The 288358-nt window shown below is 43.4% G+C and overlaps 6 protein-coding genes and 2 non-coding genes across 10 annotated transcripts in view; 4 read left to right on the forward strand and 4 right to left on the reverse strand.

The window, feature by feature from the left end:
• Nucleotides 1–37786: 37786 nt before the first annotated feature.
• On the reverse strand, nucleotides 37787–64632 carry LOC139036356 (proline-rich protein 36-like). Of its 2 annotated transcripts, none has more exons than XM_070471752.1 (2): nucleotides 64547–64632; nucleotides 37787–44584 (listed from the first exon to the last, which is right to left on the reverse strand). In XM_070471752.1, the coding sequence occupies exon 2, from the start codon at nucleotides 44407–44409 to the stop codon at nucleotides 43264–43266; it is 1146 nt and encodes a 381-aa protein (XP_070327853.1). In that variant the 5' UTR covers nucleotides 44410–44584; nucleotides 64547–64632; the 3' UTR covers nucleotides 37787–43263. The 2 variants fall into 2 exon arrangements, with proteins under 2 accessions (XP_070327853.1, XP_070327851.1); XM_070471750.1 differs by lacking the exon at nucleotides 64547–64632 and having other exon boundaries at nucleotides 37787–42638; nucleotides 43386–44904.
• Nucleotides 64633–76541: 11909 nt separating this feature from the next.
• Nucleotides 76542–205886, reverse strand: HMGB1 (high mobility group box 1). Of its 2 annotated transcripts, XM_020905982.2 has the most exons (7): nucleotides 205871–205886; nucleotides 84359–84416; nucleotides 81772–81920; nucleotides 78859–79022; nucleotides 78495–78640; nucleotides 77854–78028; nucleotides 76542–76814 (listed from the first exon to the last, which is right to left on the reverse strand). In XM_020905982.2, the coding sequence occupies exons 4-7, from the start codon at nucleotides 79006–79008 to the stop codon at nucleotides 76638–76640; spliced, it is 648 nt and encodes a 215-aa protein (XP_020761641.1). In that variant the 5' UTR covers nucleotides 79009–79022; nucleotides 81772–81920; nucleotides 84359–84416; nucleotides 205871–205886; the 3' UTR covers nucleotides 76542–76637. The 2 variants fall into 2 exon arrangements, with proteins under 2 accessions (XP_020761641.1, XP_020761640.1); XM_020905981.2 differs by lacking the exons at nucleotides 81772–81920; nucleotides 84359–84416; nucleotides 205871–205886 and adding an exon at nucleotides 81201–81350.
• Nucleotides 104332–104404, reverse strand: TRNAG-CCC (transfer RNA glycine (anticodon CCC)). The gene has a single exon. It is a non-coding gene; the product is annotated as a tRNA-Gly (tRNA).
• Nucleotides 128879–142086, forward strand: LOC110133436 (uncharacterized). The gene is given in 6 exon segments (XM_070471127.1): nucleotides 128879–129027; nucleotides 130423–130507; nucleotides 138620–138808; nucleotides 141079–141199; nucleotides 141323–141580; nucleotides 141583–142086. Coding segments are annotated over 6 exon segments (1155 nt in total). The 3' UTR covers nucleotides 141936–142086.
• LOC110133433 (CAP-Gly domain-containing linker protein 1-like) lies at nucleotides 142002–147255 on the forward strand. Its single transcript, XM_020887333.2, is given in 3 exon segments — nucleotides 142002–144582; nucleotides 144585–145536; nucleotides 145538–147255. Coding segments are annotated over 3 exon segments (3888 nt in total). The 3' UTR covers nucleotides 145893–147255.
• Nucleotides 205887–206104: 218 nt separating the features above from the next.
• On the forward strand, nucleotides 206105–231569 carry USPL1 (ubiquitin specific peptidase like 1). The gene is given in 9 exon segments (XM_070471749.1): nucleotides 206105–206222; nucleotides 209989–210117; nucleotides 212643–213288; nucleotides 216485–216598; nucleotides 220232–220361; nucleotides 223593–223718; nucleotides 226284–226441; nucleotides 227801–229176; nucleotides 229178–231569. Coding segments are annotated over 7 exon segments (2496 nt in total). The 5' UTR covers nucleotides 206105–206222; nucleotides 209989–210117; nucleotides 212643–213212; the 3' UTR covers nucleotides 229694–231569.
• An 8232-nt stretch (nucleotides 231570–239801) lies between these two features.
• On the reverse strand, nucleotides 239802–239875 carry TRNAN-GUU (transfer RNA asparagine (anticodon GUU)). Its single transcript has one exon. It is a non-coding gene; the product is annotated as a tRNA-Asn (tRNA).
• Nucleotides 239876–275504: 35629 nt separating this feature from the next.
• ALOX5AP (arachidonate 5-lipoxygenase activating protein) overlaps nucleotides 275505–288358 on the forward strand; it is a 22072-nt gene continuing 9218 nt past the window's right edge. Inside the window, exons 1-2 of the mRNA XM_020884389.2 lie at nucleotides 275505–275651; nucleotides 282126–282225. Coding sequence (XP_020740048.1) covers nucleotides 275582–275651; nucleotides 282126–282225 — 170 coding nt within the window. The 5' untranslated portion in view covers nucleotides 275505–275581. The remainder of the gene's footprint in view (nucleotides 275652–282125; nucleotides 282226–288358) is intronic.

The following is a 288358-nucleotide window of genomic DNA, read 5'->3' on the forward strand; positions in this document are numbered from 1 at the left end:
CTTCTGTGTTCATTCCTTTCCCTTAAATGCATCTGCCAGAATGGTTCCTGTTCTTTAAGCCAGTCAGTTGAGCAATATCTGACCAGGTTCCCTTTACAACACATTTCTTTCTCCTCACTGTATTTCTCCCAAACAACTAAAGTATTAAATATTTCATAATCTGTGGGGCTTGCACCTGGCAGAGTGGCTCAGCCGGAGCAGTCTAGCTTCACACAGTACTGCCCTTGCCAAGTGCTCCCTCATCCCCTCTATTCTTCAGAAGGCTCAGTGAGCCAACACATATGCTACCTGAAGTGCTTCCTCCTCGGGGGAGAAAACAGGCAAAGACTCCTGCCCTTATCCTGCTCCTATTCACCGTCCCTGCGAGTTATGGGATAGAATTTCATCAGAAAAGATGGGACAATTAACTAAACTCTGGTTCCAAAAGCAACCCACAGGAAATCAGAGTTACAATGGATAGCCCACGATTTTTGTGTGTGTGTTCAAAGGCAGGGTGGACTCAAGCATGACCATGCACCCAGTCACCTGGAAGTCACTTGTGTCCTCACCTATGGTTTTATCCCTACGTGCAGTCAGTCACCAGCTTCCCAGGTGGCGCTAGTGGTAAAGAACCCGCCTGCCAATGCAGGAGACTTAAGAGACAGGGGTTTGATCCCTGGGTTGGGAAGATCCCCTGGAGGAGGGCATGGCAACTCACTCCAGTGTTCTTGCCTGGATAATCCCATGGACAGAGGAGCCTGGGGGGCTACAGTCCATGGGGTCGCAAAGAGTAGGACACAACTGAAGCGACTTAGCACACACGCATGCAGTCGGTCACCTGGTGCTGCTGTGTGTACCTCTCCCCAGCCTGGAATCCCCCGTGGCCTTTGCTCCCTCATCCTGTCCACCCCCCTCGCTGGGCTGGTGGTCTCTGGGTGGCAGTCCTGCCTTCCCTGTCCCTCCAGCCACATTGCAGCAGTGAGGGTTCCAAACGCAAATTCAACCAACTCTCCTTTCTAGTGGAGAGTTTCTCCCCACCACCTGCAAAATAGAGTCCCAGTGCCTTCACAGGGCATGCAGAGACCTGCAGGACTGTGTGCTAGCCACCCCTCTTCTTCCCCACGACCACACACACCTCACTGTCCTGCAATTAGCTGTGTGTGTGTGTGTGTGTGTGTGTGTGTGTGTGTTGGACTCACCCCTTCACTGTGAGATCCTGGCGGGCAGCCCTGTCTCTTTCAGATCCTGACCCCCAGTGCCTAACATGAGAAGAGCTCCCTTATTAAATGAGCATATAACCTAGAAAATAATTTTTATACCCTGCCTTATTCCAGACACGATTTGAGCTAGCAACTGAGGAAAGTTTACAATCTCCATCCCAATTAGACTGTAAATATACTGAGACGAGCACATGGGTTTGTGATCAAATCAAATAAGCTAGGAGGTCTGTGACCACCTTGGGGGTGGGGGGAGCTTCACTATAAATGTTAATAATGGCTATCATTTGACCAATGTATCAAAAACTTTGTATTAAATCCTTCAAGTCTCTAATGTGGAGTTTTCTCTTCTTATAGGTGAAGGAGGACAGGTTAAGAAACGTGTCCAGAGTCATATGATCAACAATGGGAAAAGATTCAGTGCTGGGGACTTTTTATCTCTACATCCTAGGCTCCACCCACCTTGCCATGCCCCCTCTCTGTTTAAAGCTTGGCTTCTAACTCTGTGACCGCTGCCAACATCTTTTTTTTTTTTTTTTTAAATTTTTATTAGTTGGAGGCTAATTACTTTACATCATTACAGTAGTTTTTGTTATACATTGATATGAATTAGCCATGGATTTACATGTACTCCCCATCCCAGTCCCCCCTCCCACCTCCCTCTCCACCCGATCCCTCTGGGTCTTCCCAGTGCACCACGTCCAAGCACTTGTCTCATGCACCCAACCAAGGCTGGTGATCTGTTTCACCCTAGATAATATACATGTTTCAATGCTGTTCTCCTGAAACATCCCACCCTCGCCTTCTCCCAGAGTCCACAAGTCTGTTCCATACATCTGAGTCTCTTTTTCTGTTTTGCATATAGGGTTATCGTTACCATCTTTCTGAAGTCCATATATATGTGTTAGTATACTGTAATGGTCTTTATCTTTCTGGCTTACTTCGCTCTGTATAATGGGCTCCAGTTTCATCCATCTCATTAGAACTGATTCAAATGAATTCTTTTTAATGGCTGAGTAATATTCCATGGTGTATATGTACCACAGCTTCCTCATCCATTCGTCTGCTGATGGGCATCTGGGTTGCTTCCATGTCCTGGCTATTATAAACAGTGCTGCGATGAACATTGGGGTGCACGTGTCTCTTTCAGATCTGGTTTCCTTGGTGTGTATGCCCAGAAGTGGGATTGCTGGGTCATACGGCAGTTCTATTTCCAGCTTTTTAAGAAATCTCCACACTGTTTTCCATAGTGCCGCTGCCAACATCTTAAAACAGTTTGCTTATGTCATGATTAGCAAAGGGACACTGCAGCGTGGCCTTAAAGGAAGAGGTTTAGAATTCATGCTGAGAGGTAGTATTGCCCGAACCCTGATCGAATCTTTATTTATCCCCAACCCACATATCCAGAGATCTTCCCTAGGGGTTCAGATAGTAAAGAATCTGCCTACAATGTGGGGGACCCAGGTTTGATCCCTGGGTCAGGTAGATCCCCTGGAGAAGGGAAGGAGGACAAAGGGGCGACAAAGGATGAGATGGTTCAATGGCATCACCGACTCAATGGACAGGAGTTTGAGCAAAGACAGTGAAGGACAGGGAAGCCTACAGTCCATGGGGTTGCAGAGTTGGACACAACTGAGCGGCTGAACAATAACAATCATACCTCCAGGCTCCTACTCAGGAGCCTTAGAAGCTGCCGAAAAGACACTTTGATCTAGGCTAGTCACCAGGCACCCTGACCATTGGCATCAATTGCCCAAAGGGCACCTTGGAAATGACTGTGAGACCTGCAGGTGAGAGGGTTCGCTGCAAACCCCTCTGCAACTCCTCTGGGTGGTGGGATGTCAGGTCTGCTTTCTAGGGATGGAATCAGTCTCAGAGGCTGGAGACAGAGGCGGCACACCTGGGTTCCAGGCTCTGAGGCTGAGGATATGGAGAGAGGATGTTCGGAGAGATGTCTCTGGGGAGAGATGCAGTGACTTAGATGCCCTGGGAGCCAAGTGGACCCCCTCCTAGGTGGGCGCAGGGTCTGGCAGACTTGTTGCCAACATGCCGCTGGATAGATAGCATGTTCAAGGAGTCCACCTTATCACTTGAACAGGCAGAGAGAAGTCCCCAGTAGGGAGGCAGGTAAACCCTCCACCAAGACCCAAAAGCACATTGTAGAGGCGTGACTGAGGCTAGCAGGTATGGAAAGGAGGCGGCAGGAGGGAACTGGAACCAGGCCCTGAACCAGTGAAAACTACTGTCCTCCAGCTTCCCTGGGGGTCCAGTGTTAAGAATCAGTCTTGCAGTGCAAGGGGCCCTGGTTCCATCCCTGGTCCAGGAAGAGCCCACATGCCTAGGAGCAGCTAAGCCCGTGCGCCACAACTACTGAGCCAGCTCCCTAGAGTCCTGGAGCCGCAACTGCTGAGCCCAGGAGCTGCAATCACTGAAGCCCACACGCCCCTAGAACCTGTGCTCTGCAACAAGAGAAGCCAGCAGCATGAGGAGCCTGCGCACTGCGCCGAAGAGCAGTCCCCACTCGCCGCAACCAGAGAAAGCCAAATGGACTCATCCTCTATTGCTCTTCTCCAGAACATCCTGCTGTTTTGTCATCATTGATTATGTTCCTCATGGACAGCATGAGAGCACGGACTGTGATTCCGCGTGCAGCAATAAAGACCTACCGCAGTCAAAATAAGTAAGTAAATAAATAAATCTTTAAAAATATATTTAGCAGCCACAGCAGATGCTGCTCCTGCCTCACTTAAAGCCTCTCCAACCTCTTAGGAAGACTTCCCGTGTGCTCGAGTCTGCAGCACTAGAGATCTTCCAACTCCCCTGCCCTGGGGTTTTTGTAAGTAACCTCCCAGGTCAATGATCAGAAGAGTAGCATCTTATTCCAGATTGACTCCCTGCTCCAGGAGGCATGTGAGCATGTCAGAGGCCTCCGGAAGCACTGAGGTTGGGGTGCTTTGGAGCCTCTCCAGCAGGAGTGACAGAGGCACTAATGTCTGGTCAGTCTCCAACCTCACAAGTGCCGAGCAGCCCAGCACAGCTTCCTGTTCAGCAGCCTTCCTGTCGGCAGCAGACGCAGTGTAGTTTGGGCAGCAACTACCTGCCCAGGCCAGTTTTGCTGCTGGACCTGGAGGCCCTGTCTACAGCTTCCCTCTCCAGCGCTCACCACCATCCTGTAACCCAGTGGTTCTCAAAGACGGGGGTCACTGGACCAGCAGTATGGGCAGGACCTGGGAACCTGTTAAAAATGTAAATTCCTGGGCCTCACCCCAGACTATTGCCTCTGGCAGTGTGGCCCAGGAATCTTGGCTTTAACAAGGCTTCCTGGTGACTCTGATGCACGCTAAAGTTTACGAATCTGTGCTACACAGACTTACTTGCCCACAGTAAGTCCACTCAGGCTAAAACTAACTAAAGCAGAGTCTGTTGTCTGCAACTTAACCCTGTCTGAATCACAGTCCCTGCTCTCATGTTGTCTATGAGGAATATAATCGATGATGACAAAACAGCAGGATGTTCTGGAGAAGAACGAAATAGGGGCACTTCATCCAGCCAGAAATGGTGATCCCTCAACTATTTTTACTATATGTCCATCTCAAAGTTTTTGAACATCTACCCTCAATAGTTACACTTATTCCTAAATTTTATAAACAACATTTATTCTTAAATTTCATAAACACTCTATTAATATATCATAAAACACATATAAAGAGACCCCCAGCAGATGAGATTTTTAAATGAACAAATATTAATAGTCAAAATAAACAAAAATTCTAATGTGTTCATCCTCCACCTCTATGGGTGACACTTTTAGTGATCACTGGTCTAGTATGTAGGAAAACCTTGCAGCAGAATAGCAGAATCAAAGAAATTTAAAAGACAGTGCATGATGCATTTACAGAACTAAGTAGGCAACAGTGACTAGAAAGAAGGAGGAGGATAACCAGAGATGACAATGATGATGATGACAATAAATAACATTATTGAGCAACTAACATGGTCATTTAGCTCTGAAAGCAACCCCATAAAGTATATTTATTATCTCCATTTTTCAGGCTGGGAAATTGAGGCTCAACTGTCTCCTACCTAGTAAGTGGCAGAGCTATTATAATTATTTTCATATTTTTTAAATAAAATAACATGGATGAGGCAGCAAAAACAACACAGCACTTAATCACCTTATACTCCTATTAGTAAGTGAAACCATTTCATTAGAAAGAAACTATAAACAAGCCTTAATGAGTCCTTTTGCAAATAAATGGATCAACTGTAGTGGTCCATCCCAAGGAATACTACTCAGCCATGAAAAAGGAATGGATTATTGACACACACAATGACCTGGATGAATTTCCAAATCATTATGCAAAGTGTAATAAGTTAGAGAAAAAAAGAATCTTACTATATGATTCCATTTCTATAAAACCCTAGAAATGGCAAATTAATCTACAGTGACAGAAAGGAGATTGAGTGATGGCCTAGGAATAAAGGGAGAAAAAGAGAGGGACAGACAGACAGCAAAGGAGCTTGAGGAAACTTTTGAAGATGACAGATATGTTCTTTATCTTGACCATGATGATGGTCCCATGAGAGAAAATACATGTCAAGTTGTATCAGATTGTATATTTAAAGTGTCAATATACACAGATAATTGTATGGTAAATACCCCTCAATTAAGCTGTTGAAAAAATAAAAAGCACACTTAATTTACATGGCAATTTAAAAAATGTTATTCACAATAACCTCTACAAATTGATTGATTAAAATCACAGCACAGCTGTGATTAAAGCCTGGATTGGTCTGCTGCTCCCATAACAAAGAACCACAGACCTGGTGGCTTAAACAATAGAATTGTATTGTCTTCCAGTCCGAAGGCTAGAAGTCCAAGGTCACAGTGTCAGCTTCCGAGGCCACTCCCTTTGGCATGTAGATGGCACTTTCTCCCGTGTCCTCACATAGTCTTCTCTCTGCGTATGTTGATGTCTGTGTCTTAATCACCTGTTCTCATGAGGACATGAGTCATAAGTGATTATGGCCCTGCCTAATGGCCTCATTTTCATTTAATCACCTGTTTAGAGACTCTGTCTTCAAATACAGCAATGATTTGAGGTTCTGGGGGTTAAGGCTTCAACACAGGAATTGGGGAATAAGGTGCAATTCAGCCCATAACAAACCATGTCTCTGCATATATTACAGCACTTACCACACAGTTCATTTAGACACAGCCTAATTTCTTTTAGGATATTCTGGTTATTTGAATTGCATGATTCAAAAAGAGAGATTGTCTTTCTTTTTTTTTTTTCCCAAGCCCTTATTGAATTTGTTACAATGCTGCTTCTGTTTGATGTTTTGGTGGGGTCTTAGTTCCCCAACCAAGGATCGAACTAGCACCCTCTGCTTTGGAAGGTGAAATTTTAACCAGTGGCCTGAATACCAGGGAAGTCCCAAGAGATTTTCCTGAATTACCAAAAGCCATACTTGAGCTTTTGGTTTTGAAAAAACCCCACACAGACAAGAGATAAACAGGAGGGAGGAAGTGTGATCTTTCGGGAGATTAAGAGGGTTGAGAGTTGGGGGAGACAGGGTTGGAGACAGAAAGAAGGCCTGGAAGTCATTCCTTCCGATGACATCCATTAGGAAAGAGAAAAGAAAACAGGATCACAGAGTTGCTTTCTCTTTAGCTCAGGTCCAGTCTTACCATCTGCCTGCGTGGATGGACCCACATGAAGTTTTTGTCCAGCCAGGTCTGAGACTTATTAGTCCCGGGTCACTGGAGAAATTCCCCAACCCCCAAAAGAAAATCATGACTTTACAACTTAAATGAGCACATTTCCAGGCAGAGCTCCTTCCTCGCTCTGAGGCCAAACCAGCAGCTGCTGCATTTGTGAGCCCCTCTTTCTGTAGCTGCCAAGGGCAGGAAATTCAAGCCAGAGTCAGGCAGGTGGGGAGCTCAGGTGTGGTGGGAAGCAGGATGCTCGGCGGATAAGCACCTGCCAAGTGAGGTCTTTGTGTTTTTGTTCACACAATCTAATAAAGTTCAGTTTAGAAATGTGCCCAGGTTTCTAGATTCCAAAGCATTCTTACTGGGCCTGTGATGAAAATATCCCCTTTGGGGTGAGCCTCTTGGACTTTTATGTGCAACTGGGGAGCAAAGACCTTTTTTAAAATTTTCTTTATTTTTTACTGTGCTGGGTCTTCCCTGCTGCCTGAGCTTTCCTCTAGTTGCGGCAAGCGGGGGCTACTCTCCAGTTACGGGGCATGGGCTTCTCACTGCAGGGCTTCTCTTGTTACAGAACACGGGCTCTAGGACAGGTGGCTTCAGCAGTTGTGGCTCCAGGCTCTAGGGCACAGGTTTCACCAGCTGTGGTGCTTAGTTGCTCCACAGCATGTAGGATCTTCCCAGACCATGGATCTAGCCCACCAGGCTCCTCTGTCCAAGGACTTCTCCAAGCAAGAATACTGGAGTGGGCAGCTGCTCCTTCTCCAGTTGATCGTTCCAACCCAGGGATTGAACCCAGGTCTCCAGCATTGCAGGAGGATTCTTTACCATCTGAGCCACAAGGGAAGCCCCAGAGGAGCAAATATCTTACCTCAGGCTTGGGGGGAACTGGGTATAAACTGATAACGTGAGTGTGACCTAAGCGTCGTTCCTATGGCTGTCAGATACGCACCCCAACCTTGTACTACACCCGAAAGAATCACAGTCCCTTTTCCAGAGGTTTCTTGAAAAGAATAGGCAAATGACTTGCATTTAGTTACATATTTGACAACCTCCCATACATTATTTCAATGCCGAGGTGGGAGGTGGAGGATCCAAGGAACCACCCGTATTGTCGATTTGGGGAAGTCATTTTGTCCTCTCCGGGCGTCCCTTTCTTCACGAGGAACTGCTACTGATTCTTTGATTTCCACGGAAAGCCTCAAAGAGTAAATCAAGAGGGAGGAAGACCTACACGGTATCTGAGCTGGACTCAAAATCGAGTGGACAACTAGAAAATTATGATGATTAAAGGATTATGATTTTTTCCATAATTATTATGGTGACCATTTATTGATTATCTACCACACGTCAAGCACTGTTGTAGACTACAATATATATAAGTTAATTCTCACCACAGTAAGAAGTAAATAATAATACTTACCATTTTTATATCAGTAAAATGAGGTTGGGGGAAATTCCTTGCCCAGGGACTCACAAATCTGAAGCAGCAAAGCTGAATTCAGATCAAGATTTGTCTGATTTAAAAGCCCACTCTTGCTTCTCCACCACTCCTCGCTTTTCTGAAAAAAGGCCCTGAAACATATTTGGGATTGTATCTGATGCTGTTATTTGGTGAGTTATCTTTGTATGTCTATTCAGAACGCAAGGTCCTTAATACAGAAAGAATGGGTCTTTTTCCGGCTTTGGTTTAGCAGAGTACACAAATTTGTGTCTTTAAAATGTGACTTGAAGCTCTGTATCTGATTTAAGATATTGTACCAACATCAGGCTCCTGGTTTTGACAATGAGCTGTTGTTATATAGATTGCAGGTGAAACTGAGTGACGTGTACACGGGAATTCTCTGTACAATTTTGCAACTTTTTATGAACCTTAATCTAGTTCAAAATAAAAGTATTTTAAAAACGTTACTTGGCAATGATGATAAAGGACACTGTGGTGTACAGAAGGACAAAGAGAGCCTGGGTTCCAGGTTCTAAAGCTGACCTTCAACAACTGCTCTGAGTGGCTCTGCAGAGTCCCAGGTCCAACTGAGGCCTGGAAAAGTCCAGATGGTGTCCAAGTCCCATGTGAGCCCCGAATAGTAATTTCTGTTATTATATATATATATATATATATATATATATATATTTATATGTTCTACAGAAGTTATTAAGTGACCGGGTTGGGATTTGAACTCTTGATGACTGGGTACAAACCCATTTTCTTTCTTCTATAAAACACTGGCACAGAAGTTGCACTGACTGCAGAGATGATTTTTGGTTGTTCTGATTAATTATAGTTGGTTGATATTTTTTTCCTTTCACCTTGTTGAAATAATTGTTGAAATAACTGCTAATTAGTAAACTGTAAAACTAACACTTTGGATTTCCCAGGCCTGTCTCACTATAAATAAAAGAGATTTTAAATCTTGACTACAGAAAAAAAAATTCTAGACCTCCACTTTTGGATGCAAGAATATATATACATCTAACTTGCTCCCTCCCAAAACACACTAAAACTATGGTAAAGAGATGTTTTAATGACACACACCCCAAAGGACAGGCGGGACAAGAGAGGAGATGACAGCAATAAAATGACAAATGCTGGGAGGCAGATGAGCAAGTGATGAAGGACTGACAGGCCTGCAGCTGGCAGGAGATAAAGCTGAGGGTGAGTGCCCTTCACACCCCGGGACCCTCACAGAGCTCATGCACCAACAGCACCGGTGCCTCTGGAGATGGAGATGCAAAGAGGGTGGCTAAAGGAAGGACTGGGTGAAAACCCCAGAGATACAGATCTCTAGATTGCCCTCCCTACTCAGGGCCCCTGGCAGACAGCTTTCCCCCTATCTGATCAGACTCTAGAGATTTCCCTCTCTTAGGAGTGAAAGATAGAAGCTGAAAGTGTCATGTCAAAACCAAGAAGAGCAAATGACTGTTCACTCACTGACAGTGGAGCGCTGAGACTTCCCACCCTACTCCCCCAGCTTAGCTCCCAGAACACAGAGCTTAAGCTTCCAGGCGGGAGGCTCAAGTTCTGCCATGGAGAATCTGACCAGGCCAAGAGAAACGAGCCAAAGATACTGAAATTAGGGAATGTGCGCAGCCAGCTCACCCTACAGGAAAGCTCACTCTCCACCAATCCAGCCTGGAGCTCAGAGTTTCCAGTTAGATTTTTCGGTTCATCTCTATCATGAAGACAGATATATAAAACAAGAGAAAAAAGCAACTGGGAGATTACACAGGGAGAAGAGAACTTTCCCCCAAATAATTAGTATCCTCAGAGACATGAGAGAGGATGTATGCAAAAGAAAAAGAGCTATTTTAAAAAGAAACATGTAGAGAACAACAGCAGAAAGAGCTTTGGGAATTAAAAACATGAATGCACAGATGATAAATTAAACAAGCAGGAAAAAAATGTTGGTGGGAAGTATCTCAGAAACTAAAGCAAAAAAACCTAAAACATTAGAGAAAAGCAAAGCATAGGGTAAGTCCAGTAAGCGTGATGTTTAAATAATGGAAGTCTACGAAATAGAGGAAAGAGAAATAGAAAAGAGGCAACCAGCAGCAAAACTATTCAAGAAGCTTTCCCAGAAAGAAGTATACGAGATTCCAGAATCAACGTGTCCACCAAGCACCCAACACAATGGGTGAAAACAGAATGAGGACCATCACTGGGGAACATCTAGACACGGGGACCAAACAAGATCCAGCAGGTTTTCCATAAAGATAAAACAGGTCAAACACCAGGATCAGGAAACACACTGACCTCAGACTTTTAAGAGCAGAAAGACAATGGACAGAGGGTCCAGTTGTAGGTAAGATGGTAAGCGGATCCTCCACCCAGACTCTCTTGTGGACTGCCCTTATAAAACCTGGACAGAAGGACACAGCGGCTGTCTGAGGAATTCGAAAAATAAACAGGAGCAGACAGACTGATGAAGACCAGAATCCAAAGTACCACCGAACCAGAGGTGCAGGCATCATTTTTCCCCCTGCAATATCTGGCTTTGACTTGCAGCAGTGTGACAGTTATGGCAGCTGCAGCCGGAGGTGCCAAGGATGGAATATCATTTAGCAATAAAAAGGAACAAATTATTGATCCATGCAATAGAATGGATGACTCTTGATGCCTTTGGCCAAATGAAACAAACCAGATCCAAAAGACTATGTTTCCATTTATTTAACATTCTGGAAAAGGACACACTTGGTGTAGGGACAGAAAACAGGTCAGTGATCACTAGGCCACAAAGTACAGGGTGAGGCTGACCATAAAGAGGAAGCTGCAGGGCATTTTCATGAGAGAATTATTCTGCATCGTAACTGCTCCTTGCATTTGTCAAAACCCATAGGTAGGCCTGTACATCACAAAGAATGAAATTTGCTATGTGTAAATTAAAAAAAAAACAAACCAGGTTGTGGAACAAAGCCCCCCCCCCCCACCAAAAAAAATGTAAGTGGTAACAAATTAACCTAAATGTTAACAATGAATAATAAAACAACAGAGGAAAGGAGTGAAGAAAAAACTTTGGAGCTTTGAAGACAGTATTTAGCAGGGTACTTTCAAGTTTAAGACAGCATTCCCCCACCCCCACCCCTGCCAGCTCAGGATATGTATTAATGGAAAAAGGAAAAATAGTATCTTTACCTAGTCTATTAGGCAAAGGAGGAAGGTAAACCTCACCAGTAATGAGAATTCTCAACATCATGAATCTCTGGTCATGATACACTGAGAAGGGCACATCCTTTCTGTTGTATCCTTGCTAAAAACTCATCATGAACAGACACACCAACTCAAGTAGAGGGATATTCTACAAAATAACAGATTGGTGTCCTTCAGTAGTGATAAAATCATGAAGGTGAACAGGTAAACCCTGAGGAACTGTCACAGACTGGGAAAAACTAAGCAGAAGTAACATCTAAACATGATGTGGGATCCTGGGACAGAAAAGGGGGCATTTAGTAGCAAAACTGATGAGATGCAAATAATAAACCCATAGTTTGAAGTTTTACACCAAAGTTAATGTCCTGGTTTTGATCATTATACTATGATTATATAAGACATAAATATTAGGGAAAGCTGGGTGAAGGAATATGAAAACCCTCCACACTATTTTCAGTTTTCTGTTTCAAATTATTGCAAAATAAAAGGTTTTTTTCTGTTTGTTTGTTTGTTTGGACCACATGGCTTGCGGGATCTTCATTCCCCAACCAGGGATTGAACCCTGGCCCTCCATAGTTAAAGCGTGGAGTCCTAACCCTTCCAGGGAATTCCCCAAAAAGGCGTTGTTGTTGTTGTTGTTGTTGTTGTTGTTGTTATTGTTGTTGTTGCTGTTGTTTTAAGTATGTTAAAATGTCACCTTACATCCAAAGCTGCTCTGTCCCAGATAATTGCTTAGGTTCACCCAGGAACGACATGCGTGAGTGCCAGGTCTCTCAGTCATGTCCGATTCTTTGCAACCCTTTGGGTCCTAACCTGCCAGGCACCTCTGTCCATGGGATTTTCCAGGCAAAAATACTGGAGTGGGTTGCCATGCCCTCCTCCAGGGGATCTTCCCAACCCAGGAATCGAACCCGCAACTCCTGTGTCTCCTGCATTGCAGGAGATTCTTTACCCACTGAGCCATCAGGGAAGCCGCAGTAACAATGTGGATTTATAAATCACACGAGAGCTCAACCCTAGTGGACGTGTGAGTTGGTGGCCGGGATCCTCTTGCCCATTTTTCTACATCAGCCAGTAGGTTTGGCTACAATTCCCAGGTCTTGGGCTTTGTTGAACTAGAAAAAGGAAAAGGAAGGGGAAGCGAACAGCCTCTGAGGTGGAAGCTATCTTCCTGTGCTCCTCTAAGCTCCTTTCTGCTCCGGCTCTCCAGCTCTCAAACCCCCAAGGAAGCTACTCTTTCACCGTGTCCAGAAGACTACAGGATGATAGAGTGTAGGTTGGACGGGTGACGCCTGTTTATGCCCTCAGAATTTTTCAAACCATCTCCATGCTTACAAATCTGAGCTTTTATGTCACAATTGTGGGGAAATAAGCAAGCAACTGCCAGCCGGTAGCAAGACTCTTCATGTTCAGAAGCTCCTCCGAGCAAGCAGCACATTAAGTCCTGAAAGGTTTTCTTAAAAGCACTGTTTGTCCTTCCAGTTGCCTGGGAGGGGTTTACCATTTGCAGCCCTCAGGTTTATATACTTCCACCAAACCACTTGGTTTCAAAACCAAGCCTGTGCCTGCTCCTCTGAGCTGGCGTCTGTCCTCCCAGGCATATTTTCCCAGCACATTTCCCGGCTGCAGTGTGTTGAGAGAGAGGCCATCTGCAAGGACTATAAGACTCTCCCCAGCTGTTTCACAGCCACCACCCCACCCCACTTTGAAGTCAGGGAAATTCAAAGGGGCCTCGTACGGAGGAAGTATCCGTGGCTAGGGGCCAACGTTTCATCACTCCAGCCTCCGAGTCTTCAAACAAAGTCCTGGCAGGCTCCTGGGGGGAGGCTGGGAGGCTGTCCATGTGGAACCTCCCAGCCCGGACGCTCCCAGTCCTTTGGGTTTCGTCCATCACTCGACCCGTCTCTTGCTGGTAATCGTTGGCTGTTAAGCCGAGGCAGCTTCAGACACTGCCTTTCAGAACCTTTCCTAAAGCTGAATGACTTGGTCCACGCCCAAAGCCAACCACATTCAGGATTTTTTCACTGCCTTCCCTTTTTAAAAAATTACCTCTCATCTGTAATTCACACTCATAAACCGCTCATGGACACGACGTGGGGTTACAAATGTTTGTCAGATACCTCCACCTCAGCATGAGCGGGGCAGGCACACCGCCAACCAAGGTGACTGCAGCCAAGACCCTGACCCTGGTCACTGGTGGCAAGCAGAGGCTTCTCGGGAGAGCACAGCTTTGCTGTCACCACAGAGAGGGCATCTGTATCTCCCACGAACAAGGAGATTGCAAAGCTGGTGCTTGGTACACTGTTTCCAGAATCAACAGGAGCAGGAGGTGGACACAGTGATGTGGAAGGTTTGGGCAGAAATCTATCTATCTACATAATTTTAAAAAATAATCAGGGGCTTCCCCAGCAGCCCAGTGGTTTATACTCTACGCTTCCAATGCAGAGGCATGCGTGCATGCTGAGTCGCTTCGGCAGCCCCATGGACTGTGGCCCGCCAGGCTCCTCTGTCCATGGGATTCTCCAGGCAAGAATACTGGAGTGAGTTGCCATGTCCTCCTCCAGGGGATCTTTCCCAACCCAGAGACTGAACCAACGTCTCTTATGTCTCCCCAGTGCAGGGAGTCTGGCTTCAATTCCTCGTCTGGGAACTAAGATCCCATATGCTGCGCAGCCCAGCCTATAAGTTAAAAAATATTTTTTAAAAAATAGAAATAATAAAAAAAAATAGAAATAATCAAAGATTGGTTCAGAAATTTTTTAAAGGGTTACATTGTTTAGATGTTTACTCTGTGTCAAGCACACACATCACCTCATTGAATTCTGAGAAGGATGCCACAATACAGATGTTATTGTTCCCAGAGGACAGACTAGGAAACTGAGACACTGACAGGTAAAGGAACTTCTCCAGAGTTACACAGCTAATTAGGGGCAACACTGAGACCCAAATCTGGGTCTCTGACTGCAGAACTCAACCACCAAGGCCCCTCAGACTCAGGGACCTTGGGTTCAATCCCTGGTTGAGGAACCAAGATCCCAGGAGCCACCTCGGCACAGCCAAAAAAAAAAAAAAAAGAAAGAAACATTCTCTTCCATGCACCAAAGCCACTAATATGCATCATAGACACGACAACAGGATTAAAAACAAACAAACAAATAAATAAATAGTGGAGAAATGATCATGTTTCTCTCATTAGGAGCTTGACCCTTTTCCTCACGACAATCTCACCCAGGAGTGCCGGCCTGGGAGCCCTGGGTCCCCCACTGTGGTCATGTCTCTAGGCGGCCTGACCCCACCCCTGAAGAAGCCTCACATACTAAAAAAAAGAAAGATATCAGAACACATTTGCTGATAAACAAAAGGATAGAAGAAAGAAAAAGAACCCATACAACTGGAAACTGATGGCGGCCCTCAACCAGGGGCGATGTGGCCCCCAGGGGACATTTTGGTGACGTCAGAGGGTACTGTTGATCGCCTGACTGGTGTGTCTGTTGCGGAGTGGGAACCACTGTGAAGCAGTCAAGAAGCTAATAATCAATTCTACAGAGCACAGGGCCGGGGGGGTCCCCACTGACCTACCCCCGTCTAGCCCTCAATGACAATGGTCTGGGGGAGGTGGGGCCCCAGCGAAAGGAGCAGCAATGCTCCTGAGCCATTGTCCAGCAGTGGGGGGGGATGAAGGGTCCCCACTACTACCATCAGAGAGCTGGAAGCTGGGTCAAATGGCAGTTCACTGATGGGGGGTGGGGGGGGAGGGAGGTGACCACTCCCACTCAGGCTCCTTTAACCTGGCTAATTCGTGCATCTACTGATCGTCAGAACTGCCAGCCTCCTCTCCCCAGTAAACAGCATGTTAGAAGCCTTTCCTAGCTGCACGATCTGACCAGGCGACTTTCCGCTGTGTGGCAGTATATCTCAGGGGGGTCCATGGGAGAGAGAGATGTGGCATCAACAAGGTCACAGGGACCCCGGCAGGTGACAACACCAGGGAAGAAGGTTACCATCAGAGGAGGAGAGGGGCCCTGAAGGCTGGTCAGGAATCCTGGTCCCCATTAGGTAAGCAGAACAGGTGATCACACTCTGCATTAGGGAGGGAGGTGAAGGTGGGTGAAGGTACAACCCGATACCACTGCAAATATAGCTGCACTCGAGGAACTAAAACGAGATATGTGTTACACTCACTTCACGAGAAGCTGAAGGTCAGAGTTCTGCCAGGGGCTTCCCTGGTGGCTTAGAAGGTAGAGCATCTGCCTGCAACGCGGGAGAACTGGGTTTGAATCCCGGGTCGGGAAGATCCCCTAGAGAAGGAAATGGCAACCCACTCCAGTGTTCTTGCCTGGAAAATGCCATGGACAGAGGAGCCTGGTAGGCTACAGTCAACGGCAACTTCACTTCTGCCAGGAAGGAACCAGTCTACAGTCCAACACGCTGGTTCTGAGTTCCAGCCTTGAGATGCTCTCACCATGTGATTGCGGCCAGGAAACAATCTCTCTGGGCCTCCTGGGTCTCTTGTCTGCAGCAGGACTAATTATCAGCCACTCCTGAGGTGTGACGTGTGGAACAAGGCATGCGGGAGTGCTGGGCGCAGAGCAGAGGAAGTACTGTGTTCCGCCCTTCCTACCTGCTCCCTGCACTGGTACGTGTGACGGGGACTGTTTTCCCCTGAGTGTGACTGGGAGAAGGGACCCTGGCCAAGGCTTCTTATTAAATGGAATCTACCTCGATGAATCATTCCATGCGAGATGTCCAAATAAGCAAGCTTGTCTCTAACAAGTATTTGTGAATCTAGGACCCAGAAAATGACTCCTTGCGATACACTTACAATGGACCCAAAAGCAGATAGAGCCTGAAACTAATGAAAATGAAACTTTAGGCCTCTCACTTTCCAGCCCCCAGTGGAGGCCCAGGCAGCAGCTCCAGCCACACATTCATGGTCATTAGCTTCTGTAAACTTGGCAGTGGTGAGATACTATGACCTTAATCGCTTAAGATAGCTGCTTCTTTCTACTCTGACTGCTCTTTGGCCATATTCCTCCTCTTTTTGTGTGATTCTGAAGTGGCCATGGATATTCTGGGTCTGGCAAAGAGGAAACTGAGCTAAAGATACCTTTGCTTTGGCTTAAGATAGATTTATAAATTTACAAACTATATTTATAGTTGAGTTCCTGAAAGCTGCTCTGGAGTAGAGAAGGTCTCCAGGAATGTTCCTACGGCTCCCTCCCCTCCCCCAGCCCCCCACCCGGCATGGAAGGATCCAGAGGGCAGGTCACAATTCAAGCGTGTCCTGTGGGGTCTGGCACCAGAAGTATTCTGGGTGGGGAGGAGAAACAAGATGCAAAACAGAGCCAGAAGAGACCAGTCCGAAGCTCGTCTGGAGGAAATCGTTCCAATCATCAAGCTTGTACAATTGTAGGCATGCTTAACGCTGATTACGTGCTCAACAATACAGTTCTCTCCTTTCAAGATGAGCCTATCAAAGAATATACACCCTCAAAATGCGAGTTTAAAGGATTTTAGAGGTGTGTCAAGCAAGCAACAAGTATTTTTCTGAATTTTGTGATACTTCAAAAAAATATGTGTTTACTGTTAATATTTGGCTGTGCCCAGTCTTAGTTGCAGCAGGCAGGATTTTTGATCTTCATGGCAGGACATGGGATCTAGATCCCTGACCGGGGTCAAACCCAGGCCTCCTGCATTAGGAGCCTGGAGTCTTAACCACTGGACCACCAGGGAAGTCCCCTCTGATCCTGTGATACCTAGTTTTCTAATTTTCTATTCTCTTCAAAAGGGCCTCTCAAACTGTAAAAGCTTCAGGCCCTACAAAACTTGGATCCATCCATTTAGATCACATACTTTCATCTTTTTTGAAGAGAGCAGAGTGAAGGAAAAGTGAAGAGGGAATTAAGTAAATGTTCTGTATTCCAGTGATACAGTGGCTCTAGAACACTGGACATTTCCTTGTGTATTTGCTCCTTCTGAAGAGAGTTAAGTGAACTACCAATTTAAGGCTCCCGATTACATCAGTGGATTTTCCTTCAGGGCTGAGTCTGTATCACACAGTGTTTCAGAAATTACTTTATATATAATGTGAAATAAAACAGGTAGTTTTGTTGTTGTTTAAAGTGTTGTCAGTTTCTGCTGGGGCCTTTTATCTGTATTTAGCTTTCCCTCCAGCCAAGATTCTAAAGTCTTCATTCACTCCCACCATTGTCACCTGTAGGTGAAAATCAAACAAACTCAGCTTGGTAATTCCAGTTTCTGAGAGCGAAAGTAACACGAGACAAGCTCCAGAAAGTGAAAGAACTTCTTTCTAAATTCGAACGACTGAACAAGGAAGCATTCAGGTGGGCAGGAGTCCTTGCAGTGTGTGTTGCAACCGCAGGAAAATTTAAAGGAGCCACGCTGGGGATGCTGGCTGGCACCTTGCTGAAAACTCCAGAAGCGCCCAGGGGCTCCCCGGGCCCCTCCCTAGCCTTCACCCCTCCCCGGACTCCACCCACCCAGGAGCAAGAATTCCAGAAGGAACAGAAGAGGGGGGATTTCCTAAAGGATGTGGTCCTCCACCTCCGGGCCTGCACTCCCGCCCCGTGGCTCGGTGGGCCGAGTCCTGGGAGCAAAGCCAAGCCAGCGGGTGCTTTTCGGGTCTCTTCCCTTCCTTGGAAAGAGCTTAGCAAGACATCCCACTCGCCCTGTATACCTTCCGTTGCAGTCCTGCTTGTTTTTTCTTTCCTTTTTTTTTTTTTTTTTTTTTAAATAAAAACAGAGTTTGTGTCTTTAAAACCTTCTTCCCCCCGCCCCCCCTCCTCCCCGGTAGTAAGCATTAGTTAATACGGCCAGCCGGCTTCTGTGTCTCAGCACCACGTGACTGGGGCACGTGACTTGGAGCGGGCAGCGGTGGTGGTTCCTTGTAGTTGAATTTAAAAAAAAGATCAAGCTTATTATTGCACGAAAAAGCCTGGGCAGCTCATCGGGGCAATGTGATGCCCGGGCGGGTTACACAACACGCGGCCGCGCTGGGAGGCGTTTTCTAAAGACCACAGGACAAACACGCATTTTATGGTTTCCAGAGCAGCGAGAGTCCATTTTCTGCTCGGAAAATGTAGGGTGAGCCTGAAGCAGGAATGCACCCAGTTTCTTCCGAGCTACATTTGTCCTTTACTGGGATGAGGCAGGAGGACCGCGGGGCACACAGATAACGCAGGAAAAGAGGAAGCCCAGTCCCCTTCTCAAGTGAAGATTCAGGATCGACTTAAGTTGCCTTTCTCCCTCCTGGGAAAGTCTTCAAAATACGCTCTCCTTTATTTACACAGGGCTTTCCTGGTGGCTCACAAGGTAAAGAATCCGCCCGCAATGCGGGAGACCTGGGTTCGATCCCTGGGTTGGGAAGATTCCCTGGAGAAGGGAAGGCTACCCACTCCAGTGTCCTAGCCTGGAGAATTCCATGGACAGAGGAGCCTGGGGGGATGGGGGTGGGGGCTATAGATGGGGGTGGGGGCTATAGTCCACGGGGTCACAAAGAGTTAGACGTGACTAAGCACAGCATTTATAAAGAATAAAAACTAGAAATGACATTTGGAAATTTAAATTTTAAATAATGTGTTCATTTCGCATCCCCCACCCTCACCCCCACCCCCGCTAGAACCTTAGCAGTTAAATTTTGGTTCAGCACATCCTGCGAAGGAGAGAGCCCAAGAAAAATTGGTCTTTCTATAGATGGGAAGAGCTGGGGGGGCCCTTTGCTGGTCGGGGATGTAGGTGGGCCTGGATGCAAATCTATGCAACTTGCCTCCAAAGGGCCCTGCCCCTGCCCCCGCCCGGAAGCTTCCGCCCTGACTGTGCCCATCTCCTACTGTTCTCCCCGGATGCCCCTATCTGAAGATGCCCTGCAATATTTTGCTTTCTCTCATCTCTAGGGTAGTCTTTCAGTGATGACTCAGTTACAGGAGAGAGAGATAAGGGAGGAACAATAACCTTGGTTCTCACCAACCCAAGGCCTTCTCGGAATAGCGCTGCTTTAGCCGCAGAGGAGAACCACAGTCACTTTCCCACCCAGGCCTGTTCTGGAACAAGAGGCATGCCCTCTACCAGCTCAGGCCAGACTTCAGTGATGCTTTCATTCATTCTACTGATGTAGATGGGGTGACTCTTCCGCCTGGCACTATTCCAGGTGCTGAGAAAGCAAGAGTGAGCAGGCAGACAGATCCCTGCTGCCTGGAGCCTGGCCCCAGTGAGGGCAGGTGGTCTCCCAGAGGCCAAACCCAGGAGTCCTGGTGGGGCCTCCTGCTGCACTGCCAGGGCTGGGACCATCAGAAACCCTGCCAACAGATACTTTGGAAATCAGAGCTACATGTTTGCTGACAGGTTGATGTGATCCTGTTTCCTAGACACCTTCCAAGCCGGCACTGAGGAATCTTTGCTCAGTTTCTGATCCTGGTGGTCAAGAGTCTGTGTAGACGTCTCATTATGGCTTGAAGCAGGACTACAAATAAAACAGGGTTTCTGGGGAGTGATGGCTCCCCGAGCTGTAATCAAAGCACTGCATGGACAGCCAGGCAAGCCTCGAAACCTTCCCCTCCTTGCTTCTCCACAGCCCTCCTTCAGAGGGCACCTGAGCATCTCTGGCAGGAGCTGCCTGAGAGGCCAGCCAGTCCAGAGTGCCCAGGGCCAAGGCGCGGCCTCCGATAGCCTTCCAAAGGACAGGATGCCAACACTGCTGGCATGAGAGATGGTCATGAGCCTCCCGATTTGTCAGACCCGAGGTGGATCTGGGGCACCAGTGTGTTCTGAAAGTGGCAGAGCTTCTAACATCCTGAAAAAGAACTGGCCGGGGAACAGGTGGGAGAACCTGAGGGAAAGGATGAGCTATTACGTTCTTAGCAAAATCTTGACTGGACTCTTATGGGCACTCAGTGAGTACTCTTTTCTCTAGAACTGGACAGTCACCCTCTGTATCTGCAGGTTCCACATCCTTGGACCTAACCAACTGTGGATCCCAAATACTCACACACACACACACACACACACACACACACACACACAAACTCGAGACTTCCCTGGTGGCCCAGTGGCCAAGACTCTGCACTCTTAGTGCAGGGGCCTGGGTTCCGTCCCTGGAGGGGGAACTAGATCCCACATACCAAAACTGAGAGTTCACGAGCTACAACTAAAGATGCTGCATGCCACAACCAAGACCCGGTGCAGCCAAATAAATAAATATTTAAAATATATATATTCTATCCTTCTATAAAGCTTATCAGTTGGCACTAGTGGTAAAGAACCTACCTGCGAGTGCAGGGACATAAAAGCCGTGGGTTTGATCCCTGGGTCAGGAAGATCCCCTGAAGGAGGGCACAGCAACCCACTCCATGTGGGTTGAAAAGTACTCTTGCCTGGAGAATCCCATGGACAGAGGAGCCTGGTGGGCTACAGTCCATAGGGTCGCAAAGAGTCAGATGTGACTGAGGTGACAGCACACAGCACACACACATAAAGCTTGTACTTAATAATTCTAAATCAACAGGGTCTTTTGAGCTGCTTGAAAGGGATAGCCCTCATTTGGAAAAGCCACAGGCCGCCTTGGAAGAAGTTAAGCTGGTGGTTAGAACGGCCAAGAACTGCTGTCTGGATTGACAGCTGACAGTTGCCATCAATAATTCATAAACTTACCAATGGGTCAGGAATGGGAGCTTTCTACTGCAGCGCCCCAGCAAACTCAGCCCCTGTTTCCTCTTTCAACAAGTCAGGCCTCAAGGAGGCTTAAAAGTCATTAGAAAAAACTGAGATGACCAAACCGTAAATAAGGACACTACCTTAACACCCCTCACATACCGGCCCCAGTTGTCTGTCAAGCAAGAGTGCTTACTTAGTTCTGTGCTTGTCGTTAACAAACGTTTGATTTCCTGGGTGCCATTATTATTATTATTGCTATTCTCGATAGCCCACTGATAACAGCAGTCACGTTTTCCTTGTCCCAAATTAGGAACTTTGGGGTAAGATTTGTATGGTTTACTCAGGCAGAGAACAAGATAGATTATTTCAATCCCAAACTGTCTGGAAAATTCCAGGCTGTGTAGCCCTTCCATTGACAGACACTCTGACTTAACAATGAAACTTACCCAAGTTCCCGTATCTTTAGGGGTATGTGAAGGGAATGGTTCATCCAGCTAACACAATCCTCTTGAGGCCTCTTGTGGTGTGTACAGGCACCAGGGGAAGCCCAGGGTATTATGGTGGCAGCGAGGGGGCATCTCAATCAGGGGGCTGGGCCAGGGAAAGCGGCTGGCTGGAAGACGACTGGATGTTGAAGGACGAGTGCAATTCACGAGATGAAGTGAAGGACAGCGGCCCAGGATGAGGCATCCACGTGGGCACACCAGGCACTGACAGTCCTACAGGGTTGAGAGGCTCCCATCCCAGGCTGCAGTCCTTGGTAGGGTCACCAAGTAAAACAGAATTCTCAACACAACACAGTCAATCAACTACATGTCAATTGGAGAAAAAAAAAACAAAAAAAAACCCCACAGGGACTTCCCTGGTGGTCCAGTGGTTAAGAATCTATCTGCCAATGCAGGGGACCTGGAAGATTCTACATGCCATGGGGCCACTAAGCCCGTGAGCCATAGTTACTGAGCTCGAGTGCCCCAGGGCCCGTGCCCCTCACCACTAGAGGAGTTGTCCCAGAAGCAGCAACCAAGACCCAGTGCAGCCAAAACATTAATAAATAAGTAAGTAAAAAATTTTTTAAACCCACATAATTCTCAACCTTCATGTTGTGCTTTTTTTTTTCTTTCAGTCAACACACCTTAAATTATGACACTGAACTTGGTATGGTCTGCCAAGCAGGTCATTCTGAGACCACATCACTCACCCTAATCGTGTTGGTAAGTCTCAAAGTTGCAGCCTCCCAAGTCCCTGGGATGCTGATAATGTGGCCAAAACTCGCCTTTCACCCCATCTGGGATACTCTGTAGCTACAAAGGACAGCGTGGCAGGTGCCAGCGCTGGAGCGGAGAGTTGGTGACAATTTCAGAGAGCCTCCTAGGCCATGCCAACAGGTTGCCACATGTCTCATAAGAAAGAACTGTCTGTATGTTATCAAAATGTTCCATTTTCAGCTTGATGCAAAAAGGGCATATTCATGCCTGAATACTCATTGTTGAAAGTGATTTGCCAACCGGACCCCCTACCCACCCCCAGACGTTCCCAGGGAGGCAGCGGTGGACACACTGTTACTAAAACCCCACAGAAATGAAAGACGGCTGTACATGACTTCATCAGCTTTCATCTAAACTCATAGAAAAGGGTTTCTTGTTCCCTTGACTCTTAAATTTTACCTTTGGCTCCCTTATGTACCTAGGTTGAAATCCCAGGTGGGGAGGTCTTGTTCAAGGGCGGAACTCGCTTCTCAACTCTCAGTTCCAAGATAAATGTCTTTCCTGCCATGCACTTAGCTTCCAGAAACACGGCTGTGAGGAAAAGACTTCATGCACTGCAATGCCAGAGGCGCGATCGAACTTCCAAAGGGGATCAACTTCATCATGTTAGGAAAAGTGTAGAAAAAAAGCATCTCTAAAAGAAAATCTGAAATACCCCACCACCCAAATTCATCTTAGGGAGAAGGAGGAGAAACAGAGGGGGTTTCATGGGGCACCACGTTTGTTCTAGGAGGCTGTCTGTTCACATTATGCTGGGAAGGGAGTGTGTGAACTTGCGTCTAGCCGTGTCCAAATCTACTCTTTGCAAACAAGACAGCACTCAGAATTCTAGTTACCATCACACCTCCAGGGCAGAAAAGGTACTGAAACATTTAAGAAAAATAAGAATTTTCCTGCAATGCAGGAGACCCGAGTTCCAGAAGATCCTCTGGAGAAGAGAATGGCAACCCACTCCAATATTCTTGCCTGGGAAATCCCATGGACAGAGGAGCCTGGTGGGCTACTGTTCATGGGGTCACAAAGAGTTGGACATGACTGAACAACTTTCATGTAATACTCACACACTAATATTATTCATGTTTCTTAGATCATGTCTTTTGGGAAAAAGTTAAGGGTCAGAACCCTAGAGACAGATGACTTGTTGCAAATTCTAGTGGGGTCTTTCTGTTCCACGACCTTGGGTAAAGTAACTGACCTCTCTAAGCCTCTGTTTCCTCGGCTGTAAAACAGAGGTGGTAAGTAGCACCTACCCCTTCTCTGGTGGGCCAGTGGCTAAGACTCCCTGTGCAGGGGACCCAGGTACAATCCTTGGTCTGGGAACTAGATCCCATGCAGCTAAGAGTTTGCATGCCAAAACTAAAAGAACCATTGTGTTGCAGCTAAGACTTTCTTTGCACAGCCAAATAAATAAATAAATATTAAAAAAAAAAAAAAAAGACTGTGGTAAGGGTTAAGTGAGTCATTCCACAAGAAAATTCAGGACTTATATTGGCACATACTAAATAGCCAATAAATATTAACACTTACCATGGTTTGATTATTTCCACCAGGAGTCAGAGTCTCGGGTCCTGCCTGGGACATGCCAGTTTGCTTTGCAAAGACATACTTCTGCCCTGTAGCTAAAATTTCTGCCTCTCACCTCAGCTAACACCTTTAAATGCATGTTTCTAAGGGCCTCAGCAAGAGGGTGAGGATGAGTCAGCTACCAAACCTCAAATTAAATCAGGGGCAGCTTCTCCATATTTAAAAAGTAGCACTTATACTATGAAATAATATGGATTCTTAAGGAAGAACCATGCCAGGATCATTCCAAACCGACTTCAATAAAGATTTGTCAAGCGGAGACACAACATACATCACCATTCAAAATCCCCAAAGTCACACTTTGGGTTTCCCTGTTGGCTCAGGGGTTAAGAATCTGCCTGCCAATGCAGGAGACAGGGGTTCGATCGCGTGATCTGGGAAGATCCCACGTGCCACAGAGCAACTAAGCCACAACTGTAGAGACCGGGCTTCACAAGCACTGAAGCCCACACACCGTAGAGCCAGGGCTCCATAATAAGAGAAGCCACTGCAATGAGAAGCCTGCACACCCGAACTAGAGGGTGGAGAGTAAACCCCATTCACTGCAACTGGAGAAAGGCCCACACAGCAACGAAGACCCAGCATGGCCAAAGATAAGGAACTAAAAACAAACAAACAAAAATTATTTTTAAGTCACCCTTTGCTGAAACTTCAAACTGCTAAGGACAAGATTGATACTATCTTTTTAAAAATAGAAATCCCAGGGGAAAAAAATGAACAACAACAAAACAAACAAAAAAAAAACACCTTACAAAGGAAAACGCAGCTCCTTCTCTACCTGTTCATAGCTGTCCAGGCTTGCTTAACATTGAAGTACTGTTTAAGAAAAAAAAAGCCAAATCAGGTTTCATGAACCTTGGTGGTTTGTAAAAAGGCAATCATTCAGTTTATCGAACAGTGAGCAGCCGGACTTCCAATTTTAAATGTTGCTCCTCTGAATAATTATCATTAACATGGAAGGAAAAGTTGAGACAAATCCTGAACTTTTTCTGGGCTCCCTTGCTCTTGTTTGCTGGCAGTGAGGCTCTATTTAATACCTTCAGCATTTGCTCTTGCCTTGAAGCAATAGACAAGTATGTGCTGCTCTGTTCTAAATATGGGAACAGCTAGTACAAACAGAAGATTGAAGATTGCTTTGAAGCTGACGTTGCCAGTGCAGCGCCTTCCCCAAATGCTGGGAGCGGGCAGCCGGGCCCTGCAGAGGGAGAGCTCCCTGCTTTTAACTCTAACGTATTAATTCCAGGTGGTGTCTGGTTAGAACGAAGGTCAAGAATCTGATTTTGGCCTCAGTGCTCATTGGAATCTCATGGGAATCCTGAGAGTGGCTGAATAAGTGCTATAATATAACTAATAATGATGATAATGTCCCAAGTTTCTTGTGTGAGTGCTTTCTATGTCCCAAACAGATGCTGGGAAAGACTGAAGGCAAAAGGAAAGGGAGGGCCAGAGGTTAAGATGGTTGGAGAGCGTCACCGACTCAATGGATATGAATTTGAGCAAACTCCGGGAGATAGTGGAGTACAGAGGAGACTGGCGTGCTGCAGTCCATGGGGTCGCAGAGAGACAGACACGGCTTAGAGACTGAACAACAACAATCTCCCAAAGGTTTCAAATCACTTCACAGACCAATTGTTTCACCTCCTGTTGGCCTGTAACCGACTCAGGCATAGAATACTGCCCCATTGTCGAAAAGACAGGGACACTAAGCCTGTTCAAGCATGAAAAAAGATACCCACTGAACATTAAAGTGTAAATTTTAGGTAGGCAGTTTATAATTATCCACTGTAAGTCAGGCCAAGAAATGACGTTTAATATTCTTCTTTTGTGAAAAGCACCCTGGCAGCTTTCCTGACCATAAACAGACCTCAAATCTTCATCTCCTCTAACTTCAGTTTTCTCAGCCTCGGCACTATTGACCTCTGGGACTGGATCATTTTCTGTTGTGGAGTGAAGTGGCGTCGGGCACTGTAGGGGTTTAGCAGTATCCCTGGCCTCTGTCCACTGGATGCCAGTAATACATACACACACACAGTTGTGACAACTATGTCTCCATGCACGCACGTACAGTCACTCAGTCATGTCCGACTCCTTGCAACTCTTTGGACTGTAGCACGCCAGGCTCCTCTGTCCGTGGGATTCTCCAGGAAAGAATACTAGAATGGGTTGCCATGCCCTCCTCCAGGGAATCTTCTCGACCCAAGTTGCCTGCGTCTCCAGCATCACAGGGGGATTCTTTACCAGCTGAACCATCGTAGAAGTCAGACATTGCCAAATATCTCCAGGGATGAAATCACCCTCAGTTAAGAACCACACTGCTCTAAGTCAATACATTTGCAAGGGAGGTTAGAAGCTCCTGAATTACCAGGACCTTCCATTCCCACAGACTGCTTGAAGGATTCCTCGTGGAAGAGAGACTCTCACTTGCTTTTAGGATTCAGAGAAACTTGAATTATGAAAAAGGACTTTGATTATGAAAGAGGGACTTGAAATTAGGTCTCCCATCCCCCCTCCAAATTAAAGAAAATACACAACCCTAGACTATCAAATGCACCCTCCCCTGAATAGCAGGGGACCTCTTCCTGGCATGTGATTTCCCCCAAAGGGCTGTGTGTTGTAGGTTATAACAGGATAGTGCTCCAATGTCCAGACCTCCACAGCTCCCACCCCCAGCTCTCAAACTTCCTAGGATCACAGATCCCCTCCCTTCTGGAATCCACAGTCTCTGTCAAGTTGCAGAACTGCGCCTGCATCCAATCACCTGAAGACACTGTGATAACACCAGCCCCCTCTCTGACCAAGACCCCTGGCTGGGGCTCCTCATATAACCCCATGGCACCCACAAAACCTCCTGGGACCTAAGCTCCAGGAGGGCTCCCTCACTGCCTGGTCTGCATGCCCTCCAAACCCCGACAGTGGAGACCTCAAACCTTCTCACTGTATTGGGTTGGCCAAAGAGTTCATTGGGTTAGGGATTTTATTGTTCCCTAAATAATAAATGCCTTTCCTTTTTACTTAAAACCAAATGGTTTTTTTGGCCAACCCAAGAGTCTGTATCATGAACCCCCTCCCAGCTCACATCTACAAAAATATATTTCATATTTCTTAAACTTTCTATCTTGAACTAATTTTAAACTTACAGAAAAGTTGTGAAAATAGTACAGATTCCCATATATCCCTTGCTATGATCTGAATGCTGTGCTCCCACCCCCGCCCCCACCACCAATTTCACATGTTGAAACCCTCTGTGCAATGTGATGGTATTAGGAGGTGAGGCTTTAGGAGGTGATCAGGTCATGAGGGTGGGGACCTCATGAATGAAATTAGTACCTTAGAAAAGACCCTGATGCTGGGCGGGATTGGAGGCAGGAGGAGAAGGGGATGACAGAGGATGAGATGGCTGGATGTCATCACCGACTCGATGAGCATGAGTTTGAGTAAACTCTGGGAGTTGGTGATGGACAGGGAGGCCTGGCGTGCTGCGATTCATGCGGTCGCAAAGAGTCAGAAACAACTGAGCGACTGAACTGAACTGAACTGAAAAGAGGCTGGAGAGCTCCCTGGCCCCCAAGACACAGCAAAAAGGCAGCATCTGTGAACCAGGAAGCAGGCTATCACCAGACACACAATCTGTCAGCACCATGATTTTGGATTTCCAACCTCCAGAATGGTCAGAAATACATGTCTGTTGTTTACAAGCCAGCCAGAACAGACTGGCTCCCCCTGGAAAAGATCCTCACCCAGCTTCTCCAAGTGTTAACATCTAATCGAACCACACTGCAATTGTCAAAACTGTCACCTGCAAAGCCCACTGGGGTCCTGGGGGAAAGTAAGATGGAATCTACATAATAAGGCCTAACCTCTTCTTTTATGCTTGATGTAGTTTCACTTGCCTGTGTCTGGCCATTTGCAGAGGGCTTGCACCTGAAGAGTTGCACAAGGGTTCCTAGTGAAGGCTGGCTGCTGTCAGACACCTCTGCTCCTGGCCATGTGCAGAAGCACCCTGAAAGCTACCATGATTCAAGACAGTGGAGGTGGCCTTGGGCAGAGGCTACAGGACACAACGCACATGTGCAAATTCCCCCAACCCCAACCACTCCCCCCAACCCTGCTGCTGCTGCTGCTGCTGCTGCTAAGTCACTTCAGTCGTGTCCGACTCTGTGCGACCCCATAGACAGCAGCCCACCAGGCTCCTCCGTCCCTGGGATTCTCCAGGCAAGTTGGAGTGGGTTGCCATTTCCTTCTCCAATGCGTGAAAGTGAAAAGTGAAAATGAAGTCGCTCAGTCGTGTCCGACTCTTAGTGACCTGATGGACTGCAGCCTACCAGGCTCCTCCATCCATGGGATTTTCCAGGCAAGAGTACTGGAGTGAAGTGCCATTGCCTTCTCCCCCACCCCTCCTAGAGACCCTATAAAGCAGTCCCACTCTATGAAGAAGCCCCACCCCATCACCTGCCTGCAGAGTACATCCTCTAGAGCCCAAGTTCCCACCTCCCCATCCCCTGATCAAAGGATAAAACTCCTTGGCTTCTTCTTCCTTTTTTTTTTAAATACCAAGACCAATTTTTATTTCAACAAAGTTAATTCTCAACAATGTGATACTGAGGGGGCGGGGTTTCCTCCTTGGCTTCTGAGATGAACTTGGTGTTGTTCTATTGACTGGAATGACCCAGTCAGGACCCTTGGGCTAGGAGGACTCTTGGTGTGGATGGACTTGGGAAACAGTAGGTAACAAAACCAGGAAATTAACATCTGTGCAATACTGTTAACTAAACCGAAGGCCCTGGTGGCTCAACAGTTAAAAAATCCACCTGCAATGCAGGAGACCCAGGTTCCATCCCTGGATGGGAAAGATACCCTGGAGAAGGAAGTGGCAACCCATTCCAGTAGTCTTGCCTGGAGAATTCCATGGACAGAGGAGCCTGGTGGCTACAGTCTACAGGGTCTAGAAGAGTTGGATACAACTGAGTGAATAACACAACAACAAGCAGTCCCCAGTTTTTTCACTAATGTCCCTTTTTCTGTTCCGGGATCCTATGAAGGATTCCACTTGGCATTTAGTTGTTTCTCCTCAGTCCCGTGAGTCTGTGACAGCGCCTCCACCTTCTCTTGACTTTTAAGATCTTAAGGCATTTGAATAGTATGGATGAGTTTTTTGTCAAATGTCCCTCAATTTTAGTTTCTCTGATGTTTATTCAGGTTGCCTTGAGGTTATACATTTTTGGCAAGAATGACACAGGAATGATGTTGTACTCCCACCCCAAAAAACATAAATTTACAAAAAACATAAATTTCAAACAGAAAGTCCACGGAACTCTATCTTTGCCACGTTAAATACATGCTGAGATTTTTCTGTTACTGTTTGAAATGCTGGTTTCACAACCATATTGCTTCACAGCCATCTAATGGGTCAGAAAACACTGCCCTAGGCCAGCTTATGTTTGAGGCCTTCTCCCCCTCCTGCCAGTTCTTCTTTCCTCTCTGAGACTCAGTGGCACTGCACTGACCAGGTTTTCTTTCTTAGTCTCTGAAGAGCTCTTCCCTGTAAATTTTGGCCTTTTTGCCCCACCCCCACCCCATGTTCTACATGGTGGTGATGGGTGTAAACAATGCAAATGTTCTATCTGATGATACCTCACTAGACATATTTTCTCCGTGAGTTGACCCACTCCTTCCATTCTGGCTCCACACAGGTGACCCCACCTCTGCTCTCCCACCCAGACTCTGCCTTCCTGCTGCCTCTAGGAATTCCCAGGTGGGTGCCCTGCCCTCCTTTCAACAAGACCAAAATAACATTTATTCAGGGCTCTACCCCTCTGATCCTCACCAACTGCATTGCCTTTCCTCCATCCTATGCCTGTCAGCATTACACCCCTATTCCTCCTGTCTTATTTTGGCCACAAGCCTGGCTTTCACAGTCTAGCAACTGGGAATGCCACCAGGCTGGTTCCTTTACTATCCATGTTCTAATCAGGGCATTCTCAATTTAGAGAACACCACAATCACCTAGGGGGCTTGTTAAAAACTGATAGCTGGGGCCCACCCCCCAGAGACTGTAATTTGGGATGTCTAGGGTGGGGCCCTCAGACTGGCGTTCCTAGCGAGTTCCCAGGAGAGGGTGATGCCACTGATCTTACCACCCCAGATAGTAATTCCAGACTCCTGAGCACTTCTGGGACCCGGAGGCAGGCACTATTCCACCTCCCCAACCCGGCCAGGAGGGGCTCATAGTAAGTCAGGGTTTCCTCGTCATGGAGGGCCCAGACCATCCCCTTGCCTTCCAAGGACTCCCGTCTCCCCTACTCCACGGGGATTCGCTCCAGATCACCAGTCCCCAAGGCTTTGTTCTTCTCCAGCCTGCCTGCAGCTGTTTCTCCTAGTGCTTGCTGGTAGGAAAGGGGTGATTACAACTGCAAGGTTATTAGTCCTGCGTCTGCCAACTAGACATGCTCAGGAAGTCCCAGGCTCATAAGAAGCTGTTTTTACTCTGTGCTCACCACCCTTTGCACGCTTCTTTTCACTCTGATTTCTAGTACCTTCCGTCTTCACCTTGCACACCCTCCCAAACATGCTCAGGCACATGCGCGCGCGCACACACGCGCACACACGGGTACAAGCACTAGTTTACGGCTTTGCCTGCAACTCTTTGCCCAAGAGCCATCTGGTGAGCCTCCGTGAACTTGAAAGAAACCGAGTGAGACCTCGCCCTGTCTTTCAGGGACTCGCTGAGTGAGGACAGCGGCTCTCGGGTTCTCTGGGCCCAGCCGTCGGTGCGGGGTGCGGGGTGGGGGGTCCTGGGTGGCGCGAGTTTGGGGGGGGAGAAGGGGGCAGGCAGGGGGTACCCCCGGGCCTTCCTCCACGGGCACGCACGTCTTTTAAAATCTTCCGGAAGAGATCACGCCGAGCCCTTGGAAGTGGGACCAAGGACAGGATCGCAAAGGACAGGAGCGTGGGGACCCGCCCCCTCCCCGCCGGCCGGCGTTGGGAGGGTGGAGGCCGCAGTGCCGCGCCCGGCCGGCAGGGGTCTCTGTCCCGAGCCCGCTGTGAACTCGCCAAATGGAGGCTCCCGGGGCGGAGCGAGCGCGCCCTCGGCGCTTCGGTCCTCACCTTTGAGACACTTGATGGCCGCACGGGTCCGGCGGGAGCGGGGCGAGGGGCGGGGGTGTGTGTGGGGTGGTGGTGGTGCAGTGACCTTGGCACGTGGGGGAGGACGTGCCTTCCTTGCCTCCCGACCTGCCGGCTCGGGTTCCCGGGCTCTACGGGCCTGACGAGCGAGGCCCGACAACCCAAGGCCGGTGGTCCGCACAGGACCGTGAGCCTGGCAAGCTGCATCCCGGTCTCTCCTCATCTTCCCAGAGAGTGGCCGGGACCGGGCCGCTGCCCTGACATCTGTGCCCTTCAGGGAAGTTCTGTTTCCTAACCTGCCTCTTGTGAAAGAGGTCCATTTGTTGGGTAATGACCGCGGCCGAGGAGGCGCAGGTCGGGCCAGGAGCGATCACTTTATTCCTTCATCTAACAAGTGCTCGTTGGTCATCTCCGGGTGCCAGGCACAGTGTCCTGAGTGAGCAAGGACGCAGACCGTGTCTTCACTACTCGGAAAGCCAAAGAACTGAGTTTTCAGGAAACCAGATGGACTTCTGGTGCCTATTACTTTAAGCATCCGGACCACATGGAGGAAGAAATTCCACCCTAGAATCAAAGTGCGCAGTCTGTGCCACCGTTAGAAGCCGGTTAGGGCAGGCTTGCATTAACCTTTTGGACCTTTCACTTCATCTAATAGTAAAAACACAAGTAACACCTCGACTGACGGCTGACTTAGGGGCTGGGCCATGCTAGGTGCTGGGGATATAATGGTAAATAAGATGTGTCCTTGCCTGCAACCCACGACACAGCAGCGGGTGGGTAAAGCATAAACAAGAAATGGCCAGCTTGCCTCCTGGTCCAGCGGTTAAGAATCTGCCTTGCAATGCAGGGCACACATGGTCCATCCCTGGTCAGGGAAGATCCCCCATGTCATGGAGCAACTAAGTCCTCTTGCAACAATATAGACCCAGCACAGCTAAAAATAATTTAAAATAAATAATTGAAATTTAAAAAAAAATTCAGTGTGGCTGGGACCCTGGTCCACTGGTTACATGGATGCTACTGATTTATTATATTACATAAGCACAAGAGGACCCAGAAGAGAGAGGCATTGCTGGGTGAGTCAGACCCATAGACCAACCCCAATGATGTGGAGTCCCACAGGAAAGCCACCATCTGGTGCTGATACCCAGGGACACATCAGTTGTCCTGTATCCCAGAACCAAGTAACAAGAGCATCCTAATTCCTGATCCTAGGTTTGCTCTGGCTTCATTCAACTCGTTTCTCTTCATTCATTCCCTGGGAAGTTCCTAAGAAACTAGTGTTCAGCAACCACATACTTGGCTTCCCTTCTCATGAAACTCATGAAGCTGGCTGATGGAGGAAGAGAAAGAAGGTTCACTATTTCTTTTTTTTAGCTGCATCCTGCAGTCTGTGGGATCTTAGCTCCCCCACCAGGGATTGAACCCAGGCCCTCAGCATTAAGAGCTGTGGAGTCCTAACCACTGGACCATCAGGGAATTCTCAAGGTTCATTCTTTATATAGCTTTTATATGGCTCAGTTTTGGCTGTTTTCCTGTGCTGAAATTATCTTTGGGCTCTCTTGTTCGCCTTTTGAGATATGTTTTAAAAATCCAGACTTCCAGGAAAGACTCTCTTTTTCTACATATTAGGTTAACAGAACACTAGCTGTGGGGTTCCAACCTCCAACGTTTCTAGGCAGCAGAAATCTCATCACATAGCCAGAGAAACAGTCACAAATTCCCATGACACACTTTCAGGCTGTATCTCTGCTCTTGGCCTGCTGCAGGGCTGTGGGAGGAGAGGCAGTGCTCCGGAGATCAGCCGGGAGTCACTTGGAATCCCTCCACACTGATATTTTGTGCCTTCTCCCCTTGAGTGAGAAACACAGAGTCCTCTACAAACACTGTTATGTGTTTTTTTGTTTGTTTGATTTTATAAAAATATACAGACCTCTATGTTCCCTGTTCTTTGAGCACTGTGTTAATATTCAACATTTAGTGCTGTAAAAAAAGGAAAACTTTGGCTCGTTAAAGGAGCATACCAGAGTCTTGTTTACTCTTTTGTCTGTCTGTTCATACCAGGATAATAATTCCTGACTACCTAAAGTGCCTGAGCAGTTACAAAGGGATTATTCATTTCCTCTCTCAGCTGTTGAGTGCTAAAATCATTCTCCTTAAAACAGATGCCATGACTTATCTAGAAAGATACTCGGGAAGCAACATTGATTATTTACAAGGGTGATAAGCACACCGGACACATGAATAAGAAAAATTAGGTACGTTTTGCTCATTCTTAGGATGCCGTCAGAGAATGACACACATTTCCCACGACATCAAAGCCCTCTCCTCTAAATCTCATGTGTTCCCTTCCATGTTTCAGAAAGTGAGCATCATTCTACAGATTGAATCCCATTATCACCTGTATCACCTGTAACATGGAGAAGGTGTTCACATAGAAAAAGCTATTTCAGTAGACTAAATTCAAAGTTGTTTTCCATGACAGGCCGACCTGTGACCACCTCACGAAACTCTGGAGTGGAAACCGAGGCTTCGGTATCAGCAAATGCAACTTCCAGACAGTACCTCTGGCAAGTGGCCTCCTCACACCTGAGTGTGAAGAGGTGGCAGTACCCTTCCAGAGGCAAAGTCTTTGGCAACACTTCTTCGCTGGAGCCTGAGATTCTGGAAGCTCCTCTCCTCTGAACCCACTTACCTCTCCAGCCCGGCCACGCGGGGAAAGCCTTGCCGACGAAGTAGCTCCTTCAGTGTCTGAGTAGCTCTGAGGCTGTGCTCTTTCAGCCTTACAGTGCGTGCTCAGCCGCGCAGGTTTCCATTAAGGCCTTGCGTTCTTCATTGCTTAGTCACTCAGTCGTGTCCAACCCTTTTCAACCACCTGGACTGTAGCTCTCCGGGCTCCTCTGTCCATGGGATATTTTTCAGCCAGGAATACTGAGGTGGGTTGTCATTTCCTCCTTCAGGGGATCTTCCCGACCCAGGGACTGAACCTGTGTCTGCTGTGTCTCCTGCATTGGCAGGCAGATTCTTTCCCCTCTGAGCCATCTGGGAAACCCTTTTTATTCACTGAGTCTGTTACAGATTGCTCATTGAGGTTTATCAGGAGAGAGAGATGGAATTGGGAAACAGACAAGTCCCTAGCCCTCCTGGGACTTGTCTTCTATTGAGGAAGACAAGATACACAGTTAAACAAGTGAATGCATAATATTGTGGCAGGTAACAATAAAAGCACTGATGGAAAAACAAGTTCCAAGACTGGGGAAGGGGCAAGCTTCTTTAGGTTGGGAGGCAAGGGAGCCCCCATGAGGAGGTGACGTTTGACACAGGCCTGACTGAACTGAGGGGATGAGCCGTGTGAGTGGGGGAGGCGAGCGAGCACAGGCCCCGCAATGATAAATGTGTGATATGTGAGGAATGTCAAGGAGGTCAGAGAGGCTGCAGTCAGGGGAGAGGGGTAGGAAGTGAGGTCTGGGGGTAGCTAGGAGTTCTGTGGTCTTGAAAGGGCCTCGTCCTGCAGGACTGAGAGCAGGGACTTGATCTGATTTCAAGCCCTCACCCATCTTAGTTGCTGCCCTCTCTTTTTCCGGTTGGTCAAAGTCTCTGTCAGAGGCAGTAACCCAGACTTGTCTCCAATGTTCCAGGTGAAGCCTGACTTGAAGAGTAGAGCAGGGCTAACCCTCTTTAATTCTGGACATACTGTTCCTCTTAATACCATCTACGACCTCTCAGATTGCATTTTAGGAAGCCATTTATTGAATTTGCTATTTTCTTTGCTCCTTCCACTTTTTTTTTTTTTTTTTGCATACTGCACTCATAAAGTACATGCCCCATCTGAGTACCTTCCTCATTCTCACCCTCATCTACCTTGGCCCAGTACCTTCCAATATCATGGAGCTTCAGGGAACATCCTAGAACCCAAGTGGTAGCCTACTCAGAACACTGTCTTTACAGACACATTTTTTATTTGCCTCATCCTGGTTCCATTTTAACATGCGAGGTTCCAAACACCCTAGGTTTGTTTGGATGGCTTTGTGGGGGTCCAACGATGGGATCACTTCTCTACTAAATTCTATCTTCTAAGACTTGGCATCTAGTTTTAGTTTTTAAACATATTTTTGGACCCTAAAGTGATAGCATCTTAATGTATAAGCTATCCTTTCCACATTTCTTCACGATGTCACTTATAAGAAGACTGTATTGCAGGAGGCTGAGACAGAGCCCTGTGTCGAGTCAATAGAGACCTCTGTCAGAGTTGGAATGTATCCATTACCAAGACTTCTGGGAAGTGACTGTTCAACCAGCTGCAGATCAATCTAATTGGCCCTATGTCTACCCTACATCTCTTCATTACTCAACAAGGACACTAAAAGATTCTTGTCTAAGATACTGAGATGTACATGCACCCACCACCTTGACCTTCCGACCCAACCCTGCTGTAAAACAAAGTAATGAAGTCCTACATACACCTCACATTTGTATTTTCTTTGGCATCTCTCTTTTGCCAACTCTGGACTTTTCCTCCTGCCCTAAGGCTCCCCTAACATCAGATAGTGGCCATACCTAGAAGCTTGCTTCCTTCGTTACTGTAATTGTACAATGTAGTTTTGTCTTCCTAAATGCATTATACGTGCACTGAAAAGTTGTGCTAACTTGAGTCATGTTTTAAGTATCAGTTCAGTTCAGTCACTCAGTCGTGTCTGACTCTTTGCGACCCCATGAACCATAGCATGCCAGAACTCTGTCCATCACCAACTCCTGGAGTCCACCCAAGCCCATGTCCATTGAGTCGGTGATGCCATCCAACCATCTCATCCTCTGTTGTCCCCCTTGCTTCCTGCCCTCAATCTTTCCCAGCATCAGGGTCTTTTCAAATGAGTCAGCTCTTCACAGGTGGCCAAAGTATTGGAGTTCCAGCTTCAACATCAGTCCTTCCAGTGAACACCCAGGACTGATCTCCTTTATGATGGACTGGCTGGATCTCCTTGCAGTCCAAGGGACTCTCAAGAGTCTTCTCCAACACCACAGTTCAAAAGCATCAATTCTTCTGTGCTCAGCTTTCTTTATAGTCCAACTCTCATATCCATACATGACTACTGGAAAAACCATAGCCTTGACTAGACAGACCTTTGTTGACAAAGTAATGTCTCAAAAAACAACAACAACAACAACAACAACAACAACAACAATGTCTCTGCTTTTTTATATGCTGTCTAGGTTGGTCATAACTTTCCTTCCAAGGAGTAAGCATCTTTTAATTTCATGGCTGCAATCACCCTCTGCAGTGATTTTGGAGCCCCAAAAATAAAGTCAGCCACTGTTTCCACTGTTTCCCCATCTATTTGCCATGAAGTGATGGGACCAGATGCCATGATCTTAGTTTTCTGAATGTTGAACTTTAAGCCAACTTTTTCACTCTCCTCTTTCACTTTCATCAAGAGGCTCTTTAGTTCTTCACTTTCTGCCATAAGGGTGGTATCATCTGCATATCTGAGGTTATTGATATTTCTCCTGGCAGTCTTGATTCCAGCTTGTACTTCCTCCAGCCCAGTATTTCTCATGATAAACTCTGCATGTAAGTTAAATAAGCAGGATGACAACATATAGCCTTAACGTGAACTTTTCATTCCATCAATAAAAAAAAGTGTTAGTTGCTCAGTCGTGTCTGACTCTTTGCAACGCTATGGACTGTAGCCCCCTAGGCTCCTCTGTCCATGGGATTCTCCAGGCAGGAATACTGGAGTGGTTAGCTGTTCCCTTCTCCAGGGGATCTTCCCAACTCAGGGACTGAACCAAAGTCTCCTGCATTGCAGGTAGACTCTTTACCATCTGAGCCACCAGGGAAGCCCAATCAATAAAGGTATTGATCATTTCCTTGAAAAGTCTAACATTTCCAGATTGAAAACTCTTTTTGAAATACAAGTATAAAAACAAAAGAAACAAAAACAAAAAATGAAATACAAGTATAATACTAATTTAGATTTTTGTTTACCTATACTCAATTTTCTCAAAATGTATAATATCTTCAAACACAATAGCTGCTTTAACTTGAAACACATGATATGATTCAATATCTGGCACGTGATGTCCTCCTGCCAGGAAATTCTTTAACCTCAGATCTTCAGACTCAGTAAAATAAATAGTATTTTTTTTAAATTGGTAGTTCAGTGAAAATAAACAAAAGCAGTTTCCATCTGGTTTGACATTGATCCTGAATTATTTTCAAATCATCACTCTGCCCCCTTTACAAACTAGATCACAAATCTTTTATTTTTATCATTTAAAAGTCTGATTTATTTATTTAAAATAAAAGTTAACTTTTAAAAACAAGCAACACTTCTTTAAATATTCACATACTTCTTCTCCAAACAATAAATCAAAAATATAATTCCCTAAACTTTCATACTTTGATTATAAGCTTAAACATATCAAAATGTACATTAAAAGCATAAGTATATCAGATTTTCTTGGTAGCTCTCTGTAGTCAGCTGAATGATGACCACCTAAAGATATCTGGTCCTAATTCCTAAATCTTATAAATGTTACTTTATAAGGAGCAATGGCCTCTGTTGGTGTGATTAAGGATCTCTCTTTTAAAAAAAAAAAAAAAGCAAAGGCCTTTTAGTTCCTTTAATTGGCTATATCTAATCTTTTATATTTCAATTTTAATTTTTTTTAATTATGAAAGTATGATAACAATCACAGCAGACTTGGAAAATATAGAACAAGGTTACATACAGTTCTACTATGTATTACAATTATTTTTTTAAGTAGATAAATTAAGATTTTTAGTTGGAGTTTCAATATCAAACTCCCCAAAATTAATAGAATGAATATACAGAGAAGTAGGCAGATACAGTAGACCTGAAAAGCAATATGAACCAGTTCAACATAATTAAGATTTACACATTTTCACAGAACAGTAGGATACAAATTCTATTCAAGTTCCCATAGACTGTAAACTAGGAGACACTGGAACATATTCAGGGACATAAAAGCAAGGTGCAAAAATTTCATGGTCTAAAGGTATTGAAATAATACAGAATCTGTTCTCTTATCACTGTGGAACTGTTAGACATCACTATCAAAAGATGATTGAAAATAACCCACATATTTTCAAATGACATTTACCAAGAAAGATCTTTGACTTAGCCATCAAAAACTTCAATAAAGTCAGACTGAAAAAAACACATAGGGTGACTGCAGAGAAGAAAGCTTTTAAGTGAGAAATTAGTATCCAAATGAGAAATTAATATTAAAGATACTTTAAACAAAATCCTATGTAATTAGAAATTAAGTGTCCACTTTTAAATGATGGGTGTTAGATCACAAATCTTGAGGAGGACAGAGGTCACACTAGTCTTTCTCTTACACTATCACAAAGTAGAGCATAACACCTGGAACATATATAATAGGGGCTCAATACATGTTTCCTGAACAGATAAAATGAGCAATAAATGAAAGTTTGTGTACAAAAATTGTAGTCATTCACAGTTTTGCCCAGAATCAAATAGAGACATGCCCAATGCCTTCTGAAAGGGAAATCTGGGGGCAAAAATCACCATCTCAGATAGATAAATAATAATAATAATCTCAAAGTGTGTGCATGCTAGGTCGCTTCAGTTGTGTCCTACTCTTTGCAACCCTATGGACTGCAGCCCACCAGACTCCTCTGACCATGGGATTCTCCAGACAAAGAATACTGGAGAGGGTTGCCATGCCCTCCTCCAGGGGATCTTCCCAACCAACCCAGGGATCAAACCTGAGTCTCTTATGTCTCCTGCATTGGCAGGTGGGTTCTTTACCACTAGCGCCACCTTTTTGGTCTCAGTACACCTTTACGCTATTAAAAATTATCAAGAACCCCAGAATTTTGCTTATACAGGACACACCCATCAATATTTTGGGCTTCCCAGGTGGCACTATCGATGATAGGGAATTTGTCACTCAAGAATTTGGGCAAATTTAGCCTCTCGAGTAACCCTGACTCATACCTGCACCGACCACTTTTCTATAAGAACAGTTAATTGGAACGATTCCTAGGAAAGTCACCTTGGGAAGTGACTTTTCACTGCACTTCATTCTCCTGTTTGGGACCCTCAACCTGCTCACCGGCCTACCTATGGCCACCTTGCTTGGATCAGGTTGTGTACCTAATACAGGCTGGGCCAATTGCATCCTCCCTCCTGGGAATTTGGTACTGGCTGAGGACAACCAGTTGCTTGGCTAATTATCTCTGTAGGAGATATTAGTGGTCATAATAGTGGTCATCATAGAGGGATCATCTCCCACCCGGCCCAGCTGCCCACCAAGAGGAAGAAACAAAGTCGACTGCAGAGAGAGAGAGACAGGCATCAGGGACAAAGCTGGAGAGGGGTCTGCCTGGCTGGGTGGCAGCCACCTGTCCTGGGCCTCAATGAGACATGCCTTTATCTATGTACCTCCCTTCCCACTTCAGCCAGTTTAGGTTGGTGACTTGCAACCCAAAGGTCTTAACGGAGGCAAAGACAGAGCCAGAAGCATCTATGGGTCTTTCCCGAAAGCCAGGTGCCTTAAAGGATTCTGGAGAGCTCTGCAACCCTAGATACACATTTACTCTCTGAAGACTTGACCGGACAAAAACATCTTTCCAATCTAAGGCCAACGAGATTAGGAAATAGTATTTCCTCCAGCTTTCCATCCCCCGAGGGCAAATGTAGAGATGACTGCAGTTGGCAATTGACTCTGTGGGTTAGTATTTGCTGAGGGCACACACCCAGGGACTCGAGCGACAGAAATGCCCCGGTGCCAGGCAGGAGGCTGGCCCATCATGCTTCCAACCACTGGCCTGTCCTCCCTCCTCTAAGTCAGCACTCAGTGGAGCCCCAACCCACCATGACTGGTAGGATGACCCACTTAAAAGTGCCAATTTTTAGCAGCTGGAAACAACAAACATGGAGCTGAAGATGCCAGAGGATGGATTTCTCTTTGTGTGTGCATGCCAAGCCACTTCAGTCATGTCTGACTCTCTGTGGCCCCATGGAATATAGCCCGCCAAGCTCCTCTGTTCATGGGATTTTTCAGCCAAGAACACTGGAGTGGGTTGCCATTTCCTCCTCCTGGGGATCTTCCCAACCCAGGGATTGAACCCACGACTTCCGCATCTCCTGCATTGCAGGAGGCTTCTTCAGAGCAAGGCCACCAGGGATTTCTCTTTACCTGTTTTCATAAGATGCTCTAGGACCAGGGATCCATTCCAAGGATGTAATGCAACAGCCATGCAAAGCTGGTGCAGCTGGAGTGGCGGTGTGACAGTCGGTTAGTCCACACAACTCCCTGGGCCTAGGGTTTTACGGCTGCAGAATGAGAAGGTAGATGTAGACTGTCTTTAATATCCTTTTCATCCTCAACTTTCTACAATCTTTGTGCGCTGGAGAGATTTACACAGAACTTCATCTTGCTTTTATTACTCATAGTTCATCTTCCTCTGACAGAGCAAGCGGCAGCCTGTGCAGAAGTAAGTGGCTCTCTCTTCCAGGATGATTTAAGAGGCGCTGACAACCCCAAGCACCTTCTTCACATTCTGTCACAGCCCAGGCCCAAAGCTTGTCCATCCCAGAGCCAGCCCTGGGATCCGAGCACGGTCTATTGTTGTTGTTCAGTCACTCAGTTGTGTCCAACTCTTTGCGATCCCATGGACTGCAGCACACCTGGCTTCCCTGTCCTTCACCATCTCCCGGAGCCTACTCAAACTCATGTCCTTTGAGTCGGTGATGCCATCCAACCATCTCATCCTCTGTTGTTCCCTTCTCCTGCCCTCAATCTTTCCCAGCATCAGGGTCTTTTCCAATGAGTCAGCTCTTTGCATCAGGTGGCCAAAGTATTGGAGCTTCAGCTTTAGCATCAGTCCTTCCAAGGAGTATTCAGGGTTGATTTCCTTTAGGATTGACTGGTTTGATCTCAAGAGTCTTCTCCAGCACCACAGTTCAAAAGCATCAATTCTTCGGTGCTCGACTTTCTTTACGGTCCAACTCTCACATCCATACGACTATTGGAAAAACCCTAGCTTTGACTATGCAGACCTTTGTGGGCAAAGTAATGTCTCTGCTTTTTAATATGCTGTGTAGGATGGTCACAGCTTTTCTTCCAAGGAGCAAGCGTCTTTTATTGGGATCTGTTGATGGTCCCCATCGAAAGGCAGATACCTACATTCCCCATTGTTTCTCATGGAGTGTATTAGCCTGGACTCCCCTCTGGATTCCCTAGAAATGGCACTGAGAATGGGATTCGGCAGAGGCGCCGTGGCCAGAAGTGTCTGGGGCCCAGGGCATGGCGGTTGCAAACCCGCCTGGGCGGTTGAGTGTGCAGGGGGATCTGCAGGCAGCGAAGGCTCCAAGGGTAGGTGAGGAAGTAGCTCTGAGTCAACTGCACTAGCCACTGACCGACACAGGAGGGGAGTCAGGTCCATTTCTCTCCCCGAGTCTCTTCTCCTCTTCAGGCTGCCCAGCAGGAAGTCGAAGAGCCTCCGATCACCCTCCACAGGTCCCTCCTCCAGTCAGGGAACGCCTGCCCTTAGGCCCTCAGAGATCATCCTGACAGCAAGATGAGGGAAGGTGACCACCCTGGAGACAGTGGCCTGATTCTGCTGTGGCGCAGCTGCCCAGAACCACAGGTGCCCCTTGCATTGCAGGGCTTCACAGCTGCTGCCCTCTGGCCCGGTGGCACCGGCTTCCTTCCTTTCCTGGCTGTCTGCCTAAGAAGACACAGCCCACTATGGCACCTGCCCACCCCAAAGACAAGGCTTGGTTAGAACGTCGCTGGCAGTCCAGTGGCTAAGACTCTGCGCTAACAATCCAGGAGTCCCGGATTCCATCCCTGGTCAGGGAACTAACTAGATCCTGCAAGCTGCAACTAAGAGTTCACCTGCCTCAACTATAACCCGGCACAGTCAAATAAATGCACAAAAATAAATTAAAAAAATAAGGGGGGGGGGGCTTGTGTGTCAGGTTGTACTAATCCCCATTTCTGGTGGCTTCAGCTCTTAAACCATAAAAAAGGAGAAAGGATAACCAGGAAGAGAACTTCCTACTGCTCCTATGGGGGGATTTATTTATCAGTATGGGAGCTGTATGAGGTTTAGGAATAAATGAGCCATCAGATAGCACCCTGAGGTATTATTCTCCGACACAGTATCTTAAACACGGATTCCCCTGCACTGTATTGGAACAGATGTCACACATTACATTAGAGAACCAAGCTTCCCACGGACTTTCTTAGAAGGCTAGGCTTGTCAAATCTTTATCTCATTTGTGAGTGAGGATTAAGGCGTGTTTTGGTAATTTATGTGCGTGTAGATATTAAGTAGAAGTAAAAACAACAACTGAAGCAAAAACCATCCTTAGCAGTGTCTTGAAATCTTCTGAAAAGAAACTGTGGAAGAGCCCGAGGGAACCAGGTGTGTTTCCTATTTCCTGTGGATAAACAGGAAAGGAACACACATGAATGGAGGACCACAAGCATTCCATCATCACCTTTCTCCTTAGTCTCCAGAGCAAACATCTTGTAAAGTACCCGAAGGGCCAAAATTCCAGTTATTCCCAGGGGTTCTCCATGGTCCAGCAGAGGTTTCTGGGTATGTTGCTTGAGTCCCATTAAACCTTCAAGTTTAATTCATCTTGGCTGGTTTCCCTCTACTGTAGATTTCCTTTGCAAGAGAACAGGAACTGGGGGGATTGAAGAACTCTTATTGGGGAGTCTAGCAATGTTGCACCGGGACACCAGCCTGGGGCCGAGGGAAATTCCCTCATGAACCCCAGGGTGGGCCTGGGTTAACTGAAGGCAGGCACAGCTCCTCCAGCACTCAACTCTGGAGAGGGTTTAGGAATCCAGAGACTCCTGCTAATGAAAGGTCTGCTCAACATCCTGGGGCTAAAGATGAACCGATTACCTCCACTGTGAAACAGGAATCTGCAAAGAATTCTGAGCACAAACCTACCGGCAAATCTACCTGCCCATCCTGCAAACAAGGTGTGCTAAAGCCTAACCGTTTGTCTGAACCGGGCCAGTACTAGGTCACAGGAGAATATGGGTTAGGAGTCACAGACATCTAGGTGTGAACCCTGGGTGGGCTACCAAGAGCTGTGTGACCGCACCCAAGACAAGCAGCCTGTCCCCTGCCTCAATGTCCTCGAGTGCAAATGGGAATAAAACAGACTCACACGATCTGGAGCTACTGAGTCTGAAGAAGCTGTAAACGAGTACGTGCGGCCTCATTTCTGCAAGCAGAAATACCACACACTTCTTTCGCTGGGGTTTCGAGGTCCGGGCCTCCTGGTCGGTACACTGACCGGCCCCTGCAGCGCAATTCAGCCCTAAAGGACCCTCCAACCCCGGCCCACCGCACCAACTGGCTCCCCACTCTCTCGCGCCTCCCTCTCTCTCCCATCTGGCGCTCTCACAACACTTTCTAAAACAGAAAGGACTACCGCCCTTTAATCCGTGCTCAACGTCAAGGGCAGAATCGTCACGAAAGTGAGCAGCCCGGCTTTCCGGGCGCGGACGGGCAGGGCTCGAGGGCGGTCCCGGGCAGCGGGCGGGGCCAGCCCCCTTTGCCCAGCCGAATTCCAGATTCGGAGCCTGGGGAACACCCTCTGCCCGAGCGTGTGGGCTACGGCCGACACTCGGGAGCCGCCCGCAGCCCTGGGGGGCCGGAGGCGCGGAGATCGGGGAGGAGGGGTGGGAAGAAGATGGGGAGGGAGGACGTAGAGGAAGGAGGAGGGGAGGGGAAGAGGCAAGGAAGTTGGAGAAAAGGAGGTCGGGGTGGGGGAGGGAGGAAGTGGGGGGAGGAGGCCGTACGAGGGAGGGGAGGGAGGGGAAGGAGGGGAGGTGGGGGTGGGAGGAGGAGACGGTGCGGGGCCCGCTGGCGCTTGCGGGGAGGAGGCGGGGGGAGTGGAGGGGGAGAGAGGGGGAAGGGAGGGAGCGGGGTGGAGGAGGGGCGCGGGGGAGGAAGGAGGAAGTGGGGATCAGTGGAGGGCGAGGGCGCGGACCCCTCCCCGGCTCCCGAGGACCGGTGGATGCCGACCGCGAGCACTGCTCTGGGACAGCGGACCCACTTTGGAAGAGTAGGGTAGCACGGCGGGGCTTTTCTGGACCAAGCAAAAACAAAACAAAAAAGCAAAAACCGACAACAACCAAAGCAAGCGCAGGCCGCCCCGCCCCACCCCGCCCGGGCCTCGGCGGCATTAGCGGGGACGTCGGGAAGCGGGGACCGTGGCCCTCGGGGCGCGGGGGGCACTCCCCGGGGTCCACGGCCGCACCGTCCGGGAACTGGGCTCCGTCAGACTTCCGGGAGGCAGGAGGCTGCTCTTCTCCAAAATCCACCAGACTCCTCTGATGCGCTTTTCTTAACAGTGGAAAACTACAAAAAACAAAAAAACATAGCCATGAAAATAAGGGAGAGAAGAACCCGCCGGCTTCACGTCCATGGAGGCGTTCTGTTGAGTCTTGAAATTCTGAGTCATTGCGGGTGAGCCTTGTGAGCGCCTTTCTAACCCATCCACACTGATGCGTGTGCGTCTCTGCTGTGTTTAACACTGGGTGACGGTGACGTGGTGACATCGTATGAAGTTGATTTGGTGATGATTTTTGCTTTGGTCCGGTTACCTTGCTTCACTTGATAACACGACGTAAACGCATACACGTTGCAAAAAGAAAGGCACAGAAGGAGCAGTTACCTTTTTAACTCTGGTTTAAAATAGATGAGAAGCCCTAAGGCGCTGCCAGCACTGAAAGAATGAAGGGTTAAAAAACCACAATTATGCATTGGCTCCTTCATAGTCATTCTCCATAAGTTAACATTGTAAATCATTAAATAAAAAGGACGAAAACCCTATTCCTTGTTATAAATTTACAGTTTTAGAAAAGGTGTCATTACATCATATGTGCTGAATCACATTATCAGGTCTGTATGTGAGAAAGAATTTCTGCTCTGAAATAGAGCAGCTTTAATGCTTAAGTGCCAAGAAGTGCTTCTTAGGAAATTTCCAAATGCAATCAATTAATACGAAACAGATGCAGTAGGGGGTGCTTACTAAAACTGAAAGCCCTTCTCCCAAAAAAGGCACCCCATTTTCCTTTCAAATGAGCCTGGAAATCATTCATTTTCAATTGGCCAATGAGGATTGACCGTCTCTCCAAAATCAGAATGGGGCATCTTTTCCATGGTAGGTTAATAGGCCCAATTCAGTTTACAAAAATGTCTTTGGGCCAGGACTCATTCACCTGCATAAAATCAAAGACACGGTGATGTGTGTTTTATCACATTGAACAGCAGTAGTGAAAGGATGGATGTTCATGGGAACAGGATGCCCAGACAGAGGTTTCACTGAACCATATCCCAGCTAATGCATGCAGAAAAGTCCCTGGGAGGTAGGTTGTAGGCTGGCGCTCCATCCATCACTCTTCATCATTTTCCAGGCCTGTTTGTTTGCCCTTTGAAGTGTGTTTTAAACTTTTGAATTCGTTATCTGTATTAAAAAATCAGGATATTTCACAGGGAAGGCTGGACCTTTGGCCTCTCTGAAATCTGAGAAGACCTGAAGCAGAGTGGCAGTGTCAGAAGTGACCGTTTGTGTGCCCATGAGCACGCGCACACACAGATACACACACACACACCACTGTTGTCCTCTTAAGATAGTTGTTTGCCCTGTACCCCAAGTTTTCTGACCCCGGACAAACTACTTCATCTATTGTTCAGCCGTTTTATAAGGATCATTAAAGTCATAGGTGGTTTCGACACTCTCTGTCTAGATGTAATGCATGTATAATTAAAACCTCAAATCTTGACTTCCAGAAATTCATCTTGACAGATTCAGCAAATCAGAAACTGAATAAAGACAGAGACAACGGAATGTCCTGACTCCTCCTTGGGGCATTTCCCCAAAATGCAGCAAGACACAGGGGAGCATGTGGTCTCAGCAATTAAACTACATACCTGCTAGGCAACGTTAGGCAAGTTATTTACTATCCTAACTAGCACAAGTTATTTACTATCCTTACTTCCCTGGTGGTTCAAATGGTAAAGAATCTGTCTGCAGTGCAGGAGACCCAGGTTTGATCCCTTTGTCAGGAAGATCCCCTGGAGAAGGGCATGGCTACCCACTCCAGTATTCTTGCCTGGAGAATCCCATCCAGGGACAGGGGGCCTTGGGGGCTACAGCCCATGGGGGTCTCAAAGAGTCGGACACAACTGAGCAACTAACATACCAGCACGATTCTGTAAAGAAATTATCCTTCAATTAAAAATAAGTAAATTTAAAATAAAAAATACATACTAAAACTACCCCTTTGAAAGACTGAATATTGAGTTATTGTATGTGAAAGAATTTTGAACAGCCCCTGGTCCATAGGAACCACCCCAAATATTAATTTCTCCTGCCCTTGGGATTTCAGTTACTAATGCAGGTTCTTGAGAGAGAATTATTACTAGATTCTACTTTAGTAGAATTCAGCCTTTGGTACCTGCAGGAGATTTATCTGGAAACTCATTTATGCTAGTTTCAGGGTCCTGCTCCTAAGATTTTGATACAGGAAGTCTCAAATAGGGCCCTGGGGTTTCACATGTTAACATTTAATTCTGGGGCACAAGTTCTCAGCCCTCAGTCTGACAGTCCCTGTCCTGGACTTGCCCTTGGCTTTCGAGGGAGAGAGGTGGGGATGGAGGCCTGGGCCGAGTCCCAGGCTGTCTCGGCCAGCCTTCTGGTCCTGCAGCTAGACTGGACCCCTCTCTGGATCCCTCCTGCCAGCTCCTGGACTCCCAGGCATTTACTGAGCAGCTGCTGGAAGCACCCTGAGCTGGCATCAAGCACGCAGGACAAATGAAGCGGTTCCTGTCCACAGGGAGCCCAGGGCACTAAATTCCAAGGTCAGGCCTGGCATTTGGGTCCCAGTTTCTGCCTTTCCCTGGTGGCTCAGCCAGTGAAAAATCTGCCTGCAATGCAGGAGACCTGGGTTGGATTCCTGGGTCAGGAAGATCCCCTGAAGAAGGGAATGGCAACCCACTCCAGTATTCTTGGCTGAAGAATCCCATGAACAGAGGGGCCTGGCGGGCTACAGTCCATGGGGTCACAATGAGTTAGACAGGACTGAGGGACTAAAGTTTACACTTCTGCTTCTCCTACGGCCCAGCATGTAATACACACCATTCCAAGTGACGGTGTTCTGCAAGATGCTCCCCAATACCATCAGCACCACCCCTCCCCCCAGCACTGTACTCCACACCACGACAGAGTCACTTCTGCCTTACTCGAGGGCACTTAGCACAGCACTGCTTAGGTGCTTATTAGATATTCATGGAATCTAACTTCTTTGGACAAATCTGTCTTCTGAAAGCTGGTTGATGTTAATTCACTCATCAAATATTTATGAGCCAGGAACTCTTACAGAAACTGGGGATAATAGCCATGAGCCAAATGTAAAACCCCTGCCCACGTGGAACTTCCATTCGAGTTGGGGAAGAAAGGCCATATAAACAAGTGACTTTGCATGCTGGTGTTGGGGGTTGTGGTCTGTACCCTGACATTTGCTGCAATCTTGTTTGCTCTCACTAATACCTCCGTTCCCTGCCAAGTGGCCTTCTTTCCCAATCCCAGTCTACACAATCCTTACTCGTTGGCAGTTCTGTCTGAGGCCAAAGAGCAAACCGGTTATTTTATTGCGTCTTGAATCAAAGTGTCTGCATATCTCCTCTAGGCGTGAACCAAGTTCAGCCATTCGTTTCCACATGCCAGAAGCTTGCACAAAAAGTGAAACTTGGATATTCTCTTACAAAGTCTTAAGAAGAAGTCTTGATAGAAGCCTGGTGACTCTGCTGTTCCATTGTTTGGTCCTGTTATAATATCGCTTTTCTTTTTAAGCTTCTTAGCTATCAGTAAAAGTGTTAGTCCCTCAGTCAGGTCTGACTCTTTGCAACCCCATGGACCCACCAGGCTTCTCTGTCCATGGAATTCTCAAGGCAAGAATACTGGAGTGGGTAGCCATTTCCCTTCTCCAGGGGATCTTCCTGACCCAGGGACTGAATCTGGGTCTCCTGCATTATAGGTGGGTTTTTCACCATCTAAACCACCAGGGGAGCCCTTATTAGCTATTATGCCAAGTATAAAAGTAACTCTGACTACTTTGCATTCATATTCTGTAGCTTAATTTGAGTAGACTTTTAATAATTTATCAGTAAAAGGTAATCTTACCTTTAGATATGTGATTTTGCAGAGAACATTTTGCTGCATTCTTACTGAGCTCTTTGTATTTTTCTGGGTCTGACACTTGTTATAGAGAAATACAAGTCCAATTTTGTCATAAAAATGAGAGAGGATTTCAGTATTCTATCAAGTGAGTTACATCTGAAAATTCAGGTAAAGAAGTATAATTTTCATTTCTTCTCTAAAGAGGCAACTTTTTGTGAAAATGCCCCCAAATGTATTATTTCTATTTCTCTGAATGTGTATATTTTTTATTTTATTCTGCCCCCCCAACCCCCGCACTATGTGACATGCTGGATCTTAGTTCCCCAAACAGGGATTGAACCACACTCCCGACAGTGGAAGAACAGGGCCTTAACCACTGGGATACCAGGGAAGTCCCTGTATATTTTTATATTTGACCTCTATCTGGGATCATCTTTGGCTCTCAATTGCATACATTTTATCATTTCCCGAGTCTGTAAGACTTCCTGTTGAGAAATATGAACTGGGTCAGTGGAAATTGTTTGGGAAGCCAACTCAGACACCTAGGATTTCCTTTATGCTATGAAATGCAAGATAAACAATTTTGATTTGGACATAATATCTTTCTTTAGTCTGGCAACTGGTGAATAAGCAGGTAGAATTAAAATGTGTTGGACCATGGATGATCATCTAGCAAGTGGCCAGTTGCTGCGCTTTGCACAATTTCAGACTGCTCAGAACTGAATTTGAGTCTATATATGGGCACTATTGAAAGTGGCCATTAATAGATTCAACTACCATCAGAGCCACTGGAGTGTTAAAACCATAAGATGTGGCTACTCTGATATCAGAACTCAGGTTATCAGAATTCTTACATCAGGATATTAACACATGGTCCAAACCAGAGCCCAAAGTTTACTAGGAGAACCTGAAAGGAAAGAAAGTACATGCTCTGTTCCTTTCTAGTCCCCTTTTCTCCCACCTGGGAGTGTGGGTTGAGAGGGCAGATGGAATAAGAGTGAAATTTTTTTAACACGTGTCTGTTTATTTATCACGCCAGGTCTTTGTTGCAGCATGCAGGATCTTCTTTAAGGCACGCTGGATCTCCCATTGTGGCATGTGAACTTTTAGTTGCGGCATGTGGGATCTAGTTCCCTGACCAGGTGTGGAACCCAAGCCCCTTGCTTTGGGAGTTCAGTCTTAGCTACTGGACCACCAGGAAAGTCCCCAAGGATGAAAATTTTGAACCTAGGCCATGCAAGCCACGATAATAATTGTGAGAAATCTGCTTTTATTTTAACCGACATTTCCCCTCGGTGAACTGACATTTAGTGATTGGAATATCTGGAACGCACACTATAACTTGGGTGTCTTTAGGCTAAAGGTTGAGACAGGAGAAGGTGAGGTACAAGGGCCTCAGGTGACACTTGTAAAGGGGACAAAACATGCAAATTTCACAGGCAAAACAAGGTAGCTTTTCCAGTTCTAGACTGTGCTGAACTGCTCTGGAGTAAGGCATTGTTTATCAAGTCTAGGCTTTCATCCCCCTTAATAACGTTGTCAAGGGCTCCCCACCACCTTTTCAGTAAGATCGTTAACAAGCACGCTGGGACTCCTGCACTCACTGTTAGGGACTGATGATAGGATTTCTCCTGTAGTACAGACGTGCATAGATTTCTTCACTCTCCCACTCTTATGATGTTTTAGAAACTGAGCTGTTCAAGGTTGTGTTTGAACACTTTTTGAACAAGAACTTTAATTAAGCGATCAAAAAGCTCTAGCTCATGGTTTTTAATAACTGAAACCAGTGTCTATAATTTTTCATATCTAAAATCTATAGACACTATTATCAGCCTTGCTAGCTTCTTTTACTTTCAACTTGTAGAGAAAGTTTTCCTTCTTCTTCAGTTGTCTTTTTCACATCCGGTAGGACCAGTTCCTGTGATTATCATCAGTTGGAGGAAACCCATACACCACAGAGGGCAACATGAACTCGCCAAGTTGCCAAGAATTCTAGGGATTTTCTTTCTTCCCTAGTCATTGTCACAGCCAATGCCTTTTTTGGGGGGCCGCACTGGGTCTTAGTTTTGACATGTGGGATCTAGTTCCCTGACCAGGAATTGAACCTGGGCCCCCTGCACTGGGAGCTCAGAATCTCTGCCACAGGACCACCAGGGAAGCCCTGCCAACATCTTCTTGAAAGATGTGTCTTCATTTCATTGCCATATTAGGTGGCTAAGAATTTTCTGGTCAATTTGGTAAACTTTGGACTATCTTAGAATTTAATTGGCTCAATTAAATGGCCAAAGGATCCATATTTGTACATATGGGTGACCATATGTACAAATACATGTGAATGTATTTGTCAATGATACAGTCTGACTGTAGCAGGTGGGCCAATCCTCCTGTTAGTCTGGGGATGTGTTTGTGTGAGCTGCTTTATTTTTGTTTGTATGGTGAGGGCTACCGGCATGGGTAAATTTCCAAACTGCCCGAGAAAATGGGAGAACCTAATCAGAAAACACACAGCTCTAGCTGAAAAATAAAATATAAAATAAAAAAATAATATAATAAAATAATAAATACATAATATTTCTTTATTTTTAATAAATTTATAAAAATTAAAATAAAAATTTTATAAATAAAAATTTTAAAAAATTAAATTTTATTTATTATTTATTAATATAAAATAAAATAATAAAATAAAAATAAAAGAGATTGGGTTGTTAAAGGAACTACAATTGTTTCACATGCAAAGCATAAAGCAGGGGCAAGAACTAAGGTGGTTCCAACCAACTTCTATGATTATTTTATTGAATTGGAGAGACTATGACTAAGGGGAAACTTTTGTTTAGAAGCAATCATTGCCATACAGTGATTACTAGCATGAGCTGGTATAAGGGTGCATCCCAGGCTGCCAGTGTGTAGAACAAGCTTGTTCAATCACCCACTCTAGTCCCTTCCTTCTCTACCATTTTGTTTCCAGTATGAACATCTAAGTAAAGAGAAAAAAGTGAATACTTGGAAAGTCAGTTTTCACTCAAACATAAGAAAAAATTTCAAATGTCAAGTGGGCTTAGATGTGGATCTTGCCACTTACGGGCATTTTTTTTCATAGTTAGGATGGAGGTGGGGGTGGTCAGAGGGGCACAAATCTGCTTCATGAATTTCACCTCGAAAGCTAGAGCTATCTTTCAAATAGACTTTTCTGCTTCCTAGTAACTGGACTGTAGATTTATCATGAGAAAAATTTTCTACAAGCTTTCCCGAATATATATATATATTAAAATTTTTTATTTATTTATTTTTGGCTGTGCTAGGTCTTTGTTGCTGTGCAGGTTTTTCTCTTGTTGCCATCTTCCTGGACCAGGGGTCAAACCCATGTCCCCCTGTATTGGCAGGCAAATTCCTAACCACTGGACCACCAGGGAAGTCCCCTGAGTATATTTTTATTTTCACTTTGTTGGCTTGGGAACAATGAGTAAACACTAAATGATTTCCCCCCTTCATCTAGATTGTGGACCATTTGGTAACAGAGCTTAAGAGACTTCCAAAATGAATAAACACCTACTGCTATTTAAATAGCCAACCTTCAAACTGATTCAGAAACCACCCAGGCAGGTATTCTGAGTCCCTGTGTGATTCTAGACGTGGCGCTGACCTTTCTTCAGGCCAAAGGGAAGTTAATGTTTCTCCCTCCCATTAGCTCGTGGCGGTGCCTTGAGAGAAGAAAAAAAATAGATATGACAAAGTCCAGTGCAGAATTTTTAAATGCTACAGGAAAAACCAGGTAAGAAGCACTCATCTTTTGTGAAATGTAGCTGCCATGTGAAAGACCCAGGGCACGCTGTCTTCTTGGCTCAGGGACACACAGATCCGACTTCCTAGAATTCAAAGCCAAAGGCAGGAACAACACAGTGGAAGGTTTTAAGAAAGGACACAGGCTGTCCTTTTTAGACCCATGAGGCAAATGCTGTTCTTTTCTGATGTCTCTGGAAAGAAACTGTGGTCCACATAAAGATGTCTTATTGCTGATGCTGCCAGAAAGAGAACTCGGTGTTCACATGGCAAAAACGTGTTTTCAGATGCAATTTCACCTCAAAAAGTGAGCACTCCTAAAGGAGGCTTTGGCTCCATGTCATTACAGGCTTTGGGAGGGGAGTCTGGCTTCATCTTTTGTCCTTCTCACCTGTTGCTCCTTCTCTAAAACATGCATACTCATGCCAGGTGAGGTCTCTTGCTGGTGGGACGTGTGCGTGCATACTCTGGGCTGGAGCACCTGTCCCCGAGCACGAGTCCTTTGATTACACACAGTTGTCTGATGAGCCAGTTGGAAGCATCTTCCACCACTTCACAGACATGCTTAATCTGAAGTCGGCCTGGCTAGAATTCTAGCCACAGAGAGACCAAGCCTTCATCAAGGAGGAATTGTCTAAAAGGGAGCAGGCAAAACTTAAGTGTTCATTTCTTCTTGATGGGAACACCATGCTATACACAAAACCCCACAGAGGTAAGAAGATGGGAAATGGGCTTTGCCATGGATGCACCTTCAAGAGGTGATTAAGGTGCTGCAGGCGGCTAGCCAGCTAGTCTTCATGGAAAACAGAAGGAGGTGGAAGGGGGACTTCCCTCATGGTCCAGTGGCTAAGACTCTGGCTTCCAATGCAAGGGGCCCGGGTTCAATCCCTGGTCAGGGAACTAGACCCCACATGCCACAACTAACGTTCATATGCTGCAACTAAGACCCAGTTCAGTCAGATAAATAAAAGATATTTAAAAAAAAGGAGGTGATGGGGTGCGGGAGTGCATTCCCAAGTCACCCTTTAGAGTTTAAGTCTGCCCCTCAGATGTGGGAATGTGCTTTGCAGTAGCTACCAGAGGTGGAAGGAAAAGTTTAAAGGTTTGTTTGGGGTTATGTTTCACTGGTTGGTTGGTGTTTTGATCTTGCCAAAGTAGCCATCTGGTTTGAGAAACATAATTTAGAAAGCACCAATGCCTGCCTCCAGATGAAGGTACTCTTAGATTCCCATGGAAGCTTTGGAGAAGTAAACATTTAATTTGCTTATTATGCTTTCATTAGTTTATCCAACCAACTTCACAGAGCACCTGTGATGTCCCAAGGCACTTGGCTTACTACTGGAGACACCCTCATGGAGACCCTAATCCTGGCCTAGGCAGCCTCTGGCCCATTCTCCATGCAGGTTCTGCACTTGTGGTTCCAGGCAAATTTACCTGGACATCAGAATCAGAGAACACTGATTTCTTGAACTCATCAACAACCTATTCTCACCCACAATGCTGTCTAGATATAAGAGATTCCAGTGACCTATTTTCAAAGACTTCATTTAGAAATACACTTGGAAAAATAAATAAATAAAAATACACTTGGAGGATCTCCCTGGTGGTCCAGTGGTTAAGAATCCACCTGCCGATGCAGGGGACATGAGTTCGATCCCTGGTCTGGGAAGAGTCCACCTGCCTGGGGGCAGCTAAGCCCGCGTGCCTAGAGCCTAGAGCCTGGGCTCTACGACAAGAGAAGGCACCACAATGAGAAGCCCTCGCATCACAACTGGAGAGCAGCCCCTGCTCTCAGCAATTAGAGAAAGCCTGTGCATCCAAAAGAATAATAATAAATTAAATAAAGAAAGAAAATTTTAAATACATTTGAAAAACAAAAAGTAAAACAGCAGACTTTTTAATTCTGAAATGAGGTGTGTTCCTGGGCACCTGTCTCTTTTAGGTTACCTGCTACAGCAGAACAGAAAAGGGGAGGGAGAGGAGAGCCCTGCTGGGGTCCTCAGTTCATCATCTTAGAATCATAATCCCGCATCTCCACCTATGAGAGGTTTAGGAGGCCACCACCCATGAAAGGCCACAGAGGCAAATCCAGCTGTTGTGGCTCCTCACAGTGTAAGCAGATAGACTCGTTTTTTCACAGGAGAAAAAGCCTCACAGATAACAAGACTAGCCAGAGCCTGGATGCAGCGGTCAAAGTCTAGTCTTGAGATGACCTGTCTGGGATTGGCAGTGGGCTCTGGCCAGTCACCTTATGACTCTGGGCTGCGTTGTCCTCACTTGTAAAACAAGAGCTTCGTGCTGGATGACACCTCACAGCCCTTCTCATTCGAACCTTCTAGCATCTGTGCAAAAGGGGGCACCAGGCAGGGTGTTTTGCAATTTTAATTCATTGATTGGGCAGTCCATCAATGATTGAAGTTGCTTCAATGCTGAGATTAGAATAGCTGAGATTAGAATAATTGTGGTGAGGCTTCGAGGTTAATGATTAAAATAAATGAGCCATTCACACCTCTGCCAGTGATCTCCTTTCAACTCTCAACAGGAGAACAAACAGCAAACAGTGATGAATTAGTTCACAAGCAAAGATTATTTTTGGCAATTAGAAGAGTCAGACGCTTCTATTTACACATATACCCATTACATACGTAAATAGGTGTATACATTTATAACTGTATATCTCCATGCTCCCATTTGTCATTAAATGTGAATTTTCCCAAAAATTTATAAATAATAAAATTATAATAGTATGTGTTATATTTATTGAGCACATATTATGTGCCAAGCACTGTTGAAGAATTTATTTACATTGTCAATAACTTCTTAAATAATATTTATTTATTTATTTATTTATTTATGGCTGTGCTGGGTCTTCGCTGCTACCCACGTTTTCTCAAGTTGCAGCGAGCAGGGGCTACTCTCTAGTTGTAGTGCATGGGCTTCTTATTGCAGTGGCTTCTCTTGCCATGGAGCATGGACTGTAGGGTGCGTGGCCTTCAGTAGTTGCGGCCCACATGCTCTAGAGCACCAGCTCAGTAGTTGAGGCACACACTAGCTTAGTTGCTCTGTAGCATGTAGGATCTTCCGGGATCAGAGATCCAACCTGTGTCCCTTGCATTGCAAGGCAGATTCTTAACCACTGGACACTGAGAAAACCCTGTCAGTAACTTCTTTTCATTAATTTCTTCTGTTTCCAGTCTTAATACCCACAGTTGATTTCTCAAAATATGGAAGTTCATTAAGTTTATTGCAAACATCTCACCTGGCAGGCATAACTCTTTGAACGTAGAGGAACGATATTTCATAAAAAGGCCTCCAATTTTTCTGAACTTTTGGGCAAAGCCTTGCTGGACAAGCACAAATTTGATGGTGTTTATGTCCAGCGGTGGCGGTTCTGCCTCTAAATAACTCTCTTTGAGAGAGAGAGAGAGAATCTTGGAGCTTATGGAGAGTGGGAAATATTTTCATCTCTACTGAGATCTGGGGGAAAAAAAATCTCACTAAGGTTCAAGGAAAATTTTCCTGGCACTGAGGGTTATATTTGATAACTTACTATGATATTTGAATCACAGCTTCTGGACACAGATTATAAAATAAATTTTTACAGATCTGAGACAATTCAGGTGTGGGTCTTTCTTGCTGGATCATACACAATCCATACTAGGACTGAAACTTCATGGGATCACTATTTTCCTTTCTGTCTGCCCATGCAGAGCAGCCAAGCAGTGATGAAACATTCAGTAGCATAAGGGACGTGTTTCATATTATGATGATTATAATTCTACATGTTTTCCCAAAATGTACAAATATAAAATGTGCTATGTTCTACTCATATGCTTGCATATGGAAAACAGAAATAAAAATTGTTTACTCTGGCTACAACAAATGTCATTCTCTTGCTTGGTGGCTTTTGAGTTCCTTCAGCCAAACCAAACACATAGCTTCTCAAGATACCAGAATCTGCATTTAATCCAGTAATGAGTTTCTCACTCCAAGTATCTCTCTCTTTTAATGACTGCATTGTTAAACAAGAAATGGATAGTCAACTTTCCCAATAGCAGCAGTATTAGTTGTTGCTGTTTCATAAGTAATTTAGGAAAGCAACTGAAGCATAAAGAAGCTAAATTATTTATTACAGTAGTCTCCTCTCCTGGACATCGTAATAATCTTCAATAGTAATGCCTTCCTTACAAGTATATAGTTAGGAAATTGAAGTCAAGGGGTTAAATTGATAAATTAAACAGTTATGAAATGTTTTCAGGTAAATAGTTGATTTTATCCTCAAACAAAAAGACTGCCTCGTTTCCTGCATGCATTATCTAAATATTTATCTAACATGTATTGATGTATTCTTAACTGTTGTAGTGCATTCATGCATGCTAAGTTGCTTCAGTAGTGTCCTACTCTTTTGCGACCCCATGGACTATAGCCCACCAGGCTCCTCTGTCCATGAGATTCTCCAGGCAAGAATATTAGAGTCAGTGGCCGTGCCTTCCTCCAGAGGATCTTCCCTACCCAGGGATCAAACCCGAGTCTCTTATGTCTCCTGCATTGGCAGGTGGGTTCTTTACCATTAGCACCACCTGGGAAGCCCAATTATTGTAATGTCTTCTTTAAATGATTTGCTTTGAGAGTTATACACAGCATGATTCAGTTTTCCTAAATCAAGTGCAAGCTTCAGTTCAGTTCAGTCGCTCAGTTGTGTCCGACTTCATGACCCCATGGACCGCAGCATGCCAGGCTTCCCTGTCCATCACCAACTCCCAGAGCTTACTCAAACTCATGTCCATCGAGTCAGTGATGCCATCCAACCATCTCATCCTCTGTTTCATCCTTCTGACAAAACGTGGTCCACTAGAGAAGGGAATGGCAAACCACTTTAGTATTCTTGCCTTGAGAACCCCATGAATAGCATGAAAAGGCAAAAAGATAGGACACTGAAAGATGAACTCCCCAGGTCGGTAGGTGCCCAATATGCTACTGGAGATCAGTGGAGAAATAACTTCAGAAAGAATGAAGAGATGGAGCCAAAGCAAAAACAACACCCAGCTGTGGATGTGACTGGTGATGAAAGTAAAGTCCGATGCCGTAAAGAGAAATATTGCATAGGCACCTAGAATGTTAGGTCCATGAATCAAGGTTAACTGGAAGTGGTCAAACAGGAGATGGCAAGAGTGAACATCAACATTTTAGGAATCAGTGCAGCCTTGCTGCTGCTGCTGCTAAGTCAGGTCATTCGAATCCGACTCTGTGCGACCCCATAGATGGCAACCCACCAGGCTCCCCCGTCCCTGGGATTCTCCAGGCAAGAACACTGGAGTGGGTTGCCATTTCCTTCTCCAATGCCTGAAAGTGAAAAGTGAAGTGAAGTCGCGTCTGACTCTTCGCGACCCCATGGACTGTAGCCTACCAGGCTCCACCGTCCATGGGATTTCCCAGGCAAGAGTATATCAGTGCAGCCTTACCCATCACGAATTCGGCGACTACTGTAGTGAGGGCAAGACTGCCAGGATTCAGCAGTGCCCTGCAGTAATGGAAAACCAGTGGTAAGAACTGCACCTTGCCTGGAGCTGGTAAATTGGGCAGTTTATAGGTTAACTCAAAACGTATGGTTAGTAGAGGGGCTTCCCTGGTGGTCTAGTGGTTAAGACCATGCTTCCTGTGCAAGGGGCACAGGTTCAATCCCTGGTCAGGGAATTAATATCCCACATGCTTCATGGTGCAGCCAAGAAAAATTTTAAAAAGTAATACTTTTTAAAAGATATATTTACCAAAAAAACACACCAAACTATGGCTAGTAGAGACGTGTCCGATGTGGATGTTGTCTGGGAGCTAGGCCACTGGGCAGCCAGAGTAACTCAGAAGAAGACACTAGTTCTGATACATTTCTTTTCAGCCAAACAAGAAAGAGTTTAGGCATAGATCATTAGGCAAATGAATCAACAAAAAGAGTATAGGAGATTCGTTGCCTGGTTCAGCTATCACTTCTGTAGGGCATTCCACATAAAATCTGCACAGGTAACCCTGATTTCTCAACTGCTCGCCCAGAGAACATCTTGATTCAAAGAAAGCGAAAGTTGCTCAGTCATGTACCACTCTTTGCAACCCCATGGACTATACAGTCCAGGGAATTCTCTAGGTCAGAATACTGGAGTGGGTAGCCTTTCCCTTCTCCAGGGGGTCTTCCCAACCCAGGAATTGAACCCAGGTCTCCCATATTGCAGGCGGATTCCTTACCAGCTGAGCCACAAAGGAAGCCCATCTTGATTCAAGGAGTATGAAAATACCTGAAGTTTTTCAGTTTTTTCAGCCATCTTCATAAATGAGCATCACCTCTTCCTATGTTTTCTGGAACTAGTGACACTAATATCATCCTCCTGATGCCTGGGGAATTTTTTTGGACTCTGTCCCTTACTGTCCATATTTCAGCTACCACTCTCTGACCCAGCCTCCCAATTCTACCTTCCCTGACCACCAGGAGGACACCCTGCCTGCATGGCCATTTTGATCACTGCCCACCTCCTGTTCAAAATATACAGTGGCTTCTGCTTGCTTTAGCACCTGTGCCCTCCGCCTGACCCCTCGCTGTCTCCAAAGGCTGAGCACCTTTTCTATTCCTGAGCTAATCTATTTATTATCTCCCTCTGTGCTTGGCTTATAAATAAATCCTGAGCCCAAGTCTTACCAATTGCTATTTCCCCCATCCTGGAAAATTTGCATTTCCTCCCCCCAACACACCGCATCCTTAAGCCACGCCCATTGTTCCTTTTGCATCTGACTAGGCCGGTTTGCACCCTCACCAGTAGGGGGCATATCTGCGATAGGGGCATGAGGTCGTGAGAGGCCCCCTCTCCATCCCCCTTGAAGGGTGAATAAGCACCCAGTGACTGGATGAAGGTACGCGTGAATGAATATTGGAATGGCAGAGGCTGCTCCGGTGCTAAAGTGACATTGCTTTTCAGCAATAGAAAAAGCTAGCAATATTTTTCCAGCACGCAATAAAGAAAATGCTGTATTGAAGCAAATGAATATTTCTTAAGATTTTGTAGAGTGCAATAGGAATTGCTCTCTAAATGATGTATGGAAATAGAAGAAGCTGAAAAGACAGTGGAGAGATGAATGTGACTAATATTTCCCAACAGACAAGGAGGGGATATAAATTTGTGATGGGAGATACCATACCACCGCCTTCACACACCCACACACGATGCGATCTTTGAGTAGGATTAGAAAAGCCTGATTCTGTAAGCCAAAAGAGGAGGCACGACTAACTGATTAATAGGTTAGGCCAAAAGACAGCTCCCAATGGCCCACCGGCCCTACCCCCAATTAAAGTAACTTCCAGAAATAACTCTTCTTCAGATTGAATTATCTATGCAAATGATTTTTTAAAAATTTTCTTTATTATTTGTTTATTTATCTGACTGCGTTGGGTCTTAGTTGTGGCATGTGGAATCTAGTTCCTTGACCAGGGATCAAGGGCCCCCTCATTGGGAACCTGGAGTCTTAGCCACCAGACCACCAGGGAAGTCCCTCAAAAGATTCTTTATTAATAATCTACATCAGGATTTGGCAGACTTTTCATGGGCCAAATCCAGCCCACCTCCCACCTCTGAATGGAATACAGCGCACCCCTTCATTTTTGTATTGTCCATGGCTGGTTCCCACCATAAGGACCTGCCTGAGTAGTTGTGACAGAGACCCTGTGATCCACAAACTAAAATGGCCTTTCAGGGGAAAAGTTTGCAGGTGCTTGACCTATGTGATCTAAGGATATAGTAATTTGATCAGAAGTGCCATTAACTTGCTTTCTCCAGTGGGAGTGTAATATGGTTGGATAGATTATTTTCTGATATAAGTGAGGGATTCACACCTCCCTTCCTTCTTACCAGGGGTAGACCTGGGACCTGGAATCTGGTTGGCTGGCTAAGGGAACAGTAACCTCCAGTTACCAAGGAGAGTAACCAACTTGTCCTGGTTTTCTGGGAATTGTCTTGGTTTTCAAACTAAGCCCCTTGTTTTGGGCAAACCAGGACAGTCAACCACCTTGACAAGTAGTGAACAGTGTCTGGGGCAGACTGACAGGGTCAAATCCTACTTCTGTGACTTTATGCTATGTAGCTTTGAGTAAGTTACTTAACCTCTCTGAACCTCAACTACCCTATCTGTGAACTGATTCTATTCTGAGGAGAGATTGTAAAGATTAAAGGACATTATACACAGAAAGAGTCCAGCATAGAACAGGCACTTATTAAATATTCATTCCCTTCCTACCCTTCAGATGATTATCAGCTAATATTTTTACCCAATCTTTTTTTTTCCCCAATCTTTAGCCAAAATTCATTTTTTCATAAAATTATCAGAAGGGAAATTTTAAAATACTGTTCTATGCCCTCTATTTTCTAATGATGTTGTTTCTTTGCCCCTTACATATAAATACCCAAATAAACAAATAATTTGTACGGCAGTGAGGCAAGTAGTCTGCCCATGCAAAATTGCCTGGTTTTCAATTTGATAACTGTTCTATATTTTAAACATAAACACTTGGAGACAAGTGGTGGTTGAATTCTGTTTTGTCCAACTACAGATACAGCCCAAGAAGGTCCACCGTACCCAGCCAGTTAAAGTACCCTGTGATAGGAGATCCTGGTGGTCCAGTGGTTCAGACTCAGTGCTTTCACTGTGTGGCCTTGGTTCAATCCCTAGTCGGGGAACAAAGATCCCAAAAGTCACACGGCGCAGCCTCCCTCAAAAAAAAAAAGGTAGCTTGTAATGCCTTGGATCCATGACCAGATCCAGAACTTCTGGTCAGGGGCTTTTTCTTACCTGGTATTGTGTGCCTCTAATGGAGAATGTTGATAGAAAGCAAGTTGATAGAGGCTGTGAGTGCCACCTCACTCATGGTTCCTCTGATGGATCACTGTGACCCGAGTGCTAAGTGGACCAACACGCTCATTAATTTTTTAAAGAGGTTAATAATACACAGATAGCGGTGTCAAATCTGATAGCAACCTACATGCCATCCAAAGTACCCCAGATGAGATCAAAGGGACGAGACAACATTAACCTCATTCCAACTCAGCATTTTAACATCTGGTGGGTTAGCAAATGTGCAGGATGGAATTCAATAATGTGTACTTCTGTAATAGTTTATACTCCCAATTACACTTAAAATCCTAGTTGGTCCCCAACAAATTCAATTTCTTTAACCTGTAGTTATAGGACTTTGAGAAATCCATTTTTTTTTTTTACTAAATGAATTGGACAAATCAATTCAAAACTATCAGCATTTTAATTTAATATCCAGATTCTTAGTAAATGTACAGAATGGAATTAAATAATTTGAAATTCTATGGTAATGTGTAACCTAAAAACTTCCAAATACATACACAATCCTAGCTGATTTCCAATAAATTCAATTTACTTGAGGCTGTGGACATGTGATTTTAATGAATCAAACTTTTTAACGGAATTAATTGGTCAAATCAGCCAAAACTTATAAATTCAGTGAAAATATGTCAGGGGATTGGCTGATTTGAATGGCTAATGCAGCAAAATAAGTCAGATTAGAAGCTCAGAATACAGACTGCTTTAATTTGATTTAAACTGTAGACATCTGTTTGCCTTTTTGATTGGGACAACACCAAAAAGCACTAGTTTCCAAACTTGGCTGATCTACATTAGAATCACCTGGGGAGCTTTCAAAACGTCCAAAGCCCAGGCCACACCACAGACTGTTAAATCAGAATCCTTGTGGGTGAGACTCGTGCATCAGTCCCTTTGTAAGTTCTCCAGGTGACTGGAATCACTGGCATCAAGTTCAAATAATTAGGGGTGAAGCCACCATAATATGTTTTGGTGAAAACCCAAGTTGGGGGAGAAAACACTTTGTAGTAACATACAGTAATTATATTAATAACAAGCAAATTGTTTATTATACAATTTGTTATTGTTATGTAAAAATAGCTCACTATTTACTGAGTTCTCACCAAGTGCCAAACATTGTGCCGGATTTTACATGGATTATTTTATTAAATTCTCACACTTGACCGAGAAGCCTTATGAAGCTGATTATTTTACCTATTTTACAAATGGAGAAATTGAGGCACCAGAGGTTAAATACTTGCCGAAAGACACACATCTAGCCAGTTGTCAGGTGAGGGCTGGCACAAAGCAGTGTGAGTTCAAAGCCTGTACTTAAATGATTTTTGAAAACTGGTGACTTGAAACTCCGGGCTCTGTAGGTCTTTGAACTTCACATTCTTATTTCTTTGCAGGCATTGCTTTGGGATTTTGTTGTGTTTTTCACTTTTCTTTGTTTCTGGATGCAAAGGCCTTTCCAAACAGTGCACAAAAGCAATTTCTGATGCCCCCGGGGAGGGAGGTAGCCTGACTTTATGCATATAATAGGCAGAGGAGTTAATATTCCACCTTAGAGCTCCTCTCTGGGGAGTTTCTAGCAGACTTAAAGCTCTCTCAGGCCATTGAAAGGGAACCTGAAACAAAACCTCCACCTCAAGGAAACGGACGTATTTGCTAAAGCATGTTTAAATTTTAATCTAAAAAGAGTAACAACATAATGGGGCTTCCCATTCACCGCAAATCTGGTTATTTCACAAAATCTTCACTGTTGACCTGTCAAGCTGGATAGGTTTCTTTCAAGTGTTTTGAGTTTTGTTTGTTTTGTTTTTGAGGCCTCCTAAATAACATCAAATAACATACACTCAGTACCAGCTGAAATCTTAACATTTAGCTGATAAACGTTGACAGTTTTTTGGTTGCACAATGAAAAACAAAAAGAAGAAAGATGAAAATCTAATGTCACGGTCATTGGCAGCCGTTTCCTGTGACAATTATGGCGCTGTACACTCATTTCTTAATGGTGTCTTCTCTGTCCTTTGCACATAAAAGCTGAGAGAGGAGCTGAAACTAACCCCAGAAGTTCCCCCAGGACCAAGGCCAATCGTCAGAGCAGAATCTGGGCCAATCTCAGCAGTTGTGTTTTTTTTCTTCCGCCCACTTACCTCAGGAGAGCAGTTTGTCTCCTTCCAAGGACCCGCCCACCCCCAGCAACTTCTGGGTGGGGTTCGGGCTCTGCCAGCAGCCCCCAGGCTCACTGCCTGGGTGGGACCGGCCGGGGTCCTGCCACCCAAGACAGGGCAACTTGACCTTGACCTTGGAAGGCACCGGAAGTTCTTCTGGCAGCAGGCACCAGGGAGGGGCTGGGGGGAAGCGACCTGTCCCTTGGAAGGCAACTGTACCCAACTTCGAGAAGCGGGAGGACCCTGGGCTCCAACAACGCTCTGCGCCCCCAGTGTCACCTCCCACTCTCCTTTGGGGGAGAAGAGCCTGGGGCTGGGGGCGACCAGGACCCATCCCTGTTTCCACCGCTTGTGGGCAGAGCAAGGGGTCCGTTTAAATTTCCTTTTAGGCGTCTTTCTTAAAAGACTGAACTTGTGGGAATCCCATGGAAGTCCAGTGGTTAATAGGACCCGGCGCTCTCACTCCGGCGGTGCGTTCGATCCTTGGTCGGGGAACTAAGATCTTGCAAGACTCACGGTCAAAAAAACAAAACAAACAAAAAAAGATATAAAAAGGAACTTGCCATGGTGCTGTCTAAATAAGACAGGTTTTCAAGTTTTAGGAGTGTGGTCAGAGGAGAATGTGAGTCTTGTCACTAGCAGGAAACTCTAGAGAAAAATATTTTAAGGCGATGATGTCAAAAGACTGAACGACTCTCTGGGGTCAGGCCAGGCACCGAGACCCCCGAGAGGTGGAGTCAGCTCTGCGCAGAGAGGGGGCCCGTCCCCCCTCACCTCGGGCAGAACAGGGGATCCCTGGTGCTGGCCGTCGTGGAGGCAGGCAGCGATCAGGCTCCTCCATAGCCCCGGGGCGCACGGTGCAGGGGGCTCCGCGCCGGCAAGGCGGCCTCGGTGGGCTCTGGGCGCTCTGCGCGGCGGCTCCGAGCCCGCGAGGCGGCGGCTGGCGCGCTTCCCGGCGGCTCCCGGCTGCAGCTGCCGAGCTATTTGCAGCCTCCACATCCTGAGAGCCGAGACCAGGCCGCTCCCCGGGGCGACTGGGAAGTGGGAGGCCAGGCGGGGCCTTCCTGGATCAGGAGTGGGGACCAGGCAGTTCGGAAATAGCGAACTGCAGGGTCCGCAGGGGCTTCTGCTGGGGCTGCCCCGGGGGAGTCCTGAGCCTCAGCCGCCCCTACGCCTCGTCAGAGCCCCAGAATGAGGGTCAGCAGGTGGGTGACCAACCCAGCTGGAAAATGAGCGAACTTCCCGCTGCAACGCCCCAGAGAGGCCTTTCCAGACGGTCCCCCCACCCCGCCCCGGCCCCGTTCTCCCACTTCCATCACTCACCTTTATCAGCATATCCTGAGCAGCATCCGAAGTGCTCTTTCTTATGTTGTTTGTTTACTTGTTCGTTGTTGGCCTCCTCCAGGAACGTGCAGGCTCCTAGAAAGTCCTGTGGAAGACGCCTGTCTGTTCTGCTTGCTGATCGCCGGTCTCCAGGGCCAAGGAGGGGTGCCTGGCTCCTTTGTAAGAGAATGAAGGGATCCGGAAGGAGAGGCGGCCTGCTGAACCATCAACTAGCCGGATTTCTCACCTTTCCATTCCGAGGAGGTGTTGTCATCAACCTTTAGAGAGAAACTGGATTGATTTGGGGGGTAAGGAAGTTCATTCTCCCTGGCTTTATATATATTTTCCAACCCACTGCTAAATGTTAGTGGTCTTTAGTGTCTTTATGTGATGTATACCACTTGTCAGTATTTATTTAATGTAACCTATGTCATTTAAAGAAGGTTAAATTATAGGGTAACTAGAGAGTGACAATAATATAATTTAAGCACTATCATTTAGAGGAAGATTTCCACCCTAAAATTTGGTTAAAATACATTTGAGACAGACACTGTTAAATTCATTGCACAAATTTTACTTTGTGACAGCTCCAACATAGTCTGTTGTATTTAATAAGAATTCCTGCCCATAAAAGAAGATTTAATGACATTAATGAAATTGCCTTTATGTATTAATGGAACCGAAGAAGTCTTAACTCTAAAACCGAATGTTCTTTAAACCTAAATATTTGACACTCAAGAAAATCAGCTGAGAAAAAACTTGTCGAAAGTGATAGGTTCTATCTGATAATGGTATCCACATCTGGAGATACTGTGAAAATTACTTTATGCAGTGGACAAATTAATGTCCATTCTTCTCAAGGTCTGAGAGTTCATAACTTATTTTTTATACTTATAGTGAAATGTCCCCATTTTTTTGCACGCTTTATCCCAGATCCCTCTAGGCAACTGGGAGGTAGGGTATGTCAACCTAAATTTCTAGAAATTGTATCCTATTTGGTATTAGAACCCACATGTTAGAATTTGTAGTTTGCCACAGGAGAAAAAATGAATTCACTCCCGAAGCGCTTATTTAAGATTACACATGTGATCCAGCAGTCAAAGGAGCATCCCCGCCCTCCTCAGCCTTAGTAGAAAACCATCACCCCATCGTTTGAACGGAGTGACAAACAATTGTTTAATCTGAGTTGCATTCTAACTGCCTCTCTTTTTAATGGAAAGTGAGAAATAGAAATCTTGTGCGAAAGAACTTGACTTGAAGGTCACATGTCTAGACATAGGGAACTGGGAATCCAGCACCCCTGCCTGCAGATTTGGGGGGAGGCTGCCATAGTCCCACTGGGGATGTGCACTGACCCTAGAGGTGTTGGAGGTCCTGAGTAGCCCCCTCCAGGGGCCACAGGTACCCTGTTTCACTGGAGATTTGGGTCAGGAGAGGAAGGAACTAGCGGGATGGGCAGAATCCACCTGGGAGGAAAGGAGAAACTTGGGATGTCTCATCACAGATTTTACGGATCAGGGGTAAAGATCCCCAAGGGATTCTTCAATACCTTGGACTCTTTCTCAAGGAAAGGACATTTGAGTGTCTGCTCTATTTTTATCATATGTTAGAAGTCATGCTAACTAATTAGGTAGTGGGCCACCTACACACAGTAAAATCATATGTTGAATGGTACAGTATCTTATACTATTAGCAGCCACATTTCAATGAATAAAATTTCTTTTAAAATTCTTTTATAAAAAAATTGAAAGACTTCTTTATACTGGGTGAAAACTTAGATTTCAAACCTAATTTTGATCAGCTTTATCATGAATACATTTTGTGAGTTTATTCCTTAAAAATCTTTCTTCGGCTCTCTCCTCTTCACTCTCTAAAGTGATACCAGATGGGTTTTATTTTGTTTTTAGCTAAAATTGGATCCTGGGAAAGAATCTAGTGTGGATGTAAGAAGATGACTGTCATCTGACAGTTTCCATTTCTTACCTAACTGACTCCCTCCCTGGATTTAAAAGAAACCAGAAACTTTATGGAGACCTGCATCCCCAAACCTTTGGGAGGAAGAATAACAGTTCTGTGTTTTGAAAAATTAGTAATAGCTATTCCTTGTAAGTGGATTGCAGTGCAATCACAAAAGCCTGCATATCTCTAGGAAAAAAGTTTCCAGATTTCCTTTCCCTGGAATGTGGCTCCAAAGAGGCTGTTTCATTGCAAAGAAGGTGCTTTGACTGGGTGCTCAGCAGGTCCCTCAATAAGGCAATGTCAATGGTTGTAAGCAAAGTTCCCTAGAACTATGGAGAGTATAGGCCCTCCATACCCATTAACAGGAGGTCCTGTTTAAGTTTTCGGCCGGTTACCCTGCTACTGTGGAGGCTGCCACCCTTGGCCCAAGTGTTGTCTGCTAACTTGCCGCCAACAAGTGACTGGAACAGCATCAGACTCCCAAACACTATCCCAAGCTCCCGGGCAAGTCCACTTATTTATCGCATGCTTTCCTCTTGGTTTACAGCTTTACATAAAAAGAACTAAAGCACATATTAAACTCTGTCATCAGCATTTATTCATTTTGTGGGTTATCCTTTCATCCTATTTGATGGTGGAGGCATGAAAGCTAATAAAGATATATTTTGAGGTTAACTTCTATTTGTTCTAGCGGTTTCTAAATAATTTTCCCACTTAGAAAATATATTTATAGTAAAACAAAAGAGAAATGTTTTTAATGATGTTTTAAAATTTGTTATTATTGTTGTTTTTGGCTGCATCATGAGGTATGTGGGATCTTGGTTCCCCGATCAACAACTGATCAAGAACTGTGTCCCCTGCATGGGGAGCACAGAGTCCCAACCACTGGACCATTAAGGAAGTCCCATTTTTATGATTTTTTTAAAGTGAGGTTTTAAATATTATTAATAACAGCCTACTAAGACTCCTTGGTTTTAAAGGTGAGAAAAAATTTTATTGAGCCTTAAAATGAAGACATAGCAAAAAAACAATAATAATAAAACTACACCTGTTGTTTTTTCCAATCAGCTTGATTCTTAACTTATTCTTTAAAAATTCTCAAGACCTTAACATTAAAAAAAAAACCCTTCAAATATTAGATTTATAATAACCTATCTCTTATCTAATTTTTAAAAATAAAATCAATATTCTAATGGTTCATTATAATTATCTGTAGAAGCTCAGTATATATAAATTCATGATATAAAGTTTTGCAATGTTGATCTCTGAAGTTTTGGTCCTTAAAAGAAGTGAAAAATTTATATTACTTTTCAGGTTTGATCCATATAGTGTGAAATCCAATACTTATCAATGTATGGAATAAATTTCTATGGGACTGACTAGAAGATAATTTTTTTTTATAATTAATCCAATTTTATGTTGACCTGTTGACCACTCTTTGATAAGACGTGTACTCCCTAGAAAAATTGTTGACCTGTGTCTTGGTGTTAAATCACATGTGAAAACACAGTTAACTGTATTTAAAGAAAATAATTCTGATACAAGTGACTAGTAAGTTTTGGAAATCATGTAGATTTTTATGAAGAATACAATTAGATCCAATGAAATGAAAAGCAAGAAGCTCTACTGGTTTTACAAAAATTTCAAAGTTTTTTCACCCATTCCAATTGATCCACACGTTCTTTTTTCAGTCCTGCAATTACTTGAATATAAAAGCACTTTCTGTTAATCTTCAACCTGAAAAGTAGTAAAATAACAGAAGCATAAAGGGGAATGGACATTTCAACCCAACGGCTCTCCAGGTTTTTCAGGGTTTTAATCTGTTTGCTTTTGAAGGCTTACTCCTTTCACAATTTCCCCCACTGCTTTATAGAATCTTAGAAATCATGAACCTACATATCTCTTATATGTAAAATTGTCTCAATAGCCTTTTAAAAAGTTATTACATTTAGGTGCAAACTTGCTCAAGGCAGCTTGGTAAAACCAAATTAATTGTTTTACTTCATTCAAAAACTGACTTCAAATTCATCCATTTAACTTTGATGAATATGTATAACCTAACAAAATAATCATGGACACAAAAGTATGGGTATAAGAAAAGATGAGTCATCTTAGCCTTATTCAAAATACTTAAAAGATCAATAAACAAGGTCCTTCCTACAGAAGGGAAGCACAGGGAACTTTATTCAATATCTCATGATAAACCATAATGGAAAAGAATGTGAAAAAGCATCTATATGTATGTACGCATCACTTTGCTGCACAGCAGAAATTAATACAACATTGTAAATCAACTATAATTCAATAAAACTAAAAAATCAGAAACCACACAAATGTGTAATAAAATGGGATTTCTAGATAATTTATGGTATTTTAAAAATTAATTTATTTGGCTGTGCCAGGCCTTAGTTGTGGCACATGAAATCTTCAACCTTTAATTGTAATATATAGGATCTATTTCCCTGATCAGGGATTGAAGCTGGGCCCCCTGCATTGGGAGCTCAGAGTCTTGGCCACTGGACCCCATCAGGGAAGTCCTCTAGCACCATCAATTTAAAATACATTTGGCACAGAATGTATGATAGTTTACTTTTACTCAGTGGAAAACCATGGAGGCAGTAGAAATAATGCAATGCAGAGCACAATAAGAATATATGATGACAAAGTTAGTTTAAGAAAGATTGTTTTCAGTAAAAGTCATTTTCAAATAGAATGTTTGTAAACATGTTGCCTTTTTTTTTTTTTGTAAAACAAATATATATACAACAACCCAAAACAACCCAATCTGAAAATGGGCAAAGGGGACTTCCCTGGTAGTATAGTGGATAAGCATCCACCTGCCGATGCAGGGGACATAGGTTCGATCCCTGGCTCAGGAAGATTTCACATGCTGCGGAGCAATTAAGTCTGTGCGTCCACACCTCCTGAGCCTGTGCTCTGCAACAGGAGAAGCCATGGCAATGGGAAGCCCGTGCACCACAGTGAAGAGCAGTCCCCACTCTGCGACTAGAGAAAAAGCCCAAGCACAGCAACAAAGACCCAGGGCAACCAAAAAATAATTTTTTTAAAAGTTGGCAAAGGACTTAAATTAGTTCTCCAAAGAGGTATGCAAATGGCCAATAAGAACATGAAAAGATGCTTAGTATCATTAGTCATCAAGAAAGAAAGAAAGTGAAGTTGCTCAGTCGTGTCTGACTCTTTGCAACCCTATGGACTGTAGCCTACTAGGCTCCTCTATCCATGGAATTTTCCAGACAAGTAATACAAATCAATACCACAAGGAGATACACCCACTAGGATGGCTATCATAGATATATATGGAAAATAGGAAGTGTTGGTGAGGTTGTGGAGAAATTGGAATGCCTATCCTTTGCTAGAGGGAATGTAAAATGGTTCAGCTGCTGTAGAAGAGTCGTCTTAGCCATCGTGGTCCCTCAAAAGATTAAACATAGAATTATCACGTAATTCAGTAATTCCACTCTTACATATATACACGGAAAATTGAAAATAGGTATTCAAAACAATACATGAACATGCATGTTCATAGCAGCACTGGTCAAGTGTCCATCAATGGATGAATGAATAAATGAATTGTTATATATACTGGCAATGGAATATTATTCAGCCACAAAAAGGAATGAAATACCACTATGTGGATGAACCTTGAGAAGCAATGCTCAGTGAAAGAAGCTAGACACAAAAGGTCACATATTGTACAGTTCCAGTTCCATTTATATGAAATACCCACAATAGGTAAATCCATGGAGACAATGCAGATTGGTTTTTGTCCAGGGGGAGGGGGGAATTGATGGTATAGGATTTCCTTTTGGGGTAATGAAAATGTTGGGAACTAGTGGTGGTATTGCACAACACTGAATGTACTAAGTGCCATTGAATTGTTAATTTTATCTTATGAGAATCTCATCTCAGATTAAAAAAATAAATATATACACATATATTTTATTTATTAATCACATGTATATGTGTTGCGTTTCCCAAGTGGTGCAAGTGGTAAAGAATCTGCCTGCCAATGCAGGAGATGCAAGAGATGCAGGTTTGAACCCTGGGTCAGAAAGATCCCCTGGAGGAGGAAATGGCAACCAGCTCCAGTATTCTTGCCTGGAGAATCCCACGGACAGAGGAGCCTGGTGGCTATGGTCCATAGGGTCGAGAAGAGTCAGACACGACTGAAGCGACTTAGCACCAATATATGTGTATATATCATGTTATATATATAAAACTAGAAGGGCAAATAATACGTTTTCTGGAACTGTAGAATTTTCTGGAATTTCTAGAATTATAGATTTTTGGTTTCTTGGTTGTTTTCTTTCAATGAATGCAAATTTCATTCACAATAAGTTTTTCAAAAGAGATTACAGAGCATTGCAATCCTTCCTTCTTCTGGAGTTCAGGCTGCAGTTCTAAGGATTCATAAGCAGCACACATTCTTCTGGGGCTTCCCAGCCCTTTAGAATCAGGCAGCTTATCACTTTCTACATGATTGACAGTGTTTTAGTTTTGTTTTGCCTGCAAATTTCCTGAGTCCAAGTAAACAGAAGGAGGAAGACCAAAGAGGAATCACAGCAGTATGCTGACTTGCTGGAACATCCACAATCCACAATCGTAGCCAAGACAGGGGAACCCAGACAGAAAAAGGAGAGTTAAGAAAGGAAGGCTTCCAGCTGTGGCAACCCCCACCCCCGCCCCGCCCTGTTACTGTCCTTACAGGGAAGGGGAAGAAACTCGTAATTTTTGCACCTGCTCTTAGTCTGGTGATGCTAGATTGTTTTGATACTGCTTTTGGTCCCTGAGCCAGCCTTTGAATTTTGGTGGGCCTCTACCGACTCACTGCTCTGTGCAAATGCATCGGCTGGACTCCAAGAGCCTAGAGCCTTTCACTTCTAATGTGCTAGGACCCTACACTGGCACTGTGCTTTACTCTGTTGTCATTCAGTGGGTAAGTCATACCTCTCTGCAACCCCATGTACTGTAGCCCACCAGGGTCCCCTGTCCTTCACCATTTCCCAGAGTTTGCTCAGATTCATGTCCATTGAGTCAGTGATGCTATCCAGTCATCTCATCCTGTCGACCTCTTCTCCTTTTGTCTTCACTCTTTCCCAACGTCAGGGTCTTTTCCAATGAGTTGGTTCTTCACATTAGGTGGCTGAAGTATTGGAGCTTCAGCATCAGTTCTTCCAATGAATTTTCAGAGTTGATTTCCTGTAGGACTGACTGGTTTGATCTCTTTGCAGTCCCAAAGCAATGACACCTCTTGTTCCTCGTTTAAAAAAAAAAAAGATTTCTCAGCCCGTGTGTCTAGTCCACTCACCATGCCCAAATCCCAGCCAGGTGGGCTCCAAGTGGCAGAGCAAGACTTGAGGTTCCCTGAAATTTAGGCCGGTGAGTAGGGAGGGGCTGCCATGTCCTTGCTCTGAACAGCCCCAAGTTCTTATGTACAGCTCACCCCCAGCCCATGCTTATTTGCTTTAGGACTTTTCTTACCTGCTTATGTTCAGAACACTTTATAGGATGATCCCTAGTTGAAACCCAGTGAAGTAAAAGTATGATAAAGCTTGTAATTAGAGCTTCTATGTAATTCTAAGGAACTAGGTTTAATTCCACTTTAAAGTCTATTAATACAATTGCACTTATAAATGCATTTGCAGTATGCCGTTTTTCCTAAAGTACCATCTCCAGCAAGGAGGTGAAGCAGTGGTCATTTTATCCCATTTAAGGCAGATCCTCAATATCCATTCCTGTTTTCCAAATAACCTATCATCTCCTAATGCCCGGAATCTGGCCCACACAATCCTTGACTATACTTTTCTCCAAAACTATTGATTGCAGCTTCTGTAAAGATTGACACACAGTCTCTGCTAGAAAAATCCCTCCCCAGGTAAAGCTCCTGGATCCAAGATGCCAAAATAGAAGTTCCTCATTTTCACACAGTGAATTCATTATTGCAGTAACTTTATAGAGAAATAATTTGTTCAGTAGTTTAAAGTCTAAATAGTCAACCCAAGGATCTCTCATGTCTGATTCTACCTCCTTGTGTTTGGGTGGCTCTGAACAAACAGTATTTCAGTATTTTAATTTCTCATCTTTTAAAAATGGAGAGCCTGTAAATCAATTATCCTTCAGTTTAAAAAATAAAAAAATAATGCAACAAGAAAAGTCATTTCACAGAGCCAAAGAATAATCAGTAAAAAAAAAAATCCTGATTTATCTTAGAAATCATTGCTAAAAACCTTCACAGTAAGGACAGCCTTGGGAAAGGGGTCATTTTGTCAGTTTCTGTCAAATTTTAAATGCACGTATCTTGACTCAGCAATTCTATTTCAAGGTGTTCACTGTGGTAGTTAGGAATAGCAAAAAATAGCAAACAACATGAATGACCATCAGTAATTATCAAATGTATTATGGAAACATCATATCATGGAATGTCACTTGTGTTTGAATTGTGTGCCTGAAGAGAAAAAAAAAGTACAAGAGTCTCTTTAACCCTTTTTCACTGATTTTCTCACCACTGTTGATTGGCTTTCATTCTCTGCATCCTAGATCCTACCATTGTTCAAGCTGCCATAATTCCTCATCTTATTCTGGATCTGTACTACTACTTCCTCCTTTCCAGCCAAACCAATGACATGACTCAGGTTTCCTTGGTGGCTCAGATAGTAAAGAGTCTGCCTACAATGGAGACCCGGATTTGATCCCTGGGTTGGGAAGCTCCCCTGGAAAAGAGAATGGCTACTCACTCCAGTCTTCTTGCCTGGAGAAACCCATGGACAGAGGAGCCTAGTGGGCTACAGTTCATGGGGTCACAAAGAGACACTGAGTGATGTTCACTTTTACTGGTAGCTCTGATTCCAGACCAAAACCTACTAGAAGGTGGGGGCATATTCTCGAGTATGGCCCATTAATTTATGCCTGTCATCCTATGTCCTGCGCCAGGGTGTATTGTTAAATAGCAGTGTTCTTAGAGCAGAGCCACGTTTTGCCTTGTTACTCCAGGGAGCAACCTGGCTTAGATCCAGGGAACTTCCCAAGTTCTGGCAAGTGTTAGCACTGTTCATGTCTTCGCTGTAACAAGCGGGCAAGTGAACTAGCTTGCATCTCTTGTCGCATAGGTATCCAGAGTTTCCTAGCTTTTGTTTTAAAAGCATTTCAAGAGTCAATTTATAGAAAATGACAATGCATCAATGTGAAAAAAAAATTTAAATAACTTACCACTTAACAGGCTAGTTACTAGTCAATGATTCACACTTGAGCAGCAGTTAATCCCCAAATTTCAACTGTAATGGATTTGTGCTAATTTATAGTGATACCATCCTATGCAAAAAGTACCTGGCAGGTATTAAGAGAGGTATTTCAGGCCCTTTCAGAAGGCGTTACACCAAACAGACCTAAGTTTGAACTTCTGTCATGGTGTATATGATGCCAAGCAAGGGAGTTGCCCACACTTTCCATTCATTAATTTCCATCTTGTATTCCCAGTACATCTTCAATATAGCTGGATACTACCCTAAGATCTAACAATACTGAGAAAATCCCCCAGGCCATGAAGTATTTACTGAACATCTGTCACTCAGGCACTTTTCATCTTTATCATTTGAGTCTTACCCCTGTGGTACACAGGACACAATTTCCAGATTAAGAAAATTAATACAGCAGGTATCAGTAACTGATAGCAAGACCACGAGGACAATTATAGTAACTAACCAGCCAACAGCTCCCAACCTTCAGGAAAACAACTACTTTTTAAATCAGTATGCCAATTTTGTTATTGATTTTTAAAATGCAGAAAATACTATACTGTTTAATCTGATGTGAAGAAATTCTTTATAGCTCATAGGGCTCTATTTCTAAACACTGAAATAGTTCCTCTGCATTAACTTTTAAAAACCATCTCGTTAAACAAGGGTTTTCCACTAAATTATCTAAATTGCTTCCTACCTTCATTTACTTGAGTTTTGGATACCCAAGCTTCAGGGTGTACTTTGAGTTAGTATGTCTGAAGATTGAAGAGGGTTTTTGTCCATGTCTTCCTGTCAAGACCTGAATGTTAGTTAACTTGAAAAATCTGTGTTCCCATTCTCAACATCTTCTGCCATGTAACACCCACTGAAGTTCCTCAGGGCAGAATTTATCCACTTAGGATCACCAGTAGCAACAATTTCTATACCTATAGGAAACTTGCATATAAATCAGAGATAATGCCTTGTTCCTCTTGACCAAAAATTTGATAAATTTCGACAATTTCAGTCTTCCTTTGTTGTCCTCTCCTGTAGCTTAGAAAAGGGATGTTTAGATTTATAATCACTATTCTGCTTTTTACTTACATGTGCCTTGCTTTGTAAAACTATCTTATTAATTCAGTAGTCTGAAAGCAAAATTAGTTTTTTCCTAATTTATAGATATAGCAGCCTGAGAACACAGGGAATGTTTCATGAAAATCTTTTTTTATCAGCCCATTAACCTATTTATAAGGGTGAAGTGAGTATTTTTAAAGGGATAAACTTTGGCAGCCCTCACACTTAAAGGATGTTGCTAAGAGGTATTAAGATAAACTATGTATGTAACAAAAATCTTAAGTGAAAGCCATTTAACTAATATTTAAAACCTCTGCAATTATTAGTTTATTAGTATCATCCAGGACTCAGATGTTCAGTATTCCTCCTGAAATTACATAAACAAATGCAAATGGAAAGAATCCAAGTCAAAATTATATAACAAAACAGCACTCCATCACAAAAGCGTGTAAAATTACAAGAACGCTATTTTAAAACACTGGCACTTTAAGAGAACAATAATCTCAAAAACCACAAAATTGCCAAATTGTTCCCTATAACTGCTAAGCAGATAAACATATGACCCTAATGAATGAGCTGGAGTTTTGTAAAAGTCAAATTCAAATAAATCAGTTAATTCATACTGAGATACAAAGCATCTTCCTCCCTCGTCTACTTGATTTATAAAGGAGTAAACCATAATACAGGAAGATATATACCTGATTTAAAATGTGGTATATAACTTTAAAAGTTGGCCCAATTAATTAAAAATACCTTTAACCAAGGGTCTCAAGTTTCCTAAACAATCTCTACTTGGATAAACAGAAGACATTTACAGCCAGCACTTTTTTCCCAGAGCCTTTGCTGGGACAATCATAGACAAAAAAACAATATGGCAGTCTTGTATTTTATGCTCACGCTTTTGGGGATACATTCTCGGGTCTTTAACGTGGGAACTGCAAATATAACTGCCATTACATGGTAATGGGAGTTAAAGAGTGTAGAGTCCTCATGTAAAGATTAGAACATACTTTTCTATTAGTCCTTCAAGGACAGACTTTCAAAATGTTTGATTCTAATAATCCCGTGCTGTGAGTAGATTGGTTACTCTTCACTTGGTAAATGTAACTGGGCTATGTGAAATCCACTATCAACTGGTCAAGATTTAAGTTTCAGTTATGGATGAAGACTGTCTCAATTCAACTTTTATTACCCTCATCTTGGGTATGCAGGGTGCGCAGACAAAAGCTTTTTATTTATCAGCTAACTATATGAAATATAAAACAGTGTAATAATCCGTGTGATCCAAAATGGGCAAAAGCAAAAGACTAGCTTCCCCTTAAGAAAAATTTTCAGACCTATGAAAAGGACAACAATACTAATAAAAAAAATTGTATTTACTTAGAAGCATTCAGAATGTCAACAAAACAGCTGCAACTTTTTTTCTTTTTCTTTTGCAATTACAGAGTGGTATTCAGTTAACAGAACAACAATTATTCGTATAAGCTGCATCAGAGACAACTGAAGATGAAAAAACTACCATCCCCATATATAACTAATTTGTGCTGTGCACCAACAAGAACCTGCTTTAAATTTCCATGCCAATTTACAACCCCCATACTGTACCAGGCAAGGTTAGTGGCTATTGAAAATACCACCAGGACAGGGCTATCTAAAGACACATTCGGTAGTGTGTTAACTATACAAAAAAAGACACTGTACAGTTTAAAAACAAATCTTACACAGCCTTACATTTCAATTTTTTTTCTTTAAAAGGAGTGAGTTGTGTACAGGGGGGTTAAATGCTTTATAGACAAGAAAAAAAAAACTGCGCTAGAACCAACTTATTCATCATCATCATCTTCTTCCTCCTCCTCATCCTCTTCATCTTCTTCCTCCTCCTCATCCTCTTCATCTTCCTCATCTTCCTCCTCTTCCTTCTTTTTCTTGCTTTTTTCGGCCTTAACAACTCCCTTTTTTGCTGCATCAGGCTTCCCTTTAGCTCGGTATGCAGCAATATCCTTCCAAAATAAAGGCAGGAAGAAAATGGGACGAAAGACAAAACAGTTAAGTAACGGGAGAAATAAAAGTAACATGGCAAAGCTTTATGGAAAAAAACAAGGACTCAGATACACTAAAATACCATATACCTGCAGATTCACACCAACTTGAACTTTCACAAACAGTCATAAAAATATTATGAGATAACTATAAATAATCCAGAGCTCATGGTATGACACTGTCTAATATTTGCATTGCTATGCCTCACTGAAGTACAACTATGTACCACATCCAAACTTTAGTTTATTAAAACTAGAATGTAGAGACTGATTAAAGGGTAGACACTGCCACCTTCTGAATGCAAAAAAGCATTCTACAGGTTTATACTGACAGACCCTAATCCATAACAGGAAATCTTTCCTTAAAAAAAAAAAAAAGCTATCTGCCACCAAGCATGCAATTAAGTTCAGAAACATCTAGAAATGGATTTATTTCTCCAGAATGACTAAATAACCTAAAATCTAACTTTACTTAATATTTCAATTAAAAGTGTAAGGGGGGTTATAGCTTTTTCTTTTATCAATTTACTGTACAGATTAAAATATTTTCAATTTTCTAACTTAGTCAAGTTTTTTTAATATAAGGGAGAGAACATAAGTGTTTCAGGGTGTTTATGAACAATAAAGATCTGTATTACTTGGGCCAGCCTATTTTTATGCTGTGTGCCTGATCATTTAAAATAATGACATTATCTGACTCAAAGTGACTACCAGAATTTTCATAAATTCACATGTTGGAGAATAAAAAAACCAGCTTAAGTGTATATGGCCCTTGCCCAAGACAAATTATGTTAAGTTTAACAACTTTATTTGATCTACATTCTTTGAAAGATGGAAAGGGACTTGCAGACTACAGCTAATGGTGCACTGAATAGTTACTATACTCAAAACTGCATCACACCTATTGGAAATCATAAAATAGTAAATTAAGATACAGTACCAAGTACAGTTGTTCATCTAACATACTCTTTCACCACTACACCAAACCCGCACTGCTTACCTTTTCATACTTTTCCTTCAGCTTAGCAGCCTTCTTCTCATAAGGCTGCTTGTCATCCGCAGCAGTGTTATTCCACATCTCTCCCAGTTTCTTTGCAACATCACCAATGGACAGGCCAGGATGTTCGCCTTTGATTTTTGGACGATACTCAGAACAAAACAAGAAAAAGGCCGAACTAAAAGGAGAGATTTAAGTTTAGAATTGCAGGTTTACCAACAACTGTGCTGTACTGCTATATAAAAGCAGCTTCTAATTTCTACCACATATTTGACAGAGTATAATGTTTAAAAAATGCCAAATATCCCTCACTAAACTTAATTCACACAATTATTTTAACTTACAACATTACTAGCTGAACATATACTTATTAGTGCTCCAAATGAACATTCTGCAATTACTCTTATGATTTCTCAAGAAACAAAAAAGAATCAAAACGACATTTAGGAGACATATTGGTTGAGGTCAGTATCTCTAATTCCATTGCTCTAACTAAAACTGCCACCCAACAGGAAAAAATTTAAATATACCAATACCAGTTAGCTAAGAAACTCTGATTACAGAATGGAGATCCACAGGGTGGCTTGCTAAATTTGTCTACAATAAAATACTTCTTGAAAAATCAAAACAGGCCAGATACTTACGGAGGCCTCTTGGGTGCATTGGGATCCTTGAACTTCTTTTTTGTTTCCCCTTTAGGAGGGATATAAGTTTTCATTTCTCTTTCATAACGGGCCTTGTCCGCCTTAGCCATGTCTTCAAATTTTCCTTTCTCTTTAGCAGACATGGTCTATAAAAAAAATTTTGTAAACTTAAATCAGTTAACAAAATTTTAACCAGTTGTGAAGTATGGAAATGAATAAAATCAGTATCCTTTGCTAGATATTTAGTAACCTGTTCCAACATCAACACCCACATTATGCAAATTGTCCCGAGGCTTAAAAACAAAAAATCCCAATTTGGAATTCAGCCTTTATTACCTTCTCATTAGGTTTTCAGCCCTCTTACCTTCCACCTCTCTGAGCACTTCTTAGAAAACTCTGAGAAGTTGACTGAAGCATCCGGGTGCTTCTTCTTGTGCTCCTCCCGGCAAGTTTGCACAAAGAATGCATATGATGACATTTTGCCTCTCGGCTTCTTAGGATCTCCTTTGCCCATGTTTAATTATCTACCTAAAAAAATAAAAAAACACAAGTTTAAACAATGAAATTTATGGCACCGAAGTGCACTCTAACTTCTTGGGGAGTCAATGAACAGCATGGCACTGGTTATTAAACACGGCATTGGCATTAACCCCTCACAATATCAAAGAAAATGTCAGGGATCGACAATTCCTAGAAGAGTCTGCACCAACCCAATAAATGGTCCTTCAGTGGGATCTCAAAAAAAGTGTAGACACAATGGTACACTCATACCGTATTTGTGACTTATCTCCCTGCATCTGTTTTGAAGGTAATACCCAAGCGGTCATTAAAAAAATTTTTTTCATGTAAAAAACCATTATTAATCAACAAACCCAAAGGTCAGAAAAGGAACGCTGCCGATTCATGCAGCTACGTAAGGAGTAGGTAAGAGCCAAAGTTGAGTAGACCTTTCCGGATTACGGGCCAGATTCCCCGCTCGTCTAAAGTTTTCCCCATGATTGCTTTAAAATATTCTCTTCTCGGCACAAAACTTTGCCGGGAGGAGGGAGCCGTGGAAGCGGCAGCTCGGACCCAGGCTGGGGGTGGGGTGGGGGGGGGTGGCGGTGCTATTTGCGCGGCTGCCACCGCCAGGCAGCCTCGCTTCCTATCGTTTTGGCCCCGAGATGTATTTCGGTTCTGACTAAACACGTCCGGTCTGAAGTTTCTTCGAGTAAACAAGGATGAGGGACAAAAGCCACTCCTGCTCGTGGCTCGGGCTGTCCCCCGCCCCCACCCGGAGAGTGTATATATATATATTTTTAAGCCCCGAAAAGTTGGGGCTCCGCGCAGGGCGGGTTCCGCACCCCTTCCCGCCACCCGGGCCCCCCTACTCCCGCCCGCCCGCCAACTTCGGGGCCGCGCGCGGGGAGGCCGCCACCCCCCTCCGAGGGGGGGGCGGCGACCGGGCCTTCAAGCCCGGCTCCCCGCGCGAGGGGCCCGCCACGTGCGCCCGCGCCCCGCGCAGGCCCGCCGGCCTCCCCCATTTTGTCGGCTCGGCGGAGGGAGCAGCCCCGCTCGAAATGGGGGCTGGCTCCGCCCGCGGCCGCCGGGGCCGGCGCGCACGGAATGGCCGCTGCGCGTCTTCCCCGCCTGCGCCGCCGCCGCCGCGAGGGCGAGCGAGAGAATATGGCTCCTTCCCTTTGTGTGTGTATGTGTGTGAGTGTGTGCGCGAGAGTGAGTGTGCGAGAGTGTGAGTGCGAGCGCCGGCGGGCGGGGTGCGCGGCGCGCTCTGGCGCACACACTCGGCCATGACGGCCTGGGGGAGGGGCGGGGGGCGCGCGGCCGGACCCTCCCCCTCCCCCGACCGCGGTGTCTGTGTGTGAGGGGGGGGCCTCCGCCTCGGGAGGCGCCCCCGGCCCGCCGCTCCCCGTCTCCCTCCGCGCGGCCCGCCGCCCCCGCACACGGGGGGACGCGGGGCTGGCAGAAGAGGAAAAAAAAAAAGTTGCCTCGGAACTGCTGCGCCCAGCTTCCCCCCCGCCCGCGCCCGCCCGCCCGCCTTGTTTTCTCTCCAGCCAGCAGCGCCGGGCCGAGTCAGCCATGTTATCCAGCGAGCGCCGCGGCGCCGCTCCCCCCCGCCGCCCGGCCGCCCGGCCGCCGCGCCCGGCCCCGGGCTCGGGCTCAGGCCAGCGGGCCCGGCCCCGCGCCGCCGCCCCCGGCCCCGGCCCCGCGCCGCCGCCCGCCCGCAGCGCTCGCCCGCCCGCGCTCGCTCGCTCGCTCGCCGCCGGCGCCCGGCTCTGCGGCGGCCAATGCAGCCGTGAAGCGCCGCCCGCCCGCCCGGCGGCCCGCCGCCCCCCGCGCACGCCGGCCGCCCGAACGCTCGGCCCCGGGGGCTCGAAAACACGTTAAAAAATATTTTTTTTAATGGAAAAAAAATTTTTTTTTTTTTTTTGCGCCAGTCAGCGCGGACGCCGCCGGGGGTGGAAACTCGCGGGGCTCGGGGCTCGCGGCGCCTCAGGCGGCCCCGGGGGCCGGGGCTTCGGCGCGGGGCAGGGCTCCCGGCGCCCGAGGGGAGGCTCGCTCCGTGCGCAGTTTCCCCCCACGGTCCCCCCTCATTTGCCTTTGTGTGGATCCTGACCCGCCGGCTCCCGGCCGCGGGGATCCGGCCGCCGCGCGGGCTGAGGAGCTGCCGGAGGCGCTCTCCCCGCCGCGGCGCTGCCCCGGACTCACCCTCCGCGAGGCACAGAGTCGCCCAGTGCCCGTCCGGCTCTCACTTGCCCCGGCGCTGTCTCTATGGAGCTCAATGTACTGCAATGGCTGTGAGAGCGGGAGCCAGACGCAGCCTCCTCACTCTCTCCGCTCTGTAACATTACTCTCCAGCCAGCGCCGCGCCTATTGGCTACCGCCAACTCACGGGGCTCGCTCATTGGCCCGATACCTCCCATTGTCCTGACCAGAGCCCGCCTGCTATTGGCTGTCTCCGGGGACACGTCATCAAGGATTGAAACAGCGCGCAAATCTGAATGTGTGTGTGTGCCGGGCAGAGAGGCTGAGGCGGGAGAGGCAGAGGCAGAGGCAGCAGCTGCTACGGGAAAGCAGAGCTCTATGGTGTATGTGTGCATGTGTCTAACCCAAGCCAGCCCCACACCCGAGCAGCCGCCGGAGCGAAAAGGGCCTGACTTTTCCACAAGTGTCTCCAACTCCTCAAGCAAAAGAGACACCCACAGACCTCCCCCCCCTTTCTCACCCCAAACTCACTTCCACAGCCGTTGAGATAAGAGGCCCCAGACTTTTAACAGACCTTCAAAAGTGAGAGCGACACGCTGAGATCACGGTCCCCGAAAACCGGGGTTTCTGTTTGTGCAGAGGGGCGAAGGCAGCCAAGATTCGAACTTCTCAAGCACATACGGTTGCATTACACTTTAGATCTCTGGAAAGGCAGGGCTTTTCCTATAAGAAAGTGACAATGATCCAGTCAGCCACTTTTAAAACACCCCTTTTCTGGGCTCTTAAGCCCGTACTGTCAGGTTTGCAGAGCAGCTGAAATCTTGAGTCACCCAACAGGCATTTGGTTTCATCCTTTTTCTTGGTTTGCTCGAATTTCACAGCTTGTCTGGAACTTTTTATTTAAATACAAAGCCCTGTCTTAACTTCCTGGAAATCAAACGATTCTTCCATGAAATTAAAGTACAGCCACTTCATTTCGATACGGGGTACTCTAGCAGGAAATGTTTGGGAGGGCCTGCTAGAATTAGCAAATTCATTAGAGACCACATTTTTAACTGTTGGGCTGTTTTATTTGACTTGGTGTGGATTACTGTGATAATCAAACGAATCCTTGTGATGGTATCTTTCCTTCCCATCGAACCACTTAGTGCATCCATGTAACTGCTCTAGGGTTACAGGAGTTGTAGGTATATTGTTACCCGGAGGATTAGATGGAGGCAGAGAGTGCCCATGCCCAAATCCATAGGCTGTGGCTTCCCTAACCCACCAAGTTGGCTGGTTTTAACAGACAAACTTATATTATGTCTGTGAGGAAAATGTGCGGGCTCTAATAGCCAGTTCTGGAGACCATACGTTTATATCAGCCCTTTATGAAACTATTATCTATTGCTCTCTAGCCTGAGCAGACCACACCCCTATTCAGTTACAACAGACTTCCCTTTTTTTCACTCTCTAGTGGTATGTTTATACACTTCTAAACCCACCAGCGAATTCCTCCAAATTTAACAGACCAAAGTTAAATCATTTTATTGTTAGTTTTTTTTCATATATCCCATGTAAACATCCACAACATGTTTTCTCAAATTTATTAAGCTACATGAGAACAGACAGAGAGATAACCTCTCCTGACTATGATTTTAATGCTTACTCCTTTAAAAAAAAAACACATAATTGGTATCAGGGTTTATAGTCTTGGTGAGTGGACAATGCATGCTATATGAACATGAAAAGAAATAATATTAAAAATATATAAACTAGTATAATGTTCTTAAAGTCATTGGTGTTTAAACAAGCAAACATCTAAAGTTAACTTTTATACTGTTTTCATACATATATGCTCTTCTTTACTTCCCTCTATTAATCTAATTTTATGTTTTATTTAAATCTAGGTTATTTTAATTCTGTTTTATCTTCTCAGTGACTATATTACAAAATATTCATGAGAATGATTACACTTTAAATGGCATCCATGATATCAAAATTTGACTATTACTTGAAGATTGTACTATCAGTATTTTCCAGGAGCAATGTTGGGTTTGCTCTGGATCAACCACTTTTTAGATACTTTTACCAGTTATTTCTAATAGCTTACTCCTTCCAGGGTCAGTTTATGGTCACAGAACAAGAGAACAATGGGCCCAACACAGGTTTCTATTTCAGCAGGATGCTATGGTAAGTACCAGGCACTGGATTTAAATATCAATAGACCTGGGTTCAAATCCTTGCTCTGCTACTTACTAGCTCTATAATCTCAGACAAGTTGTTGTTGTTTTTTTTTTTTTAAAACTTTGTGCTTCAAATCTTTCAGCTATAAAATGGAAGTTATCACTAAGTGGTTGTAAAGATTAAACTTATTTTTCGAAGATTTAAGATTATGCTGACCTCTTTAAATTCATGACTTAGAAAAACTCAAGTGCAATTAGCCTTGAGTTTTCTTCATATTTTAATTTTATATGAAGACAATGGTTGCAAATTAAGCTTTTAAAAAAAAATTCTAACCACAAACAGTACTATTCCTCATTCAGTCTAGTGATGATTGCTTCATTTTCTCCCAAGTATATCAGGGGCCATGTCACAAAGAAGGATATTAAGACCTCCACTTACAGGCACATTTCTCATATTTGCTTTCTGTGATACAAAGGGAGGAACATAAAAAGGAGAAAAACTTTCGAGTAAACCCTACAATTTCCAGCTCTAGCCCTGCAACCTTAATGTTCACTTATTTATGATATTAGACCCTCTCCTTCAATGTGAATCATCAGTTACAAACTGGCATATATTTTACTTTAGGGTTATTGAGGGTTTTATCCTAACTTACAGAGTTACCTAATTGATTACCTAAAGCTTGATCACTCTCTCCATGCCCAATTTAGGCAACTGAATTTCACATCTTCATTAACGTAATTTATGCCTTTCCTGGAGTCAGCCTCTAAGATAGGTGAAGTACCTCTCTTTTGGGATCCCATAATATTCTGTACATTAACTAATATGCTCACAATTATAATTATCCAGTTATGTGTCTGTTTGTCCCACTGCACAGCACCCCTTATAGGCAGGAATTTTATTTTTGCATCCCAAGCACCTAGCAGGGTGCCTGCCATATAGCAGGCACTAAATAACATCTACTGAAGAAATGAATTAATACCCGAAAGAGTACTTACTGCAGATTATTGTTTTAATCTTCCTCTTCCATCATTGGAGATAAACATTGGGGTATTTCTAAATCAGAAGGCAGGAAAATAGAATAATCAGTAATAAGCACATGTTAGGATACTAATATTGAGGATAGATGTCAATGGCACCTTGTTCTTATAACTTAAAAAGAGGAAGATAGAGTTGGGGGCTGGAGGGAATTGCAAATATAGACAGACACGTGTATTTGTACTATTTACCAGCTCCCAACTAGGCCAAGGTTATTCCTAGTTGGATACAATGAACTATGGCAAGCCAAATAAGAATTTATCACAGAAAACTGCAAGAATGTCCGCCCAAAGGTTACTTCCAATGGGCATTTGAAACTTAACTCTAATGTAAAAAAAAAAAAAACCAAAACAAAAAGCAGACGGGGGCTCTGGGTGTTTGGCTTCAGGGTATTGATTCCTCCCCATACAATGAATCCTAAAGTCAAGCTATATGAATTCTCCTGTTGTCTGTCCTTCTCAAAAAGGGCCGGTTTCTGAAAAGGAGAAGAAACAGTAAACCAAAATGTCTGAGGAGGTCAACCATACTAAGGATCCTGTACACTTAAAACCTTTTTTTTTTTTGGATGCTGACAATAAAGGGGAGAATTCAGGAAGAGAAAACAGTACAGACCGTGCACTAGGACACTGAGTCCCACCCCGTGTGGCCCCTGGCAGCCAGGAAGGTGTGCTTATTTCCCCAACCCTTGCTGAGGGACAGTGATGCCTTATCTCACGTGTGGGGATGTTACAGGATTAAACACACGGGCCACAAGAAAGACCCAGGGAAGGCAGAGGAGCGGTGTTACTGTATCTGTTGGCAAGCATAGAAGGGAAACGTCGGCTGCTTAAGTACTTCTGCCTTGGCCCCAAGTCTTCTGTCCCAATGTGGCTTGCAGGTGGGGAAATTAGTGGTTTCAGCTGTGGGCAGATAGGTGGCTACGCAAAGGGAAAAAAAAAAACGACGACAACAAAATAAAATGGTATGTAAGCAAATTTTTGTGTGTTAGGGGGTCATGCTGGGCAGCTTGCAGGATCCTAGTTCCCCAACCAGGATTGAACCCAGGCCCTCGGCAGTGAAAGCAATGGAGTCCTAACCACTGGGTTGCCAGGGAAGTCCTGGACACAAATTTATACCAACAATATCTCTAGAATTGGAATATTTCACTGGTGAATAAGGAAGAAAAATTACACCTTTTTAAAGATAAGGTGCCTCTTTTCTGGTTAGCCAAAGAATGGTATACGTGAAGAGGGGAAACTCATTAGTAAGTTTCTATAAAATGGTGATCTAAATTCAGAAAAGATCACTCCTTTAGGTCTTGATCTCAAGAACCATGTCAACAGGCCAAATTCAGCTGCCCTGTTAGAAGTGCCATAAACCTTGAGAACAAATGTCTTAGCACACCTGCTAGGATGGCTTATAATAAAAAAGACAGACATGGCAAGTGTGAGTGAAAATGTGGAGAAACTGGCACCATCATATACTGGTGGTGGGAATGTAAAACAGTGCAGCTGCTTTGCAAAACAGTCTGACAGTTCCTCCCAATAATATACCTAGAGTTACCATATGACCCAGCAATTCCACTCCTAGGTATGTACCCAAGAGAAACAAAAACATCCACACAAATACCCGCATATGATTGTTCATAGCAGCATTATTTGTAATAAAGAACAGTCCAAAGGTCCATCAACTGATGAGAGGATAAATAAAATGTAGCATACCTTTATGATTGAATATTATTAATTGATAGAGAATAGAGTACTGACAAACGTCACAACATGAATGAACCTGGAATACATTATGCTAAGTGAAAGAAACCGCACACATAAAACCCCACCTATTGTACAATTCCATTTATATAAAATGTCTAGAATAGGAAATTTATAAAGACAGGAAGTAGATTAGGGGTAACCAGGTGTGGGGGCCTGTGGGGAAGGGGGGTGATGGCTAATAGGTTTTCTTTTAAGAAGATGAAAATGTTTATTATAACAATGTTTGTGCAACTCTGGTGATACCAAAAGTCATCAAATTGTATGTATGTGAATTCTGTCTCGATAAAGTGGATTTTTAAAAATAGAATTTATGTTTTATGAAACAAACTCAGAAGAGACGACGGATCACTACCCACTTGTCAATCCTGTCCAGTACTTTCCTGCTCTTCCTCTTCATTCAGTGGAAATTTCTTCTATTGGTGGCATTATATATTCTGCAGTTAGAGTGTATTTTTGCTACAAAATAATGTTAAAAGAGCACTCTTCTGGGATACCTTGGGAGGTTTTCCTTGAGCTCCTGAGATGACTGTACTGTCAGCCGAGCCACAAAGCATAGGGTCAGACTGTGCAAACTGGCAGGCCTCTCTGGCTTCCATGACACGCAGATGTTCCATTTGGTCAGGACAGTGTTTTTAAAAAGGTGGATTTTTTTAATATTAAAAAAAAAAATCTAGATTTTGAACAATCTGAGATCTGATCAGCTTGGCTCCAGATGTAGGCAGGTGACGATCCTGTGGTCGACCCCCTTGAAGGAGGTGGGTGTTCTGTCGTCTGCTGCAGCCCCACGGTTCCAAAGCACCTGAGCTGCCTTTTCACCTGGCTGGCCCCTGCGGACACCTGGGTTGGCAAGTCCTGAGTTGGGTCCTTAGGATTTCAGGACTACAACCTGTGATTCTGAAATGTTCTTTGCTCAGAGGGTCTTCTCCTGAGAAACACTATTGTCACACAGAACAGAGAGTGGGAAACTGAGCCAGAGAGGTCTCTCGGGTGAGGAACAGAACTATGTTTGGCACTATCACAAGTAGCAGGTACTCCTGATGAGAAACAGGGAGTCTGGCTGGCTACTTGTCAGAGGCTGTCCTAGAGCCCGGACAAAAGACTAGAAATTGAGCTTTATACACTGTATCTATCCTGTGTGCTGGGCTATACAGAGATGATTTCATCTCATCCGCACAGGATGAAAATAATTGTACAAATAATTCGAAGGAGGGTTAGAGAGATCCCTTCAGTTATCCAAGGTCACACAGCTAGTGAGAAAGTAACAATATTGACCCAGTTCTGACTCCAAAGCTGAAGTTTTCTCCACTAAGCCTCATGGCCTTTCAGTTACTAGCCCAGCTAATAAAATTTTAAAGACAATCACATTTTCCCACCTAAATATACCCCATATCCTCATGGGGATTTGATGTGAGTTTACAGCCTTGACTTTCAAGGTTTTGGAATAGGGCCCATACATTCTGCATATATAAATCTTGAAAAAAGTTTCATGAAACAATACCTACCATTGTGATGGAGTCTGACTTCTTTTCCCTTAAAATTCTAAATTTACTTTGCAACCCACAAATAGGCCCTACAGTTTGCAGAACACTGTAATAAAGGTGGGAGTCAAGAAGTCCGTCTTCCGTCAAGGGTAACGACAGCTCTAAGAGGCAACTGTGGATGCTGCCTACTGATGGAATCGGACTGAAGGGAAGAAACTCCACGGCAGCTGCTGCATCCAGGTACCTGCAGCCAGAGACCCCTACACAGCCAAGGAGGCTGCTGCCAAATCTGTGGGGCCAAGAAAGATAGGAGACAAGAAGGAAGAGTGCCTTGCTCTCCCTGGAAGATCAAGACAAAAGCAGGCGTTCCAGGTCTTTGGGAGAAGCAAAGATGCTTGAACATCCCCAAGGCCTAGGAGAGAAATCCTAGCAGAGCCGATAAATATGGGGTTCATCACCTTGGATCTGTCTTAGTCAGAGGCCAGGCAGAGTCTCTCTTCGAGCAGAAGATAGCCTCACCTCCCCACAGAACAGCTTTTTTGTTGGGAAAAAACAGCACCCAAAATGGCTTGTGGGGCTAAATAGAAGGTGACCACCAATCCATACCTGTTGTTCATGAAGGTGTTAAAAAAAAAATCAACAACAGAAAACCTGTGTGCTTTTTCCCCCCCAAAGGTTGCTGTAGATCCTTCTTCTAAGGCATCCTTTTGATTTCCAAGAACAGAAATAAGCAAGTAGGAAGGAGATAGCATGATTTAATATATTCTAACATACATACTACCAGCAAATTGATAGTCACATTCTGAAACAGAACTCTGCCTGAAAAACATTCATGGCATTTGACCAGTGATTTTGCTTCCAAAAATATTCAGAAAGTAATCAGAAACAAGTAAAAAGCATGAAAATTTGAATAAGAATATTAATTGCAGAATTACCCATAATGTGTCAACAACCTAGGCATTCAGGGTGGCTTGGCTTGGTAAACTGTGGGCCATCCTCAAGACAGTTTATTATTAGGCTACAATCACATTCTTATGTAATAGGAGGGAAAGGGGCAGGGCACAACTTTTGAAAGAATAACATAGCCCAAGGACACAACACAAACCACATAAACCAGTTAGAAATCAAATGGGACCAAGATGGCAGACAAGACTAGACCTAGATCCTCAATCAGCAAGTGAAATGACACACCCAGAGGTGCCCTGACAGTTCCAAGGCACTGTCAAAACACCAAGGAGTGGGAGGTGGCCCAAATCCTGAAAATCTCCACCCCTTCCCCAAAATAGTTGGAATAATCCTCCCACTCATTAGCATATGAAATTACCCAACCTATACAAAACGAACTGGGCCACATTTTGGGGCCACACTTGCCCTCTGCAATGGCCCGCATGGAGTGTGCCTCTCTCCGAATCTGAACAAATCCACATCTTACCTATCCCTTTGTCTCTCAGTGAATTCTTTCTGGGATGAGACATCAAGAATCTGAGCTTCATTAGGTTCTGAAACCAGGTACCAGAGGGTTTTGGCTGGGTTCAAGTCCCAAGCAGGGTTGATTCTAATTGGTTTATGCGGCTGTGTCCTTGGGCTATGTTATTCTTTCAAAAGTTGTGCCCTGTATACACTTCCACTGCAAGGGGCACAGGCTCAATTCCTGGTTGGGGAAGTTCCACATGCCATGTAGTGCACCCCCCTCACCCCCCAAAAAAATTAGGAGCCAAAAACCTCTAATTTCTTTTTTTCTTAAATTTTTTCCCCCTCTAATTTCTTAAGAGAAGAAATGTGCCAAAGAAGACTCAAAAATTTAAATCATTAAAAAAGAGTTAGACCTCATTACTCTAGAAATTCTTCCCCCAAAACAAATATACAATCTATAATATATAAAAATCATGTACATTTATCATAGCTCTAAAGTTAAGCTGTCTTGGCAGGGGGTGGATGGGAAGGAGGTTAGAGGGAGGGGATGTATGTATGCATATAGCTGATTCACATTGTTGCACACCAGCATTGTAAAGCAATTATACTCTAACTAAAAAAATAAATAAGTTAAGGTGTCTCCACTGTCATCTAAATCTGACCAGCCTGTTAACACAGATCAGAATCAGGTATCTGCTAGAAGGAAAACTATCAGTGTTTACATGGAAAAACTTTTGCCTCACCACTGATGTGTCTTCTTTAATGACTATTTTTTTTTTAATGACTATTTGTTTGTTTCCCATAATTCAGTCCTAAGTCATCTTCTCTGCTTCTCTGCTCTCTTAGAGACCCCAGGGACCAACTCCACGTGGAATTTTAACCTCCATTTCTATGTAAATGACCTCGTTTCCCTTTCAGCCTTTGGTTCTGTCCAGGATTGCACCGGGTCCCAGTGTCTCAAGCCTATAGGTCTGCTCCCAAAGCCACACTCCAGTCTCATTTCTCTATTTGCCAACTTCCTACACCAGCTCCAATTCTAAGAGTCATTCCTCCCTTCTACTTCCCTCACATCAAATTCTGTAACATTCATGTCACAGTAATTTTGAATCATCCCCCATCCCCATTTTTTTTTTTTTTCCATTTCTGTTGCCCCCAACTGTAGTTCTGGCCTTTATTATTTTGTGGATAAGCATGGAGGCTTTGGAATCAGACACTCCAAAGGTTAAAATCCCGGCCTTGGCACTAACCAGCTGTGTTACTTTGGGCATAGTGAATTAACCTCTCTGAGCTTCAGTTGCTTTGGTAAAATGATAAAGCCCCTTTCAAAGGGAAGTTGTGAGTTTAAATTAGCTCATATACATAAAGAGCTGAGCCTAGTATGCAAATTTCTTAGAATTCTGTAAATGAGCACCAGATGTTGGCTGTTTATTTTAGATTATTTCAAAAACTGGTATTATTAATATTTTCCTAACGCATGAAACTCCACTGCTTAAAAACTTTCCATTTAATTACATTTTCTTCCCAATTAACTGCCAAATCCTCACTGGGCCTTCAAGGCCTTCCGGAATCAGGCAAAACTTGTCTCCTTCTCTCTCCCACAGCTCTCCTAATTTCCAGTCAAATTGGACCTTGTACTCTCCCACCTTGGAGGTTCTGGTCACACTGTTTCTTTTGCTTTGGAGTGTCCTTCCCCCAGCCTCCGCTGGGTCTGTGGACCCAACCTGTCCTTTAAAACTTCCCCAACTGTTTACAGTTCTCAATTTGAGAGTTTTCATTTGTGAACTCTGTCACTTTTGGTTGTACCTTTCTAATGGCTTTTAGAGTATTATAAATAGAATGACCATAGATTATTACATAGTTTATAACCTATATAAATACGTTACACATTATGTTGCCTCACTCATCTTTGTTTTTCAGCACTCTTTGCCCATCACAGGTATTTAGTAAATGATAGCTGAATGTCAGGTGAGTTTCAATTTTCTGTCCACATCTATCTTAATGCTGATACTCAAATTTGATAAACTGTGCCTACAATTTCCTTCCCTTTGTAGAATAAATTATACTGTAGTATGCTGACTCAAGGTATGTGGAGCAAAACCTAGTGTTGTGTTGTCATCTCGGTTGTTCAAAATCTGTGGATACTGGCAGCTTTATGTGGTTAAATTCTATTCAGGTTGGTCCCTATTCTGATGGTTTGGGGCAATGGTTTTTATGAACTAGTGTTTTAACAGATTTTTTGTTTGGTTTTTACTCTGGGAGGTGTTGTTATAGTTGAGAAGTCTGCAGATATATTTATTTTTTTTAATTCCCAGATCTTATTAAAAGTCCTCAAAGTCAAAACAATAACTAATACTAATTGATTGTATATGTGCGTGTGCATGCTCCGCTGTGTCCACCTCTTCTGTGACACTACAGATGGTAGCCCGCCAGTCTACTCTATCCATGGGATTTCCCAGGCAAGATTACTGGAGCCAGTTGCTATTTCCTCCTTCAGGGGATCTCCCTAACTTAGAGATTGAAGCTGTGTCTCCTGCATTGTCACTTGGATTTTTCACCACTGAGCCACCCAGGGGAACCCAATGGATTGTATGCATGCAGCAAATTTTGAGGTTAATGCAGTTTTTTTTTTTTTTTCCTGCATATTGCCAGTTATCACAAAAATTCATAAGCTCCCCCAAAATAAGTCCTTCTTGTGTAGCAAATTCATTTGGGCACCAAAATGTGTGCCACTGAATAGTTCAACAAATTCAATCCAGGTTTTTGATTTGGGTAAAACCAGGTTACATTCGCATGAAACGACTCCAGACTTGCTGGGAGCAGTGTGGGTGATGAGGGTTCCCTGTGTGGACCCAGCAGTGGTAGAACAGAAGTGGAGCAAGGTGGGCCAGACCTGCAAGGCCCCAGCAAAGACCGACCCTCCCCTCCGTCTTTTGGCCCCTCCCAAACCACTAGGGCTCCTGGTACCCGGCTCTGCTCCCCCTCCTCCCCCTCCTCCCTCCCCCCCAGCTCCCTCCTCCCACCCTGTTCTTTCTCAACAATGGCTACTGCTTCACAAACACAGCGCTTAAAGCACCTAGTTCCTGGGATTTATACTTGCCAAGTGCTGTGGGGAACAAGTTTTTCTCAAGCCCGGGAATCAAAAGGCACTTATTTCAACACTTGAGGGAAAAATAGTAACTAAGAAAATCAATAATCTCATCCCAAGCAGGAGAATGGATTTTTGTGAGGCCATCTCTATGGTTTCCTGTCCATCTTTTAAAAAAAATGTAATATTAGTCTCCTGAATCTTTTTTCCTCTTGTGTTTTCTTACCTAACCTAAAGAAATGTAAACTTTTTACAGGTAGAAACATTATGTGAACTGTTAATCGCTCAGTCCTGTCTGACTCTTGGTGACCCCGTAGACTGTAGCCCACCGTGCTCCTCTGTCCATGTGATTTCCTAGGCAAGAATACTGGAGTGGGGAGCTATTTCCTCCTCCAGCAGATCTTCCCAACCCAGGGATCGACCCTGGGTCTCCTTCATTGCAGGCAGATTCTTTACCACTGAGCCACCAGGGGAGCTCAGAAACATACATCCTGACCTAAATACTATGTGGTAATAAGGTGTCTTCAAAAGCTATGTTTCTTAAAGATAATTAGAAGACTCAAAGAATATCTTTACGTGGCTATATATTCCTTGAGGTTTAAAAGTGAGCCTCTTATCTTTTTAAAATTTTTTTTATTTTTGAGCAAAAGAACACAAATGAAATTAGAGGAAGAACTGCCAGAGCAACAGAAGAATGCTAAAGAGGGGAAAGGAGAAGCCTACCAGAGCAGAAGCCAGTGCCAGAGTGTTCCACTCTAAAATGTTTCTGAATCTATCCAACATCTAAGAAACGTGGCCCAAGGCAGGTTGTGAGCCCTAAATGTATGGGTTAGATGCTATCTAAATCCACACAGAGCAATAAGAAAGAATGTACATGCCTATCTCCCAAAGCAAAAAGATTGGAAGAGGACCCAAGGCAGAAGACCTGCATTCTTCTAAACTGAGATGCCGACCACATCATTGCTTGGAACTCTTAAGATTCAAGGACAGACCAGACAAGTGGAGCCAAGAGAGCCTGTGAAGGAAAGGAAACCCGTGTCTTACTCTGTTCCAGCTCAGTTCACATATTCTTAGTCTTAAATGTGCTACCAAAGACATACGATTGTCACAGTGATAGGTTAACATTTGTAGCTGAGGAAGAATCCACGTGAAACACTCGAAAGAGCTCTTTTAGGCAAAACTTTCACTTAGAAAAGTTTCCAAGTTTAATCAGATCCCTTCTCTTTCCTCTGATCTCTCCTTTACTCTCTGTTGTCTAAGAAATTAAAAAATTTAAAAAAAAGGACCCATCCATTCATTAGTGAGAGAATAAAGGGAAGGGCAGCATGGAGCTTCTTCCATCAGAGTGAGAAGGCATGTTGTTCAGCTGAAAGTGTCTGTGGATGGTAGGGGGGCGAAGGGGGCAGAAACCAATATTTATTGGCCGTTTACATCTGCGAGGCACCATAAATGCTTTGTATGTAGCATGTGAAAGTGGCTCGGTCATGTCTGACTCTTTGCAACCCAAAGAACCCTCCAGGCTCCTCTGTCCATGGGTTTATCTCCTTATAATTCTCTGCTCCTTGGAGTGGTTGCTACTTCCTTATTTTACAAAGGAGGAAGGTAAGGTCTCCCAGGCTGACCCAGTTAGCCCCTCTGGCTCCAAAGTCCAAGTCTTGTACATGATGTCCTGCGTGGATGTCTCCTTATAGTCTCTGCTTTGGCACCCCAAACCCAACGATCTCAAAAAAGACCCATTTCCTCCTTGGTTCCTCCCTCTCCCTAACTCCCAACAATCAACAAATCATCAAGTCCCATGGTCTCCACCTCTTTCATCTATGTCTCTGGTCTACCCCCTTCCCTGTTTTGGAAGACCACCATCTTAGTTCAAGCTGTGGTCTCCTGCTTGGGTTTATTACAAGTTTCTAACTACCTGACGTCTCTGGGCCTCAGCCTCAGAAAACTCCAAGTGATTTTTCTAAAGTAATTACGATAATACAATCATGGTATTCCCTGACTTAAAAAAAAATCCTTCTATGACTTCCCACTGCCCTTCAAGAGAGCCTTCAAACGTCTTAGCAGAGTGTCACAGTCAGCATCTGCTGCTCCCACCTGCCGGACGCTCCAAGCTCCCACCGGTCCCTGGGCACTCGCCATTCCCTCAATCAGGATGACCTCCACCTGCCCACCTCCTGCCTGACTTTCAGCTTAGATGTCTCTTGCTCTCAGAAGCCTCCCCTTAGCACCCATGCTGAGCCCATGCCACTTCTGGCATCCTCACCAGGCCTGTAACTGCCCACACGTGTGGCCTTCTAGTCTACAAATCCTTAAGCACAGGGTGAGCTTTATTCACCGTTTCTTGGCATCAAGCTGAGCGCTTGGCCTAGAGGAGCCACTCAATCCATGAGTAAATGCTTAAACAGAGTGGGGAAAGTAATGAAGAGCCATGGGTCTAATCATGACTTTGCTACTAATTCCTGTATCGTTCAGGCTTCCCTGGCGGCTCAGTGGGTAAAGAATTTGCCTGCGAGTGCAGGAGACACAGAAGACTTGTGTTCGATCCCTGAGTTGGGAAGATCCCCTGGAGGAGAAAATGGCAACCCACTCCAGTATTCTTGCCTGGGAAATCCCATGGACAAAGAAGCCTGATGGGCTACAGTCCATGGGTCACAAAGAGTAGAACACAACTTAGCGACAAAACAATAACAAAACTCACATGAAAACAAAATGCTGACGACACAAACTACTCTGTATAAAATAGTAAGCTACAAGAATCTATTGTATAGCACAGAGAATGCAGCCAATACTTTATAATCACTATAAGTGGAGTACAATCTATTAAAACTTTGAATCTCTCTCTCTCTCTCTCACACACACACACACACACACACACACGAAATACTAAGTTTTCCCATCCTTTAGGTGGGATCTGCATCTCACCCCTCACTCTCCATCCCCAGCCCTACAACCCTCTCCCAGGGATCAGGATAAATATGAGAGGGTGGGTTTTTTTTTTTTTTTTCCGATATTTAAAAAACTGGCATGGAGGTGGAAATAAATGATATGACCTTTGATTCTGTAGAAGACGCTTCTTCCAGGTGATAAAGATCCAAGAGGATTAAATAGCCAAAAGATCTCATGAAGCTCACAACTGTGCAAAAAGTGGGAGATATGTATTCATGTGGCAAAGAGGAAAATATCAGGGGGCAAAGTTTCAAATGTATTTATAAGGTGATGGGCTCTGAACTCCTATTTATAATACAGGAAAGGAATCTTGGGGTAGACTGTGGGCAGCCCCCCAGAGACACAAACTCAGTGTGCTGTGGCCATCACAAAGCCACCAGACTGTAAGGTAAAGAGAAAACACCATTACCCTGCCTTGAGTATACACTACTTCCTTCAGGGCTGAGGTCTGTCTGGAGATGGGTAACAAAAATAATCAAGACCACTTCAAATTTATAAAGGTGGACTTATAAAGAGAAGAAAAGACAGTAGATGTGTAATTAGTACAGCTAAAGAGTAAGGGGGAGTACAATGTAGGAAATTCAGTCAAAAACGCACCATAGGGTAACCCTACACACCTAGAAACAGCGGTATTGCCTTAAGGTTGAATCAAAGTGAGAGGTAGGGACAATTGTGGGTGGAAAGTGTCATACGATATTATTTTAAGTGCTATTTTCTACTTACTATACTATTAAGTAGTAGTTTAAAGAAGAGTCATGGAGTTTGAGGACATGGTTGTAATCAGCCCCCAGAGTTTTAAATGAAGGTCCAGAGAAGGCCAAGGTCATAGCATTCCATTATGGCAGAGCAACAGAAAGAACCCACGCCTCCTGACTCTCAGCCTAGTTCATGCTCTTTTCTTGATTTAATACAAAAAGACTGTGACAGATGATTGAGACCCAAAGTATTAGAGAAGTTGGAGACAAGGCCTGATAAATAACGTACTGTTAAGGAAAACCAGAATCGCGTGTGCAGTAACCCTCAACGTTGGAGGCTGACATGGTAGATAGAGTGCAACAATGTTTTCTCACAAAATAGCCCTTTGTGCCACTGTTGGAGGCAGGAGACTGGCCTGGGTGAGCTGCTGAGCTAAACCCATCTGGCTGCCTCACTCAGAGCACCTATCCTCTGAACTTGAACGACGACACGGTCCACCCGGGTAGTGCCCAGACTGCTTCCCACTGCTGCATTCCCATCAAGGTTGGACGTCCAGGCCAACTGCAGCCCCTCCAGGAATGCTGAGGTCAGTGGAATTCTACCAGCACTTGCGGGGTGGGGAGGGCAGACAGGTGCCAGTGGAAGTGGTATGGAGGATACGAGGGCCAAACATCCCAGGAAATCCGACTGCTGCATCTGCCGGGAGCCTGGTGGTCAGAATGCTTGGAACCCAGGAAGGCTGGGAGCGGGAAGTATCTCAGGTATTCCAGTCCTCCCCTCTTGGCACTGCGGAAGCAAGAGAAAACAAAGCGGGGAAACCTGTTGGACCTGACCGTCAGGGCTGCTCTCCTGAAGTTGGCGGCTGCCTCCTGCTAGAAGGGATCTGATGGTTTTTCCTTCTGAGCAGAGAAGACGTGAGGACCAGAGGGATCTGAGAGAGTGAGATGCCTGTTTGCCAAGATGTGTAGGGAAGACCTGGGAGATGTGAAGGAGCAAGCTTCAACCTAGTCCTTCCGGGCTGAGCTGACGCCTTTGTTGTTGCTTAGTCGCTAGGTCGTGCCTGATTCTTTGCAACCCCGTGGACAGTTGCCTGCCAGGCTCCTCTGTCCATGGGGTTTTCCCAGGCAAGAACACTGGAGTGGGTTGCCGTTTCCTCTTCCAGGGGGTCTTCCTGACCCAGGAATCGAACTCATGTCTCCTGCACTGGCAGGCGGATTCTTTACAGTGAACCACCAGGGAAGCTTGAGGTGATGTGTACAAGCGCGTACACAGCACTCCTGTGGGAAGAAAAGGACGCCGCTTGAACACATACATACTTCTTCAGCACAGGCATGCAGCTGAGGGATGTTTCCAAAAGTCTGTCTCAGCAGAGAAAAAAAGAACCCCAAACGTTTCACCTTTTAATTCAAGCTGGCCTTCCTTCTCCTAGACCATCTTACGTTAACGAAAAGATGTTCTAATGGGAGAAGTAAGGAATACCAGGATGGTGAAAGAGAAAGATCTGAGCATGAAGCTGGAGGACAGATAAAGGCAGGTGAGTGAGAGACATGTGGGTGCCTGTGTGGGGGGAGAGATCATGGCATTCTTCCCTCTAACACCTTGCAGGACGAGGAAGTGACTGTTTTCAACCATGTGCATGTGTGCCTGCTTGGTCGTGTCCAGCCCTGAGACCCTGTGGACTGTAGCCCGCCAGACTCTTTCTGTCCATGGATTCTCCAGGCAAGAATACTGGAGTGGGTTGCCATGCCCTCCTCCAGGGGATCTTCCTGACCCAGGAATCGAAACCTCACCTCCTATGTCTCCTGCATTGCAGGTGGATTTTTTACCACTGAGCCACTGGGTAAGCCCTTTTCAACAATGTACCTATCCACTAATAACCTCTACCTCCCAGAGGCCAGCATTACTGGCTCGCCAGGCCCACAGTGAGATTTGAGTTTAGCATTTTACCTCTGTGTCTTAACCTGCAAGGAGCGGGATTAAATATTCAGCAAAGAGCAGACCACAGGAGTTGGCTTTGCTGGACACGCTTCTGGGGGTGATGACCAAATAGGAATGCTCTTTCATCCCACATTTTTCTCTGGGAGGGGCAGAGACTCACGTGGATTTATGCAGACATTTGCAGAAAAAAAAAAAAAAGTATTCCAATTGAATTCTGACTTGGTGATTTCGAACAACCTATATATAAACATTGTGTAATGCAATATCTGAGACATAAGGTATTTATCTTTTCATTGTAAGAAAGAAGCTAAATTACCTTTTCCCTCCTTACCATTCCCTCTCCCGCTCTGTTTTTCTTTCCAAAAGTTGCCATATCTATTTTATTTAATGGTCTAAAAAGGCTGCATCACATTTGGTATTCCACAAAGAGGAAATGGAAAAAATTATTAAAAAGTGAAGAAAGACAGCACTGCTTGCTTAGAAAATAAGATGTATGAACCGTTAAGAATGGGAAAACACCAGCTACTATGGCAGAGAGAAGACATTTTTGCCAAATTTAGAACCCACTTGAAAATCACGGGTTCTAAGTTTAGAACTGAACTAAAAAACTTGAGCTCACATTGCATTTGGCATTCGTTAAAAAAAAATTCTAAAATACTAATTAAAGGAAAAAAATTATTCTCTTAGTTCTAGAAGCAGGGAATTATTTTCAAACAAATTCTTTATTGGCTCAATAGACTGGCCTGCACTTAAAAAAGAAACACTTTTTTTTCTAATTAAATTTTCCTTACAAAATAATGATTTAAAATCAAGAGGAAAAGCAGTTTGCCAAAGTCTTTAAAGAGCTACAGAATTGTTGGACCCAGACCTTGGACCCAAACAAATATAGCAGGTGGTCATACAAACTTTGTATTTATATATTAGTTGGTGTCCAAGATAGAAGCAATTACATCGACTGCTGGTAAACTTTAACTAATAAAAACGCAATAAAAATGGAAAATATCACTCTAAACAAAACAAAGACAAATGTTTAACGCATTATTTTTATTTTCTAATTTAGTTGTTCAGTCACTAAGTCATATCCAACTCTTTTGTGACCCCAAGGATTGTAGTCCGCCAGGCTCATCTGTCCGTGGGATTTCCAGGCAAGAATACTAGAGTGGGTTGCCATGCTAAGCTAATTATTGCAACATCACTAAGAAATGGATCAGAATTGCTGCTCTGGTGAAGACTATAAAAAGTTTCAGACTCAAAAGGACCAAAGTAGTAAAATCAAGAACTAATAGTGAGTAGACAGTGTTTAAAAGGCATCCACTGGCTTAACATGATTTCAGACAGCAAACAACTTTCATAGTTATAGAAAATTTAAAGCTGACTTGTGCCATCTTACACATGCATACACAGACACACACACAAACATACATCTATAGATAAATAAATAGCCTGAGAACCTGAATTCAAATAATTATACTGGAGGTTAAACATGAATATTTAGAGCAAATATTTGCCAGAGCAAGTACTTAAAAACATAAAATTTGGGGGAAAATCTTGTTTTTCTTTCTGTTTATTGCTGTGGAGTTTGAATACATTTCTGAGAGACCTTAGGGAGCAGGCTTAGCAACTGGTGCATTTGACACTCTTCCTTCAACAAGATCATTAACTCAGCAGTTCAAAACCCTGTAACTTTAATTTCAGGCACTTTCAAAAACTCCTGTTGAAGAACATAAGATTAGTTCTTGAGGTAACTGACTTTATTTTTCTTACCAAGAAGGTGTGGTTTGTACTGGTGGAAACAGGGTCAAAATTTTAAGTTGTAAAAGCAAGAAACACTGCATGTATAAGTGGAAAAGGATTTGTCCAGAATATATATTAATTAATTTATTTATTTTTGCTGTGCTGGGTCTTCATGGCTGCGCAGGTTTTTCTCTAGTTGTGGTGAGTGGAGGCGGCTCTCTCCTTGTGGTGTGTGGTCTTCTCATTGCGGTGGCTTCTCTTGTTGTGGAGCACGGGCTTTAGGGTGCTCCGGCTTCAGTGGTTGCGGCACGTGGGCTCAGCAGATGTGGCTTCCCGGCTCTAGAGCACACAGGCTCAGGAGTTGTGGCATATGGGCTCAAGTTGCTCCACCGCATGTGTGATCGTTCCAGATCAGGGATTGAACCCATGTCTCCTGCATTGGCAAGGGGATTCTTTACCACTGAGCCGCTAGGGAAGCCCCTGGAATACGTTTTTTAATTTACTTATTATTATATAAACATAGTTAAGCAGATATTAAGTAGTCAGCAAAAAACAAAAACCGGGAGCTGACTGTGGCTCAGATTATGAACTCCTTATTGCCAAATTCAGACTTAAATTGAAGAAAGTAGGGAAAACCACTAGACCATTCAGTTCAGTTCAGTTCAGTTCAGTTGCTCAGTTATGTCCAACTCTTTGCAGCCCCATGGACTGCAGCATGCCAGGCCTCCCTGCCCATCACCAACTCCTGGAGTTTACTCAAACTCATGTCCGTTGAGTGGGTGATGCCATCCAACCATCTCATCCTCTGTCGTCCCCTTCTTCTCAGACCATTCAGGTATGACCTAAATCAAATCCCTTACGATTATACAGTGGAAGTGACAAATAGATTCACGGAATTAGATCTGACAGAGTGCCTGAAGAACTATGGTTGGAGGTTAGTGACACTGTACAGGAGACCATGATCAAAACCATCCCCAAGTAAAAGAAATGCAAAAAGGCTAACTGGTTGTCTGAGGAGGCCTTACAAATTGCTGAAAAAGGAAGAGAAGTGGAAGGCAAAGGAGAAAAGGAAAGCTATATCCATCTGAACACAGAGTTCCAAAGAACAGCAAGAAGAGATAAGAAAGCCTTCCTAAGTGGTCCAATGCAAAGAAATAGAGGAAAACAACAGAATGGGAAAGACTAGAGATCTTTTCAAGAAAATTAGAGATACCAAGGGAACATTTCATGCAAATATGGGCACAATAAACCACAGAAATGGTATGGACCTAATAGAAGCAGAAGATATTAAGACACAGTGGCAAGAATACACAGAAGGACTGTACAAAAAAGATCTTAATGACCCAGATAACCACGATCATGTGATCACTTACCTAGAGCCAGACATACTGGAGTGCGAAGTCAAATGGGCCTTGGCAAGCATCACTACAAACGAAGCTAGTGTAGGAGATGGAATTTCAGTTGAGCTATTTCAAATCCTAAAAGATGATGCTGTGAAAGTGCTGCACTCAATATGCCAGCAAATTTGGAAAACTCAACAGTGGCCACAGGACTGGAAAAGGTCAGTTTTCATTCCAGTCCCAAAGAACAGCAATGCCAAACTGCCGTAAATTGCACTCATCTCACACACTAGTAAAGTGATGCTCAAAATTCTCCAAGTCAGGCTTCAATAGTATGTGAACCGAGAGCTTCCAGATGTTCAAGCTGGATTAGAAAAGGCAGAGGAACCAGAGGTCAAATTGCCAACATCTGTTGGATCATCAGAAAGCAAGAGTTCCAGGAAAACATCTACTTCTGCTTTATTGACTATGCCAAAGCCTTTGACTGTGTGGATCACAACAAACTGTGGAAAATTCTTCAAGAGATGGGAATAGCAGACCACCTGACCTGCCTCCTGAGAAAACTGTATGCAGGTCAAGAAGCAACAGTTAGAAGTGGACATGGAACAACAAATCAGGAAAGGAGTACCTCAAGGCTGTATATTGTCACCCTGATTATTTAACTTTTAGGCAGAGTACATGATGCGAAATGCCGGACTAAATGAAGCATAAGTTAGAATCAAGACTGCAGAGAGAAATATCAATAACCTTAGATATGCAGATGACAGCACCCTTATGGCAGAAAGCGAAGAGGAACTAAAGATGAAAGTGAAAGAGAAGAGTGAAAAAGCTGGCTTAAAACTCAATATTAAAAAAACGAAGATCATGGCATCTGGTCCCATCACTTCATGGCATATAGGTGGGGAAACAATGGAAACCGTGACAGGCTTTATTTTCCTGGGCTCCAAAAATCACTGCAGGAAGTGACTGCAGCCATGAAATTAAGACACTTGCTCCTTGGAAGAAAAGATATGACCAACATAGACAGCATAAGCAGAGACATTACTTTGCTGACAAAGGTCCATATAGTAAAAGCTATAATATTTCTAGTAGTCGTGAGTAGATGTGAGAGTTGGACAATAAAGAAAGCTGAGTGATGAAGAATTGATGCTTTTGAACTGTGGTGTCAGAGAAGACTCTTGAGAGTCCCTTGGACTGCAAGGAGATCAAACCAGTCAATCCTAAAGGAAATGAGTCCTGAATATTCATTGGAAGGACTGATGCCAAAGCTGAAGCTCCAATACTTTGGCCACTGGATGCGAAGAACTGACTCAGTGGAAAAGACTCTGATGCTGGGAAAGATCGAGGGCAGGAGGAGAAGGCGACAACAGAGGATGAGATGGTTCTATAGGATCACCGACTTGATGGACATAAGTTTGAGCAAGCTCCAGGAGTTAGTGATGGACAGGAAAGCCTGGCATGCTGCAGTCCATGGGGTAGCAAAGAGTCAGACATGACTGAGCGACTAAACTGAAGCAGATATTAAGTCATTCTCATAATAGCGCCTGTAGCTCTCATTAAGGGACAGAGGTGAACATTTCTAAAGTGTGTGTCAAAATCAGAATATGAACTTACATCCCCAGCATCCACTGGCTCACTCACTTCTGGATCCATGTTCTTCAACAAATCCTTCTCTCCTTGTAAATAAGCCACGAACACTGAATTTCATAGTCTCTTCTGTCTTCACTATTGCCCCCATATTTATTTAAAATTCTTGTTTACAATGAAGTTAATATTTTGGACCATTTCCTTCTTTGCTCAGGTCTTGATACCTAGATAAACAGAAGGAAATAAGACAGAACCTCTGGATAACAAAAAGTATTTCTTGAACCTCTAGAAGGTGGGATGAGCACCATTCTCAGATGGTGGTTGATTCCATCTCTGTGAAGAATTTGCTTTTCTTGGACTCTAGAGACAGAAAGGCCCACATACTTGGGCCAATGCCAGGAACACATGGCCAGTGACACTGGCTCCCTGGAAGGTGACTCTATAAGGCATGAATGATGTGAAGTGAAGTTGCTCAGTCGTGTCCGACTCTTTGCGACCCTGTGGACTGTAGCCCACCAGGCTCCTCTGCCCATGGGATTCTCCAGGCCAGAATACTGGAGTGGGCTGCCAGTTCCTTCTCCAATAAGGCATGAATAGGAGCAAGAAAAAGCTGAGTGGTCTTCTGACATCCAGATTTCCTGTTGTCTTTGCAGAGACAGCTCCCAGACACTTAAACTGCCTTCCAGAATTTTCAGTTCTTTCTCCTGTAATTTTTTTTTCCCACAGAAATAATACATGAATAAGTTTAGCATACAATTAGGGAACCCAAATACTTGGTGCCACTGTGCATTTGTCCAAGTCTAAACCCAAGTTTTCATATTTTCCTTTGCTTTATAACTGTAGGACTTGTCTATGATTCTAGCCCTATGTCTATGAGAAATATGTATTTCAATCCAGAATTTAAGAATGGATGAGCAAACTAGATGGTGGCCGGTAGGCTTTCCTGACGAGAAATGATTTTCTCCACATGCAGTGCAAAGATATATTGCTGATATTCAGCAAAAAAAAAAGAAAAAGAAAAAGAAAAATGAAATAGCTTCAATTTTCTATTTCAAACATCTCATTAGATACCTCCACCTTGAACAGAACAGACTCCAGAAACAGACCCACATGTTTGTATACGGTTAACTGATTTCCAACAAGGGCGGTGAGACAATTCAAAGGGAGAAAGGAAAATCTTTTCAACAGATTCTGCTGGAATAACTCCAAACCCATTGGGGGGAAAATGGACACTGACCCTTATGTCACATAATACATAAAAATTAACTCAAAATGAATGATTAACCTAAATGCAAAACTCATGGGGTCACAGAAGAGTCTGATATGACTGAGTGACTAAATAACAACAAAACTAGAAAAAGCTGAATCAGAGGGGAAAAAATTCCTTATTAAAGGAGGCAACAGTGTCTTAGAGAGGATACAAAAACATTCATATGATACATTGAACTTCATCAAAACTTTAAAATTTGCTCTTAGAAAGATACTGTTAAGAAAAATGAAAAGATAAGGCACAGATTGGGAAAATATTTATAATACATACATTTGATAAAGGACTGGTGTCCAAAATATACAAAAAACTATTACAGCTCAGTAAGAAGACAACCCAGGCAATTTTTAAAATGGGCAAAGATTTGAACAGACACGTCACAAAAGAAATTATCTGAATGTCTCATAAGCATGTGAAAAGGTGGTTCACATCTTGAGTCATCAGGTAAGTACAAATTAAAACCACAGTGAGATACCACTACATGCAATTAGAATGGCTAATGTTGAAAAACTGACAATACCAAGTGTTGATGAAGATATGGAACAACTGCTGGTATATCACTTTGAAAAACTAAGAATTTCTTTCTTTTTTTAAAAAATATTTTTATTTATTTCTTTGGCTATGCTGGGTCTTAGTTGTGGCATGCAATATCTTTATCTGTGGCATGTGAACTGTTAGTTGTGGCATGTGGGATCTAGTTCCCTGACCAGGGAACGAACCTGGGCCCCCTGCATTGGGAGTGCAGAGTCTTAGCCACTGGACCACCAGGGAAGTGCCCAACTAAAAGCTTCTTAAAACAGTAAATGCACACCTACCATTCAACCTTGCTATTCCATTCCTAGGTACATTCCCAAAAGAAACAAAAATCTGTATCTACACAAAGACTTCACTGGAATATTCACAGTAGCTTTATTTGTAATAGCCAAAAAATAGAAACAACCCAAATGTCAAAAAACTAATAAATGGATAAACAAGTTGTGAAATATCTATACAGTGGAGGATCTGTTAGTAATAAAAAAAGAATAACTACTGATACAGACACGAGAGGGTCTGTATCTGTATTATATAGCACATGAAGTGAAAGTCGCAGTCATGTCCAGCTGTTTGTGACCCCATGGACAATACAGTCCATGGGATTCTCCAGTTGTTCCCTTCTCCAGGGAATCTTCCCAACCCAGGGATCGAACCCAGGTCTCCTGCATTGCAGGTGGATTCTTTACCAGGGAAGCCCATGAGATAACATGAGTGGGTCTCAAAATCATTATACTGGGACTTTGCTGGAGGTCTCAATGTAGGGGCCCTGGGGTTGATCCCTGGTCAGGGAACTAGAGCCCACATGCCTCAACTGAAGATACCAAATGCTGCAATGAAGACCGAAGATTCCCCACGTGTTGCAACTAAGACCCGGCACAGCCAAATAAATAAATAAAATATTTTCAAAAATATGGTGGTCCTAGCTATTCTTTTCTGCTCGTGATCCAAAAGTGGTCATTGTCCCTCTTAAAATGGGATGCCTAGGACAGTATATGGTCTTCCATATAGATGGAAGATCAGTTACTGGCTCCTTTCTTCTGTGCCTCTACTACTGTAATGTAACCTGATGTGCCACTAACCTTTTTAGCTCCAAAGCTGATGTATATTAACTTGTAGTATATTCAAATATTTAGAGGTTTTGTCCCCATGTAAATTCTAAGGACTCACTGGAAAAGATCCTGATGCTGGGAAAGATAGAAGGCAGGAGGCGAAGGGAATGAGAGAGTATGAGATGGTTGGATGGCATCACTGACTCAATGGAGATGAGTTTGAGCAAACTCCAGGAGTTGGTAATGGACAGGGAAGCCTAGCATGCTACAGTCCATGCAAAGAGTCGGACAAGACTGAGTGGCTGAATGACAGCAACAAATTCTAATGACACTATCAGGCATCTGAAGAAGGGGTGGCTAAAAGAAGGAGGGGGGTGAGAGTGGAAGATAGGAGAGAATTAAGTCCTTGTAGATTCTGCCAAGTTATTAAGTGTTTACCGCCCCTGATAGCAAATGGAGGCCATCTCCACACCCACTCCTCCCTTCAAGGCCTCCTATCAGCTACCTACCAACTCCATTCCCTAGTAAGTAACTGCCTGTTCAACAATCTGCCTTGACACACAATCTGACACCCGGTCTCCTCCTCCTACCATCAGTTCTACCCCTGATAACCACTGGGCACTTGTGGTGAGTGATTAGAAGCAGGGCATTTTGGCAATTGCTGTAGAACACATATATCCAGGAAATGCATTTATGTTTAAGTTCCTGGCAGTTCAGACGCTGAGCATCAAGTACAAGTTTTACCAAAGAATATGCAGGGAAATGGATCAAGAAACCAGTCTCTTGGGGACTTCCCTGGTAGTTCAGTGGTTAAAACCCTGGGCTTCCACTGCAGGGGACATGGGTTCCATCCCTGGTCAGGGAACTAAGATTCTGTACACTGGGCAGTGTGGCCAAAAAAAAGAAAAAGAAAAAAAGAAACCAGTTTCTTATCTTGCCTTTTTCCATGTAGATTCTTCATACAAGAAACGTTGCATGTTTGTTGTTAGATTTTCTGAAGTAAAGTACAATATATTCAATGGGTGAGGACAAGGATTGTTTTTCCAGGCAATTTCCTTAAAACTTCAAGTCATTTAAAAGGAAAGACAGCTGAACAAGTTTTGGTACTTTTTTCTTCTATAGTCAACTTCAGGCTGATGGTCATTGAACACTCCTCCACACAGACATTCCTTCCATCAGATCAGAGACCCTCACCCTCTTAACATACACACCACCAGCACTCTTGTCATTCTCAGAGCTTCCTCTTAGCAATTCAGAGCTAATATTCCTCCACATGGGAAAACCATCCCCTCTGTGTCATTCAGCCTTATCTCCCTTCAATCCTAGACAGGGCCTATGAGGTCCTCAGTCACCTCTTCTTTTCCCAAAATTATCCTCAGGCTGTTTCCACTGGCTTTTGTCTCACCTCCTTTACATACAACCAGGACCCTCCAATATGGAAAATATATTTGTTCAACACCACTATAACAATCCATCTCTTTTTTCACTCCCATCTGAACACCTCAAATGATTATTCAACATATTTTCCTTCCTTGGATTCACCTCTTAGTGCTGTTTTTATTAATCTGAAAAATTATATCCTCCTAAGGTCAATAATGACTTTTAAGTTGAACAGATTTAATAATCTTCGTTGGGAATTTATCTTCTCGTATACTGCCCCTTGGGGCTTCCCAGGTGGTTCAGTGGTAAAGAATCTGCCTGCCAATGCAGGAGACATGGTTGTAATCTTTTGGGTCAGGAAGATCTTCTGGAGGAGGAAATGGCAACGCACTCCAGTATTCCTCCTGGAGAATCCCATGGACAGAGGAGCCTGGTGCGATACAGTCCCTGGGGTGACAAAGAGTTGGACAGGACTGAGCATGCATCATCGTACTGTTCCTTATAGTATTGGGATCCAGCAGGGGTGGGAGGGCCTGGAGAGGAATGGTACCTGTTGGGGGAACTGTGGAGGTTGCTGGTGTGGTTTCCTCTGTGAGACTGTCATTGCTCACTCTATCCCCTTAGTGTAGGAAACCAGCAAATTATTTGCCCTGAACTTGGGGTCAAAAATCACCCCAACCTCTTCCCACTAATTATAACTGGATGGCAGGTGCTTAGGTCTGAGAGGGGCCCATCGAGTCTCTGATCTCCACTCTGGGTGGCTCTTCACCAGGAGGTCTCTCGTGCGCAAGAATTGCAGCTCTCACCCATCCTCAATCCTTAATTCAGTATCTTCTCCCGTTCTCTTTTCTTGTTTCACGCTGAGTTTCTCTCAGTATCGCTGTCTTTCACGCAGCCTCACGGTCTGTCCTGGGACTGACCTTTCCATTACAAGGAGCATCCCCCAAACCACACTCAGAAACCACAATTCCCTTCTCTTGCCCTCACAGAGGCACTATAGAGAAATCAGCCTTAATTAATTGGAGACTCCCTCTTCTTTAAAAGCCATCATTGCTAATCTTGAACTTCTCAGTGGAATGGAATTTTGAGAAGTCAGTCCTTTAGTTCTTGTTCAGTTGCTCAGTCCATGTGACCCCATGGACTACAGCATGCCAGGCTCCTCTGTCCATAGGACTTCCCAGGCAAGAACACTAGAGTGGGTAGCCATTTCCTTCTCCAGGGGATCTTCCCGACCCAGGAATTGAGCTGGGTCGCTTGCATTGGCAGGCGGATTCTTTACCACTGTGCCACTAGGGATGCCCAATCCTTTAGTTATATCACCTTTAAGTAATTCTGTAGTGAGTTTATCCAAAGAACTCAGAAGTCTGCCCCAGGCCACTGGGGTTTGGTTAATGTGAACCTGCAGTCCATGTGCCAATCATGCTAGCATCACCCGAGTACCTTATACCTTGAGAAGCAAGAATGATACTCTAATAAAGGAATTTGATGGCTTAAAGAGCCACAGGTTAAACGTGAAAGTCTCCATCAGTACAAAAGCTAGGAGCCTTGGTCAAATTACATGGTTTTAAGTTAAACATGTGGATGTGAAAATATCTATGAAAATCTCCATGCATTTTAATGACTTAGAGTTATTAACCTGAGGTTTGAAATCCTCTTCAAATGTGTACATTTTTCTAGTGCAAAGGTTCATCACTTTCATCAGCTCCTTAAAGGGTTTGTGGCCTCCAAAAGGTTTAGGAACCTCTAAGTTAGGGGAAAGATAAGATTAAAATCACAATATTATTATTTCATGTATTTCTAAATGTAATACATAAAAATAGCAAATAACTTCCATTTCAGCAAACAGCAAAAAAAAGTTGAATATTGTAAATAATCACAATATGATTAGTAACTATGTTTAAACACTAATATAGACAATATTATTCTAGCATTTTATCTGTCGACAAGTATTTACCTGAATATACATAAAACAAGTTTATCAGCAAGAGGGAAGTTCATATACAGATTTTAACCTAGATTGAAAACTACCAATAGACTTATTTCCACTATTGTTTAAAAAAACTTTAATCAGGTAATTTAAAGGCAATATAAATACAAGTAAAATCAGAATTTAAATAGTTCCTCAGTTACAGCACCTATTCTCTTACACTGGATAAGAAAGATAAATTATTGTACCTGCTTTATAAAAGATTGATTAAAAGATACACTGTGGAAACTCCTTTCATAGTCAATTTCTGCAGCCAAAACCCAAATTCAGAGCCCCAATTTTTTAACCCAGGTCCCATTCAAAGTATTCCAAGAATAGTTCTTCAACTACTGAAAAGCATCAATTTCATAAATGTGCCTTGGAAATGGATTTTTAAAATTAGCACGTTTGCAAGAGCAAACCTATCAAGTTATCGTATACATTGTTATTTATACATTTGAAATGTAACTTATTTATCCAGTCATTCAACAAATATTTATTGAACCTCTGCTATATGCAGGTACTGCTCAAGGTGACAGAGTTATAGCAGTGAACAACACAGTTCAAAAATATATAATAATACATAAACATATCTTCATTAGGAAACATTCAGATACATAAGCTCATAGGATTAAAAAAATCAAAGTTGTCCTCCTGGAGGCCCGCTCCATCTCAGTTCTTCTTCTGCAATAACTACTACTAACAGTACTTTCTCCAGACTTTTTATTTACATAGAATATCTTAGGTGGTAGAACAGCTTTACTGTACAGACTGTATATATGTATACACACAGTGGGAATTCCCTGGTGCTCCAGGAGTTAGGACTTGGTGCTTTCAGGGTTTGATTCCTGCTTGGGGAACTAAGATCCCTGAGAGCCAGCACATGGTACAGCAAAAGCAAACAAACAAAAAAACCACTTGTGTAAAGTGTACAATTCAATGATTTTGAGTATATTTGCAGTTTTGTGGAACCATCATCAGTAATCTAGGTAAGTGGATTTTAAAATTATAAATACATGAATTGTATTATAATTTATTTTAAAATCCACTTACCTAGATTACAGTGTCATACAGGTATAAATGTATATGAGCAAGGAGATCAAGCCAGTCAATCCTAAAGGAAATCAACCCTGAATATTCATCGCAAGGATTGATGCTAAAGTTGAAGCTCCAATACCTTGGCCACCTGATGGGAAGAGATGACTCATTGGAAAAGACCCTGATGCTCGGAAATACTGAGGGCAGGAGGAGAAGAGAGAAACAGAGGATGAGATGGCTGGATGTCATCACCGACTCAATGGACATGAGTTTGAGCAAGCTCCAAGAGATGATGAAGAACAGGGAAGCTTGGCGTGCTGCAGTCCATGGGGCTGCAAAGAGTCAGACACGAGTTAGAAACTGAACAACAACAACAACAATTTTTCACTAAGGATCAAACCTTGAAGGTGTTCTCTCAATATTGGCATAGACAAATTTTGCGATTATTTTCTGCAAAGAGAGGAATGTGTCCTCTCTCCATCTCCCTTGTCAGATTTCTTAGAAAAAGGTTGCTGACAATGGCAATTAGATATAGCTGAGAATGGTAACCCTATGATTTCAACAGATGGAGAGAAGTTAGCCAATACACAGAATGTCTTGAGAGTCCAAAAATGAACTGGAAAAAAAAAAGGTATAGAAAATAATGTAAAACACACAAAAAGCTGGCTATTTTGAGTATCTTCAAGTAATAACAACATTAATAGCTAACACACACACACACTTTTAAGTCCTCACAATTCCATGAAGGAGATACTGTTATGATACTCACTCTACAGATGTGGAGACTAAGGCACAAGAGATCATCTCTCCACTAAGCAAGCTGAAAAGAGCCTGCCTAGGGCTTCACATCCAGACAGACTGGATTCAGAGTCCATACTCTTAACTGATTTGATGGAATGTAGGGGAGGGGGGTGGTTAGTGTAGGACAGGGAGTGGTTTAGGATAAAAGTGAGATAAAGCAGGAAAAGAGTTTAGCAGAGGGGCTGGTTCCTAGTGCTCAGCTGCTAAGTCCCGTCTGACTCTTTTGTGACTCCATGGACTGTAGCCTGCCAGGCTCCTCTGTCCATGGGGTTTTCCAGGCAGGAATACTGGAGTGGGTTGCTATTTCCTCTTTAGAGGGCTCCTAGTGAGCACACAATAAGAACAAACAAAATAAAATTTAAAAAATAACTATTATATTTTGTGCTCTGTTGGGGAGACTGTTCCTCCACAATTAGAAAAGTAACCTTTCTAAAACCAGTCTAAGGGTTTGCTTAATTAGCTGCCTGGTGGCTCAGTGGTAAAGAATCTGCCTGCAATGCAGGAGATATAGGTTCAGTCCCTGGGTCGGGATGATCCCCTGGAGAAAGAAATAGCAATCCACTGCCAGTATTCTTGCCTGGAGAATCCTATGGACAGAGGAGCCTGGTGGGCTACAGTCCATGGGGTTGCAAAGGGTTGGACACAACTTAGTCAACATCTCGAGCTGCTACCATTCTGCAGGGTGACGGATGACTCAGGCTTTCTTGGGTAGCACCCCCCCCCAGGTACGATGCATAGGTACTGTGAAGCTAAAGAAGCTGAGCCCAGGGAGCTTGTAGGAGGGAAAACGACAGTTGTGCTCTGGAGACTGATGCTGTGGGAGCCACCAATGGAGAAATCAGAATGACTGAGGCAGTAAGGAAGCCTTGAGATAAGAGCAAGAGGTGGGTCGGATGAATGTGAAAAAGCAAAGAGCGAAAAAGTTGGCTTAAAACTCAAAATTCAGAAAACTAAGATCATGGCATCTGGTCCCCTCCCTTCATAGCAAATAGATGAGGAACGAAAGGAAACAGTGACAGACTTTATTTTGGGGGGCTCCAAAATCACTGCAGATGGTGACTGCAGCCATGAAATTAAAAAATGCTTGCTCCTTGGAAGAAAAGTTATGATCAACCTAGACAGCGTATTAAAAAGCAGAGACATTCCTTTGCCAACAAAGGTCCCTCTAGTCAAAGCTATGGTTTTTCCAGTAGTCATGTATGCATGTGAGAGTTGGACTATAAAGAAAGCTGAGCGCTAAAGAATTGATGTTTTTGAACTATGGGGTTGGAAAAGACTCTTGAGAGTCCCTTGGACTGCAAGGATATCCAACCAGTCCATCCTAAAGGAGATCAGTCCTGAATATTCATTGGAAGGACTGATGCTGAAGCTGAAACTTCAATACTTTGGCCACCTGATGGGAAGAACTGACTCATCTGAAAAGACCCTGATGCTGGGAAAGACTGAAAGGAGGAGGAGAAGGGGACGATAGAGGATGAGATGGTTAGATGGCGTCACCGACTCGATAGGCATGAGTTTGAGTAAACTCTGGGAGTCGATGATAGACAGAGAGGCCTGGTGTGCTGCAGTCCATGGGGTTGCAAAGAATCAGACATGACTGAGTGACCAAACTGAACTGAAGAAACTGGGTTTTATCCTAAAGAAAATGCAGAGTCGCTGAAGATGGAAGGGAGCAGGGAGGCCTGGAGGGGCTGCTTTGGAGGCTGGATGTGAATGACTCCACCTCCAGCTGGGACGCAGGCTCCACCCAAAACATCTGCTGCCATTTCCAGGGGGCTCCTTATCTTTTGACTCATAAAGTTACTTGTCTTTGAGTTTCTCAATCACATTGTGGTCACTGCTGAAAATAATCTCTTCTATCTTGGGTTTGTGCTTACTATTGAAGCATCTTGTCATGCTGGAGAACTTCTCTTTTAAAAACATCAGAGACCTATGAGAAAGCTGGACAAAAATGGGTTTTAGAGACACCCAAGGGAGTAATTTAAAAACAAGTATGACAACCAGCAACGCCCTGTCACATCAAAGTCAGACCTGGGTGGAAAGAAGAGCTTAGTCCAGGGGAAGGTCTGGGTTAGGTTTACAGGCAACTTCCTTACTATCAGGGTAAGCCTTTCAAAACACAACAGAGATAAAGGAAGATGCCCTTTTGCAAGTATGCACAAACAAAAGGAATGAATTCTGATTAAAACCAAAGAGGGAAAATAGCAGCTTAACACACAGTCAAAGGCCAGAGCTTTCAGTGAGAGAGGGAAGTTAAGTCGCTCAGTCGTGTCCGACTCTTGGAGACCCCGTGGACTATAGCCCACCAGGCTCCTCCGTCCATGGGATTCTCTAGGCAAGAATACTGGAGTGGGTTGCCATTTCCTTCTCCAGGGGATCTTCCTGACCCAGGGATCGAACACAGGTCTCCCACACTGCAGGCAGATGCTTTAACCTCTGAGCCACTAGGAAAGCCCAAAGGGGAGATACAAACCAGCAGTGTTCTCTTAAGAGAGTTCGTGCATTTTTTTTTTACATTGGTAAATAATATAAGCTTATTCACATGAACTGGCAAAAATGAAGTATTGCTATAAATTCACAATATTTCCAAGTACCAAGTATTTTATTATATTTAGTATAACTCAACTTTTTATTATGGAAAGTTGCAACCATGCAAAAAGAGCAAGGAGAGTGTACTAAAACATAGTGTACCCACTGTCCAGCTTTAACTAACACACAGCTGATCCTGTTTTCATCTGCACTCTATTTTATTGGATTATTTTAAAGCCATCATTTCATCTGTAATTCCCTCAGTGAGCACAATCATTTCATAGTCTGTTTTGGATTAGGTTGTTTGCTTTTTTTAAAAAAAAAAAAGGCTGCACATCACGTGGCATGCAGGATCTTAGATCCCCAACCAGGGATCGAACCTATGCCCCCAGGCAGTGAAAGCATGGAGTCCTAACCACTGGACCACCAGGGAAGTCCCTGTCATTTTACAGTCAAGACTGCTTTTCAATCCTACCTTTCTCTTCACTCACTCCCATCTACTCTAGGCAGTAATCTGAGGACAAGGGGACTGATTTGAGGAGAGAAGAAAAGTCCCCATAGAAATACCCAACTGTCCCAAAGGAGGAGAGGGAGAAAGAGCTCTGAATCAGGAAAAGATCAGAAAGAGATGGAGCCAGGCCCTTCCCCAGTGCCTTCCCAGGTGGGGGCGTGGGGCCTCCAGGAGCTGGAGCAGGGCCTTTGAAAGGCAGAGCCTCAAAGATCTGCTGACTTTCCTTTTTTAAATTATTTATTTATTTATTTTATTTTTGGCTATGCTGGGTCTTCGTTGATGCGAGGGTTTTCTCTAGTTGTGGTGAGCAGGGGCTACTCTCGAGTTGTGGTGCACGGGCTCCTCATTGCAGTGAGTTCTCTTGCAGAGCACAGGCTCCAGGGCGCATGGGCTTCAGTAGTTGCAGCTCCCAGGCTCTGGAGCGCAGAACTTGATAGTTGTGGCTCTCAGACTCAGTTGCTCTGAGGCATGTGGGGTCTTCCTGGACCAGGGATTGAACACGTGTCTCCTTCACTGGCAGGCGGATTCTTTACCAGCTGAGCCACCAGGCAAGCCCAAAGTCTGCTGACTTCCACTCTGGCCTCTGGACTGAAAAGCACACAGTGCTCATCGTGAAGGGCTTTAGAAGGAGAGGAAGCCAGTGCTGCCCGAGGACAGGTCAGCTGCATTCCCAGAACCAGTCAAGTGTCCTGCAGGACACACAGTACCAGGAGCCGACTGACCGAACCAACCTTTCGTGAAACCCTGTCTGTCCCCACCCCTCCTTCCACCAACCTGCCGGCTCATCCACCCCGACTTCTTTCCTCTCATCTGGCAGGAGGTTGAGTCCTTTTGGCTCTTGGTCAACGTGTCTCCTTTTACCCTTCGCCCTCCTGCCACATCCTCCAGGCTCGCCCAGGGGCCATTCTGCCTCTCAACAGGCACATCTTCCACGGGCCCACCAAGGGCCAGCCATCCATCCACTCTCATTCCAGCTGTCCTCCTCCCGCCCTCCACACTCAACTGCTTCCCCAGCTCGCACTTGTCCAAAGCCTCGCCATCTTCAGGGAACCTTCTGGAATTGCCCCGTTCACACCTCCCTGTGTGGATGGACCGGGCAGCATTCGTGTGCACCCTCTCTGGGTGCCAAGTGTACCCCCCACTGGGTGCAGTGTGAGGGTGCATTTCTCTCTCCCAATGGGGCTGAGGCCTGAGGCCAAAGGCCCGGTCTTTATCCTGCAGCCCTGGCTCTCAGGGTGCTCACTCAGAAGATGCTCAGAAGTATTTGCAGGAAGACAGTGGGGACTCACAGATGAGCAAATCCATCCCTGCGCTTGGGGTGGTTATTGTTCAGCTGCTCAGCTGTGTCCAACTCTTTGCGACCCCATGGACTGCAGCATGCAGGCTCCCCTGTCCTTTACTGTCTCCTGGAGTTTACTCAAACTCATATCCATCGAATCGGTGATGCCATCCAACCATCTCATCCTCTGTCATCTCCTTTTCCTCCTGCCTTCAATCTTTCCCAGCATCAGGATCTTTTCAAATGAGTTGGCTCTTCATATCAGGTGGCCAAAGCATTGGAGCTTCAGTATCAGTTTTTCCAATGAATATCCAGCATTGATTTCCTTTAGGATTGACTGGTTTGATTTCTTAGGGTAGTTCCGTCTATACAGAGGCCATTCCCCAAAGGTGAGGGGTCAGACTGCCTGCCTACTTCCTGTTCTTCAGGAGACTTCCAGTCACATTCACTCACCGAAGAACTCCGGATTCTTCAGCAGGATGTACGATGCCGTCCTGGCTTCGGCGGCCCTCAAGCAGGGCTCAGACGGGCGCCACCTCCCACTACAACATGAACTTCTCTTAGTACCTGCTGAGTTCTCTCTTGCAGTTCTCTCCATTGCCTGAGATCTCAACTCTTGACCCCACTGGCCACTTGCTGCTGACCCTGGAAGACTCAGGTGCAATGTTGCCACCTGTGGGAAGCGTGCTCTGGCCCTGACCCTGGTGTCACCACTGAACTGGAAGATTCCTGGGAGCAAAGACTTTTTCTTCATCTATGCCCTCTCCCTAGTCATGAGCACAGTCTGGCACATCCAGAGGCCTCAATAAACGTTTGATGAATGACTGAAAGAGGGGAAAAAGGAGCTGATTCCTTCAGTTTCTGTCATTGCAGAAACACAAATTGACTCTTCACACCAATGACTGTGGACTGGGGAAGACTACTATTGCAGTTTGAATTTTTGAGGCTTTAAGAATTAAAATTTCAGGAAACAACCCCACCTTGCTTTGCAAAGAGTAGATTAAGCAAATTTCTAGCAGAAGGTGATCCATCTTTCTCCCCTTGTTTAACCTCTGAGACATGGGGGTATCGGCACAGAGGACGTACCTACATAACAACTAACATGAGCCAGAAAACTCAATGACTCATTGGATGTGGCACTGAGCCACTGTTCCCATATCCTACAGTACGAAAAATTTTAAATTGAATCTATGTGCCCCCTTCCTATTCCCAGTCAGCTCCAAAACCATGGAGTTAGTTATACTAACGTCATCCACAAAAATAAAGGTTAATCTGTGAAAGTTGTTTTTAATCCATAGTCTCACAGAGCTGCAAATGACCAAAAGGTATTTTTTTCTTTAAAAAAAAAAAAAAAAAAGAACCTCTTTGACACCTATTACATCCTTGTACTCAATCAAAACAGTGCTCCTAAATTTTAGGAGTGCTAACAGGGCTCCTCCAATTTTGCTCTGAATATTTTCTAAAGGGATCCTGACTTTCCCTTGATCTTTCATTTTAACAATCGGGGGTCAGAACTTGAATTTTCCTCTCAAATTTCTCTAAATTTCCCCTCCCCCTCACTTTTCAATGGTCAGATTATCTGGAAGTATTTTTTGCCCATGAATGATTCATTAGTTTTGTTTTTCAGAAATCAGGCTGAGCTGCAGCACAACCATTCTGCTCTGCATTCTCTTCCTGCTTCTCGGTTCCTGATCAGATGCGCTTTTCATATTTAAGATACAGTTATGAATTAGTCTAATAGTCTTAGTTTCTATTCAAAGTCCGGATATCAAGACCTATTCTTATTTAGCTCTTGACCTCTGCCTGGGGTGGGGTGTGTGTGTGTGTGAGATGATGATGAGATAATAGAGGAATATTAGTGCAAAAGTCTGGTCTTCTCTGAAGAATTTGTTAGAGAAGATGCTGATGCTAGAGTAATGAGACATCAGTAATAATATGTTCTTTGTGTTTTTGGCCACACACCTCTCAGCTTGCGGGATCTTAGCTCCCCAGCCAGGGATTGACCTCTTAGATGAGAGTGCCGAGTCCTAACTGCTGGACTACCAGGCAAGTCCCAATAATATTTTCAGTTTATGTAATGCTTTGCTGTCTCCACATTCATTTGATCTATAAGACTGTGCGGTAGACACGATCTTCCTCATTTCCCATAGAAACGGAAGCTCATCGTTGCTAAATGTCTTAACCAAGGTCTCTCCGGTCATCTAATCTGCTCTCAATTTTAACTCTCACCTATAATAATAATTATTAACCTATAGCTAGTTATTCGGAGAAGGCAATGGCACCCTACTCCAGTACTCTTGCCTGGAAAATCCCATGGACGGAGGAGCCTGGTAGGCTGCAGTCCATGGGGTCGCACAGAGTCGGACACGACTGAGCGACTTCACTTTCACTTTTCACTTTCATGCATTGGACAAGGAAATCAGCCCACTCCAGTGTTCTTGCCTGAAGAATCCCAGGGACAGGGGAGCCTGGTGGGCTGCCATCTATGGGATCACACAGAGTCGGACACGACTGAAGTGACTTAGCAGCAGCAGCAGCTAATTATTAACCTATAACCTATAGCTAATGATTCCAAATTGGTTTCATATCCCAGGCCTTTTCCCAGAAAGAGCTAAACTTCTCTACAAAATTGCCTACTTGTCAGTTGCACCCAGGTATCCATAGGCAACCTGAGTTCACAACCAGCATCGGGCACTCTTCCTACGTAGGCTGAGGCACCAGAATCTATGTGGCAGCCCCAGTAGGAAGCTGGAAGCCCAGCATCAGTGCATGGACGGGGCGCACTGCCAATCCCCAAGGAGGATTTGTTGTCTGAACGCTTCTGTGAGTGAATGCGTGAGCGGGGAGGGTGGGTCATTGTGGCTCTTCCCTCACCCTCAACCAGAAGATTAATTGGTCATCAAATCCTGCCATTTCTACATCATAAATCTCTCTCAAATTCTTTCCCCCTTTAGAATCCCCACCTTGCCTCCCCTGCTCGATTGTGTCAGGGCGAAAATGAGATTAATACACATGAAAGTGTTTTGCAAAGAATAAACCTCTGGGGGGTGGGGGTGGGGAAGGATAAATCCTTCTGGAAGCTGTTACTAAACTTACTGGCTCCAGTTTGCCTATTCCTTTCAAGCTAAGCTTTTTCTGCCCTCCTGACTCCGTTGTTTTCTTTGATGCGGCTTCCACAGGCCCACTGCTCAGTCTGTAACCTAAATACTGCTGATCTCTACACACAGGCTTAGCAGCTCAGCCATACACTCTTCTATGTTACTTGCTTCTGGTTATTTCTTACAGTAAAATCTGGCTCCTCATTACATAAGCTTTTGTAGCCTCTACTCCTCACACAACCTCAGGCATACGTGCTAAGTGCTATGTCACTTCAGCTGTGTCCAACTCTGCAATCCCATGGACTATAGCCCACCAAGCTCCTCTGTCCATGGGATTCTCCAGGCAAGGATACTGGAGTGGGTTGGTTGTCATTTCCTCCTCCAGGGGATCTTCCCAACCCAGGGTTCTTCAGCACTAGCGCCACCTGGGAAGCCCTAACTAAGTGCTTAACAAATGCTTGATGCAGAGTTGCTCTCCTCCACACCCTTCCCTCCTTCCCACTATCCAGAGTTTCCCTCAGCATTCTATTCTTTAATCTTCAAAACTCCCTGCCTCTATCAGGAACATTTCTTCCTAAGAGATCCAAGAAAGGAAAAGAGTCTAGATGAGCCTACAGGTTGGAATTTTAAGGAAGTTGCTCACTCTTTACTTTGTTAAATGTACGCGGTGAACCAGGGTGGGAGTGCCAGACTCTGACAGGCTGTTCATTGTGCTGGAATCATTGCTTTTTTTTTTTAATTGAAAGATAATTGCTTTACAGAATTTTGCTGTTTTTTGCAAACCTCAAACTTGTTGGGTTTTGCATGTGGATGCAGAAGAGCATTCTGGTGGGCCGAGCGGGTGAATGTTGTCTGCTTCTTGCTCCCCAGGCCCCCTTGCTCATACCTCTGATCACACTGTTTCTAAATCAGGTTTACTGTTTGCTCCTGCTTGTTGAGCAGCAGCCACTTTTTAAAAATAATAATACTATTTATTTGAGCTTTCATGGTGGCTCAGTGGTAAATAATCCACCTGCCAATGTAGGAGACGCAAGATATGCAGGTTCAGTCCCTGGGTGGAGAAGAACCCCTGGAGAAGAGAATGGCAACCCACTCCAGTATTCCTGCCTGGAGAATCCCATGAACAGAGAAGCCTGGTGGGCTACAGTCCATGGGGTCACCAAAGAGTCAGACACAACTTAGCGACTAAACAACAACAACAGTGAGCAACATAAAGCAGATTTCTGAGGCTGAGGAAGCATGTCAGGACCACAGGGAAGTGACCAAGGTAAATGTGCCCTGGGAAGGCTTTGTGGTGGTCACTCTGCTCCCCTTGTGGGCACAGTCCCCTCATTGCTGTCTGCTGAGTGCACCACTGGAAAACCACATGGCCAAACATGATACTGTCTTCATCTGGATTCCATTTTCCCTCTAGCTACCCCACCTTTTGGCTCTCTAGGCATTTGTCATTTGCTCTACAGATGATCTCTTTCACTATTCCTTCCTGGTTTTACTCCCAACTCCCTAGAATCATCTGCTGAGGGAGTCGCCCCAGGGGTACATCACACATGTGTCCATCACAACATCGCTAGGTCTGCGCATTTCTTTGGATGTCTCTCCATATGTGGACGTAATAAAGACAATTCAACCTTGATTTGGACAATACTGAATTTTCCCTCCCTCCCCATGGCAATCAGTGGTAACATCATCCCAACAAACTGAATCAGACCCAGAAGTCATTCAAAATCTCCTCTTGTTCATGCTCTAGGTCTCATCGGTCAGCAGGTCTCCTCCATCCACTGTGCCTTCACGCTGTCTGCTCTGCCTCTCATCCCAGGCCCTTGACATCACTCATCTAGGCTATGATGTGGTCTTCTATGAACAACTGGTACCCTTGCTCTCTTCTTGGTCTTCTCATCTTCCACTTGAATGTTAAAGTTATCTTTTGGGGGAGTACAACTCTGTCCATATTATTCTCCAGCTTAAAATAGTCAATGGGGACTTCCTTGGTGGTCCCATGGCTAAGACTCAGCACTCCCAATGCAGGGGCCCAGTTTTGATCCTGGTCGGGGAACCAGATTCCACATGATGCAACTAAGGCCTGGTATGGCCAAATAAATAAATATTTAAAAGATAATAATAAATAAGGAAATTTTAAAACGAAGAAGAGTCAATAGATTCCCTACATACGGGATAAATCCAAAGTGAAAGTGAAAGTTGCTTAGTTGTGTCCGACTCTTTGTGACCCCCTGGACTATTCTGTCCATGAAATTCTCCAGGTCAGAACAATGGAGTAGGAGCCATTCCCTTCTCCAGGGGATCTTTTCAACCCAAGAATCCGAACCGGGGTTTCCTGTATTGCAGGCAAATTCTTTACCAACTCAGCCGCCTGGGAAGCCCTTTCCTACTCTACCGCAATGATTTATTTCCTCTCTGCTCCCTCTTATTGTGAAGTCCTGAGGGCAGGGATTGTATCTTACTTTTGGTTTCCCTGAAGCTCAGTTGGTAAAGAATTTGCCTGCAATGCAGGGGACCCTGGTTCGCTTTCTGTGTCAGGAAGATCTGCTGGAGAAGGGATAGGTTACCCACTCCAGTATTCCTGAGCTTCCCCTGTGGCTCAGCTGGTAAAGAACCCGCCTGCAATGCGGAAGACCTGGGTTCAGTCCTGGGTTGGGAAGATCCCCTGGAGAAGGGAAAGGCTACCCTCTCCAGTATTCTGGCCTGGAGAATTCCATGGACGTCCATGGGGTCACAAAGAGTCAGACACGAATGAGTGACTTTCACTTTCACTTTGTTTCAAAAGGACCTAGCAAAGCACCCGGCACAGCTAACAAAGATCTGTTACACTGAATACTGAGGGGTCCATTGGCTTGACACTGGTCCTGGTGTCTCTGGCCAGCGAGTTCGCCTCTCTAAGTTCTGTTTCCTCAACTGTAAAATGGAAATAATTACAGGATTTTTGTAAAGACGGGATAATATAGTACAGGTAAACAGCACAGAACTCGGGCTCATAACTCAATAAATGTCAGCCATTGCTCTTAGTACCCCTCTGGGGATAGTACAATTTAAAAAACAAACCTCTAAGTGACCTTTTATTCATTTATTCATTATTTTTTTATTATTACCTAGTTTCATTCTTGGTTGTGCTGGGTCTTCACTGCTGCCCACGGGCTTTCTCGAGTTGTGGCAAATGGCGGCTACTCTCTCATAGTGCACAGGTCTCCCATCTCGGTGGCTTCCTTCACTGTGCAGCACGGGCTCCAGGGTGCTGGGCCTTCGTAATGACGGCACGTGGGCTCAGCAGCTGTGGCTCCCAGGCTCTAGAGCACAGGCTCAGTAGTTGTGATGCATGGGCTTAGCTGCTCCAAGGCACGTGCGATCTTCCCAGATAAGGGATTGAACTCATGTCTCTTGTACTGGCAGGAGGATTCTGCACCACTGAGCCCTGGGAGAAGCCCTCAAAGTGACTTTTCTAACCAGTTGATTCCACTGATGTCTTTTTTTTTTTTTTTAAATCTCACCACAAGGCATATAGGATCTTCCCCGACCAGGGATAGAAACGGAGCTCCTTGCATTGGGAGAGTGAAGTCTTAACCGCTGGACTGCCAGGGAAGTCCTGATGTCACACTTCTATAAACTGCTGTGACATTAATTGGAGCAGTCATTTTAATGTTTATATTCTGCTCATATTTGTATATCTAGCTTCTGGCTAATTGTTAAGCTTTGGGGAAAACTGGAATGTGTCTTTATACTTTGTGTAGGTAGAATTCTAAGATGATTCCATGTGACTCTCATCTCTGTGGGACCCTCTCCCCTACAGGTGTGGGTGGAATCCATGAATGTGGGGTTACCACCATGATGAGTTATGTCAGATAACAGCTGCTGCCTTTAACAAAGGAAGCTTACCTGGTGGGCCTGATTTAACCTATCGAATCATAAAAAGCAGAGACTTTTCTCTGGCTAGAGTCAGAACAGGCAGAGATTCAAAGCACAAGGAAGGACTGGACATGTCCTTACTGGCTTGAAGGTGGAGGGGGCCACGTAGACCTGGAACCAGCCTTGGGGTCCACAGAGCAACACCCTACTAACAATCGGCAAGAAAAAAGGGCCTTTGTCATCCAGCCACGAGAAACTGGATTCTGCCAATGACCTGAATAAATCTGAAAGTGAAATCTCAGAGCCTCCAGACAAGTGCTCACGTTGGCCAATACCTGGATTTCAGCTTTGTGAAACCCTGAGCAGAGAATTCAGCTGTGCCTAGCTAGACTTTGGATCTATAGAACTATGAGTTGATACGTTGGGTGTTGTTATAGAACTATGAGCTGGGTGTGTTTGAAGCCTCTGAGAAAATGTTTATTATGCAGCAATAGAAAGCGAATACTTCTTTTAAATGCCTTAATTATTGAGCAAAACATTATTTAACATTATATTCAATAAATATTCATTGAGAAGACATTAATAATTGCAATAACTATCACAAGGTCAAAATGTCAACAGGATTTCTCTTTTATCAACATAAAAAAAATTTTAACAAAGATCTTAATTTGAATATTTGTCATGTTCATTTTATATTTATTAAATTGCTTAAAACACATTATATTCCAGAAGCAGTGTTTTCATAAAACCTGAAAAGAATTACTTAAAGCAGAGATGCACCCAGAGACACAGTGCATACACCCATAGATTACACTGTGGCTTGAGGACCTCAAAAATCAGCTGGTAGGATTATTTTGCAAACTAAGGTAATCATCAAAAGAAGGCACAGGCAAAATTTCTCTGCATAAATTACCATTTTAAAGAATTCTATATAACAAATATTTCCGTGTCAATGTGGAAGATCCTTGGAAACAATGCTTTATGGATTTGTTTCTCCCCAGTTTTTATTAAAAAATCTGGCAAATGCATACCCCCTGGAGATTCACAGTATGTATTACCATACTAACAACTTAAAGAAGTCATGAAGGGAATCTACCTATTTAATTTTTTTTCCTTGCGACTTGCGGGATCTTAGTTCTCCAACTGGGGATCAATCAAACCTGTACGCCCTGCAATGCAAACACGGAGTCTTAAAACACTGGACTGCCAGGGAAGCCTTCCTAATTAAAAAAAAATAAAATACACCATCCTCCAGATGTATTTACCACAGAACCTTGCTTTGAGAAACAACCTGACATTTTTCAGGAACCCCATTTGGGAACTGCTGACCTAAACAAAATTTTCACTTCCCCAGACAAAACATCATATCGAAATATTAATAGGGGAAGAAATGTTTCAGAGATTGAATTTATAAAAGATATTCAGGAGCCAGAAAGGTGTCTTCCCTCTTTCCCTATTGGCTATAGCAACTTGTCACTTTTTTTCCTAGAGTTAATACACTGGAAAAGTGATTCTTAACAACTCTATTAACAAAACACCTATTCAGCAAAAGAAGTGTGCCAGTGAATTTTCTAGAATAGTTTAAGTGATATCCTTTATCTATTTGTGCATTACCAAAGTGAATATATTCCAGAAGTAATTGAAACAAGGTGGTTTCTGTCATCAAATACCCTACAGTTTAATGCAGACAATGCTACTGACAAATACCTTAATAAAAGCTGTTTTCGGTCAATGTTTAGTCAATGTTCATTGCTAAGGAGGAGAGAATAGGTTCAGATTTTTTTTAAAGAGTTTTTTATTTTATATTGGAGCATAGCCAATTAACAATGCTGTGACAGTTTCATGTGGACAGTCAAGGGACTCAGCCATACATATACATGCATCCATTCTTCCTCAAACTCCCCTCCCATTCAGGCTGCCACATAACATTGAGCAGAGTTCCCTGTGTTCTACAATAGGACCTTGTTAGTTATCCATTTTAAACACAGCTGTGTATATGGACATATAAATATATATATCCATCTCAAACTCCCTAACTAGCCCTTCCCCTCATCCTTCCCCGCCGGCATACGTTCAGATTTTGGGGCTAGGATTCTCACGCTTTGAAATACTATAAATGCTAAAAGAGATTTCAAGTACAAAATACGAAAATATTTTTTTTTTTATTGAATTTGAAATAGAATTGTGATGGACTTCCAAAAAAGAGGAATAAGCTTAGAATTCTACCCACATTTTTGCTCTAGTTCAGGGGTTCTCAGACTTTATCAGGCTTCAGGAACTACATACAGAAGGCTCTGTCCAGCACAGACCACCTGGCCCATCCTGAGTCCCTGGTCCAGAGGTGTGGGGGCGGAGCCAAAGAATTTGCATGTCTAACAAGTGATGCAGGTGATGCTGATGCTGCTGGTCCAGGAGGCCTATTTTGAGAACCACTGAGAATCTAGTTCTTGTACCCACTCCCTTGAGATTCCACTCAAAAGATCTGGAAAAAGCTTCCTGCGTGGTTTTGGTGTATGCTCATCTGAGAGATCCTTTTTAGCTCTGAAGTCCTGGTGTCTGGGGATTTCGGTTTAGGATATCCATGTTCTGGTTCTGCACTTCAAATTCTCTGTAGTCTCTCCATGGGTATTTCAGCACACAGAAGTAAAGGCAGAATGCTTGGAGAGTAAAGGTGGAAGACAGAGACATCATTAGTTTTACAGTTGATTGGCAGAATTTACGGGAGGAGAAAGTCAGAACACATAACTATGAATTCTTACTTCTCTTTGCTCTGACCTCCTACCCATAATCTGGAAAATGTAGGGCTGACCGAGCTGACCATTAGTGTAATCAGAGAACACCTAAAAGTCTGCAACTACCGTGTAACCTCTACACCCATCTTCCTTTTCCTATTTCGCTTTGCATTTGTTTAATTGTCTGTGATTTTAAGACAATTTAGATAAAAGTATTCCAGTAGAGCAATCAAGAGTCAGCTAGATTCCAGTCCTGGCTCTGTTGGTTAGTTGCTGAAGGATTCTGGAAGAGTTATTTAAGATTTCCTAACCTCAGTTTCTTTTTCTATAAAACAGGAAATCTTTCACATTATTGTTATTAGAAGCCAATGGGAAAATGCATGATAAGCACTTAGCCAGTGCCTGGCACAGAGTAAGGTAGGGGGCGATAGCACACAACTCCTATTACTAGCAAAAATTCTATGAGAGTCCTAGAACATGTATCAGTTTCAATCTTGAGAAACAAGAATTATATTGAATATTTTCCTTCCTTCCTCCCTCCCCCTCCTTTCCGTTTTCTGATGGATGACAAGGTGGGCAGGGCTGGGCCCTGGCCCCACACGGCTGGAATCACCGTAATATTTTTCACTGAAACAGATATGTCACTTTCTACATAGAACTTCCTGCCACTCTCAGGAACTATTTTTTTTTTTTTTCTTTTTGGCTGAGCCATACAGCTTGTGGGGTCTTAATTCCTCAACCACGGATTGAACCTGGGCCCTCAGCAGTGAGCGTTCAGAGTACAAACCACTGACTGCTGGTCTGCTAGGGAATTCCCAAGAACTGCCTTTAGTAAGTACCAAATAGTACCAAGTATAAGACCTCTGATTCTAAGATGCAACATTGTATTATACAGCACTCAGAAAGAAAAAAAGGCTACCAACTAAACTATGATATGATGCCTTCTTATCATTTACAATTTTTCTTTTCTACTTTATGAAGCTGTCCTTAGACTTAGATTTTAAAATATCTATCATTCTCTTGCAGACACAGAAAGGAAGAATACTGGCCAAACAAACTGATTTCTAACATTCCTAAGTCATCGCCACATTCAGCGTCCCAGGCTTCTGAATGCTTGCTTGACTCAGAGTCCTGTCACTGCCTATTCACTCAATGTCATCCTTTGTACCATCAAGGACACTGGCAATGTGGCATTTCTTAACAGAATCTGAAAGTACTGAAAGCTCTTGGGGCTGGACTCTTGGCTTGCCTATTTTTGATTTCTACTTCAAGAATACTGCCAAGCACGTGGTGATTTATCATTTCCCCCACTCCCTTTCCCATAAACATTTGGTTCCGAGGGATTAAAAGAGTGCTTCACTCTTCCTTCGGGGATTTTATTGCCAGCAACTGACACCCATTTTTCAAGTCTGGACACTGGTGTTTTTGATGTTCGTGGATAAGTATGCAATGACAACTGTAGCCTGGCCAACAGACTGTGAGAATCATCATTTTATAAGAAGCAGCTTGATTTCATAGATGTTGGTAATAAGTCAACTAAGGTCTGAACTGATCCTTGCTAGAGTTCAGCTCTGTTTGGTTTCATTTGTAGAAAACATAGTAGTATCATTACTAATAGCCTTTGCATTGCACCTATTTTTCCCCCCATAACTTGAGATAAAATTACATACTGTATTTAGTCATTTAGTATGGGATTCTAGGATCCCCCTGGTGGTCCAGTGGTTGAGAATCCACTGTCACTGCAGAGGACAGGCAGGTGAACTAATATGCTTCTATTTTAGATTCTAGGACCATGGCTCTTCTACACACCAGGCTAGTCTAACTTCAACATAGCTATCTGCTACAGAGTAAGGTCAAGAATGATGGTAGATTACTGGTAAAATACAGAGGGTGGGAGGAGTCTGGTATAGGATGTAGTACTGCCATATCCTTTTGGGTGATGTGACATTACTGGTTTTCATAAAACAGTAATAGCTAGGGAAACTTATTGACCTGAGACAGCTCAGTAAAATGAGTTTGATTTTGGGAAAAGGCCCAGTTGCAGCTTGAGAATACAGATGCAAAAAAAAAAAAAAAAAGTCTATAATTTGCAATGAAGTCTATAGATTTGCCTTCACTGCTTATAGTAAAAGGCTGTGCAGTCCTGGTTAGTTGCTTCTCAGCACATCTGTTTTTGGAATTGTAACACTAAGGAAGAATAATATTCTAGGTTTGTCTGCCTCCCAATAGGTATAGTAGATGGCAGCTTTGGTTGGTAAGGTGGATACATAATTTTTAGTGTTCATAAAACTGAGAGACTAGAAGAATTTTTGCTTATGCTTACATTTTCTATTCATGAACTATCTCCTTTATGTGTAAAAAAAAATAAATATTTTATGAAATAATCTCCTTGGAGGTTAAGTGCTACAGCAGCGCTCTTTTCCAGTTAGAGAAAATCTGCACGTTACTGAAGAGAAAAGGCCTTTAAACGAAGCTTCCGTTCCTCACTAGGAGTCTACTTCCAGTCACTGGACCATGAAACATTACTGGAGTTACACAGTGCAGCAGGTTGACTAGCATGTGGTGTGTCTACTGAAGCCAAGGGTTTTTTTTTTCACAATTGTTCCCAAAGATGTGTTACATATTTAGTATAACAACAACAAAATGATGCTATTGACAGGGCCCACTCTGCAGATGCTGGAGTGTTGAAAAGGACTGGTGTAGAACTTCCCTGGTGGTCCGTGGTTAAGAGTCTGCCTGCCAACGCAGGAGACACAGGTTCGAACCCTGGTCTTGGAAGATACCACATGCTTTGGAACAGCTAAGCCCAAGTGCCACAACTACTGAGCCCACACACTGCAACTACTGAAGTCTGCACACCACAACGAGAAGCCCACACACGGCAGTGAAGAGTGGGCCCCACTCGCTGCCACAAGAGAAAGCCTGAGAGGCAATGAAGCCAAAAATTAATTAATTTTTAAAAAGAGGACTGGTGTCCTTTGCACATCACTGAGGTTATCCTGACCACGCTGATGGCGGCTGGTACTCGTAGCTCCCAGCACTCCTCTGTTTCTGTTGTTTTTTCAATAGGAAGGGTGTACATAAGTTCCAATCCTTTGGCCACCTGATGTGAAGAGCTGATTCACTGGAAAAGACCTTGATGCTGGGAAAGACTGAAGGTAGGAGGAGAAGGGGATGACAGAGGATGAGATGGTTGGATGGCATCATCGATTCAATGGATTTGAGTTTGAGTAAGCTCGGAGAAATAGTGAATGACAGGGAAGCCTGGTGTTCTGCAGTTCATGGGGTTGCAAAGAATCAGACTTGACTTAGCGACTGAACAACAACATAACAACTCCAAAGCTGTCTAACAACTTTTAATTATTATATTTTTCTTCCAAACCCTTTACTTTACTTTATGTAGTCTGTTTTTTATATTGTTTTAATCAACATGCATACTATTTTGTATCTCTTTATTAATCTAACATTATAAAACTTTCTACTTTATATTATTTTCATAAATATTTTATCTGCTGTAAATATTAAGTCATAAAGTGCTAAACCTTTTCCTATTGTTGGACATGAAGTTGGCTTCCAGGTTATATCCTTGTACCTAATGCCCTTTGCTCCCTTTTTTTTAAAAAATTATTTCATTAGGAGTCATGCTCATGGATAAAAATTTACAGTTACTGAACACCCACTGTACACCACACAGTTGATGTGAATTATTCATTATTTCTCACACTCTATAAAATTCCCATTTAGCAGGTCCTGCTAAAGTCTGTGATGGCTTGGGGGACTTTTGGCAAGAAGTGAAGGTTGAGAGAGGGTGGATAAGAGAACAGTGATACTAGTTCCACCTATGGACATCTAATTTGCATGTATCAGATTCCTCATCTATAAAATAGAGATAACTGATCTTTCCTGGTGGTCCAGTGGTTAAGACTCTGCGCTTCCAATGCAGGCAACATGCGTTCAATCCCTGATTGGGGAACTAAGATCCCCCATGCCACATGGCGTGGCCAAAAAACAAAGAACAGTGACAAAAAACCCAAAACCAACCAAACAGAACAGAGATAACAACAGTAACAACCTCACAGGGATGTTGGAAGACAGCGGCTACAAAGCACCTAAAGAGCTTGACATACAGTGAGATCTCAGCTCTCCTGAGCAGCAACAACTGCTGTCCCAGCCTTCCTGCGGCTGTCACGACTCAAGTCCCAAGACAAACACCCAGAAAGGGGGCTGGTCTGTCTGACACCAGAGCTCATGCCTCCCCCCACCCCACCAGCCTCCGCTATACCTCATACGCCTCCCCGCAGGAGGGCTGGGTCAGAGGAGGCCTTTATTCTCCTGCCATTTTCACAAGTGTTCCAACAATTCAGAAACACCTGGCCCCGTTCTGCCCCAGCTTCTCTGATTACGATCAGTCTTGAAGTCTTCACTTCCATGAGCCGCTCGTTTCTGATCTCAGCATTTCCAACACTCGTGCTGATGGTCCTCTGCTCTGCCTCCCACAGCCACGCAGTCTCCTCGGCTGGAGAGATCACCAAGGGCCCCAGGGCCTGTGTTTCCAGCAAGCAGCCTGAGTACTCAGAGGATCTGTGTAGAACAGGATCCACTGTGGTTGTGGACCAGATGTGGTGCCTGCCCCTCTCCAAGGAGGCAGGGGAGAGGGAAGGAAGGAGCAGTTACCCCAGACAGGAAACAACAGGACTCTGACTTGGGGGGGTGGTGATCCTCATGCTGGGGCCCCGGACTTAGCCCCACGGGCTCCTGTGTGCTAGAACTGAAGCTTCGATTCTGAGAGACTGTGAGGACAGGGAGCGCTGGCAGAGATGGGAGGTGGACAAAGCCTTCGGCCTCCTCTCATCTTGGGTGCTCAGTTGCCTCAGTCATGTCTGACTCTTTGGGACCCCATGAACTGTAGCCCACCAGGCCCCTCTGTCCATGGGATCCTCCAGGCAAGAATACTGGAGTGGGTTGCCATACTCTCCTCCAGGGGATCTTTCCATCCCAGGGATTGAACCTACATCTCTTGTATTGGCAGGAAGGTTCTTTACCCCTGAGCCACTGGGGAAACCCTCCTCCCACCTTGCCCTTCAGCTAATGCAGGATGGAGCTGCTCCCCTTCCGTCTAGGAGGTGATGGGGCTCCAGAGAAGAGCAGTTGGGGGAGTGAAGCCTGAATACTGAGCAAGAGCTCCCACCACTGGGCCAATATTCACCCTCTCCAGGGGTCCATGAATCTGAGATGGCTCAGAGGTGACTGGGCTCTATGGGTGAAACACGACTGTCTTCTAGCTCCTTCTCCCACATGGACAGTCCCTACCTGAGGGCCACCATTACCATGTAACATCCAGAGTGCCCTTAAATACTGCTGGAAAAGAGGCTCCGATTCATTGTGATATACAAAGACACGGGACAGGACATAAGCAGGTACCCTTTACTGAGTCAGGACCTGTGCCGGGTGCCGTGCTGTTAGGATTTAATGCTCACAATGAGCCTACAACATAGTAGTATTCCATTCACCTGTGTGTGAATCAAGACTTAAAAGTAACTTTTAAGTTACTTTTGTTGTGTAAAAAACTACACAACAGCCAAATATTTGGTGAAGTCAGGGTTCAAAGTCAGACACGTCTACTGATGAAAACCTCATGTTCTTCCCCTCACACTGGAACACCTTCTGAAGCCCCCAGACCTACACTCTCCCCCTGCCCTACCTCACACAGCAAAAATTTTTAAAAAGCAAACCAGGTGTTAATTAAAAAAAAAAAAAACTTTATTTAAGGTTGAGAAGAACAGTTTACAGAAACTGTCAGAGAATTTATGGACTCTAGTAAAACTAAATGGAGAAGGCAGACATTTTTACAGCATCTCATGCCCCTGTGATCTTAACAACCTGATCCCAAGCAGGGAACTCCATGTGCTGCGACACCAGTAACCAGGCAACTCACTTCCGAGGCTGTATCCTGCATAAAACTTTGGACTCAGGGCTCCATCACTCGCCAAATGTGAATGTGAAATGTCCTTTTTCAGGTGGGGGAACGAGATGGGTGGTCTTGAACCCCTCATCCTCTTTCAAGACCAGCCATTGACTAACCAGGAAAGCCAGAGGGCTAGGGTAAAGAAATCCACACCATTTAGAAGGGATAAATTGAGGGGTTCCCAGACCAGAGCCCTCTCCTTTTTAGAAATATAAAGAAATTAACTACTGTAGTGGGGGGAGAGTCAGATCATGTTTACCCACAGAAGTACTAACACATTACCTTCCCATGCTGGTGAGTTTCCAAAAACTGATGAGGTAACACTAGTTGCCAACGGTTGACCAGAAGCCCATGTGCAGTCATATACATATTTCAATACGACTTAAAAAAGAAGAGAAACAGGGGACTTCCCTGGCAGTCCAGTGCTTGAGACTTTGCCTCCCCTGGTGGCTCAATGGTAAAGAATCTTCCTGCAATGCAGGAGACCCCGGTTGGGTCCCTGGGTTGGGAGGATCCCCTGGAGAAGGGAATGGCAAACCACTCCAGTATTCTTGCCTGGAGAATTCCATGGACAGAGGAGCCTGGCGGGCTACAGTCCATGGAGTCATACAGAGTCAGACATGACTGAGGGACAAACACCTTCACTTTTTTCCATTGCAGGGAGTGTGGGTTTGATCCCTGGTCAGGGAACTAAGATCCTACTTGACACAAGGCATGGCCAAAAAAAAAAAAAAAAAAAAAATCCATAACAGAACAATGAGTTTCTTCTATACTAGTGTCTTTGATTACCTAATTCTCAGTAAGAAAAACATTTCACCTTGTGACCCGGCATGCATGCACACATACGCCACTGAAAACAGTAGTGCAGTGACACAATACTTAAACGTTTGCTACATGCAAAACATTGTGAAATTTTCTCTTTCATAAAAAAATAATGCCATCAAAACCCCAGTATGAAAACTCTGCACTATATCCTTGATAAGATCATCTTCATACCCTCAGGTGTGGGGCCAGGAAAAAAGATCAAAGTCCATCCAAATGCCTTACTCTGTATTCAAGTTCCTTCATGAGCTGCTCCCCTTTCACCCACTCAGTCTCAGCCACTTCACAAGTCTTCAGTCAAATCCTACCCTACAGCCTAGGCCAGATTCAGTCCCGCCTTTCATTGTACCTTCACAGGGCTCACGTCTTTATGTGAAAGCTCTGTTCATTGTAACCTCTAGGTTATCAGTGCACAGAATAGCATTCCTTACAGGCCCAGTTGAAGTGCAACCTGCCTTGGACATTCTGCCCTACACAGACCTCTTCCTTTTTTGTCCCTTAGGCCTTAATGTTGTGTTGTGACATAAGTCCTGTCCTGTGCTGTCCCATGTGAAAGGCCAGGCCTCTTCGAGGAGTTTGTGAGCATTCTGGTGGCCATGTCTGACCGACAGATTGATTAACATGACTGATATGATGCTTTATTCTATCTGGAAAGGATACGAACTTCATGGTAAGAACTTCTCACAGGGGACTTTCCTGGTGGTCCAGTGGCTAAGACTCAGCGCTCCCAATGCAGAGGGCCTGGGTTTGATCCCTGGTCAGGGAACTAGATCCTATATGTCACAACTAAGAAATCTGCATGCCACAATGAAGATCCTGACAAAGAGCCTCAACTAAGACCCAGTGCAGCCAAAATAAATATTTAAAACAAGAACTTATCACAGCATATTAATAAAAAGAAAAAGAAAGCAAGATTCCGGGCCAGAGAAAAATAAGAGAAGAAGTTCAAGGTGGAGGCAAGGAACAAAGAACATAAACTTTCAAATCATGAAGGTCCACAGAAATGTTGCAGTTAAACCCTAAATTTAGCCTGAAAGCCTCCTGACCATCAAAGGCAAAAGGGGATTAAGGACAGACATATGGACCAAGGGAAAAGGATAGAAAGCCCAGAAATAAACCCTTGCATCAATGGTTAAATGATCTTGAACAAGGGACTCAAGACTACTTAATGGGGAAAAAACAGTACCTTCAACAAATGGTGTCAGGAAAACAATATTCACATGCAAAATAATAAAACTGGACCCTTACCTTATGCTGTATACAAAAATTAACTCAAATGGATTAAAGACCTAAACGTAAGGCTTAAGAATACAAAGCTCCTAGAGAAAAACACAAAGGAAAACTTCATAACATTGGATTTCTTGGATATGCCACCAAAAATTTTTAAAAAAAGCACAGGCCAAAAAAGCAAAAATATATCATCAAACTTATAAAGTTCTGTACATCAAAGGTCACAATCAATAAAATTTGCAAATCATATAATTTGTAAGAGGTCAATATTCAGAATACATGAGCCCCTACAACACAACCACACTAAAAATCAAATAACCTGACTTAAAAATAGGCGAAAGGTTTAAATAGACATTTCTCCAAAGATAATTCACAAATGGCCAACAAGCATATGAAAAGACGCTCAGATTCTCACCATTACTAATCATCAGAGAAATGCTAATCCAAACCACAATGAGATATCACCTCCCACCAAGAGAATGACTACTATGCAAACAAACCCCCAAAAAACCCAAAACAGAAAATATCAAGGGTTGATGTGGAGAAACTGGAATGTTTGTGCACTGCTGGTGAAAATGTAAAACGGTGCACTCTCCATGGAAAACACATGACTCAGCAATCCCACTTCTGTTTATACATCCCAAAGAACCGAAAACACTACGTCAAGGAAATACTTTCATTCCCATGTTCATAACAGAATTATTCACAACCACCAAAAGGTGGAAGCAACCCAAATGTCCATAAACAAAATGTTTATACAATGGAACATTATTCAACCTTAAAAAGGGAGGTTTACTGACACCTGCTACCACATGGATGAACCTTGAGGACATTACACTAAATGAAACTGGTCAGTCACAAAACAACAAATACTGCATAATTCCACTCATCTAAAATATAATAAGGTATCTAATATAGTCAAAATCACTGAAATAGAAAGCAGAAAGGTGGCTGCCAGGGGCTGGGGTGGGGGAAATGGGCAGTTGTTGTTGACACAGAGATCACAAAGTTTTGGTTCTTCAAGATGAAAAAGTTCTGAAGAAGTCACCGCAGAGCAGCGTGAATATGCTCAACACTGCTTAAACTGTACACTTGAAAATGATTAAGGTGGTAAATTCTGTTATGTGTATTTTACAACTGAAAAAAGAAAGTTAAGAGGTGAAACTTGGTCAGATACATAATTTTCTTATCAGATAGAATCAGACACTTTCCTCAAGGGTATAAGGTTTTTCCTAATGCTAAATTGTAAAGAATCATAGGCAGTGAGCTATTGTCCCTTCCCATCTGGTCTACAGCGACAATCACCCATAGGAGAAGCAGCCGCAGTTACCTCCTTAGCTGAGAAACTTGTTCTCACTGGTCTCCAACCCTTTGTGAAAACTTTTAAACTCTTCTCTGGGTTTCTTTATTGGTCCCTCCTTGACTTGACAGTGTATTCATCCTTTCCTTAGCCTTAGGACTAGTGACATTCACTCCTGAATTCAGCCTGGCTTCCCTGTCCACAGCTCTGGGCAAGGTGCCCAAGTCTGGGATCCTACATGCATGAGGCAGGTTTCATAAAAGTGACAGAGAAAACAATGTTTTAGACCATGTTCTAGACCATGTTCCTACAGCAATTATATATATATAATATATAATAATTATATATAATAAATATAACAAATATATAATAAATATAAATATAATAAATATATAATAATTAGGAACTGTAGGAACATGGTCTCTCTCTATATATACACATATATACATATATATATGTGTATATATATATATATATATAGCAATACATACATATATATATGTGTATATATATATACAGAAAGTGTCTGATTCTATCTGATATATATATATAATTGCTGTAGGAACATGGTCTATATATATATATATATATATATATAGTTGCTGTTCAGTCATTCAGTCATGTCCAAGTCTTTGTGACCCCATGGACTACAGCATGCCAGGCTTCCATGTCCTTCACCGTCTCCTGGAGCTTGCTTAAACTCATGTCCACTGAGTTTGTGGTGCCATTCAACCATCTCATCCTCTGTTGTTATATATAAAATAAATATATATAATTTACATATTAGTAGACATTTATATAATACATTTATATAAAATTATGTAATAAACTTAATAAAAATCACACAACAAACTATAGTGTATTTATTAATAAATATACACCTATTAATTAATGAATATATGTAATTTATTCTATATAATTAAATATAAAATAAACATACATAATTTATTTCTCATAGGGTTAGTGTTGGTTGCTAGGTCATGTCTGACTCTTTTGCGACCCCATGGACCATAGCTTACTGGGCTCCTCTGTCCATGGAATGGATTCTCCAGGCAAGAATACTGGAGTGGGTAGCCATTCCCTTCTCCAGGGGATCTTCCTGACCCAGGGATCGAACCTGGGTTCTCACACTGCAGGCAGATTCTTTACTCTCTGAGCCACTAGACAATGCCCTTTAAATAAAGCCAAGGGCAGACTATCAAAATGCAAATCAGCAGTGAGGATAATTCTTTGGTGGGTCAAAATAATATGCAAAGATTTGTGTTTTAAAGTCCCTCTTCTCTAAGGAAAACACTTCCTTTAAGCCCTGAGATAACCTCTCCTCCTGTGACATCTCTGTACATTTTATTGAGTTCTTGAATTGCTGCTGTTTGTATCATTTTGTTTTCCCTCCTAGCCTGTGAGCTTCATGAGACAGGAAATATCTCTTATTCACCTCTACATCTCTAATATTAAGTAAATAAAAGTGTATGCTTAGTGTTGGCTGCACTCTTTATATAAAAAGTGTTAATTTTATTATAGGCTGCACTGTTGAGTCATGTATGGATGTGAGAATTGGACTATAAAGAAAGCTGAGTGCAGAAGAATTGATGCTTTTGAACTGTGGTGTTGGAGAAGACTTTCGAGAGTCCCTTGGACTGCAAGGAGATCCAACCAGTCCATCCTAAAGGAAATCAGTCCTGGTTGTTCATTGGAAGGACTGATGCTGAAGATGAAACTCCAATCCTTTGGCCACCTGATGTGAAAAGCTGACTCATTTGAAAAGACCCCGATGCTGGGAAAGATTGACGGCAGGAGGAGAAGGGGACCACAGAGGATGAGATAGTTGAATGGCATCACCAACTCAATGGACATGGGTTTGAGTCGACTCCAGCAGTTGGTGCTGGACAGGGAGGCCTGGCATGCTGTGGTTCATGGGGTTGCAAAGAGTTGGACATGACTGAGCGACTGAAAGGAACTGATTGAGTCATGCTGTACACTTATTAAGCATAAACATTAATCAATGTGAAAAATAACAAAAACACTTATAACATACATTTTTAAAGTACTAGAGGAGATGCTTATACCTAAGAAAAAAACTGATACCAGAAAATACCACTTAAAATGAATTCACTTGAATCAGGGCTAAATTTTGTAATAAATCTTTCAGGGAAAAAAAGTTTATTAACCTAAATATAATGAAAATATTTATTTCAAATTGATCAAAATTTATATTTAATTCCAAAAAACATGCCAGTTCTCAGCATAAACAAGGTGAATAAACTATTGACTTTCAAGGGTGTATTTTTTCTAAAGAAATGTTTGCTAGCACAATATAGCACTCTCTACTTCATATTTTTTGAATTGCACAGCTTGATCATCGAAATGATCAGTTTTTCACAAAGGGAAGCTGATCAATTTTCCCAGCACCTCCCAAATTTTAAAATATTTCCACCATTCATTTTTGAAGCATGTTATCATCTTTATCAAGTCTTTTCTTTTATAACTGTTAGTCTACTCTTACCAGTCATTCAAGCTGTTTTCTAACATCACTTTCATAAACTCCATGATACTTCTCTATCTTTTCAAAGATTTGCATTTTTGCTCTGCTGCTGACTTGATGTACACCGTCTAATGCTTACAGCACTGTAGAGGCTGTTCAGTGGCTTCTGTGTGTTGAGCAGAGAGATGTCTAAATGGGGACTGACTTCCCAAGTCAGCATTCCATTGTTTGCCAGTTTTTTTCTGTAGGGACTCCGATAATGACAGCTTGGATAAAGAGACTCCTCTGTACAACCTTTCCCCTTTGGGCTTTCTCCTTCTGTCCTCTCACAGAACGATCACAAACTTTAGACCCTCGGCCTTGATAAGGTTCTGGCAGGATTTGATGGAGTTCATCTGAACCGGTGCTTTGTCAGCATGCAGGCAAGATCAGGGGCATCTTCCATGTTTACGGAGTTCATTCTGAAGGTTCAGAACTGTCAAGATTTGGAAAATAAAGTGCATATCCTGAAAAAGATAGGGAATTTCTTCTGAAATTCAATACTCTGAGGAATCAAAGACTTCATTGAAGGAAGGTGTGTCTGTGCGTTCCTACTTTCTCTAAGCCGGAAAGAAGAGAAACGCTAGTCACAAAAGAGGAACATGAACACTGTTTCCCTTCATGATTATTTCAATCATTTGGGACTTTGGAAAAACAGGATTAACTGCTTCAGCAGGAAAACCACAAAGATGTTCTCATCTGGGTACCAAGCTTACTCGATCTTATCCTCTCACTTGTTAGAAATACTATACACTTTTTTTCTATTCCCCACCCCCACAGTTATGACTAGGAATATACTATGGGCAGAATCTATGCAACATACTCAGCCTAAATCTACTCTTGCAATTATTACAAATAACAATTTAGAAAACAGAAGCATGTTTTAAATTTGATTTTCTCACATTGTGCTTTCACATTGAACTGGATCAAAAAAAGTGCACTCAAAAGTTTCCTTTCCGAAGGAAAACTATATTCTCCAGCTAAATAGAAGTTATGGCAATAAAATTTCACTGTGTTGCAGATGGACCAATTATTTTTCTTGTCATAATCAGTATTTTTAAAAATTAATTATCAAAGTAATGTATGTGTGTAGTGCATATATAGTATTGACTTCCTATCACAGGATATTAGGACTCAAACTTTTTTCCCAACTTCTTCCTCTTAGTACAAGGCACGTCTTTCTAATCTCCTAGTAAGAAGGTTTAAAAAAATTAAGTCAATATTTGTTATTGAGATTCTTTTCTTAGATGCAGAACTTTTATTTTCATTCAGCATGCCCGATTTACTATTTTATTTATTTTTAATTAGTTACTATACATATTTTATTTTATATATTTATATTCTTAAGTGTCTATGTAAATAACGTTCACTGTGATGTACCATCATGACATCTCCTTCCTTGTATATCTGCTTTCATTTGCTTCGATTTCTATGTTTCTGTCATAATTTTTCACTCTGTTCTCCAAGAGAGTAAACCTGCTCCCACATCTCAGGCTACTCTTGTTCGTTTTGGACTGCTGTCCATGGTCCAGATTCACTGCCAAGCCTGCTACTGACTATGGTTTTGGGCTTCTTCTTTTTTTTTAAACCATCAGCTCCCTCTTTTCTGCCTCCTGGATCCTCTGTCTTCCCTGTTCTCTGTTTGTGAAGTGTATTTTCTAGAAACCTCCTGTGGAAGGGTGCATGGGAGGTAAATTTTTTGACACTGTGCTTTGGTGGAATTTGATTGACATGCTGGAAATAACCTTCCCTCAGAATGTTATGTCCATCATGTATTTGTCTGTCGTCTTGTGGTTTCCAACATTACTTTAAAGAAGTGGAATTATTTTCTGTCTGATCCTTTTCATCTCCTCACTTCTACCAAATTATACTCAAAGCTTTTAGCATCTCCTATCTTTCTGGTCTAAATTTCATTATGATGTGCTCGGTCATGGAACTTTCAGAAATGTAAGCTTTTTACTGAAGAATAATATACGTATAGAAGAGAGCATAGATCATAAAGATCAACTTGATGAATTTTTACAAAATGAACAAATATACTGTGTAACTGGGGCTTCCCAGGTGACTCAGTGGTAAAGAATCCGCCTGCTGATGCAAGAGACACAGAAGACACAGGTTTGATCCCTGTGATTCCTCTGGAGGAGGAAATAGTAACCCACTCCAGTATTCTTGCCTGGAAAATTCCAGAAGAGCCTGGTGAGCTGAGGTCCATGGGGTTACAAAGAGTCAGACACAACTGAACAGGCATGCACACTGTATAACTAGTACTTAGATTAAGAAACAGACTACTACGAAGAGCATTCTTCCAGCCACTACTTCCTGCCCTAGGGGTAACCGCTCTCATTTCTTTTTTTTCTATTTTATGCCCGAGATCAGGGGCAGCGGCTGAGAGGAGCAACTCCCCTGTCCAAGGAGCAGCGGCTGCGCGGTTGCAGGAGGGCCGAGAGGAGCTCCTCCACGTTCAAGGTCAGGAGGGGTGACCGTGAGGAGATATCCCTCGTCCAAGGTAAGAAGCAGCAGCTGTGCTTTGCTGGAGCAGCCGTGAAGAGATGCCCCACATCCAAGGTAAGAGGAACCCAAGTAAGAGGGTAGGTGTTCCGAGAGGGCATCCGAGGGCAGACACACTGAAACCATAATCACAGAAAACTGGCCAATCTGATCACAGGACCACAGCTGTGTCTAACTCAGTGAAACTAAGCTGTGCCGTGTGGGGCCACCCAAGATGGTCCGATCATGGTGGAGAGGTCTGACAGAATGTGGTCCACTGGAGAAGGGAATGGCAAACCACTTCAGTATTCTTGCCTTGAGAACCCCATGAACAGTAGGAAAAGGCAGAATGATAGGATCCTGAAAGATGAACTCCCCAGGTCGGTAGGTGCCCAATATGCTACTGGAGATCAGTGGAGAAATAACTCCAGAAAGAATGAAGGGATGGAGCCAAAGCAAAAACAATACACAGTTGTAGATGTGACTGGTGATAGAAGCAAGGTCCGATGCTGTAAACAGCAATATTGCATAGGAACCTGGAATATTAGGTACATGAATCAAGGCGAATTGGAAGTGGTCAAACAGGAGATGGCAAGAGTGAACGTCAACATTCTGGGAATCAGCGAACTAAAATGGGCTGGAATGGGTGAATTTAACTCAGATGACCATTGTATCTACTACTGTGGGCAGGAATCCCTTAGAAGAAATGGAGTAGCCATCACGGTCAACAAAAGAGTCCAAAATGCAGTACTTGGATGCAATCTCAAAAATGACAGAATGATCTGTTTGTTTCCAAGGCAAACCATTCAATATCATGGTAATCCAAGCCTATGCCCCAACCAGTAATGTTGAAGAAGCTGAAGTTGAACGGTTCTATGAAGACCTACAAGACCTTTTAGCACTAACACCCAAAAAGGATGTCCTTTTCATTATACGGGACTGAAATGCAAAAGTAGGAAGTCAAGAAACACCTGGAGTAACAGGCACATTTGGCCTTGGAGTACGGAATGAAGCAGGACAAAGGCTAATAGAGTTTTGCCAAGAGAACACACTGGTCACAGCAAACACCCTCTTCCAACAACACAAGAGAAGAGTCTACACATGGACATCACCAGATGGGCAACACTAAAATCAGATTGATTATATTCTTTGCAGCCAAAGATGGAGAAACTCTATACAGTCAGCAAAAACAAGACCCGGAGCTGACTGTGACTCAGATCATGAACTCCTTATTCAGACTTAAAGAAAGTAGGGAAAACCACTAGACCATTCAGGTATGACCTAAATCAAATCCTTTATACAGTGGAAGTGAGAAATAGATTTAAGGGACTAGATCTGATAGAGTGCCTGATGAACTATGGATGGAGGTTCATGACATTGTACAGGAGACAGGGATTAAGACCATCCCCATGGAAATGAAACACAAAAAGCAAAATGGCTGTGTGAGAAGGCCTTACAAATAGCTGTGATAAGAAGAGAAGCGAAAGCAAAGGAGGAAAGGAAAATATTCCCATTTGAATGCAGAGTTCTAAAGAATAGCAAGGAGAGATAAGAAAGCCTTCCTCAGCAATCAATGCAAAGAAATAGAGGAAAACAACAGAATGGGAAAGATTAGAGATCTCTTCAAGAAAATTGGAGATATCAAGGGAACATTTCATGCAAAGATGGGTTCGATAAAGGACAGAAATGGTATGGACCTAACAGAAGCTGTAGATATTAAGAAGAGGTGGCAAGAATACACAGAAGAACTGTACAAAAAAGATCTTCATGACCCAGATAATCACGATGGTGTGATCACTCACCTAGAGCCAGACATCCTGGAATGTGAAGTCAGGTGGGCCTTAGGAAGCATCACTACAAACAACGCTAGTGGAGGTGATGGAATTCCAGTTGAGCTATTTCAAATCCTGAAAGATGATGCTATGAAAGTGCTGCACTCAATATGCCAGCAAATTTGGAAAACTCAGCAGTGGCCACAGAACTGGAAAAGGTCACTTTTCATTCCAATCCCAAAGAAAGGCAATCCCAAACAATGCTCAAACTACTGCACAATTGCACTCATCTCACACGCTAGTAAAGTAATGCTCAAAATTCTCCAAACCAGGCTTCAGCAATACGTGGACCGTGAACTTCCAGATGTTCAAGCTGGTTTTAGAAAAGGCAGAGGTCAAATCGCCAACATCCACTGGATCATTGAGAAAGCAAGAGAGTTCCAGAAAAACATCTATTTCTGCTTTATTCACTTTGCCAAAGCCTTTGACTGTGTGGATCACAATAAGCTATGGAAAATTCTGAAAGAGATGGGATACCAGACCACCTGACCTGCCTCTTGAGAAACCTATATGCAGGTCAGGAAGCAACAGTTAGAACTGGACATTGGGCCGCCGCGGAATGGCGGCTCTACAGAGTTGGCTTTCTCGGAGCGTATCCTCGCTTTTCAGGTACCGCTGCAGTTGTGTAGGAGGTCAGGTTCGGACGGAGAGTGGGAACGTTGAGAGCGCCGTAACTAGACTGCACCCCCAGTGTTGCGGGCTCGCGCTTCGCTGCTCGACCGAGCGGGTCACGGCTTCCCACCCCTCTCGGAGTTTTGAGGACGCCCCGCCCCTACTCCGGCTCTGAGACCTCCAGCCTCCCGGGACAAGCCCGGACTTCACGTCCCACTGACGGCTTTTTCGTTGTTCACCTGCCGAGAGAGCATTCCCCCACTTCGGTACAGACAGTGTGTTCCTGTCGTGGCTAACTTTAAGAAGCGCTGTTTCTCGGAATTGATAAGACCATGGCACAAAACGGTGACTGTGGGATTCGGGGTCACTCTGTGTGCAGTCCCTATTGCCCAGAAACCGGAGCCTCATCTCTTAGTAACGATACATTAATGAGGAGGGCTGTGTCTTTGGTAACAGATGGCACCTCTACCTTTCTCTCTCAGACCACATATGCATTGATTGAAGCAATCACTGAATATACTAAGGCTGTTTATACCTTAATTTCTCTGTACCGACAATACACAAGTTTACTTGGGAAAATGAATTCACAGGAGGAAGATGAAGTATGGCAGGTGATTATAGGAGCCAGAGTTGAGATGACTTCAAAACAGCAAGAGTACCTGAAGTTGGAAACCACCTGGATGACTGCCGTCAGTCTTTCAGAGATGGCAGCAGAAGCTGCCTACCAAACTGATTTAACCCAGAGACTGACTACACTGTAGCATCACGCACAGTGGTATCAAAGAGAGGAGAAAGATGGAGAGAGAGCTCTGACAACACAGAAGGCAATGAGTATGCTAAAACCAAGCAGGCTTAAGGCCCCCACCAAGATCCTGAAGCCTGGAAGCACAGCCTTGAAGACACCTGCTGCTGTTGTCGCTCCAACAGAAAACACAGCATGCAGTGAAAAAGCCTCAAGCACTCCGTCCTCTGAGACACAAGAGGAGTTTGTGGATGACTTCCAAGTTGGGGAGCGAGTGTGGGTGAACGGGAATAAGCCTGGGTTTATCCAGTTCCTGGGAGAAACCCAGTTTGCACCAGGCCAGTGGGCCGGGATCGTTTTGGATGAACCCATCGGCAAGAACGACGGCTCGGTGGCAGGAGCTCGGTACTTCCGGTGTGAGCCTCTGAAGGGCATATTCACCCGGCCTTCAAAGCTGACGAGGGAGGCGCGGGCCGGGGCTGAAGCTGACGGCCCGCAGACGACTCCCGCTGCCAGGGCCCCTTCGCCTCCGTCCACTTCGGCAGTCAGCATGGCGTCCTTGTCCCCAGCCACCCCCTCACATATTCCCCGCAGATTGTCCCAACCAACTGCAAAGGAACCTTCAGCTACATCTGAGATCAACTTTACGAAAACTGCCAACCTATCAGAGGCCCGCTCAATCAAGAAAGGAGAGAGAGAACTCAAAATCGGAGACCGAGTATTGGTTGGTGGCATGAAGGCTGGTGTAGTCCGATTTCTTGGGGAGACAGACTTTGCCAAGGGGGAGTGGTGCGGTGTGGAGTTGGATGAACCTCTGGGGAAGAATGACGGGGCTGTTGCTGGAACAAGGTATTTTCAGTGTCAACCCAAATACGGCCTGTTTGCTCCAATCCACAAAGTCACCAAGATTGGCTTCCCCTCCACCACGCCAGCCAAAGCCAAGGCCGCGGCAGTGAGGCGAGTGATGGCAACCACACCGGCCAGCATGAAGTGCAGCCCATCCGCCTCCTCTCTCAGCTCCATGAGCTCCGTGGCCTCCTCCGTGAGCAGCAAGCCCAGCCGGACAGGACTGTTGACCGAAACCTCCTCCCGTTACGCCAGGAAGATCTCCGGCACCACCGCCCTCCCGGAGGCCCTGAAGGAGAAGCAGCAGCATATTGAGCAGCTGCTGGCCGAACGAGATCTAGAGAGGGCGGAGGTGGCCAAGGCCACGAGCCACGTCGGGGAGATAGAGCAGGAGCTTGCCCTGGCCCGGGACAGACATGACCAGCACGTCCTGGAGTTGGAGGCCAAGCTGGACCAGCTTAGAACGATGCTGGAAGCTGCCGACTGGGAGAAGGTGGAACTTCTCAACCAACTTGAAGAGGAGAAAAGGAAGGTTGAGGACCTTCAGTTCCGGATTGACGAAGAGTCAATTACTAAGGGCGATCTTGAGGTGGCCACGGTGTCAGAAAAGTCCCGCATCATGGAACTCGAGAAAGACCTCGCTTTGCGAGTGCAGGAGGTAGCTGAGCTGCGGAGGCGGCTGGAGTCCAATAAGCCAGCTGGGGATGTGGACATGTCACTGTCCCTCTTGCAAGAGATCAGTGCCTTGGAGGAGAAGATAGAAGCCACTCATAGTGACCATCAGAAAGAAGTCGCTTCTCTGAGGGAGCATTTTGGAGCCCGGGAAGAAACACACCAGAAGGAGTTAAAGGCTCTGCAGGCCGTCACAGAGAAGCTTTCTAGCGAGAATGAGTCCCTGAAAAGCAAGCTCGACCACGCCAACAAGGAGAATTCAGACGTGATCATCCTGTGGAAGTCCAAGCTGGAAACAGCCATTGCGTCCCACCAGCAGGCCATGGAGGAGCTGAAGGTGTCCTTCAGCAAGGGGGTCGGCACCGAGACAGCTGAGTTTGCGGAGTTAAAAACGCAGATAGAGAAGATGAGACTAGACCACCAGCAGGAAATAGAAAAGCTGCAGAACAGGCAGGACTCGGAAAGGTGTGCTCACATGAAAGAGCTCGAAGCCCTAAAGGCTAAGCTGATGCAAGTCATTAAAGAGAAGGAGAACAGTCTGGAAGCCATCCAGTCGAAGCTGGACAAAGCGGAAGACCAGCACCTAGTGGAAATGGAGGACACCTTAAACAAACTGCAGGAAGCCGAGCTAAAGGTAAAGGAGCTAGAGGTGCTCTCTCAAGCCAAATGCAATGAGCAAACCAAGGTTATTGATCATTTTACATCACAGCTCAAGGCTGCCAAAGAAAAGCTATCGGATCTTGATGCACCTCAGAAAGCCAGCTCTGAAGGTAAATCGGAAATCGAGAACCTCAGACAGGAGCTCAAAGCAGCTAAGAAACGGATTAAAAGCTTAGAGAGTGAAAAGGATGCTGAAAGCGGCAAGGCTAGTAGCATCACCAAAGAGCTGCAGGGAAAAGAGCTAATGCTTAATAACCTTCAGGAAAACTTGAGCGAAGTCAGCCGAGTGAAAGAGGCTTTGGAGAAAGAACTGCAGACTTTGAAAGAAAAGTTTGCTGATGCTTCAGAGGAGGCAGTCTCTTTTCAGAGAAGTATGCAAGATATGAAGGCAAAATTCAGAGAGAGAGATGAAAGGAAAGAGCAGCTATTAAAGGCGAAGAAAAAACTGGAAAATGACATTGCAGCAATAATGAAAATGTCTGGAGACAATTCCAGCTGACAAAAATGAACGACGAACTACGTCTGAAAGAAAGAGATGTAGAAGAATTACAGCTGAAACTCACCAAGGCTAAGGAAAACACAAGCCTCCTGCAGAAAAGTATCGGGGAAGTAACTCTCAAAGCCGAACAAAGTCAGAAAGAAGCAGCTAAAAAGCAGGAGGAAGAAAAGAAAGAACTGCTGAGAAAACTGTCATACCTGGAAAAGAAGATGGAAATGAGCCGCAACGAGTGTCAAGATCTGAAAGCCAGGTACGAGGAAGCCAGTTCTGAGAGCAGAGCCAAGCACGAAGAAGTCCTGCAGAACCTCCGGGACACAGAGGAGCGGCTGAAGGCCGCACAGGAGAACTGCGAGCTGCTGCAGAAGCTGGAGGAGCTGGGGAAGCAAGCCGAAGGAGCCAAATTGGATACACTTAAAGAAAACAACTTGAAAAACGTGGAAGAGCTGAACAAATCAAAAGAGCTTCTGATGGTAGAGAACCAAAAAATAGAAGAATTAAAGAAAGAAACAGAAACCCTAAAGCAGGCAGCAGCTCAGAAGTCCCAGCAGCTCTCAGCGCTGCAAGAGAACGTGAAACTTAACGAGGAGCTGGGGAGGAGCAGGGACGAAGTCACCAGTCACCAAAAGCTGGAAGAAGAGAGATCTGTACTCAATAATCAGTTGTTAGAAATGAAAAAGAGAGAATCCAAGTTAATAAAAGACGCAGATGAAGAAAAAGCTTCCTTGCAGAAACCCATCAGTTTCACTAGTGCCTTACTCACAGAAAAGGATGCGGAGCTGGAAAAGCTAAGAAATGAGGTCACGGTGCTCAGGGGAGAGAACGCGTCCGCCAAGTCCCTGCATTCGGTTGTTCAGTCTCTAGAGTCTGATAAGGTGAAGCTTGAGCTCAAGGTAAAGAACTTGGAGCTTCAACTCAAAGAAAACAAGATGCAGCTCAGCAGCTCCTCAGATTGGCTTCCTCAATTCAGTAGTAGTAGACCTTCAGAGGAAGAATCAGGACCTCCAGATGAAGGTGGAGATGATGTCAGAAGCAGCCTTGAACGGGGACGGGGATGACCTGAACAATTACGACAGCGATGACCAGGAAAAACAGTCCAAGAAGAAACCCTGCCTCTTCTGTGATGTATGTGACTGCTTTGATCTGCATGACACAGAGGATTGTCCCACCCAGTCCCAGATGTCTGAGGACCCTCCCCACTCTGCACACCACGGCAGTCGGAGCGAGGAACGCCCATACTGTGAAATCTGCGAGATGTTTGGGCACTGGGCTACCAACTGCAATGATGACGAGACCTTCTGATGAAGCCTCCCACCCAGAACTGGGCTCTCTCAGATGTGCTAGCATGTAGGCAACTGACCACCAGCATTTTGCGTGCAGAAAGAACAATAAAGGGGGGTTTTCACCTCTGATTTTTGTCTTCTTGATTTTTAAAAAGTATTCCATTGCACCAGATGCCATTACACTCATCGTCCCTATGAGGGAGACCTCACAGAACGACTCCTACCCTGCCAGTACCTTATTTAAGTTAACTTTAAATTATACCGTTCCTCTTCATATTTGCACTAAAATATTTCCAGGCTGCATTTGTATATTTAGATGTTTGGGTTAAGCTTTGACACTGGAATGAGTTGAAAAAAAAAAAGTATGCCACTTTGCATTTTCATCTACTCATTTATTTTATTTTTAGTCAAAGAAATAGCTGAGTTCTTTGCACTGCCCGACGTCAGTAGTGCCTTTATTTAAGGCTTGATGGTACTTTTAGGTGTAATTATAAAATCATGAACCAGGTAAAGGGAGGGGGAAGCCCCCAGACTGCTGTGGGGACGTTTTCTTATAATCTCGATGCTGCACCCACTTTACTGTGGTGTTTTGTTGATCAGTTTTGCATAATTTCAGCTTCTATATATTATATGTATATATTTTTGTAAAATCTATATTTTGGGAAAAAACCTATACAGTATGTCTTTCTTTTCAGATTTTTATCTTTATGAAAAAGGAAACACTTAAAATGTTCATCAGGACCTCACGGGCTAGGCCAGGATCAGCATCACGTGGCTTCGCAGCTGTGTGTTCTCTCTTCATTTTCTTTCTTTATCAGGAATAAGTAACTGGGAGAATTTTCTCCAGATTTTGTTTTTCTTCTCCAACAAATATCCCCAGCAGTCTGTTAATTAGATAATAAGCCACTCTAAAACACCTAAATGAACCAATCTACAATCTTTACAAGTTTTGTTTTTTTTTTTTACTGTGTTTTTAGATGAATGTACGATGAGAAATTCAACATTAATAGTTTTGGATTTTCTTATCACAAAAAATAAAATGAAGGACCTCAACCACAAGTTTAGCAAGCAGTTTGAATCTATTTATCTTCATTTGAGTGTCTTTTAGAATATGTAAAAAGGAATAAATAAATGTATCTTCCAGGAGACATGTATAATAAGAACTTCTATAACTGTATATATGCCTTTGATATATTTCCCCCTCCAGATCATCAGCTATGTGTTTGACAAGTGAAAAATAAATATGTAATCAGTTGAAATTTGGGATTATAAACAAACATATCATAATAGGAACTGTCTCACAAACACAAAATGTAAAGCAGTATTAAAATCCAAGCAAACAGGTGTTCTGTATCTACTTTAATAAATGGTTATTCTTTTTTGCTAGTAAAAAAAAAAAAAAGAACTGGACATTGAACAACAGACTGGTTCCAAATAGGAAAAGGAGTACATCAAGGCTGTATGTTGTCACCCTGCTTATTTAACTTATATGCAGAGTACATCATGAGAAACACTAGGCTGGAAGAAGCACAAACGGGAATCAAGACTGCCAGGAGAAATATCAATAATCTCAGGTATGCAAACGACACCACCCATATGGCAGAAAGTAAAGAGGAACTAAAAAGCTTCTTGATGAAAGTGAAAGAGGAGAGTGAAAAAGTTGGCTTAAAGCTCAACATTCAGAAAACTAAGATCATGGCATCTGGTCCCATCATTTCATGGAAATAGATGGGGAAACAGTGGAAATAGTGGCTGACTATTTTTGGGGGCTCCAAAATCACTGCAGATGGTGACTGCAGCTATGAAATTAAAAGACGGTTACTCCTTGGAAGGAAAGTTATGACCAACCTAAACAGCATATTAAAAAGCAGAGACATTACTTTGCCAACAAATGTCCGTCTAGTCAAGGCTATGGTTTTTCCAGTGGTCATGTATGGATGTGAGAGTGGGACTGTGAAGAAAGCTGAGCGCCGAATAATTGATGCTTTTGATCTGTGGTGTTGGAGAAGACTCTTGAGGGTCCCTTGGACTGCAAGGAGATCCAACCAGTCCATCCTAAAGGAGATCAGTCCTGGGTGTTCATTGGAGGAACTGATGTTGAAGCTGAAACTCCAGTACTTTGGCCACCTCATGCAAAGAGTTGACTCATTGGAAAAGACCCTGATACTGGGAGGGATTGGGGGCAGGAGAAGGGGATGACAGAGGATGAGATGGCTGGATGGCATCACAGACTCGATGGACATGAGTTTTGAGTAATATCCGGGAGTTGATGATGGACAGGGAGGCCTGGCGTGCTGCGATTCATGGGGTTGCAAAGAGTTGGACACGACTGAGCAACTGCAATAACTGAACTGAGGATGTTAAGGATTTTTTCTTTTCCTTTTTCACATTTATTTTTATTTTATTTATTTGACTGTGCTGGGTCTTAGTTGGAGCAGGTGGGATTTTCAGTTGTGGTATGTGGGATCTAGTTCCCTGACCAAGGATCAAACTTGGGCTCCCTGTGTTGATTGGGAGTACAGAGTCTTAGCCAATGGACCACCAGGGAAGTCCTACCACTCTCCTAATTTCTAACATCATACATCAGTTTGCCTATTTGAATTTTTGTATAAATGAAATCAGACAACATGTACTCTTTTGCTAGTGGTCTTTTTATTCACCATTAAGTTTGCGATATTCATCTATGTAGCGGTAATTCATTCATTCTTGTTCCACTATATAACATACTAAACTTCGTTTATACAACTTTAATGTTGATGGACTCTTGCTTGTTTTCAGTTTTTGGCCATTACACATGACGTTGTTACAAAGCTAAACCTGGCCTTTGATGAATAGATGTAGGTACTTCTGTTGGTTGGTATGATCCTCTTTTTCACTTTTTGCCTGGTGACTCTGTGAACCTTTTCAATCTGAATATTTGCCTTTTCAGTTTAGAGAAATTTTTTTCTTATGTTCTCTGTACTGTTTGGTTTCAGTTCATGTCTTGCTGTTTGTGTTCGTCCTTTTTGGCTGGGCAGCTTTTCCTTGACTGCTTTGTCATATTTAAGAGTGAGGCACTTAAAACCAGAGAGATCCATGTGTGAGGGAGCACTTCTTGTACGGTCATGAGATTGCCAGATATGCTGTAGGTGGACAACAAAACGTCAATTTATAGACGTTTCCTCTTTGGCAGGTATTTCCTCAGAAAGAAAGCCTTCACTCCGGGCTCCAAACAATAGAAAGGGTTGAGAGATCTCACCATTCAGGATGAAGTTTTCTTATTTTCCATGTTTCTCAGCAAGATACATCATCCTTGTTCTCAGCAATGTTCGGTATCCATGAGTCTAGAGTGCTGTCCAATATGGTAGCCACTAGCCACATGCAGCTAATTAAATCCAAATTAACTGAAATTAAATGAGAAATACAGTTCCTCACATTGACTGTTTAGCCATTTGATGATGGATGACTCTGATATAAAACATTTCCATCACCACAGAAAATCAATTAGGCAGTGCTGGAGAGTGAGCCCAATGTTTCATGTTTGGGGAGAAGTAGTTTCCTAACTATACTGCTGGATAAAGGGCCTAAAAATTTGATTACTTTTTATATAATCTTTTAATTTACAGTAATTCTTTAATTTTCAATCTCACCAAAAACCCAGTTTCAGAGGTACTCGAAGATCCCCATTTCTTGAAATTTGACTTAACCAATACTAAGAATCTGCCTGCAATGCAGGAGACCCCAGTTTGATTCCTGGGTGAGGAGAATCCCTCGAAGAAAGGATAGGCTACCCACTCCATATTCTGGCCTGGAGAATTCCACGGACTATATAGACCATGGGGTCACCAAGAGTTGGACACGACTGAGCGACTTTTGCTTTCACTTGGCCAATACTTTGGCCACCTGATGTGAAGAGCCAACTCACTGAAAAAGACCCTGATGCTGGGGGAAGGAGATGACAGAGGATGAGATGGTTGGATGGCATCATCAACTCAATGGACATGAGTTTGAGCAAACCCAGGAGATGGTGAAGGACAGGGAAGCCTGGCACGCTGCAGTTCATGGGGTGTAAAGAGTTGGGCAAGACTTAGTGACTGAACAACAACAACAATCCCCACTGCAGCAAACATACTTGTAGGCAGTAGGTTTCAGCTTTCTACTGTTAATTACCACTTATCCATCTGTCTTCCATCTTCCAAAATGTATTTATACCTATTCTACTCCTTTACTATCTATTTACTACACTGGTCTATTCCTTTACAATGGGTTTTAGGCAGGGAGCAGAAATAAACATGTTCTAACTGCTATGTTACACCGGAAGTCCTCCTGAGAACATTCTTAATGTGATTAACAACACAGTGAGTGGGTAAAAAGCAGTCTGTTGTTAAGATTTGTCAAGCAGAATTTCCCCAAGATTTACTCCTAAATGTTACAGTTTTCATAAAATTTTATCATCTCTGATTTTTTAAAATAGTCCATTGTTTTATTCTTTCTCTGAATATTATTTGAGACCTTTCTGCAGGTAAGACACTCATTTTAGTTATTTTCTTACTTTATCTTTTCATTTCATGAAAAATATTGCTGCTGAACTTTCTTAGTGCAAGTTTAATAATTATGTATAGGGCAGGGTTAGGGTTTCCCAGGTCGCTCAGTGGTAAAGAATCCACCTCCCCAGCAGGACATGCAGGTGTAATCCCTGGGTCGGGAAGATTCCCCTGGAGAAGGAAATGGCAACCACTCTAGCATTCTTGCCTGGGAAATCCCATGGAGAGAGAAGCTAGGTGGGCTGCAGTTCACGGGGTCACAAAGAGTCAGACACGACTAAATAACAGCAACATAAGGCAAGGTTATTTTCAGTTGACTAAATGTTAACATCCTTTACCCACAGCCTGAAGCAGAGCAAACCAGTTGAGCCCACCTATACAAGTTAGACCCTGGTCAACCTTAAGAGTTGTATGAGAATAAATAGATATTGATGTAAAGCACTGTGCTTGGGGTGATTTATTACAAGGCATTATTATTGCAATAGCTGCCTAATATCACAAGAAAAGAGTCTTTACAAACAGGATTTAAGCATCTAGAAAAAAAATAAAGTATTTGTGTTTAGTAAAAAGTTAAAATTCTCACTCAACAATGGAAAGCCCTTTTCTCATCATTTGTTGTATTTTATCTCAAGGCGTTTTCCTAACAGAATTTGCCAGAGGAGCACCATTAGGTTTCAGGTTTCTAAATCGTGACATAAGCACTGGTCATGGAAAACCAGGACATCACAAATATTCCTTTCTTTCCACTAAGAAGGATATTTTATTAATAAGCAGTGACTAGTATGCAAATTACATGAAGATCTGTGTACCTCTTTCCCCAAAGATAAATTATACACATTGTAACAAAAAGAGACTATGTATTGTTTGCAAAATCCTTATGAGAGAAGTCGTTCTTTGCCCGGAATTACGCTTGCTCGCTTCTCAGTGTTCCCACCGACTCGTGAGAAGGTGTTACTCAGGACCTGGAGTTGTTGCCCCAGGGGACATATAAAAGGCAGAACACTTCTTCCAGGGAAGCAGCGGCCCGCAGAGCCGTGCTGTGATCGTGGACTAAATCCTCAGGGTCCCTGAGACTGAATGAACCACTGTTTTGGAAGTGCTGACCTTGGACAGCCATGGCCATTGTGCAGAGAGCTGGAAGCGGTCACTATTAGGAGTCCCTAATAGTAAATAAAGGGGATAGTGTGAGCCCCTTTCAATGCTTTCTCTTTCGGTATCCCAGAATTTTAGTTTTACTGAAATCAAAAGAGCTGGAGAAAGATCTGGCCAGACTGGGGCTGTATCCTTGTATCTGGCAGATCCTAAACAACACTTGAATGCATGCATGCTCAGTCATTCAGTCGTGTCTGACTCTTTGTGACCCTATGGACTGTAGCCCTCCAGGCTCCTCTGTCCATGGGATTCTCCAGGCCAGAATACTGGAGTGAGTTGCCATGCCCTTCTCCAGGGTGTCTTCCCAACTCAGGGATGAAACTCCAGTGTCCTGCAGCTCCTGCACTGAAGGCGGATTCTTTACCAGTGAGCCACCGGGAAGCTCAAAACACCTAATAAACACTAACTTGTGGAGCATGTGAGCTTAGGTGGTTCGACAAGTTAATATTCATATTTACTGGAAAGACTCCAAATGGAATATGTGTGAATACTATTTAAAAATTTCATGTTTTCTTTAAAGCACTAAAGGGAAACTGGTTACAAAGAAAAGGGTTAACACCAGTCCTATCACCACTTCAGGGACCTGTGACCTTTGTGGGAAGTTGTACATGTTCACTGGTCTATATTTCATTCATGTATGTAAAAGCTATGGAGTTCTGGCCTCGCACTAGACTCTGTGCTAAATGCTAGGGACACAAGGGGATGGCTCTTACGGGCTTGTGCAAAGCCAGAGGAGGAGAGCAGATAGACAAGTGTAATAGGTCTGTGGCTGAGGGGGAGGAGAGCACATGCTTTCCTAACAGGACGGGGTAGGGACGTCAGGGCCAGAAAATCTAGATTGAGTCCTGGCTTCTTCCCTGTTTCCCTGGCTTAGGGAGTCTCTTTCAGTAACTGCCTGTCATTTACCCACTTCCTCTGTTCAGTTTGGGGCTTCCCAGGTGGCGCTAGTGGTAAAGAACCCACATGCCAAAGCAGGAGACATGAGAGACGTGGGCTATATCCCTGGGTCGGGAAGATACCCTGGAAGGGGGGTAGTATTCTTGCCTGGAGAATCCCAAGGATAGAGGAGTCTGTTAGGCTGCAGCCCATGGGGTCACACAGAGATAGACATGACTGAAGTGACTTAGCCTGCATTTGTTCAGCTCAGAACCCACCAAAGGACTGCTCCCTCCTCTAGGGACCCTCTGGGGTTACACCCAGGCCACCTCTCCCGTTGCCAGAGTATGAGCAATGTCTAGGTGAGCTTGGCTTCGGTACCACATTTATCCTGTCACCGCCTCTCAAGCATAAGTATCACTTCTGAGGGAAATTCTACATGGCGAGTTCATGTTATGTGAAATATAAAGGTTTCCTACTTTGCAAGTTATATGTAAACACACATTTCATGTATTAAGCTTACTAAGAAGCAGAAATACCTGTACTTTTTAAACTGAGACAACAAACTAGTTGGTGGAAGACAAGTCACAAGTCTAGACACAGCTGCTAGATTTTAAAAAGTGCAGGTACTTTAAGTGGCACTACCCTGGCATGTGCTCAGTTTAGATTGCATGTAAACCAGCCTAACAGGTGTTAGGAGACAGATGTTCACCAAATGCTTAGCCCTCAGGGAGAAAACATGAACAAAATATAGAGCACATGCCCCCTGAGTATCAGCAACTGAAGAAAGCATTTTACTATCCACTGTCCTGATTTCTAAAAACAACTTCAAAAATTTGTTGAATCCTTACTATATGCCAAGCACTATCAGATATGCTGTTGAAAGATAAATAAACCCTGATGTATAAATCAATCTCCTAAATTTATCCGTCATGGCTAAAGAAGTTCTAGAACTAATTTTATCCTTCACAAATTTTGCTTTTTCCTTTGGGTTTAAAAGATTCATAGAACTGAACCAAGTTGGCTTTCTCATGAACTTACTGAAATTGACTACCAAGCCCAGTGATTCTGCTGCCCTATGGAGTCTCAAAGTGGTCTTCTCCCCTTTATTTTTGGCACTATTTTCCTTCAGGCCTACAGAATTTTGTCATCTGAACTAGTTCATGATTTCTTATGAACTCATATTTCTGCCAAAATTCTGCCCCGTTCTAGTTCATTTTTGTTAACCAGCCGCTAATGTGATCACATAAAACATAGATGGTGGGTGCCAACTTTCAGTGTCACCCTGATGCCTTCAGGACACAGCCCAGACAGTCCCACACGGCTCCCAGCTTCTCTGGCCTCACTTGTCATTCCTCTCCCATAGACATTCTGTGTTCCAGTCACACCTAACTGCTCGCAGTCAAAAAAAAAAAAAATTTTAGTGTGTGTGTGTGTGTTTATTTTTGCCATGCCAAGTGGCATATAGAATCTTAGTTTCCAAACCTGGGATAGAACCTTCACCCCCTGCATGGGAAGGTGGGCTCTTAACCACGGGAATGCCAGGGAAATACATTATTTACCTCCTTTCTCTCTCTCTCTCTCTCTATATATATATATATATATATATATATTTTTTTTTTTTTTTTTTTTTTGGGCCACACTATGGCATCACAATTTTTGAAAAGCCCCAAGTTTCCTCCTGCCTTGGTCTCTGTCACAATCTCAGATTTCCTCCTCACATTCTCCGAACCTCTTCCCACAGCTCCCAATTGATTAACTTTTCCCTCCTATTTTTTTATTTGGAAAATTTCAAAAAGTTTAGTACAATGAACACACCTATACATCCTTCACTTACATTCATGAATTGTTTACATTCTGCCACATTTGTGTTCCTTTCCCCCCAGTGCCCCCACCCACAGGGATTTAGTTTTGCCCAATCATTTGAGAGGAAGTTGCAGACATTAGGACACTTTGTACTCTTAAACAGTGGCAGACTTTATTTTCTTGGGCTCCCAAATCACTGCAGATGATGACTGCAGTCATGAAATTAAAAGACGCTTGCTCCTTGGAAGAAAAGCTATGACCAACCTAGACAGTGTACTAAAAATTAGAGACATTATTTCGCCGACAAAGGTCTGTCTAGTCAAAGTTATGGCTTTTCCAGTAGTCATGAATGGATGTGAGAGTTGGACCATAAAGAAAGCTGAGAGCTGAAGAATTGATGCTTTTGAACTGTGGTGCTGGAGAAGACTCTTGAGAGTCCCTTGGACTGTAAGGAGATCAAACCAGTCAATCCTAAAGGAAATCGACTCTGAATATTCATTGGAAGGACTGATGCTGAAGCTCCAATACTTTGGCCACCTGATGCAAAGAACTGACCCACTGGAAAAGACCTGATGCTAGGAAATACTGAAGGCAGGAGGAGAAGGGGATGACAGAGGATGAGATGGTTGGATGGCATCACTGACTTGATGGACATGAGTTTGAGCAAGCTCTGGGAGTTGGTGATGGGAGCATGGTGTGCCATAGTTTATGAGGCCGTAAAGAGTCAGACAGGACTAAGCAACTGAACTGAAATGATATTCTTAAACTGCTCAGTGTGTTAAGTCCTAAAAAGAAAGCATTCTCTTACATAACCACAACACAATGAGCACACTCAGGAAAATTAACATCAAAATACTAAAGTTTAATTGGAATATGCAAGTCAATATTCAGATTTCTCCCAATTCCCCAACTGGCTATCATTCATCATTCAAGACTGAGCTCAAATCAACTACATGCCAATAAGGGGGACTTCCCTGGTTCAGTGGCTAAGACTCCATGCTCCCAACACAGATGTCCAGGGTTTGATCCCTGGTCAGGGAACTAGCTCCTACAGACCACAAGTAAGAGTTCACAGGCTGCAACTAAAGATCCTGTGTGCCATGACAGGATCCTATGGCACAGCCAGATAATTATTTTTTAAAAAGTATACTCCCAATAAAAATGTTTTTTTTAAAAAATGACTAAGCTCTAGAAGGAGGACATGCCCTCTTCACATACACACAAGGTGTCAGGTGTCTCTATTCCTTGTTTTTATTGCCCTTAGCATATTTTTATGGAAGCAACTCCATAAAACACTATCACACTGTGTCTTTCCTTTCTGCAGTATCTGAAGCTCACCTAGACTCATTTCAACTATCTCCTGCACACCATGAGTACCTGGCATTCGGATGAACGAATGAATGAATGAACATTTGAGATGCGCATTCCACTCTCTCATTTTAACTGGTCAATGTGTCTCACAGCCTCTGGGTGCTACTCATGTCTCCTCAATTTCACCTCTTATTTCAAAGGCTGCCACTGGTGTCCGTCCGGCACAGGCTTTTACTAGCCTTGTGCAGATAAAACCTGACAGCACCTTGCTTTAAGCCTGTGCTGTGAACTCCCGGTTCTGGCCCCAGGGTTATGCTGGAGTGGGAGCAAAGGATTCCAGTGAGAACCATTTGGCCTTCAATATGGCACGCACAATCTGGAAACCAGGCTGTAAAGCTCTCTAGGGCCACCCTTGTCCATTGAGAGACAGGAGCTCATGGAAAAATGCTTCCCCCACTTCTGACCCCAGGGTGTCTCATTCTGAGGCGTATTATGTAAGGTGACTCAAAAACTCCTACAGGGTCCAGTAGCATGCATGCTCAGTAGCTTCAGTTGTGTCCAACTCTTTGTGACCCCATGGACTGAAGCCTATCAGGCTCCTTTGTCCACGGGATTCTCGCAGCAAGAATACTGGAGTGGGCTGCCATTTCCTCCTCCCAGGGATCTTTCCAACCCAGCGACTGAACCCACATCTCTTATGTTTCCTGCATTGGCAGGCCAATTCTTTACCACTAGTACCACCTGGGAAACCCAGTAGATGTAGATAATGGTTGCCATTTGAAGAGGATCCATGGATGGGCTTTCCCTCCTTGCTGGGGTCATTTCCCTTGTCTCTCACAGTTTGTTCCCTGGGGTCAATTCTCAAACAAACTACTTGCACTCAAGTCTTTGGGACAGTCTGCTTTCAGGGGAATCCAGACCAGCACCATTTTGATAAAGGGACAGGAACACAGGTTTGGGAATCAGACAGATTTGAACCCAAATTTGGTCATTCACCAGCTACGATCTGGAGCTGGTAATTTAACTTCCGTCTCACTTTCTTCAGCTTATAATGAGGATTTGTAGGATTATGATAATTAGAAATTAAAAATTTCTTCCTGGGACTTCCCTGACAGTCCAGTAATTAGGACTCTGTGCTTCCACTGCAGAAAGGAAGGGTTTGATCCTGGTCTGGTGGCACTAGTGGTAAAGAATCTGCCTGCCAGTGCAGGAGATGTAAGAGACGCAGGTTTGATCCCTGGGTCAGGAAGATTCCTTGAAGAAGGGCATGGCAACCCACTCCAGTATTCTTGCCAGAACAATCCTATGGAGAGAGAAGCCTGGCTCAATCCATATGGTCGCAAAGAGTCAGACTCGACTGAAGCAACTGAGCACACAGCCTGGGTTTGTGATCCCACAACTAAGATCCCACATACCGTGTGGCATGGCTAAAAAAAAAATAAATAAATAAAAATTCCTTCCCTTCTTCACATATAGTGTGTGTGTATATATACATAAATCTGTAGACTAATAACAAACATAAAAAAGCATGCTGGATATCTGTTCATCCTAGGAACCATCTTCTTGCTTTCCATTTCTCTTAAAACTTAACACTCCTCCCCCGCCTCAGTTTCTTGGGTGTGTGCTCATGTGCTCACATTTTTACTGGGAAACTTCGTGATTCTCCCCTCTAACTAGAGCTGATTGGACTGTGAGTAGATTCTCTATTTCAGGAAACTGAAATTCAGATTAAAAAAAATAGGTAGTTAACTTCTCATGTGGCTTTAGCTACAAAATATAAACCCAGGCTGTGTGAATTGGTCATACTCAGCCATATGGATGAAGAAGCACAAAAATCTAGTCTACAGAAAGAGGCAGGACTTCCCTAGTGGTCCAGTGGCTAAGACTCAGGTTCAATTCCTGGTCAGGGAACTAGGTTCCACAAGCTGCCACTGAGAGTTCGAGTGCCGCAACTAAAAACGACCCCTGTGTGCCAAAACTAAGACCCAGCACAGCCAAGTAAATAAATAAATACTTTTAAAAAACAGAGAACAGGTTGTTTTTTTTTTTTTAAAGGAGCAAATGTGAAGCATAGTGCTTCATTATGGTATGTCATGAAGCAGCAGAAACAAGCAACAGACAGGACTCAGAGCTTCCCGAAGTCTTGATGGCTCCCAGTTCCAGCATCCATGCCCTTCTTGAGGCCCAGCTATATTCTTCTGTTTACATCTCTTTTTTTGCATTGGCTAATTTTAGTTAGTTAGGCTTATTAGCAACCAAAGTTTTAACGAATGCACCAAATATACTAATACCCGAAATAAACAATGTATAAGATCATTTTTGAAAATAACCATCCAAAATTCAGGAAAAGGGAAACCACATTTCACAATATAATGTAACCTGTGTGTGAGTGCTCAGTTGCATTTGACTTTTTGCGACCCCATGGACTGGTGCCCTCCAGGCTCCTCTGTCCATGCAATTTTTCAGGCAAAAATACTACAGCAGGTTGCCATTTCCTACTCCAGGGGATCTTCCCAACTCAGGGATCAAACTTGAGTCTCTTGGGTTTCTTGCCTGCATTGGTAGGTGGATTCTTTAACACTGCCGCCACCTGAGAAGCCCATAACTTAGTAAATCTAAATTTTAGGAAGAAAATCTCAATCTGGAGGTAAGAAACTGAAGAAGTATAGCATCGATATCTTATAGGAATATGTTGTCGTAAGATTTTCAAAGCCTTGGGACCTCAGATGTAGTCCTAATCAAAACCTCTATTCAGGGACTTCCCTGGTGGCCCAGTGGTTAAGAACCCACCTTGCAATGCAGGGGATGCAGCTTCAGTCCCTGGTCAGGGAACTAAGATCCTAAATGCCACAGAGCTACTAGACCCGACACAGCCAAATAAATAAATATTAAAGAAAAAAAACCCTCTATTCATTGTCATAAAACCATAGTCAAACCAGAAAGTATAGGGATTACTATGCTTGAAATATTTATCTGTATCTCATAAAATACTCCAGGTTGCTTATACACCTAGTGGGAAATGAGAATCATTCAGAAGAAAAATTCTACTTTCTCAACAGGAGAAGTGTTGGAAAGTTGCAAAGACCTCAGAAAAAGAGCAACTTTTAGAAAGAGCTACCACACTTGTCAAAAATCAGGAGGCACTAGCAAGTCTTCAGAGATAATTCATTAAAACAATTTATTGAATTCTTAAGGCAAATTAATTTACTTACACAACAGATTAAAAACAAATTCATATTCTAATGTTTTTAACATCATAGCTTTTAATGATTTCATGTAAATATTTTAAACATGCATAGTAGGGGAGAGTAATAATTATAGAACATGATTTTATAGGCTAATAAAATTTCCATTGAATTTCACACTTTGCCAGTTTACCTTTTCCCCACATTTTCATTATTTTTATACAGGCAGTGTTCTAATGGAAATTAAGTCCCCCAACTTTAATAATTAAAAAAAAAATCCTTTGGTTGCTGAACATCAGCCTAAATAAAGTAATCTCTAGGAATTTAATTCTAAATAAAATCATAGTGATCCTCAACACAAGTTCCAGGGCTATAAAGCTAATGCCTAGTCTGTATTATTTTGTGCTGTTATTTATTTTTTATGTGTGTGTTGAGTATGAAGGGCAAAGATCATGCTTTATATCTCATGTATGTGTCCAATGCCAAGTTGATCAAAGAATCCTGGGTTTACAGAATCATCTTGAAATTACAAGGGCTTTGGAGGTCATCTAGCCCAATCCACTACCATCCTACTTTATCAACAGCCAGCCTTTGCAAAAACACTTCTAGGGGAAAGAATGCCTCGATGCCAGGATAAACAACTTCATTAACCATGACAAAGCTAATGGTACATAATTATTTCTTTTAAAAAATATGTATTTATTTATTTGGCTGTGCTGGGTTTTAGTTTCAGCACAGAGGATCTTTGACTTTCCTTTCAGCATTTGGGATCTTTAGTTGGGGCACACAGGATCTAGTTCTCTGGCTAAGAACTGAACCCAGGCCCCCTGCACTGAGAGCTCAAAGTCTTAGGCACTGGACCACCAGGGAAGTCCCTGTAATTATTTCTTATTGTTATTTAGTCGGTAAGTCATGTCTGACTCTTTGAGACCCCTTAGACTGAAGCCTACCAGGCTCCTCTGTCCGTGGGATTCTCCAGGCAAGAATACTGGAGTGGGTCGCCATGCCCTCCTCCAGGGGATCTTTCCGACCCAGGGATGGAACCCAAGTCTCCTGCACTGGCAGGCAGATTCTTTATCACTGAACCACCAGGGAAGCTCTTGCTAGCTCCAGAGAAACATAAATTAAAACAACTGGGCTTTGAGCAATAATACTAGTTCTCAGTGAAACATCAAGTCTATTTCCAGCAGCCATGGGCTATGAATTCTTCCTCCAAAGATGATCTGACAGATACAATCAAATCTTAGTGTCCCACACATACTCCTAATGTTAATCCTCAAAACATGTTTTATCCTAGCTGCTATACCAAATTACCAGAGCCTGGGTGGTTTAGACAACAAACACTTATTTTTCACAGTTCTGGAGGCTGGAAGCCCAAGATCAGTGTGTTGGCATGATAAATTTCTGGCAGAAGCCCTCTTCCTGGTAACAGCTGGTCATCGTGTACCCATGCTCACGAAGAGAAGAGCAGAGAGAGAGACGAAGCAAGCTCCCTCGTCTTATAAGGGCGCTAACCCCATTAATGAGGGCTCCACCTCCTGACCTAAGTACCACCTACTACTATCACATTAAGTAAGGTTTCAACCTACGCATTATGGGTGTCCACTGCAGAACCACGGGTGTTCTCTTCTCTGCGTGCCCCAGAGCAATGGTTCCCAAAGTGTTACCCTGGACAGGCTTCACTGGCAGCACTGGGAAATTTGTAGAAATGCAGATTCTCAGGCCCCACCTCAGACCTACTTACTGAATCGGAAGCTGGCAGTGGAGCTCCACAGTGGATTTTAATAAGCCTTCAGAAGATTCTGCTGCATCATTCAAGTTTAAAGATCACCACTGCAGACTGGATTATGTCCTTGAGGATAGGGACCAAGACTTATTGAAAGTTGAAATCGTGACACACAGCTCATTGTTGAATACATGAATAGCCTACGCATTTCCCCAGAAAACTCGAATCTATCATTATGTTTTAAAATTAAAAATATGTTTTGAGTACTTCACTAGAAATAGGTGAATCTGTTTCTGGCATCTCTCCTAGGTGCAGTCAGTAAATTGTTGTTGCTGTTCTTCAGTCACCAAGCTGTGTCTGACTCTTTGTGATCCCATGAACCACAGTATGCCAGGCTTCCCTGTCCTTCACTATCTCCAGGAGCTTGCTCAAGCTCATGTCCATTCAGTCAGTGATGCCACCCAACCATTTCATCCTCTGTTGCCCTCTTCTCCTCCTGCCCTCAGTCTTTCCCAGCAGCAGGGTCTTTTTCAATGAGTCGGCTCTTCACAACAGGCAGCCCAAGTATTAGAACTTCAGCTTCAGCATCAGTCTTTCCAATGAATATTCAGGGTTGATTTCCTTTAGAATTGATTGATTGTCAGCTCCTTATTGCAAAACTCAGGCTTAAACTGAAGAAAGTAGGGAAAACCAGTAGACCATTCAGGTAAGACCTAAATCAAATCCCTTATGATTATGCTACAGAGGTGACTAAATTGTTATGTTTCCATTATTTCTTAGATTAGGATTTCTCAACTTTGATACTATTAGCATTTGGACCAGATCATTCTCTGTTATGGGGGTCTGTGTGATGTTTGGCAACATCCTTGGGTCACTAGATGCCGGTAGCACCTACTCAGTTGTGAGAATCAAAAAAGTCCCCACACATTGCCAGATGTCCCCAAGATTTGGGGACAAAGCTATTCCCTGTTGAGAACCAGTGCCTTAGATCATTCTGTCCCAACGGGGATGAGGTACTCACCTTACCCCAGGGATGGTCTCTTTCTGTGCTCTTAGAATAGCTAGGGAAGCACACAGGGGTGGGTGAGGCGGGAGGGCGTGGTTTCTCACCTTGACAACAGTCATTTACAAAACAATGGACAGTTTTACAGGTTAAGGCCCTAGTCCCAGATGGCCAGAGTTTCAATGCTGATTTTCAGTGCTTTCTCAAAGAACAAATACAAACCATCTGTCAAAATTATGAAATTGATGGAGACTCCCCTGGTGGTCCAGTGGCTAAGATTCCGAGCTCTCAATGCAGGGGTCGGGGAACTAGATCCCACCTGCTGCAGCTAAGAGTTTGCGTGCCACAACTAAGGATCCTGCATGCCACAATGAAGATCGAAGATCCCGAGTGCCGAAACAAACACCCAGTGAAGCCAAATAAAATATATATTTTTAAAAATATGAAATGATGGTCAGACTCAAACCAACTGTGCACTCTTCCACAACATGACACACCAAAGAGGAGTCTTCATCAACGTGCTTGTGGTAGAGTGCCTATTTTTAACACATGAGATCTAAATTTAGATAGCTACATGTGAAAAATATGATCTTTAAGACAGTGAAATGGAATTCCGTTTCAAAAAGATGGGCACCTGGAATGCTGCGAAGTTCTGCTGCTGCTTGAGTAAGGCAAAACTGAAGAAATTTTACAAAAATGTATTTAAGCCCAAGACTCTATATCACTACTAACAGGAGGCTGAGAAGGAGACTGTATATAAAAAGGCTAAAAATTTATCTCCATTTGGAAATAGCAGATCGTGAAAAAGTATGATTGACAGATATTAAGTATTAAGGGCATGACTAAGATGTGTATGCATTCGTTCACCAAAGTCTCACATTCAAAAAGGCAGGCAGTGCAGTCTGATGGATGACTCGTTTATGCGTTAAGATCTCAGGTGCCCTAAGAGCAGGCCCCTAACACAGGCTCTTACAGCATTCACCAGAATTCCAAAGGATTTAAGAGTTATTTGTGTGATTATTTAATTGTCTCTCTTTTCTTTGAACCCTGGAAACCCCATGATGGCAGCAATTATATTCTACTCATCACTGCAGCTCCAGGGTGTATGTAGCTCAAGAAATGTTTGTTGAATGAATAAATGAAGAAAGGGGGAAGAGCAAAGAAGCTGCAAAGGAAAAAGCTAGAAAGATGGGAGAAATACTTGGGGCAAATTCGAATCAGGTAGATCAAAGGAGAGAAAAATCTAAGGAGGGTGATCAGCAGTGTCTAATGTCACAAAAGGGCTCACTGAAAGATAAAGACGACAAACCACTGATTGGTTTTGGCAAACATGAAGCTTGTTGGCAAGTCAGCAAGAACTATTTTATCAGTTTTGGGAAGAGAAGTTAATGGTAATGGACTGAGGACAAGAAGTGGGGATAGTCCATTATTGGCCACTCTTTCAAGAAACTTGAACCTGAAGGGAAGCAGAGCTGAGTCCATGGCTATAATAAGAGGTGAAGTCAGGCACTGTCTTTTCTAAAGAGTGTAAGAGTGTAACACTGGGTGAAACTAGTTGAGATAAAAGCCAGTATCAACAAAATAGTTAGTTACAACACATTCCTGAAAAGCTCGGAAGGAACTGGATTGGGTTTAAAGAGGTGGAGGCACATTTCTTCCCCTAAAATAGAAAATAAGGAAGATTGGGTGGGTTCTCATATAGATAAATTGTTAAGTGTTGAGGAAGAGGCTCAGAAAGTTCCAGCATGATGCCCTCATTCCCCAATCTCTATCCTCCTTCCAAAAAAAAATCTTTTTTCTCAATTTTGGTCGAGCCTTGCACTTGCAGGATTTTAGTTCCTCGACCAGGGATTGAACCGTGGTGCTCAGCAGCGAGAGTTCGGAATCCTAACACTGGACTACCAGGGAATTCCCCCACCCCTCTTTATTAATGTAAAACAGGTTGCAAAGTCAATAGCTAGGAGCTGCTGCTGCTGCTGCTGCTGCTAAGTCGCTTCAGTCGCGTCCGACTCTGTGTGACCCCATAGACGGCAGCCCACCAGGCTACCCATCCCTGGGATTCTCCAGGCAAGAACACTGGAGTGGGTTGCCATTTTCCTCTCCAATGCGTGAAAGTGAAAAGTGAAAGTGAAGACGCTCAGTCGTGTCCGACTCCTAGCGACCCTGTGGACCGCAGCCTACAAGGCTCCTCCGTCCATGGGATTCTCCAGGCAAGAGTACTGGAGAGGGGTGCCATCACCTTCTTCAATAGCTAGGAGAGAGGACTATTCTTCTGTCTTGTAACTGATGAAGTTTGTCCACTTGCCACAATTGGACTCTAGCTGCTTGCAATAAGAAGTTGTCCAGCTAGAGAAGAGGCAAGACTATGCCTGCAGTCCACAGTAAATAAAATGAGAGTTAACAGAAAAAAAAAATATATATATAAATATAAAAGGATTAGAAAAGTGCTAAAAATTTGGAGTAACTACTTAGACCAACAGAGGTTGGAATTCATAAAATGGAACTGGCTTCAGGTCACAGTTATACATGTGGAACAAGAGACATGACAGCAAGGCGTTGAAAGAAATGAAAGATTTATAAGTTGAGGATAGCTAGAGCTGGTGTGAGGAGGGATGCATCTAGACAAGGAGGGAGGAGGAATGATTGGGTTTATTAGTTCACACTGAATTCAAAGAACTGAAGCGCTTTAAGTAGGGAAGTGACAGATTTAAGAAGACTGAGAAATATTTGCCAAAAAAAAAGAAAGAAAACCAAGGCATTCTGGAACCAGGGGAGCCAAGAGAAAAGAGCACTTCATGAAGCTGGAAATGGCCAAAGACTTCCTTGTCTGGAGCTCAGAATGAGGAGGCCACACTAATCTGGTGGTATTAAATCCTGGAGGTAGCTGCAATTACCCAGCCTGGGTATGTTGAATGAGAAAAGGGACCAGGAGGGGCTCCTTAATGCTCTGGACATCAAACGGGGCAGTGGTGGGAATACAAGAAAAGCTTCAAAGGAGACTGGGCAACGGTCACCAGAGAGGTGGCACCGGACTCAGGGAAGCTAACAGAAGAGGTTTCCAGAAGGAAGAATGAATCAGTGACACTGAGATTGCTGCCAAACACTGGTGACAAGGAAATCTCTGAGGACCCCGCTGAAAGTGAAGTCAGTGAAGTTGTAGAAAGGAAGACAGATTACACTGGATGAAGATGGAGAAGAGTGAGAAGTGTGTGTGTGTGTGTGTGTGTGTGTGTGTGTGTGTGTGTACACGTACAGAGTGGACTCTCTTCTAAGACCTTTAAGAACTGCAATTAGAAAGAAGAAAGGGGAGTAGCCGGAAAGGAACACATGGCTGAGGAAGATTTTCTTTTTATCCGGCAGAAGATACTTAAGGTAAGGTAAGGTAAAGTTGCTCAGTCATGTCCGACTTTTTGCGACCCCATGGACTGTAGCCTACCAGGCTCCTCTGTCCATGGGATTTTCCAGGCAAGAGTACCAGAGTGGGTTGCCATTTCCTTCTCCAGGGAGAAGATACTTAAGCATGTTGAAATGTTGATGGGACAGATTTATAGATCTGAAGGGAGACCTTGTTCCTGGTGACAGTGAGGCCAGGATATGACCAATACGTTTAAAGAGGATAGAACTGCTCCTGGGGTTGGCTGGAGGAGGTGCTGCTGTTGCAAAAGGAGGGGCTTAGCCCAGATGACAGGGAGAATTTCTGCTTTCTTCTGTTAGCATCTAAACTACGGGATTTCAAAGGGTTATGGTTAAAAAGGTTTATAGAAGGCTTAAGATCATGAGATGAGCTCCAGAAGAGAAAAGGAAGTCAATTAGGCGTTGATGATGTCCTGCGTCTGAGCCAGAACTGGGGTGGATGTTCCAGTCTGGAGTCAGCTCAGCGCCCAATGCTTCGGGCTCCATGTAGCAGTGGGAGCAGGAAGTCTCCTGGCCTTGCATTCTGAGGGCAACTACTCAAGCAAATTTACTAGAACACGGAAGATTTGATGCAAGATCAAACTGACTCCTGCATTTACAGAAGCATCTAGAAGTTCTCTTGTTTAAAGACTAGGTAGAAATTCCCACACATTTCATTCTGGTGGAGTGTCCCCCACACTGCCTGCTGCTGTTGCTGCTCCTGCTGCTGCTAAGTCACTTCAGTTGTGTCCGACTCTGTGCAACCCCATAGACGGCAGCCCACCAGGATTCCCCGTCCCTGGGATTCTCCAGGCAAGAACACTGGAGTGGGTTGCCATTTCCTTCTCCAATGCATGAAAGTGAAAAGTGAAAGTGAAGATGCTTAGTCATGTCCGACTCATAGCGACCCCATGGACCACAGCCTACTAGGCTCCTCTGTCCATGGGACTGTCCAGGCAGGAGTATTGGCGTGGCTTGCCATTGCCTTCTCCCTACACTGCCTAGCCAATATTAATAATATTGCCTGGATATTAAATAATACAACATCTTCTTTCATTTGGTAACTTTTAGCCATGTGCTTCAAAGCCCAGGGGCTATTTTTCTGCAAACATACATTTAGATTCTAGTCAAAAGTAACCTGGGACCTTCTGTGTTAGAGGTGTCTTTAAAACAAGTGTACATGGGAGAAATATATTAATCAATTGAGGATAAAGCCTGAGATATGGTTTAAGAATTTTATGTATCCAGTTCATTTATTAACAACTTGTTCACGCTTTATTAGCTGGTTTTTGACTCTATAACTGTACTCTTCCTTAATTTACAAGCCAGTAAAAGTTAAAATAGTACCTGGAAAACCTATCTTGATTTTCAATAAAGAGTTTATTTTAATAACTTCAGGGGCATTGTGCCCAAAACGTTTTAGCTGTGGAAATAAATTTAATTCACTTTTTAAAAAAAAAGAATCAATTTTACTAAAGTGATAGCTTCTCAAAGGAAATGTAGACAAAGTGATCAGGGACAGCACGTGCTTAAGATGCTAACCACTTCCCTGTGCTTATGAAGATGTTTTTCTTCCAATCCAAAGACGACTGGTAGTAAATTTCAGTAGGTTTATGATAACTAAGAGTAATCATTTTTGCCCTACAGAAAGGTTCTGCTGAGATATTTCAACTGTGGTCAGTAGGGGCAACATTCCAGAAGTCATATTTTAAAAATATCCTTAGTACACTCAGCAGTTTTTCAAATATGTACTTTCATCCCTCTAATATTCACGATAGCAATTTATCAAATTGTCCTGATGGTATAAACAACTCTACTCTACGATGCCTCTTGGTGACAGAAACTGGAGGCAGAAATAGAAGCTGAATGCCTAAATCTATAATCCTATCACTCAGTGTCAGTCGTTGTAGCAATTCTATGGCAAAATGAGCCAGTAAGCTCTAACACCCTGCTTAACTAAAGTATAAAGTCTCTGAATGAAGCAAATTAAAATGAATAATGATATCTGTAATAAGTGCAGTACACAGTTCTTGCTGGGCACTGTGGCATCCCTTTACAAAGATTATCTCGTAGTCACATTATTAACCTCACCTTAGAGATGAGAAAATGGTGGCTCAGGATGGTAACCTAAATTATACAAAAATCACAAAAAATATGTGATAGTCTGGAACATAAACCCAAATATGAATGAGTTCATACTAAGCTTCCATTTCTGAGTTTATATTAGGTCAATAAACTCACCTTTGGCCCTTTAAAATATTACTTGACCCTGTGACCTACACAGGCAAGATTCACAAACCTACCACGCGTTTAAACGCCTGCTCTCCCACTGTCCACTGTTAATGTTGAGGCTTCTAGTATGTGGCCATGGGAAATGTTATACACTTAGAGGTTTTAAATTTGAGGGCTTGAGAAAGCAAGAAACTGAAAAGCAGGCACAGCCTAGGGCAACAGGTCCCCAAGTAATCTCCCAGGGCCCCAAATACATGTCCCTTAAACTGCCAGAATATTTCCTTTCACTTCATAACACTGTGTGAAATTCTGCCAAATTAGGACTTTATTTGGGCATCATCTCAGTTTCTAACGTACATGCAAATCACCTGCTGTGCGTGTGTGCTTAAGTTGCTCAGCCAAGTCCAACTCTTTGCGACCCCATTGGCTGTAGCCTGCCAGGCTCCTCTGTCCATAGGATTCTCCAGGCAAGAATACTGGAGTGGGTTGCCATGCCCTCCGCCAGGGGATCTCCCAACCCAGGGATTGAACCCGTATCTCTTGCATCCCCTGCATCGGCAGGTGGATTCTTTACCACTAGTGCCACCTGGGAAGCCCAAAACACCTGGGGATCTTGTTAAAATTCAGAATCTGATTCAGTAGGTCAGGAGAGGAGCCCAAGATATTGTGTTTCAAAAAAGCTCCCAGGTTTATGTTTGTGCTGCTGGGCTTAGGACCACACTTAGAACAGCAAAAGTGTAGAACTGAGGTTCCCAACCTTTTTGGCACCAGGGACCAGTTTTGTGGAAGACAGTTTTCCAACAGACTGTGAGAGGGGACATGGTTTTGAGACAATTCAAGGGCATTACATTTATGCACTTTATTTCTATTATTATTGCATCAGCTTCACCTCAGATCATCAGGCATTAGATCCTGGAGGTCAGGGGACCCCTGATGTAAAAGATGCTTGATTTACATTCTCTGGACGCCTGCCATAGTGTCTCATTTCGTCTAAACCTCCGCTTTGTACATAATAGAGGGAGGGATGAGTTGGAAATTAGCAAATTAGAAGGAGGACCTCGCTCGCCTGTACCCTATTAGATGTGGGCATGTGGCTTGGGTCCAGACAACCAGAAACTTCTTTCCAGATTCATGATCCTCATTGAGGCTACACTGCAAAATGCAGTTTAGACAGTTTAGAGATAATCCCCAGCAAGAGTGACATTGAGAGTTCAGTGTCCGTGGCGTCAGGGGCAGTGTCCTGTGCAGACTGCTGCTTGGCTTGCCTGCCTCACTCTGTCTGGTCATTTCCTGAACACTGTGGAGTGTCTGCCAGTTACATGTGCCGGGACATTGCCTTCAGCCCATAGGAGGGAAGCTGGGCAGCTACATAGGACCTTCCTGCTTTCCTCGGGTCACAATACAGACTGGGGGGAGAAGCTCAAGTTATCGATATTCTGAATTCCAAAACTCAGCATTTTGATAAACACTGCAGTATAGCAGGAGTCAACATACTTTTTCTGGAAAGAGCCTGAGAGTAAACGTTTCAGGCTTTCTTGGCCATAAATGGACCCTATTGCAACTACTCAGCTCTGCCACTGGAGGGCATAAGTAGCCATGGACAATAGATAAACAAGTGAGCTATGTGCCAATAAAACTTTATTTGTGGGAATTTCATATACTACTCATGTGTTGTGAAATATCATTTTTCTCTTGATTTCTGCCCAATCATTTAAAAAGGTAATTACCATTTTTAGCCTGCAGGCTATACAAAAACAGGTTTGGCCCACAGGCCGCAGTTTGATTCCCAACATTTTGAAGCAGTGGTAACTTGATCCAATTTATACCAACAAATTTTTTCCCCTTGCAACAGTGTATTTATTTTTACCAATAAAACAGGAAGTTAGTATCTATACAATCCAGCATTTAGGTGATACTGCTTACTTTCTCAATATTTTGATCTTCATGGAAATCAGTAATAGCAACTTAAAAGGTGAGCAGTGATGGACTGAGCAGCTGGCTGATTAAACGTCCCCTAAAGAGGCCCTGGAATAGGAACCACAGACATGCAATGCCCCTTTGCTGGGCAGCCTGCTATGCATATTGGTGGGAAATTTTATCACATACAGTTAGGACCCTCTACCAGCCTGGGGTTTTCTTGAACTAACCATCATTTTAGGTGGAACTACTGGGATCAAATTCTAAGTCTCAGGTAAAGAGTTTTAACAATGTCCTTTTATAAGTCACAAGTCACACTCCTGTGGTGCATAAAATTAGGTGACTTCCTTATCTTTCCCTACTCAGCCCTTGCAGTCAATTTCCAGTGCTCCATTCAGACCAAAACCAAAAATGTTGAGAATACTAATCTTTTCCACTTACTTACTTGTTAACCAAATGTCCAATTCCATACACCTGAGATATGGTAGGTGGCACTAGTGGTAAAGAACCAGCCTGCCAATGCAGGAGACTTAAGAGACACAGGTTCGATTCCTGGGTTGGGAAGATCCCCTGGAGAAGGAAATGGCAATCCACTCCAGTAATCTTTCCTGGGAAATTCTATGGAGAGAGGAGCCCAGCTCCTCACAGGGTCACCAAGTATGACACGACTTAAGTGACTTGGCACACGTGGGGTCTGGTATATTCCTGCTACAAATGGGTTGATGGTAGTGAAGTGACTGAAGGGGCTAATACACACTGAGACCTGCGGACGTCTCCTTCAGCTGGTGCTCTCAGAACATTCCGCCACGGCTCTCCAGCCCATCACGGGCAGGCACTGCCAGCGGCCCTGCTTGTTCTTTACCCAGAGTTAATAGGCTTCGGAAATCAGAGAGCACTGACATACTTGGAAAAGAAAGGGAAACTGGACACCCATTTAGCAGTCCACTGCAGCTGAAGATGAAGACCTACCAGGTGGGCACAGGTTTTCTTTCCCTAGAAAACTAATCTGCAGTCCCATGCCCACACTGGCAGGGAGGCTCCAGTATTTCCCCTCTGTGGAATCTTCAGGAAGTATGGTTTTCCCTTCCCAGTTCATTCTCCCATTCTCCTGAGTCTGGTTCTCTTACACAGTACGCAGTGGTTGCATGGTGGTTCTCCAAAAATGTATGGTGGTGGTGGTTCAGTTGCTAAGTCATGTCCAACTCTTGTGACCCCATGGACTGTAGCCTGCCAGGCTCCTCTGTCCATGGGATTTCCCAGGTAAGAGTACTAGAGTGGGTTGCCATTTCCTTTTCCAAAAAGGTGGTCCATGTTCTAACCCTGGAATTTGTGAATCTGACCTTGTTTGGCAAAATGGTCTTTGAAAATATAATTAAAAATCTTGAATGAGATAATCCTCAATTTAGAGTGGGCCCTAAATCCAATGGCAGATATCCTTTTAAGAGACAGGGAGAGGGAGATCTGAGGAAGACATGGGGAAGGGAATGTGAAAAACGGGCAGAGATGGGAGTGATGCAACTACAAGTCAAGAAATCCTGGCAACCCTGGAAGCTAGGAGAGACTCGTGGGACATTCTTCCCTCAAGCCACCAGAGGGACCAACCTGCTGACACCTTGGTTTTGGACTTGTGGCCTCCAGGCTGTGGAGAATAAACTTATGTTGTTTTAAGACAATTTTGTGGGTAATTTGTTATGGCAACATTAGGAAACGAATTCATGCATAAAAAAAGCAAAAATGGTTCATCCTGGGACACAGCCAAGCTTAAAGTAGCAAAAAGAGGTGGACAAAGGTCTGTATTCCTGTATTCAGCACAACAAGCATGTGCCTATGGTTATAGGAGCTGGAATTAGCTCTTTTAAAATAAAGCCTTTCCCACCAGCTGTGTTGCATTCCTAATTTCATATTTAGGGATTATTTCCTTACTCCCTGTTGAAAAAGCTAATTTTTCTGAGAGAAGTCACACATTATCTTATGTTAAATCCATCAGGCTCACTGTAAAGAAGTCTAGTTCCTTTTTCATTTTTAGCTGTTTAGTATGCATTTCTATGTGCTTGGCAGTGTACTAAGCACCTTAAATGCATTACTTTGTTAAACCTCAACAGTATTCTCTGAAGAAGGTGCTACTCCTATTTTACAGATGAGGAAACCGAGAAAACAATGTCGTTCAGGATCTCACTTGTCTGAAATGGTATATTTATTAAGTGGCAGAGCCAGGCTGGGGTTCTAAGTCTGGTTCCTCAAGCCTCTATCATTCATTACTACAATGCCTTTCCTATTTTGCCTCCAGAGTGTGGTCTGATGGATAAAGAGCAGAAAAAGCACAGGTCACAAGACAGGGAAGGAATGTGGAGTGGAGAGGGAAAGAAGATGAGATATAGAAGAAAGGTTCTGACACCAAAACCACATCTCTGTACTGATACTTTAGAACTTGAATCAGTTCTTGTGTTAATGAGGCCAAAGGTCATGCCTTTCACCTCTGCATGTTTTAGCCCTGCTCAAGTCCAGAGAAAGCTTAGATTGTCTAAGCAAAGTCTGTAGCCATCCACAGCTCTCTAACAAGCCACCAAGGGTTCACAAATGCATGGCCTTCAATAGGAGGAATATGAATAGGGCAGAACATGGATGATTACAGATGCACTGCACTCCCTGATGATGGGTGTTTGTGTTCCCCTCCTCCAAATTCATATATTGAAGCCCTATTGCCCAACGTGAGATTTGGAGATCCCCTGGAGTAGGAAATGGCAACCCACTCCACTATTCTTGCCTGGAGAACCCCATGGACAGAGAAGCCTGGTAGGCTACAGTCCATGGGGTAGCAAATAGTCGGACATGACTGAGAACCCATGGACATACCTTTGGGAGGTAACTGGGTCATGAGGGTGGAGCCTTCACTGATGAGATTAGTGCCCTTACCAGAAAGACACAAGAGATGGTCTCTTTCTCACTGCTATATGAGGAAATGGCAAGACAGTGGTCTATAAACCAGGAAGAAGGCCTTCACCAGAATCTGACCACGCTGATATTCTGATAGACTTCCAGGCACCAACAGCTGCTGGAACCATGAAAAATCAATGTTTGCTGGTTAAGCCAGTGGTAATTTATTACAGCAGCCTGAGCAGACCAAGACAATGGGTCAACGGCATTTCTTTGTGTATGGAGGAAAAAAGCACTCTGGTCTTGATGACTCACAAGTAGAGAGAGTAGGAGTGAAAAAGAAGTCTCAAGCACTGCATAGAAACAAGACTTCTGCTTAAACAAGTACACTAATAATACAAGCAACAGATGATTCAATTCTCATTCTTTAAAAAAAAATCACCTGTGAATTTCTAGCTGTTAGTGAAAACTTCTAAGTATTGCAAAACTGCTTTGGTACATAATTGGTTTCTCATTTTATTCTTAGTCTAAGGCAACTTTCCCACTTTGAACTTCTGCATCTTATTTTATGATCATTTAAGTTTTCAGAAAGCAATTTCAGTAAGTGCTTAACTTAATCAGTTTACAGCCATACAATGACACATGTGGCTCTACTAACATATCCTTCAGATAACTAGGCCTCTGTAAATCTTGATCCTTCTACATGGTATACTTTTGATTTTGTGTGCGGCTTTCTTGTCCAAGCTCTGTATTAAAATGCTCTGCTTCCTACACGTTTAGGGACAATGAGAATAAAAGCAGTTTTGGTTACTTCTTATCTAAGGAAATTCATTCCCTGATTATTAGAAGCTTTTCGTTAAATGCCCATCTTTCTGTGCAACTGTGTTAGGTATTCAACCAAGACATATCAAAGAGGAAAGGCCCATTCTCCAAAGAGACAGTTCATGTTTTCTTGAGTGCTGATCTCATGTAATTCTCTCTTCTTAAAGGCAAGTTTTCATTTTTATATCCTCATAACATCTTTCAAATAAATTAACTCTCAATAACCAGTATCATGGATCCTTTAGTTCAAGTCTTGTTCAAAAGTCAGCCTCATGAATGTGTGGATTCATTATAAATTATATTTTCATAAAGGCAATGTAAAAGAACAAGAATAGCTGGAAAGTGGTGGAAAGATTCTATTCTGACTAGAAATGCACAGTCATAAGGAAATTTTTGGCATATATAGACATTTTATTCTGTATTGTTTTTCATTTTATTACTGTAGGAAAGCACTCTTACATGATTAGCAAAAATGACTGAGTTCTTTTTAAAGATAACAAGCATAAGAATGAAATTCAACTTTTAATACATGGTACAGTCTTGTGGTTATGAAGCCAGAGCAGATTAATGGAAAACATAAATCTAATCAAGTTTGGAGAAAAACAGGATTGTCAAAGCAGAGAATAAAAACAGCTTGATTAGTTAAGAAAAATTAATAAATTTGAGTATTTTACAAGTATTACTTTATGTATTTTTTATATTATAGTAATAGTAGTTAATATTTACATTTACCCATTTTAGTGAGCTTATATAATATTTAAAAATTAATGGTTTCTATTGGCTCTCATTAAATTTAGTGTAACAGAAGTCTAGCAGTATGGACAAAGAGACTACACCTGAGGCTATTTCTGTATTCATATGTTCCTGGATAGCAGATGTTACTTTGGAGGAAAGAAAATAGCTTGAGGTCTAGTTCTGCAGTCTTATGATGTGAGAGTAAGCATGACTTCAAGAACTGACCCTGAGTTAATACTTAAAGGATGAAGGTGAGGTCACCAGGTATGAAACGATTCCAGGACTGTTCATGAGTATTAGTGGTAGGTGGTGCTGATAAATACTCCAGTTAGGAAGTACTTAATACCTTTCTTTCCTCATACACATCAGCAACAGACTACAGGACATATCAGAAATAAAGTGTTCACCTTGGCCTTTAGAGACCTTTCAGCTACATTTTGTATAAGCATTAAGAATTTAATTTTGAAGGCAATTCTAAATGCAAATTTTCCATCTTATATATTGATAGAAATTGGCTATTTACTATAAAATTTTTAAAATTAAGTAAAATATATAATTAGCATTTATACTAGCACAGGCAAATTTAGAATTTAAGACTTCACAATCATGGTAAGATTATTTTAATGCAACTCTGTTAATTAACTAAAATTTCCTTTAACTCTCACATTTGTCTTTTATTTCTCAAAACATTTTTCTAGTATTTCACCACAGCAAGTTATCAGAAGGATATATCTTGTATCAAAGAACTCTGCTAATTCTTAGTAACTCTGGCATAAGGTTTAAGAGAAAGACAATAACATTTTCATAAACTTCTGCTTTCCCTAATTCCTAAGACCACTCTAGAGAATAAGTATTTATGGATTTTTTTAAAATTTGGATTGAAAGAGACCGGGACTTGCGTCATGAATTTTATCAAAACTTAAACAGTTTCATCAGAAAAGCACAGAGGCCTCCACACTCGTGGTCTAATCTCACAATTACCTAGATATCCATCAACAGATCTCTAAGTACTTGTTCACTACAGATGCCAAGGTCTGACAGTTTCACTTTCAGTTTTCAGAGTATCTATTGTTTTAGTGGTATAAGAACATCATTAGAACCTCTACAAAATAATTAGTTATAACTGTGCCTTCCGTTAAATTTAGTACTAGAGAAGTCTGGAAGAAACAATTCACTAACCATGAAATCTGACTAAGAATTCTTCTGGGGGGAGGTCTGAATTTCAGATGAAGGCATGTCAGACTCAACTCCTCCTGATTCTGTGGTGCAGGCTCCTCCAAATGGCAGCAGAAATGTATTACTGTCTAGAGATTCTAGGATGGTGCTAACGTTTTATGGTTCTGTAGAGATAAGGACAAATTAAAGAAAGATATTCTTAGAATAATATTATTATTTAAAATAAAAATGCTGTCATGACTGCTTACCAGGGTAACCTCTTTAGAACAGTTAAGTTCTTTAGGATTTTCACTATATTACTTAGATAGTAGAATTGTATTTTTCAATGGGGAAAAAAGTGAATTGTTTCAAAATATGACATCTCCGGATATAATTGAACAAAATTAAAATATGCAATTATCAGACTGATATGCTCAGATACAAATTTTGATTATGAACAAAGTATGATACTTATAGTTAAAAACTCAACTATTCAAAACTTCAAGCAACCACAGTGACCAAATTTAATATTGAAGGAGAAAGAAAGGGAGTCAAGTGATTCTAGCATTTTCCATAGGGAACGACTCAAGGATGAATGGTAAAATCAGTTGTTATGTTCAAGACTGTCAAGATATGTGGGTCTGGGACAGATGAGATGTGTGGAATGGGAAAATAATGAATATAGCAACAGACACAATGGATTTGAGATATTCAAGAGGCCAGTGGGATATTCTTCAAAGTTCCACTCACAGGTCACTTTTCCTATGAAACCTTGCTGAATACTTCTGCCTCCAAATGGAATTAATTTCTCTTCTGGGATCACACAGCACTTTGTATTTTGATAATATCATAATTATATTTTGTTTGTAGATATTTTTAGGATTGTACTATTTCATAGTTATTTGTCTTCATGTTTCTCCTGGGGCACCAGTCATTTTTATCAGAGCCTTTTACAAGTCCTTCCCCAATCTCACTTCTTGAAGGCCCATTTTATTTGTTTTCGTATTCCTAATGCCAACCCGGTGAGAGTCAACCCTGTGTTGGCATTACAGATGATGCACAATAAACAACTGTTAAATGCATCCTCTTCTGATGATAGCACAATGTTAATATAACCCCTAGTCAAAATTTCTTAATGTGTCGCTTAATGAACAGAATGCAATTATTTAATAAACATTTACTGAACATTAATTCCCAAGAACCATGCTAGGATCAGACTATTAAGATGAATACGATAAGCTCCTCATTCTACTGAAAGTCTTGGATAGTGTAGCGTTATAAACTTTTCATTAGATGCCTTCAGTAGTAAGATTTGTTGTGCCAGGATTCTGACCCCTCTGAAGCCGAGCTCTGCCTAGCTCACACTTCGGCTGAGGGCTGTCCTTTGCAGGGGGCAGGTAGCCTGGTGGGCTGCCGTCTGTGGGGCTGCACAGTGGACACGACTGAAGCGACTCAGCAGTAGCAGCCATCCTATGCAGGCCCTTACCCTTCTGTAGCAAACACATTATTTTCATGACACGGACTGCGGGTTACCTAGTCCTTTTACATAATGCTTACATACACCCAGGTTGGTTTATTTTCCACAAAGTGTTCTCTCTGTAATATGCATATCCCATATAAAAGTTCTGTTAATGGCCAAGTACCAAAGTTGTGTCTGCTGGTCAGTCAATCACTTATTTTCTGTACAATTCTACCTTAACTGACATGCTTAAACCTACCAAAATACAAACATAGAACAAGAGTATCTTTATGGTATGTATATATTTATTATTTTGAATGCTGGCTTACACGATTTCAAAAAGAGTTATAAAGTAGGAAAAATAGTCTTTCTATTGTGTTACTCAATTAGAATTTAGAATTTGCATCTAACTCTTCATATGATAGGTGGCTCAGTGGTTAAGAATCCTCTGGCCAACGCAGGAGACGCAGACTTGATAGCTGGGTCAGAAGGCTCCCCTAGAGTAGGAAATGGGCAACTCACTCCATTATTCTGGCCTGGAGAATCCCATGGACAGAGGAGCCTGGAGGTCAACAGGCCATGGGGTTGCAAAGAGTCAGACACAGCTGAGTATACATTGTGTTACTAAATCAAATTCATGCTTGCTTAGTTGATGATTAAAACAAAAAAAGCCAAGACAGTGACTAAGCCTGCTTTAGTTTTGTTTTTAAAATTTTGAAAGTGGTTAAGTACAAACCAAAGGCAAATCATATTTTCAATAATAAGTGCTGATGAGGACACACCAGCACTATTGACCCCACTGACCCCACTGAAATATTTGTGAATCTAAAGGTTTACATGACATTATTTGTACCTACAACAGATTCAACGTATCTTGCAGATCAACCTACAAAACTGAAGTACTTAGCATAGTGCTTTACTTATAATTAATACTCAACAGAAATTTCATTAACTGAATTATATGATGCATGGTCTCTCTGTTACCAACAGAAATTTTCACTTAGGGGAGTCCATTAGGCTGAAGGCAACTTTGAAATACTGTAAAAGAGTGAGCTATTTCTCTCCAAAAGTAATGAAGTCTGACAGTTTGAAGCCTGTAATAAGATACTGACTTAATACTAATTTTCTAATAATATGGTATTGCTAAATCCTAATATGGGGCTAGTCAATGATAGTAAAAACATAAAAAGGAGTCACATTCATAAATGTGTGCCCAGGGCCTAATATGTGACCCTGGTAATGTACTATTTCCACTCTAAATAGAGTAGAAACAGAATCCCTGCCCCCAGGCCCCAGTCAATTTACTTATCAGGATTCAAGGACAACACAATTGGTCTCTCTTTTTCAGATTTTAAGGGGATTCCCCAATAGCTCAGTTGGTAAAGACTCCACCTGCAATGCAGGAGACCGCAGTTCAATTCCTGGGTCAGGAAGATCCCTTGGAGAAGGGATAGGCTACCCACTCTAGTATTCCTGGGCTTCCCCAGTGGCTCAGTTGGTAAAGAATCTGGCATTTTAGGGAATTCCCTTGGTGGTCCAACGGTTAAAACTCTGTGCGTCCAATGCAGGGAGTGCAGGTTCAATCCCTGGTTGGTGAACTATGATTCCCATGTGTCACTCAGCATGGCCAAAAAAGTAAAAGTTTTAGACATTTACCACTTCTTCCTTTGCCCCAATTCACAATAAAATCCTGATGCTTCTTTCTCCATTTTATTTAGCGTAACTTTTTTAACAACTTAAAGCCACTTTTCAAATCCCACAAATTGATGTAACTTGATATATCGTAAAAAGCACTGGATTCAAGTCAAGAGGCTTGGGAGACCTAAATTCTAGCTCCATCTGCACCATGAGAGAGACAAACTCTAGGCTTTGTGAGGTTTCAGTTTCCTTGTTTCAAAATGAGGGGATTGGAAAATATTCTCTCTGGTCATGCTACTGCTGCTAAGTCACTTCAGTCGTGTCCAACTCTGTGCAACCCCGTAGACGGCAGCCCACCAGGCTCCCCCGTCCCTGGGATTCTCCAGGCGAGAACACTGGAGTGGGTGGCCATTTCCTTCTCCGATGCGTGAAAGTGAAAAGTGAAAATGAAGTCGCTCAGTCATGTCCAACTCTTAGCAACTCCATGGACCACAGCCTACCAGGTTCCTCCATCCATGGGATTTTCCAGGCAAGAGTACTGGAGTGGGGTGCCATTGCCTTCTCTGCTCTCTGGTCCTAGTAGGCGATAAAACACGATGATTCTACCATTATTCCCTTTTCTCACGGAAGAATACAAATCTGATGCACAAGAGGCTAAAGAACTTGAGTGTTAAGGATCCCTTGCTGCTTGAAATTCTCTCCTCCTTTGGCTTCAGGGTTGGATGTCTCCTACTTTTTTGCCTCTCCCTCCACTCTGTCTGCTTACCTCTTAAGTGTAAGTATTTTCCCGTTTTTTTTTTTTTTTAAACTATCTTTTTCACTCCACGTTTCTCTAGGTGGTTTGACCCAAACTGTGGCTTCAACTCCCCTCAGATGCTGATACCCCTCCTCAAGTCAGTACTACTGACACCTCTTGGATGCTTCCCAGGTGCTTCTAGTTTACTAGAATCCCAACTGAACGGCCATTCCCCCAAATGTGCTTTTCCTGTGTCCTCTGTGAGAAACCTGAGTCATCCTAAACCCCCACTTCTCCTTTGCTTTCCGCATCAACTCCATTACCAACTTTTTGTGCTCATTTTACCTCCTAAATATTTTCTGGAATTGTTAAGGCTGGAGTGTTTTCTGCCCCGTCCCCGGAACCCCACCCCACCCCACCATGTTGAAGCCCTAACTCTCAGGATGACTGTCTTTGGAGACAGGGTGCCTTTAGGGAAGCAGTTAAGGTTCAATGAGGTCACAAGGGTGGGGCCCTGTTTGATAGGGTAGTGTCCTCCTAAGAGACCCCGAAGAGCTGGCTCTTTGCACATGAACACACAGAGGAAAGGCTAAGTGAAGGCAAACCAAAAAGGCAGCCCTCTGTCAACTACAAGCAAGAACCCAGACCCCAAATCTGACAGCATGAAGGTGCTCTACTTCCAGTCTCCAGGGCTGTGAGAAGATAAGTCTCTGCTGGGAGGCAACTCAGTCTATGGTGCTGGGTTATGGCAGCCCAAGCACACTTCCCTCCATTGGCTACCTGTACCCAGGGCAGCTCATCTCTTCCCTATGGTCTGGCCATGCTCTTACCTACTCAGCAGCATCTCACTGTGGGTTAGAGTCAGATTACTGGGATTGAGTCCTGGCTCTGCCATTTGACTGTGTAAACTTGAGCAAACTACTTAATCTGTGTGTCAGTAACATGATACTATTAAGAGTAGGATGGTTTCAACACGTGATACATGTAAAATGCTTACAACAGTGCTTGGCACATTAAATGCATTCAATGAAAGTTAGCTGTTACCATCCTCTGCATTACCAGAATAAGCCACCTCAACCACAGAGCGTCCCATGTCAGTCCACGGGCTCCCCACCAGTGACAGGATGAAGTCCAGACACCGTAGCACAATTTAGGGGCTCCATACAAACTTGCAAGCCCCACCACAGCAACTTGGGTGAAACTTCCACTCCTACTCTGGGCTCACTCATATCGTTTCTCACCCATCGGTACTCCAGCAGTACTGAATGCACATAGCTCCCCTTAGTTCCTTAATTCTCAGGACTAATTTCCTCTGCCGTAATGCGCCTTGGCCTTCACTTCACCTGGGCAACTCCTACTCATTCTTCTGGATTCCACTTGGATATTCCTCCCTCACCACAGGAAGCCTTCACAAACTCCTCAGTCTGAGTTTTGAACCTTTCTTTGTTCTTTTCATACTTTACACAAGGCTTTGTCACAACACTTCACCATTATAATACCAAGCTGACCAACTTGTTGTCTTTGTTTTCCACTAGACAGAAAACTCAAGATCAGAGAGCAGATTTTATTCTTTTTTGTACCACAGTATTTATTAATAAAAACCTGACACACATTTAACATTCAACAGATGTTTAACATTCAATAAATGAATGGAACTGAACTCTGGAATTTGGACCATCTTTCCCATACTTACCATTGCTATCTAGTTCAAATTATTTCCCATTTGAAACAATGCAAAGAATTTCCTGTCTTTAATCTCTTTTCTCTTTACCATCCTTTAAACAGCTGACAGAATTTATCAAAACATAAGTATCTTATCCTATAGATTCTAGATTCAAAACCTCTGGGCTTCTCACTACAAAAGAACAAAGTCTTTTCCTTAACAAGGCACACAGATCCTTCAATCTATCAATACTTCTCTGCCTCATCTCTTTATGCTTCTGAACTCTTGCTACACCGAACCTCTTACTGTTGCTAGAAGTTCCACCTTTTCAAACCTCCTGCCTGAGCATACACAGGTCCGCTTGCCAGGAGTGACCTTCTCTCTTGCACCTGGAAAACACCTGTCAAATTCATTTAACATAACCTAATATTTTATGTCACCTCTTGTACCAAGTCTTTTGGATTTCTGCTGGGAGAATTAGTTGCTTTCTTCTCTCTGTTCCCAGGGTATTTTTCTTCTGATATGACACTTACTAAAAGTTGTAACTTTGTCTTACCCTTTGAGCTCAAGGGCAAGGACTGAGTCATACTCATGTCTGAATAGCCTAGGACCTAGAACTGCCTCTGACCTACAGTAAGAACGCCACGGGCTTCCCTGATAGCTCAGTTGGTAAAGAACCCGCCTGCAATGCTGGAGACCCCAGTTTGATTCTTGGGTCGGGAAGATCCCCGTAGAAGGGATAGGAGACCCATTCCAGCACCCTGGCCTGGAGAATTCCATAGGCTGTTTAGTCCATGGGGTCACAAAGAGTTGGACACGATTGAGTGACTTTCACTCACTCACTCACTCAAGAACTCAGTATGTACAAACATTTAAAAACTAACGAACAGAATGGCTAGAAAAAATGAGATCATATCATACTGTCATAGTAAGAATACATACTGAGTAAAATCGTATTAGATCACTATTTTTCAAACTGTAGGTCACGATCCATTATGAGAAGACTTCAAATAACTGAAAACAGAAGGCATTACATGCAACAGGGCTGTTACTCATTCACACAACTTTGTTTCGGTTACATGTGTATATGTATACACGGTTGAAATGTACAATGCTTTTGCCACTGTGGGAGTGTGGTTTTAAAAATCAGCTTGGAAAACTGCACATGACCATGTCTTAGTTTAGTATGATTTATTTTTTGTGTTGACCCCAACTCTAATATAATGCCCATGACGGAGTTTGGAGACCATTCAATAAGATATGAAAATGTCAGGCAGAGTGGGTTCATAGCACAGCTCATGGTGATACCTTATAAAACTTTTCCTAAAAAAATATTGTATTTAATTTAATTACTTCCTTTTATGTATTTCAGGGTTTTATGTGGCAGTGTAAGAAGAGATAGTTCAGTAACCTTGTTAAAATCCTCAGACTGCCATCGTTGTTCAGTTGCTAACTCATGTCCAACTCTGCAACCCTATGGACTGTAGCATGCCAGGCATCCCTGTCCTCCACTATCTCCCGGAGTTTGCTCAGATTCACATCCATTGAGTCAGTGATGCTATCTAGCCATCTCATCCTCTGCCACTCCCTTCTCCTTTTGCCTTCAATCTTTGCCAGCATCAGGGTCTTTTCCAATGAGTTGGCTCTTCCCATCAGGTGGCCAGAGTACTGGAGCTTCAGCATCAGTCCTTCCAATGCACATTCAGGGTTGATATTCTATAGGATTGACCTTTTTAGATATCACAGGATATTTAGAATCACCTTAGGTTCATGTTTGGACATTAGCTTTGGCTTGTTTTATTTATCAGTTCATCCACTGATTCAAGTTAATTGAATCCATAAGAGAGTAAATTTACAAACAATACCAATTTATTGATTTATAACAGGAGATACTAATTCCACCATAAAGATTTATGAAGTATCTCATTCACAACAGGAAATGAGGTACATATGCAGGAAAATGGATGCCAGTGATTTATATTAGGTATCCTTTCCTAGTAGAAGGAACTTCCCAGAAGACATTGCCTAGCACTATGCCTGGCACCTCAGAGCAACACTTAACATCTCTCAGCTGAATAAAATTAGAGATTAGAATGACACCCAGAGGCAAAAAAGAGGGTTAAGTTGGAGAGACAATGATAGGTTTTTATCTATTTTGCATTTTATCCATGTGGTTAATCACCACTGGTCATCATAATTGAGACATCCTTTCCCCAGAAACTACAGACTACCTAAAGACACTCTTCCTTCTTTTTGCGGCAGATGATGCACTTAAAGAAGGATGTCTATCTGCCTAACAACAAAAAAACTTTTTAAACAAACAGAGAGAATCAAATCAATCTTATAATTTACTTAGAGGAGTGGATATATGGTGGCTCTTTTTGATCATATTCCATAAATAGCATAGCCCAGCTCTCATGAGAGCTGAATAGTGTAACAAGTTGGTCTTACAAAGGCCTACAGAAAGGTTCAGCAAAAGCCCATGGGCAAAATCTTGCCTGCTGCTGGTTTTCATAAAGTTTTATTAGCACACAACCATTCCCACTCATTTTTCTATTGTCAGTGACTGCTTGGACACAACAACAGCAGAGTTGGATAGTTAATGGCAGAAACTGCATGGCCTACAAAGTCTAAACTATTTATCAACTAGTCCTGTTATGAGTCAGCTCAGACTATAAGAAAATACTACCATAGACTGGATGGCTTATAAACAACTGGAACTTATTTTTCACGGTTCTGGAGCCTGGAAGTCTGAGCTCTGGGTGCCAGCTCTGGGGAGGGCCCTTGCCCCAAGGGGCAGACCGCTGACTTCTTGCTGTAACCTCACATGGTAGAGAGCAGAGAGAGGGAGAAGGCTCTTTGACCCTTTGTTGTTGTTTAGTTGCCCAGTCATGTCCCAGTCTTTGCAACTCCATGGACTGTAGCCTGCCAAGCTCCTCTGTCCACAGGGATTCTCCAGGTAAGAATACTGGAGTAGATCGCCAAGTCCTTCTCTAGGGGGTCTTCCCAACCCCGGGATTGAACCCATGTCTACTGCACTGGCAGGCAGATTCTCTACCACTGAGCCACCAAGGAAGGCTCCTTTGACCCTTACAAGGGCACTAATCCCATTCATGAGGGCTCGATCTTCATAACCTCAACTAATCCTACTTACTTTCCAAAGGCCCTACCTCCTAATTCCATCATGTGCAGGGTAGGGGTTTCAACATATGGGTTTGGAGGACACAAACATCCAGTCCACAACAGATCCTTTACAGATACTACCCTTTACAGATGCCTACCCTTAGAGAGTACTAGTACTGTATGTTGCTAAGAGCATGGCTACATGTATTAGAAGCCAAGGAGCAAATGATACTGTTACTAAACTATAACGGGAACTGAGGTTCCTAATCAGGACTCCTCCTTTGATAGACCATCTTAACTCAACGAGGAGGGAGACACCTGCAGGCAAAGATAGAATTTTCTGCAGGAAAAAGTTTTGAGTTCAACACCTGAATAAGTGCTCAGTTATGTATTTAATCTGTAACCATGCTTCTACAGATGGTTCTCTCTGGCAAAGACTGCTTTTTTCAGTAAGCCCCGAGACCTCCTGGGAGAAATAATGTCTCAGGACTTCCCATAGGGAGCATTTTATGATTTGCAACAGAACCGCCATATCATGCCAGGACAAATGGGCACCACAGCTGGAGCCAACACAGCAAGAAGGTAGAGTAAAACAAGACATGAGCAAGACGAATGAGGTGTTTATTTAGAACAATGGAACTTTGATGTGTTTCAATACATGAGAAGATGGACATGTAAGACATACATGAATGTCAGTAACACAATGGCCTCTGTTGGAATAACTTATCTTTCTTTCATTTTGTAATCAAAACTCTTGAAAAGTGTTTGAAAAATACACTATTTTTCAAGTAGGAAGGAAATTAATTTTATGATATCATTTAGTGAAAAAAAAAAAAAACACAAACCAAAATGGGAAGAAGTGATGAAGAATTACTATCCAGGAAGGAAGGGACGTAACTGCTTCAATCAATGTTTACTGTCTAACATGGTTAGACAATATTCTGATTCTCTTTCCCTTACACCCCATATCCAATCCACCAGTACACTCTTGACTCTAGCCATTTCCTACCATCTCTGACTGAAATAGAATCTGAACTACCAGTGTCTCCCTTGGATGGCAGATGCCTCAACCTGAGCATCCCTGCCTCTGTTCCACAAAAGCAACTAGACTGACCTTCCTAAGCACAAATCTGATCATGTTCTTTCTCTGGTTAAAACCTTTCAGTGGGTTCCTTACCAAAAAAAAAAAAAAAAAAAAAAAAAATTGGCTGCACCAGGTCTTTGCTGTGGCATCTTTAATCTTCACTGTGGCATGCAAACCCTTAGTTGCAGCATGTGGGAATCTAGTTCCCTGACCAGAGAACTAGAACCCAGGCCCCTGCATTGGGAACGCAGTCTTAGCTCACTGGACCATCAGGGAAGTCCCTTGATGGATTCCTATTATGGAAAAAACCCAAATCCAAGTTCCTTACCTCCTAGTTAACAAGACTCAAATAATCTGAACTAACTCTCTGAACATCTCCTACCATTCTATTCCAAAATGAGTTCACATTCTGGTCATAGGAAACTTACCTTCCTTTTGCCGGCCAAACAGAATCTAGCCTCAAGACACTTATAACTTGCTCTTTTCTCTGACTATAATCTCCTCCACCTATTATTCAGTCTTAATTCCAGTTACCTCAAAGAGGTCTTCCTTGACCACTCAGCAAAAGCAGTTTTCTCAGTCACCCTCTGCTACATTTTCCTCACAGTATTTGCTCATACTATGGGAAGTAATAAGTAGTACTATACTAGGTATCAGCGCATACAACTATACTAAGTAGTATGTGCTTGCTGTCTTCCCCTCACCTTCTAAAATGTAAGCATTCCTTGAGGGCAGACATCATTTCAGTTCTGTATTATCAGTACTGGGAACAGTGTCTGGAACATGTAAGTGCTTAATGCAATTTTATTGACTAGCTACAAAACATTTGACAGGTCATCTCTTTCTCAGCAAAGCACATATGATTTGAAATGTAATTAATCAAACACTGCTATTTGGTAAGTATTTTCTAATTATTTAAATAAAATAGTTACTATTTTGGTCAATCAGAGGCATTGCATTAGAGGGTGTTTTATTTTTAGCAACTAGATAGCTTCTAAAAATGTTAACATTAACACCAAGTTTGCAATGATGGGAACACCTGATACAAGCACTGTCCAGTAAGGTAGATTACTGAGGACTCGATATGTGACCAGTGAAACAAGAGTTGGATTTTTAATTTCATTTCAGTGAATTTGAAGTTAAATTTAAATGGCTACATGCAAGTACTGGCTATCAGGCAGGACAGTGCAACTCTGTGAAAGTTAGATGTGAGCAAGCAAATGAAAGTGCTATATACTGTTAGAAAGAAGATAAAGTTCAAGGTGAACTGAGGCAGAACAGGAGGTTAGAGAGGGAGGCAGAAGCCATATAACAAAGAAATCTGTTTTAAGGCTGAATCATACAAAATTTCCAGTGTTTGACCAGTTTTGATTTTCAATTTTATATACTATAATGTGTTACGGAATTTAAAACGTTTTCTAAACTCTGTAAAATGCAACAGGGATTTTCAAATTTAAGACATCCTAGTCAATTACTAATTGATACTAAAAATATAAACAAGAAGTAACCTCGAGGTAATCTATGTTCCATTTATAATCAGATTCAGAGCTTACCTTATGCTTCACAATATGGTTCTACTGTGGGCAGCCTAATAACTAAGGTAGTTTGAAAGATCAATTATATTTATATACTAAAGTTAAGCTGTATTTAAACTGCATTGGTGAAAAGCATCTGTGTTCTTTTCCTCTCAATTTTTAAAATTTTATTATTTTTGCCACACTTGTGAGCTCTTAGTTCCCTGACCAGGGACTGAACCTAGACCTTTGGCAGTGAAGGTACAGAGTCCTAACCACTGGATGGCCAGAGAATTCCCTCCTCTCAATTTTAAGAGAAGAAATATCACCAAAATTGGTTAGCTTATTTGAACGTCGTATCAAAGAATTATTCTGATTAAAATACATATTTATCAATAAAATATTTCTCTTTGGTCAATATTCACCCATACAGATGTCAGGACATATATACAATGACTTAAAAAATCTTTCCCCATCTTTTATTAGATTTCCTGATTTTCTTGAGCTCCTTTCTGATCTCTAGGTGCCTTTTAAAAAACCTCATTTCTGACAAAATAAAATCATAGCTCCTTTGTTTTAGCCTGGTATTTAGTTACTGTCCTAGCAAAATATAATACAGAATTTAGAATACATTTTTCTTTATTTTTATATTAAGAATTACATGAAAATATCAATCTTTCAGGTAATATAATTTAAAGAACATCTTCTACAATAGTACAGCCATATCCATTATCCTATGTTATCTTTGAGGCAAGGAATTATCTTTAGTTGTACTCTTGTTAGAAGTTATTCCAGTTTCAGCATATTAGCACTTTATTTCCAAGTTTAAATTACAGTATTTTAGGCAGCCATGTATAATGACATTTCCCTACACCAGAATCACAAAGTTGAGTGGCTGAGAATGTGTTAGTCTTCAGGTGAAATGAACTGCCTAGGACACTGCCACATGGGAAGAGTCAGGAACAAAACCATAACTATGATCACAGCATCAGAAGGTTAAACGTTGTTTTATCTTCAAATTTTAAAAACAGTTTTCATCTCAGGGTAATGTTTTAAGCCTCTATACTTGTGATACTGTTGGGAATAAAGCATGCAAAAACAGATATACAATAAAAAATTTAGTGCTATTATTTTTTTAAAAAGTGAATTCCCAGGCATTTTATATAGTACAAAACGAAGTGCAACAATTCAATATTTTAAGCATTAGAAGAAATAATCTAGCTTATCCCCGAGTCTCTTAAAGGGATTACTTGCACTAAATTATTCAACATGATCGAGTCATTTTCAATACACCAGAATAGGTAGAAACGTCTCACAACAGCAAGATAAGTTTTTCTAGCAGGCGGATGTGACTCTTATAGGAGCGACAGCAATTTCCTTTTGAACAGAAAAGGGCATTTAGGCTTTCCCACTCTGGTGTGGTTACAACTATCCCCAGGCAGAGGCTCCTCCTGACCTCTATGGCGTGCCAGCCTCTGTGATCGTCTTTTAATATACAACAGGGCATAAGAAGTCTGTTATATTCTTCTTTGTATTCCCAGGACTCACTCCAGTGTCTGGCAGATAATAAGAATTTAATAGTGTTTGTTAAATAAATTTAGCAATAGGTGAAAGAAAATCCTTTGTTTCCAGGGAAAGATACCACTGGCTTTTCTGGGGGAGGCAAGTTCATGATGAACCTAAATAAAACCACCTAAGGTCATCCCAAGGCCAAGACATTTCTTTACTTTTAAAATCCAGTTGTTGAGTCAATCAATACTATTTACAGTAACATGAAAAATAGAAAACTCTTATTGTAAACATTTTCTAAGATTCTACAACATGTTTTGCTTTCCCATTTCGGCTTCTAATAATTCCTTTGAAATAAGTTTAACCTAAATTTTGCTTTGAGTTGATCCCCTGAATGGAATACTGTTTGCTCACTTTAGAAAATGTAAAAGGATACTGAATCTAATCACAAGGAAATACCACACAAATCCCAAACAAGGATCATTCTTCTAAAAAAGGGAAGGCCTGTGTTCTTCCAAAATTTCAATGTCACAAAAGACAAAGACTATGAACATGTTACAAAAGAGACTATAAAGATACACAACTAACTGCATAAGCCTACACTCAATCCCATACTGGGAAGGGGCAAAAGGGCATAAAAAATGTTATTGGATCAATTGATAAAATTGGAATAAAAACTGAAATATCAAGGTTACACTGACTCAAGTTAACTGTAATTCTCAGGAATTACACACTTAAGAATTTAGGATAGAGGGCTATGATGTATGAACTACCCTTGAATGATTTAGAGACAACATTGTATAGACCCATACATGTGCACCGAGAGTGAACACAAGGGAGCATCAAAGATAAATGATAAGGCTAATGAGACAAAAATCTTAATAGACAAATTGAGGTAAAAAGTATACAGGTGTGTTTTTTCAACTTATCAACTTGTAAGTTTGAAATTACTTTCAAATGACTAAGAACAGGTAATCAGAAAAGGGCATTCTCTTTTTCTCAGTATATTCTTTCAAGGTAGCCAACTCCAAAGGTCCTTCCTGGTTCTGCTGTGAGTCTCTTCTCCTGTTTGTTTAGACACTTGTTAAGATGTCAATTCTCTTATAAATAATTGTGTTCTTGTTTATTTTCACTGTTCAAACGATCTAACTTCTTTTCTAGGGAAATCTATTGAAAATACTGCATTTACTCCAAAATAAAATAGCAGAGATAATTTACAACCTTTCTGAACAGAAACAACAGGTACAACCCAGGTGTTCTAGGTTTTAAGTTCATCATATATAATTAAAAATATTTTCAGAAAACCGTAATCACCTCTGTAAGGCCTACAAAAGTGGATTAAGACCTAACTCTGTCATTTGGTAGATTAAAATCTAATGGGAGACAAAGATATAAACTATGATCTGAAGAGAGAGTCAGAAACAACAAAGCTGGTATTTCTGCTGCTGCATAACATATTTCCCCAAACTTGGGAGCCTAAAACAATAAGCATTTATTGTCTCATTTCGCTTCTCTGGCCAAGAGCCCCAGAGGACTCAGCAGGAGACAAGGCGTGGGCGGGGCCTCCAGTTCTCCCAGGGCTTGACTGGGGCTGTAAGGTCCACCGCCTGGGCGGCTCACACACGCAGACCAGTTCGTGGGGAGGAAGACTGAGTTCCGCATCTGATGGACTCTCCACAGCGCTGCTCCAGTGCACGCAGGACGTGGCAGCTGGCTTCCCTGGGAGTGAGCGATTCAAGAGCACACAACAGGAGCCACTATGTCTCTTAGGACCTAGCTTCAGAAGTCACACATGGCATTTAGAGTGTCCTACTGGTTACACAGGTCAACCCTACTTAGTACAGGAGGGGACTTCACCAGGGCATGAGTAACACGGGGCAGGGATCACCGGGGGCTGTCTTGGACGCTAACTGCCACAAAAGATAGAAGATACCAAGGGAGGACAGAGAAGGTGCAAATAACTCCATTCCCTTGGCTGCCAATGACAAAAAACTATTAGGTGATTTTCTCTGGGGTATAGTCTTTTAAGTTTAGTTCTTCACTCAGAAAGTATGCCATAATTGTGACAGAGAATGGGACAGTCTGGCAATATTCCTCCCTCTTTTAACTGGGCACATGGTAGAATGTATCCAAAGAAAGCTTCACGGTTGTTATACTCAGGTACTGGGAACCCACCACTCACACTTATTCCACTCCAGACCGGCACATCTTGGTCTCAGCCTGTACAGATGTTTGCTACATACTCCTCAGTATAAAGTTAAATGTAGAATTGCCCCCAACCAACAGATACCTCAAATGCAAGAGAATCTTATCCCATTCACAGAATTAGAAGCTCAGAATCCTAGAATTACGGGGGATTTTACTGTTTAAAAATTATGTATTTATTCATTCACCTGCACCAGGTCTTAGCTGCAGCACACAGGATCTCTGATCTTTGCTGGAGCACTTTCTGTGGAATCATTAGTTGCAGCATGTGAACTCTTAGTTGTGGCATGGGTGGAATCTAGTTCCCTGACCAGGGATCAAACCTGGGTCTCTTGCATTTGGAGCATGGAGTCTTGAACTACTGGATCACTGGGGGAAGTTCCACAACGGATTTTAGAAAACTTCATCTTTTCTTTTAAAGAAATGGGAATGAAAACTTTAAAAAGTGGATTGTCAATGGTAAACAGGGAGTGAGACTTGCAGAAGAGTTGTGATGAGAACTGCAGGATGCATCACCTGCCCATAAATGCTACTGAAACAGGCAACAGAGATCCAGACCAAGGCATGTCCCCATGAGGTTCCAACCACCACCATGAAGGTATACTGAACACATAAGCTTCCATTCTCTCTAGTAACCACTGACCTTTGGCAAACTTTCCCCACCAAAAGTACAAAGAAGGCTTCAACCCAAAATAGTGCATCATGTGCTTGTTTTTCTAACGGAAATGTTGGATTAAGTCTGATCCACCTACAATTTATTGTTCTGTGATCAGTAGAAGGCACATAAAAGATGACTGGAATAACGCAGCTAGCATAAACAAGTACTATACTTGATATGAACCTCATTACATCATAATACATAATTGATTATAGATGGGTTAAAGCCATCTTTTCCCCATTTTTCCTTCAGTTACTCTCCATTAAAGAGGAGGGGGCTTCCCTGGTGGCTCAGATGGTAAAGAATCCTCCTGCAATGTGGGAGACATGGGTTTGATTCCTAGGTTGAGATCTTCTGAAGGGAATAGCTACCCACTCCAGTATTCTGGCCTGGAGAATTCCATGGGGTCATAAAGAGTCAGACATAACTGAGTGACTTTCACTTTCAAGGAGGAGGCATGTACATGCAGATTACCTGTGACTGGCAATTAAGTACTCTCAGAAGCACAAGTGCCTCCCATGTTATTCCCTGGGACATTCCCCGTGAATACCCCCAAGGATATGCTGCTTTTCACAAAATGATTTACATCCAGTGTTAAATAGTTAAGGTACTTTTCATAATCACCAGGCATCACAGGCATTGTGGATGTGATAGCAGGACCAAGTCTACAGAAAGCAGGGCAAAGGCAAGAGATACAAAGTTCCAAAATTATGCCAAGGGCTATTGCGTTTCCTTCTCTTTTTCTAAATTGGGCCACTGCTGTTTCCTCACTAAAGGAGCTGGCTTCTGCAAAGTGAACAACACAGTAGTACCTAGCATAAAACAGGTGCTCCATAAATGCTAAGGCCCTCTCTTCTTTTTCAGCTGGACTTCTCCTGTGTTTTATGAAGACAGAAAAACAAAATGGAAGATTTTCCTGTTGCTTAGGAAAAATAACTAAAGCTTGTTTAGAGAACGTACCTACTAATACAACATGAAAGAAGCCAGTTACCTGGTATGCGTGAGTGCTGAAATGGCATAGAGTAATGTAGGGTTGGATGAAAAGGATTGAGAAGTGGAAGGAAAATCTTACTAAGAAAAGATTCCTATAACCCATTCCTGACTTCTCCCATAGCAAAAATTTTTGATTTTGAAATGTTAAAAACAGCCATCTATAAAGGTGGGAAAAGGGCCCTGTATCAGTTTATGTGAGCTGCAGTAACAAAATACCACATCAGTGATTTATTTCTTCACAGCTATAAGTCCAAAATGAAGGTATCAGCAGGCTGGTTTCCTCTGAGGCCTTTCTCCTTGGTTTACAGAGTTGCTTTCTCACTGGGTCCCACATGGCCTTTCCTCTGTACATTGCACATCTGTGTCCTTATCTCCTCTTCTTATAAGAACACCAGTCATAATGGATTAGGATCCACCCTAAGATTTCATTTTAACCTAATCACACCTTTAAAGAACTTATCTTCACATACAGGCACATTCTGAAGTGTCAACATATGAATTTTGGCAGAGGTGGGGAGCCCAATTCAGCTCATAACAGGCCCACACACTGTCAGCACTGTTGTTTGCATTTATAGTTCATTGACTGCATCTCTATTTATTTACATGTCACATATGTAAATAAAGTAATACAGCATGATGATCTGAATTTATTAAAAAGCATCTCTTTTCTGCAGAAACCCAAATCTATAAACTGCACACAAAGTGTGGTGATTTACTTGATAACTTGCCAGGGCTGACCAGCCCAAGGTGGTGGGTGGACCACAAGGAGCACCAAAGGTCTCTTTCCTAATCGAAGCTTCCTCACTGGCTTGCACAAATCCTAAAATCCTTCTATTCGTTCACTGGCACTTTGTTTCCTCTGAAAATGCAAATAATCTCTGGAAGAGTAATATGTTAACTGATCATTAGCCACTAACATCTTAGGGTAGAACAACTAAGATTGCAGCCTTAAAATATTATGAATTCCATCAAATGGAATTTTATTACTGCTCTGCTACTGGAATGTTAACAACAGTTTTCTTTAATGATAATTCTAGTCTAGGGCATTCATGATATTTTTTTTAAAGACAGTGAGACAAATCTGTATAAAAACATTCCCTCACCTAATAAAGAAACCTGAGAAGAGTAAGAGGAAGGTGATGAAATTAACATTTTTGAGTACCTGCTCTGTATCATGTACTGTTATAAATTTTAGAAAGCAAATTATTCACTCTTAAAAATAATTCTATATAGTAGTATTAACTGCATTTACAGATGAGGAAATGGGCTCAGATAAAGTAACACCAGAGTTTGCTGATAGGTAAGGAGAGATTAAAACCCATGTCTGGTTCTGTGGCTTGTTTGGTGGGTACATGTGGTCAAGCTACTAGTGATGAGCTCTAGTTTCCTCCTTTTAAAAATTAAGGTGGTAACAGTAGATAACCCTACTTTTCATAGCACTGTTGTGAGGTTTATGTGAGTTGATCTGCACATAAAACAGTGTGGTGGAAGGCAGCAGAACTGATGTGCAGCTTCTGAGACTAGACCTTGTCACCTTCTGCTCTGTCCCCCTGAACACTTCCGCTGCCTTGTTAAAAAGTCCAAGGGAGACTACGAATGAGGAGAGATAGCCTGGAGACAGAGACGAAGGCCCAGCTGACACAGAGCACCTTGGCCTCAGATACTTCACCCCAGGCCAGCTGCCAACTCACAGCGCCTGCACAAGTGGACCCAGGTGAGACCAAGAGAACTTCAGTCACCTACAGAATTAGCACAAATGATAAGGCATTCTGGAAATCCACAGAGTACAACAGAGGCTAGACACACTTAAGCATCCTACCACGCACAGGAAGGCCCACTCCTCCCCAAAAGGAGGAGGAAAATGCAGGTGAGGGCAGGGTTGGTAGAAAAAGACCCATTACCTCCTCCCCCCACTTATATGAGAGCAGAGTAAAGCTGCAGCACTGGGTTGGCAGGGCAGGAAGGCCACCCTGCCCTTCAACCCCACCTATAGGCTGAGCAAGTGGAGAAGCCACATAACATTATCTCCACTCTGCTCCTAAGGCCAACATAGAACCCAAAGATGCAGAAAGGAGAATTCACATTTAGGGGTCACAGGACTTAGCAAGGACAGGGAGATGCTGCTGATCTCCCACTAGGATGGATCTTGGAAGCCTGGAGAAGGCCTGGTCCACATGGCATGAAAGAGAAAATCCAGAACTTCTGAGGCAGGTGGTAGACGAGGGGATTAAAGGTTCAGAGAAGTGAATCTGCCAAGGTGGACATGGTATGAAAGGGCAGGAAAGTGTGCAGTCTACCAGGTTCTATGGAGCCCGAAAGAAAAGAATGGAGGAGAAGCATCTCCAACAGCTCAAGGATGACTTCCAAATGTTAATAGCACTGAGGCTGAAACTCAGTTATCTGTAATGGAATGGTGGCTAGGATTAAGATGGTAGCGGTGAGAGGTGGACAAGTGCTGAGATTCTGGGTGTATTTTTAAATATTTTTAAAGTAGAGCCGACCATATTTGCTGAGGGATTAAATGGACAGTATGAAGGAAAAACAGGCATCAATGATGACACCAAAGTTTCTCACCTGAGCTATTAGAAGGATGAAGTGCCTCATACTAAGATGAGGAGGCTGGTGGGAGCAGCAAGTAGGGGAACAAGAGCTTTGTTTTCATTTGGGAGTAAGAAGTAACAGATGGAAATGCAAGCATCAAGTTTTGGACAAACTAAATTTGAAATACCTATCCACTTGGCACCAAGTGAATAAAATTATCAAGCAGGCAAATGGATATGTGTCTGAAGTTCAGGGGCAAGGCTGGGGTTGGAGAAATAAACCTGGAACTCTTAGCATCTGTACAGTATTTACAGCTATGGGACAGGCTAATATTATTTAGAGAGCAAATGTAAACTGAGACAAGATCTGAGCTCTGAGGCATTCAAATGTCAAGAGGAGGAACCAGTAAAAGATACTAATAAGACAAAGAAGACAACTTGAGGTAGGAGGAAGAGAGAAAACAATGATCAACAGTGTCAAATGCCGCTCAGACGTCAAAAGAAAAATGAGGGCTAAGAAACAAAAAAATCCAGTCACAAGGAAGCCAACACTGGTGTGGAAATGAACAGTTTTGGTGGGGCTGTAGGAATGAAAATCTGAGTGGCATGGACTTGATACTAGCTATAAACAATGATCCACTCTTTTGAAGCCTTTGTAAAGCTGAGCAAAGAAACAATAATATCTGGAAGGCATTTTCTTTTCTACCAACTTATTTTATATATGCACATGCATAGAAAAGTCTATAGTGTGACAATTCCCTTACATCTACCACAGAGATGCAAATTTTAACACTTTCATATTAGTTTTTCCCATACATATATACACACACACACATATACACATAAATACATATGTCTGAATATTGAAGATAACTTCACCTCTAAATATACTTCAGACACACCTCCTTACAAAAAGCCTTTCTCCTGCAAAAGTAATAACCATAAATTCAGTTCAGTTGCTCAGTCGTGTCCGACTCTTTTCGACCCCATGAATCACAGCACACGAGGGCTCCCTGTCCATCATCAATGCCCGAAGTCCACCCAAACCCATGTCCATTGAGTTGGTGATATCACCCAACCATTTCATCCTCTGTCGTCCCCTTCTCCTCCTGCCCTCAATCTTTCCCAGCATCAGGGTCTTTTCAAATGAAAAGACCTCTTCGGATCAGGTGGCCAAAGTAAAGTATTGGAGTTTCAGCTTCAACATCAGTCCTTCCAATGAACACCCAGGACTGATCTCCTTTAGGAGGGACTGGTTGGATCTCCTTGCAGCCCAACGGACTCTCAAGAGTCTTCTCCAACACCACAGTTCAAAAGCATCAATTCTTTGGCACTCAGCTTTCTTTAGAGTCCAACTCTCACATCTGTACATGACCACTGGAAAAACCACAGCCTTGACTAGACAGACCTTTGTTGGCAAAATAATGTGTCTGCTTTTTAATACGCTGTCTAGGTTGGTCATAACTTTCCTTCCAAGGAGTAAGCGTCTTTTAATTTCATGGCTGCAATCACCATCTGCAGTGATTTTGGAGCCCAGAAAAATAAAGTCAGCCACTGTTTCCCCATCTATTTGCCATCAAGTGATGGGACCGGATGCCATGATCTTAGTTTTCTGAATGTTGAGCTTTAAGCCAACTTTTTCACTCTCCTCTTTCATTTTCATCAAGAGGCTCTTTTAATAACCATAAACACATTTAGAAAAATATATTCCCAAAATATATTCTATAGCTAGGCATACTTGAATTTTCCAGTGTGTTTTATAGCAGGTTTTTCCACCCCCAAACCAAGATTTAATCCAAGTTCATGCACTGCAATTGGTTATCAGGTTTCTTTGGTCTCTCTCAAAGACTTTTTGAAAAGATCTGTTTGACAGAATGGATTGGATGATTCTGTTATGACATTTAACTTGTTCTGCCCTGGAAGGGAAGGTTTTGAGGGCAGTAAGTGTATTTATTATTTTTGGCACAATATCTTAAAATTAACATTTCCCAATTTTCTGATCTCTCTCTACAAAGTCTTTTAGTTTCAGAAAATTCTCAATTTATTCCAAGATTTTTTTCACACTCAACTGAGCAAATTTCAGGCCTTATACACTCCATATTCAGAAAAAATATACTATCATCTCCATTTACTGTAAGAATTCATGGGAGATCTCATCTTAAAGCTAATCAGTACCCAAACCAAATATTTTATTGATTAATCATGACAAATTACATTTGGAAAGTAAAATGAAGTCTCTGAAATTTCTTTGCTGATTAGCAAAATAGTGCCTCCTTATACTTGAGGGTGAAAGCTGCTGTCAAATAATGCCTACATGACTGGAAATTATAATAGCCAGATGAGTTTACTGGGTTGGTGCTGGTATGTTCTGTATGTTCCTCTGTCGAAGTAGTAAACAGGTTAAATACAGATGAAAAATTTGATTATAATAATATTTGGCTTCTTTAACTGGTCATTTATGTACAGATTCTTTAAATAACTTAGTGAATGTTCTTTAAGCAACTTAAAATGCAAATTGACACAACAATGTTTACAGCTAGAATTTCAAGGAACATTTGTTGTTGCTGTTGTTCAGTCACCCAGTTGTGTTCGACTCTTTGTGACCTGTGCCCCATGGACTGCAGCATGTCAGGCCTCCCTGTTCCTTACCATCTTCTGGAGTTTGTCCAAGTTCATGTTTATTGCATCAGTGATGCCGTCCAGCCAACTCATCCTCTGAGCCCCTCTTCTTCTACCCTCAATCTTTCCCAGCATCAGGGACTTTTCCAATGAGTCGTCTGTTCACATCAGATGACTAAAATACTGGAGGCTTCAGCTTCAGCATCAGTCCTGTCAGTGAATATTAAGGGTTGATCTCTTAAGACTGACTGGTTCACTCTCCTTGCTGTCCAAGGAACTTTCAGGAGTCTTCTCCAGCACCACAGTTCGAAGGCATCAATTCTTTGGTGTTCTGTCAATTCATCTTAAAACATTTTCTGCCATAATCTTCAAATTATCATCTTTTTCATAGTGTCAGAAAGCATTAAAAGAATTTTTTATACAAATGAATTTTATACTCTTTAATTCAATGAACATAAATTCCCTCTACCTTGCATTGCAATTGTTAGCTTACAAAACTGAAACTATTTAGCATGTTATATGAGATTTAAATTATGATGAAATGAGCAAAACAGAATGGTTAATGATTTTTAACGGTGTTATTTCATTTACTTGGACTTTAGTGCTTTGACACTGGAATATTAATCAAATCACCGACACTTATTTAGAAAATCAGAAGTTGGGAATCAGACTTTAAGAAGCACTTTCCCTAAGACCAGAACTATTGATCCATATAAAGATAAAAATTGTAGCTATTATTACCGTATAGTAAGTCAGCCTGTAGATCACTGGAACTTTCACAGACTAGCAGGAAGACCATGATCATACTAAATAAACTTTAGACACAGAGCTAGACAGGAGGGCAGGACCAACCAGTAGAAAATCATCCTCTCAATTCTCCAGCTGGGCTATTATACAGTAATATATAAAAAAATACAACTCCTCCACACAACTCCCTTAGTACTTTAACACCTGCTCTGGAGGAAAGCCAGCTGCCATGTTGGGAGGACACACAAGCAACCACACAAGACCCTGAATTAGAACCCCCAGCTAAACCACTCCCAATTTCCTGACCATCAAAAACTGCATGAAATAATAAATACTGTCTTTTAAGCAGTTTTGGGAAAATTTCTTACAGAGCCAAGGATAATATATAATGACATGTATTAATTTAACTAGTTGTAGTTGTAAGTCTCTAACTTCTCATTTAGGTATTAAAAATCACATTATGCTGATGCAATGTAAGGTAGTTAAAAAAAAAAACAACTCACTAACAAATACCTACTGAGTACCATTGAGGGCAAAAAAGCTCTCTCATACTCTGCGTGAAACTTCATTAGAGTAATATTCATGCAGATGTCTAACTTCTTGCTAATTCCTCCCTAGGTAGGAGGGAGTAACTGGTCTGATAACAAGTTTGAGAGAAGGAATTCTGAGGCTCACCTAAAAGTGAAGTGAAAGTGAAAGTCACTCAGTCGTGTCTGACTCTTTACAATCCCATGAACTGTATAGTCCATGGAATTCTCTAGGCCAGAATACTGGAGTGGGTAGCCTTTCCCTTCTCCATGCGATCTTTCCAACCCAGGGATCGACCCAACTCTCCCACATTGCAGGCAGATTCTTTACCAGCTGAGCCACAAGGGATGTCCATGAATACTGGAGTGGGTAACCTATCCCTTCTCCAGATCTTCCCTGACCCAGGAATCGAACCGGGGTCTCCTGCATTGCAGGCGGATTCTTTACCAACTGAGCTATTAGGGAAGCCTACTTGTCTAATCTCACCTACTTGTCTCCTTTCCACTTGGGACATGCCTGAATGAAGAAAGCTGTTTGTTCTGGTCTGCCCTCTGTCACACAGTAAATATAGTGGGACAAGCTCTGCTCTTGTAGACAGAGAAACACGAGGTTTAAATCTGTGTAATTCTGGAGTGCCACACTGGGGAGTTCATTGTTTCTGCAAACCTCAGTCACATTTTCCAAACAAGTTTTTCAGTAATTAACTTATATCTGAATCTTCAGCTACCTGACTTCTGTGTCCTATTTCTAAACTGGATCTAAACTTCAGTAAGGGAAACAAAGGGGAGGGGGCAACTTATCAACTTCTAAACTAAATACAAACTACTATTAGAGGTATTTTGTGCCCTTGTGCAGTTTCTAGTCTATTTGGCATATAAATGAGAACACCTGAAAGGTTACAAAATAATACAAGAATTACCTAACAAATATAAACTTTAAGAAACATGTAATTACCACCAAACATGTGAGAAATTATGATCACCTGTGAGAATCAGAACATCTGAAAGAGAAAGGTAAAAACATAGAACTATCTCATGCCAGGGCTTCCCTGGTAGCTCAGATGGTAAAGCGTCTGCCTACAATGTGGGAGACCCAGGTTCAATCCCTGGGTCAGGAAGATCCCCTGGAGAAGGAAATGGCAACCCACTCCAGTATCCTTGCCTGGAAAAATCCCACGGACTGAGGATCCTGGTAGGCTACAGTCCATGGGGTCACAAAGAATCGGACATGACTGAGCGACTTCACTCCCTTCACCCCATGCCAAACCTACAAACTCAGGAATGGGACCGAAAAAACTGCGCTTTTAATAAGTTCTCAAAACAATGCTGATCCATACAGATCTAGTCAAAGTGAAAGTCAGTTGCTCAGTTGTGTCCAACTCTTTGTGACCCCATGGACTAGTAGCCCTCCAGGCTCCTTTGTCCATGGGATTCTCCAGGCAAGAATACTGGAATAGGTTGCCATTCCCTTCTCCAGGGGATTTTCTCAACCCAAGAACTGAACCTGGGTCTGCTGTGTTGCAGGCAGATTCTTTACCGTCTGAGCCACCAGCGAAGCCCCGACCCAAGATCTACGTGGCAGGTGCAATGACTTTGGACAAAAGGAGCCTGCTATGAGCGAGCAAAGGAAATGATAGAAAGCAAAACTTGAAGCTAACTTTGAAAGATATAGAGTTTAGATGAGGTGGAATAGGATGAGGAGAAAATATCTGCTGAGGGTTTCTTAACTGCAGACACTCTCCTACATATTACCTCGTTTAAGACAATTTCATTTCATATATGGAAAAACTGAGGCCCAGACAGATTAAATAATTTGCCTGAACTCATGAAACCAGTTAAATGACAGAATGAGATTAGCAGAAATTTTCATTTTAAAGATGAAATTAAGCCTCAAGGGGGTAAAACGTGTCAGAAGTAACAAAATTGTAAAGGGGCAGAACTGTGATAAAGTGAAGTGGCCAAGCTGAAATCAAGTCTGTGAATCTAAAGGACCTGCTATTGCTGCTTCTTTTTTTTTAGTAAGTGGGGAAGGAGGTCTATCTTGCTTAGGAAAACACACAAAAGAAGGAAAGCAAATCAGACTTAAAAAAAAATTAAATCATTGCAAAACAGACACTTTAACTTATAATACAACCAGAAAATCATACATTAAAGGCCACCAATGGCTGAAAAAGCACTCAAAAAATAACTGTTTAATCATTATGGTTTTGTCTCAATCGTTTAGTTTTCTAAATAATTACTAACTGCCATTAGCAGTCAGTCAGGAACCAACTGTTAAGACTGATGACTTATCAACTAGTTGGAAAGCACCAAACTAGTCAAAACAGTCAAACTACTTGCATAGCTAGCCTTAACTTTAGAAGTATAACTTTAAGGCCAGAATAATTTTATTAAAAATTGCTTTGTTGTTGTTGTTCAGTCACTATGTCCAACTCTTTGCGATCCCCATGGACTGCAGCACTCCAGGCTCCCCTGTCCTTCACTATCTCCTGGAGTTTGCTCAAACTCATGTCCATTGAGTCAGTGATGCCATCCAACCATCTCATCCTCTGTCACCCACTTCTTGCCTTCAATCTTTCCCAGCATCAGTCTTTTCCAATGAGTCGGCTCTTCACATCAGGTGGCCAAAGCATTGGAGCTTTGGCATCCGTCCTTTCAATGAATATTCAGGGTTGATTTACTTTAGGATTGACTGGTTTGTTTCCTTGCAGTTCAAAGATTGCTTTATGACAATGTTTTATAAGAATGCTTTGAAGTCTATGTTACAATTTTAAGGACTTTTAAAGTGAAAGGGAGGGAAGAGAAGTCCTTAAAATATTTATCTCTATAGGGACTTCAGCTCCTCTTTTCTATCTCAAGACCAAAATAAAAATTCAACTCTGTAAGGCCCTTCCTGTAATTAAAATTAATCATTTTTTCCTTCATTGCTGTTATACATCGTTGCTTGTACAAATTTAGCATTTATTTCATTTTGCTTTGCATTAAAGCTGTTTGTTTAAAAACGTTTCTACTTCTCTTTAGGGAGGACTATGCATTATCCACTTCTGTGTTCACCTAGCATTTAGCACAGTGCCTTACACATTCAATAAAAGCTCAAGAAGATGAGCACGTAAATTACATATATCAACACATTTCCTCTATCAACCTTGAACTAACAAATAGAGGAACACGGGGAAATACACTGTTGAAAACATTTCCATTTTTAAGCAGGTTTGGTCAGCCATGTAATTTGAGAACTAGGAACCACCAAAATAATTTACTTATCAACAAATATGCAGTATGTACCATGCAATGTATATACAACAATGGGGACAAAAAAAAACAACAGATAATAGTTCTTGCCCTCACAAAGCTTACACCTAGTAGGAAGACAGACAACAGCATATAAATATATGTTATGAAGAAAACAAACAGTAGGTGAAATGAGGAATTAGAGTAAGGGTGGAGGGTGAGGGCAGCTTACATAGGTGCACAGCCTGGCAAGCAAAATTTAAGCTGAAATTGAAGGGTGAGAGTTAGTTATGCAAAGAGGAGAATAGTCAGCAGTTTCACACAGTAGCAAAGTAATGCTCAAAATTCTCCAAGCCAAGCTTCAACAGTACATGAACCGTGAACTTCCAGATGTTCAAGCTGGATTTAGAAAAGGCAGAGGAACCAGACATCAGATTGCCAACATCTGCTGGATCATCAAAAAAGCTAGAGTTCCAGAAAAACATCTACTTCTGCTTTTGACTACTCCAAAGCCTTTGACTGTGTGGATCACAACAAACTGTGGAAAATTCTTAAAGAGATGGGAATATCAGACCACCTTACCTGCCTCCTGAGAAATCTGTATGCAGGTCAAGAAGCAACAATTAGAATCGGACATGGAATAACAGACTGGTTCCAAAAAGGGAAAGGAGTACGTCAAGGCTGTATATTCTCTCCCTGCTTATTTAACTTATATGCAGAGTACATCATGAGAAATACCGGGCTGGACAAAGCACAAGCTGAAATCAGATTGCCAGGACAAATGTCAATAACCTCAGATACACAGATGACAGCACCCTTATGGCAGAAAGAGAACTAAAGAAAGTGATGAAAGAACTCGATGAAAGTGAGAGGAGAGTGAAAAAGTTGGTTTAAAATACAACATTCAGAAAACTAAAATCATGGCATCTGATCCCAAGACTTCATGGCAAATAGATGGGGAAACAATGGAAACAGTGACATTTATTTTGGGGGGCTCCAAAAATCACTGTACACGGTGACTGCAGCCATGAAATTAAAGATGCTTGCTCCTTGGAAGAAAAGCTGTGACCAACCTAGACAGCATATTAAAAAGCAGAGACATCACTTTGCCAACAAAGGTCCATCCAGTCAAAGCTATGGTTTTTCCAGTAGTCATGTATGGATGTGAGAGTTGGACTACAAAGCTGAGCGCTGAAGCATTGATGCTTTTGAACTGTGATGTTGGAGGACTCGTGAGAGTCCCTTGGACTGCAAGGAGATCCAACCAGTCAATCCTAAAGAAAATCAGTCCTGAATACTTACTGGAAAGACTGATGCTGAAGCTGACATTCCACCTTTGGCCACCTGATGTGAAGAACTGACTCCTTGGAAAAGACCCTGATGCTAGGAAAGACTGAATGTGGGAGAAGGGGACAATAGAGAATGAGATGGTTGGATAGCATCACCAACTCAATGGACCTAAGTTTGAGTAAGCTCCTGGAATTGGTGATGGACAGGGAAACTAGGCGTGCTGTCACGACACGACTGAGTGACTGAACTGAACTGAAGGGCCTAAAGATGTTTGTGGGTCTTGTGCTGCAATGTCAGCCTCAGGGGAAAAGTTATTACAGCACATTCCCCAACCTTCTATTTTTCCATTCTTTTGCTGTTGTTTCTACCAACACTTCTTATCTGATAAGAATTCTCCCGCACAAGTGCTCAGGCCTGGTGCACTGGGAAGACCCAGAGGGATGGGGTGGAGAGGGAGGTGGGAGGGGGGACCGGGATGGGGAATACATGTAAATCCATGGCTAATTCGTTTCAATGTATGACAAAAACCACTGCAATGTTGTAAATAATTAGCCTCCAACAAATAAAATAAATAAATAAAAAAAAAAAAAAAAAAAGAATTCTCCCGCCTAAATTAAATTTAGGCAGATTCTCTTGCCTAAATTATATGACAGCATTAACTCTGGGGAACGCAAGATTCCTTCCAAATAATACTAATTTCCTTTCAGTCCTTATGACTATTAAATTCATCTCAAAGTGACAACTCTTTCCCAATTAGGAAAGAGTGTTTCCTCTATATCAGCTTTCATTTTTTGATTTGAAGCCCTCCTGATTGCTAATCAACATGTTGTATGATTACTTCAACAATTACTTATAGAATGTTATTCTGTCATCAGAAAAAAATGCACTGCTGGCTTTTGGAACTGTATGTTGCTTTGGAATATTAGGTCACATAGCAGAAGAGTTAAGATTAGAAATCCAAAATTTCAGCATCTGCTCTAGGGCTACTCCTTACCTTCTGTCTTCTCATTTTGTGAGTGAAAATCAGAGCCAAGTTAAGTTTAGGTTACATAATGGGTTGTCACCTGTCTAAATTATAGTCTAAAAGTACAAAATAACATCAAACTTTCATACTATTTTCTTGTGTGGTCACTATATGGCGGTATTCACAAAGAGGTTGTGTACATCTCTATCACTGCACGCATTACAGTATGCTAACTATCCTCCTAACTGAACTGAATTCACTGAGTGCAAGAACTAAAATTTATGTTTTTAAATATGCAAATACCTGGCTCAAGTGTACTGCCAAAAATATTAATATACGTTCACATTGCTTAACCAAAACCCAGGGGCTGGATGTGTTTTAGAAACAAGAATTTCTGTGAATTAAAAAATGTCACAAGGCACACAAACCATTTCAAAACACCTTACATACCAGTGGCCAAGAGCAGCACCTCATAACCAAACATATTAATATTTCTTCAGCAAAACATAATGGATAAATTAAGTCAATATATACCTTTTCATTAGTTCAGGTTGCATTTTGCTCCCAAGTGAATTCTATCTCCAAGCCTAAAATGTTTTTGCTTTTCAAAGCCTTTCGAATGTTGGTATTAGAGATATTATGGATTGTATTCACAATAGTGCTGCTGGAAGATGCAATCGACCCTCATCTTTTTGATGAGACCAGAACAAGCTTTTATACCAGGCGGCTTTTATATCCCATGTTTGGAGAGACTTGTTTTTATCACTAAGGAATCCAACCTAGCAGAGGGGATCAAAAGACGACAATGTGTGTGTGTGTGTGTGTGGGGGGGGGGAATCCTAATTGTACAATACTGTATTCTTATCGGAGCTGCTAATTATTAATTTAATAAGGAAGCTCCATTTGATTAGATGTTAGTTATTTTTTAATGAAAATGGGTAAATAAAACTCCTGTCCCATATGGCTAACAATGGTATGGAGGCAATCAGCTTTGAATTCTATGGGAAGATAACTGCACTCTTTGGGGACCAATGTTCATAGAAAGAAGGATTCCAATTATAATGGTGAAAAATAAGCAGAAATGTACACATTTTTCTCTAATTACTCTAATATAAACCAAGGGAAATTTTCTAGTCAACCTCTCCTGATTGACTTTTATATTATTAGCAACCTTATATAAACACTTACATGTTTTTTTCTGCTTTTTACAAATGGAAAAAGCTCTGCAATCAAAACCGAGCACACTAAAATTTATTATTTTCTTTTCATAACTGAAGCCCCACCTCCACTTTGCTTCTGTTACTATTAGATTTTTTTCCTCGCCAAAATATCCAATTTGCACTAAAAGACTACAAATCAACTCTGCAAACAACAATATTTGATATGATTCAGTCTGGGGACGTTGATTTTCAATCTTAAAATTGTATGGACATTTTAACTGAATCAATTACTTCGTTTAATGTATGACATTAACATTCAGCAAGTGTTTATTACATAAAAGTGTATTCCATTCTAAAAATGGAAATAGCAAGTGTGAAAATGAAATAAATCTTCTTGAGTTTTGGCTACTATTTCAGAACGAAATACTACCTTCTTATATTTTCCTAATTCGTTAAAATAAGAAAAAGAAAACCTAATAAGCTAGATCTTAACAACAAACAACAGCATCACGTTACTTACCTAGTACAACAAAAAAAAAAGGTGAACAAAAACCAGACTATTTTTCAGTCTGGAGAAAAACAAACTCCCTGTTCCATTTCTTAGCTGCTTACATTCAGTAGTAACGAAAACTAAAATCCTTCTCACTGGATTTCTTGGTACAGGGGACTGACTTCCTCTATACTATCTTATCAAAACGATCAGCATTAAATATTTAAATTATTTAGTTTGAGACCACTTAAAAAAAAAAAAAGCCCCACAATCCAAAATGCCAGAGTAGTGACTATTCTGTAAGGAAATGGGTGAGAAACATGTTGTTATTCTAGGACGCAGGATCAATCGAGCCAAGGACTTCTGGAATATGCTGCTCCCAAGATTCAGGATGCAAGACTCAAGAAACAGCACGCGCGGTCACGATGTCCCTGAAGCCACATGACCTTCCCACGAAAGCAGAGCCTGAAAACTCATCGACTCATGGAGAACTCCCCCTTTTTCTGAAGTTACAAGAAGATAGGGCAGCTGACAGGAGCGCGCTAAGGACATCTCGGCCCCTGACTAGCCAAGAATGGGGTCCCCGTGCTGCGGCTACTCCCCTTACCGTGAGAAGATCTGGGAGGGAGGAAAGGAGGAGAAACACCCAGAATCCTGGTGAAAAAGGCCCTGGCCTCGCAGGTGGGGGTTTAGGGAGACAGGGAGGGGCAGGCCCGTGTGTGGTGACCCTTTGAGAACAGGCTCTGTGGCAGAGGCTTTCGTGAGAGCGGACTACCGGGGCCCCGCGCCGCCCGCCCCGACGCGGAAACCTCGGCGCTGCGGACGGGCGCCGGCCGAGAGCCCTTCCATCGCACCCTCCGCCAGCTGTGGGGGTCGTTCGCTCCTCGCCCGCCCGCCGGCCCACCCAAGTCACTCAGGGAGCGTCGGCTTTCGACCCAGGCTCGCTCGGCCAAGGCGCAACGAGACGCGCGCGAGCTCTTTCCTCAGCGTAATCCCTCCGCTGCCGGCCGCGCACTAGTTTTAATCACGCCCCACTCTCCCCCGCCTTCCCCCGCCTGGCCGCCGGCGTCACCTCCGCCACCCGAGCGCTTTCCAGCAGCTTCCAGAAACGTCGCCTCCCCAGACCCAGCCACTCACATATGGCGGGCTCTTGCAGCCACCGGCCCCGCCCCTAGTCGTCGCCGCAGCTACAACTGCGGCTGCGGCGGCCGAGCGGAAAGCCACGCCTCTCTGCGGAGGCCGACCGGAAGTGCTCCTGTCGCCTACTTCCCTGCCCGGCTTACGCCCTGTCAGGGCCCCCACGCAGAGCCGGAAGGGGAAGTGTTTCGCCGAGGACTCAAACCGGAAGCTGCTTTCCTAGCGGAGGGGCTCGGGGGGAGGAGCGGGCCGAGGAGAACGTGAGTTGAACGTCGCGCTCTGGCGTGGGAGCTCCAGTTCGAACGGGAGTTCTGAGCGACCCGGACGCGAGGAAAGGCCGGGCCGGCGGCAGGTAAGAGAGAAGACGGAGTAGCTTCCTTCAGCTTCTGAAATAGGAAAAGGGGACGGAGCTGGGGTGATCTGTGAGGGTACTCCGCTGGTTGAAAGGAGGGGCTAGGCTGGGAGGGGGAAAGGCTTGGTGAGTAAGGTATCAGAATAGAGTCACAGATTCATTCGCTGGGACTCAGAGAGGTAAATGCTGAAGAGAAACCAGAGGTTCCCCCTCACCCCCCCCCCCTCCTTCATAAGGAGCGTGAATTAACGGAACACTGCACCTTCTCGGGTTTCCAAGGTTGGGTTTTGAAACTGACGTTTTCTGGTCTGTGATTCAGGACGGCTGGCTTGGGTACCAGACAGGGCTGGGCGCCGAAAGCCAGCCCCAGCTCTCAGCTTCAAGTCTGTTGTGGCCTGTCAAAGCTCGCGTGCCGAGCCCGCTTCCTTGGAGGGAAAGCTTAAACGGGTGTAAGGCCTTCTTCGAGTAGTTGGCTCTCTAGGTTTCCCCATTTTGCGCTGGGCTGTGATTTCAGCTTAATTGCTGCTTTCGCTAGCCCCAGGGCCAACTTGACGCTTATTTGCTGTAACTGGGTCCGTGCTGGGTTAATACTTGACATTTGGGCTTCTGGAGCGGCAGTGGCTCACAGAAGTAATGAAAACGGTGGCGGGGGGGATGTGGTGCGGCCCAGAAAAAAAATGCGGAGGGTGAAATGGAGTAGACGGAAAGACTGGAAAGCCAGTGGTCTCATAGTGCGGTGGTATTTAGGTCTTAGCATTGCCCTCAGGTAACACTGAACGACTGAACACGCACGCACGGAGCTGTTTGGACTTTACTGTAATTAGACTGGAGTCATTACTTGATTTTAAGCTGAGCAGCGACAGACTCCGACTTCTTTTTCTTTAATAAAAGCATCACTTTGGCAGTGATAGGGAGTGGAGATGGAGATGAAGACAGAGGTGGGGGTTGAGATGCTTCCAAAGAACTGTCCTCAGAATTTGATTACTTTGACTAGAGAACCACTCAGATTTTGTAGTATGTGTGTTTGTAAGCATTGAGGTGCCAAATCTAGGAGAAATACAAGCAAAAAGAGCAGGAGCAGGTGGTTTTTTGAAGGGAGGACAATGAGGGCAGTCGTTCAGGGACAAATTAAGTTGTAAGAACTACGCCAGGGTTTCCTGTCTAGGACCAAGTACGTTGTATTTGAAAGACTTGAATAGCCTCTCTCTGGTACATTTATTTATTTATTTATTTATTTATTTATTTATTTATTTATTTATTTATTTATTTTAATGAATTTTCTTTTGGGGCTTCTGCATATTCAGGATTTCAACCACCAACCTACCTGTTTTTCCATTGAAATTATTGGGTGATAGGATCAGGAGAGCAAATTTGAATTCTTACCGCGTTTTACTTTAGTAAAGAGAGAACTAGCCGGAATAGTTTTCTTAATCCCTCAGGCAGATGGAAATTTTCAACAAGAAAGATTTGTTCCGGATACGTGGCTTACCAGTCTTTTTTTTGAGAATACTACAGAATGATCCAAGCTATGCTGCCTATTTTCTGCATAATGTATAAAATAGTACTAAATAGTAGTAAAAATTTGCTGTGTGTCAGGTGCTAAACATTACTAAACATTACACGCATTGCATTTAATTCTTAGAATCACCTAATTTTCCAAATACAGTTTTGCACCTAAAGCCCGTGCTTTTAGCCACTCTTGAATCCTAGAAGTTTGACTCTTCTGTATAGTTCTCTTCTGTGAGTAGGTTATAAACAGAAACAGCCAGAGTTAACAAATTGGTGTTGTCCCTGAGGAGCTTAAAAGGATAAAGCACCAAGCTTGTTTTTTCACCCTTTTGATAGTGATACTCAGTGGCCTGAATTTGACCCCCTACCCCCACCCCACCCCCCTGGTTGGCAACATTTGACAGACATTTGGCAACATCTGGAAACATGGTCACAACTGAGGGGTGGCTGTTGTTGGCATCTAGCAGTTAGAGTTCAGTGATAATGCTGAACATCCCCTTAACCCACAGGACAGCCTCCACAACAAATTGATCTGGTCTATGATGTCTATAATCTTGTGGTTGAGGAGCCCTGCTTATTATGGATGTTTCTTTAGGAATAGCAACTTGAGATCCACGGATGCGTTTCTAAAGAGCATTTTTATTTTTGGAATTATTCCTTGGCTCGAAAGCTGTGTAAAGTATATTCCTCTGAAACAGAATAGCATAACTAGTTTCTAAAGTGAATCTGTGAGCCCCAGTTTCCCAGGAGGTGGTTGTCATAGAATCATGGATTCTTAGATTTTGGAGAAACTTTTTTTTTGAAAGTGTTCTACAACATCCCTGTGAAGTGGTGATTCACTCTGCTCAGAGTTCTCCTTTATCTAGTTTTCCTTGTATTTTAAATCTAAACTATTGTTAACAATTACTTTCCCTTACACTGAGCTCCAGTCTCATAATTTTGACTTGACTGAATGGGATTCTACTCCAGGGGACTACACTCAAAAAACGCAAATTACATGTGTAATTTGTACTATGACAGTGTTTATATTTTTGTTCTGTTACAAATTATTTAATGTAAAATAAAGTACATTATTGTCAGCTTTTAAGAAGTGGCACTGTTCTCTGATGGTGATGTATTCTTGTTAGCTGAAAGCAATAGGAATGTAGGGGGTTCTTTTGTCCTTATCAGGTAATAGCACAATGTATCTGGGTTTTAAGTACTTTCTTAATATAATGTTTATATATATATTTGTTTTAAATTGTATATAGACTGAAAACTTAGGTTTTCAAACTCTGATCGATAAAGTTAAATAATAGCTAACTATTACAAGTTTTGACAAGTTTGCTTTTCAATGAGTCTACTATGAAGACTGGTCCTATGGCTGGTTTATGCCCTCTTCCCACAAATTTGCTAGATTTATAAATAAATTTAGGTATTTTGCTTTCACTTCAAAATAACAATTTTAGAATCTGTTTAACCTAGGATATAGAGTTCTCAAAATATACTTAATGTGTATCCATCTTTTAAGATAGCATAGCTCTTTTTCAAAGTAAATAGGATTTGTTTAATTGTCTATTGACTTTTTTTTTTCCAGGGTTCATTGAGAAATCCTTAGTGCTATTGACATGTTTCAAGGGACATAAATTAGCCAATGACTCGGAATGACGGATTCCCTGAAGAGTGGAAATGGTTTGCCAGTGATTGGACCAGGGGCTGATATAGGGAAATCTTCACTCCACATGGTGGGGTACTTGGGAAAAGTTAGTGCACTTATTTTTTGCCTCAGTGCAAAGTTGGTTTTTTTCCCTCCTGTTTTTGAGACTTAAATTTGGTTTTAATTTTACCAATTAATTTCTAAAAAATGTGTATCTTCCACGGAAATCTTACAGTAATGGCGAAAGACTGTTTTCTGTTTACCTCTCTGTTTCATTGATATGTGAAAGTAGAAAAAAAACATAGATCTTATGGTTTACTGTTTGAAAATGTTGAACTTATTTTCGGTGGTAACTGATGTTACTTTTTTTCTTGCAAATAAAACTAATGCTATTCTTAACACCTAATTTAATATTTAAAACTAGAATATATTCTTTTTGGAATAATAGCTGTATTAAAGCCTGTATGCATTTCTTTTATTTGCTGTCTTTTAAGATATCTTGCCAGGATGCTTCTAGGTGGAAATTATAAAAAAAATTTTCTGGTTACTTTTCCATTTTACTTTTTGTAATTTGATAAAATCTGTGAGTATCTCTTTTAATTTACTTTATTTCTCTTTTAGAATTATGATTCAGCTAAAGTTTTGTCAGATGAGTATTGCCCTGCTTGTAGGGCGAAGGGAAAGTTAAAAGCCTTAAAGACTTACCGAATTAGTTTTCAAGAATCTGTCTTTTTGTGTGAGGATCTGCAGGTAAAGTATTAATCTTAGATGGTATCAAAGTTTTAGCGTTTTGCTTTTTTCATCACTGTTTAAATTTGTGCTCATTTTGTAGTTTTTAGACTGTATTTTAAGATATAGATAATCAAAGTCTCTAAATCTGGCTGGTATGCAATTTTAAATATTCTCTGTTATTTTTCCACTCAGTTTCCTGAGTTATTACATGAAGATGTTAGACTTGTTAGAGGAGGGAATATATTTCAAGATTTTTTTTTTTTAAACCTTGTGAGGGTCCTTTAGATGTTGTCACTCTCATCTGTTGGTTTATTAACTTTGGGACTCACTGAGAAAGTTATTAACCTCTAAATATTATGTACTTAAGAACTCTAGAACTTCTTCATCTTGCAAAACTGAAATTCTGTAACCATTGAATAACAACTTCTCCCCTTAGCCCTGGTAACTGCCATTCTAATTTGTCTATGAGTGTGACTATCTCTAGGTACCTCATATAAGTGGAATCATATAGTATTTGTCTTTTTGTGATTTTGCGTAGTGTAATGACCTCAAAGTTTATCCATATTGTACCATATGAAAGGAGTTCCCTTTTTTAAGGTTGCATAACATTCTATTGTGTTAATATGTATATACCGCAATTTCTTTATCCACTTGTTTGTACATGGACATTTGGTTTGCTTCTACTTCTTGGCTATTGTGAATAATGCTATAGTGAGTATGGGTGTGCAAATATCTCTTCAGGGTCTTGCTTTCAATTTCTTTGGACAACTTTTTGAATACAAAATTACCACTATTGATTTTAAAGTGTTCTATGTCGTCTGACATGTGGTAGGATTAGGGAAGTGATCTCAGGGTATAAAAGTTGAGGATCAAGTTGTTAGTTAATAGTGACTACACAACTAGTTAGTAATGGAAAAATGAACTTGTCCTGTTAAACTAAAGAATTTCTAAATAAGTACAATATTAGGAATATAGTGTTAACTTGTATAGAAGATGCTTAATTTTAAAATGGAGGATTTAGTGCATTTCAGGCTTCCCCCATAGCTCAGTCAGTAAAGCATCTACCTGCAGTGCGGGAGCCCTGGGTTCAATTCCTGGGTCAGGAAGTTTCCCTGGAGAAGGAAATGTCAATCCACTCCAGTATTCTTGCCTGGAGAATCCCATGAACAGAGGAACCTGGCAGGCTACAGTTCATGGGATCATAAGAGTCGGACATCTTTCTTTCTTTCTTTCTTAGTGCATTTCAGTTAGTTGTTGCTATAAAATGAACCATCTCAAAACTTAGTGACAAAGTGATTTAGCAACTTCACTCATGACTCTGTGGGTTGTCAAGGCAGTTCTTACACTTACCATTTTGTTGGCTGGTACAGCTAAATTTAGTCAGTGTGGCAGGCTTTGGATGCCAGCTCCCAACTGGGAGCTCAACTCAGGTAGTCAGCCAGGATCTCACTTTTTTTCCACGAGACTCCATAAGGCTAATTGGGATCCTTACAGTGCAATAACTGAAACTAAGAAAGTGTTTTCCAGAAAGAGGGCTGCGAGAGGACAAGTCCAGTCATCTAGTGCATCAGGCCTCCATGTGCATCCTGGTTGTTCATGTCCCATCACAGCTAGTCACATGGCCAAGCCCGAGGCTGTGGCAGGGGGCTGACTCTAGGGCCCGACTTCCTGGAGATAGAGTTCTTTAGTTCACTAGAGGCCACTGAGGTGGCTGTCTACCATACATGTATAGAAGAAGGCATGTTTTAAGTGAAGGCATACAGGATGTAGATTTCTTGCATCTATCTTATAAAATGTTTTGCTAGTGTTCAAGCTTAGGGAAAATTCGTTGGTTATTTTAGTGATTTGTTTACACCTTTTGCTATTTGGCTGTAATTGTGTTCATGCATAGTGAAGTCATTAAAATTCAGCCAGTTTGATTTTGAGAACCAGTGTGGTTGTAAAGTTGATCCACTGATGTGTTCTTGGGTTAACACTCAGTTTCAAAACTATGAAACAGTCATTACTCTTTGCAACTTTTTACGTTGAAACTATTTTTCTAGTTTTTAATGCCACGCATTATAAAGTGAAAGTGAAGTCGCTCAGTCGTGTCCGACTCTGTGACCCCGTGGACTGTAGACTACCAGGCTCCTCCGTCCATAGGATCCTCCAGGCGAGACTATTGGAGTGGGTTGCCATTTCCTTCTCCACGCAGTATGCCTATCCCCAAAAGAATAGTACACTCAATCATAAAATTTTAGAACTTTTAGTTCATTCAACATTGGATTCTTTGTTAAAGCAAAAATATGTATGTTTTCCTTGTAAACTTACTCTGGTGTAGTTTAGATTAAACCCTTAACTATTCAAATTAACTAGGAAAAAATTACTCTTTTGAGGACTAAATTTTTGATTAGTTGTTTATCCTTGTTCCTTCAAATTTAGATTGATAATATCATATACCCTCTCATATCAAATTAATGCTAACATTTTATACATATTTTTCATGACATAGGAATGGTAAAGTAAAGCTTGAGCTTATTTGAATTTTTATTTTTCCTTTCTAGTGCATCTATCCTTTGGGCTCTAAATCACTTAATAACTTAATTTCTCCTGGTTTGGAAAATTGTCACACTCCAAATAAGCCTCAAAAAAGAAAGATCTTGGAAGCCAACTGTGAAGAGTCACCTCTTTTAGCAGTTTCCAAAAAGACTAAAAATCATCAAGACATTGATAGTGGACAAGTTTTGAACAATAACCATAATGGAGGAGAACATGATGGAACCTCACCAGGCTTACCTGGTTCACTGTACAGTGGACAACAGAATCCAGTTAGGACAGCTGATTCCTGGGAGCAGAATGAGGCTTTGGAAGCTGATGCTGTTGACGTGGCTCCTGAGGAAGATGCTACCGTGGTTGATGTTTCTGGAACTGAAGGGACTCACCCTCAAAATGAAAGATGTGCATCTGAACTGGAAAAGCCACTGGAGAGCAAACATACCTCGTTTTGCCAGACCTCATGTGTCCAGTGGGAAAATGCACATGCTCTGTGTTGGTTAGACTGTATCTTGTCAGCACTGGTGCACTTGGAAGGGCTGAAAAGCGCTGTGACTGACCTGTGCTCTAAAGAGGAGTCCATGTTCGGGCGGTTGTTTACCAGGTATAATCAAGCCAATATGCTTCTGCACACCAGTCAGCTGGATGGAGTTAAAGGTTAGTAATCACATTTTATTTCTCTTTAATTTTTAGAGAGACTAATGTTGAACTTGGCTCATAGCACGTGAAAAAGATGCCATTAATACCCATTGTTCTGTGTAGAGACCTTGGAGCAGGGACCAAAGGGACCATATCATGAAGCTTGAGATAATATCAGTTGTGTTATGACTGCCCAAAAGGCAGTCTTTTTCACACACACACAAAAAAAATCAGTAAAGAGTCTGTGGCTATATCTTATCTTTTGGTCAATGGTCAACATACAGTCCCATCAAAGTAAAACTTTTGTGAGTTTTTGAGTTGCTGTAAAGTGGAATAAAGCAAGTAAATAGACCACCCATAATCCCACAACTCTCCAAAAATCACTTCACAGGGATATATTTTTATTTTTTTATAAAATAGGATACCCAGGAACCACCTCCAACCCAAGATAAAACATTTGCAGTGATTTACATGTACCTATGTGTCCCTCCCCATGCCATCCTCTCCTCCCCCCGAAGGTAATCATTATCCTAAAATGTATTTTATCATCTCTTCTTTTTAAATAATTCTTCCTACATATATATGGCTAAGTAAGGTATTGCCAAATTTAATGTTTTGAACTTTATTAAAAAAGATACACAGTATATTTTTTCTGGGACCTTTTTTTCTATAAAGATTTATCTGTAAAGCTGCTTGTATCTGTGGCTCACCAATTTTAATTGCTATGTAATATTTCCAGTTTGCTAGAATACCAGTTTGTAAATATAGCAGTGCATTTATTCATCTCTCATTGGGTTGATTCTTGCCATCATAAATACTGCTGCTGTGACTGTTTTTAGGCCAATCTCTCGGGGCCCGAGAGTTTCCCTTGGATCTATCTCAGGATAGACTCTGAGTTCACACAGACTGGATAAAAGCTAATGGTTTTCCAGAGTGGTTGTGCCAGTGTATACTCCCATTAGCAGTGTAGATGAGATCTTCCTCATCCATATTTCCTCCCTTGGCTCTTTTCAGACTTGGAGATTTTTGCTATTTGAATGATATAAAATGGTCCTGATTTGCTTTTCCCCAATTTTAGGAAGGTTGAACAGCTCTTCCTATATAGATTGACCCTCTGTTCTCTCTGTGAAGCCTGTTTGTGTCTTATACCTCTTTGTTCTGTTGTCATGTGCTTATTGATTGGAACTTTTATATGTCCTTGTTGCTATATTTATTTATGTCAGATAGCTTGCTACATCTCCCAGTTTGTATCTTGTGCTTTTGCTTTTTTAAAGATGTCTTTTGATGTACAGAAATTGTTCATCTTTCTTTTTGTAGCTAGTAATGTGTGTGGTTTTAAAAAGAAATGTTTCCTTTATCCAAGATGAGAAAGTCATTCACCTGTGTTTTCACTGAAAAAGTCACAGAGCTTTGCTTTTTACTTTGAAATTCTTAATTCAGTGGGAGGTAATTAGGTATGGTGTGTGGTAAGGGTTCATTTTTTTCCCATTGCATAGCCTGTTTTTTCTAGCTCCACCTTTTTCCTCAAGTGACCTGCTATGCCCGCTTTGTCATATTACAGTCTGTGTAAGCAGTTCCTTAGCACGCAGTTTTAGCCTCTTAGTTACTTTGTCTCTGCACCAGCACCACACTATGTTAATTATTAGGGCTTTTTAGGTCTTGCTAGCCTCATCTTTACTCAGCTTGACTTTGATCTTGCAATCTTTTATATAAATCTTATACATTGTTGCCCCATCCTTGAATATTTTCCTATTGCTGTACCAGTGCCAGGCTGTTTTAATTATTACGGCCTTTTGGGTCTTGGTATCTGGTAGGGGAGAATCCTTACTTTTATGCAGTTTGACTTTGGTTATTCAGTATTTTATTCATTTTTTATAAGATAATTGTTGTTTTTATAATATAGTTGTAATTACATTTGTTCCAGCTGCATTATTGTTGATTGTAAGTTTTCTCTTTTTTTCCAGTGTGATCAGATACCAAAAATTCTAGTCAGTGCTCACTTCATATTATAGGATACTCCAGATGTTCTCATCTGGAGTGAAACACACAAGCAGTGTGTGACCAGGCTATATGAATTATTTACTTGTAAGAGATTGAAGTGAAAAGATCTAGTAGCCTAAGAGTAATTAGAGTCAGGTGCATATGGAGACTTTTACTCAAAATAATTTTGTTAATCTTAGTTTTCTGTCAGTAATTTTGAGGACTTTGCCCTAAAGAATGTCAAAAACATGGACAGGTATGTGTCCAAAGATGTTCATGATAATAGTATTTATAATAGTAAAAAAAAAAAAAAAAAATCTTAAATGTCCAGCAATAGGGAATGGCCAATAAAACTATGGTTCAGTTGGAGTGTTATAACTAGCCTGCAAAGTTTTTATTGAAGCACATTTGTGTTAAAGAAAGCAGAATGTGGAATTGTACAAAATGCGATGATGTCAGTGAAGACCCCTCATGCCCTCCTTCCTTCCCCTCCCCCAAAAAAAGATGTAGAAGGAGGGAAACATACCAAATGTTTGTTTGGGAAGTAATAATAATATTAACACTCCTTATAAATTTATCTGTTCTGTGATCTAGTTAAGTTCAGTAGAAGTTATACAGAGAAGATTAACTGATTAGAAGTTGTCTTAGCGTAAGGAACAATTGCATTGAAAGAAATGGCCTCAGATGTTTTAGAGATGGGCAGAACATTAACGTGTAGCTCTTTAGCTAGGCCTGTGATTATTTGAGTGAGAAAAACTTTTCACTGAGATTTTACTTGGGTAGAGTGATGTTGAGCCAGTCAGTCAGTACTAACGATATTGTGCTGTTAAAAAAGACTGAGGGAATGTATGGTATACTATGGGACTTCCCTGGTGGCTCAGATGGTAAAGCATCTGCCTGCAATGCAGGAGACCTTGGGTTCGATCCCTCAGTCGGAAAGATCCTCTGGAGAAGGAATTGGCTACCCACTCCAGTTTTCTTGCCTAGAGAATCCCGTGGACACCCCCTGGTGGGCTGCAGTCCATGGGGTCACAAAGAGTCAGACACAAGTGAGTTGACTAAGCATTTACACACATGATATACTACAAAGAGAAGAAGAATTAAGGAATTTTGTAGTTTTCCATTTTGTCTCTGAAAAATTTGTTGACTGATAAATTTTCATTTTTGATAATGTGTTGTCTATAGAAAGATACAGATTGATGAGAAATCAGTAATGTTCTATATTTTATTTTAGATGGAGATTGTAAAAAGCTTCCTTCAGAAATATTTGCAGAGATAGAGACCTGTCTGAATGAGGTCAGAGATGAAATTTTTATTAGACTTCAACCTCAGCTTAGATGTACATTAGGTAAGTAATTTGTGGAATTTAACTGTATTACTCATCTGCTGTAAAGACATACTTACATCATAAGGAAATACAACACTGTTTTATTACTTGGGATGATCAGATTCTTGGAAGGGAGAATCTGGGTAGAAACGTATCACTGGTTAAATCATTCAAGGATGGAGTTGTTTTATATAAATATGCACACGTGTGTTCCATGCCTTCAGAGTGGATACAGTTCTCAGAGCCAGGTCAGCACTCAGGCGTTAAACCATTGGCTGCTTCCCCTGTCCTTTCCCCCAGTAGACTACTCCAGCCACTCATCTGTTGAGTGGGGACTCATCCCAGAGGAGTCTTGTCCATAAGATCACCAGAGTGTAGACTGAGGGGCTCCCGTGTTGCATTTTGCGGCTATCAGTTCCCCCCTAGAGTGACCTGAGATGTTTTATTCAGGTTCCCTACTCCAGTTCCCAGTTGAATTTTAAAGAGTGGTTTCTTCCCCAGTCTGAATCACCACCCTGCGTATCCCTGCTCATTATAAATATTTAGAAGATTGTGTCTTGGTCTACTGCTGCCTTGGATGTGGATTTCTGTATAACAGAGAAGGGATGTCTTAAAGCTGTGCACTCATAGCAGTTGGGCAGGCATGTAGCTCTTCCGGTACAGAGGCATCCTCCCATTGTGTCTGCACTACTCAGCAGTGAGAGGGGCTATGTTAGTGCTTAAGGTCTTACTGATGAAACAAACGTTTGCTTCTGGGAGCACATGGGAATCTTACAGTGTGTGTGTCCTCATTGTGAATATTAACATGTATTCTAAACCACTAAAGAAAGAGAAGTAGAACCCATACTGGCTTGGAATGTTGGTTGCATTTTTAAGATCAGCCAGACACTTCATCATTTTCATTACTGTTTTTTAAAAAAAACACATTGTAAGCTATCCTCTCTGCTCTCCCTCCTCACAGTTTAAGAAATATTACAACTAATACCCTTTTTGTGCTCTTTCCCAATTATTCCTTACCTCACCACAAAGGTAACTGCTATCTTCAATTTGATACTTCTTTTCCTTCATTGTATATATGTTTTCTGTTTTTGAAGGAAAAAGCCAGTATTTTAGGGTGTCTACTTATTTATGTAAGTGTAGAAAGTAAATTAGTCTTTGAGTGTTGTGTACCAGTGTCAGGATAGACAGACCAATAGAACAGAATAGAAAGTCCAGATCCAAACCCGCCCGCCCCCCACCCCACCCCCATTTAGTTTCTTCCTAACGGTGATGGTTGGTTCCTGATTGGGTGGAGAAGGTGTGGGTGGGATTAGAGCCCTTCTTCACAGCATAATTAGAAAACTTCCAGTATTCACATATTTAAAGACCTAAACATGAAAAGCAGAGTTGTAAAACTTTGGAAGAAAATATAGGTCACTACTTTACTAGAGATTGGTGACTACAGTTACATCAAAGTTTAAAACCTCTGTGTAAAGATAGCACAAAGAAATAATATCCAGGATATCTTATGAAGAATTCTTGTACATCAGTTTAAAAAAAAAAAAGAAAAAACCTGATAGAAAAGTGGCCAGACACATTAATGAGCCAGTAACAGAAGAGAAAACCTGAATAGCTAGACAGCAAGGAGTCACTGAAAAGTTTGCATCCTGATGAACAAGATACTTCAGGGAAATATGCAAACTAGGTATAGATGGCCTCCATCTTTCGGTGGTCTGACTTTTGATTTTTTTTCAGTTTACAATGGTGTTAAAGAGAGAAATGCAGTCAGTAGAAACTGTGCTTTGAGTTTTGAATTATGATCTTTTCCTAGACTAGTGATAAGCCCTATGATACTCACTTGCAATGCTAGACAGTGGGAGTGAGCTGCAGCTCCCAGCCAGCCATGCGATCACAAGGGTAAACAACCGATATGCTTACAAGCATTCTGGATCCAGACCAGCATCCTGCTTTTCACGTGCAGTATAGTGTTCAATAAAATACATGAGATATCCAGTACTTTATTATAAAATAGATACTGTATTCAGTGATTTTGCCCAACGGTAGTCTAATGTTAAGTGTTTTGAGCACATTGAAGGTAGGTTGGGCTAAGCTTTGATATTTGGTAGGTTAGGAGGATTAAATGCCTTTTCAACTTAATAATGTTTTCCACTTAAAAATGTATAGGTTTATTGGAAGATAACCCTGTTGTGAGTTGAGGAAGATCTATAGTTGAGCTGGAGTTGGGCTTAAGGCAGTAGAGATAGAGAAACCACTTAATTTAGACAGGAGGTTATCAAAATTAGAAATAAGCTTTGGTATTTATGTTTCTCTAGAAGGATGCTTTAGAAAGCTAAAACTGATAATCAAATGAAAAATAATTAAGATCATTTTAGGAGCTATGTACATTACCTAAAATGGTCTGTAATCATACAACTTATTCAATTGTGTTTTGAGCTCTTTTGTGATATTTTGATTTGTTGAGAACTATGTATTTTTTCGAGCTAAAGATTATGTTGTCATAATGTAGTATAAATTATTTACTTTTTCACTTGATATTAGTTTCAACAGAGTAAGTGTTTAAAGGCTGATAACTAATTACAAAGTCATGCTATACTACACACTCTATGCATATGATGGTCATTTTTAGGAGATTAATTTGTTATTTCTTTCTGTTTATGAAAAGCATTTTGTTTTGGATCTCTGTTGTTTTACAAAAATAGCAGTGGGACTGTAAAATAGCCTTGGTGACCACTGACACTGATAGGGTGATGCCTAAGAGCGCTGACTCTGAGGCAGGACGACCCACCGTCCTGCCTTTCAGCGCATCTGGGATGGCTCTTCTCGCCACGTCCCAGACGACTGTAGTCCAGGCTGGGGAGAAGCGAATGTCGGCAGTGAGGCTGTCCCTGGGGGGGAGGCAGTGGCAGGGCTCGGATTAGTCCTTGGGCCAAGTCAGTCCGGCAGCATCTAAGCTCCCCGGAGGACAGAAAGGAGGGAAAGCAATTGGAGGATGAATGTGAGGAGAATCCAAATCCTCCTCCTAACGTGCTGCTCTCCAAGTTGGAAGACAGAATCCACAGTTCAGCTTTTGTTTTAATGACAACAAAATTCAGATGTTCTTTAGTTTTAAAGTTGTTGAAGTTTAATTGTTAAAAGATTAAGAAGAGTAGTGGCTGAGGAGTCTGGTCCTCTGAGCCTGGTGCGTCATGCCCTTACCACTCTGTAGAACAAGAGAGTCAGAGTAGAGTTGGCCTTTTGTCCAACTCGGAAAGTATTATCCTACACTGTTTCTCCAGTTATATTATTTTTAGCATCTGTACCAAACAAATGTATATATTTTTGCTTTGTTTTTATGATGCTTTAGAACTGTCACAGTTCTGAGCATTTCTTTTTTCCCCAAGAAAAGCTTATCTAGGGGGCCCTATGAGTCTTCTGTATCTTTGTCTAGGTGTTTTCATAAGTGTCACCAAGACAAATGAAAGATAGTGTTAATTAAAATGATGGACATTTTTAGAAAGTGCTTCGAAAACTTCTCTTGCCCAACTGTGAATAACTTACTCTGTCATATATACGTATTCCCATATATTCATACTGTGAATATAGTGAGAAAAGATGACAGTTTGTAATTTTTTTTCAGTTCATTATGAGCAATAATTTTTCTTTTTCTTCTTCAAGGTGATATGGAAAGCCCTGTGTTTGCATTTCCCCTGCTCTTAAAAATAGAACCCCACATTGAACAGCTCTTCACATACTCTTTTTCTTGGAATTTTGAATGTTCACACTGTGGGCACAAGTATCAAAACAGGTTAGTGTTTCTATTTTCTTTAATGGATTCATTCTGTTGAAAATGTCTCCAAGTAGTGAAATATGAAGAAAACTTGCTTCCACTTGTAGCATTGCTGTCTTTACCCTTGATAAAATTTCCTTTTGTATATTAAAGTTTCTCCACCGCTAAGATTAAAAGGAAGCAGTTGAGCCCCAGAAACTGCATTATTTACTTGCTTTTTCATACTAAAAGAGTACCGATAATAATAATAAATAAATGGTTTGATAGATTACTAGAAGGGATTTTGTTAAGAAGTTCTTTAGTGGGAAGTGGGGACTAATGGTGAAGTAGCACAGTCCCCTGCCTCCCTCACTTCCCCTGGATTCCCTGCTGAGTAAGTACATCTCTTAGAATTCTTTGCAAAACCATATGTGTTTTGTTTATTCCTCTATTAGAGACTAGGGCTTTTGTTTTCTTGTTTTCAACATTGTGGAAACTTGATTTTAGGCTCCCAGAGTCTGGCAGCAGATCTTAGAGGTAACTTATGCTCTCCCATTCCTTCCCTTAGTCCTATGAAAGACCAGCCACCACCAGAATCCTTCTACACGTGAACTGTCTCAGCCATGCTTTCTACTTCCCTGCTGCCTCTAGGTGAGGATTAGAGAGATCACGATTGTTGTACATGACCCTGAGATTGGTACTCAGGACGAAACATGGAGAAGAAAGAACCTGCAAAGTTATTTTGCTTCCATACACCTACCATATTAAAAAAAAAATAGAGAAATTAGGTTTTGGAAGAGGAGTCAGGGAGAGAAAATTTATCAGACACAACACCCTTGCTATGTCCACATATGAGAAAGTCACTGGCTGGCTGGCAGTTAAGATATGACCATGCTGGTTCTGTTGGTCATTTATACTGTTATAATGGAGGTAAATCCTTTCCTCTTTTCTTGAATTCATCTGTTAGTAAACTAGAAAATTTGGAGTCTCCAAGTTATTGAATAAATGTATATGAAAAAATACTACTTTAAATATTCATTATCTTAATTGAGACTATTTTCAGGTATTTAGGGATTAGTCAAGGAGAGCTGAGTGTGAGAGAATGCTCTAGGAAATCCAAACTGTAGAAGGAGAAAGCTTTTTTTTTTTTTTTAATCAGTTAAGTCAAAAGGACTAGAACAGAGTTCAGTTCAGTCACTCAGTCATATCCGACTCTTTGTGACCCTGTGGACTGCAGCACACCAGGCTTCCCTGTCTGTCAGGGAACAGAGTAAGACAGCATTTCACTCATACCTAGGACTTAAGTAACTTTGTGTGAGTATTAGAACAAACATCTGTTTCTAGGTCTTCTGGCATTGAGTTTTATAAATTATCTGACTTGCTCCTCGTTTGACATGTATGGAAACTGAAACTTGTAAGGGGTTAAATTGATGCCTGAGGTGACAGACTAGTAAGTGAAACAACTCAGGCTTAGGTTTTCTGTTCCCTCAGACTTTTCCTGCTCGCTGAGACATGCTGCCTAATCTCCACCTGGGTCTTAAATAATATAAATAACAGAAACATGCCTGAAGATGACAGTCAACTTGATGATAGCTTTTCCAGAATCTGTATCTCAGTTGTTTGACAGCTTTTCACTGAGCATATTCTCTGTGCCAGGAACTCAGCAGAAATCATCTTTATTCTGGCCAAATTCAGACAGTTAGTTAGGGAAGTAACATGGAAACATAACAGAGGGCCAGTGACTTAGCAGTTATTTTGATCTGTTGGCTTTGAATACAAAGTGAAAAGTGCATTTTGGAGCTGTATAGAAAAACTCTTGAGAGCTCAAGGGAAAGAATCATCCAATCACTTAACCCCTCTCTTTTTTTTCGGTTAAAGTTTTTTGCTCTAAAAGTAAAAGTAGTTCGAGGGGGGAAGCTTAAAATGAAGTGGCATTTCATTGAAACTTACTTTCACTTAATCTGGTGGAAGAATATCAGCAAACTCATTCATTTGTATGCTGCTGTTTTTAGTGCTAGTGTAAGAGCTTTTGACTTGATTCAGAAGATAGTTTCTGCAGGCAGTTAAAAACCTTGGAGTTGGGCTCCCTGAACTCATTTCATGTCTGTTGGGTTTATCATCTGATGTGTCTCATTTGCCTTATCCCTAAAATGGGGATGAAAAGAGCACCTGCCACAGGGATGTTTTGGTAGATGAGTGTTTGGCTCAGTGCCTTATATGTAGTACATGCTAAGGAATGTGAGATGTCATGTGGAGCATTAATGCTTATTTGCTGAGACAAACTCCCTTTTATTAATGAAAAATAGGAGCCTTTATTTAATATTTATCTTCGGAAACTGAGAATATAGCAGAAATAACAGTCAGTGCATTTGTTGATACCTTTATGTGTCTTTGCCTTTAAAATGTTAGCTTCCCTGAGAATTGATCTCTTTGTAACAGCCTGTGCTTACCTCACACGTAAGTTATTTAAGTTATTTATAAAAGAAGGGTGGTGTCTCTTAGATAATAAATAATTGCTCTTTTAAAGATACTGTTAATCGAGTTGAATTCTATTGTGCATCTGTAAACATCATGTTTGCAGATGCCATTGCTATCAAATATTCAGGCTTAAGTGCAAAATTTAGAACTCATATAAACTGTGGAAACCTAATGTTTTCACAACTGATATTCTTATATTTTAAGTATCAAAATAATTAAGTTGTTGCTATTCCTGAATATGTTTTTGTAAGTGCCCCTTTTCATTTTTGGTTATTAGTAACAGATAGCCAGATGGTGAATTTTTCGAGTAAGGATGAACTCTTAATACATTTGAAAGCCTTAAAGCAGTGGCCCTTCACTCGGGGCTCTTTCCTGCCCCATGGGGATGTTTGGCAGTGTCTGGAGATAGCTAGTTGCTGCAGCTGGAGGCTCTTATGGCCTCTTGTGTATAGAGAGGCCAGGAATGAGGCCCAACATCCTCCAGTGCACAGGTCAGTGCCCTCCAGCAAAGAATAACCCAGTGCAAAATACATAGCAGCGGTATTACCCTTGAGAAACCCTGCCTTTAACATTTTCACCTCATAGCTGAGAAACTATAGATAATTAATATGGAGAGTTCTTACAGAGAACTTTACTAGGGTAGGGTTGGGAAAGAACATTTACATAGGTTTGCAGGAATAGGAAAGTATGAATAAATAAAGGAAAGTGCCTTCTGTTTTAGACATTGATTTAAGGTAACATGAATGAATTTAACTTAATCAAAATTATGTCTTTTTTTTTTTTTTTTAATAGATATATGAAGAATCTGGTCACCTTTACAAATGTCATCCCTGAGTGGCACCCACTCAAGGCTGCCCATTTTGGTCCGTGTAACAATTGCAACAATAAGTCACAAATAAGAAAAATGGTATTAGAAAAGTGAGTTTAAATTGCCTTACTATTTTTAGAACAAAGTGAATGTGGATTTACTTTTTTTTTTTCCAGTGTGTAGTATTGAAAGTGATGACTGCAACCTGCTTTTCAGAAGTTTGAGTTAACATAGGTTTATGAATTGCCAAAGTGCTTCTCTCTGTCAGGAGCTCTGGTAAGCTGTTCAAGTGACACACCACTGCAGAGCTGACTTAGGGTAATTATCTTTCTCCACACCTACTATCTCTTCTCCTTTTTTTCTTTGTCTTCTCTCTCTTTTTAAGCTTATTAAACTTCCATTTTCTTCACCTCTATCAAGTGCCTGGAGTCATTAGAATTCTGGGATTTCCTTAACCTGATTTCAAGAATTAAGATGATTCAAAATGAGCCATAGACTCATCTGTCTGAGTTTCCATCTTGTCCCAGACTTCAGCGTGCTAATTCTTCATCCTTCTGTAAGCTTTCTGCTGCCCTTGAGCAGATGTATCTTCATTGTATATCACCAACCCTTCTGTTTTTCCTCAGTGGTTGGACTGATCAGAATTTTCTTTTTTAGTGTTATCAGAAGCCCCATCTCTGTAAAAACTCACAGATCAGTTCCACGTTCAGAGAAGGCAGTGGCACCCCACTCCAGTACTCTTGCCTGGACGGAGGAGCCTGGTGGGCTGTAGTCCATGGAATCGCGAAGAGTCAGACACGACTGAACGACTTCAATTTCACTTTTTACTCTCATGCATTGGAGAGGGAAATGGCAACCCACTCCAGTATTCTTGCCTGGAGAATCCCAGGGACAGAGGAGTCTGGTAGGCCACCGTCTCTGGGGTCGCAAAGAGTCGGACACGACTGAAGTGACTTAGCAGCAGCAGCAGCAATTCCACATTAGGCAGTTTCTCTCTTTTTGTTAATACGCTTACACACGTACCTCCTCTGTAACTTTGTCCCTACATAAAGGACATGTTTTGAGGTTTCATTTGATATAGTAAAGAACCAGTGACATTAACCTTCTCCTCCCTTTTTCCGATGGCCTTGGATGTGCCAAGAAATCTCTCAGAACCTTTCCTAAAGGTTTGCTTTCATACAAGTAACAAAATCTCAGGTAATCTACTAGTGCCAAGACCTAAAAGGAGAAAAGAACAGCGCCCCTCCTAGTCCATCTCCAAGCACCTGCTTTAAACTTTTAAGGTAGCATTCACTTTGACATTTCAGTACAGTGTACCTTTGCCACCTTTATACAGTCTTCTCCTTTTAAAATAATTGAGGGCTGGCGCGCTCTCACCATCACCTGGGCCCCACCTGTGTTTAACCTCTCCCTGTTCTTCCAATATGACTACATTTTTTGGTTAAATCAGTACTTCATTTTTTATTAGTATACTTATATTCCTTCTCCTGCCAAGGAGTATATGTGGTTATGTTTCATCTCTTTCATAGCTCTTTATTCTTCCTAGAGTTATTGATTGCTTGTGTTTTCATTTGCTTTGTTATATATGCATTGTGAATTTTCTCCAAATTCTTTAAATGCCCATTAATTTTCTAAACACGCAAATGCTTCAAAATTTTTAAGTTCTCCTCCCCACTTTTGTCATCGCAGATCAATATGTGGCAAAAAACAGAGTTTATTGACATAGACAGTTTTGCAGGACTTTTTATTCATAGGTACATAAAGACTGGATTATTCTCGAATAGAAAGATTGACAAGGGATAATTTACAAATTATCCCAAATTATCCCTTGTCAGTTTGGATAATCTACATTTTTGGACACTGATTCAAGTTTATTTCAGCTGAATAAATGTTCATAAGCTAAGTAAGTTTTGACATCTGTTTAAATATTGGGGAAAGAGATATTCAACATTTTTTTGTAAATCCTGAAAGTTCTCTTAAATTTAGTTATTTAAGGCCTATTGTGGGTTCTGTTCTCTGGTTTGTCATGTTACTGTAGTAATGTATTTTTGAAATTACAGATGTTTTGAAATTTATAGTAAATCAGTATATTATCTTTTCTACTTCCTTAGAAGTAAACTTTTTGTAAGTAGAATTTTAACTTGATGGGTCTGTCTACTTCCTGAGAAAACAGAGAAATAGGCCAAATTATATCAGCTTATTCGATTTTTTAAAATGTTTATTTGAATATCTTAGGTTTGTTATTTTGTTTCTCATATTACCTGTCCCATCTAACAAAAAAGCAGTTAATTTGGGCACTTGGTGCCAAAGAAAATTCTCAAAGGTCTAGATTTTTTCTTTTGATTCTGTGAAGAAGTTTTCAAGAGATCTTCTGTAAGCCAAAGCGGTGTTGCGGCTTACAGAGCAAGTTTTGTTTAATGGCCTGTGTTAGAGCTTTACTGCTTGATGGCCTCCAACTGTCAGTGACACCATTCTGAGAAGGGTGTAGTGTTACACACGTCTTCGAATGAGTTCTCCATTTCTAATTAAGGCACACATCTGGAGGTTCTCAAGAAAAAGCAGTGCAGTTGGCCTTGGAAGTGTTCCGTGTGACTCACTTGCCTCAGACCGTCTTTTGTGCAGCTAGACACATGGCATCACATTCTTTTGACTTCTCTTGCCTTTCTTTCCTACAGAGTCTCTCTCGTATTCATGTTGCACTTTGTGGAAGGCTTACCCCATAATGACTTGCAGCGCTATTCATTTCATTCTGAAGGCTGTCTTTATCAAGTAACCTCTGTAATTCAGTACCAAGCAAATAATCATTTTATAACATGGATTTTAGATGCTGATGGTAAGTGCTTTAACATTTTTCTTTTATGATAATAGGCATAGGGACTGAACTCTAGTTTGTTGTTCTTTTAAGACAAACGTTGCCTTGACATTCTTTTCTCTCTTCTCGTCCTTGCCTGTTACAACCCCACCCTCTACCTTATCACCCTGCTTTAGAATACACTCCTCATGGCTGCCTTTCCTTGTTTATATCAGCGTGTTTATGAGTATACACATGCATATGCATATTGATTTTTTAAACAGAGATTGAGGTGAGAGACTACTGTTGGTTTATAGTTTGCTGTTTTTCACTGAATGTTCTTCCTGGGGGTAGTTTGGATACATATCACAATATGCTTATAAAGCACTTTGCAAATGGAAACTCATAAATATAGATATTACCTTAAAGTTTTACCCTACTTCAAAATTTAGGGGGACATTAGTTCTCAATAACTTAAAAAAAACTTTGAAAAAAAATTTTAGTTTTCTAATTGCATTTTACAGAATGAAAAATCCTCTTCGGAGAGAAGAGGTAGGGTGTTTTCCAACTTTGACAAATATATAAAAATTGTATGGTTAGCTTATAAAAAATGTCCTGGCTCTTCTCTAGAGCAGTGAATCAGTCTCTGAGGGTTCAGCCCAAGTAGTAATCAGATGGTTCTAACATATGTGTGTGGTAGCGATCCACTGACCTAGGCAAAGAAAATATTCTCAAAGTTTTAATGGGTATAGGATAAGAAGTAGTGGGTTCAGATTGTTTATAAGACTGTATCGATATAAACTTATTTAGCAGATAGTTTTGTTTGGGATTTTTTGGTGTTTTAGAGGGGGTATTTAATGTCTTTCCCTGTCATTGATCATCTCATCCCTACTTGACAAATGAGAAAACAGGAGCTCAGAAATTAAAGAGCAGACACCCAAAAACCTAAGCTTTTATTTTTTTCCTAACTGCCCCCCCCACCAATAAAATAATCAAATTAAGTGTTGATACTTGAGGTAACAAGCTTCATTTATCTTGAAAATTCATATATATGAAAAACTTAATCTATTTTCTGATAGATATATTAGGTAATACTGTACTCTCAATTCCAGAAGTTAAAGATACTTCTGTCTTGATTTTTATGAGCATTTTAGAAAAGAGTAAACACTGCCTCATTTTTTCACATTTCTGCGTGTTAGTCCATAACTTTTGTTATCCAAATCCAAGGACTTGACATTCAGCAGAGAAAAATGGTGACATAAGGATAAGTCCATGTTTTCAAGTTCTCTTTTGGTAGGTATTCAGTAATAATAGCAGTTAAAAAGGCCAAAAGAAAGTTAACCTAGGATAGTCGTCTGTTCGAATGTCTCACCTCTTTCACTTTCACTCCCCATTCCCCAGGAAGTTGGCTAGAATGTGATGACTTAAAAGGCCTGTGTTCTGAAAGGCATGAGACATTTCAGGTTCCTGCTTTGGAGATACATATTGTTATTTGGGAAAGAAAAATATCCCAGATGATAGATAAAGCATCTGCCTGCCATCCACTTAAAAAGACTAGTGACCAGTACACTTTCGGCGATGAGAAGCAAGCGTCTCCAGCAGCATGTTCTGCAGGCAAAGCTGCCTTAGCTGAACCGTCCTCAGGAACACATCCCACAGGTGTGTCCATGGTTCCTAATACCCTCTCACAGGATGAAGCTGTAGCTCCTGGACATCATTCCCTTCCAGATCTGAAAGGTTCAGTTGACAGCAGTATCTTACCTTTGACACATGAAGAAGTACAGTCCAACTCTGAAGGTTTTTTATTAGAACACAAACCTGTGGCAGAAAATACAGGGGTTGTTGAAGCAAACACTTTGCAGTCAGAGGAGCCACTCACAGCTTTTTTAGTGGCCCCATCCGAGGACAAGTTTACCCACAACCAGTCTATGGATTTAAGCTTTTCATCCCAACTGTTAACTATGCCATCTGTACAAGTGACTACAGAAGATGCTGTAGTTACTCAGCCTGTGGATGATACTCATGCTGCTGACCTTACACAGCAAGTAAAGTCAGTAGACACTGAGGGCACAGTTGCCCTAGAGAGGAATGCTTCATTGAAACAATTTCTTGCACCAGAAACTGAGAAGTTAAATCCAGAACAGCATGTTACATCTCAGGTATCTGATTGGAAGGAAAAAGAAACCACAGCATTTTCTCCAACTGTAACAGCTAAGCCGTTACAGAATCCACCTCTGAAAGAGAATCAGAAGAAACCATTTGTGGGAAGTTGGGTTAAAGGCTTATTAAGCAAGGGTGTTTCTTTTATGCCATCTTGTGTTTCAGCTCATAACAGAAACACTGTGACTGATTTGCAGCCTTCAGTTAAGGGGGCAAGTAATTTTGGTGGCTTTAAAACTAAAGGTTCAAGACAAAAGGCCAGCCAGGCCTCCAGGAAAGCTCACAGGAGGGCAGCCAAGCCGCCTCTGGTGAGTAACTCTCCTCCAAGCCATCAGTCACCAGCCAGCACAGCTTCCCCTCCCCGCGCTGATGGCACTGGTGATTTGGAAGTTTTGAAGAGATGTGAAAGCACCTCCTGTGGAGCTCACCTCAACCACAATTCTCATGGAAATGAAAATGGTGTTTCTTCACCAAACCATGGAGACACAGTTGAGGGTCAGATTCATAAACTCCGTCTAAAACTTCTTAAAAAACTTAAGGCAAAAAAGAAGAAATTAGCTGCTCTGATGTCTTCCCCCCAGAACGGAACACTTCCAAGTGAACCTTCAGAACAGGTATCCCATATGTGGGTCTCCAAATGGCAGTGAGTCAATAGAAGGCTTGCTGCAAGAACTGCAGCGTCAAATTGACATTGCCGATAATAAATCAGGGTGTGCCACAGCTCCCGGTGTTTCCCCATACGGCGGTCAGACGCACGAAGAAATTCTAGCGGAATTACTGTCCCCGACCAGTGTGGTTTCAACAGAGCTTTCAGAAAACGGGGAGGCTGACTTCACATATTTAGAAATGGGAGATAGTCTCAACCCAGCACCAGTTCCCAATGGATTAAACAGTATTCCCCACAACACACATCTGAGGCAGGAGCATAATTACTGTAGCCCCACCAAGAAAAACCAGAGTGAACTTCAGCCAGATTCACTCACAAATAATGCCTCTATTAGAACATTGAACTCGGAAAGTCCCATGAAGACTGATATCTTTGATGAGTTTTTTTCTGCTTCAGCATTTAATTCTTTGGCAAATGATGCATTAGACTTACCTCATTTTGATGAATATTTGTTTGAGAATTGTTGAGTGCTTTTGGCTCTTTTTAGTTTAATATTTATTACTACTCTTGGAAAAATGTACTGTATTTCTAGGTAATGTTTGACACACTGGCCTTGTCACGAACAAAATGTAAGCTACTGAAGGTTTTACCTCTCCAGTATTCTTACCTGAAGAATCCCATGGACAGAGGAGCCTGGCGGGCTACAGTCATGGGGTTGCAGAGTCGGACATGACCAAGGCGACTTGGCAGTAGTAGCGGCATGCCTGTGAAACCTGTGATCTATTTTATAAGTTTAAAAGATGATGAATGTGTTCTCCTTTTTGGCTTCATTTTGTGGTTGTAGGTGAATGAGGATTTGAAAATGTTAAAAATGAAAAGTAGTGTATAGTTTCTAGCAATTTGTACAGTTGGGTACACTGAATTTCTACATTTCAAATTTTAGTTTCGTTGGTTCAGGAAAAACACTAGTTGATACAAAAGTGACTGTATATGGTATGTGAACATGTGACTGTTTTTGCTAGTGGTGCTGTGGTCTGAGATAAGAGCCTAAGCATGTTTCTTGTACCAGTAGAGTGGTATAGAATGTAAACTTCCCCTCCATACAATTTGTCTCCTCTTTCTGTCCTTAAGATGGCAGGAAACTTGTAACTAGAATGTTGCATAATGTTGTGATCAAAAAATGATCTATAAAAGGAAAAAGTAATGTATGTTTGTGTTGATGTGCTAAGAGATTATAAGTATCATCTTTCTCCCCTAAGACACTTATTTCTGTAGCCAAAGTGGAACACACCATCTAATAGTTATGCTTTGGCAGAAATAGCCAGTACATGTAAGGCTTGCATATGTTGGGTTCTATTATAAATGAAATGTTAATTCATTTAAACCTCAACGTTCCTATGAGCAGAGTACTCTTAACCACCTTTGACAGTTAAGGAAACGCCATTGAGCTAATAAGTTGTAGAGCTGGGAATGAGTAGAGTGGTCACTACCGCAGTAAGAGGTGCAGAACTCACATGTTCCACCTGTAGCTTCCTTTTAACTCCGGGTGCCCAAACAGCACCTCCTGCTGTATTGATTTGAATTAGTAGCAGAGTTACCAAGGTTTAAGAGTGGCCATCTTGGGGAAAGAATACTTTGCTAGGGATTCAGAACTTCAGAATTGATTCATCAAATTTACTTCCAAACCTCCCTCCCTTCCCTTTTTTCTGATTGCAAAAGTGACACGTGTTTATTATAAGGAAAAACTGGGAAAACACAAGAAAACACCAAGATTTCAGAGTATTCATCTTAACATTTAGTGATAATAACTACTGCAGACATTTTCATGTTTTTATGCATTTAGACTTTTAAGGAATAAAAGCTTCTGTTGTGCCTGTTTGTTAATGATCTGTGTTCATGTTTAATGAGCATTTTTTTCCATCTTTAGTTTTTGACACCTTTCGGATAGCTACATAATGTTACATTGTATTACCACTGTTTCATCAATTTATATTTTGAAGTGATTTGTACTGTTTTGTTCTTGTTAATTATACTTATTGACAAAAATTTTCACAGGTCCAGGTTTTATTTTCTGGGAGTGGAATTGCTGGGTCGAAGAATATGCACTTTTATTTTTGGCCTTTTAATAATGACTTGAGTCGTTTTGCTGAATCCTCATCAGCTCCAGAAAGTAGCATTGGGCGGGGGAGGGAGAACCTTGGCTGATTTTGGTTACCTTTCCATGGTAACTAGTGAGGCTGAATATTTTCTGTAACTCTTAGCCATTTGAGTGTCTTTGAGGCATTGCTTATCCATCCTTTACTTGTTATTAATTATTCATTCAAATATTTCTAGGTTTCTGCTGAATGTCAAGCATTCTTGTAAACCTCAGATATAAGGCAATAAAAAAATAATAAAAGGAAATTTTTGCCTTTCAGTCATTTGCCTTTTAAACAAGAACGTTAATCTATAATGTTAGGTGGCAATAGGAAATAGATATGGTTGACTCTTGTTATTTGGTAGTTCTGTAAAGTTGCCGTGAACACTGCAGTAACAATTACTGAGCCACTGCTCCTGGTGGGAATACAGCTAGGTTCCTGTGAACCTCTGCTCACAACATCTTCATCATTTGATCAACAAATGATGTTTTTTGTGTCTTTCTGTTTAAAAATACCTTATATAATAGATATTATTGCTTCACTAATGTTGATCACAGGGCCAGCAGTGCTATAGGTCATGCCTGAATGGAGCTTGTCCCATACACATATTTTCTGCCATAAGGCGCATCACAACTTCTTTGAGCTTGGGAACAGGAGATAGGACTTGAACACCACACTTCAGGGCTCTTTTAAACCACAAAATAACCAACAAAACACAAAAAAATGTCCATAAGACATTGAGTCCATGCCAGCAGTCCTTGAAGTCTGGTCCTATCCAAGATGTCCATGAGCATGTTCAGTTCACGCCAAGGTCCATTGAGGACCTTGTAGCACAGACCAGATGTTCTGCAAAATCTCTTCAGATTTTTCAGTGCTGTGTACACATCCACAAATGACCACAAAAGCACTGCAGGTATTGATTTTTAGGGTTACAAATTTTAGCAAGTAGGCAAATTCAGAAATACTAATAAATTGATTAATGTCAGTACTAAATGCTATGAAGAAAACTGAGATGAGTGATGAGAGGATTATTTTTAGACCAGGTGGACTTGGAGAGGGGTGACATTTGAGCAGGTCTTAGTGAAGTTAGGGAATTGACCACGTGACTGAACGAAGGGCGTTATCCAGGAAGAACAAAAGCCCTGAGGCGTGAGGGTGCTTAGCATGGTTGAGAACAGGGAAGAGGCCAGTGTGAACAGAGGGAGCAAGGGAAAGAAAATTAGAACATCGGGTTAAAGAGGTTGGCAGAAACCAGATCAGATATGATCCCTGAGACTTGACAGGAAGCCACCAGAAGTTTCCAGACAAGGGAATGTCAAGGGAGGTTTTTAAGATCACTGACTACAGTTGTCAGAATGGAACTGCTAGTTTGCGCTGTCTCAGTTCAGACAGCTGTGGAGGTGATAAATAGCTGGACCACTGTTGCATTTCAGAGGCGGAGCCAACAGGTGGACTTGATGGTTAACTGGGAGGTAGAAAGAGGATGCAAAGGGAGCTCAGATTTCATTGCCTGAACACATGGGTGGTTCTGTCTACTGAGATGAGACGAATTCAGAAAGGAAAACCTTTTAAGGAAAGAATTCATTCAATTTTGGATGCATTCCCTTTCCTGGGTTATCAGAAGATAGGGTCTCCTAGCCGGGAAGGCAAAACATCTGATCGCGGGAACTGTAATCATTGATGTGCATGTCCAGGAAGTGCCAAAACTGAAGGTGTGTGCTCTGCGAGTGAGCAGCTGCACCTGGAGTCGTATCCTCAAGGCCAGGGAGCAAGATCCTCACCTTCAACCGGCTGGCCCTGGACTCCCCTAAGGGCTATGGCATTGTCCTCCTCTCTGGTCCTCAAGAGTGGAGAGAGGTGTACAGGCATTTCGGCAAGGCCCCAGGAACCCTGCAGAGCCACACCAAACCCTTTGTACACTCCAAGGGCTGGAAGTTGGAGCGCAGCAGAGGCCAACTGTGGCTATAAAAACTAACCCCCGACTCTACTTCGTTATTCAAAAGATTTTGGATGCTAAAAAAAAAGGGATGCATTAAGTGTAAGATTCCTATTAGACTTCCAAGTGGGGAGAATAGGAAAGTGGATCTACAGCACTGGGGCTCGAGAGAGGACCGCTGGAGATACCCATCTAGGAATGAAGAGTGCACGGATCCTATTTGATGCCATGATGTAGTGCCTGCCTGCTAAGCCGCTTCAGTCATGTCCGACTCTGAAACCCTATGGACTGCAGCCCGCCAGGCTTCTCTGTCCATGGGATTCTCCAGGCAAGAGTACTGGAGTGGGTTGCCATGCCTTCCTCTAGGGAATCTTCCCAACCAACCCAGGGATTGAACCATCTCTTCTGTCTGCTGCATTGGCAGGCAGGTTCTTTACCCCAGCACCACCTGGAGGGTGGGGTCATTTAGGGAGTTAAAACAGCTCCGGGGAAAGAAGAGGGGCATTTAGGAGGAAAACCAGATGAGTGGTGTCCTGAAAATCAAGGGAGGAACTGTCAAGGGAAGGCTGCTGACTTGCCAGGTGCCGCTGAGCAGTAGAGAAACATGAAGACCAAGACCTGACATTGGCCTTGGTACCAGGGCTGCCCTTGGTAACTTAGCCAGGACAGTTCAGTGCAGCTGTGAGGACAAGAGTGAATGGGTTCAAGCGAGAAGGGACGGTGAGAAAGGGCAGATAGACATGCCATTCTTTTGAACCATTTGCTTGACACCTGGTGGGGGAATGCAAGGTCAAGGTTTTTCTTGTTTTTAAAGTGGGAGATGTTATCACATGTTTAAGTGAGAGCTCAAGTGCTCCAGAAAGACAAATGGATGTTGTAAATGAGAGAAGGGACAATTGCAGGAGCAGATTTCTCTGGGATGAGATCCAAGATCGGAAGAGGGTGTGACCCTAAGAGCTAGAAGAGTTTATCCATTTTAGTACCAGAGAAAACAAAGTATATAGGTACTGTCATCAGAAGATTTGAAGATTCGGGGATGAGGAAGGTCTTGTGATTCTTTTCTCGAGGAGACAGTAAAAGCTGCGGGCCTGAGGGGGGAAAGAGTTGAAGATGGAAAAAGATTTGAGTCTCTGGTGCTAAATGAACAGGCCCATGCAGTAGGCTCGCTAGGCAGTGCTCAGAACCCTCCAGAAGTCTACAGTTGTAAACTCTACTGAGACCAGCGAAAATGGTTGTTTATTTTTCTCCGACTGTGTGTGCGGCTCGGGTGCAGGACTGAGAGTAGATGGGAAGTTAAAGAGTTAGCTGAAGTTAGAGGCTTTGTCGGACAAAGAGTTCAGGTTTTAGGCAAGAACATGATTATAGTAAAGGATAAGGAGGGAGGGTTAGGAGGGACATGGGATAAGGGATGGTCATTCAAAAAGTGGTGGCAAACCTCCATGGACTGGAGGTGGGTTCAGAGAATGCCGGAGTGGGACTCATGGAGGAAGTAAGCTGGTTAGAAAGTGGTGTGCTTGAACCTGAGCTTTCAGACACAGCGCACTGATCTGTGATGACAGGGTCTGAAGGATGACAAGGGAGGTGCAAGGCCAAGGTTGGGTGAGGAGCTGAGGAAAAGTGAGGAGACACAGGAACCAGGAGGCCAAGATGGTGTATGGATAGTCTGTGTAGCTGGTAGAGGCATCTAAATGGTAGCCTGTCTTTCTGGCCCTCTTTTTGCTTTTTACCTCCAGGAGATCCTCACCCCCCTTTCTTCCATCCATGTTCCCTCAAGAAGCACAAAAGACACAGGTGGCTGACAGGTACACCAAGACATTTCTGAGTAAAGCAGACTCACAAAAGGCACTTATTGAATAACTTCTTCACAACAGCCAAGTGCCAAAGTGACAAGGAATCTGGTACTGGAGAAGTTTAATCAGGAGATTAAATGTAACCAAGAAGCAAGAAGTCATTGGGAGAAAAGAGGTTCCTATGAAATACTTCAAATCTCAAAATGAAAATCATTTTCTGTTTAGTTACTGCAGGCACTTAATAACTGGGTCAAGCACCCTTCTTGCCAGTTTTTATTATAACCTTCCCACTGGGTTTGGAAGCAGAGACGATCTACATATGCTGAGAAGTTCAAGTGTGTCTACAGCTCATCTGATATTTAAAGCTCCCCCAAGGCCCAAGATGACATAAGCCAGGCCTATTCAGAAGGATGGCAAAATGTTTGATTTGTAATCTGGAGTCCCATGGATACAGACCTTGTCGTTACCATAAAGCATCTCCGTGGATGGTCATTAATAGAAAAATTCTATCTTTAAAACTTTAGTAATTCTATATTGAGTTCTTATCCATTGCAGATTGTCACCTCTGTAGTAGTATTATAGTGAATTCCAATTATCAGGTCGGCCTATATATGCTAGTACAAGTGAATATATTAGATAATGAAATACAAACTATCATTACACTCAACATGTGCATATAATAATCTATGCTCTACTTTTTCAGCTTATTACTAAGGCAATTGAGGATCTCCTTAAAGTGTGTATTTGATTTACTTGTTTCGGAATAACTAGTTTGAGTCATCTTTGACAGACAATAGTTTTTGGTTTGTTTTTACTACAAAAAAAAAAAAAGGCTCAATTTCTACAGCAAATATGACAGTTTGCTGGGAGTCATTAAAGTAACTCCCAAGGAAAGAAATGTAAATTGGTATCTGGTGGTGGTGTAAATCCCTACAGAAGGGACCCTGAAAGCGTCAGTATATTAAAACCCTTCACAGAGTACATCCAGTGGTTCCAGAGTGTTAACAATAAAACATGCATCCTCAGTCATGTCCGACTCTGTGATCCTATGGACTGTAGGTAGCCCACCAGGCTCCTCTGTCCATGGAATTTCCCCAGGAAGAATACTGGAGTGGGTCACCATGCCCTCCTCCAAGGGATCTTCCTGACCCTGGGATCAAACCCGCATCTCCTGCGTTGGCAGGCAGATTCTTTATCCCTGAAGCATCTGGGAAGCCCCACCAATAAAACATTAAGTGTTAAAACCTCAAGGCAGCTCTTTTTGTCTCAAGTCCTTTATTACTAATTTTACAAATGTACTTAATTTCTCAGCAAGGAAAAAATAAAGGAACTGGCTTCTCTTTGTGACTTGTCAATACTATTAGACTCTTCTAATTCTTTGTGTTACCTTAAAATCTTCAGTTTAGTAACTTTTCCATACCTAAACATTTTGGATTTGGCATGCTTTATGACTTTTATCAGTAATTAGAATACAAATTGAATAAAATACAAAACAGGGCCAAGAACCTGCTCCAGAGGCTCTGTGTCTCCTTTGGACCCTGTAAATAAAAATTTCTCAGTGAATGTGTACATTCTGGGGAGAAGAGCTTTAGCTTCCCATTCAGATTTTCACAGGGCTCTGTGAAACCCCAAGTGGTCTGCTGGAAACGATCTTAAATAAATGAAAGTGAAAGTGCAAGTCGCATCTGACTCTTTGTGACCCCATGAACTATACAGACCATGGAATTCAGGCCAGAATACTGGGGCAGGTAGCCATTCCCTGGGATCTTCCCAAGCCAGGGATCAAACCAAGGTCTCCTGCATTGCAGGTGGACTCTTTACCAGCTGAGCCACCAGGGAAGCCCATCTTAAATAAATGAAGTTTAACTTAAAATGAAGTTAAACTTTAAAAGAAAAAATGACTGTTTCTGAGACTAGGTTCTCAATGAACTCCATAGTGGAGAACTGACCACAGGTTAGATAAGCTAAAAATATGGACAATTTATAATTTTTTGAATTTCAAGATTTCTTTAAGAATCCTCCAAAGTCCCACATCAAGCAAAGGCATCACCATTTTTCTGGGTCCCCCAGGCTTTAATTCTAAAGGAAATCAACTTTGAATATTCATTGGAAGGACTGATGCTGAAGCTGAAGCTCCCAACACTTTGGCCACCTGATGCAGAGAGCCGACTCACTGGAAAAGACCCTGATGATGGGAAAGATTGAAGGCAGGAGGAGAAGGGGACGACAAAGGATGAGATGGTTGAATGGCATCACCAACTCAATGGACATGAGTCTGAGCAAACTGCAGGAGATAGTAAAGGACAGGGAAGCCTGGTGTGCTGCAGTCCATGGGGTCACAAAAAGTCAAACATGACTTAGGGTCTGAACACAACAAGCTTTAAATGTGGGCTTCACCCTCACACTTCCCTCCTGTTTCAGTCCCTAAGTCTCAACCAGTCTTCCCTTGAATTCATCCATGCCCTCTTTCCTTTACTCACCTTAGCCCTGAGCCTCACTGCTTCTCCTTTGAAATATAATTGCGTCTCAACTGTCCTCTGATCTCTTATTTCTTATTGACGCTGTTGTCAGCCTGACCACCAAAAATAGATTTCCTTCTCAAACAGAAACCTTTAATAGTGACTCCTTTACAAAGTCAAGCCCAGCCTCTTCCCTCAGTTTTCAGGGCCCTTTTGCAAGCTAAGAACATTTTCACTGCACCCTAAGTACACATAGCCTACCCACAACCCCAGCCACCCCCTCATCTTGTCCTGAAATCTCCCCAGCCTAAAATGTCCCTCCCCTGCCTTGTGCCCTGTCCAGATCTTGCAGGGTCATTTCAAGTCCTCCATGAAGACAGTTCAGCCCATCCAAGTTGACTTCTTTCTTCAGGACCAGAGGACATTTTTCTGTGTTCTTCATGCTGACTCTTGGTCATATGCATTTTTATGTGACTGTCAGCCTCTGTGAACCACATACCCAGGAAGGCAGGGATGGCTCTGGTCCTGAGTGTGTGCCATGGGACAGGCCTGTGCTAGGTGAGTAAGCAGCGTTGACGAAGGTATGGTTCCTATTCTAAAGAGATCATGGTCCTGTTCAGGGGACAAGTAACTCCCTGGTTGCAGGGTGCTATGATGAATCGTGGAGGACAGGCATCTATATCAGATGGAGGCAGTGTCAGGGGAGGCTTCTCCAGGGGTAGCTTCTCAGCAGATGTGACCCAGGTAAGCAGAGATGGAGGGCACGCTGGGCAGATGGACAGACATGTGGTCAGGAAGAGGGGTGTAAGGCAGACTGGACCATTCGAAGAACTCCTGGTAAGTGCTTATAACCTCTAAAAGGTTTCATGCAGAAACAGGGTGAAGGAAATCCTCTGGATCCTAAAATGATCATTAATATGGTCTCTTCCTTTGAGAAGCTTAGAGCCTAGTGTAAATATACTTAGCTTCAAAGTGGAAGGATCCGTCACTTCAGTTAACAGCAAATATTACAGCTTCTTCATCTTAAAATGTGAGACTCAATTTGAACAGTCTGTAAATGATCTTATGACATAATTCCACCTCCACCCCCCATTCTCTTGTTTCCACTGTAAGCTATCCTGAAGTGTAGGTGGAAAGTCTGGAATTTCCAGGAATTTCAGAAAGGTTCCTAGCTAAGAACATGTGGGTGGGGGGTTAGGGGTTGGTGGGGGGTAGGGGGGGGGGACGGGCTACTGTTATTCTGCCTGGAATTCCACCTAAAGTGCAATGTTGGGTCTTCTTCCTGAGGGCTCCTAACAAGACAGTAGAGGATATTTTATCATCAACAGTAACTTGATAAATCGTTGTCAGCCAGCATTTGCCAAAGCATTCCCTAAGAGACACCCTAGTGAGATAGTTTAATGATTCCTTCTTCTGGGTCTCTAAAGTCTATTCATGGTAGGTACATCCCAGAGAAAAAGCACCTACCTACTGAACACCAGGTGACCTCAATCTTGGCAGGAATGAATTACAGCCTCATGTTATCATATTGTCATGTGGTTTCCTATCTTTATAGAAAATCGTATGTATACAGTGATATAATGTCAATTATTTCTCAATAAAATCAGGAAAAAAGGAAATCGTATGTGAATCGTCTGCTTGAAAAATATTTGTGTCTTCTGTGCGATGAGTTGAAAACACCTCGTTTGAGATTTTTTAACAGGAACGTCTACCCATCCTAATTTCTGGAAAAATTCTGCTGGGAGTCTAAACAAAGTGAACAGTTAAGGCCTTTGCCTAGATTGAAGTGCTGGGTCCAAAAGCTAGATAGTACTCAGCTTAATTCAGCCCACAGTGGCTTGGGATGAATTGTGCCTCCACAGTCTCGAGATGTCTCCTCTTGCCTGTTTGCATCTGCACGACTCCTCCAATCTTTCTGGCTGCACATAAGGCAAAATTGCATTAACCACATTGGCTTTCGGGTGGTATCAGGTTTTCCTAGAGAAACCAATGGTTATTTATTCATTCACCTGCCAATGAGCAATTGCGTGTTTGGGGTTTGTTTTTGCCATAGCAGTGTCTGCTGTTGATGAACAAGGTCGGGCAGGTCTCCTGGACCATGGGTGCACATTTCCCCCACATACTCGTTTGAACTAGAATGAGCAAACCACGCCGCAGCAGCGTCGCTCTCAGATTCACCGGCATCTAACACCATTAACTGGACGTCGTCTTCCTCTGTCCTAGAAGTGTCGCAGTATCGTACTACTGCTCCATTAAAAAAATCTCCCGGTTGCCGTTTTAAAATGAATTTCCCCGTAGAGGAAAAATGCTACCGTCCCTGGGTGGGCTCGAACCACCAACCTTTCGGTTAACAGCCGAACGCGCTAACCGATTGCGCCACAGAGACCCAGCTACCGGGGATGCGCTGCGGTGTGTACAGATTTCCGCGGCCGCAGCGGCTCCCTAGCTGCCCCGGGCGTCGCCGCGCGGGCACCTCGGAGAAGCGCGCCGAGGAGGCGGCGGGAGGAGCCGGGCTGCAGGCGGACGTTCGGGCGGAGCCGCAGGGGCTCCTAGGGGGCAGGGCGCCGCCCGCGGACCCCGCCTCCCGCAGCCGGCCCCGCCCTCTCGCGAGCCGGCCCCGCCCTCCCGCGAGCCGGCCCCGCCCCGGCGGCTCGGGGATCGGCCGCGCCCCCTTCCCTCTTCCTGTGCGCGCGGGAAGGCGGCGGCCGCGCGCGGTAACCGTGACCGCGACCCCGGCGACCGGGCACCCGGCCGCAGGGGCTGGACCGGGTGAGGTCGCCCGTGCTCCCTCGCCGGAGCTGTGAGAGGATCATGGAGGGCCGTGCGGACCCCGGGAATTGGGGGGGGTCACATCCCTCAGCCCCACCCCTAACTTTAGGGTCGTGGTTCTCAGCCTTGGCGTGCTTGTGTCACGGCCCCTCTCCCTCTTCACGGGACATTTTGCCCCCAACCACCCCCATCCCCCCACCCCCAAATTATGACACCACAGATCCGCGGTGTGAATTTGCCATATGCACTTCTGTGCTTGGTACATGGAAAGATTTTACCACCTGCAAGAACCACTGTTTGCTCCCTTTGGGTTGAGGGGGAGGCTAGGGCCCGCGCTGAGAATGCATGGTTTGGGGGACATCCGAATTGCCTTTATGGACGGAGTGGCAATTCGGATACGCCCTGATGCTTGAAGTGGTCACTGCAGGCTCCCGGCTTTCCCTGCCTTCTACACCGAGGCCTTGGAAGGCCCCCCCCCCGCAAAGACCTCCGCTCCCAGATCCACGGAGGAGAGGAGTGCGGGCCTTAGCTTGGTGCCACACCCTGAGAACTGCCTGGTTTTCATTCTGCTTTTGCCCGAAGTCAGATCTCTAGAGCTCCTTTGGGCTCAGCTCCCCTGTGCCCTCAGCCCACAGAAAAGGAAATTTCACTCTAGCTCTCCACGTGCCAAATCCAGTCTAGTGTGTGTTCCTGCTTCCGTTCGGTTTACCTGGGAGGGGCCTTCCTCCAACTCTGGCTCCTGCTTTCCTCTCCCACCCCTCCTTCTGAGTTCTTCTTTTCTCATCATTTTAACGGTGTTTGCTTGGTTTTTTTTTTTTTTTTTTTTGAAAGCACACAGTTCAGTGACAATAATACACTGACGCTGCTGTCAACCATTACCATCACCCATCTCCAAAACGAAAACTCTGCACCCAGTAAACTCTTGTGGAGTACGTGTGTGCTCAGTCGTGTCTGAGCACTCTTTGCTCAGCACTCTGCAACCCTGTGGACACTAGCCCGCCAGGCTCCTCCTTCCAGGCAAGAACACTGGAGTGGCTTGCCCTTTCCTGCTCCAGGGGATCTTCCTGATCCCTGGATTGAAACTGCATCTCTTGATTCTCCTGAATTGTTTGATTTTTTTTTTTTTTTTAATCACTGAGCCACCTGGGAAGCCCAAACCTGGCAACCACCATTCTACTTTCAGTATCTAGGAATATGGCTACCCTAGGTACCTTGTGTGGTGGAATTGTACAGTACTTGTCCTGTCTTGTTTCACTTAGCATGTCTTCAGAGTTCATCCACGTTGTTGCATAAGTTGAAATTTCCCTCTCAAGGCGGAATTCAACCCTAACCTTTTTTAAGGCTGGATCATATTCCGTTGTGTGTATGCACCACATTTTCTTTACCCCTTCCTCAGTTGATGGACGCCTGGGTTGCTCCCACATTTTTGTTGTTGTGAATAATGCTACAGTGAACACAGATGTGCACGTATCTCTTTGAGTTCATACTCTTACTTTTTGGGTAACATATCCAGAAATACAATTAATGAATCATACGGCAGTTCTGTTTTTATTTTTTCATACCATTTTTTCACAGCAGCTGCACATTTCATATTTGTCCACCAACAATGCACAGAGGTTTCTATTTCTCCACATCCTTGCCAACACTTGCTGTTTTCTTTCCCTCTTCCTTTCTCTTTTCCTTTCTCCCTCCCTCTTTCCTCCCACCTCCTTCTTCCTCCCTCCTTCCTTCCTTTCTCTTTCCTTTCTCCTTCTTCCTTCCTTCCTCATCCCTTCCTTACTTTCGGTAATAGCCATCCTGATGGATGTGAAGTGTTCTCATTGTGGTTTTGATTTGCATTTCCCTAGTGATTAGTGATGTTGAGCATATTTTCTGATCCTTCTTTTGGGTTCTCTGACCCTTCTTCTGCTTGCTTCCTCCTAGCTAGAGCCAGCTTTGCTTCTCTTAGGAGAAAGCTCCGAGTGATAGAGGCTGGCTTCTGATAAAGGGGGTAGGGAAAGGCTAAGAGAAGCTGCAGAGTTGAGCCTGTGCTGTGCAAGGAGAGGAAATGAAGGAGGAATCTGCTGAGTAGGACTGTCTAGAGACCTTGTTTTGCTTGTCTGTGTTGGGCAACTTTTGGAGTCAGTTATGTTTGATCTGGTTCTGTTTAGATAAACATAACTGCCTGCAGTCATGTTTAATCTGGAGTTCATTTATGTATATGGCACTTCTGTGTGGCCTACAGTTGAAGAAGGAATTGATGACCTCCATGTTGGAGTTATTGGAGCAGATTAGGTTTTCCAACCTGCACCTTTAAAAGTTAGCTTTGATTTAGGCTAATTTAATGGAATTTTCCATTTGCACTTTCAGTTTCTCCTCAAGGACTGTGGGACTTTTTTTGGCCACCTTGTAGTGTTTACAAGGATCTTACTTTCTTGACCAGGGATTGAACCCATGCCCCCTGCAGTCCTAACCACTGGACCTCCAGGGAATCCCCAGGACTGTGGGAAATTCTAATTTAAGTGTTTAAATGATGATCCCTATCCCTCACCACCCCCTTGTGATTCCTCTTAGAAACACAGTGATACCTTTCAGATGTATAAGAACTAGAACTCTATCTTTCTATGATTCCATTAAATTTCTCTTCTGATTTCCTATTCTGCTGCTGCTTAAGAAACAATCTCTATCAATTCAGGATTCCTTCTATCCCCTTCTCTGGAGTTGTTTCCGCGTGCTGAGGATTTGGTGGGCAGTCTGCATTTGGTCCTGAGTCACATGTGCACACAGGTTGCTGAAGAGGCAGTTTTGCTACTATTGAGGGTCCCATTCCTTTCCTCATTGAGGGAAAAGAATCTCTTGTGAAATTGACTGTTGCATCATCATTCCATAAAGTCACTCCTGGCACAGTCCTGGCATTCTTGTCTGCTTATGGGATCTGTTATGGACTAAATGTTGTGTTGCCTCAAAGTTCACGTTGGAATCTGTTTGCCACTGTGATGGTATTTGGAGGTCAGGCCTTTGGGAGGTAATTTGGGTGGGGATGTCATGAATGGGATTAGTGCCCTTTTAAGAGGCTGGAAAGATAGCTCCATCTTTTTCCGTTGTGTCAGCGTACAGCTAGAGATCAGCAGTCTGCAATACGGAAGGCCCTCACCAAAGCCTGACCCTGCTGGCATCCTGATCTTGGACTTGCAGGCTGCACAATCGTGAGAGGTCCATTTGTGTTGTCTGTAAGTCACCCAGGTTATGGTACTTTGGTACTGAAGCTTGAGCTAAGACAAGACCCCAAGCTTCTTTTTTCTCATCGGCCCCACCTACACACCCCCATGTCTCCAACCCCAGACTATGGGATGTACAGTGGTTAAAAAAAATTTTTTTTTTGGTCTAAAATTTTAGAGGCACCTGCATAGAAGGGAAACAAGGAAATAACTACCGAATGTGCTCAAGTCCCAGCTGAAAGTTTAAAGGTTTTCTTTCAGTCATACTTGTTTGAAAATATTATCAAATTTTCTCCATTAGGCTGAGCTCTGGGGTGTCTCTTGCTTCATATTCATGTGAATACAATGGTTTTCTGAAGAGAAGGTGGCATTAATGGACCAATTATGTTTAAGTAATTATAGGTACTTATCTAACTAGAAAACAGGTGTTCTAGAAAGTAGATGATTGTGTCCATTGAAATGACACCCTCAACTAGAAGCTTCTACTAAGAGGTAGGGCCTCCAAGGACAGAGACTTCATTTGACTTTGTTCTCTGCTGAATCCCAGCACCTGCCACAGTGCTCAGCACACAGCAGATGCTCAGTAACTCCATGCAGAAGAGATGAGTAAATGAAAACTTAAGCCTAAAGGAAACTGGAAAAAGTATGAGGAAAAAATTAACTTCCTAATATATAAAGAAGATTTATCAATTAATATGGAAAAATACCTCTTTAAAAATTTACTTATTTATTGGCCACACCATGTGACCTGTGGGATCTTAGTTCCCCAAACAGGAATTGAACCCAGGTCTTTGGGAGTGATCACTCAGAGTCCTAACCATTGGACCACCAGGGAATCCTCAAAAACTACCTGTTTACAGCTCAACTTAAAAAAAGCAGTTGGGGGGGACAAACAAAAATTGAGACATGAGCAGAAGATTCTGAACTTACAAGTTATCAAAATTAAATGAAGTAAAAATTTTCCTTTTCTCAAATAGCAAAGCAGAAAAAGAGATTACTAAAATATTTATCAAGGACATCATTAGGGTCCACTGTTATACAGAACTGATGAAGTAAACTTGGGCTATTATTTCTGGATAGTAGATTGGTAAAAGGAACACTGAACAATGTTTATACCCTCTTTTTCTAGAAATTCTATATTTAGAAATCTATCCTAAAAAAGTGACCAGGGATATGACCCAAGTTTTAAGTATATCATGACAGTATTATTTATAATAGTGATAAATAGGAAGGAAGTGGCAACCCACTCCAGTATTCTCACCTGGGAAATCCCATGGACAGAGTAGCTTGGTAGGCCACAGTCCATGGGTTCACAAAAGAGTTGGACATGACTTGGCAACTCAACAACAGCAAAACAGGAAACAACTTAAAATGTCCAGCAACAGGAAAAAATGATAAATTGTAGTATATTGAGAAAATAGAATATTAAATATATAGACATTATAAATAATATTTTGAAATATATAGTATGTCATGGTAAGTTGTTTAGTCAATAAGCCATGTCCGACTCTCTGTCACCCCATGGACTGTAGCCCGCCAGGCTCCTCTGTCCGTGGGATTTCCCAGGCAGGAATATTGAAGCATTGCCCTCCTCCAGGGGATCTTTCTGACCCAGGGATCGAACCTGCATCTCCTTAGCAGCAGTTCCTACTGCTGCACCATTGGGAAAGGACATAGTCTTGGTAAAGTGTTATGTTTAAAAAAAAAAAGCTACAGAACCCTATAATTCTAAGAATAGTATTTTCAAAGAATGTTTGACAATAGGCTATGATGAAGTGTTAAGTGAAAAGGTCAGATGAAGAACAATGTCATTGTGATAATTCATAGCTGCATATTCTATGTGTCTCATGCTATTAAACACACTTATATATAACATCTCATTTTAGCCCATAGCAATCCTGTGGGGCAGACATCATTACTTATTCTAATTTTGCATACGGGGAACAGGAGCCCAGAGCTTCTGTTCAGGTTCTAGAGCTTGTGAGTGTAGAGCTGGGTTCCAGACTCAGAGTCACGTTCCATCAGTCACACTTGTAACTTGACCCACACAGCCTCTCACATTGCCTATACAGTATGAGCACAAATTGTGTGTGTGTGTTTATACATGAGTAGTGGTTATGGTTATCTCTGAATGGTGATTTTAATTTTCCTCTTTCTCCCTTTCCATTACTTCCTCAAGCATTTGCAGCAAGCAGTACTTATAAAGGGCCAGTGATGAAAGGTGGCAGAAGCAGTTTCCTAAATTGCAGATAGAGGGTGGTAGGTGGTTATTCTTGGCTGATCTTCTCCATCTGGGGGCAGAGGAGTGCCAGTCTGTGAGGTGGTAACTTGCACGGTCCCGTGTCTGCACACGTGGGCCTCTGCCAAGCCCCGTATGCCCGTCAGCTGGTTTCTCTTCTCCAACTCTTTCACCTGCCTCAGAAAGAGTGTCTGAGTGACACGTAGATGCCTGTGGGGAATTTTACAATGTGCAACTCTTTAGTTATGAATATGCTTTCATTTAAGAACTGGTCCCTGAAATTTTGGGCTTCCCAAGTGATGGTGGTGTTGTTCAGTCACTAAGTTGTGCCTGACTCTTTGTGACCTCATGGACTGCAGCATGCCAGGCTTCCCTGTCCTTCAGTATCTCCAAGAGTTTGCTCAAATTCATGTCCATTGAGTCAGTGATACCAGGTAACCATCTTAGCCTCTGCCACTTTCTTCTCCTTTCACCTTCAGTCTTTCCCAGCATCAGGGTCTTTGCAGGTGCTTCAGTGGTAAAGAATCTACCTGCCAACACAGGAGACTAGGTTCTATCCTTGGGTTGGGAAAATCTCCAGCAGGAGGAAATGGCAACCCATTCCAGTATTCTTGCCTGGAAAATCTCATGGACAGAGGAGCCTGGTGGGCTACAGACCATGAAGTCACAAAAAGTTGAATACAACTTAGCGACTGAGCATGCATGCACTTGAGATTTTAGATGACTTTTACATTCTTAAAAAATTTTTTTTGCACTGATTTTTTTTCTTCTTTTATAACGAATTAATTTCATTTGGGAAGGATAATCCAACTTATAGGAGAATAGTAAAACTTTAAAAAGTTTGTAAATTTAATATGAAATATTTAATGCATTTAGGGCTACATGGAAGTTAGCAGCTATTTATTGAATCTCATAAGGAACCGGGTTAGTTGCTTCAAAGATTCTCCTTCTTCCAGAGACCTTCTAAGACATCATCAGTCCTGCCCACAGATCACTTTAATTTACTTTGGCAAGTAGGAGATCTTTTGAAAAAGTTCAAGGCAGTAAGTGAGAACTGGGGGTAAGTATTTAAGGCATCTGAGGCAAGGGTAACCACCAAGCAATCAGTAAAGAGCCTTGGGAGGAGCTCGGTCCTGGGTTGATCCTTGGCAGGATCCTTTAGAGGGCAAGGAGAGGGAGTGGAGGTGTGGACTGTGAGAATGTATGATTGACCCAATCAAAGAAGAAAATTTACACAGACCTTGGTAGGACATGAAGAAAGCTAAATGCCAGTCTGGAGGCCCTTAAATACCCAGTTAGAAAGTTTGCATTATTTTTTTAAATTTTATTGTTGGAGTATGATTGCCTTACAAGTATGTTAGCTTCTGCTGTACAACATGAATCACTTATATGCATACATGGGTCCCCTCCCTCTAGAGCCTCCCTCCAAAAGTTTGCATTATAAATAATATTGTTCATAAGAGTATTGTTCACAATGGTGGAAAATTTTAAATGACTTAAATATTCATCAAAGGAACAATATCTGAACTAGTATGTTCTATGGAGAAGGCACTGGCAACCCACTCCGGTACTCTGGCCTGGAAAATCCCATGGACAGAGGAGTCTGGTAGGCTGCAGTCCATGGGGTCCCTGAGTCGGACACTACTGAAGCGACTTAGCAGCAGCAGCAGTATGTTCTATGTATATAGTGAGGATGAACTGAAAATTTTGAATGAAAGACATTGGATAACAAGGAGATGAGGGAAGTTAATCTGGCATTCAAAGAATGGGAGAGAAACTAGTGGGAAACCTAGTTAGGAGACTATTTCGATAAACCAGGTGTGAAATTAGGAGGCCTTATGGGGATGGGGTGGTGGAAAATGGAAAGGAGATTTAAAATATTGATTACTTATTTATTTGGCTGTGCACTAGGTCTTAGTCATGGCATGTGGGATGTTTGATCTTTGTGGCCTGCAGTTTCTTTCATTTGGGTCATTGCAACCTCTTAGTTGTGGCATATAGGATCTTAGTTCCCTGAGCAAGGATACAACCCAGGTCCCCTGAATTGGGAGCATGGAGTCTTAATCCCTGGACCACCAGGGAAGTTCCTCGATAAAGGTTTTACAAAGGGAAAGCAGTGGGATGACATTAATAAGTTGGGGTTATTGACTTGGTGCCATAGATGGCAATAACTCTGGCGTTAAGAACTTTATTGTGCCGCGACACCCAATGATTACATTTTTTAAAGAAAGAAGTTCTACAACTCTCCTTACATAATAGATGCTCAACACAATTTTTGACTGTGTGGGCTGTTCTAGGTGCCCTGTTCTATTGCTGTAGCCCTCGCTAACAAGGCTTACTTTCTGCTTTCTAAATATTGCTATGTTTAAGAATCCTCTTTCTCAACTGTATCTCTTGTGAAGAAGAATGGTTATTTTCGCTGGTGTATTACAAAAGGCAAGCTTCCAGGAGAGGAGCTAGGAAGTAAAAACTTTTTGGTTAAATTAAAAAAAAATTTTTTTAGCTTTATTGAACTATAAGAGATATATATATATATCCATTCATCTGTTGACAGACACATAGTTGTTTTCATGACTTGTCTATTGTGAGTAATGCTGCAGTGAACATGGGAGGGTAGATATATCTTTGAGACCCTGTATTTAAATCCTTTGGATATATTCCTAGAAGTGAACTTGCTGGATGATATGGTAGCTTCCTTGATGGCTCAGCTGGTAAAGAATCTGCCTGCAGTGCAGGAGACACAGGGGACGCAGGTTCAATCCCAGGGTCAGGAAGATCCCCTGGAGGAGGGCATGGCAACCTACTCCAGTATTCTTGCCTGGAGAATCCCATGGACAGAGGAGCCTGGCGGACTACAGTCCACGGGGTCACAAAGAGTCAGACGCGACTGACACTTTCACTTGCATGGTATTTGTATTTTTAATTTTTTGAGGCATCTCCATACTATTTTCCAAAGTGACTGCCCAAATGTGTCTTCCCACCAGCAGTGCACAAGGGTTCTCTTTTCTCTACATCTTTGCTAACACTTGTTATGTTTTGTCTTTTTGATGATAGCCATTCTAACAGGTTCGAAATGATATCACATTGTGCTTTTTGATTTGCATTTCCCTGATGATAAGTGATGTGGAACACATTTTCCTATATCTGCTGGCCATTTGTTTATCTTCTTTGGAAATATTTATTCAGATTCTGTGCCCATTAAAAAAAAAGGCGTGCTTCCACTTGGCCTCATTAGGGCAAGTGGTAGCACCACCTTTTACATGTAAGTCCAATTTTGCAATAAAAGATTACTTATACGAGCATAGGGCCTATACAAAAATAAATTAAAAGTTAGATTTGTGAAATTTTCTAGAGACCAAGAAACTAGAAATAATCCACTTATTCAGTCAATATTTACTGAATCATTACTGTGTTCCCCAGGGAAGACAGAAAATTCTCCTTAGGGTAAGAAAGGATTTCATTAACACAACACAATAAATATAAACATAAAATAAAGAGTTGATGTATTTGATTCTAATTAAAATGCAGAACTTTTGTTAAACAAATAAGCAAAAAATAAATAAATGTAAAAGACAAACCATGGTCTGAAAAGAATTTGCAACTCATATAACTAGAAAAGCCTTAGTATCCAGAATTCATAAAAATGCCTCCCAATGAGCAGAAGACAAACAACAAAACAGAGAAACAGGCAAAACATCAGTGGAGAGGAAACCCATCATCAATAACTTGTGAGAAGACAGTCAGCTCTTCTAATGACCTGGGACACATAGAATCACAGTGAGATGCTATTTCACACCCAGCAGATTGGCAGACTTGAGGGAGCCTGACAGACTCAGTTGGTGTGGTGGGAGCGCTTGGTGCTTTCGTCTGCTGTGGGTGGAAGTTGGGGGCACACACCCTGGAGAACCGTTTGTCAGTATCCTGATGATATTGGATAGACTCACTCCCTCCAGCGCAGTTTTTCATCCTAGAGATGCGTAGACAAGGATGTACACAAGACAACTCCATCCAGTATTGTTCACAGTAGTGAACTATTTTCTTTATTTTATTTAAATAAACAATAGTTTATTTAAATAATTTAAATTTAAATAAATTATTTGATATATTTAAATATTAATATTTTATCACATAAGTCCTTGGTGTATAAGTGCACATATAAGTGTACATATAAGGTGTACATATAAGATATACATATAAGTCCTTGGTGTACATAAGTCCTTGGTGTACATTTTAGTTCAACATCTCTATGCACTCCAGAGTGATCACGAGTCTAGTTACCTTCCATCACCATGTGCTTGGCCCCCTTGACCCATTTTGCCCACCCAAAAACCCCTTCCCCTCTGATAACCCCGAATCTGTTCTCTATGAGTTTATTTTTATTTAATTTCATCTATTCATGATTTTAGATTCTACATATGAGTGAAATCTACATATGAGAAATGATAAGGTATTTATCTTTCTCCATCTGACTTATTTCACTTAGTATTTCACGGATGCCATCAAGGTCAACCTGTGTTGTCGCAAACGGCAGGGTTTTACTTCTTACAGCTGTGTGGTATTTCTGCTGTGTTGTATGTGTGTGTGTATATCTTACATTTTCTTTGTCTATTCTTCCATCAGTGGACACTTAGGTTGCTTCCGGATCTTGGCTATTGTGAATAATGTGCATTGAACACGGAGGTGCATATATCTTTTCAGACTAGTGTTTTTGTCTTCTTTGTATAAATACTCAGAGGTAGAATATCTGGATCATATGGTAGTTCTATCTTTAATTCTTCGAGAAATCTCCATACTGTTTTCCATAGTGGCTGCACAAATTTACATTCCTACCAACAGTGCGTGAGGGCTCCCTTTTCTCCATATCCTCTGCAACATCTGTTCCTCGTCTTTTTGATAACAGTCCTTCTAGCAGGTATAAGATGATACCTGTGATTTTGATTTGCATTTCCCTGGTAATTAGTGATATTGAGCATCTTTTCATGTGCTTGTTGGCCATCTGTATGTCTTCTTTTGAAACATGTCTATTCAGACCCTCTGCCCATTTTTCAATTGGGTTGTTTGTTTTTTATTGAGTTGTCATAATAGTGCAGCATTTGAAATGACTCAACTACTCATCAAAAGGACGGTGGAAAAGTAAACACAGTATTGCAATACTGTACAGAAGTTTTAATAATGAATTGGGTCTTTATCAGTGTATATCAATTTTAAAATGTGATGTTGCACAAAGGATAGGTCCATCATGGTTGTTGTTCAGTTGCTCAGTTGTGTCCGACCCTTTGTGACCCTGTGGACTGTAGCACGCCAGGCTTCCCTCTCCTTCCCTCTCCTGGAGTTTGATCAAACTCATGTCCATTGAGTTGGTGATGCCATCCAACCATCTCATCCTCTGTTGTCCCCTTCTCCTGCTGCCTTCAATCTTTCCCAGCATCAGGGTCTTTTCTAATAAGTCAGCTCTTCGCATCAGGTGGCCAAAGTATTGGACCTTCAACTTCAGCATCAGTCCTTCCAATGAATATTCAGGGTTGATTTCTTTTAGGGTTGACTGGTTTGATCTTGAAGTCCAAGGAACTCTTGAGAATCTTCTTCAGCACCACAGTTTAAAAGCATCAATTCTTCAGAACTTAGCCTTCTTTACGCTCCAACTCTCATATCTGTACACAACTACTGGAAAAACTGTAGCTTTGACTATGCAGACCTTTGTCAGCAAAGTGATGTCTCTGTTTTTTAACCTGCTCTCTAGGTTTGCCATAGCTTTTCTTCCAAGGATAAGCGTCTTCTAATTTCATAGCTGCAGTTACTGTCCGCAGTGATTTTGGAGCCCAAGAAAATAAAGTCTGTCACTATTTCCATTTTCTTCCCATCTATGTTACCATTTATATAAAAGTAGTACATAGACAAAGCAATGCTATATATTGTCTATAGATATATTTATATGCGGTCATAATATCAGACATGCACAGGAAAGATTAAAAAAAAAAGTTCAGGAAAGCAGATACCTCTGAAGAGGGAAACAGGTCATGGAGACAGGAGTCCCCGCCCCACATACACACCATTGTCTGCCACCTTTTGCTCTTGGATAAAGTCTGAAGAATGCATAGTAAAATGTTAGGATTTGATAATGTTCCAGGATGGGTACACAGATTTTTGTTACTTTTTTATTGTGGGAAAAAACATACAACAAAAAATTTATCATCTGAACCATTTCTGTTTTCAATAGTGTTAAGCATATTTGCCTTATTGTGTGAACAGATCCAAAACTTTTTCATCTTGAGAAACAAACTCTAAACCCATTAAACAATACCTCTTCATTCCCCAGTCCTCCCAATCCCTGGCAACTACCACATTACTTTCTGTTTATATGAATTTGCTTCCGACTCTTCATATGAGTGGAATCATAACAATATTTGTCCTTCTGTGACTGGCTTATTTCACTTAGCATAATGTGCTCAAGATTCATCCATGTTGTAGCATATGTCAGAGTTTCCTTCTTTTTTTAAGGCCACATTATATGTATATATGTATGTATATCTGTATAGACCACATTTTCTCTATCCATTCATCTGTCAGTAGATATTTAGTTTGCTTCCACTTCTTGGCTATTGTGAATAGTGCTGCAATGAATAATGTGCAATGGACGTGCAGATATCTCTTTGAGATCCTGCTTTGAATTATGTTGGATAGATACCCAGGAGTGGGGTTGCTGGGTCATGTGGTAGTTTTATTTTTAATTTTTTTTGGAAGTTCCCTACTGTTTTCCATAATGGCTGCACCATTTTATGTACCTATCAACAGTGCACGAAGGTTCCAATTTCTCTCCATCCTTGCAGACACTTGGTATCTTTTGTTCTTTTTATAGTGACCATCCTGAGTGTGAGCTAATACCTCATTGTGATTTTGATTTGCATTTCTCTGATAATTAATGATGTTGAGTATCTTTTCGTATGCTTCTTTGGCCGATTTGTATATCTCATTGGGAGAACTGTCTACTGAAGTCTTTTGCTGCCCCCCTTTGAAATTTTCATGTAGTTATTTTGGTTATTTTGGTTGCACTGGGGTCTTCGTTGCCGCATGCAGTTTTCTCTAGTTACGGCGAGTGGGGGCTCCTCTCTAGAGGTTGTGCACGGGCTTCTCATTGTGGTGGCTTCTCTTGTTGCAGAGCACAGGCTCTAGGTGTTCAGGCTTCAGTAGTTGCAGCTCATGGGCTCTAGAACTTGGGCTCAGTAGTAGTGGCCCATGGGCTTAGTTGCTCCACTGCATGTGGAATCTTCCCAGACTAGGGATCAAGCCCATGACCCCTGCACTGGCCAGGTGGATTTTTACCCACTTCACCATCAGGGAAGTCCCTGCCCCCTTTTTAATTGCATTCAGTTCAGTTCAGTTCAGTTGCTCAGTTGTGTCCGACTCTTTGCAACCCCATGAACTGCAGTACGTCAGGCCTCCCTGTCCATCACCAACTCCTGGAGTTTACCCAAACTCATGTCCATCGAGTCGGTTTTGTCATCTAACCATCTCATCCTCTGTTGTCCCTTCTCCTCCTGCCTTCAATCTTTCCCAACATCAGGGTCTTTTCAAGTGAGTCATCTCTTTGCATCAGGTGGCCAAAATATTGGAGTTGTCAGCTTCAACATCAGTCCTTCTAATGAACACCCAGGACTAATTTCCTTTAGGATGGACTGGTTGGATCTCCTTGCAGTCCAAGGGACTCTCAAGAGTCTTTTCCAACACCACAGTTCAAAAGGATCAATTCTTCTGCACTCAGCTTTCTTTATAGTCCGACTCTCACATCCATACATGACCACTGGAAAAACCATAGCCTTGACTAGACAGACCTTTGTTGACAAAGTAATGTCACTGCTTTATTGTTTTTGTTGAGTTGTATGAGTTCCCTTTAAAAATTCTGGATATTTGCCCTTTATCAGATATATGATTTCCTAATATCTTCTCCCATTCTGTAGGTTGTTATTATTTTAACTGATCTTTGTGTTTAAAATATTTCATAACAATATTTAATATTTATATGCATTTATTTATTTGACTGCACCGAGTCTTAATTGTGGAACACAGGATCCTCAGGATCTTTAGTTGTAGCATGCAAACTCTTAGTTGTGGCATGTGGGAGCTAGTTACCTGACCAGGGATCGAACTTACACCCCCTGCATTGGGAGCATAGAATCTTGACCACTGAACCACCAGGAAGGTCCCCCATCTTAACCAGTTTTAAATATACAGGTTAGTAGAGTTGTATGAGACACACACATCTAACACCTATATATACAGAAGAAATCCTGAAACTCCATACTGAGATGATAACAGAGGTAATAACAGAGGTAATCAAGGGGTGTGATAGGTGTTTGTTGATTTGTTTATTTATTGATTGTATCTACTTTCCAATTTTACTGTAATAAACATGCACAATTTCATTATCAGAAAAGTAAATTGCAAATATGAGTTTTAATTTAACAAACTGAGTCCAAGTCTCTCCTCCCAAGGCCACACCCTTCCTGCTGTCCAGGGGTGCCCTCCCTGGCACCACCTCACTATGTAGGAAGGTGTAGTCTACACCACAGCTGCCAGCCTCAGCCTGTGAGGACTCTCCAGGCAGCCTGCGACCCTCTGCTCTGGGGTTTTGCTGCACATGCTCATTCCCAAGAGAACCGGACGGCCACCTTGCCTTGGACACGGGTGGTGATTCCCAGAGTGTGGCTGGTTTCACAAGGCATGTAGGATCTTAGTTCTCCAACTAGGGATCAAACCCATGTCCCCTGCATTCAGAGCATGGAGTCTTAACCACTAGACCACCAGGGAAGTCTCACCACAAGGAGCTTTATACATCCTGTTAGATGTCACCAGGTAGTAACCCAAAGTCTTTAACCAGATTACAATATCCCTCCAATGCTGTCTAAGCACACTCCTTTTCTATGATTGTCTCCACATAGTATTTTATCACCTTTATTGATTTGTCTTTATATAATACATGGGCTTCCCAGCTGGCCTAGTGGTAAAGAATCCCCCTGACATTGCAGGAGATGTGGGTTTGATCCCTGGGTCAGGAAGATCCTCTGGAGAAGGAAACGGCAACCCACCCCAGTATTCTTGCCTGGAGAATTCCATGGACAAAGGAGCCTGGCAGGCTACAGTCTGTGGGGTCGCAAGGAGTCAGACGTGACTTAGCAACTAAACAACAGCCATGCAATACACATATAAGAATATCTTCTCTTTGAGTTTCTTTAATTGCTGTGGAGCCTGCAAATTGTGTACTGTGGTGATTTACTCTGCCAATAAATATGCAACCCTACCGTGAGCATGTTTTATTTGTGTAATAGATCAAAGTAAAAAATAAACACAGAATCTGCTGACTATGAATTAGACGTACTGATAGGTACCAGGATGAGAGAGGTGGATGAGATGCAGTCCCAGGCTTGAGCAGCTTGCAGTTTGGCTGGGAGACCGATGTGCACTTTAGAAGGATTAAAGTAATAAACGTGTTTACGAAATGCAGAGTAAGTGCCCCAGAGCACAAAGGCTGAAGGTGCTTCCTTCAGGGAGAACTCAAGACTAACATAGGTGATAGGAATGTCATTATTGTTCAGTCCCTCAGTCGTGTCTGACTCTTTGTGACCCTGTGACTATAGTCCCCCAGGCTTCCCTGTTCTTCATTATCTCCCGGAGTTTACTCAAACTCATGTCCATTGAGTTTATGATGCCATCCACCCATCTCATCCTCTGTCATCCCTGTCTCCTCCTTCCCTCAATCTTTCCCAGCATCAGGGTCTTTTCCAATGAGTCAGCTCTTCTCATCAAGTGTTGGAGGTATTGGAGCTTCAGCTTCAGCATTAGTCCTTCTAGTGATTATTCAGGGTTGATTTCTTTTAGGATTGAGTGGTTTGATCTCCTTGCTATCCAATGGACTCTTAAGAGTCTTCTCCACCACCACAATTCGAAATCATCAATTCTTTGGTACTCAGCTTTCTTTAGGATCCAATTCTCATGTCTGCACATGACTACTGGAAAAACCATAGCTTGTATGGACCTTTGTTGGCAAAGTTATGTCTCTGCTTTTTAATACTCTGCCTAGGTTTGTCAAGGTTGTGGTTTAGTAGCTAAATTGTGTCCAACTCTTGCAATCCCATGAATTCCTTTTGCCAGGCTCCTTTGTTCATAGGATTTCCCAGGCAAGAATATTGGAGCAGGTAGCTGTTTCTTTCTCCAGGGGATCTTCCCAACCCAGGGATCAAACCCTCATCTCCTGCATTGCAGGCGGTTTCTTTACCACTGAACTAGGTGGCACTAGTGGTAAAGAATCTGCCTGCTAAAGCAGGTTTGTCATAGCTATCATCTATTCAGTGATATGAATAGATAAATTTATTGCATGCATTTAACATCCACTCCTTGTGTGGTGGAGTGTGTCTCTGGGGATGGGAGATGGGGGCTCTGAGGGGCAGCGTCTCCTCAAACTGGTTTCCAGGGAGGCTGAAGAAGAGGGGGGTGGTCATGGGGAGGAGGGCAGTGGGAGTGAAGGGGAACATGGTCACCTCAGGCCACCTCCTCTCTTGTGTGAGCCCTTCCAATGTGAGGGTTCATTCTGCATTCTTTCAGGATCCACTCCAGGACAAAGAAGGCAGGAAGAAAGCTCTGATCAAAAAGATCCAAAGGGAGATGTACTTTACATGCATAGCATTGTTTCCGCTGTCTTCCCAGATGGAGCGTCTCCTAAAAAAGCCCATTTCTCTGACAACGGTTCTAAAAGGGAGCAAGCGGGCTCTGCAGCAGACGGCTGCAACTCTCACTCTGCATCCGCTGAGCAGACCCTGTTCCAGGTGCCTCCTGGCTTCCGTCTCACAACAAGCATGGCTCATGTCTCTGCCAGGAGTGGTTTTTTTTTTTTTTTAAAGAAAGGAGGTTCTTTCCTCCACCCAGGTCTGCCGGCCTTTCAGAGATTCTAAATTCGCTTTTGCAGGTCAGGCTGGAGTTAATGGCTCTTGCTTGCCGCCACTGAGAAATCCGAAGGCTGTCTGGCAAGAGCTGAGCAGACAGTTTGAAAGGCCCACTTCCTGTCTCGTGTGTGTGTGTGTGTGTGTGTGTGTGTGTGTGTGTGTGTGTGTGTGTGTGTGTGTGTGCGCGCGCGCGCGCACATGCGCATGTCTACTAGAGAGGAAGGAGGGAAACCTCAGAAAAGCCGGCCCCAAAGCAGCAGCTGTGTGCACAGTGCACCGTCGTGGCTACTTCCCCAGTGAAGCCCAAGCCCGGGAAGAAAAGCCAGTGTTTTCAGACAGAATGAGCAAAGGAGGGGGGCATTGAAAAGAGCAGAGACCCCAGGAAGGGAGCGAAAGGGAAGGGAAGGTGGGAGAGGAGGGGCAGGGGAGGAGGAGTGGAGAGGAGAACAAGCAGATGGAGAGAAGGGCTCCAGAGATTGGGAGACAGCCCATCTTATCGGAAGAGAAGGACATCCTGGAGGAGAGAGGGCGGGAAACAGAACTCAGCCTGTCACATGGGAGCCGGCAAGGGCCACCTTTCCCATTTTACCGATGAGGAAACTGAGGCCTGGGGAGGGGAAGTGGTTTGTGCAAGGGCAGGTCCTGGAAAGACTCATCTCCCTTCTCTCTCTCTGCACTTCCTCACCTCTCCTTCTGTCCTGAGTCAGTTCTGATGGACAGGCTGGTAGGAAGCCCTACACCGATGGGCCTGGGGTGGCCCTAGAGCCCAGGAGGGTTCCCAGGTGAGGTTCGAGTCTCGATTCCAGGTCAGGGAAGGGAGATCTTTAAGATCTCTGCCCTCCTTCTGGTCGTCTCCCTCTGAGCTGTAGGGGGATGTCTGGGCTGGCTGCTGTAACTCCAGATGAAGATCCTGGAGAATGTGAAGCTGAGCGTGAGCTGAGGTGTGTGCAGAGCTTGGGGCCCCCGCAGTTGTGCAAGTGGGTGCTGAAACTCTCCATCAACCCTCTGTGAAGATCCGCACATCTGCTCTCTAACTTTTCTGTTTAGCATCCTCACAGGGAACCTCAGAGCTAGGAAATGCAAGCCCCTGCCATTTTGCTTGGTTTCTGTCTTCCCCAGGAGTTTCAGTTTTGTTGCTCAGTCATGTCCAACTCTCTGTGACCCCATGGACTGCAGCACGCCAGGCCTGCTCCAGGACCACCCTGTCTATTTGCAGAGTTCATCTCAGCACCTTGCTGCACCTGCACACCAGTATTTTTATCTCTACCTTTCTAGTACCTTAGCAGGCTCAGCCTGGATTTCTGTTGTGTGGACCTCTGTCTGCTTCCTCCTCTGGCCTGGCCGTTCTCCAAGGCTGGGAGGTGCCGGTCTCGTTCACATCCATATGTTGCCCACCTATGTTAGGGCACAGATATTGGATGCTTGGAAATTTGAAAACAGCTGTCAACACAGACGCATTTGCCATGAGCTCTTCAAGAGTCCTGAAGGGTGGAAAGGAGATGAACTTGGGTGTTGGCAATGGAAGGTTATTCTAAGAATGGGTGTGGCAGGAATGACAAATATAGCCAGTGGACAGCGAGTGGGAGGAGAGAAAGGGGAAGGAAGCCGAGACACAAGACCACAGGGCAGCGGCCTCCACACTCACCCCTTCCCCCCGCCCCTCACCCCCACCCCGAGCTCGCCTACTGCGGACGTGCAAACCTTAGCCTCCGACTATCCTGCCTTTGGTCTGTCATTCTAACACTGGGTCCTTGAAGAAGATCTTTTGCTTGAGTTCCACCGATACTCTGACTTCTGATATTTGGTAGTAAGAGGTCATGGCCCTTGCATGCCATCCTACTAAGATGAAAATAAATACATCAATGGGAACAATTTTTCTTTCTTGAAAGTTCTTTCGTAGAATTAAAAATTCCCATGATTGTTCTGGCTTTAACATCATCTTTGACTCTTAGGGATAAGGTTTGCCATTTGATGCAAAATAACCATGACATAGGGCTTCCCGGGTAGCACAGTGGTAAGGAATTGGCCTGCCAATGCAGGAGACCCAGGATACATGGGTTTGATCCCTGGGTTGGGAAGATCCCCTGGAGAAGGACATGGCCACCCACTCCAGTGGACCGAGGAGCCTGGCAGGCTTCAGTCCATGGGACGTCAAAGAGTCAGACTCGCCTGAGCGATTGAGCATGCCACCATGATGCACGTGAGTGTGTACCTGTCTCGTTACCCAGCCACGCACGTGGGTATTCAGTTTTGACATCTTCTCCTGCCCCATTGTTTCTGCCTTCACATCCTTTACATTTGCTGGTGTTTGGCAACCACAGCCCGGATCTGGTTTCCCAGGAGTTTTCTGGGAGAAGTGAACTGGCTCTTGGCTTTGGGATGGGGCCCTGGGCCAGCTCAGGGGAAGGCTGCTGTTGTAACCTCTGGACCAGCCCTGCCTGGGGCAAGAATCGCCTCCACCTGCTCTTCCCTTGGTTCGAGCCCCCCTCTAGAAACATGAGGATTTTCTGGGATGTTTCCTAAACACCAATCCTCATTTGTCAAAATGTGCCCCCAAGGAAATTTTTCTGAAAGTGGAAACAGTCCATAAGCTCTCTGTCACCCTCTCCTCCACCATCGGATGTGCAGGTGTTTCGAGTTCTCCTAAAGATGGCCCAGGACCCTAGACACACAGTTCTCTGAGACCCCCTGGATCCTGGACGGAAGGCTCTCAGCCGCCTCATCCCCATCCATTTCTCATCATCCCTTCCTTCTTTCCTGACTGGCCAGCCATTCCTGGTCTCCAGCGCCCCGCTGCAGAGGAGAGCTTCCCTCTTGTGCTGGGCTCATCGTCCCTGCAGACAGATAGCGGCTTCTGGTATCCAGAGAGTCCTGTCACAGAAGAATGCAGCTCCACTGACACTCAGTCTGGTCCCACCTCCTGGTGACAGGGAGGGCATCACTTTCCTGTACAAGGCTTCCCGCTGGGCCCTGGGTTCTCAAGACATTGCACCTTTCCCTCCAAATCCTTGTCGTGAAGACTGGGCAGGGCTCAATGGTGAGATCCCTTCCCAGTTCCCTGCCTCAGGCCGCCCCAGTGACCCTGGTCGGGTATGAGACCCAAGTCACGAGTCTCTGCTCTCACAACCCATCACCACGCCGTAGAGTGGGTGGACATTAATTCCAAGGATTCTGTTAACTATTCCAGGGACTCGAACTTGACTTTTTCTGTGAAGATGATTTCTGCAAGGGGGAACAAAGAGGACCAAGTTCCCCAAAATTAATCTTTATGCTCAATTATTGGAAATCCATCCATCTTGCATCACTTCAGTCATGACTCTTGGTAATCCTATGGACCCATAGTCCTCCAGGCTCCTTTGTCCATGGGATTTTCCAGGCAGGAATACTGGAGTGTTTTGCCATTTCCTTCTCCAGGGGATCTTCTCAATGCAGGGGTTGAACCTGCATCTCTTAGGTCTCCTGCACTGGCAGGCAGATTACCACTACCCCCACAGGATGCCACCCAATTACTGGAAGGGAATGTGTTAAAGAAAAGACGTTGGCATGGATGTTTTACTGAACTATTGTATGTTGGTGCCAGTATACAGAGGTGAATGGGCCACCTTGCCATAAATTCATTTCCCTTCAACTCACCCTATGACTCTTGGAAAGCCCCTTGTTCACATGTCTTGGGGAAGGACAGCGTGATGCTCTCATCTGTGCAAAGAGGAGGATGTTGGGGGACATTTCTTGGGGCAGAAGTCAGAAAGGTCTGGGGATGATTTTGATGGTTTTTCAAGCTAGTAGATACTTATCTTTTCATGGGAATCAGGACATAGTCTAAACAATTCTGGCATCTATGATGGGACCATGAAAAGAAAGGGAGAAGGAGATTCAACCTGTGTTTAACCACTGGTGTGTCCATGTATCTCCAGATCCCTCTCTCTGTCGGCTGCAGAGCCTGAAATGAGGATTTCCTCCTGCCCCTCCTCCACACTGCTCTCTCCACCTGACTGATGAGGCCGTTGTCAGGACCCATCTGATAATATATGTAAAGTGCTTAGAGCAGCGCCTGGCACATGATAAGGGCTCAGAAATATTAACTCTTCTTATTACTAATAATCTGACATATATTTCTTCAGCAGGGTAGTGGGTCCATGGTGTTCATTTTATTAAGCGTCAAACTGTGCATATATCTTACAAATCCTTTTTATGTGTATCATATATTTTGCATACATTAAAACACATGCATTAAAAATAAATGAGCATTTATGAGGTTTGCTTTAGCAATCATGCGTCCCAGGGTTCCAGGGTAGCTATGAAGGAAAATATTCCACCTGATTACTAACCCATGTGCCAAATAGCAGGACTGCCCAGGTGTTCTTATTCAGGGATCAAAAGAAATATGGTAACAATAAGATTAGTCCTGATTCCCTGGGAATAAATTTGAGCACGTTTTTTTTTTTCCTTTTTTTTTTTTTTTTTTTTTTTGCTTAGAAGATCAGTAGGTTCTAGATTTCTTGGAGCCCCTAGCATTGAATCACTGGTGTGCCCGTCTTCTCCAGGCCAGCCAGCATGGTCCAGAGCGGGGACAGCCAGCCGTGGGCAGTCCAAGGGGAGGACTGGCCTCCTTGCTTTCCCAGAGAGAGCACACTGATTGACTTTTTACCCAGAGAGCTTCAGTGCATCTTTGATCCTATTTCCTTTCTTGGCTCTCAATTCCCTGCACAGAAAGAGGCAAAGATTGGCACAGATATTTAGTTCTGTGGATCAGGGAATGATCAGATCTTGCTGGATGAAAAAGACACAGCCTTTCTCTCTGATGGAGTTTGTGGAGGTTACTGTGCCCTCAGCAGCTCCTACAGCCGAAGCCAGAGCCCTGCCTTGCGCACGCTGGCAGAAAAGACCGTCTCTTGACTCATTGCTGAAATTTGCTCTTGCGGTGCTCCTGGCTGTGTCGTAGTCATCTCTGCACACTCTTGTCTCCTTCCCTGGATTACAACGGTCCTAACAGGAGAAACTCCCTTGTTTATCTTTGGATCCCCACAGTGACTTTCTCAGCGCTTTTTGAGTGCATAAATGGGTGAGTGGTGAAGGGATGAATGAATGAACAAATAGGACACATCACCAAAAAAAAAGAAAAAGGCTGAGAATAAAGTGGAAGGACTGGGGCATAAAATATTTATAAAATCTTATTCTAAAATACTTTCAGTGATATTCTAAGACACTGAATGGACAGAATAGAGATTTTCCAATGTGGGGCCACCTGTCTGGTCATTTGTGAGAATTTATCAATGTTCCACTCGACTGGAAACTCCGAGGAAACATGAACCATGTCTATCCCCAAGAGCTGCTACCTTGTAGGCACATAGTACGAAGTCAAATGAAATAGTCTCTTCCTGCTGTAACCGTGGCAGGAGTAAAGACACATTCAATTCAATGCCATGAAGTTCTGTATGGAGCATCTTCTTCAGATATTTTGCCAAGGATAGGTGAAAATGTGAATGTCATGGATTCTCTCTGTAGGAGTTTTCAATCTTTTGGCGGTAGATACACTTGTACCCAACTATAATACAAGGTGAAGCTTCCAGGGCAGCACTAGTGGTAAAGAAAATCTGCCTGCCGATGCAGGAGTTGTAAGAGATGTGGGTTTGGTCCCCGGGTCGGGGAGCTCCTCTGGAGGAGGGCATGGCAACCCACTCCAGTATTCATGCCTGGAGAATCCCATGGACAGAGGAGCCTGGAGGGCTACAGTCCATGGGATCACAAAGAGTTGGACACGACTGAAGCAACTGAACATCCAAGCACATGTAATGCAAGGCAGAGCATGATAAGCCCTGTAGCAGAAGGAACAGTGCCACATGAACCAGGAGTTTATCAAAGCTGGTGAGCTCTGGGTGCCGTTATGGAACAGTGAGTTCTGGCAGGACCGGAATGATTTTGGCGGCCAGGAGTGGAGGAGGGTCATTTGGAGTGGCTACCATGCAGGGTGCATAGGATGGAGGCTGAAGGTCAAGATGGGATATCATAGTAGTCAGCCTCCAAGGTGGTTCCCAGTGATCCTCGCTTACAGTCATTCATGCTCTTAAATAGTGCCCCCCAACACTGTGTGAACATTGGTCTGTGTGACCAGTTAAATATAGCGGAAGTGATAGTACATGGCCTCTCGGACTAGGTAGGTCATAGGAGATGTTGCCACTTCCCATACTGGAAGATCCCTTGGAGAAGGGACAGGCTACCCACTCCTATATTCTTGCCTGGATAATCCCATGGATAGAGGAGCCCGGGGAGCTATAGTCAGATGGCAAAAGAGGTGGACACAACTGAGCGAGTAACACACTCTAGCCAAGTGACCGGGTTCTCTGAGTTTAATTTCCTCCTCTGTAAAAAGGGCGATAACAATAGGGCTTTGTCCATATTAAATGAGGCATTGGATGCAAAGCACTTGGTGAGGCATCTGGTGCATTTGCGTATGTTAGCTGTTATTATGAGGAATGTTCTATGACCACATAGCTGCCCACGTGGCACTGGCCAGAGTGAAGGTGGTAAAGGCCCCCTTGTGAACTAGGGGCAGGGAACATCTCCTGAGCCTAAGGCCTCCCTATCAACACACACAGAGGAAAAGGCGGCAGAACCCCAGGGCCTGTTGGCAGAACGGGGAGACAGGGTCATGCTGATGGGGTGAGAAGTGGTCCAGGTGCCCCGCCCTGGGGTCCCCTCCTGGTGTGAGCCCCCGTGGAAGCTGCCTTCATGAGGGAAAGGGCCCATCCATCAGGATGTGTTTAGAGCCCAGAACATTTGAAAAGCTCCCCATCGAGCTTCCTTGATTCAATCCCACTGATGTGGGGAACTCCTCAAAAGAAGACAGAGGCTACACTAAAACAGGCCTTAACTCAGGCACCTGCCTTGAGGTTGCCAGACCCAGAAAAAGCATTCCAACTTTATGTCCATGAAAGAGAGGGAATAGCCTTGGGAGTATTAACTCAAAGGTTGGGGTCTGAGCCCCAGCCTGTAGCTTACTTATCCAAGAGGCTCGATCCAACCACCCAAGGCTGCTCCCCCTGTCTTCGAAATCTTGCAGCTACTGCAATCATGATAGAAGATGCTTTAAAACTCTCCTTTGGGGGCAAACTAACTATTTTTACCAGCCACCAAGTAAAACAACTCCTAAATGGGAGAGGCCATTTATGGATGTCTGATCAAAGAATCCTCAGATATCAAGTAATGCTGATGGAAAATCCAGGCCTCACTATATCCCCTTGTGAGGTTCTTAACCCAGCCACCCTCCTGCCTACCCCTGAGGGCTCTCTCCCCTTTCAATCTTGTCTAGAAACCTTGGACCACTGGACAAAAACCCGAGCGGGATTGTCAGAAGATCGTCTGACAAATCCTGAGGATATCTGGTACACTGATGGAAGCAGCTTTGTCTTGGATGGAAAAAGAAGAGCCAGATATGCAGTAGTCTCCAATTTTGAGATCATAGAGGCTAAACCTCTGCCACCAGGTACTTCAGCCCAATTAGCTGAGCTCATAGTCCTGACTCGAGCTTTAGAGCTGGAAAAAGGAAAAAGAATAGCCATTTACACGGACTCCAAGTATGCCTTTCTGGTGCTACCTGCACATGCTGCTATTTGGAAAGAAAGGGGCCACTTGACCACCCAAGGGTCCCCAATCAAATATGGTGATCAAATCCTTACTCTTGGAGGCAGTCCATCTGCCCACTGAGGTTTCAACCTCCCACTGTAAAGGACACCAGAAAGGGAGCACAGAAGTGGCACGAGGGAACCAAGCAACTGATCAGGCAGCTAAGAGAGCAGCATTACAGAACCATGACCTAATAGGGATGGCCACCTTAGTTCCACAGAATAATTTGCCAGAAATTCCTTCATATACTGAAGGTAAGACTCTTAAAGCTAAGAGTGAGGGCTTTCAAGAAGATCATATGGGGTGGTTCCAAAAGGAGGGACTCTTTTTTCTGCCTGGGAACCTCCAATGGAAGTTGGCTAACTCCTGACATGCCACCACTCATTTAGGGGAAAAGGCCCTCCAAAGATTACTAGAAAGGTCCTTCAGAGAAACAGGCTTCCAAACAACTATAAGACAAGTGGTCTCCTCTTGTCCCACTTGCCGATTAAACAACCTCCAAGGAGCTTGAAGACCCTAGCTGGCCCAGCCCATCCAAAGACGTGGGGCCTTCCAGGAGAGGACTGGCAGATAGACTTCACCCAGATGCCAATTTCTCAAGGGTATAAATACCTATTAGTCATGATAGATACATTCACAGGATGGATTGAAGTCTTTCCCACCCAGCCTGAGAAGGCTGAGGACGTGGTAAAAAAAAAAAAAAAGCTGCTCCATGAAATCATGCCAAGATTTGGTCTGTCCAGGTCATTACAAAGTGACAATGGGACATCATTTACTTCTAAGTTCACCCAAAGGGTCTCTAAAGCATTGGGCATTACTTATTATCTCCATTGTGCCTGGAGGCCTCAGTCTTCAGGAAAAGTAGAAAGAGCCAACCAATTCTTAAAATCAGCGTTAAAAAAGATAACCCAGGAGACCTCCCTGGGATGGAAGGAGGCTTTACCAGTAGCTCTCCTCCACACCCATATTGCCCCTAAGGAAAAGGTTGGTCTTAGTCCTTATGAGATGCTATATGGGAGACCTTTTGTTTATGTCAATGACCTCTTCTTAGATCCAGAGGTTCAGACCCTCCAGTCTTATACCATGGCCACTGGGCAATTCCAACAGGATATACCCTTAGATGGACACCGCTATAAGGACTCTGAGGTTTGAGACTAGCAAGAGGGGGAGGCCCAATGCCCCTCACCATCCCAGCTCAGCAGAAAGTAGCCAGAAAGACCTCAACGCCCCTATTCACAAAGAGTTGCGCCTCCCTTCTCTTGACGGGGAAATGTTAGGTAGTTAGAATAGGAAAAAGGAGTCCAGAATGGCGGTGGCTAAAAGATAAGGAAGAGAAAAGCCCGCGAAAATAGAACAAAGGAAGGTCCAAGGGCCGGAGTGAGGACCTCAGGTAAAACAAATAGCTCTCCAGGCTGGGCCAATTTACATAGGGCAGGCCGGGGTGTGGGAGGGGGGACACACATATAAAAAGAGGAGCCAAAGCGCGCGTGTGCGCTCTCTCTCTCCAGTGTGCTGGGGCGCTCTTCTGTTCACATCTTTGGGTCGACATGCCCTCATGCCTCAAGGATGGATTTACCTGTTATCATCTAAATAAAATAGAGCTGTAACACGGAGCTGTAACACTGATTTGTCTAAGAGCTATAACACGTCCATTCGAGACCTGAGAGCAATAACACGGTCTGTCCAAGACCCGAGAGCTGTGACCCGCCAAGGGGGCTTTAATGTCCGTCACTCCAAACCTTTGTTGTGACGAGACAAAAACCAAGGAGTATACACTCGCCTGACAAGGGGAAGGGCCCACCCATCAGGATGTGTTTAGAGCCCAGAACATTTCAAGAGCTCCCCATCGAGCTTCCTTCTGTTAGATGTTAGCATCCCTTTCTGCTCTTGGGTTTCTTTTCAGGAACTAGGGTTCAGGCAAGTGGCCCTTCAATTTCGAGGGTGATCCCCTCCTGACCATCAAATCCAGCATTCTTATCCAGTGATAAGAGGAAAAAAAAAAAACTTTGGTCACAGTCAAACAGGAATCTCTGCGTTGAAGGGCCTGAGCATCACTGTGAGGCTGAGTGGGAGCAACTTCTGCCAACTCATGACATCAAGCCCTCTCCCCCCAAGCCCCCCGCCCCATCAGAGCCCAGGTGCTTCCAGGGGTCGGAGTCACTGGGTGTGTGGCATTGGGGTGATGGGAGCTACCAGCCTGGGGCAAGCAACTGGCAGGGGTCAGGGGAGCCCCAGACAGAGACACACTCCTTGGTCATTTTCACAAGACCTGGCCTCATTTTCACGTTTTCCAACCATATGTAAACCTGTGGGGCTACAGTGGGGGCTGGAAGTCATACCAGGATGTGGGGGGAGTCAGGGTGGCCCTGGCTTCCCAGTGCAGCTTCCAGACCTCCTGTGAAATCCCTGGGTTTTGAGGTCATGGCAGACCCCTCCTCCGATGTTCCTGGCTGCCCCCGACCTCCCAACGCTTCCTCCCCCAAGTTCACTGCTCATGCGGCCACAGGCTTCACAGCCTTGTCCTCCCCCAAGCTCCTGCCCTCTTCCTGAGTGACAGCAGCATTTTTGGGAAGCCCTCAGCCTGGGCAGCTTTATTTCTGTGTTCTGGTTGCTTCTTGATTTTTTTTTTTTCTTTATTCTCCCTTGCCATCAGGTTGCCCCTCCTTACTGTTGCCATGGTACCTGCTTCCAGCTGTCCCTCCTCCTGGTCAGTGCAGGAACCCAATGGGCTTGGAGTCACGTTGTCCTGGATCTGAGGCCCATCTCTGCTCTTGACTGTTTGTGTGATGGTAGGAAAGTGATTGAAACTTTGCAAGCCTCCGTTCCCTCCTCTGCAACACGGTTACAATAAAGAAGGGTCCCTTAAAGTTCTCTTGTAAGAATTAAGGGTTATAATGGATATATAGTGCTTGGGACTGTATCTGGCACCCATAGAAAACATCCAATAAATGTTAGCAATGACAGTTTTTACTGTCATGATTCTCTAGGCTCCCGGAAACCTAAGGCTAGGATTTCAGCTTTACTATGTTCTTGTGTTCTCTCACCCTTAGTGTTCTCAGCTCTAAAATGGGACAATAATGCCTCTTCACAGGGTTCTTGTCAAGATTAAACAATGTGCTGCCATCACTTCACTTAGCCGCTTTTGTTCCCAAAGCCTCACACTCCTTCCTGATTGTTCACTCCCTGTAGGTGTGGATTTGAGAGAAAGAAGTGTGTTACCATCCTGCATTACAATGACCAGGCTCTTTAGGGCATTTCAAAGAGTCAAATGGCATTTAGTGAGTATTCTCTCTTAAACCTGCTCCACTGGCTCAGGGTTGTTCATTGTGGGGTTAAAGGGCAAGTTCCAGGCTAGTGAGGAGTGACTGTTTGGGATGTTTTGTTTATGAACTTCTGTCAGTTCTAACTTGAGAATGTGATTCAAGCACAGTCAGAGAACAATAGCACTGTGGTTCAGGTGCTTTGATTTTTCTTAAGGATGCTTTTTAAAATTTGTGCTTGCACTTGCAAAATGTGATTGGCGTTTTTTTCTAACTTTATATTACAGATTTTTTTTCTAACTTTATAATACGACAGAAAATCAGATGCTAAGGTTTATTGAAGCCTTGGCCACCTAAGAAGATTTCTAAGTGATTCTCAATCTACCCCTCATCTACAATGTAAATTGTAATATCTCTCAGGATATGTGAGAACATCTGTTTTTCTTCTAATGCAGTAAACATATAAGGGTCCCTTGGGATATCTTTTAAATAGACTTAATGCAACATTCAGGAATGATAAGCAAAATATAATCACAGTCGTAGGGGAATGTGAACATTTTATATCAATAATGTTGGAACCTTATGTTTAATGCAGTGTTAAAAGTTGACAATTAAACATGTAGGAGTCAGGAAATTCAATTAAAATGATCACAGTAATATGAATTTAGCCACATCCTGTATTAGTTATGAAATCCATTTAACACCACAAACAGTAATGTTTTCAGCTAGTTTATGGGAAAGAAAAACAGGAACAAAAACACTTTAATGCTATATCTACTCTGTTAATGTGGTCAGGCTAATTTTGCCAGAAGAAGAATCTTAACTTTTGAATCTTTGAATGCCCAGTCATTTATTTTGAGTTCTATATACTTGTGTGTTGCATAATTTCTGTCAATAAAGAGAGAACGACAAACAAAGGAGGTTTTCTCTCTTCTGTCTGCTGCTCCCTAATAGAAAGGGGCGTCTGCATCCTGAGGGCCCCCTCCGGGGAGCAGAAACATCATTCTGATTTCTCTCCCCACTTCTCTGCTGGCACGGATGCTGATTTGGTTATGGGGGGTGTATTTTGGTGTGGATGCTGTACCTTTAATCTAGAACTAGGAATGCCCTGTGGCTATGTATCTGGGGGGAAATGAAGCTTGTAATTCAGTTCTCCAGCCATCACACTAAGCTCTTGGACTCTGTTGAGTCTACTCCATACGCCTTCCTTCTGCTAGCTGGGCACACCTCCCCCCGACTCCTGCTTTTATCAGGACACCATAGGAGATGAGCATCCATTTTTAGCATATGTACATCTGCATCAAGTCTAATTTTTGCTACATCTCAATAATATTTTCAGGTGGATCATTTTGGAGCTGTGATGCTTATCAAAATTCACACAAAAATAGCCAAAGTCAGCCAAGCACTGGGGCCTTCAGCTATGCACCCAAATGACCCCTGACGAGGTACTGTAAGAATGATGATAGTGAAAGGGTCTCGAGAGGAACTTCTCAAGGAGTCGAGTCAACCACTTGTCCAGATCCAGAGTGTTGTCAGAAATCTGAGAATCACCCTGTCCTCTCTTCCCTCCCCCCCATCCCTCACTAAACCTTATAGATACTGTTTAATAGCAGTAGCAGTGTTAGTCGCTCAGTCATGTCTGACTCTTTGCGACCCCATGAACTATAGCCCATTAGACTCCTCTATCCGTGGGATTCTCCGGGCAAGAATACTGGAGTGGATCATCATTCCTTTCTCTAGAGGATCTTCCTGACCCAGGGATTGAACCCAGGCCTCCTGCAATGCAGGCAAATCCTTTACCATCTGATCATTAGCCCTCAAATCCAGCAACTTACGCCTGATTCCATTGCCACCACAGGAGTCTGATCATCACCTCTTCTCCATAGATGTCTGGAATGGACCCCAGCTGCTTTCCCGTGTCAATGCTGGCTCCTCCAACTTGTTCTCTACATTGTGGCCAATGTGATCATTCGAACAGCAAATCCAGCCGTGAGACAGTCTTTTTAACATCCCCCAGTGGCTTCTCTTTGCCTCCAGGATCATTTCAAACCTTGTTGAGGGCACCGACATGGTCCTTTTCCATGTGGTCCCGCTGGCACCTTCCACACCACCTCTCCTGGTGGCTATGGTGTTGAGCACCTCTTCAGGCTTACTGACTATTTGTCTGTCTTCCTCTGTGGAATATCTGTTCAAGTCATTTACTCATTTTAAAAACGAGTTGTTTATATTCTTATCACTGACTGAAATAAGTTCCTTATATATTCTGAATACTCTGAATATATATTCTGATCCTTCATCAGATTTATATATTACACACATTTTCTCCTGTCTCTGTGTGGCTTGCCTTTTTATTTTCTTCAATGGTCTTTTAAAGTGCAGAAGTATTCAATCTTGATGACATCTAATTTATTGATTATTTCCCCCTTATCTAGTTCACCATTTTTCTGTTTTATCTAAAAATTCTTTGCCTTCCTCAGTCACAAAGACTTTCTCCTATGTTTTCTTTTAGAAGTTTTATAATTTTAGTTTTTACGTTTAGGTTAAAGACTCATTTCTAGTTATATTTTGTGTGATTTGGGGATGGGGTCAGGGTTCATTTTTCCCCACATATGAATATCCAGTTGTTCTAGTACCCTTTGTTGAAAAGACTTTTCTTTCCTCATTGAATTACTTTGTCAAAAATCAGCTGAGCATATGTGAGCATCACAATTTTCAGTGCTGTTAGAACTGAATATTTCCAAGTCGGATCATACTGTTTCTGGTCTCCTTTACCTGGAGAGTTTATAAGGCAGATTAAGCTGATGCTTGGGTGACAGAACCTATGTCTAACATCTGTTTTTGTGCACAGAACACAGCATATTTTCTGCTCTCATGGGTGGTTGTTGTTCAGTAGCTCAGTCATGTCTGACTCTTTGCAACACCATGGACTGCAGCACGCCAGGCTTCCCTGTCCTTCACCATCTCCTGGAACTTGCTCAAACTCATGTCCATTGAGTCAGTGATGCCATCCATCCATCTCAACCTCTATTGCCCCTTCTCCTCCTGCCTTCAGTCTTTCCTAGCATTAGGGTCTTTTTCAATAAGTCACCTTTTTGCATTAGGTGGCTGAAGTATCAGAGCCTCAGCTTCAGTATCAGTCCTTCCAATGAATATTCAGGGTTGATTTCCTTTAGGATTGACTGGTTTGATCTCCTTGCTGCCCAAGGGACTGTCAAGAGTCTTCTCCAGCCCCACAGCTTGAAAGCATTAATTATTTGGTGCTCAGCCTTCTTTATGGTCCAATTTTCACATCTGTACGTGACTACTGGGAAAACCATAGCTTTGACTATACAGACCTTTGTTGGAAAAGTGATATCTCTGCTTTTTAATATGCTGTCTAGGTTTGTCATAGCTTTTCTTCCAAGGAGCAAGCGTCTTTAATTTCATGGCTGCAGTCATGAGTTACTTGCTTAATTTTAACTTTTAGCTTCTGCTTCTACTTGTTTCCTTGCACTGATATTATCATCCTGTACCTTGAGCTTCTAGAGAACTGAGATCATATCTGTCCATGTGATTTTGATTTGTGAGCCATGTCACCCAGTTGCCCTGAGAATGCGTGGACTTTCATCAGGAGCACTGGGATTGCAGCATACGCACTATGCTTCCTCAGTTTCCTCATGTTTCAGTGGCATGAGGGTTCATCTCTACCCAGCTCAGTTCAGTGTGGAACCACAGGCTGTTCGTGTAAAAAAAGGCTGTCAGGTTGTGGCCGGGGAAGAAGACATGACACTTTGACCAGGCTGGCTGGTTCTCTTGGCGACTATCGCCATATGACATCTGTAACAGGCTGTGGTCTTGTCTTTGCTCCTATCACTTATTGTTCAGATCAATATTGGTCTGAATATCCTTTAGATTAACTAAAATTAAAAGAAAGTGCTTGACTTAGAGAGTAGACTTATGGTTGCTTGGGGGAAGGATGGGGCAAAGAGATAACTGGGGAGTTTGGGATGAACATGAACACATTGCTATATTTTAAATAGATGACCAAGAAGGACCTACTGTCGAGCACTGGGAACTCTGCTCAATGTTATGTGGCAGCCTGGGTTGGGGGTTGGGTACATGTATATACATAGGGCTGAGTCCCTTTGATGTTCATCTGAAACTATCACTTGTTTTGTAATCAACCCAATACAAAAGTGTTTTCTTTCTTTCTTTCTTTCTTTTTTTAAGAAGCGCTCTGTAACCACTTCTAGTGTGTGCCTACAGACAGACCTGAGCTATATCTCCATGCTGGTCTAGAGGTGACCCGCACCCCGGGAGCATTCCACACTCTCTCCCTCAAACCCAACATCTATATTCAGGGAAATCCTCCTCCTAAGGGACGCTGAGGGCAACCTTGGCCAGAGAGCAAAAGGAAGAGACGTCATGAACCGGCAACAGGCTGCTCGAGGTGAGATGAAGGATGCAAGAGTGCTCTTGCCTGTAGTGGACCCGTGTTGCCATGGTGATGGAGGCGCTGACGCTAAGTGGATGAGCAGCAGCTCCCGTGGATTTTAATAGCAGCTGGTCAGTGCCAGCACCTTCGCTGAATTGCTGCCCCCGTGAGTCACTGCTTGGCTCTGGCTGTCCTGATCTCTGTTGACAAATGGTTGTCCTTCACAGTCAAACTACTAACAGTGCTCTAATTAATGAACGTGCTAATTATTCTTCCCTACTCCCAGCACATTTGTCTAACTAACCTGTCACACGAGGATAAGTGCAGCGTCTGCATGAGCGCTGAGGGCACTGCGAACAGGGGTCCAGGGAGCAGAGAGGGTGGGCTTACAGCTGGGGAGTGGAGGGCTGTTTCTTGTTAAATTACCTTTACTGAACGGTCAGGTGTCCAAGGAATACACTATTTCCTGCAAAATGTATACGATTTCCTTTCTTTTCTTTAAAAACACCATCTCTTTAGGGATTGAGCAGCTGTTGGTCACTTTACTAATCCCTGAAGGGGTTGCCAAATAGGGATGCAGAAGGGCTGGGAGCCCTGAGCTTTGAAGACTATTCTTGAAGCAGCATTCAGGGTGGTTAGAACCTCAGATGTTGGAGCTAGACAGGCCTGGATTTGAGTCCCGGGTCTGTTCCTTACTTCCTGTGGTTTAACCCCCCTGCACTTCTGTCTTGTCTTTTGGGCAATGGGAGGGGTAGTTTGTCCCCAGAGGGGTGTTTTGAGGAGAAAATGCACAAGCTAGGTCCCCAGGACATGGCTACACAGTGCCTTGGGTCCTGGACTGGGTCTGGTCTGGTTTTGGCTGGGCCAGGGCGGGTTGTTGTCCCACCCTGGAGGCCTCGAGACTGTCCTGTTAGGAATCCGGAATCCGGCACGCGGCCCCCTCCCCACCCCATGCCCCTGGCACCCCTCCCTTTTTGTTCTGTCTCAGCAGCTCTCTATTGAGATGAATGGCATTTCCAGAGGCTTCACCCCTGATAAGTAAGTGCTCCTCTGCAGCTGCAGCCAGAATCCTAATGTGCAGCGGTAGTTTAATGGCCATCTCGGCTGACTGTTCAAACGCTCTCTCCCCGGGTGAAGTGGACTCACCCCACTGGCACGTGTATCCCATCCAGGCAGGGTGACTCCAGGAGCTCAGATGTGGGGTTGGGGGGATCCCATCACGGGAACCTCCTTGCTGGTGCCTTCTCAGCTTTCTAAAGTGGGGCTGGCTTGGCATCCCCCGCCCTGACCCTGTTTGTGGGGCTCCTGAGGCTTGGGAAACCAGAGGCAGAGGCAGCTCCTTCCTGCATTCCTGGGGTCTGATGAGGTTTGCACAAGTGCCCTGGGAAGACCATGTAGAACTATGTTGATAGCATGTCTGTGTGCCTGCAGGTCCTGGCGCAAACTTACCCACCACAAACAGGAAGGAGATTAGAATAAGTTTTAAATACAGGAGACTATAGGATACAGAAACTTCTTTAAAGCTGACCATTTTAATGTGGGATTATGAGTCCTGAACAGTCTCAACAGGACAGTAGACATACCCAGCACTCCTCACCCCTCACCAACGCCTGTCTGTCTTTAGGGAACAGTTTCCCTCAACCACAGGAAACTGTGGGAACCCCCAGTTTCTCTCATTTATCTGCCAGCTGGTTGTCCCAGCAACCCCATGGACTGTAGCCTTCCAGGCTCCTCGGTCCATGGGATTTTCCAAATAAGAATACTGGAGTGGGTTCACTGAGAAAAGTCAGTCCTTTACGGATGACAGAGCTGTAAGATATAAAACTCCAGAGGTGGAGGTGGAGATATTTTCCACTGTGTGGAGAAAACTGGTCTGCAGAGCGAAGAAGGCTGGTAAGGTATAAGAAAGGAGAGAGAGAGAGAGAGAGGGAGAGAGAGAGAGAGGGAGAGAGAGAGAGACTGAGACAGGAAACTTCATCTGAGAGGCCCAATCTCATCTCGGCTCATTTCAGTGCTGGGCTGTTCAGTTCCGTGGTGTCTTTGAAGTCAATAAAGACTTCCCTTTTGGCTCAAGCTAGCTAAAGCTGAGTTTCTATTGTTTGCAACAAGAGACGTTTTCAAGGGTCTGACCTTCACTTCTGATGCATTGTTACTAAAATAGGAGGAGTCTTAGAAGGGCCAACTTTATGGGGGCCAGACCCCTTGTTGGCTGGGACCCACGTGTTCCCTGAAATTTGCACATCAGATCCCATTGAGGTGAACACATGCCTCTTGCTGGTGCTGAGCCCCTAGACAATCATGTAGTGACTCCACATGGGGCAAAGTGTTCCAGGCGCTTGGTTCTTTGGAGCATTGTGAACTGGCTCAGGGCTGCCCTTGTTATTGGCCTCTGTGCATCCAAGCTCCAGACGCCACCTCCAAGGACATCTTTCCTCCAGCCAGCTGCAGCCACTCAAATACAAGGCCTGTGTGATTTGTTCCCTGCACTGGCCTCTCCCTCACCAGGATGAAAACCCCCCCACCACCAAGTAGAGTGGTTAGCATTCTCTGTCAAAGTGAGGTTTTGATAAACACTTCTCTTCAGCGCTGCCAAATAGATGTTGAATCTGGGATGAAGGTCACAGAATCTTGCATGTTCTGTGTTACTTCTGAGTGGTTGATGTTTACAGGGAGAAACCTCCTGTAAAATACCAGACACTGCCTACTTCACTCAGCAGGTTCCCTCTTTTGCCTTTTCTCTACTCATCATTATGTGAAGAAGATTCCAGGAAAGCATCTCAGTAATGACCTCAGAGAAGCCAGCTGAGGTGTTGAGCAATCCTTCCTGTGTGGAGGTTTTCCTTGGGAGTCACCTGTGACCCTCTTTCTGCTCCTTATTTTTATTTTTTTAAAAATAATTTTATTTGTTTACTTATTTCATTTTTAGCTCTGCTGGGTCTTCATTGCTGCTCAGGCTTTTCTCTAGTTGCAGCGAGCAGGGGCTACTCTCTAGTTGTGGTGTGCAGACATCTCACTGCCGTGGATTCTCTTATGGAACACAGATCTAGGGAGTATGGGCTCAGTAGTTGTGGCTAGTGGTCCTTAGACCACAAGCTCAGTAGCTGTGGTGCACGGTCTGTGTTGCTCCGTGGCATGTGGGATCTTCCCAGACCAGGGATCGAACCCATGTCTCCTGCATTGGCAGGCAGACTCTTTATCACTGAGCCACCAGAGAGGCCCCCTTGGTTTAGTTTGCATTCTCTTGTTGCTTGTTTCCTGTTTATTCATTCATCCAGGGCTTATGCGGCTGCTACTCTGAACCCTGCCATGTGTCAAGTATTTATTTATTTTCCTAGGAATTCAAAGAAAGAAAGAAACACAGTATTCCTGGACACAGACCTTTTAGGTGCTCCATGAATAAAAAACAAGTTTCACTTTTTATTCCTTTCCTTCTCTCCTCCTGAGCCCTGCTTCTTCTGGCAGGAGAGGCTGAGCCCAGGGCACTTTGGTGGCTAGTTTAAAAAAAAAAAAAGGAAGAAGAAGGCCTGTAATTGTGCTGGGACCTTCGGAAATGCTAATGATGAAAGGCAGAGTCCGGCTCCCACTTCCCCTTCCTGTACAGTGTGGGTGTGGGGTGCCAGGGAGCTGAGCGGTCCTGCTAGGAACCCGAAACAACCATGGACCAAGAAGCCGTGGGCAATATCGTCCTGCTGGCCATTGTCACCCTCATCAGCGTGGTCCAAAATGGTAAGGGAAGCCCCTCCCCTGGGGTCAGCTTGGTGTCTCAGTGTTTGAGTCAGGCTTACACACTTGTGTGTTTGTGTGTGTATATGTGTGTACACTTTTTTTCTTATCTGTATTCGTGTCTTTATTTGACTGTATAAGGATGCACACACTTCTGTGTGAATTGGGAGTTTTCCTTCTCCCCATCTTTCTTTGTCTTTAATGGGGATGATTAATCATGTCTGTAGAGCGGGAGCAGCAAGTTGGTTGTATAGAAACCATCACTGAAGTGTTTGCAATCAGCACTTTAACTATTAATTACTGTGGCCAGTTGGAGGGCAGGAAGCCTGAAAGTGACATGTTCACCCAGACACTGGGTTATACCCAGTGCAGCAGGCTGACTTCAGTGCAGTAGGAGTTACCTATTACCTGTAGGCTAAAAAAAAATAAATTTGGCCAGTGTGAGGGGGGACTTTACTTTTTCATTATTTTACCTCTGTATTGCTTTTTTATTTCTTTTGATGAAATATGTTCTTTGCAATACTTCCTTTTTCTCTAGCAATGTGTAATTTTTGAAGCGTTCTTTGGTAGACATCATGTACTTACATAAAGGGAGAGAGGGTCAGAAGGATTTCCTTGTTTGCGGGTTGCATTTCCATTAACCCTGTGCTATGCTGTGGTTAGTCGCTCAGTTGTGTCTGACTCTTTGGGACCCCATGGACTGTAGCCCACCAGGCTGCTCTGTCCATGGGGATTCTCCAGGCAAGAATACTGGCGTGGATTGCCATGCCCTCCTCCAGGGGGTTCTTCCTGACCCAGGGATCAAACCCAGTTCTCCTGCATTGCAGGCGGATTCTTTACCATCTGAGCCACCAGCGAAACCTAAGAATACTGGAGTGGGGAGCCTATCCTTTCTCCAGGGGATTTCCATTAACCCTGCTGTCACTTAACCCAGGCAAAGGACCTAGAACTGAGAAAGGCAGGACAGGGTGGAACTTCTCTTTAAATTCCTAAGTCAGGACTGTCTCAGACTCTTTTTATCAGTATGGCCATATGTCTTTGGGCTTTGCACTTTATGAAGACAGAGAGAAAAAGGGGAAGACTTACTCTGTAACTTAACAGTATTTTCTGAATGTTCAAATACTGTTACACTTTGGAAATGTGGGTATTCACTCAGTTTGAGATATCCTGATATTTTCCCCCAACTTGAGTGTGGCCTTAGGTTGGTGATGAGCCTTCTGGGCACAGTAAGGCTCTCCATGGCCTCCCGGCACCAGAGAGACCAACTTTGCATACTCCAAGTCTGTTTCCTCTGTGGAACAACACTTGGCAGCTTTCTGACCCGAACATTTTCATAGTTAAGTGTCACACGACAGAGCCGCAGCTCTGAGAGGGGTCGAATGGCTCCGGGTGAGGCTGCCGTGGCCCCAGGCCACTGCTGTTTCATGCAGATGCCATGTTGGGGCTCTCTTAGTCTCTGTGAATCTCCAAAGGATCATTCATTCTACCTGCATACTCCCACGGGGACTCTGCCTAGTCCAGGAAGGGTCCTGCATCCATGGGGATGTAGCAGCAAACAGGGAAACCAGGTTCCTGCCCCCAGGAAACGGGAGGGTAGCAGGAGATGATGGGCGGGCAGGAAGCAGGAAGCCTGCTGTGAAGCCTCGAGTCCCCGTGGAGGCAGTTGCATGGGTGCTGGTTGTTTGGGTGCCCCCTCCAGCCCTCCCTGACATCCGTCAAGATTGGTGACAGGGACGGGAGCCGGGGTCCCCTCAGCTGCCCATGCAGAGGTTCTCACCCACCCTGAGCTGCTGGCCCCGGGTCCAGAACTGAGTTGGGGGACGCTGCATGGTCCCCCCACCCCGTGAGAACAGTCTCTTCCCCTCCCCCGAGATGCCCTGGGACCTGGCCCTGGAGTGTCCGGTGAGTCCTGGGCTTTTCTGTAGAAGCACAAGGAACCCTGAGCAGACTTGAGGCGGACGATGAGGTTTCTAATCATTTCTGGCAGATGAGATTAGGTCGTGGGGAGGAGAGAGGATCGATGGCCACATGTCTGAGCTCTAACCGCAATCTTTCGGCTAGCCATCTTGGATAGGTGACAACGGGACACGGTGGCCTTGCTGACACAGTCCCATGAGCTGATGACGCTTCCTGGGGGGGAGGGAGATGGGAGTGGACCAGCTCCTGCTTTGGGCTGGAGACTTTTCATCCTGGACACATTGTCGATTGGGCTGTATTTGTGGCGGTGTGGACAGCACGGCACCCACGTCACGGCCTCTGTTCCTCCCCTTCCCCGGCCCTGTGGGCAGCAAGGGCACCGTGTGGACAGAGTGATTTTGCAATGGTTGGGGCAGTTTTGAAGCCACAGAAGGAGTCCTTGGCTCCCTTCAAAGGCTTAGGGTCAGCCCTGCTCGCCTCTGAGGCAAAGAGCAAGGCTTGCTGGTCATGCTGAGGCCACCTTTTAACTCTGTTCAATGTGCTGGTGCAGGGGAATGAGAGAAATTCAAGTGACTTGGGAGATAATACCTCTACCTGTTTTAACCTTGAGCTTTTAGGCAAACGCAAAGGTCCAACCGAGGTCCAGAACCTCCCTTTGCAATTCTAATTAACCTCAGAGTTGCAGCCAAAGGTCTACCTACCGTACAGAATGCAGAAAATATGCAAAAACTCTGCCCCCACCCCAGTTACATTCGAAACCCTTCCTGTTAGCTTTATGAATGATTTACATGCTGTTGCCAGGCACTGTGTACTTCATGTTTGTCCCAAGACAAGGAGTTTCGACCCCTGTGTCTGTGACAGTTTGGGGGTGAGGGGGGCACGCTCTGGCTCCCAATTCCCCAGGGGAGAGGCAGAGCCCACCGACCCAGTGAACTTCCTCCTCTGCCTCCCAAACGCTCTGGAGTCATCAAGATCAGATCATTGAACCTGAGGCCCCCTCCCAGCTTGATCCAGCATAATGCACGTTTGGGAACGCAGACCCACGTTTAAAGTTTGAGCGACCTGGACCAGAACTACCAAAGCCTGGTTTCCCAGGTCGTGTAGATGGATGCACTTCCTCTGCGTAGCATCCAGAGGGCCTCCCACTTCTCGGCCAGGGTGCCAGCAGCTTTGACATGGAGCAAACCTGGGAAATGTGGCTTTGGAGAAAATGATTCCCACGGGAAGCCAAACTAATTAGGTTGGAGGAGGAGAGAGTGAGCTGAGGGGAGGGACCCAGGTCTTTGTGCATGGAGACCTTGTGAATGGCGACAGAAGTCTAGACTGCATCCTCAACAGCCCCTACTGAACACTCCCAGGATGGAGCGCTCACAATGCACTGGACTCACTCTTTCCATTGTCAAGTGTATTGAGAATTTGCTTTGTGTCATGTATGGTGCTTTGCACTGGTCATAACATGATCTCATTTAACCCTTGCCCCCTATGAAATATTCTACCATTATTACTCTTATTTCACAGAATAACTAAGTGGAGCTTAGAGAGCTTAGAGAGTTAGTTGGAGATTCCAGAGTCAGTAGTGGTGAAACTGGGATTCAAAGCTACTTCAAAATGTAGAAGTTTACATGACGTGTGTTGTCTTGGATTCATTCATTCAAACACTCACTGCTGGGTAAGTTCTCTGTTACATTGAACTGAAACTGCTGCCCTCTAATTTCTATCCACTGGTGTGTCTGTTCTTTGGAAAAGCTTAGACTGTGCCTGCAGCTTCTGTGTTTCCAAAGTCACCTGTAACATCCCTGGTTCAGCATATCATTTCTCAGCCAACTTGGGTTTCCAGAGTCCCTAGTCATCGGATTACTCCTTCCCACCCCACCCACCACCAACTTGCCATCTTCTTTCTAAGATGCAGGTGGGTGTTTTTCATGCAAGAAATCTGTTCCCAAAATCCAGACACCAGTTCTGTTAAAATGATGGAGGTGTGAGCTATTTTTGTGTATCACAGGGCTGACTCATACTAAAAGAAAATCTCAGAATCTTTCTATGTGATCCTGAGAAAGTTATTCACCTTCTCTGACCCACAGTTTCCTCAACAGAGAGGTGGAGTTACTAATAACCTTCCACATGTGGTGGCTGAAGGTGTTGCCTGAGATAATACCCGAGTCGCTGGCAGAGGACAGCATGTGGTAGGTTCTTGGTGACCGTTTGCAGCCTTCTCCTCTGGTCTCTCTCTGTCCCTCTGGTTTGGCCTGATGTTAGCAGCCAGCCAAGAGCAGTGTGTGAATGCTCTCTGCATGCACAGTTTCTGTAACATGGTCAAGGATGTGGAGTATGGAGTGTCAGTGTTTGGAGGAGTGGACAAACGTGACCCAACTCTTTCAAGTTTAGCTTGAAAGGAAAGAGAAGTAGACCTTAGTGGGGGTTCAGGACAGAGGCAGGCTTGTTTTTGTTCTGTTTTGAGGTTAGGAGAGACTTGAGCATGTTTCAAGGGTAAAGATTAAGATAAAAACAGAGACCGAAGATTTACAAAGTAGGGCAAACATCAATGAACAAAAACCCAAAGAGGCTGGCCAAAGCAGGGTCAAGGTCGCAGGTGAAGGGCTAAGACTTAAAAAGAGGAAGGCGCTGTTCTTGGGCAAGGAGAGGAAGAAGAGAGGAAGGCTGAGAGAAGGAGGCCCCACCATGCAGCTGGTTGCAGAAGTAACCTCAGACTTTCTTAATACTGTCCCTGCTCATGTGTTCAGAGGCACGGGCGTCACCTTGGGTTCTGGAAAGGCAGTGATCAGAATTTCCACTGTATTCTGTGGGGAGAAGAGACGTCCAGAGCAGACAGTTGGGTACTCAGACCCCAAATTGCTGATGGAGTCCCTGCAGAGAGCTTCTATGTGATAATAAGAGGATGAACACACTCTTGCATGCCCAGCTGGACTCAAATCCCAGCACTCCTCCCTGCTCCCCAGTGGAGGGACTGAGAAGTTTATTCAACCTCTCTGAGCCACAGTGCCCTTGTCGACAGCGTGGAGATGTACCGCCCGCTTCATAGAGCATGTGTCAGGCGTCCACCAGAGTGCCATCATGAAGCCAGCCCTGAGGCTCTGCCCGGTGTGGGCACAGTCCTAGGGGAAGAATGTGCTTTCACCAAAAAGCAGATCATAAAGGCTTTTATCCACGGACACAATGGATGAGGCAGGCATCCTTTTCAGCTCTTTTTGAGGAGGCTAATGTGAAGTTGATAAAAAGAAATCCTGTGAGTGGGATCCGTGACTGTCACCCTTCTTTTCTTTTTTCACTCTTGAAATAGGAGGAAAGGAATAAAATAGGAGGGGTGGGAGAGTGAGAAAGAGAAAGGAGGAAAGAGAGAGAAGGAAGGAGAGACCGTGTTCCCCCCTCCCCACCATCCAGCCTGTAGACAAGACAGACTCTGTCTCCCAGCATCTCTTCATCCCACAGCCATCACCCTAACCAGCTCCCTGCTGTCTTTCCCCCTGTCCAGGGTCTCACTCCTCTAATCCCTCACCACGCTAAGACAGACTGGCTTTCTGGCGATGCCATTCATCAGCTTGCACCTGTCAGTCTCTCCACGTTTCCTCAAGATGGCAATAAATGCAGAAGTTCTTAACGTGGCTCTCCTCAAGGTCATGGTCACGCTGCTGGTTTGAGAGCTACGTCCCTGCCACCATCTGCTCGGCCTTGGCTCACTCGCCACTTTTCCTTGAGGCTCCCTCTGGCCACGCTGACCAGCACCCCTGGAGGCCCTTGCCCTGCTCTGCCTTCGCGTTTGTCCACAGCTCGGCACACCGTGTGATTTTAATTCTTACATATTGTTTGCTGTGTGTGGTCTGTTTCCTCTCCTCATATCCTCGCTGGAACATAAGCTCCTGAGGCCAAGGCTGTGTGTGTGTGTGCTGTTCTCTGATACAAGCTGAGTGTCTGGAACGTGGCGAGTGATAACAGAGAAATGGCATTGAGAGAGCGATTCACCGCCTGCCTCTCTTTGGCCTCATTTGTAATTCTGCCAGGTTAATGCTCCCCATTACTGCCCCCCCACCCGCCCTGTCTCCCAGTAAACTGGATGTGCTAACCCCAGAGGGTCTTGCCGCTGGACCTCTGCATATTCCATTCCGATAGAGAGAAGTGGTCTCCTCAGCTGTTCCCGGCCCCCTCCATCTGCTTGTTCTTCAGGTGTTATCTTACACGTCACTCCCTCTAGGAATCCTTCTGTGACCCAAACACTGAATTGTTACCCCTCTTTGACCCTCGATGGCTCCATGTTCCCACTCAGTCTCAGCACGAGTGTTTCTTTACTCGGGTGTCTATTGCTTCTGGTGGTAGCATCCTTGAAAGTGGGGGCGTGTCTTGCTCACTACTGCCTCACCAACACCAAATGTAGCAATTAGTCGAGAGTAGCTGCTAAATACCTTTGTGCTCAGTGACATTTGATGGAGGACAGTTAGGGCTGTTTAGAGGTCGAGAGAAGGAAACATTGAACATTCCAGGAAAAATACTAAGATGCCAGGCTCGGGATACGTGCTCATTATAAATCCAAACCTTTCCTTCTGGCAGGGTTCTTTGCCCACAAGGTGGAGCACGAAAGCAAGACCCACAATGGGCGGAGCTTCCAGAGGACTGGGACACTGGCCTTCGAGCGGGTCTACACTGCCAAGTGAGTCCAAACTCTGACACTGCTCCTTGACCCAGAGTGGGCCTGGGACAACATTCTGGAGGCTGGGGTGTGGCGGGCGGGGGTGGGTGGGTTCCAGGGAAGCTTGAACTTGACCCGGGAGACTTTGGGGACACTTTTCATCATCTTAGCAAGGTGCTGGTGTTTGAAGAGAGGAAGCAAAGGTGTTGGGGGTGTGGGAGTAGACCTCACAGCTCCTGCTCGGTCAGGAAAGCTCTCTGCCAGTCATTCGGTCATGGAGTTGACCAATTTCCTGGGGGGTTAGTCCCAGGTGCCGCCATGCAAACCAGCCATTACTCACCAGCTGGCATCAGAAGCAAGCAGCAGGACTAGCAGGCGGCTGCCTGCTGCCCCACGGGCATCTAAGCCTGGTCTCCTTGAGTGACCAGGATAGAGAAATTGAGGGTACTATGCACTTGCTTTTCTATCTTTCCTTCTTTACTTCTTTTAGCAGGGAAAGTTTGCTAGGAAACACTTGAACAACTCAGGGAAGGAGGAGGGATGCTATTTGGGATGCAAATCTGAACGGTGTTATCCAAACGCTCATTTTCCTCTCTGCCAAATGCATTTAGACAAAGGGTTCAGCTATCAGCCTGTGGCCTGCTTTTCCATGCCTGTGACTGGAGGCTTGTTAGGAAGGGCGGCTGTAGCCCCAAGCTGCCAGGGAGCTGGCCTTCAGTCTCGGCTTGGAGGTGACTTTGATGTTCCCCAGAGAGCCCTCTAAAACGGGGCTTAGGGCCACACAAGGAAAGTTCTAGAAGGGTAGGGAGAAGTTGAAAGACGTGGTTTTAAGCCATGTAAGATGTTCACATTTATAAGGGGGGGGGACTGTGTGTGGGGCACCCCCAGCCCTTCTGTGCTGTGTGCAGGGGGCAATGGAAAGGAGCAAAGACGGGGTGCTCCATTGGGGATGATGCCAGAACCTCCCTGAAAATGGAATCCAAAAACCAGGAATCCTGTTCTACAGACAGACTGGAATGGGAAGGTTCTTCCCACCCAGATCACTGCATTCTCACCAGCAGCACTGTGCTCTTATGAACACAGCTAGTCAGTATTGGAGAAGTGGGGGCAGGGGAATTTCTCTGTACCCAGTGGGAAGCTAAGCTTCCATCTTGCCAGCAATGAGGAAGGGCCACAGCAGGCCAGGATGCCTGGTTTCTGCCTTTTCTTCCAGGAGAGAACCAGCTCTCCTTCTCAGAAGCTGCCATGGGACTGCCCTGGTGGTTAAGACTCAGCACCCTCAATGCAAGGGGCCTGGATCTGGTCCCTGGTCAGGGAGCTAGATCCCACATGCTGCAACTAAGATCCGGAGCAACCAAATAAATAAAAATAAAATTAAAAAAAAGAAGAAGATGGCGAAGCCACCGCACTGACCTGGTCCCCACAGCCAGCCTCCGGATTGTGGAAGTGCCCTTATGTGGCTGGCCGTGCTGTTGTTTGAAAGACAGTTTGGAAGTTCTGCAATGGCATGCGGTCCCTGAGGTCAGAAGATGCTAGAGGAGAGTGGTGGGCGATCAGTGCTGCCTGGGGATCTTGACTTTCCTACTTACCCTTCAAGAGAGGGGAAGGAGACTGAGGGGAGGACAGCGAGCTGTGGAGAGGTCGGACCTATGGCGGGGGTAGAGGAGAATTTTCTGTAAGATAAAGGTCATCCAGACACTGCCGTGGTTCTGTTACAAAGACCACTTCCGCCCTGGCCAGATTGCAGCACCCTGTGTGTGCCCGAGGTGGGTTGTGAAAGGCTCTGCAGATAACGCAGTAGTTGTTACTGGCCACTGGCCACGCCCAGGGCCTCCAATCTGAGCGCCTCAGCCAGGAAACCACCAGGAAGAAAGTCATCCCCAGTGAGAGCTTCCCCAGGGGCCTCCAAAAGCACTCAAGAGGGGTATGAGATGAGCCGCGGGGATGCGAGAAGAAGAGAACATGTATTTACTGTTGCTTTTCTATAGGAAATGAAGCTTCACTCAGTTTCAACATACACATTGAGAGGAGTGTGTATATATAATCTGTACATAAATGTACCTGTCATAAGCTTATACCATCAAAAGTCTTGGTTGATGGAGTGTGGGATCGTAAACGTTTAGAGACCATAGAAAGGGAAGATAGCGTAAAGAATAAATGATGCTGGTGGACTGAAAAGACTAATGCATGTTTCTCAGCATAAAATATGGCTGTGGACTGATACAGACCGTTCAAGATTTGGGGGCTGTCGAAAAACAAGACATCCTAGCCAGGTTATGCCATTAGTTCAACCTGGACTTCAGTTAATCGGTTACTCTACCTCCTATCTCCCTTGAGGGCAGAGCTGAGTCTGATTTTGAGAGAGAAAAGGACCTTGACTGTCTTATCTTATGTCTAACACACATAGGTTGAAGCTCTGTTCCCAGCTGACGAGTGCAGGCAGAGCAGTCAAAGTTTAATTTTTGGAGAAAAATCTCAATTAAGGGACCTAAGATTCTTCCCCAAGGGTGCAGGTGAGCACAGACTATGGAGAGAAGATGGGTCTCTGGAGGTGTGTAATTTTCCAAAATGGGTCCCCTAGGTTACAAGTTCGTGGGCTGCTAACAGGTGTGACAGGGAAGCAGATTTCCCACAGCAAGATTTTTGAGACCCTTTAAAGTGCTAAGAGACACTGTGATGCTTGGTTCTCCAAGAAGGGGAGGTCTTATTGAGCTACAGAAAACCCTCCTTAAAAAAAAAAAGCATATCAAAGGTTTGGTGTCTCACAAAAATGCATTTTGGTAAATGACACCTAAGGTTTCTCCTCCCCGGCACCTCTCATCCTAGGCTCACTTCTAAGTGGCATGGACTTGTCCAATGATTTGAACGTGATCCATCTACATTGGTTCTATTGATTGGTATTGATCCTACTACTGTTATTAATGATATTTGCTTCATTAATTAATTAATTTAAAGTCTTATTGAAACAGAGTTGATTTACAACATTGTGTTAGTTTCAAGCATACAGCAAAGTGATTCAGTTACATGCATGCATTCTAAGTTGCTACGTTGTGTCCAATTCTTTGTGACCCTGTAGACTGCAGCACATCAGACTTTTCTTTCACTATCTCCTGGAGTTTGTCCAAACTCATGTCCGTTGAGTCTGCGATGCCATCCAGCCATTTCATCCTCTGTTGCCCGTTCCTCCTCTTGCCCTCACTCTTTCCCAGCCTCGGGGTCTTTTCCAGTGAATTGGCTCTTTGCATCATGTGGCCAAAGCATTGGAGCTTCAGCTTCAACATCAGTCCTTCCAGTGAATATTCAGTGTTGATTTCCTTTAGAATTGACTGGTTTGATTTCCTTGCTGTCCAAGGGACTTTCAAGAGTTTTCTCTAGCACTGCAGTTCATAAACATCAATTCTTCAGTGCTCAGCCTTCTTTATGGTCCAACTCACATCCAACTCACATGACTACTGGAAAAGCCATAGGTTTGGCTAGACAGACCTTTGTTGGCAAAGCGATGTCTCTGCTTTTTAATACACTGTCTAGGTTTGTCATAGCTTTTCTTCCAAGGAGCAAGCGTCTTTTAATTTCACAGCTGCAGTCACCACCCACAGTGATTTTGGTGCCCAAGAAAATACAATCTGCCACTACTTCCACTTTTTCCCCATCTACTTGCCATGAAGTGATGGAACCAGATGCCATGATTTTTGTTTTTTGAATGTTGAACTTTAAGCCAACTCTTTCACTCTCCTCTTTCACACTAATCAAGAGGCTCTTATTTACTAAGTGCTTCACCCCAAATGGTAGATCTAATAAGGGGCTCCTGTCCTTTGGAATTATTACTGTGTCCATAGGTCAGTGGAAGTTCTGGGTGTCCAGAACACCTAGTGAGTCAGCAGGCTTTGTTGGTTCCCCCATGCCCACATCCCAGGACAGGATACATTGGTTTCTTATCTTTTCCACTTGTCAACTTCTCCAGTAAGGGATTTCTGACCATCAGAAAGACATGAAGGCCCCCGTGGCCAGGGACATGGCCCAGCCTCCCTGGAGGCTCTATAAGGTACAGACCAAAGGCTGGTTATTCCAGGGTTCTCCGTGGTACCAACTGAATCATGACACCCTATCAATTTGAAGGTTGATATTTAGGAGAAAAATCATGAGAAGCACATCAAGAAGCTGCCAGAGGAAGACTCTAAGAAAGGAATTTGGATAAAAGGCCAAATGTACTTTGAAGATTGCATTTTTTTTTTTTAATACCTTTTTGGCTGCACTGCACAGCATGTGGGATCTTAGTTGACTGACCAGGGATTGAATCTGCAAACTTTGTATTGGAAGCGTAGAGTTTTAACCACTGAACTGCCAGGGAAGTCTGAAGAAAATTGCATCTTTGAGTTTACCTCTGTAGTTTGAATTCCCTTAGACCGGTGGTTCTCAAACTTGAGCATGCGTCAGAATCACCTGGAGGGCTCTTTAAAGTCTTAACTGGGCAGCCCCCAGAATTTTTAATTCTGTAGGTCCAAGGAAGACATTAACGTTTACATTTTTAAGAAGGTCCCTGGTGATTCTGATACAGCTGATCCAGGGACCACACCTTGAGAACCGGTACATTAGACCATCGACTCTTAGAGCTTAAGTGGATTTCAGAGTTATTCATTATTCGTCTCTTGGTTTTACCAGCAAGGAAACCAAGTCCAGAGAAATTGCTTTGCTAATGACAAACAGCTGGTTAATGTCAGGTTGGGGACCAGTCCTCATCATGTGTCCCTCCCGCTGTGTTGCATCGCCTTTCCCAGTTCATCCTTCTGTGTCTTGTTATGCTGTGTTTCCATGGACGTCTGGATAGATGGTCCTGATCTCAACTGAAGCTTTTCAAGAGGACACTCACTATTTAATTGAGTGCAGGCAGACTTCATTTTATAACACTTCACAGATACTGTGTTTTTCACCAGCTGAAAATTTGTGGCAGCCCTGCATCATCAGATGATGGATAGCATTTTTTAGCAATAAAATATTTTTCATTAAGGAATGTACCTTGTGTTTTAGACATCATGCTATGGCACACTTATTGGACTGCAGTGTAGCATAAATATAACTTTTATGTGCACTGGGAAACCAGAACATTCCTGTGAGTTGTGTTATTGCGGTGTTTGCTTCATTGGGGTGGTCTGGAGCTCAACCCACGCCATCTCCAAGGTGTGCCTGTAGGGTTGAAGAGGTAATAGTCCTGGTTTTAGAGTCGTATTAAGTTCTGGCTTTGCTACTCTGTATCTGGGTGACCCTGGGTAAGTTATCTTCAGCTTCTCCTTGATTCAGTTTCTCATCTGAAACATGAGAAAACTGTGGTAGGCAGAAGAATGACCCCCAAAGATGTTCACATCCTGATCCCAGGAACACATGAATAGGTTATGTTATGTGGCAAGGGGCAATTAAGGTTGCTAAGCAGATGAGTTTAAATTAAGAGACTATTTGGGGTTATCTGGGTGGGGCCCAATGTCATTGCAAAGGTCCATCAGATGTGCAAGAAGAAGGCAGAAGAGTTGAGGTTGCAAAGACGTCATCAGCCATGGCTGGCTTTCAGGTTGAATGGGGCTTCGAGCTAAGGAACACAGGTGGCCTCTAGAAGCTGGGAAAGGCAAAGAGACAGAAGCAGTGCATCTCCAGAAGGGATGTAGCAACGCTGACATCTTCATTTTGGTCCATTGAGACTGACTTCAGACTTCTGACCTGCATATGTTACATTTGTCCTAACCCTCTGAGTTTGTGGCTACTTGTCTCAGAAGCCACAGGAAACTCATGCAGTTACCACGTGTACTGGCAGGATTGCCATGAGCTTAAAGGAGATCAAGGGCGTCAGACTCCAGCTCGGGGGCCAGGACTGCGCCCTGACAAAGCCATCAGCAGGATAACTCTTCAAGTGCCACCTTTGCCTGACTCACCCTGGCTCCTGTAACGTGGGGGCTTGCCTGTCCTTCCTCAGCTTGGCCCACATGTCTGAGCTGACTTGTATGTCTGACCTGAAGGTCTACTTAGGTCCCTCTCTTGACCCCACCCTGACTGCCACCCAGCCCTGCTGTCCGCGTTACACACTTTTCAATTCTAAGAAGTGCTTTGGCATAGCCAGGAGCAGGACCCCTGCCAAGAATCCATCAAGAAATGGCTTCACCAGGGAAGG

The sequence above is a fragment of the Odocoileus virginianus genome, chromosome 8, assembly GCF_023699985.2.
Source record: "Odocoileus virginianus isolate 20LAN1187 ecotype Illinois chromosome 8, Ovbor_1.2, whole genome shotgun sequence".
In the NCBI taxonomy this organism is placed as follows: domain Eukaryota; kingdom Metazoa; phylum Chordata; class Mammalia; order Artiodactyla; family Cervidae; genus Odocoileus; species Odocoileus virginianus.

Bases quoted from the DNA above. Each gene is read 5' to 3' on its own strand.
- LOC139036356 (XM_070471750.1), bottom strand. From the start codon at position 44,784: ATGTCACCACGTCACCGTCACCCAGTGTTAAACACAGCAGAGACGCAC.
- HMGB1 (XM_020905982.2), bottom strand. From the start codon at position 79,008: ATGGGCAAAGGAGATCCTAAGAAGCCGAGAGGCAAAATGTCATCATAT. The intron at 78,029-78,494 runs GTAAGTATCTGG...CTCTCCTTTTAG, and splicing joins AATGCACCCAAGAGGCCTCC to TTCGGCCTTTTTCTTGTTTT. The intron at 76,815-77,853 runs GTAAGCAGTGCG...TTATTTTGGAAG, and splicing joins TGAAGGAAAAGTATGAAAAG to GATATTGCTGCATACCGAGC.